Source organism: Cynocephalus volans, chromosome 3 (assembly GCF_027409185.1).
Source record: "Cynocephalus volans isolate mCynVol1 chromosome 3, mCynVol1.pri, whole genome shotgun sequence".
NCBI lineage: Eukaryota > Metazoa > Chordata > Mammalia > Dermoptera > Cynocephalidae > Cynocephalus > Cynocephalus volans.
The window spans coordinates 86524894-86766986 of record NC_084462.1 but is presented as its reverse complement, the minus strand read 5'-3'; the positions used below and the strand labels follow the sequence as shown (position 1 = coordinate 86766986).

The window sequence follows — 242093 nt, the reverse complement described above, 5'->3', positions numbered from 1 at the left end:
TTTAACACAGCATTAGCAAATAAGTATAAAATATTTATTAACCCACAAATATAGCTTCAAGCCAGACTCACTGGTAGCAAAATGAATTAGCACACCCACCTTTACTGACTTTTCAGCGTAAATTGGATCTTTAACATGACTCTAAATGGATAACTGTTTACAAAGCTGTTTTAAGGTTTTCCATACATGAGAGGAAATTTTAAAATTTTACTAAGAGGGAGGCTTTTAAAACACTACATTTCTAAATAAAACAATAATAATTGCACATTAATCAAGGTTGTCTGGTACATATGATTGTATTAGTTTAACTTTCATGTAATAAAATCACAGAGTGAAATGTGAAATTCAGGTTTATTATACAGATTTTTGTCCACATGGCGTGATCCTTTCAGACATTTGCAAACATCAGGAAAAAATGAGGATTATCACTTATCCAGATGTTTGCCATCTCAAGGACAAAGCCTGTGAAAGTATAACAAAGATTACTGCATTGTAGTGTCCATTCATCTTTTCATGTAGCAGTGCAACAGTGCAATGCTAAACTGAAGAAACAGGTGACTACAGCAGCTCTGATAACTGTCAGCGCCCGAGGCTGTAATTGGTGGCACTTTGACACTGCCTGAGGCACCTCTCCCTCTCTTCTTCCTTTCTCCCCTCTCTTCCTTCCAACTCATTCTCTCTCTCTTTTTTTCTTCTTTGTAATTGTGAGCCTCATAATGGTGATGTCCCTTGTGCTGGTGACACCTAGAGAGAGTGCTGACCCAGGCAGAAGGTGTTCCCACTCCAGAATTTATTTAGTAACTGAGTTGCTCAGTAGCAGTAAAACAAGTTAATGGGAAAATTTTAGCTTGTAAAGCACATGGAATCTGTTTAGGATAGCCCTTATAAAAATGGACATTCTCCTGTACTATAAGTACCTGCATCTGTGTCCCTGAAGTACTTTGAAACATCTCATTTCCCTGAGTATTTTTTACATTTTTGAGGACACAATAAGTAGATCATTCTGACATTTTTGGAGCCCTAAAAATCCTTTCATTACTTTGCTACTATATTTCCCTATCTTTCTAAAAAACATAGTAAATACTATTTGATGGTTTTCAGTCTGATTTTTCCTTCCTTCTTACCCGTTTAAGTGTGGGTAGTTGGAGCCAACTTGTATATGCTTGCTGATTGTTAAATTTTCAAGAGTTTTGCAAACTGGTTGCCCAACACAGCCATTATTAAAAATTAAATGATATGCACTTAGAACCAAATAAATTATATTAAAGACAAAAGTAATGAACACTCAGAATTACACTTTACTATTTCTGTGCTCTTGAGATGACTTACATCTATTGTGTCTGCATAGTGGAAATACTACCTAAGGGTGCACACATCTCTTCCCAACTCCATGTTCACTAACTTCACGTTAGTAGTTTGAAATTGGGCATTGTGGGAGTACTTATGCCACAAAATTAGCAGTATGTTACAAATTGGGGCTTTTTTCTTCTCTAGATTGCTGGTTGATAAACGTTGGTTAGCACACCACTGGGTGAAATGTATACAGTCCTTTTTTTTTTTTTTTTTTATACATATGTTTTGGTTATCATGTTGCCAAAGGGGGAGGAATGTTTCTCTTAGGTGTCTTTTCTGCTATTTCTTCAGATTTGTTATAGACCTATTTAAGTGCTGAGTCCCTGACATGCCTCTCCATTTAAGCCTTTTTCCCTTCTTTTCTCATTCACTTTTTCTTGCCTTCATCCCTAAGAAATCTTGGCGCCTATGGAGTGTTCCCTGCAGCCCACAGTGCTGTGGACTGGGGGCTAAAGCAGCTATTGGCAAACCCTAGCAGAAAGCAAAAAAAAAAAAAAAAAAAAAATCATAATTTCATCTTGGCTTTTTCTTCTGTAGTTGTTGATAGTATTAAAGCAAGATAATGGGATGTTATAAAAAATATAGCACTGTTTTTAGCTCATAAAATAGTTGGGTCACATATAATAGAGTCTGTGAAATCAAATATTTATTACTCTTTGTTTTATTATTACCCATGTTTTTAAGGTAGCTTGAAAGGTGACACTTTCGTGAGTGTTCACATATTGAAGATTACTGTTAGGAGATAAACATACATTTTGGGGAGCCTATCAATTATTAAATTAGCTTACGACTTCATCTCACCATTTGCCCAAAGTGTGTCAAGTGTAGGCTTTTTCATGACCATGGGCATGATTAATCCCTTACTATCTATTGTGATGGGGCATAATGTATGTTAAATATTTTTATATGTGTATTTTTGCCAAATTTGGCAATATCTGGACAACTGACTGAAGGGAGATCATTTCTTTCCATTTGCACCTCCCTTCCCCTTTTAGAGTTGCACAGGTTCACGTTAAATGTAAAATCACTCACCAGCACTTGCGGGCTCATATCACCAACACCACATATAGAAGATGACTTTTAGGAGATAAATTTTGAAAGTCTAGAAATCATATGATTAGTCCAGCACTACATCTCCTAAAGTGTATAAAGGAAGCTCTTTCATCCTCATAAGCATGACTAAATCCCTTAATTTCATCTTTGGACGGCATAATGTAAATAAGCGTGTGCGTGTGCGCATGTGTGTGTGTGTGTGTGTGTGCATGTATGTGTGTTGTCAGATATCTAACCAGGTATTTGGCTACATCTGGACAACTGACTGAAGGGAGATGCTCTCTCCCAGCCCCACTTCCCTTACCCTTTTTAGAGTTGCTGCAGGCCCAGGTTAAGTGTGAAATTACTTCCTGTAGTTTGTAGTTTATGTCACCAACCACATTTCACAGCTGTCTGCAGGACAACTCTTAGGAAATAAATATTAAAAGCCTAGAAATCATTTAGTTGTACCAGCACTAAATCCCCCCATCTGCCTGAAGTGTATAATGTCATCCTTATCAACATGATTGAGCCCCTTCCTTCCATAGTTGTAGGGCACATTGTATACAAATATTTTGTACTTAAAGATTAGCAAGTACTGTAATGAGGTATTTAGCTACACCTGGACAACTGATTGAAGGGAGACCATCTCTCCCGGTCCCACATCATTAACCCTCTCAGAGTTGCTGCAGGCCCAGGTTAGATAGAGAATCACTAACCTGGAGGAGCAGCTCACGCATCTTAGAACACACAGTTCATCTTACAACAAAAGTCCATCTCCAGTTAAAAAGTCAGAAATCATCCCAGTGCCTGTACTCCTCAAACCAATTTCCCTAAGGAAGACTGGCACATCAGACCAGAAGAACAGCTGCTTCTCTTCTGCACCAAAATGTGGCCCCAGGCAGGGCACCAGCATTAGGGAAACCAGTGTTTTCCGAATAACTGCCATGAGAAAATTTCAGACACTCAAACTTAAAACACTTAACACCAATGTTAAGCATCAGCATGCTTTAAATTTAAGATGGCCCTTTGGAATTTACAACAGCATTTGATGATATTTCCTTTTTCATAGATACAATGTACTTAGCCCTCTCCTAGACATTGTGAAGGAGACAGAAAGTATAAGAATTCTGGATTAACACAATTTTATATGTGTTTCTGGGTTTGGGAGGTAGACTGGGTGCCTTTTTGCAAAGTAGATACCTTCTTTAGTTCAGGTGTGTATAGCACTAGGAAAAATGGACGAGCGTGTGGAAAGTTGTGAATGCTAGGTTCTCTGGTATGTTACCTATACTACATAGAACTGTTTCTGGAGTCAAGTTTTAAGTCATGCTCCTGAAGCTTTCTTCTCCTCTTCCACTAATAGCTATTTCCATTTTAATGAGCAGAGAATCAGGAGGAAATGCCCTACCTCTGCCCTCCACTAGTAATTTCCCTTTACCTCTCCTTATTGCTCTTCCTTTCAAATATCTCTGCTACTCACCCCACCCTCAAAGCTAAAGGATTGCGAGACACCCAAAGGAAAGGAATGGGAGTGCTTAGAAGCATCAGGCTGAGCCTGCTGGATGAAAATCACATGATCAGGCCTCCTGGAACACACTAGCCAGAGAAAAATGCCCAGAACCTTAAGGATATATTCATTGTTTTCTTGCTCCCCAACTCTAGATCAGATTAGATTTTACTTTGTGGTTCAGGAATTTGGTAAAGTCGAGGGACTGATGGAGGTGGGGAAGGAGGATGGAAATTAAAGATTTAAATTTCTTTAATGAGAGAACTGAGCTCTGGTCAGTTTACCTCTTTCGCATCTGCCTGCAACAGCAGTGATTGATCAATCAGAAGATGAATGGAGGAGGAGTTGCAAGTGTGAAATTTGTAACCTGACTCTGGGTACTGGTCTAGGAATAGTACAGGTACCGGAGGTTATGCCAGTTTGGAATACATTGTAGACTTGGGGGAGGGTGAAGGAGAGGGCTGAAGACATAGACCTAGAAAAGAGTAATCCACTAATCAGACTTTTCTCTGATATCTTCCACGGTAGTCATTCTGAGCACACTGGCTGAGCTGGTTGATATGGTGAAAAGGCATCATAGTAACGGTTTTGGAGACTGAATCCCAATCCCATTACCAACACTTAGCAGGTATATATTCTGGGCAATTCATTCAATTGCCTGCCAATTATAGACTATATAGGGGAAGAGCACTGGATTCGGAGTCAAGAAACCTGCACACTTGACTCTACACTTTCTTAGCTGGGTGACTTTGGGCAAACCACTTGGTCTCACAAGCCTAAGGTTCTTCAGCTATGGAATGAGAATATCTTCACTAACTACCTCACAGAGTTGTGGTGAGAATATAATCAGATAATTGGATAAAACACTATATAAACTGGAAAGTGCTGTACAAAAGCAGGAAATCATTTTTATTATCAATTCACTAATGTTTTCCACTGCCTCTTGAATCTGTTTTATTCTGACTGATTACATCTTCCATACATTTGAAATATGGGGAATTGAAGCATGGGTATAAGGTGGGGGACTGGCATTATTTTACTTTCAACACAGAAGTGAGGTAGTTGATGGCGGTAGGTGTTATATACCAGCGATGCATATGGTAGGGCATTTTCCTGGGTCATTTTGACAGTACCTTGGGAAATGGTCAGAATCCTTGCAGAGGGCCTAAGGCCAGACACAAGGGGGAAGGAAGCAGTGACTAAGAAGTAGGGGAGGTTCTGTGGCACTACTGCCGTCCTGTCACTGCTGACATTAAGTGAGGCTAAGACTTAAGGTATGACTGGAGGCCTAGGAGAGAAGACTGTCCTTAGGACTCCAAGAATTTTTATGTCTCATAGCTGTGTAGCAAGCACTAGCTCTTATAGTGAAGGGGAGAAAGTGCTGCCTATTGTGAGATCAGCTCTCTGGGACAGCAGCTACCTTGTTATCACCAGCAACCCTAGCCCTGGTCAGTATTATTTCTGCTATGAAAGGTGTTGAAGCATGGCCTCACAGGACTTTCATAAGCACTTTGAGGCAGGGACTGTGTCTCATCAATTTTTGTATCTTTGGTACCATCTAGTAAGGTGCTTTGTACATAGTAGGTGCTTAATAAATGTTTAAATTTAGTTGTCCTACAGCCCCACAAAGTTATGCTTCATTTGCCACCATGTGATATTTTTGGAAAACAATACTGATCTGGATGCCAGCTGTATATAACTTTGGGCAACACTCTCCATCTCTCTCGTCTTCATTTCCTCTGTAAAATGAAGTGGAGGCTCTTTAAGTTCCCTTCCAACTCCGAGAAGTTGCAATCCTGTGATTCTAGATCGTTTCCATTGTTTCCAAACATGGGTGAGTAATGCCTCTGCTCAATTCCAGTTCTCTCCAGAAGACTTTGTGCAGAGGAAGAGATCTGAATAGTCCACTGACAGTTATTTGTTCCTCTTCAGCAGTTTTTACTCTCTTCAGAATAGTTCTGGATGAGCAGCCTTTTCTGAAAGGATATTTTAAAATATGGCATATAATATTTTTCTCCTCAGAATCCATGGGGACGGAGAGAAGGAAATGCAAAGAAGGAAACTGAGCACAGTAAACAGCATGTTTTTCATAGGTTTTTATTTAAAATTTGTGTGTGTTTGTGTTTCTGAGCACATGCTGACTAGGTAACAGAAAAATCAATCAGAAGGCACTATGCAATTGAGAGAAGCTGGCCCAGGATTAAAAACTTCCTACGGATTAATGTGGATAGATAGGAATTGGCCATATGGTGAAATGAGATGGATAGGAAATGTGCTTTTTGAGGAAATTTTATTTTTGTACAAATGTTGCCAGTGACAATCTTTAGTTAAAATTATTCAGACTTAAAATTCTTATCTCTGCCATTTTGGGTTTTTTTGTTTTTTTTAAAAAACCTGTATACATGAAGAATGTTTATATTTTATGTCTTTATGTTAATTCTGTTTCATCTATTCAAGGAATGTGAATCAGCGGCATTTTTCATTGCATTTAAAAATGTAAAATACTTGCATGTCACCGATGTGTAATATCTTACCAGTTCAGATGCCTGTAATGTGTAACATGATGTGCACCTGTATTGTTTTGAAGAGAATAAGGAAATAGTACTTCAGTAAAGTCTTTACACTTATATTGGCAACATTTATTTGACTAAGTAGTTATTGAAAAACTGCACGTAGTTTCATTTTTCATTTGAAAGGTTTTGATCAAAGCTAGACAGTTATACTAGGGAATTAAAGACTTTTATGCCCTTTAAATGCGAAGTTGAATATTGTGTGGAAAGTAAATGTGTGATAAAGCAAAATGTATGGATTGTGAAGTACTTTTGCCCTGATAATTAATAAGGACCCCAGTTGGCCCAAATAGTTGCAATTATTTGACCCTTTGGAATTAGCCAGCCAGATCTAATGCTAAGGTAAATGTAAGCTGTTTTAATTAATCAAGATCTTTCTGCTTTCAAAAATATAATGTGTTCATTTGTGTCTGGAATGATATTTTCAAATGAAAATGTTAAGAACATTGGGAATTAATAAACTTTCCTTTCAAAGAGAAAGTAAAGACTGATTTTTTCTGGCTTTATTTATTTATTTATTTATTTATTTAGGTAGCTGGCCAGTATGGGGGTCTGAACCCTTGACCTTAGTATTATAACACCACACTCTAACTAACTGAGTTAACCAGCCAGCCTATCTGGCTAATTTTTAGACTATCTTTTTAAAATAAATGGTTGGCATCATGCTCTTATATTAAATGAGCACATTTGTAGAAGAACTATAAAGTGCTCTTACTATGAAGAAGATGAGAAGTAGGCAACCACAAATAGCCAGAGGGAGAAATGAAAACTTGTTATCAAAACAAAAATGCATACATTTGGCTAAACAGTTAAAATTTGTTAGAAGAAATGGGAGTTATAGATAACTCAAATGGGTTAACCATTTTATCTTGAATTTTTAATATTGACTTTGGATTTACTCTTTTTTAAGCTATTCTGGGAATTTGTCACATTAAACATAAAAATAATAGTTACATTGTAAAGGTTTGACCCTGGAAAAACAGGAAAAGCTACTCTTCCTGCCCTCCTGCTGAACTCTGTCCCAATTCTTGCACCTTTTGAATTTCATCATTTAGGCTGACGAACAGTTCCAACTAAGAAGCATAATGGGCCTATGTCTTTTATATTTGCTGTTTTACACCTTCTCTTGGACAGGAAGTTATAGTAATTATTTTGTTTAAAAGAGTCTCCCTTTCAGTCTGTTGGGTTGCAGTGAATAGAGGTTACAAGTGTGCACTCTGGTGTCACATTTGTCTGGTTCAAGTCACACTTCCATTAGTTGTGTGAATTTGTGCAAATTACCTAGCCTCAGTTTCTTCATCTGTGAAATAGGAACTATGATAGCACTGCTTCTCAGTAGCACTATTGTGAAGACTAATGTGTAAAACACTTAGAACGGTGCCTGGCATATAGAAGGCACGATGGTATCACTATCCTAAATTCTAACCTAGATAAATATCCGTTAATGCCAACAAAGTTCTCCATTTTATGCTAACAATGTCAACAATTTAAACAAGACTGAATGAATGTTACTCATTTTTAAATTTCTACTGTCCATTTTCTCTGGCAGACAGGCCCTCCCCCATCACTCCAAGAACTGAATACAAACAAGATAGAGCTGACTCAGGACTTTACTCCTGTCCTACCTTCTCATTTAGCTCAGCTCCTCATGATTTCTCTGATGTTTTGACTTGTTTGTGCTTGCTCTGCTCTCTGAGTACCCTCTTTAGGATTTAGCAATTTGACTTCTGGAGTGAATCCTTGACTTTCAGGTCTGTTTTGTGTTAGACTTGACTCTGTTATGGACCACTCTCTCTCAGTTTGATAATCCAATCTTTTTCTGTGCCTATAAGAAGTAGTGTTCCACACCCCCTCTGCCCTGGTTACCAACCCACTGCCCACTCTCATCAGTCAGGGAACATGATCAGATACCCACAGCCTCTGGCAAGTGTCCCTACACATCCCAGGACCTCAGTAGGAACTAGATGTATGTGTGCTTACATGAGGTGGGACTATGCTTTGGGCCCAATCAACATGAGAGAGGATGTAGGAAAATTAGACAGGTGCATGACTCAAAAAGTGTGGTGGTGGGGAGGGGAATCTACAAATTGTTGACCACTAGCAATCCTAAGCAAAATTTTAGAAAAGCATGTTATCCACATTAGTGGTTTATAAGCATTATAAGCAGTGATTTCTAAAAGCCAGCACAGATTCACTTAGAATAAATGATAGGAAATTGACAGTAAAATCAAAAGAACACACTGTATTTGGATTTCAGCAAGATATTTGACAAAGTCTCCTGACACCCTTGAGAAATGGGCTACATCACGTTGCAGCTAAATAGCTAAATGACTGGTTCGAACAGAATCTTTTTTCACTCCTGATTGTAAGTAAATGCTGACAAATGGAATACTTTCAACCAGAAGGGCTTAGTAGCCCCCCTAGGGCTCTTTCCTCGACACCTCTTGACTAGCAGTCTATCAGTTATTTGTATGTGATACTGATAGAATACTGACTGAGTCTTCAGCTGATGAGCTCTGGGAGGGACAAAGAATACTTTGACAGGTTCAAAAATACCTGGATAGGCTGAAATATAACTCTATCTAATCAAATAAATTTCTATAGAAGTAATAGTACCGATTTCCACTTCTAATCTGAAAAATCAACTAAAAAAGATAGGATGAGGAAAATATTACTTAACTGCCATCTGTGAGGATAAAGATTTTTGTGTTTTAGCTGATGGAGAATTTAACATGAATAGGAAATGCAATGTGCCTGCCTAAAAGCTAACTTTATCTTAGGTGGCATTAGACAAAGAGTCTTGTTATTTGGCCAAAAATCTGCTACTTGTCCTTGGCTTTGGGCCTCAGATTTTGGAGGCCCTACTTCAATATTACTTCCATTATCCTTGAACTTTGGCATGGTTGGTGTTTATGTTTTCATAAAGGTTTTCCATATATCTTACCAGTTGATGGTGTCACTAATATGAACAAAGATTTATTATTATATGATTATTCATTTTCAGATACAGGCAGATATTCTAGATGTAACTTGAGTGAAGACTAACTTATTTGTTGAAATTCTATCAAAGTATAAATATATATAATTATTGGATGAGTAAAATGTTATAATAATTGCTGGTTGTGAAAGGTTTTATGTTCAAAATCAATGAAAAACAACTATTAAGAACTTTCAAGTAGATAAACAGGGAAATAGGTTGACAGTTACTGCAAATATAAAGAGGGAATGCATTAACTGGATAGATTAGGAGTAGTATATCCTCTTTTTTTTTTTTTAAAGACCGGTAAGGGGATCTCAACCCTTGGCTTGGTGTTGTCAGCAACATGCTCAGCCAGTGAGCGAACCGGCCATCCCTATATAGGATCCGAACCCGCGGCCTTGGTGTTATCAGCACCGCACTCTCCCAAGTGAGCCACTGGCCGGCCCAGTATATCCTTTTTGAAGCAATAAATGTTTATATAAATCTAAATAATGCAAGCAAGGATAAGTAGAGATTATATCATACCATAACTGAGGTCTCCCTAGAAATTTTTGGTGTATCTGGTATTTATTAACTTAAAAACCCACGTTTAATTCTTATTTAATTCCATTTAGGTCATGGGTCATGTTCATCCACTCACCTCGGCTGTGATTTGGCTCTCTAATCACAGTGACCTTAGGAGAGTCTAACAGCTAACAGCACTGGGAAATTGTTGTTCCTATACTAAAAGTTAAACTTTACCATTTTATCACTAACATTGTTAATAATATTAAAATAATAATTAAAATTTTGAGGTAACATTTTAGGTTTATTTGTGTATTGCAGAAGTTTATTCTTTAATAATGATGTTTGTCATCAATCTTGGCTTCATCTGAAGAGTGATTTTAATTCTCAGCCCTTTGGCATTTGGCTGGAATGTTCATTCAGTGTACTTCTAGTGGAGGCATAATGGGGTATGAAAATATGGAGAAAGGCAAAATTAATTCCAGCTGATGGCATTAAGGAAGTCTGAGTGAGAACAGGCATTTGAGATAGACCTGAAACATGAGGAGGCTTCTAACAGGCAGAGATGAGGTGATAGGGAAAGGCATTTCAGGCCAGGGTTTGCTTGAATCCTTTCTATAAAACTGTATGCACCCAACCATGGTGTTTGTCTTCTCTGATTTACACTTCCCACTGCTTTAACCACCTCCAAGCTCCCACAGTGAAATCCTTACCTTTTAGTTTCAAGTTTATGTCTTTAGCTTAAGTTTTCTCAGCTGTCCTGTAAAACACGTGTTTGTAGAAACAAACAAACAAAAAAGCTTCAGCATACCAAAGAAACTATTTCCTAAAGAACCCTTTGATAACAAGAAAATTGCTTCAGGGGTTAATTTGCATGTGATGATTCAGTGTGACACATGCTTTATGAGTTACTCTGCCCAGAAGTTTAAAGATAACACTAATTAGGGCTGTACTACATTAAGTAGAGTTGGAGTGTCATTTTATCAATCACTTTCACTGTAACCAAACCCTGAAAACTAACAGGAACCATACTGTGTCCCTTACCCAAATACTTTACCTAAGGTCTCAGATTTGTCCTTTTTAGAATGTTGAACTTCAATTACTTGAAGTGAGATTAAATGCAGGGGGGAAGGGGTTGCCAAACCACTTCTGTTTCGGAGTGTCACCTTTCTCTGATTAGGCACTGTAATAGTCAGCTTTTGCTAGGTAAATGTAGAGTAACACACAAACCTAAATCTCAGTTTACTTCTTGCTCATGTTATATTATGTTAGCCCCTGTGTTTGGCTGAAGCTGTGGCCCGTATGACTTATTCTAGGATCCAGGCAGAAAGACCAGCCTCTGTTTAGAACATGCCTTTCTCTTGGTGGAGGGAAAGAGCAAGCACATTAGTGTGAAACAGCAATGACTCTTAAAGCTTCCACTCAGAACTGTTGTGGGCCGGCCTGTGGCTCACTTGGGAGAGTGTGGTGCTGATAACACCAAGGCCACAGGTTCGGATCCCTATAAAGGGATGGCCGGTTAGCTTACTTGGGAGAGTGCGGTGCTGACAACACCAAGCCAAGGGTTAATGATCCCCTTACCGGTCATCTATCTTCTAAAAAAAAAAAAAATAACTGTGGTGTTGTCACCTCCGCTCACATGTTATTGACCAAAACAAGATTCATGTTTCTAAGCTTCGTGATTACAATATGACATTTGTCTGATGAATGAAGGAAAAACCTGTCACTGCATCATAGCCAAGCCTGAAAATGCCTGAAGGGTGGCACTGCAAGTCACACAGCAGTGGGTAGGGCTATCTGTTCCTCTAGAGGAGAGCAAATATTTGGCAACATTTCAATCTACCACAGGCATTTAATTGACTTACCTTTTCACTTATTTATGTAGATGTAATTTTCAGTTTTTCCTTTTTTCCCAATTCCAGAATTGTGTTTTCTAACTATAAGGTAATAATGGCAACCCATAGAGTATGGTTCTTTTAAAAGAGAGCTTTGTCTGCATTTCAGGATGAGTTTCACAGGTTCTTGTTCTACTGTGTAGTCTATGTTCTCACAGCTGGTGTTTATACTTACATCAGGTCCCTGGCTGGCATTTACAGGTGAACCTTCTGGTTCTGTGTCCCAAGAAGAGGGCAGGAGGGAGAGGGAAGGATTCAACATTCATTTACTTACAAATGTTTACTGATTACCTGCTGTGTGTCAGACGTATTATTGATGCTTGGGATAGAGAGGTAAACAGCGCAAAGTCCTCGTTGAGCTTACACTAAGTAAACAAGCAAGATAATGTTAGGTAGTAACAAGTGCTATGGAGAGAAATAAAACAAGGAAAGGAGAGAATGACAGGGTAAGTTGATCTGAGAAAACCTTTCAGAGGTGATATTTGAACAGAACCTTCGTTAAAATGAGGGCAGGAGCTGTGAATATCTGGGAAGAAAAGCATTCTCCTGTGTAGTACAAAGATTTTGCAGTGGTGACAGACTTGGCAGGATTGAGATACCTCAGGGAGGGCAGTGTGACTGGAGCAGAGGGACAGAGGGAAAGGGAGTGTGGTAGGAAATAAAACAATCGTGTTAGGACTTGTGGGAGTGTTAACTTTGGATTTTATTCTAAATGTGAGGGAAGCATGAGTGGTTTGGAGCAGGAGGCTGACATGATTTGATTTTTTCCCCCCTGATTTGTTTTTAAATCATCATTCTGGCTGCTGATATAGAGAATAGATTGTAGCAAGAGAGTGGAAGCAGTGAGAAAGTTCTCCCCCCCCCCCCCCACTTTATCCAGTACTAGGATGCTATTCTTAACACCTCTGGCCCCCTGTGTGGTATTTGTAAGCCTTGTGATTACAAAATAACATTTGTCTGAGGAAAAGAAAACATCTGTCACCAAATCACTTTATTTTAGAAAAAGGAACTAAAATAAGATGCAGACATTTGTTAGGAAAAACTTTAAACGAATAACTAAAAGAGAAAATACATTTAATGTATGCTTAAGACCCCATATTGGAAGGTCAGGGAGGAAAAGTGTCACAGATCAAATCAGTCAGACACTGAATTAGAAGCCCTCTTTGACCAGAGAGCAAAGCAAAAGGAGCCATATTGCAGAGGAAAGTCCTTAAAATAAACCATATCTGGGTGGCCATGGTCCTCTTCTTTGTTTGTTCAGGACCTCCATCTGTCATTTACCCCAGGAGTGACGTCCCAGAGGTGTAAACCAGAATAAGTTAGAATACTAACTTATAATGAAATACAAAACTATCAAAGGGATGCAAATATTCATCTCATCCATTCAGAGTACCATCTACTCCCAACTGAGTTAGAGAAATTTTTTCATACACCTTGGACATGGTCACAGATTGTCTTACTTTAAATAATTTGATGACATTTAGAAGACACATCAGTCTGATCAGCCGTTGAAAGCATGCTAGAATTTGAGTCAGGATCCCTGTGCTTCATTTCTGGATCTCCAATTACTGGCTGTGTGACCTTGTACAAATTACTTAACTTTTCTGAGTCTTAGTTTTTTCATCTGTAGAGATGGAGGATACTGATTTATTCTTTGGAGGGTTGTTTTGAGGATTGGATGAGATATTATAAATGAAGTGCTGGCACAGTACTTGATATGCATTTATTATGAATACTTATTCAGTAAATATTAGTTGAAACTAAATTCTGTAAGAAATTGCTCTCAGAAAGCTGTTATTTCCAAGAATATTTGAGAAATTGATTCACACTAAGATGCTATAGAAAATAAGATATAACAGCCACAAGATTGCATGTCGACAGTCTTCTAAGGTAATTTGCAATTTATAAAGGTTTTTTTTTCTTTCGGTGGCTGGCCAGCAAGGGGATCTGAACCCTTGATCTTGGTGTTATTAACACCCCAATGTAACCAAGTGAGCTAACCAGCCAGCCCTCTAAGAGTTTTTTTCTTAAAAACCCAAATCCTGAGTGATCTTCGTTGCTGGAATTAGTGGGTGTCAGCTGCATGAAATTCCGGGGTGTTTACTTAGCCTAGGGTGCTGCCTGCTCTGAGGGGAAGAAGTAAATGCCAGGAGCGATTTAACCATTAGGCGGCTCCTATACTGGGTGTAACTGGAATGTACCTCAGGCAGGCACTTCAGTCCTCTTACTTGGCTGCATTTTTGAAAGATGTATCAAACCTGAGCATTACTCCCGGGCATGGTTTACTCCTGAAGAGCAGGCCAGGAAAATTCCCAGTGAGTGATTAAATGAATGAATGGAAAGACATCGCTGTTCCTTCTCGGAAATCTGCGCAAAAGACAGCCATTACACAGGCCACTGTCTCATTGTCCTCTGAGGTATTCCAGCTCCCTTGTCTGCCCCTCCAGACTACCCATCTGCACCAGTCCCCTCCTTTGAGCAGCCACTTCTGTTTTTCCTCCCACCCACATCCGCCCAGCCCCACCGCCTGGTGTAGAGCTTGCAGCTGGAATGGGACGATGGGATGCGGCAGAAACTGCCCGGGAAGATAGGGGCAATCGCTGCGACATCATCCCTGGTTGCATGCTTAAGGAAACCACTAGGGTCACCACGCCCTTGACGTGACTTCCGCCTGATTTGTGCATCTCTGGGGCGTTAGCTTTTATTTATTTTTTTTATTTTTGGCGGCCGGCCAGTAAGGGGATCTAAACCCTTGCCTTTGGTGTTATAATACCGCACTCTAACCAACTGAACTAACCAGCTATCCCTAACTTTTATTAGTTTACTTTTCCATCAGTGTTTCATGACAAGTTTAAAGGGCTCGATGTCATGTCCTCGCCTTAGCAACCAAGGATACAATACAAGCTCTGCCGTGTGTGCCTCTTTACAAAAGGTCAAGGTAAAAAAGGAAATCTATACCAATGAGTCACTAGATGCAGTTTCTAGTTTCCATTGGGTCGAGGGTAGGTAGGTATTTCCACGAGTAGAGAGCATTATCTCAGGCCGGGCTAAGGCGTGGCATCCGCTGCTGGTTCCAAAGTCCTGCCCCTTGTGAAGACGCGGGTCCGCGCTGAGCCTCGCCCTCCTCGCCCGAACTACGATTCCCAGGATGCCCCGCGGCCTGGGAGTGCGCACACGCGGCGGCGGCGGAGGGGAAACCAGCCGCACCGACAGCGCGCTCGAGCTGAGGGAGCGGCTGGCGGGTGGATCCGGCAACTCCCTGGGAGGCAGACCGGCGGGTCCGGGGAACCGAGCAGCGGCTTGCGGCCGGCAGTTCTCGCGGGTCCGTGAAAGAGGTCGGCGGCCCCAGCGGGCACCAGTCAGGTAAGCCCAGCCCGGTGCTTTCCTGGAAGTCCGTCTGCAGGCATGGCCAAGGAGTCGCACCGGCCATGGTGGCTGAAGAGGCACTAGCTCAGGTCTCCTACGCTGTGGGCCTCTCTCGAGGAACAGCGGGACGCTGGGGGCTGCTTCGGGGAGAACCGGCCTGGGTGGGGGCCGTGGGGCGCGCTGGGCGTCGCCCGCCCGTCGGGGCGTGCGAACCCCGGGCTGCTGATGAATCATTCGGGGGCCCGGCCTCCCCGGATTCGGGACTGGCCCCTTCCCGTCCCGCGGGAGCCGGCGCCTGCTGCGGCCGTGCGAGCTCCTTCCACCCGCCCAGGGGTAGGTCTGGGGACGATCAACCTAGGAGGGTTTTCTCACCAAGACTCTAAGGCTTCTACTTGTTGAAAGTTGGGGACGGGGGTGTGGGCGCCGAAAAACTTGGGGCACACACCCTTTTTGTGATTGAAATCTGGCTCGTCTGGCATTCGCCGTTTGATCTATCTGCTCTGTCTTAGAATGAATTCCTGGCTCCCGTGCAGCACAGCTGGATCCGGCTGTGAAGTTTATGTGTTTGTTTTGAGGACGTGACTGGGTCGTTATATTTTTGCTTACAGAGGTTGCTGTGTTCCCTTCGCAAGCCTGCTTTCTTATTACAAACAGAAATGGGAAACAGCCACAGTTTATTTATTTTTTAGTTAAGAATCACATTTCCTTACTTGGCTTTTCTTGAATCCAAGTCATCTGGTAATGAATACCGCAGTAAAGCTTACCCCAGGAGGTCATACTTCAACAGGAAATAAGCCTGTGAAGATTTAAGTTAGTTATATGAAGTCTCCCTTGGTTTGTAACATTTTCATGCAGTTTATGTTTCTTTTTCTGAGAATCCTTCAGATTAATTTTTCAGCAGATTAAATTGGCCTGTAAAAAATATACTAAGCTTAGAAAAATATCTTTGCCCAGGATCATTTACTCTCGCTAGTTTCTTCTTCCTAGTCCTAGGCACCTTTTTACTTTATCACGTCTTCAAGAACCCGCAATCTTTATGATAGTTAGAATCCCCTTTGTAACACATTCCTACAAAAGGAACAAAAAGGAAATTAAAATGTGAGTTCCAATATATTCTAAATCTTTAGGCTTCTTGCTTTTTCACCTCTCAGGATTTCTCATTTGCTCTTCTTTAAAATGAGGTTGTTGGACCAGACGATCCCAAGATTATTCCAGCCCTAGATATCTCTGATTTTAAAAAATTAATTTATTTCATTCATTCAGGAAACATTGGCCACATGTATCGTACCAAGCCCTGTGGTAGGCATGAAGGAACAAAATGAGTTCTTGAGAATACTACTACTTCAATTTTCTTTAATCATATATTTTTATGACTAATTCCAAAGTTTTGTGGTATACTCATTAGTCCAAATTACTCTGTAATTAATTACTTTACCTGAAGTTAAATACATACAGGTCAAATCCCATTACAATTATTGTTTTCACTCCAATCAAAGATTTTTCAAGTCTCAGCTATTGGCTTTTTAAAATAAAACACAGGTTCATTAAAACAGAAAGGACTTGGGGCCGGCCCTGTGGCGCACTCGGGAGAGTGCAGCGCTTGGCAGTGCAGCGGCGCTCCTTGCCGCGGGTTCGGATCCTATATAGGGATGGCCGGTGCGCTCACTGGCTGAGCGCGGTGCGGCCGACACCACACCAAGGGTTGCGATCCCCTTACCGGTCACAAAAAGGACAAAAAAAACAGAAAGGGCCTGAATGGCGTAGGGCAGTGCTTTTCAAACTTTAACATGCATAAATCACCCAGTGTCTCATAGGTTTGAAGTGGGGCCCTAGCATCTGCATATCTGATAGGGGATGCTGTCAGAGACTACACTTTGAACTATCAAGAGTGGGACGATAGTTTTAAAGATGTTTTAAGGTGTTTATAATATCAATTTAAAGACGGGTGCTGATAACTGTGATAGTAGATACATATGTAGATACATACATATGGCTTTTCCAGCTTTCGATTTTTAAAAATAATCCTATTCACTTTAACAAAAACAATTGCCTTCACAAGTTTTTTTTTCTCTATTCTTTCCCTTTCTTTTTCCTCCTCTCTTTCTCCTTCCGTTCTCCTTCTCTGCTTGTATCCTCTCAGCTTTTTTTTTAACTCTCCTCTTCCACCCTCAATTGTTTTCATTCACATTAATTCAGTAATTCACGAATTCAACACGTATGTGTTTTGCCCCGTCCTGTACAAGGCACTGTCTTAGGCTCCTGGGGAGTACATATAACACATGGTTCCTGTCTAGGAGTGTACTCTGTTTGGGATTAGGCATGTGTGCTTTTTTAGAGTTTAGAGCACTTGTAAAGGGCATCTGTAGGGAATAAAAACATGTGGTGTTCAGGAGCTTTTCCAGTTGTAGGGGTGGGAAACAAATGAAGTCAATCATTTTTCGGTTCACTGGTCATCTCTGTTCCCCCAGGTTATACTCTCTGTACTGTTTGAGTGTGTGTGACATATCTTCATAGAATACAGTACCATTTTGTAAATTTATTTTATTTGGAACCTGAGATGGACTGGGTACATGAAAATCAATTAGATCTGAGCAATATCATAGGGAGGGCGAAAGGCGGTGGGGATAAAAATATATTGTACCTGGATAGGAAGACCAACAGAAGGAGGGGAAAGATGAAGAGGAAAGAAGACAGGAGGATCCAGTAAGACAGTAGGTGAAAAGGGCTTTTAGTACGTTTTCTGGTGTCAGTTTGGTGTACACTGCTATTGTTATTTAGGCTGTGTTATTATCTGTTAAAAATCAAGTTAGCTGGCAAACTGTTCTTTTCGATTGCTCTTAAATTTAAATATGCGTGGACTTTCTCTTGGTTAGAATAGTTGACGGGAAGAAGAAGATATAACAACCACAATTATTTGAAGTTGATACGACAAGCAAACAGAAAGGACATTGTTGGGGGGGAGGGGGGAAGGGAGAAGGGAGGGAGGTTTTGGTGATGGGGAGCAATAATCAGCCACAATGTATATCGACAAAATAAAATTAAAAAAAAAAAAAGAATAGTTGAGGAGGGCATTCTCTCAGTTGTTAACTGTGGGTAAGGCACTGTTGTATCATTGACCTTCTTTGCTGCCTTACATCTCAGTCCTTTAAAATCAAGTCATATTGAGAGGAAAATGGTTTTGAAAAGAAAATTCTGAGCCTATGAGAATCCATTAGGTACATATTAAAGTGATAAAGACTCAAACTCCATTTATTTATGAAAAATTAAATATAGGCGCATACATTCTTATATATTCTATTTGTGTCTGTAATCCATTAGGTTATTTACAGCAACAAAGGAAGAGAGGTATGAATAGTCCAAAGTGGCAAATAATTGAAAATGCATGGGTGGTGGTATTCTAGAATTTCATTTCAAACAAAGTCATTAAACTGTATCTTGAAGCAGAGGACTTCGTATTTCTTATAGAAGTATAATTAACACTCTATAAAATGCACATATATTAAGTGTCCTGTTCAAGGAGTTCTGACAATTTTCTACACTGAAACTTCTATAGAAAACATTTTTTTATCATCCTAGAAAGTTCCCTCATGCTTCTTTCCAGCCCCTCACCCACCCTCCTCCAAAGGCATCCACTTTCTGAATCTATTGATTTCTGGCACCGTAGATTTGTTTTGGCTATTTTTGGACTACACATAAATGAAATCATACAACATGTATTTTTTGAATTCTTATTGATTTTTAAAATGTGATTATATACTGCAGTTATGTCTTTTATAAGAGAGTTCTTATCTTTTAGAGACACATACTGCAGTATACACAGATGAATGCTATGATGCTGGGGTGTACTCAAAATAGTCCAGGGGGAAGGCAGAAAGTGGATGGGAGTTACTAATGAGATAAGATTGGCCATGAGTTGTTGATTGCTGTAGCCGGATTTATTGTATATGTATTAAATTTGTCATAGTAAAAAGTTGAAAAATAAAGTAAAATGGGATTTCTTCTAAAAATATTATTCTTTTTGTGTCTGGTTTCTTTCATGTAACAATGTTTTTGAGATTCACCAGTATTGTTGTGTGTGGTTTGTCCTTTTTAATTGCTGAGTAGTATTCCATTATATGAATATACTCCAATTTGTTTCTTTTACTCTTGATGGATCTTTGGGTTATTTCCAGGTTTGGGCAGTTATGAAGAAGGTTGTTATGAACATTCTTTTATAAGCTCTTGTGAACATACGTTTTCATTTCTCTTGATAAATACTTACAATTGGAATTACTGAGTCATAGAGCAGGTGTATATTTAACTTTATTAAATAACTGCCAAACAGTTCTCCAGAGTGGTTTATACATATGAGGGCTCTTCAGAAAGTTCATGGAAAGATTCATATTATTTTTCCACGAACTTTTAGAAATACTCTTGTATGATTTCCAGTTACTTTATTTTTGGTGTCACCCATTTTTAGTGTTGTCAACTTTTTTTATTTTAGTCACACTAGAGGATGTACAGAGGTACCCCATTGTAGTTTTAATTTACATTTTCCTGATGATTAGGGTATTGAATCCTCTATCAGGTGCTAATTGGCTATACAGTACAGTACGATACAATACAATTCTTCCTTTGTGTAATATTTGTTCACGTGTTTTTGTCTATTTTTTCACTGAGTCGTTCATCTTTTTAATGTTTGTAGGAGTTCTTTATATACTGCGGGTACAAGTTCTTTGTTAGATATACAAAGGTAGTTCAAAAAGTTTGTGGAAAAATAGAATTAAAAGATAATATGTATCTTTCCGTGAACTTTTTAAAATACCCTCCTATGTGCTGGCTATTTTTTTACCCAGTCTGTTGCTTGTCTGTTTTCTTAATGATATTGTGATGAACAGAAATTCTTAATTTTTATGAAGTCCATTTATCTTTTTTTTTTTTTTTTTTTTTTAATGGTTAGTGTTTCTTGTGTCCTGACCAAGAAATTTTTACCTACCTCCAGGGTTGCAAAGACACTCTCTTTTCTTCTAGGAGCTTTATTGTTCTAGGCTTTTCATTCAGGTCTATGACCCATCTCAAATTAATTTCTGTGTTATGATGTGAGATGGGGATTTAGGTTTATTTTTCCCTTATATGACTATCTAGTGGTTCCAATAACAGATTAAAAGACAAACAAACAAACTTTCTTTTCTCCATTAGATTGACTTGTCATCTTAGTTAAAAATCAACTGAGCTAGTCTGTATGTTAGGTGTGCTTTTGTTGTCAGTTTCTTAAGAACAGGCCCTGGATCTTAAACTTTTGTGTACCTCTTTCAGATTCTGACTATTCTGAGATCATTCCAGGGCTAGTTGCCATATATTTCCTGATGCTAATTATGAATGCTAATTGTGAATTTGAGTTTTAAATGGCTTTTAAAGTGGGTCGAGTTAACAGAGGTAATCTCATTTTAGCAGCAATTGCACCTTGCCTATAAGCCAGACAGATACTGTGAAGGAAAGAGATGGAATCCCAGAAAGATGACCTAGGACTCTAATAGAGCCAGCTGTAGGGAGCTTAATATTTTGTTGTTTATTGGCTTGGTTGAAATGTAAATTTATATAACCCACGTGTTTTAGTTTCCATCTTTCTTCTCCATTATTCATTCTAATCTTTTGTGACACACAACTCCTGAATTTGCCTTGGCACTTCTTTTTTTTCTTTATTGAAAAATAATCGTTTAAACAAATTTGTGGGGTACAGAGTTAAATATCAATACCTGTGTACAATGTGTGGTGATCAAATCAGTATTATTAGCATATTCACCATTACAGATTGTAACCATTCCTTGTGTCTGTTAATCAGTTTCTCACTGCCTTGGCACAATTTCTGAGAAGACAGATTGGTTATTTTTATCTTCCAAGTTTTATTTAGTGATAACACAATAAAATAACATTATTTGTTTTTAATGTTTTTCTGAGTAGTAAACTGTATTTTTACAGCAGTTTTAGGTTTACAGAGAAATTGAGGAAAAAGTACAGATAATTCCCATACACCCGACCCCATAACATTATTTTTCAAAGAATGTCATTCCAACCTCATTACTCTAATGTAACTATTTTCATTTTTCTTCATTTCCTTCCAGGCCTTCTTTATTCACGTACACATTTTTACACGATTTTAATCATAGTATACATGTTATTTTTTGTTCAGAGATTGAATTGTAACTAGTGAATGCTGTTTCCTTTATGTGGACCACCCTTGTTAGTAAAGACAAACAATACTGGAGATGACTACGGGGCTTGCCAGCAGGGAATCTTGAATCCCAAAGCTTAACTAAATTAGAAGTAGAAAAAAGGTAAAATTTTCAGACAGGGTTACCCTTCTATGGAAATGCCAGACAACTTTGGTTTCCTTATTCTCTCTCTTTCTAATGTATAACAGCTTTATTGAAAAATAATTCATATCCCCATACAATTCACCTGCTTAAAGTGTAGGATTCAGTGAATTTTAGTATATTCACAGTGTTGTGCAACCATCACCACAATTCATTTCATAACATTTTCATCACACCAAAAAGAAACCTTTCTTACCCATTAGTGGTCACTACCCTCTTACTCCCAACACCCCTCCCAAGCCCTAGGCAACCTCTCATCTACTGTTTTATGGATTTACTTATTCTGAACATTTCATATAAATGAAATCGTATAATATGTGGCATTTTCTGACTGACTTCTTTTACCCTTGTATTTTTAACAGTTTGTTTTGAGAATTACTGAAATACAGTCAAGGTTCCTCCACAGATATGTACCTTTTTTGACTCGTAAAGTTATACACTCCCTCGGGTAGATGCTCAAGCACCTATATCCACTCACTCAGGAAGGAACCCAACACACTAAGACAAACTTACAAACTGAGGTATACAATGATAAGCCTTTACAAATAAACAGTTGCATATCTGGGAGTATCTAAGCACTAACATCACAATAAGTACATACAAGTGAGCACAATTCCTGAAGTGTGTGAAGTATGTGTGAGAAAATTATGAATATATGGTAAGCTGAGAGAAAGTGAGGGCTGTGTGGACGACAGTGAATGAGAGTGTGATGGCAAGTTGAATTTATTTAAAATATATTCTCCCAATGTTTAAAAACACTTCCTAGAGCTCTTAAGTTTTTTAAATCAGTAGCTATTGTGTGATATCTATATATTACTTGATAGGTATATAAGACTTGTAAGTAAGATGGTTGTAGTTCCTTAACCTATTGCATAGTGATTCCTTTGAGCAGAATATTATTACTTATAATTACACAGTTGGGGATTTTCATATAGAAAATTATAACCAACAAAATATTTTGGTTCCCCAGGAGTGGTGTTATACTGTGACTTTAATGAGGCGCTATTAGGGAATATTTTCTTGCTATGCATACCAGTAGAGGGAAAGTAGGTCCCTTAGTGTATACAGTAGCCCCCCTTTATCCGAGGTTTTGCTTTCCAAAATTTCAGTTACCCACGTCAACCATAGAATTATGAGAGAGAGTGCACACAATCACATAACTTTTACTGCAGTAAAACACGTTTATTACAGTTTCACCTCTGCGAGGCCTTCGGAGCAGCTTGGCCCACCTCTTAGTCATCAGCACACCCTTACACCTGCCTTTCCTGTGCCACTTTTCTTGAGCCCCCATTATTGTTCCATGTCAAGTGACCTCAGTTCCTACTCTAAGACATCGGCCAACATCCCAGGTGATATAATTTGCACCAGAGAATAGCTCTTGTCACTGCATTCAGCCCCTCAACCTTCCCTTCTGCCTCAGAAGAAACCATATCCTCTTTTCTGCCTTTCTTTTTCCACTGCCAGAACTTTTAAGTTCTGGCCTGCATCTCCTTTGAGTGGAATACCAGGGAAACGTCTTCAGAGAAACATTATTTGAACTGGTCCATGAAAGATATGAAGGGATTTGAACCTAAGAAAAAGTGCAAAAGAATATTCAGGTGTGATGATCATTGTGATCTAAGGGCTGGAGGCAGAAGAGCATGGAGGTATACTCACTTCTTTGGCTTTAGCACAGGGAGTGTGAAGAAACTCCTTTCCCTGGCTCCCCTCCCAGACCCCCCCCCAACCTTTATTTATATCTTGTGCTTTGATCTCTTTACTTAGTATATACTCCTTCTCCATCTCCGCCCCACCCCCACCTCCACCCCTGGCTATCTTGTTAAATCTATCTTTCCCTGACCACCCACAGTGATCTCTGAACTTCTGTAGCACTAATTGCCACTACCACTCTTTTGGCAGTTAATTATATATTGACTTGATTTTTTAAAAATAACTTTATGTGCATGTCTCATTTTCCCAAATAGAAGTCAAGGTTCTTAGATCTCAGGGAACACAAACCCACTTCAGCTAGCTTGCTAGATGGTATGGTGGCAGAGCTGAGAGTCGTAGGGGGTTACTCTTGTAAGGCCACTGTCCCTGAAATGAACTATAGCTGGAACCCAGAGCAGACACTTGAAAAGCCCCTGTTCTCTCTCTGTCTGTAGCTTGCATGGGCTTTCTTTGGCTCCTTTCTGTGCTTCTGCTCCATTCTAAGACATTCATTTTGATTTTTAAAAATAGTGTGCATTACAATATAATTTATCTTGATTACTGAGTTTTCTATTGCCCTCTTAAATCATGCACCTTAGGCAAGTCCTCCCTCCTTCCATCTAGCCCCAGCCTGCTCCATTCTCACCCCTACAGACTGGCATTCTCTACTTTCTCATGGCTTTTGCTTTCCCCCTAAGCTAGCTTGAATGTAACTTTGGCTTGCTGTGGTGCTGCCTGTAGTCTTGATGATATATTCTCTCTCAACTTTGGTTTTGTCTCCCAGCTTTCCAGATTCCTGGAGAATTGGATTTGATCTATCTTGCTTGAGTTGGGGGTGGTGACCCCTGTACCAAACGGCTGTGAGAGATGGGACATTATTAAGTGGTTGCTTAGGCTCTTTAGCCTCTCTGAGCCTCAGTTTCTTCATCTGTAAAATGGGGATAGTAATATTTTGCAGGGTTATTATGAGGAGATGTATATGGTAAAGTGCCTGGTATATCACAGGTATTGAAATAAAAATGAATTCCTTTTTTTTCTCTTCATTGTATTGGAATATGGTACATGGTCCCTTGATAATCTGAGAGACTTGAGTCAATGAAAGAAATGTTTTCCTCTGATGTAAATAAGATGTAGCCAGTTTTATTCTGTCACTTAAAAAAATAATTTACAGAGCCGGCCCCGTGGTGCACTCGGGAGAGTGCAGTGCTTGGGAGCACAGTGGCGTTCCCCCCGCGGGTTCGGATCCTATAAAGGAATGGCCGGTACGCTCACTGGCTGAGCACGGTGCGGGCGATACCAAGCCAAGGGTTGCGATCCCCTTACCGGTCACAAAAAGACAAAAAAAAAAAAATAATAATAATAATAATAATAATAATTTACAGTTGTCATAAGTGTTAATTTTAGAAATATCCTGAATTCCTGTTTGGGGTCCTTATACTAAGCTCTTAACAACCTCCTCTACTTCCTTGCATTAAATTAAGTTGCCGTTTACTTCTGTGTGGCTCTCTTGATTTCCCTCATTTGCTATTAAAGGAAAAATGTCCTTTAGCCCCTTTTTAAAGAACCTTGCCAAAGCGGACCTTATACCCTGGGGACACTGAACCAAGCTTCTTGGCCAATAGCAATGATTTCTAAGACTTCCTTTCTTTCATCAGTTCTGCTTTCTTCAATTCTCACCAGTCTTAAATATGAATTTTTTTCCACCTCCAGCCCCTCCCATTTCTCTTTTCCCAGAACTATATGGTTTTCATTATTGCAGTAGTTTTATATAGTTTGACTTTCTATTGTATGTGTATATGTATTTTTCCAAGGTTATATATTTTAGTAGCTTTTATCATTTATAGTAGACTCTCCTATTTTAATATCATATGAGAAATTTTTACTTTTGTGCCAGAGGTTTTATGACTTCTGTCTTGAAGTCTCCAATTAAAAACCTGTGAATACCTCCACCTTACTGGACTGCTGACTGCTTCTGCACGTGCAAATACTCCAGCTCAAGTCACCTAATTACTTTTTTTTTTTAAACAATTTTATCAAGGCATAATTTACATACCATAAAATTCCTCCATTTTAAGTGTACAATTTGATGATACCAAATTACTTTCCTAGCAAATTCTTCAGTGTTGTCTTTGGTTTATAAGAGGATAGGCATCTTGCCCTTTGCCCTTTCTGTTCCCAAGATAACTTATGGTGGATTGTGAGGATGTTGCTCTTGGCTGTTGTGTGGTTAGTTACAAGTGCCCCATCTTTGGTTATTGTTTCGGCTATTCATTTGGATATAATAGTCCCTCTTTAGGCATAAGGTTTTCTATAGTTGGGACGCAGGGTCAGGGTGGTGGGACAGTGCCATTTTCTTGAAGAATTGGCTCCCTTTTGCCCTACTATGGACTAAGGGAGCTCACTTAATCTCTCTTCTTATGTAGTCAGTTTGTGCTCTTATCACACCTGATGAGAATTATACCCTAACTCCAGGGGTTACGAAATCTCTTTGACTGGCACTATATTCTTCACCTCCCCTATGAGGCATCAATAATGCAAATTGTAGGATTGTGTCCCCTCAAACACCCATTGTAACTGCTTCTCCCTGTTAATCTGAAAATCCAGTCCTTTGAAATTGATTAGAGTAATACCAGTGGTATCCCTGAAAGTCACAAGTGTGCTGTGTCTCTGAAGGTGTGTATGAAATGCCTTCACCATATAGGAGTGAGGCATGGTCCATCAAGGAGCATGCATTCCTACCATGCATTCATACCTTACCATTGACACATGAACCAATGGCAAGCAATGGAGCTAAGTGGTGTGGTGCATTGTTGACTTTCAGAGAAAAGAGACTAGAGAGGGTTGGAGAAACTAGGAGAGGATTTGGAGAGGACGACTTGAGCTAGTCTTTGAATTGTGCAGAGTTTGGATAGGATGGAGAAGTGACATTTGGGGATGGGGTAGGAAGGATTGTTGAAGCGATGTGCACACTATTATGGAAGACAATGAATGAAGTAGTGAGGTAAAGGTGAACTTGGGATGTCCGTGAGGCCCTGAGGAAGCCAGCCTGATTAGAGCAGAGAATTCCTAGTGATTCTTAGTGAAAGAACGAAGAGGAAATTTTATCCAAGTTGTCCAAGAAATTATCAAATTACAAACACCTAACCCCCCCAAATTTCTAAGCAAAGAGTAAAATGTGAAAAGCCGTGTTTCAGGTGACTGTAAGCAAGGTGCATTAGAGAACCAGGAGCTTAGAGTTAAATAGGCAAGGAGGTGGCTTGTCTAAAGCCTGGAAGACAGGGCTTGGTAATGCAGTGTTTTTCACTTCCTCTCTTTATTTTGGGGTTCCAGAAATTTCGCTAAGTCCTGGAAAGGGGCAGGGTCCAGAGATCCAGGACTTTGAAGGCCTGCACAGAACTTCAGAAAAGTTGTTTCTCTTGATGTTTCCTTAGAGAAAAGGTTTTGAGGAAAAAACACCCCAAAACTGGCCTCAATCCCAGTTTCAGAGTTTCAATTAAATAGGGCCTTTGGGTCCCAAGCTGTGGAACTTGGGAGAATATGTAATTATCTCTTTAAATAATTTTTGCTGGGCCGAGCCCGTGGCTCACTCGGGAGAGTGTGGCGCTGGGAGCGCCGAGGCTGCGGGTTCGGATCCCATATAGGGATGGCCGGTTTGCTCACTGGGTGAGCATGGTGCTGACAACACCAAGTCAAGGGTTAAGATCCCCTTACTGGTCATCTTTAAAATAAATAAATAAATAAATAAATAATTTTTGCTATTGGTTGCATAGATTAGGTTGTTTTTTTTTTTTTTTTTTTTTTTTAAAGAAAAAAACTAATGTTCTGAAATGCTTTTAACAGGACTGTTTGATCGATGGTTCTTGGTTTGTTTTTCCACCAAAGCACTTTTTTCCATTACCTGTGTGTGGCATGAATAATTCAATAGTCAGAGACAATGTTTGTTATTATTTTTTCATAGACACATCAAAATGCAACAAACAATTGAATTGTCCTTTAAGTTAAAAGTAAAATTAATAAATTCATATGGTGCAAACTGTACCCTGGATATATAGCAAATACGCTCCCTATGTCCTCAGCCACCCAGTTTGTCTCTGGTTCTTGTGGATCCTTCCAGAGTTGTTCTCAAGGTACTTATTTTAAAAGTTGAGTGTTTAGATTTGAAAGAACCTTAGGAGTCTTTTGTTAACCATTAGTTTTTTGTGGTACTAAAGAAAAGTGGGCCAAATTTGAGGAATGGCTGTAAATGAATTATGGAGTGGTGTCGCCACTCTAAAACTCCTTAGAATATCACCTTCTGAAGTGAAAGACTTTTTTTTTTTTTTTTTTTGTCTTTTTCGTGACCGGCACTCAGCCAGTGAGTGCACCGGCCATTCCTATATAGGATCCGAACCCGCGGCGGGAGCGTTGCCGCGCTCCCAGCACCGCACTCTCCCGAGTGCGCCTCGGGCTCGGCCCTGAAGTGAAAGACTTTATGAAACCTGTTTCCCAAAGTCCTCTTTTCTAAATTTCAAATCCATTTTCCTAACCTATTGTCTTCATTCTAAAGTCTTTTTTTTCTAAATTTCCCATGCTGTCCTCCTTTTGAGAGTCTTGGGTATAAAATTTAATTAAAATAGAGACAGTAGTTAGATATTTTCTAATTTATTTTAATAAGAGAAAATGAAATAAAGGTCAAGGCAGAAACAAATGTGCTCACTTTAGTATTTTTACTGTGTTAAAATTTACATTTAATTTCGTGATTAAAACTTTTTGCATTCATTCCTCTGATTTGTGATGCGTCAAGAATCCATGTTCTCATAGAAACATTTCCAATTTTGTTAGGGAAATCAATGGGAAAATAGGAAATGGGTAGTAGAAATTTTCTTTATTTGGTGAGTTTTCCAGAAAGCATTTATTAGCATGGTCATACCACTTTAACATTTTTGTTTTGTTGCTTAACAACATTAGCCCATGTTTAACTTCATTATTTACTTTTTTCATGTTTGTAATCTATCCGTTTCTGGTTTTTAAAGTCACTTTCCTGAAATATTTCTTTGTGGTGTGGCTTATTTCGCATGGTTCAGCTTTCATATTTTTCCTATCTGCTTACACGTTCTTCATCTTGGTAGTGATGAGGGCAAGTCAGTATTTTTTCCAAAAGTTAGGTTAAGTGGTGTTTCCTTAAAATCATAGACTGCTAGAGCTAGAAGAGAGTTGAGTCCATCGAGCCTAGGGATACAATGAATAGGTTTCATCCTGAGGGTTTTTCAAGATGGCGGTGGCTGCGGTGGTTGGCGCGGAGTAGCTGAGGTGGAAAAGGCGGCCACTGGGCCTCAGGCAGCCGGGAAACTTGTGGACCTTCCTCTTGCCATCTCTTAAGGGAGGACCGCTGCTGGTGGCCAGTCCTGGGGGGTGACCGCCACTTTGCCCTCGGCAGGAGAGGCTGCCTCATTTACAAGCAACAGCTTTGAAGTATGGAGCAGGAAAAGAACTGTTTCTTAGCTGCAAAAGCGAGTCTCTAAACAGGGAACACGGCGCCAGGGCTGCTGTGGATGCAGACAGGATCCCGGAGGCCGGGGCTGCGCTGAAGGCGGCCACCTGCCCTATTCAGGATTCGAGGTTTCAGGCTGACATAAAAGAAGATTCCTGTGAACGCCCGAGCCACGCCGTGGAACCGACTGAACAGCCCGAGGTGGCAGCGGCCAAGAACACGGAAGGTGACAAACCAGAGGCAGAGAGTGAGCGCCCGACCTGGCACAGCCCTGTGAGTGACCCCCGGCCCAGCCCTGTTCGGGGGGCTGACGCCCACCCGGCTTCCGCCTGCATCACCGGGTCACTCACCGCCCCGGGGCTGCCTCCATTTTCCCAGGTGCTGGGAGCTCCGGCCCGGCTCAGCTCGGCTCTTCACTGAGCCTTCCCACTTGCTTGCCCCGGCGAGGGGCTTCCCGGGGCCTGCGGGCCGGCCTTCCCCCCACTCCCTCCGTGGTTCTCTGGTGCGGCTGGTGGCGTGGGGCGTCCCCGGCCAGTGTTGGGAGGGCAAGGAAATACGGGCAGGCCCGACTGTCACTCCACCACACCCTGGACTCCGGCCCCCGGTAAACTTCCTGTTACTGGGAGGCAGATACCATCTCTGCGGCCACCTGTTCGGAAAAACGCCTAACCAATTTCTGGTTGGGAACAGTGTGGTAGGAGAGTTCCCAAGTCCGCTTGAACCTGCCGGAGAGTTGGCTGCAGGCGGGCGCTAGACTCGGTCCATACCGGGGAGATACAAAGGTGAACAAGTCCCGAGAAAGATCTACACAGTGCTACAAAGGCACCCAGAGCAACCAGTCGTCTGTGCCTAGCAGAAACCTGGTAGACTTCCTGGGCGAGGCTGTGCCGAGCAGGGTCTTGAAGGCCCAGCTGATAGACGAGGGTTGCAGAAGACACGTCCCAGCCCAGCCCAGTGCACACAGAGTGGGGAGACGTGCGGCCAGGGAGGCGGAGACTCGACAGAAACCACACACCCTGTGGGGTCGCCACTGCATGATCCAACAGCCTGGGCCAGAGCACACGGAACAGAGAGAAGTCCTGCATGGGAAGTGAAAGCTCAACAGAGATCACACACCCTGTGCTACGTGATCCAGCAGCCCAGCAGAGTCCAAGCTGACCAGAAAGGTGGCTCCCCGGAGAGGCCCAAGACCCGAGGCAACCACACACACAAGGCACTAGAGGCCAACTGAGCAGTCACGGAGGTAGCCATACCAAATTGGCAACCACAGCAACATCCTAGTTAGTCAATGGTCTCAAACCGGTGGACTGTGAAACCCCCTGCCACAATGAATAAACATCAAAAAAAAGATACCAGAAATACAAAAAATCAAGAAAGTACACCACCAAAAGTTAATAAATCTCAAACTCTAGATCCTATAGAACAAGAAGCCCTTGAAATGACTGACAAGGAATTTCGAGTGATAATTCTAAGGAAACTGAATGAGATACAAGAAAACTCAGCTAGACATCATGATGAAATGAGGAAAAGTATACAGGATCTGAAAGAAGAAATGTACAAGGAAATCAATGTCCTGAAAAAAAATGTAGCAGAACTTGCTGAACTGAAGAAGTTACTCAGCGAAATAAAAAACACAACGAAGAGTTTAACCAGCAGGCTTGTGGAAGTTGAAGAGAGAACCTCTGAACTTGAAGATGGGCTGTTTGAAATAACACAAGCAGACAAAAAGAAAGAAAAAAGAATCAAAGACATTGAAGAAAATCTGAGAGAGATATCAGACAACCTTAAGTGCTCAAATATCCGAGTCATGGGTATTCCAGAAGGGGAGGAAAATGGAGAGTCCATTGAAAACATATTCAACAAAATAGTGGCAGAAAACTTCCCAGGTATAGGAAAAATCACAGATCTTCAGATCCAGGAAGCTCAACAATCTCCAAACGTATTCAACCCAAAAAGGCCTTCTCCAAGACATGTTGTATTCAAATTGGCAAAACTCAGAGACAAAGAGAGAATCTTAAAAGCTGCAAGAGAGAAGCGTCAAATCACCTATAAGGGAGCCCCAATCAGGCTAACATCAGACTTTTCATCACAAACCCTAAAAGCTAGAAAGGAATGGGATGAGATTTTCAAAATACTAAAAGACAAAGATTGCCAGCCAAGAATACTCTACCCTGCAAGGCTATCCTTCCGAAATGAAGGGCAAATAGTATATTTCTCAGACAAACAAAAACTGCGGGAGTTCACTACCACACGACCACCCTTACAAGAAATCCTCAAGGGAGTACTGGGTTTGGTTCCTGAAAAATAACTACCACTGCCATAAAAACCCAAGAAAAATCAAAACCCACTAGTATAATAAAAATGGCATTCATGAAGAGAAAACAAGCAAACAAAAACGCTATCTGCAACCTAAGGAACCAACAAACACAGAAACCAAACAGTAAATCAGAAAGCAAGGAACAAAAGACACCTAAGACAACCAAACAACCAACAAAATACTAGGAATAAATCAACACCTTTCAATAACAACTCTTAATGTAAAAGGCTTAAATTCCCCAATCAAAAGACACAGACTGGCTGACTGGATCAAAAAGGAGGACCCAACTATATGCTGCCTACAAGAGACCCACCTCACCTATAAAGATTCACACAGACTAAGAGTGAAAGGATGGAAAAAGATTTACCATGCAAACAGAAAAGAAAAACGAGCTGGAGTAGCTATTCTTATATCTGACAAAATAGACTTTAAACTAAAAACCATAAAAAGAGACAATAAGGGACACTACTTAATGATAAAAGGACTGATCCATCAAGAAGACATAACAATCATAAATATGTATGCACCCAATGTTGGAGCAGCCAGATTTATAAAACAAACTCTATTAGACCTAAAGAAGGAAATAGACACTAATACCATAATAGCAGGGGACCTGAACACCCACTGTCAATATTAGACAGATCATCTAGGCAAAGAATCAGTAGAGAAACACAAGATCTGAACAAGACTCTAGACCAATTGGAATTGGAAGATATCTACAGAACATTCCACCCAACAACCTCAGAATATTCATTCTTCTCATCAGCACATGGATCATTCTCCAGGATAGATCACATATTAGGTCACAAATCAAGTCTCAATAAATTCAAAAAAATTGGAATTATCCCATGTATCTTCTCAGACCACAATGGATTAAAACTAGAAATTAATAACAAACGAAACTCTGGAAACTATACAAACACATGGAAATTAAACAGCATTCTACTTAATGACATATGGGCCAAGAAGAAATCAAGCAGGAAATCAAAAAATTTATTGAAACTAATGAAAACAATGATACATCATACCAAAACCTGTGGGATACTGCAAAAGCAGTATTGAGGGGGAAATTTATTGCATTAAACGCTCATTTCAGAAGAATGGAAAGATGGCAAGTGAACAACCTAACACTTCACCTTAAAGAACTAGAAAAACAAGAACAATCCAAACGTAAAGTTAGCAGACGGAAAGAAATCATTAAGATCAGAGCAGAACTGAATGAAATTGAAAACCAAAAAACAATTCAAAAGATCAACGAATCAAAAAGTTGGTTTTTTGAATAAATTCAAAAAAATTGGAATTATCCCATGTATTTTCTCAGACCACAATGGATTAAAAGTAGAAATTAATAACAAACGAAACTCTGGAAACTATACAAACACATGGAAATTAAACAGCATTCTACTTAATGACATATGGGTCCAAGAAGAAATCAAGCAGGAAATCAAAAAATTTATTGAAACTAATGAAAACAATGATACATCATACCAAAACCTGTGGGATACTGCAAAAGCAGTATTAAGGGGGAAATTTATTGCATTAAATGCTCACTTCAGCAGAATGGAAAGATGGCAAGTGAACAACCTAACACTTCACCTTAAAGAACTAGAAAAACAAGAACAATCCAAACCTAAAGTTAGCAGACGGAAAGAAATCATTAAGATCAGAGCAGAACTGAATGAAATTGAAAACCAAAAAACAATACAAAAGATCAATGAATCAAAAAGTTGGTTTTTTGAAAAGATAAATAAAATTGACAAACCATTAGCATGGCTAACAAAAAAAAGAGGAGAGAAGATTCACATAACAGAAATTAGAAATGAAAAAGGCGATATTACAACTGATTCATCTGAAATACAAGGAATCATTTGAGACTACTATAAACAACTATACGCCAACAAATTTGAAAATCTGGAGGAAATGGATAAATTTCTGGACACACACAAGCTCCCAAAACTGAACCATGAAGACATAGAAAATTTGAACAGACCAATAACAATAAAGGAGATTGAAGCTGTTATCAGAAGGCTCCCAACAAAGAAAAGCCCAGGACCAGATGGATTCACAGCAGAATTTTACCAAACATTCAAAGAGGAGTTGACACCGATTCTTTACAAACTATTCCAAAAGATTGAAATGGACGCAAATCTCCCAAACTCATTCTATGAAGCAAACATCATCCTTATACCAAAACCAGGTATATAACCAAAAAAGAAAACTACAGGCCAATATGCTTGATGAATATAGATGCAAAAATCCTCACTAAAATACTAGCAAACAGAATACAGCAACACATACATAAAATTATTCATCACGATCAAGTGGGATTCATCCCAGGGATGCAAGGTTGGTTCAACATACGCAAATCAATAAATGTGATACACCATATCAATAAACTGAAACACAAGGACCATATGATCATCTCTATAGATGCTGAAAAAGCATTTGATAAAGTTCAGCACTCATTCATGACAAAGACCCTCTATAAGTTAGGTATAGAGGGAAAGTATCTCAACATAATTAAAGCCATATATGCAAAACCCACTGCCAATATCATCCTGAATGGGGAAAATCTGAAAGCTTTTCCATTAAGAACAGGTACTAGACAAGGATGCCCACTCTCACCACTCCTATTCAACATAGTGTTGGAAGTACTAGCCAGAGCAATCAGAGAAGAGAAGGAAATAAAGGGCATCCAGATTGGAAAAGATGAAGTCAAACTGTCCCTGTTTGCAGACGACATGATCCTATATATCGAACAGCCTAAAACCTCTACAAAAAAACTCTTGGAATTGATAAATGATTTCAGCACAGTAGCAGGATACAAAATCAACACACAAAAATCAGTAGCATTTCTTTTCTCCAATAGTGAACATGCAGAACGAGAAATCAAGAAAGCCTGCCCATTTACAATAGCCACCAAAAAAATAAAATACTTAGGAATTGAGTTAACCAAGGAGGTGAAAAATCTCTATAATGAGAACTACAAACCATGCTGAGAGAAATTAGAGAGGATACAAGAAGATGGAAAGATATCCCATGCTCTTGGATTGGAAGAATCAACATAGTGAAAATGTCCATACTACCCAAAGTGATATACAAATTCAATGCAATCCCCATCAAAATTCCAAAGACATTTTTCTCAAAAATGGAAAAAACTATCCAGACATTTATATGGAACAATAAAAGACCACGCATAGCCAAAGCAATGCTGAGCAAAAAAAATAAAGCTGGAGGCATAACACTACCTGACTTTAAGCTATACTACAAAGCTATAATAACCAAAACAGTATGCTATTGGCATAAAAACAGACACACTGACCAATGGAATAGAATAGAGAATCCAGAAATCAACCCACACACTTACTGCCATCTGATCTTTGACAAAGGCACCAAGCCTACTCACTGGGGAAGGGACTGCCTCTTCAGCAAATGGTGCTGGGATAACTGGATATCCATATGCAGGAGAATGAAACTAGATCCGTACCTCTCACCGTATACTAAAATCAACTCAAAATGGATTAAGGATTTAAATATACACCCTGAAACAATAAAACTTCTTAAAGAAAACATAGGAGAAACACTTCAGGAAATAGGACTGGGCACAGACTTCATGAATACGACCCCAAAAGCACGGGCAACCAAAGGAAAAATAAACAAATGGGATTATATCAAACTAAAAAGCTTCTGCACAGCAAAAGAAACAATTAACAGAGTTAAAAGACAACCAACAGAGTGGGAGAAAATATTTGCAAAAGATACATCTGACAAAGGATTAATATCCAGAATATATAAGGAACTCAAACAACTTTACAAGAAAAAAACAAGCAACCCAATTAAAAAATGGGCAAAAGAGCTAAGTAGGCATTTCTCTAAGGAAGATATACAAATGGCCAACAGACATATGAAAAAATGCTCAACATCACTCAGCATCCGGGAAATGCAAATCAAAACCACATTGAGATACCATCTAACCCCAGTTAGGATGGCTAAAATCCAAAAGACCCTGAACGATAAATGCTGGCGAGGTTGCGGAGAAAAAGGAACTCTCATACATTGTTGGTGGGACTGCAAAATGGTGCCGCCTCTATGGAAAATGGTATGGAGGTTCCTCAAACAATTGCAGATAGATCTACCATACGACCCAGCTATCCCACTGTTGGGAATATACCCAGAGGAATGGAAATCATCAAGTCGAAGGTATACCTGTTCCCTAATGTTCATCACAGCACCCTTTACAATAGCCAAGAGTTGGAACCAGCCCAAATGTCCTTCATCAGATGAGTGGATACGGAAAATGTGGTACATCTACACAATGGAATACTACTCAGCTATAAAAACGAATGAAATACTGCCATTTGCAACAACATGGATGGACCATGAGAGAATTATATTAAGTGAAACAAGTCAGGCACAGAAAGAGAAATACCACATGTTCTCACTTATTGTTGGGAGCTAAAAATTAATATATAAATTCACACACACACACAAACACACACACACACACACAAAAAAAAAAAAACCGGGGGGGGGGGGAAGAAGATATAACAACCACAGTTACTTGAAGTTGATACGACAAGCAAACAGAAAGGACATTGTTGGGGGGGGTGGAGGGAGGGAGGTTTTGGTGATGGGGAGCAATAATCAGCCACAATGTATATCGAGAAAATAAAAATTAGAAAAAAAAAAAAAAGGTTTCATCCTTTTGCCAATTCTCATCTATTGGTGGTGGCTGCCTAGGGACTGAGGCAGAGTCTGCACTCAGGAGAAGAGGCTGTTTGATTTGCAATGTGTGTTATTGACTTGGAGGAGTTGATTTTCAGAACCAGTGCCATATTTAGGCTATTCTTCATCTAGCTCAGGAAACTGAGAAGTGAGTTGACTTGCTCAAAATCACAGAGCCCTCAGGTTCCTAAGAACTGCTGGCTCCCCATTCAACGCTGGGATCTAAGTGGTAGGCTTTTCCTTCCAAAGAATTCTGTTTCCCTTAGATTTCATTTGGTTTTCCTTCTTTGGTGATAATTGAATTGTAACAGGTACTTACCTTTGTCACAGTTTGTTATAGATCTTATAGAAGGGCTCTGGAGTATCCATCAAGCAGTGAAAAGGTAGAGTTCTTATTCTAGCAAAGAAAAGGGGCTTGAGTTCTGTAGTCTAGCTAAAATTAAAAAGTTATTACAAATCTATTTTTAAGACTGAAGTTTTTTTCATTAAAATTTTAAAACATACTACTATCTTATCTTCATTACGATCCAACTAGACCCACCCTTCCTTCCCCCCCAAAAAGGAAAAAATCAGAATTTTATTAGAAAGAAGAAATTGTTGGTTCAAAAAACAAAATCTGGTTCAGAAGGATTAAAACACTAGTAGAATGAGACAGGGTAGGGGGATACTTTAAGAACTTTTTATTTTAGACATTTCTCTATTGCTTTGACATTTTGGCCAAGATCATACATGATTTTGCAATCAATAAAAATAACAATAATAGCTCTATACTGTGTGTTCATAGTTTTTATTTTATGATCATTGGTTTGGGAAATTTTCACATAAAAAAATACCTGATCTTACATCTTCCACATCTTATGGACTTATTTTGGTGGTCTAGATTAGGTCTGGTAATCTCTTAGAGCACTTTCTCCCATGTTTTACCAAAATCTAACCTTTCTAACGTCTTTAGAATACTGCAACAGCTTTTTACAGAATGTATTGATGCCTTATTAACTGTTAATCAGCAGGTCTTCAAGTGTTGCTAACAACAATTGCGTACATCTTCATCCAGGCACATTGTGTTGATATTTCTCCCAGTACAGTTTCTTCATTTGGGGGACTATTGTTCTGTGTAGACACATTTTCAGTTGTGCAGTGATGTACTTCTTAATCTTTATGGTGGCGCAATTGTTGATATATGTAGCATTGCTAGAGGATAGGCTTCTACATACCTGTGGATGTAAAAAAGGAGTGGAGAAAGAGAAAAGGAGATGAGACATCCCAGTGATGGCTTCTTTTCAGTGCACCACTTGGGCTGTACTCTTATGAAGGAAGGTGGCAGGACAAGGTCCAGGAGAGAATCAGATTTACTTTTGCTGTGTGCCCAGCTCACCTGGTCACCACTTTTGTAAACTGAGAGACAGCAACAGTATATAAAAGAAAATTGAGAAGTATTAAGTTTGTCCCTACATTTAACATTAAATCTTCAATTGAGTACTACAGTCTCTGTGCCTTGTTTGTGCCTTCTCTTTGATTCTTTTGTTCTCTTAACTTCTAGTTTGAAAAACATTTATAAAGGGGGAGAGTGAGCAAGAATCTGTTCTGTGCAATTTTCATAAATTCTATTTTTCTTGTTCCCACGGTCCCTTTCTCTCCCCACATCCTGCCTTTCCAGTCTAGCACCCCCCTCCCTCAGGATAGTACATTAAATGTGATGGGCACTTAATAAATGTATGCAAATATATATTGATTTAAAGATGGGGAAATTGGTAAAGTTGAAAAAGGAGAGTATTTCACAATTCAGAGGGTTCATCTGAAAATGAAGCAAAAAATCTGGTTTGAAGCCTAGGAAAGTCACAGGGGATGAAACTGAGGAAAGATTATTACCTTTTTGTTCACTGCATAAAATTCAACTTGGTATCAGCATGATTTCTTTTAGACTTTGCCTAGTTTATTTTAGGATTTTGTGTGTAGTTCAGTGCCTACTAACTTGGTGGATTAAGAACATTCTTGCAAGAGGAAGAATGAGTCATAGTGATACTTCCTTTGGGAGAAAGAAAAAGAAAATCCTCAGATTAATCTCACCATTATGTACTTGGAATGGGTTCAGCATTTCGATTGATGGCTGAACACTGATAAACTTTCCCTGCAAGCCACCTCATATCATATTCGGTTTTGTCCACAGTATGAGGTTCTTTTACATTAACCAACAGAGATAAAGAGCTCTGTTACCTTATTACCCTGAGAGACTCATTCGAATGATGTCATTTCTATTTCAAGATTTTTTGAAACAACTTTTAGAAAAGCTTCATCATTTTCTAGTCTACTCAATCTATTAAACAAATAAAAAAATAAAGACTGAAAAACATTTGGTACAGAGAAACTGGGTATGCTAAGGGTGTGGCTGTTTTGGCATCTATCTTAGTATGCACAGAGTGGGCTCCTCTCTGACCTTGCCTTGTATCTCTGATGCCGCAGCTCTACCAGGAAGAAGAAAAAGAGAGGAGGTGGGATAGTACTGAGGACTGGTTTGCTGCTTGGAGCCAAAAAAGTGGATACTCACATGGGAGCCACAAAGTCTTTCAGTAGGGTCTTGTCGAAAGATTGTTTTTAAAGTGATATGACTAACCTGTTAAGTATTTTCTTGTAATAGTCACAGAAATGATCTGGCTGTTTTCTACTTTAAGGTTGCCCTCAGTAACCTGCTCCTACTTAAATCTCTTCTTTGTTCTGGCTCTAACAAGTTTTTCTGGGCTGCCTTCAGACTTCAGGTTTTATTTTCTTGTATTATAGTTCTCATTTTTAAAAATTCAAGATGGCATCAGTAGCAATGGCAGGAAAGACAGGGCTACTTAGCTATAATCTCATACTTGATTAATCTCCATGAAACTTTTACACAGAATAATCAATCACCATTTTCTCAAACTTCTGTGTGCACAGCAGCTATCTTATTCAGGTGTGCCCACATCTGGTTCAACCATAGCATCCCAAGAATGCCACAAAAATCAGTATTTAAAGTACTCTTTTGGGGCTCACCTGTTAGCTCAGTTGGTTAGAGCAAGGTGCTGATAACACCAAGGTACAGGGTTCGATCCCTGTACTGGCCAGCTGCCCCCCCTCCCAAAGTACTTTCTTTTAGGCTTCATTGTATAGAAGAGTCAGTGAACTCAACAGGATAGATTTAGTATCCAACGTATTTCCTTTAAAAAATGTCTCATTTACTACAACAGTAATGCACATTATGTACAACTAAAATAAAATGAATTTTATTTTTTAGAAGGCAAATATTGTGTGCACAGTGCTTCGGACATGGTGGACACTCTGTGGTCTGAATGTGTCCTCCCAAAATTCATATGTTGAAACTTAATCATCAATGTGATGCTATTAGGAGGTGGGGCCTTTGGGAGGTTGTTAGGTCATAAGGATGGAGCCCTCTTGAATGGGATTAGAGCCATTATGAAAGAGGCCCCTGAGAGCTGCCTTGTCTCTTCCACCATGTGAGGACATAGGTAGACTACAGGCCTCATCTAGGAATCAAAAAGCAGGACCTCACCAGTCTGAATCTGCTGGCATCTTGATCTTGGACTTCCCAGACTCCAGAACTGTGAGGAGTAAATTTCTGTTGTTTATAAGCTATCCAGTTTATGGTATTTTGCTGTAGCAACCCAGATGGGCTAAGACAGACACTGAGGAAATTTTTCGGTTATAATTAGTGTTATTTAGAATCATAAGTTGGGAAAAAGGAAATGACCCTATAAGAGTCTTAAAAAGTTCCTTGTAATTAAGGAATTTGCCACATACTGTCCCTGACAGATATTCATACTGAGCCTGTGCTTTAATAATTTTAGGGATAAATAGATAACTTTCTTTACTTCAGCCCTATCGTTAAAGAAAATGTTCCTCAAACCAGGAGAGGTGAAACTCAAGCCCAACACTAAATAAGAGAGCATTTAAAGATGCTTTAAATGTTAAAATCTCCAGGCACAGATAACTTATTTTTACATTGTTTCCAGATTAATTCTGAAGCCAGGTCCCAGCAAAAAAAGAAAAGGAATGTTGATTTGTAATTTTTTAACCAAAGTAAATTGAAGCAGACACTTATGAAATTATTGGGTAGTGAACCATATCCAATTCCAAAGATTACATGGATATTTATCTAGAGGGAATATTTTGATCCTAACTTCTATCGAGTACGTGTCAACACTGAAATGTTTTTATTTAAAAATAAACATATGTAATCACTGAAAATTTTCTTCAGCATGAAAAGGATGATGAGACTACCAGTCATTATCTGAAACAAAAAGGCAAAGCTGAACTTAATATTTACTATAAGAAGGGAGAGCTGTGCTGGCAAGGCACAGTTTCTCTGAGTAGAAGAGGCCAATTTCTTATATAGGATTTTGGGGAAGCTTTGATATCAAGGATTGGCAAACTTTCAGAGGGATGATGTCAGTGGGTTGACATCATCCGAAGAAGCATGACTGTGATTGGTTGAGTGGCACTCAGAGGAGTGTTTACTGTAAGGAATGAGTCTGTTCCTGATTGGCTGACTTTCAGAAGAGGAGAGAGAGACTGACAGTGATTGATTGGCCTGTAAAGGCAAATTTTGGATCATTTTTTAATAGCTACTTGTTACCATGGCTACGGAAAAAGCAGATTCCAAGTTTTGGAAACTTTTTAATTTTCAGCAGCAAATACATATAATTACTTGCACAGAGCAAGCATATATTTTAGTTTTTTTGAGATATAACTTAAAGGCAGAAAATCTTAAATGTACAGCTCAATGAATTTTCTATATCTGTATATAGCTATGTAACTACCACCTGGTTCAAGAATATAGCACATTTTTATCACTCCAGAATGTTCTCTGATGTCCCTACTTAATCAGTACCTCCTAATAGCTACTCTGGTTTCCATCCTCTGTAGATTAGTTTTGCCTGTTGTTGAATTTCATATAAGTGAAAGTATGCAGTATGTATTATTTTATGTCTAGCTTTCTTTATTCCTCTCAACATAATACATGTGAGATTTATTCATGTTTTTGTATATATCAATAGTCACTTTTTATTACTATGTAGTATTCCATTGTACGAATGTAACACAATTCGTTTGTGTAAACTCCTACTGATAGACATTTGGGTCATTTCCAATTTAGGAATATTATAAATAAAGCTATGGTGAACATTTTTGTATATCCTCCCCCCTTTTTTAAACGAACATAAGCACTCATTTCTCTTGGATGTACAGCAAAGGATGAAATTGCTGTGTCATTATGGTACATGTACATTTAGTTTTAGTGTATACTGCCAGATAGTTCTCTAAAGTGGTTGAATCAATTTGTACTCAACCAGCAATTTTTGAGAGTACCAGTTGCTCCATGTCCTTGCCAAAACTTGGTATTGTCATTCTTTTTAATTTTAGCTGGTGGGTGTATACATTTTAATTTTTAGATGGGTAGTGGGTGTATTTTTTTAATTTTTAAAAAGGCAAATTTTGAAGGAAAAACAAACTGGACTGTTTCAATAATTTAACATGAGAAACTTAAATATGGAGTTAGGCAGCTTGAGTGTTTACTTTTCTATTAATTCTTAGTCTAAAAAAGCAATAAGCAATCTTGCCTTCTCAAACAGAAAAAAACAGCTTTCTAATTTGGAATAACCTAAGAAGCAACATCCTAAACAAAGCTATTGTTATATAAAGTTAAGAGATTAGTGTTTCAGTAATCTTGAATGGCTCCAGGTTAAGTGATTTTTAAATGTTTATCCTTAGCCTTGAAATTAATTATATTTGCTTTTCTTTTCTTTCTTTCTTTTTTTTTTTTTTTTTAGTATTTAGTTTGTGTCACACTCTGTTCTAGATGTTGAGAATACAGTCGTGAACAAAACAATGTTCCTGTTTGAATATAGTTTAGATTTTAGTGACAGGATACAGACAATGAATTGATCAATAAATAACATGTCTGATGATATACAGGGAAATACAAGGTAAGAAAATAGAGATTACCTATTTCAGCAGTAGGGAGTAGGTCATTTAGCTGTCAGGGGAAAGAGTGTTTCAAGCAGAAGAAACATCAGGTGCAAAGGCCCTGAGGCAGGCGTGTGCCTGATTGGGTGGAGGAAGAGCAATAAGATCAGGGTTGCTGCAGTGTTGTAAGCAAGGGGTGAGTGGTTAGAGATGAGTTAGGTCTTGGAAGGATCATGTAGGACCTTACAGAGTATAATGTGGCTTTTATTTTTATTGAGATGAGATCCTATTAGAAGATCATGAGCAGTGGAATTAATGAGATCTGTCTAGTTACGTTCCACACAATAACCTGTACGTGAATGTTCATAGCTATTTTATTCGTAATAGTCAAGAACTGGAGTCATTCAAATGTCCTTCAACATCTGAATGGTTAAACTGTGGTACCTATATCCCATAGAGTACAATAAAAAGTAATGAACTATTGATACACACAGCAACTTGGATGTATCTCTAGGGATTTATGCTTGATGATAAAAGCCATCCCTAAAAGGCTGCATATTGTCTGATTCCTTGTATGTAACATCTTTGAAATGACAACATTTTAGAGATGGAAGGCATGAGAGTGGTTGCCAGGGGTTAGAAAGGGAGAGGTGGGTGTGATTATAAAAGGGCAACATGAGGAATCTTTGTGATGTTGGAACTGTTCAATAACTTGACTGTGGTGGTGAAAACACAGACCTGCACAGGTATAAAATTAAATGGAATGCAATACACACACACAAATACAAGTGAAACCAGGGAAATCAGAATAAATCAGTGGACTGTATCAATGTCCGTGTCCTCACTGTGATATTATCCTGTAGTTTTGCAAAATGTTACCGCTCGGGGAAACTGGACAAAGTATACAAGGGATTCCTCCATTATTTCTTACAATTGCATGTGAATCTATGATTATCTCAATAAAAACTTCAGTTAAATTATATCACATGTACCCCATAAATATATACAATTAAAATGTGTCAACTTACAATTTTTAAAAAACTTCATTGTAAAAGAAGGATAGCTCTGATACCTTTATAGAAGACAGACTATAAAGCAGAGCAGGAGCAGGGTTCCCAGTTAGGAAGCTATTGCAAGAGCCCCAGTAAGAGATGATGATGACATAGACCACACTGAAAGCAGTGGAGATGATGAAGAAATGATGTTTTAAAGGTAGAGCCAGCAAGATTTGGGAATTCTCATCTGGGAATCTTGAGACTAGAAAAAATTTCTGATCTGGTGGGTCAGAGAGGTTCAGTACCCAGAGGTCCTAGGAGAAGACAGTGAAGAAAACCTAGTCTTGAGCCTGAAGACTGACACATTTGAAGAGTAGGCTCCAGCAGCAGAAGTGGGGCTGACCTGAGGCTCTGTGCCTCCTGAGGAGGAAACTCATTTCTTACCCAAAAGAAAACCAAATTTTCATCCAGACTTATTTAATTTCAGAGGTCTAATGACTGATGATCAGATATTTTTTGTTTTGTTTTGTTTTTAACTGGGGAAGATTAGACAGCTGAGAACTCTGAATAACCAGCCAAAATGTGTTGACGCTGAGGAAAGAAAAGGTGAATGCAGAGGCTGCAAAGGATTAACGGAAGTATCAAAGACTAATTATCAGTCCATTTTTACTTGTGATAAGGGGAATGGTGTTAGGGAACAAGAGGACACTAGGTATCTGGGAGAAGAAGAGGGAACTACCAAAGAAGGGAAAGTAGAGACTGACATATGATCCAGTCAAATCAAATTTGGCTTAACTATGTGCCACTATGTATTGTATGTGGTGATGGCAACCCAGTGAGGAATGAGATCTAGGAGAGAGTCTGCGCTTCAAGGGGTTACAGTGTCTAGCAGTGGAGACAGGAGAATGACTAACTCTAATGCAGTATAATTGTTGGTTTGAAGTGAGACTGAGGGGTGTCTTCAGCGGGTAGCTGGCCAGCCAACCCTGGGATAAGATTTTACATGGTGGTCCACAGTTTTTTTTTCACAGAGACCCAATTTCAGTCTACTACTAGGTGCTTAATCTCTTAAAAACTGGCCTATACTGACCACACTCATAAAAGACTGATACATAAGCCAGATTGTCAATTTATTATTTAAAGTGCTAAAAGCTACATGAATAGCCAAGTTGTAATTAGAAGATTACTTGATGAGAATGTAGAAGAATAAGGGAAATAATTAGGTTATGTAAATGTTGCCTTCTTTCTTTAGTTAAGTTACCATCATTTTATAGCAATTTGTTCTATCTGCTTTTTTGCGAAACATCTTCTTACCCCACTGTATGTCAATATTTTCATTTATACTCTTTTTTTTTTTTTTTTTTGTCTTTTTCGTGACCAGCACTCAGCCAGTGAGCGCACTGGCCATTCCTATATGGGATCCGAACCCGCGGCCGGGAGCGTTGCCGCGCTACCAGCGCAGCACTCTACCAAGTGCGCCACGGGCTCGGCCCTTCATTTATACTCTTAAGTTTGAAGTTATCTATGTACAATACAGCCTGTGGTTAGAATGGAGTTATATGCAAGGATAATGGCAACATAGATAAGGAAACCATTAATTTTGCCTGGGGGTGAGAATGGAGAGTAGGGAGATTTTCAGAGAAGATAAGACATTCCAGCTAGGTCTTGAGGAATGTGTAGGGGCTTGATTAAGGACAGAGGTAAATGGGAAAAATGCATTTTTTTCTAGAGAGAGGGAACAATAAGCCAAGGCATGGAGACCTAAAGTGTTTGGCCTATTTAGAGGATAGGCCATGTGAAGGGGAACAGCTGAAGATAATATTGGAAAGCTAGCTGGATCAGGTTCTGAATTGTGTGTCTCATGCTAAGGAGTTTGGACTGTCTTTTGTACATCAGAGATGGGCAAACTTTTTCTGTAAATATTTTCTGTAAAGGGCCAGTAAATATTTTAGGCTTTGCAGGCCATCTGGTCTCTGTTGCAATTATTCAGCTCTGCCATTTTAGCACAAAAATAGCCACAGACAATACATACATGAATGAATGTGACTGTGTTCTAATAGAACATTTACAAAAACAGGCAGCAGGCCAGATTTAGCCTACTTGCTGTAGTTTGCCTAACCCTGTTATAGGTAATATGAATCTATATAAGGCTTTTGATCCAAAGATCAATATGATTGTATGTGTACATTGAAGAGAGAACTGTAAGAGAGTCTGAAAACTTTGAGCTTGCCCTATAGAAATGATGACGAAATGGAGGTTAACAGCTCATATACTGAGAGAATATATCTGTAAATCATGTAATTCCACAATTGTTTTTTTAATATAATCAGTGTGAAGACCTTACTCTCTATAAAAATGTAAAACTTGAAGAAAATAAGTAGAGATTGGTTAAATAGAGTAGAGCAGTGTTTCTCAAGCTTATGTAGTTTGCAGATCCTTTTAAAGGAAAAAAAATTGTTCTGGATCCTTGTGCAAAAATTAAGTTGCTATTGAATGGGCGTATGGTACTGACTGTTTCATTGCAAGTTCTCTTTGAGTTCATTATGCCTGTCCTACCATCTGCCATGTGCAGACTTAACTGTCTCATTTTTCTGTGTTTGAATCTCAGAAACCTTTGGTTACATAATACCCTGTGAACTTTATGTTGTGCATCAGTTAGGTATTAAAGCTGCTTCTGTATTAGGTTAGAACAATTAAAGTAATTCTACCTGGTGCTGGTGCATGATAAATATGAATATAAATGTGGCAATTGAAATCCTGCAATGATGATTTGTTTTAAGTGATCCAAAAGGCCTAAAATATACATATAAACTTTTAAAAATTATTCATATAGGAAGCTAAAATTTAAAACCTCTCAGCAAAATGAGATTGTTGAGAATCCATTAAAAAAATTAGCATGGTCCTGGAAGTCCAGTGTGAAAAATAAGGATTCTAGAGATAAGTGGTAAATGAAAAGGAGGTTGGTTAACAGATGAAGACTTTTAGCCCAGAATGTTTCCAGATGTCCCTGATCATAGCCTCCACTAAGGGACATATGGAAGTCCAGCAAAGCAGTTGCCAAGTGGAAAGGAAAGCATACCATGGTAACAGTGCCCATGGACTGTGGGGAATACTCTTATTTTAACAAAGTTCTTCAGCCTGTTGAGCAGGACAAGATAGACTCTGTCACAAGATCTTGAGACCTAGTTGTCAGAACTGATGAGGAGCTGCTCTAGAGCAGTAGATTTTAAAGTATAGTCCTGACCAGCATCATCAGCACTACCTGGGAGCTTGTTAGGAATGCACATTGTCTGCCCGCCCTTGACCTACTCAGTCAGGAAATACTGTGAGTGGGACTTAGGAATCTGTATCTTAACAAGCCTGCCAGGAGATTCTGGTGTACTCTAAAGCTAGAGAACCAGTGAACTGCTCTAAAAAGTGAGTTAAGGGTGAAAAATTAAACAGCCCAAACATACAAGAATTTCAAATTTAAAAGTCTGCTTCTTCCTTAAGTTTTGCCTAACTTACCTGTTAAAATTCGTTTATTTACAAAAGTTGGTTTTTTGTTGTTTTAATTTTTTAGTGACTCTGGGAATATTATGTTTAAGAACAACAAAAAAACTATTCCTGTATTCCTGTGCTGTGCATATATTATCTTTGATAATTTTTATGAAATGTATTTTACATTAGCTTGGGGATTTTTAAAAATTCCTGTAGTGACAGTATAGATTTAAAATACTTTTCTAGCACCCTGGTTTCACCATTCAGAATTTGTTCCCCTTCCAATAGATGGATGTCAAAGGACAAACAAGAGAAAAGAGAAAGACATGTCATCCCCAAGACAGAAAGAAAGCAAAGCGCTGCTTCCAGAGCTTCTCTTCCAAAGGAGTGTCTGAATGACTCCTGCTTACATTTGGAACATTGTCAGTATACAGATGTTCCTCAATGAAGGATGAGAGTTGAGAGAGAAGGCATAATCAAGTTAGAGAATCTGAGAATGAGAACAGTTGATGAAGGAACACTAGTGGTAAGTTTCAAGCAACATTAGATAGGATGAGCGTCAGTTGTTTTATTGAAGCATTAGTCTGCTTTATTGAAGCAGAATTGAAACTTTGGTACAATACCTGGAAGTTCGTGCCTCTTGGCAAACTTCCATAATCTAAATCTGAAGGAAATGCCTTCCCCATTGCTTTGAAAAGGAATAAACAAGCTAAAGAAGTAAATTTCTTTAAAAATTAAATGAAAAATGTTTAGAAATGTTTCCCCCTAGGATATACCATGATAAACCTAGTAAGAGTTGAAAGAAAATGGAAGAAGAGATTTGGTACATATACCTGACAAACATTAGTATCCAGAATATATTAAGGGCATCTATTAAAGAAAAAAGGTTAAGCAACTCAATGTAAAAATGGGCAAAAGATTTTTCACAGAATAAGGAGCACCACTGACCAGTGAACATATGAAAAGTTGCTCACCCTCATTGTAATTCAGCACAATGCAAATTAAAACCACGGTGAAATACCGTTTCAATCCATCAGAATGTCTAAAAATAAAAACTCTGATAATACCAACAATTAGCAAGGATGAGGAACAACATGGGTTATCAGATGGTACTGAATCTTCTAGGAATATAAATTGGTGCAATCACTTTGAAAATTGTTTGGCATTATCTAATAAAATTGAGTGTAAGCATACTTTTTCCCCAGCAATTCCATTCTTAGGTTTGAATGTTGGAGAAAGTCTTGCACTTGTATACTAAGAAATAGGCAACAAGATTGTTTGTAATAGAGAAATAGAGGGGAAGACTACAAGTAACTTAAATGTTCATTTGTATGATAGGATACTACATAGAAATGGAATGGAGAGAAGTATAGCTCTAAGCATTGACTCAAAACAGTGTTAAGTGAGAAAAGCAAGTCAGAGAAGGATGCATACTGTGTGAGTCCATTTATATAAAGTGTAAAAAAAGGCAAAATTAAACTTAAAAATATGTGGATGTAAGGTAAAACTGTAAAGGAAAGCAAGAGAATTATTAATTCAAAATTCAGTATAATGGTTACTTCTTTCAGGAGGGAGATGCAGCTGGAGAGGTGAACATGAGGGTGCTAGAACATCCTCTCAAGCTGGGCACTGTGTTCATGGGTATTCATTTTATTATTCTTTAAGCAATATTATAAACACGCTTTGTGTGATAGATTTTATTTTGGTATAAGGAGGAGCAATCTATTAAAGTAAGCTATTTCATCTCTCCAGGTAATGTCATGTTCCAAATTTATAGAACCTGGGTGCCATATAATATTGCCTGTGCCTCTAATACCTCATTCCTATACTATTGCCCATTAGAGTGCCTTATTAGTAGGGTGACCATTGAATTTATGACCCATACTGGGACATTTGAGAGTAAAGAGAGGGGGGTGCTCAAAATAATTAGACTTGTATATATACATATATATGTATATATAGAGAGAGACTAAAAATGGGCTTTCTTATATACTATAAATTTCAAAAATAAGTTATATTAAAGCACATTAAAAACTTTTTTATTGATTATCCAAGCATTTAGAACTAGCATAAACTAAATTATTTTTGGTACATATTCATGTACTTTTATCAGTTTCTTACCCCTTTCTGTCTCAAATACCATGTCATTGGTATCTTCAATATTTTTTCACAGTGGTCTTATTTTTAATTTTGTCCGTTAAAATTGCCTGTCACCTTCTTCAAAGTTATATTTTATGGTTAATATATTTAAAAGTGCTGGTATCTTTTATTGAATCTTCTCTGCATACTATATTATTTTTAATAGCTAAAATATACTCTTAGAATACTTGTAAGCTTGCTATCTTTTTTTTTTATCCCCCCCACACCCTCCCGTAAGCTTGCTATCTTCAAGTTGGAAGTACAAAGTGGAGGCTTAACAGATTTAGTAATGACAACAATGGCAATTTGTTCCCCCCCAAAAGAAAGAAAAGATCCAGAATAACTACTAGTAGAAGGGGTGCCAGTAGAACAGGTGTAAACACTGACCTGCCTTGGGCACTTACACAAAATGCCTGCAATTTAACATCTGCATAAGCAAATTTTGTTCATTTGCTTGTTTTTGCACCTAAGGTGGTTGCTAGTTAAGTTGCTAGCTGTCAGATGCCTGTGGTCAACTTCCTTTCTAAATGTGGTTTGAACAGTTCCGTTTGTAGGAGATGAAAACACATAAAAAGATCCTTAAAATGTTACTGGCTTGTAGAGGAAAATATGTTAGTTAAAGTATTAAGTTGGGAGAACTTGGAAGAAGGGGGTAGAAAAGGAAGTAGATTACACTTTGAAGTACTGGACATTTTGCAGTCAAGAAAAATGTAGCCAAATTGCTAAATCTGAGGATTATTTTTTATTCCTGTAGGTAAATTTTGTGAGACAGACTATCCATGTATATGGCTAGAATTTATAGAATCCTTGATTTTTTTACTCTTCAATTTATATGTGACTTATTTTAAGTATTCTTTTCTGTAACATTTCTGCTGTAACTGGAGAGATACTGCTTGTTGATTAACCTTTTCCATGAGTGTTTGGGAAAGATCCAAAGTGAAGGTCTTTTCCTACAGTCAGACCCTCCTGACCAACCTTGCCAGTCGGTGGGTGACATGTTGCAGCATGATTTCGAGTATTTTATTGAAATATTTTTAGAATGCTGTATTTTTTCCTTTAAATTAAACACCTTTTCCGAAAAATCTTTTTTTCCTGTGGGAAGAGACCACTCCCTCCGTGGGGAGTGTATTGATATCCCCCCATGTTAATATTGAGTCATACTGTTCTCCTAAACAATTTACAGTGAAACAAATGTTCCTTAAACAGATTGTACGCAATGTACTTTGGTAGAATAATTTGAAGTCATTGATAGAAAAAATTTTATTTTGGTACATAATTTCTTTCTCCCTAAAATTTAGTTATTAGAAATTTTAAATTCCGTCAAGTAGCTGTCTTAGTGGATGTGAATTTTATTCCCTCATCCCCTTCCCCCCCCCCCCCCCCCCCCCCCGAGTTGATTTTTTTCTCAGCAAAGACAAAAGGTAAATGTATGGAATGACCCCTAGGCAAGGGAAATATGTGATATATGATCAAAGAGTAAATGATGCATGGAAATTGCATTTTACTTAACCTAATAATAGATCTAAGTGAATGGAGATGACTTAATATTTAAAAATGTTTTTGTTCCTTCTCTCCATAGCTTTAAGAAAAAGAAATTACGTCTGATTGTACTGAATAGCAAAAGTTAAGTGACATCCTGCACTGCAAATCATGGCACTACCATTCCGGAAAGACTTAGAAAAGTACAAGGACCTTGATGAAGATGAACTCCTTGGGAATCTCTCAGAAGTAGAACTGAAACAACTGGAAACTGTTCTGGATGATCTTGACCCTGAGGTAGGTGCTAGCTGAAAAAGATAGCTTAAATAACTTTCAAGTCCTTTGAAACTAAGTAGCTGCCTTTGAGCAATTATCTTTCTCATGACTTTTCCCTGACACCCTCCACCCCCTCCTCTTTATCCAAATAAACTTGCTTTTTGCTTTCTTTCCAGTTCCCCCACTTCTGCCTCCATCATCTTTGTGATATGACTGTTCTAGACTATCTTTTCCAACATCCTTAATTTCAAACATCTCTTGAAATTTTTTTTCTCTAGGAAATCTTTTTTCTCTGTGTAGGGAGGAGTGTTTTTACTAAAATGCAGCAGATGATTAGCTCTTTGATATACACCCACCTCTGTGCCTCTTCAGGTTCTATACCAGGACAGCTCCAGTGTAGAGTGTCTTCAGAAGTTTGTTCATGACCTTAAACCTAGTTGTTATCTTTCTGAAAGATGCTGACCAAATTGAATATGTTTCTAGTCGTTGGTAGAATAGATCTGAGTAGAATCTCAGCAATACAGCAGTCCACTGTGGAGCAGACCTGAAAATATGTATATGTTTTAATTTGCAAAATGGATATTGTTTGTCTTATAAATTACACAAGGATAAGGTAGACACCTTTAACCCTTGAATTATTCCCTGATATCGGCAGGGGAGGAGAAGTAGTGAGGGAAGAACCTGAAGATAATGGTTATTTGTTAGGCTTCTTTTTTCTACAACATGTTTCTTTATGCTGAGGCATTGATTTTAACTACCTTTTAAGGGTTGAGGTAGGGTTTGTTGGATAAAACTGTTCTTGTTATTGGGTACATATCTGTGCTATAGATCAAATCCCTTAACCATAATTACTATTATAAAGAAAAGTTCTCAGTACACCTAAGTCTGGGGGATAACTCAGGATAACAGTGATGTTTTGATCATGTCACAACATCTTCTACATGTGGTTCACCTTGTTAGACCTATTTGAATCAAATGGTTTTAGAACTGGAAGGAACATAAGAGCTCATCTAGTGCAGGTTTCTCAACCTTGTCACTATCGACATTGGGGCTAGATAATTTTGTTGTGGGGGATGGTCCTGTGCATTGAAAGATGTTTAACAGCATCCCTGGCCTCTACTCAATACATGCCAATAGCACACTCCCTGCTTTAAAATGTACCTGGGATTTTCATCAGGTATGGGAAGATGACAGACAGAGACAACTGCCTAGAAAGAAGAGTTTATTACAGTTCCCAAGAGCAGGAGGCACACCACACTATACAGGGGCACATGGAGAAGCACCTGGTCAGGCAGGAGGCAGAAGGATTGAGGACTAAGCATGGCTCAAAGCCTTTATTGTGGTTTCCTTGGGAAGGAATGGGTCAAGCAGGGTAGGCAAGTTTGAGCAAATTTAAGATTGAATAGATTGAATAATTTCAATAGGCTCAGGGCTGTAGAAGTGGTCTCTGGTTGTCTGGTACCTGGCCCTGGGGTCATTTAGGGCAGGGGAAATATTGGCTTGGCACATGGGTTAGATAAAGGAGGTGGTTGGGGTATGGGCCCTAGATTGGTTGGTTCATGTGTGAAAGGTGTGCTTATGGGGGTGGGGGATGTAGGGATGCTATTTCTAGGAATTAGTTAGCCCTGGGAGGGACAGTCTCTCCAGGATTAGCCAGGCCCCCAAGATGTCAAAGCATCATAAAATACAGAAAATCAGTACTCCTCTCCCCCAGTGTGACAACAAAAAATTTCTCCAGACATTGTCACATATCCCTTGGGGGACAAAAACGCACATGGTTGAGAAACATTGATCTAGTCCCTGTCCTCTGTTTTACAAATGGAGAACAAAAGTTAGGTGACTTACCTCAGTTATTACAAATAGGGAAAGAATCGAGACTAGATCGCTCATTGCCTGATTGATACCTGGCAGATACCTAGTGGTCTTTCCATTAAACCATAGTGAATTTACTCTTACCTCATGCACTATGGTATCAATCTAAGATCTGATGACTTATATTTTCTTATTTGCAAATCTTTGGCCTGCTTCTTATATGGGGAGGTTTGAGTTCTAACGTCTGAACGTATTTTGCAAACTCCCCACCCCAGGTGCAATTCCCACAACCTCAGGTACTGGTAGTTGAGATGATGAGAACAATGATATTTATTGACAGCCTGCCACTTTTTTGAGTGATGTTTTGGTGAAGAGTTCTAGTGAGAGACCAAGTAAAAAAAAAAAAAAGAGGGTAAGGATAGTAGCAGCCACTTCAGCCAGAGAAACACATTTCACTTTAATTTACAAAGTCTCAGAAGATAGATAAGAACAGATGAAAGTGTGTGTGTGATTCTATTTCAGAGGTCTATTTACTGTCCTTATACTACATTCAGTGTACTCCTTTGCTAACTCACTGCATTTCTTCAAAACACCTATCTCTGAAACTCAGCCAGCTGAGACAAAAGCTATTTTTCATTTCCAAGGCTAGGAATATATTATTACAACAAAATTCCACTGCAAGAGAGAAACATGGTATCTTTAGTGGCAGTCATTTTAATGAGATTTTTCTGTTTGTTAAGTAATAATGATCGATTAACTTACTCAATTAGAATATACTTCTAATGAAGCTTGTTTCAAGGGTTTATAGCCTCCAAAACCAGTTAGCTGTTATTTTGTGGTCAAAGACTATTTAAGGAGCCAGGATTCCAGCTAATATATCATTTAAAAACTATATAGTTCACATAGGCTTGAGCAGGCAGATGGAATAGTGCAGCTCTATCACCACCACCGTGAAATAACAATACATACGTGCATGCCATATTGATGGCGAAGGAAAGTAACTTTTTATTAATTTGCCTTAATGGGCATTTTTCCTTAAAAGTGTTCTAAAATATTTACTCAGTAGATCTTTGGGGGATAATCTATAGGTCCAAGTACTATGCTAGGCTTAGAGATACAAGACTGAGCAATACAAACATGGTCTTTGCCATCATGATGTAGTTTGGTAGGAATGGCGAGAGTTAGACATTAATCAAATAATCATACCATCTTAAAAAAATAGTAAGTGCTACAGGCTATAAGAACATATAATGGGAGGTTAGGAAAAACTGCCCTTGGGAAAATGGAGCTGCCATCTGAAAAAATGAGTGGCAAAAAGGGATGGACAGAGCATTCCAGGGAAGGGGGACCATGTACATAAAGGCCTGTGGTAGAAGGAGCTACAGGGCAAGTACAAGGGAGGGAAAAAGGTTAGTGTGGCTAGAATGGAGAGGGTGTGTGAGGTGAGGCTAGGGTAACAGATTGAGGATGGGAGTGAGGGACGAAGAGTATCAGGCACCTGATCCAGGGAGATCAGTTGGGAGACTAAGGTAACATTCCAGGCAAGCTTGGATCATATCTTGGGCCAAAGTAATAGTGTTGGGGATGGAAAAAAGTAAAGAAGCAAATAAGTTTTCTTAGGAATTAAAAATAGGACTTGATTGTTGATTGGGAATAGATTCTTCATGTGTAGTTCTTTTCTTGTTTTCAAAGTCTGAAGGTAGAAACCTTTTGTTTCTTTTTTATGATCCCATAGATAATTTTTTATTACAAAAACATTCCTGGTATAGGGTTAGGAACAGACCTCCAGTCCTCCTCTGGGTTTCTGTGTAATAAGTACCATTATGTAAAAGGGAACACAAAGGTGAATTTTATGGAAATTGTTAGGGATCTCAGCTAATGGCCAGAGTTGAAGTGCTATGTTTTCTAGTTTTCAAGAGAATACTTTCCTATTATTGTTATCCATATAAGATCACTCTTTATAATGAAAAATTGGGCTGGCTGTTTAGCTCTGTTGATTAGAGCATGGTACTGATAACACCAAGTTCCAGGGTTCAATCCCTGTCTGTACTGGCCAACTGCCAAAAAAATTTAAAAGTTTTTTAAAATTTGAAAAGTGTAATGAAAAATTGTCTTATGCCACACATGAGATTCAGCATATTGGGAGGTGTTGCAAAAGAGGGTTGGCCCCTTTGTGTCACTTCTCTGGCTGCCTCCCGTTTTCAAAGCAAGGAAATACCCAGGAATATGAGACAAGGCAGTATCACCTCTTCGGCTTTTGACAAGCAAAAGGATGCTGCTTACTTTGTCTAGTCAGCCCTTGTTAGTCCCGGACTTTTAGTGAAAATTCAAAGTAGGGACTACAGGTGACGACTTTAATCCATTGCTTTTGACAGCCCCCCCTCCGCTCCCCCCCGCCATGCTCTGCTCTTCCATTTTCACTACTCTCAGTCAGTCCATGCACTCAGAAAGGCTGTATCTATGTGGAAACCCAGGGACACAGCTCTTGCTATGAGTATTTCAGGTGTGCCTTGGGTCATGTACAGCAATGACAGTGGTTGCTGCCAGTACATCCTAGTGCGCACGTATAAACATACACATACACACAAAAGTGCAACCTTTCACATTATGTTTAATCACAAACAAGTAAACTGTAATCTCCTAATATCCTAGTGTGATATACATGCTTTTATCATGAGAAAGTCTATATGGTGAAATGGAAGTCATTATGAAGAAATATCATATAGGTAGTCATTTCACATTCTTTTGTAATAGAATTATTCTCTGTTACATATGTGTATACTGAGCAGTTATTAAGCATTAAGAAAACTATTTTTTATTGCCATCTCAGGACACTTAAAAACTAAAGGGTGTTTCTTGCTGGTAGGATACTCTCTGCAGAAAATGTGTATGAGCCTGTTTTAATAATAATGTAAGTGAGTATACCTAATTTAAAAAAAAACAAAAAAACAAAAAAACACTTCTTTGTTTGGAACACTTTTACATTGCTGCCCTAAAGTGCTGCAATGAAAACTTTAATGCCTATATTGCATTCTAGTCTATAATTCTTTCTTGTATGGATAATCTCTGGAAGCATATAGCATTGATGTTCTTGGTGATCATAATGGCTGATTCATTCTCTTTGGCAGAATGCCCTTCTGCCTGCAGGGTTCCGGCAGAAAAACCAGACGTCAAAGTCCGCTACAGGGCCGTTTGATAGAGAACACCTCCTTTCATATCTGGAGAAGGAAGCATTAGAGCATAAGGACAGGGAAGATTATGTGCCCTACACTGGAGAAAAAAAAGGTAAACCCCACAATTTACTGTTTGATAGCACTTGATTTTTCTTTTTATAAGTAGGGCTGGAGAAAATCCTATCTTTAGAGATATGTCATTGGTAGCCTTAAAGATATGATACTGTTGACTTAAAAATGTTTTTGGTAGTTTAGACACTTTTACATTTTTCATTAACTTGGCCAATATGTTTCTTTTTAATGATTTGTTGGTGAGGTTTTATTACACAGTGATTTTGTATAACATTCTGTAGTTTTCTACTGTCACGAATCTAAAAGTGTGCTGAGATGAATTTCTAAATCCATTAGTGTATTACAAAACGCAAATAATGTTAAACTGCCCTATTCTAACTCTTGTCTATAGTGGAATGCCATAAAACAGTTCATGCCCTATTTTCGAAGACCGTTTTTAAAAGATATCCTACAGCTGTCCTTAGTAATTCATGGTTATAATTGTTAATGCTTCATAATCATTACTTTCAGGAAATTTCCATAGTCCATGTCCTTCCCATTGCAGTGTTAGATCTTATATATCCTCAGTGGAGATTGAGTATAGCTTTGTTTTTGTTGTTATAGTTTGGCTGAACAAGGTCTATATTTTATTTGTATAATGTAATGTAGCTATACATGAAATGTTAAATTTATTTATCTTTGCTTAATGTAATGTTTTTCTTTTCTTTTATTATTATTACCATATTCATAATTACAAATCATGATTTTTCCTTATGCCCTTTACCCAACCTGACCCTCCCCAAACCTCCTTCCCCAATCTCTAGTGTTTTTAAAAGTTCTATATGTAATAACGCTTAAGTGAAATAGAATAAGCTTCTCAGCTTTTAATAGGTGTTGGCCTAAAAAGCCAAATTCTACTTGCATTCTCTTTTGGGATATTGTAAATGGAATATTGGGGACTGGTGGCAGCAGGAGCAGAGCTGAAGATCAACTCTTCCAGACACTTTGTTTGTTTTCAATTTTATTTATATTTATTTTTGTGGGATACAGTGTGTTGTTTGAATACATGCATATACTGCACAATGATTCACTTCGGGTAGATAGCATAGTTTTGTACCTGTGAGTCCACCCCCAGGCACTGTTTTTACATCTGAATTTGTGGTAGTCCAGGCAGGAAGAATATAGTGCTTTCTCCCAGTGAGACTTTGGCTTTTTATTTGGGAAGGAAGCCTTTCTCAAGAATTTTGGCCAGAGCTATGTCACATGGCTAGCCCCTAACTGCATGGGAAGATGGAAGATTCACTTTGGCATTCCAGTCTCTATAGTAGAGGAAGACTAGTGATTGACTTTTGAGTAGGTAATCCACAAGATGTGCATCAAGCTTTTTCAAAATTATATATCACCTCTAGCCCCTCTGTTCTTTCTTTTCTTTTGATCCCACCTCCCCTTCATCTCTAAGGATTTTTGCTGCATGTATTAGGGTTCTCCAGAGAAACAGAACCAACAGGATATGAGGGTTGGGTGGTGGATTTATTTTAAGGAATTGGCTCACGTGATTATGGAGATTTTATAAGTCCAAAATTCAGCAGGCCAGAGACTCAGGGAAGAGTTGCAGTTGTGTACCCAAAGGCAGTCTGCTGGCAGAATTCCTTCTCTCTTAGGGAAGATCAGTCTTTGTTATATTAAGGCCTTCAACTGATTGGATGAGGCCCATCCATGTGATGGAGGCTGATCTGCTTTACTCAGTCCACTGATTTAAATGTTAATCTCACCCCAAAAACACCTTCACAGAAACATCCGGAATGATGCTTGACCAAATATCCAGGCACTGTGGCCCACCCAAGTTGACCCATAAAATTAACTATCACACTACTGTTAGAGATGGGAATGTCATGTCCCTTAGGTGTTTGATGCCAGAAAAAATGTTGAAAATCAGTCTAGACTTGTGAAGTGTGGAGAGTCATGATGATAGGCAAAGGCATTTGTTCCTTTGTATTTGTCATAGAAAAGTCTGCTGGTTATATTTTCGTCTGTACAACCATACCTGTACCAGTGTTTATAGCTCTCATTCTGCTTATCCTGCTTTTCATCCTGCTTATTCTGAGCAGAACATGATTTTATACCAACAAACATTGGTTGATCACCTCTTACTTTTCTGTATGTTTCAGGTGGACTCTAGGGATATAATTAGGGAGAAGAATGGAGGTAGAAACAGAGGGAGGGATGTGAGAAAAAGAAATGTCAGAAAAACAAAGGAATCTGAGGACGAGAAGAAGAGAAAATAAAAGATGTGAAGGAGAGCTGAATTTGTCCCAGGCTGACCCAATGTGCTCTTGTTTCACAATCTCCAGTTACCTAGGAAAAGATCTTGGAGGATTAGACGAAATAGGAAAGAAAGTAGAGAATTATGGAAAATGAAAAAAATGAGAGGGGAAGAAATGATAGAGGTAAGGAATATTGGTGACAATAAGAAAAAATGTATCCTCAACTGTAATGGAATAGTTTTTGTTTCCTTTTTATCTTTCTAAAATTTTATTTCTTATTTTAGGTTTTAGATGGGTAAGAAATAATGGAAGTAGTTGAATTAAAAAGCAAGTAATTTTGCATTCACAATCAGTGAAATTTTTTGGTAATACTTTCAATATTTTTCTGCCTCTTTGAGCTACATATATCTGTTAAATGCTCTTTATGGACAGCAATGATGCAATCATTAAGACCATGGCATTTTAAAAAAATAATGACTTTTTTATACCGCTCAGTGAACTATAAAGTAAACACACCTATATAATTACCTGGGTCAAGAAATTATCATCACCTCCAGAGAGTCCCCTTCATGCTCTCTCCCAGTCACTTTTGCCTTTCTTCTTCCCTAAGATGACACCCACATAGCTTCTAATGCAATAGAATAGTTGTGCCTTTTTGGAACTTTATGTAAGTGGAATCATACAGTCTAGGTATCTGCCTCATCTGTGTTGTACTGTTTTTTTTGAGGGCCAGATTTGTTAATGGATACAGTGAAATCACTGTGAAGGAGCATATGGGTGATTATTACCAAACAAAAGATGTCCATTCTGCGTCGTGAAGGAGTGCTCCAGAACCGCAGAGACGAGTTTTTAAGTTTCAACAGTCCACTCAATGGAAGCAAGTACTCCTAAACTGGGCAGAGTCAAGCCTTATAAGCCATGTCATGGTGCCATAGACTTGAAGAAGGGCAAATCCCTCCTCAACAATTGGAGAACTTTAGCTGTAGAGCTCTGCTTTGAAATATAGTGAAAAGCCAGCTGCAGTGTTCTCAGAACCACCCTAGACTCTCATCCTTAAACCAGTTAGCCTTGGTTATCCTATGTCTGCCTTTCTTTCTTTGTATCTCATCCCCAAGATCCTGGTCATATTCCAGAAGATCATCAGAATAATTCTTCTACATCTTATTAGCATGCTTCCAAATCAAGCTAAATGTGAATCCCTTCCTTAGCTCCAAAAATCCATAAGTTTGTTTTCTTAAGATACCTCTCCTATGACTCTTTGCCCTGAACACCTGCATTGAGTCCCAGATTTTTTTACTTAATAGTTTATTTCAGAGGAGATAGACTTTCAGATTGAAAATGATTTCCTAGACAGTAAAGGTTCTTCTAGATCTTCATAAAACAGTTTGCAGACCTACCTCTGTTGAGAAAGAAAAGCATTTGAATTTTTTGGTACACTTGGACTAGTCAGAATCATAAAATGTATCATTGGTCTCTAAACTAAATGATTCTTCATATGAAGATGACTGACCTCAGAGTTCAGTACCCAGTGGCAATATTAGCTTTCTGTAGCAGGGAATGTTATAGCAATGTCACTTAGTTCTTTGAACTCCTTCCAAGTTATGTGCCAAAAATCACATAGTGATCTCTCATGATAAATTATTTTTAAAGATCAGATAACTGCCCAATTTTTTTAAAAGCAAAAAATTGGAAACCAATGAAAGGATTATTTACCCTGCTTTCTCATATTCTGAGACTAAACTAAATGACAATCTATTATTATTCTTTCACTTAAAGTTTCTGGAGCTAAGATTACACAGAACTGGTCAAGACAGGAGGGAATCCTCATAAAACTGAAAATTTTGCACATTTTAGGATTTTTCCATCTGGCCAACAACAAAAGCTATATATTCATTCCAAATTTTGTGTTCCTAGGTCGCCTTAAAATGTTTTTTAGAAACCTAATAGACTAAGAGGGGCACTTGAAAGTTATTATATGTAGATATGTATATAAATTAGTAATTGCCTTTCATGATTGTGAAGTGAATGTTTATAATTGTACATTTTACAGAGTTGAAAGTATATGTCAGCATCTGAGAAGAAGAATTAATGCTAATTAAGTGAAGTTCAAGGCGTTATGTCCTAGAGGCATTTGGGGAAATATTTTGTTCTACACTATTGTTTACTTCTAATCATTTAGTTTTATTAGCAGCATAAAGAAGGTATTAGGCAACTAGTAAGGGTATCGCTGACGAAAGATGTGTTAAGGACTGTTTTTAAGTGCATTATTTACAGGAGAACCCACAACATACATCTGTTAAATTCATCTAAATCTAAAAAGCTCATGGTAGGAGTGGCATTGTGGTATCAAGTAATCTTGGCAAAGATTAATGGAAATGTCTTTTCTTATGAGTCCACTATGTTCAAAATGTTGAGAAACTAAACCAAGGACATAATTTCAATATATATTCCTTTAATTCAAAGATACAATGTTAAAATGTCGGAAAGTTTTTTAACCTCTCCTCCTTGAAAATTTGCAAAATATGCAAGGCATAGACCAATACAGTGGTGAAGGAGAGTATTCATCTCACTCTTTCTCACTCCTGAGAAATACAGTCTGACTAGTATAGCTGGTTATTATTTCCCATCATATTTTTATATATCATTAATATATTTTCTCAAAGATAGATAAGGCATAGAGCCTTGCTGTGAATTTGTCACTTGGAAAAATAATTTGCCTCAGTCTTTAATATTTCTAACTGCCTCCTGTTTTGCTTTGCTTTGCTTTGCTTTGCTGACTCCTCCCCATTGCTAATATCACGCTACACCCTTACCTAGACTAAGATTTTTTTCCATGTCCTGTACTTCATGGATGGACCAGAGCCATGGCTGCACCTTATAACTACACAGAGGTGTGTGTGTAATTCCATCTGAGCTGCTGATTCACCCAGGATGGTCTCCTCCCTCCTTGCAGAGCACTCCTATTCTCCCTGTTGGTTTTGGGGGTAGAGCCATCTATTCTTTTTTGTTGTTTTTCCCTTCCCCACCCTGAGAATGGAATGCCCTTGGGTTCTTTCCCAAGAATCCCACATGCCCTGGTTTTCTAAAGGTGAAACCAGATTGCCTTACACTAAGTACTTTGCATATATTTTCCAACTTATTTATTCACAGTTACCTTAGCTTTCCATAAAACTTAGTAACTCTTCTAAAAGAGGCTTCCCTCACCTTGCTGAGTACGTGCTAGTTTTTTTGAAGGAAAGACAGCTCTGATCCCTTAGTAAGCCAGAAAGATCATAGTTAGAACCTGCCTAAATCAACGGGATTACATAATTGCCAGTGGGCAATTGGTTTCAACTAAATTCAAGATAAAGACTGGCTCTTATTTTTGTAGTCATATTTTGTGAGTTCTAAATGTACTTTGTACACCTCTGAAAAGTGGTCGTCCCAGGCACTGAAGCTCATATTTGAAACGGGCTGCTTAAATTAGTCATTCAGATGCTGGCATCTCCTTTTCAGACTGGTCACTGTATCATTTGAATGATTCACTTGTTACTACTTTGGGGTACAGAATCAGCCAGATGGACGGTTCATCACTCATGTTAAGACACTGTTTTATGGAAAACCTTCCTTGGATAACTACACTTACTGTGGATTGTCCTTTTCCTCCAACATTTCTCTATAGAATTGACATACTATAGAGTACTGCTTTTAATTGTTTCAGCATCATGTACTATGAGGCTCTGTTATTACTTTTTTTTTTAGGATTGTTATGTTTTCTTGATGAATTGTCCCTTTTGTTGTTAGGAAATGACCTTCTTTATCCCTGGTAATCTTTGCTGTAAAATCTACTTTGTCTAATATTAATAAGGCCAATCTTGCTTTCTTTTCCTTAGTGTTAGTATAGTATATCTTTTTTATTTGTCCCATCTGTTCTTTGTTCCCTTTTTACTCTTTTTGTTAATCTTCCATGTCTCTACTTAACTTTTTGAATATATGGGATATAATTATAATAACTGTTTTACTGTCCTTGGCTGCTAATTTTATCATCTTGCTTAGTCAGTTTGGGTAGATTGATTTTTTTCCTCCTCCTTATGGATCGAATTTTTTGCTTCTTTGCATTCTAGGAATTTTTTATTTGATAGCAAAAATTTTAACTTTGGGGTGCTGAATATATTGGTATCCTTATAAATATTCTTGAGTTTTGTTCTGGGACATGATTAAGTCTCTTGGGAACAGTTTAATTCTTTAGTGTCTTGCTTTTAAGATTTGTTAGGGGAGACTTGGAGTATTGTTCAGCCTTGGGCTAATTATTTCCCCACTAATGGTGCAAGACCCTTTTGAGTTCCCTACTCAATTATGAGCTTTGGGAATTCTGAGGTTTTCCAGTCTGGCTGGTGGGGACAGGTTCTATTCCTAGTCCTGTATGAACATGGCACTATCACTTCTAATCTTTCAGATGGTTCTTTCCTTGGCTCAAGGTAGTTTACTCATGTACACATGTTGATCGGTGCTCTGCTGAATACTCAAGGCAACCCTCTGCACATCTCCTGGGTTCTTTCTCTGTGCAGCTGTCTCCATTCTGATCCTCTGTCCTGCAATGGTCTTTTCTGTTCCTCAGTCTGTCTCTGTAGCTCAGAGACTTCACCATGCTCTTCCTGAATTCCTGCTCCCTGCTCTGCAGCCTGGAAACTTTGTCCAGGCCGTAGCTAGGCAATCGTAGGGCTCACCTCCTTTTTTACCCCCATCTCTCAGGGATCACTCTCCTTTGTTGACTGATGATCAGTGTCCTGAAAACCATTGTTTCATATATTTTATCCATTTGGGGATTGTTTCAGGCAAGTGGGTAAATCCTGTCTCTGTTATTCAATCTTGGCTGGAAATAGAAGTCTGCAGAATAAGATACTGTAGATATTCTGTTTTCCCAACTAGCATGTTAGCTTCCCCAAGTAAAGGATCTCTTATTTTATTTTCCTTGTGGTGTCATTCTAGCTCATTATCTAGTATACAAAAGCTCACTAAACATTTTTTGAATAAATAAGCATTTATTGGTGACCATATTGCAGTATCAAGCAGGTGTCGTGTGTCGTTGGGTCAAAACAAAAATGCTTTTTCAGGATCTGCCCCCTCATCCTTTAGTTTGGTTGATTTGAAGTTTTGTGCTTCCTGTCAAAAGGTATATCTCACAGTCCCTTGGAGATTATACTGGCACATTGCCTTAAATTTTTTCCGGAATCAGGCCACTTATAAACAAAAAAACACAGTAAAGTTAGTGAGGACTTTTCAACTCTGTAGGAATGAAAAAATAAGAGTCATCTCTGTTTTTTGTTATTATATTGTTATATACTCAGTAAGGATGGGAGCTATGACTAAGATAATTCTTAACATGTGTTGTAGCTATAACTTGGTATCAGAGCAAAAGAGATAAGAACTAGTAAAGAAAGGTCCTGGCAATAAAATTGTTAATGTGGTCCACAGTATCTCTTACTGATTTTGTGACAATAACAAGGATCTTGGCAGGATATTTCTTTTCTTTTCTTTTCTTTTTTTTTTTTTTGGCACAAACATGGGTTTGGATCAATGCCATACATTTAAATTACTGTTATATGAGTTCTTATCTTGGTTTCTTCCATTTCCTTATTTTGTAGTTGCAGAAACATTACTGAACTATTTTAACATTCTTAGCAACCAAGAGTCAAACCCCTGTTTTTGTTTTGTTTCTTTTGGGGGTGGAGGATGTATCATTTCATACTTATCTGACAGATTTTTTCTGATCTAATCATCGCTTATTTTCAAATTTTGCTACAATGTAAAGAATTATAATTTCAATTGTAAAAAATTTCAGCTTTGGACTTTGCTATGTTAAATAGGGAAAAATTAAAGTCAGATAGAATGCTGTCTACTGAAGGATAAAAATGAGTAGCTGCTTTCTAAGACATTATGCTATTTCAAATAATACAGTATTTAAAGTTATAAATCATTGTGGGTTTGTTTTTTTTTTTAACACCATATTTCAAGGAAAGGAAAAATAGATCAATTCAGGACAATTCACCCTAATTTTGTCAGGACTATAATTATACTGATTAGTGGTTATCAACCTGTGTGGGTTAAGAATCAGAATCACCTCTGGAGCTTTTTTACAAATACTTATGCCTCGCCAATCCTCATACCCTAAATTTAAGAACCACTGATATAGATTCTTGGAACTGTATGGTTTTCAGTCCTCCTGGATTGTTAGTTTGTTTTGGAAAACTCTGTCTCTTTCTCTCTGTGTCTCTGTCTCACTCTCACATGTAAGAAATTTTAGGGGCAATAAGAATAAGGAATTAATGTGTATCTATTATGTTTACTATATACCTTTATATATGTTCCTTTATATATGTTACATCATTTTATCAGAATGAGATTAATATTTCTATAAGGAAATAATCCATGACTTGAAAAAAGCACATCAGAATCAAGGTGATCATAATAAAGTAGAATACAATACATCTGTTAATTGATGATTTTGGATAAAAGTAATGTTAAATTGGTTGTGTATGTCCCTACTCTCTGCAAAAACACCCACACACTACCCTACATAATACCTCTACATCTATTAATAGCCTAACATTTCACTCATCCTGCAAGACAAGGCACACACCAGATTAACCATTATAAAGGAGATCTGTTAGATTTGTCAGTGTCTCCTAGTCATTAAGATTTTAAAATCTAATTTATACTGATATAAGATTAATTTAAATTAACATAAGTTTAGCAAGGCATTTTCTGTTATATGAAATTGCTCCAGTATTTTGCTAATTATGTATATCTCAGAAAACAACTGATTTTGAGTAAGAAGCACATACACACTTTGGCCCAGTTTGTTTCAGAAAATTATCTCTTTTTTTCTTTTTACATTTTAGAGGGCCAAATATAAATTTACTCAAGAAGATGTTTTTTAAATATCTAATGTTTACTCAAATATAAATTTGCTCTAATATCTAATACATCAGCCCCTTTGTGGTTTTTTTAAAGGCCTTTATTAGTAAAAATAATACACTTATGATGTAATTCTCATATGAAATTTACCCATTTAAGGTATTTAATTCAATAGTTTTTAGTACATTCATAGAATTATGCAACCATCACTACTATCTTAAGTTTAGAACATTTTCCTTACCCCAAAAAGAAACCCTATACCCATAAGAGGTCAATCTCCATTTTCCACTTTACTCTCTAGCCCTACGCAACCACTAATTTACTTTCTGCCTCTCTAAATTTGCCTATTCTGAACATTTCATATAAATGGAATGATACAATATGTATTCGTGACTGGCTCTTTTCACTTAGCATAATGTTCTGGAGTTTCTTCCACGATGTAGCATGTATCAATATTTCATTCCTTTTTATGGCCAAATAATATTCCATTGTGTGGCTGTTCCTCATTTTGTTTGTCCAATCATCAGTTGCATTTGGGTTGTTTCTTCTTTTTAGCTACTATGAATATGCCGCTCTGAACACTTGTATACGTGTTGTATATATTTTCATTTCTCTTAGGTATATACCTAAGAATGGAATTGCAGGGTCAAATGGTAATTATGTTTAACAATTTGAGGAACTGCCAGGCTGTTTTCCAAAGTGGCTGCATTATTTTATATTCTCAGCAGTAATGGCCCCTGGTATCTGTGGGGGATTGGTTCTAGGACCCCCCATCAACACCAAAATCTGCAGGTGCTCATGTCCCTGATATAAAATGGCACAGTATTTGTATATAATCTGTGCACATCCTCCCATATACTTTAAATCATCTCCAGATTACTTATAATACTAATACAATGTCTGTACATCTCTTCATTTCTGTGGATTCAACATAGTACTCAGTACATGGCAAATTCAAATTTTGCTTTTTGGAACTTTGTGGATTTTTTTTTTTTTTTCAAATATTTTGATTGTGAATCCGTGGATGCAAAACCCATGGATACAGAGGGCTGACTGTATGAGGGTTCCAGTTTCTCCACATCCTCACCAATACTTGTCTGTCTTTTTGATTGTAGCCATCCTAGTGGATGTGAAGTGATATTTTGTGGTTTTAGTTTGCATTTCCTGAATGACTAATGATATTGAGGATTTCTTCATGTACTTTTAGAATCTATATATCTTTTTTGGAGAAATGTCTCTTCAGATCTTTACTGATTTTTAAATTGGGTTGTCTTTTTATTATTGATTGGTAAGCATCCCTCATACATTCTGGATACAAGTTTCTTATCAGATATATGGTTTGAAAAAAGTTTCTCCGATTTGATTATTGTCTTTTCACTTCCTTTATTTTTAAGCTCGACTGTCATTTATTAAGTTCTTATTATGTGCAAGCACTTTACAAGCGTTATTTCATTTTATCTTTACAACAACCCTTCGAGTAGGTATTATTATCTCCAGATTACATATAACATGAGTATCAGCTGTGACAACCCTTTCCTTTGAGATTTACATAAGCTTGGTGTGAATCCCCATTTTACGAAAAAACAGTGCTTGATGGTATCATTTGCCCCACAGAAGCTTTTAATTTTGATGTAGTCCTATTTATCAATTTTTTTCCTTTGTCCCTTGTGCTTTTGTTGTTATATCTAAAAACCATTGCCTAACTCAGAGTCATGGAGATGTCCTCTTATGTTTTTTTCTAAGAGTTTTATAGTTTTAGCTCTTACATTTAGGTGTGTAACACATTTTGAGTTAGTATGGTTTGAGGTAGGTGGTCTGACTTTATTCTTTTGCATGTGACTTTCCAATCGTCTTACTACCATTTGTTAAACACTATTCTTTCTCCATTAAATTATTTTAGTATCTTTGTAGAAAATCAATTGACTATAAGTATAAGGGTTTGTTTCTAGATTCTCAGTTTTATTCCATTGATCTAAATGCCTTTCCTTATGTACATAATACAGTCTTGATTACAGTAGCTTTGTATTAAATTTTGAAATGGGGAAGTGTGAATCCTCCAACTTTGTTCTTTTCAGGATTTTTTTTTGATATTCTGGGTCCCTTGGTTTTCAATATGAATTTTAGAGTCAGCTTGTCACTTTCTGCAAAAAAGCCAACTGGGATTTTGAAAGGGATTGTATTTCTTAGATCTATAAATCATTTGGAGAGAGTTTCTTAGATTTTGTACTCATAATACTAAATTTAGGTCCTTCCTGGTTACAAAATTAATTTCTTTACTTTGAGATTTCTGTAACAAAATTTTGTGTATACACATTAAAAAATAATTTCTTACAGTGTATAAACTAACCATGAAGAAAATATGAAGTAATTATTTTTTGTGTTGTTAAAAACACAATATGGTGTGGGCTAAATACTTCTACAGCAAAAATGTCTACATATGGAGAATTTATCATAAAGAGGAATGCCACAAGAGGTACCAAACTACACCAGAGCTGTGTAAAAATAGCAAAATTCTGTATCACAGAAAAATTTCCATAGGTTCTTGAGAGTTTTGTTTTGCTTTATTTTTTCTGATGAGATTCATTTTGTATTTGTAAGCATTAGTAAAAGGTTATGTATGGGGGGAAATTAGATATGAATAATGCCTCTTAAGGAATGTGGATGAGGATTACAAAAATAAGCATTCTTGGATTTTTATAATGCTTTCAATTCCAATCTCTCTTCAAATTAGACATAGGCAGCTCTTTGATAGCTTGTGTATTTTTTAAATTGACAAGTAAAAATTGTATATTGACAAGTAAAAATTGTATATATTTATGGTGTGCAACATGATGTTTTGATATATGTACACATTGGGCATTCTCTAAATCAAACTATTTAACATATGCATCACCACACAAACTTATTGTGTGTGTGTGTGTGTGTGTAATAAGTAGATTGTGTAGTTTTGTTTAGTCACTGAATACCATAATCCAGTGGTTCTCAACCTTGGTTGCTATGCACTAGAATCCCTAGAGAACTTTTAAAAATTCAGATGCCCCATGCAACACACTAGACTAATTAGACCAGCATCTCTGGGAATGGGACTTGGACACTGGAATTTTATAAAGCTCCCCCTGTGAATCCAGTGTGTATCCAACATTTACAACCACTGCCATAGTTGAAAATGCAGGTGAGATTGAGCTCCGGAAAATGTCATTGTCCTGAAATGGCAATTAAAGGCATGCCCCCTGAACCATATGCCACTTTAATTGTAATATTAACCACTGTGTAAAGTACTATGGAATTATCAGAACATAATGATTTAGATTTGCATTTATCTATGAACCAATAATAAAGGATTAGCTAATCACCGGAACTCCAAAATTTGGTGCTAAGAAGATCGGTTATGCATACCACTATGTAGATAGGCATTTGTTTGGGGGGAAAAGGTCTACTGCTAAAAAATTTTATAAGCCACTAGTTTATTGGCAAAAGCACAGAAGCACTGGCTTCAGAGTTCAGGAACCTGTGTTGTAGTGTTAGCTTTGCTGTGTAACTTTGAACCAGTGTATTTAAATTATACTTTATAAAATAAGTCCACTGGATTGGAGGCGATCACCAAATTATTTATTCAACAAATTGGATTGCTTCCTGTGTTTTAGGCAAAGATGCAGGGATAAACAGAACATGAACCATGCCTTGAAAAGCTCACAGAAGGCAGACACACTCACAGAAGGTATAAATGCAGCTCTAGTGAAATGTTCAGGGAATTAAGGGAGCATAGATGTAGTTCATTTGGTTTCAGTATTGGGACAGACAGTGTGGGTGCCTAATCAGCAACCACTCACAGAACGCTTGCTTTCCTAACCATCCTTTCAGCTGGGGCATGGACATGTGACCCAGTGCTGGTCAGTAAGACCAGAGGAGAAGTCTGCTGGGCAGTGTTCCTTATAAAAGTCAACAGTGGAGAAAGTACTCTTTCTTCTTTCCTGACTTACCGTGTGGGGACATGATACTTGGTGCTACTAAGGTCATCTTGAGACTGTGAAAAGCCTCCATGCTGAGAATGGCCAAAGAGAAAAATGGAAAGAGCTTGGATCCTTGATGTTGACACTGAGCTGCTGAACCAACCCTAAAATCACCTTCCTGTGGACTTATCAAATGAAATATTAAAAATTTTTATTGTTTGAGCCCTTGCTGCTTTAAGAGTGGTCTGTGGATCAGTATCATCTGGGAGGTTAGTTAGAAATGCAGAATCTCAGACCCCACTTCAGACCTTCTGCATCAGAATCTGCACTTTAATAAAATCCCAAGGTGATTGAGGGGCACATTAAAGCTTGAGAAGCACCAGTTTAAACCAGTTTTAATTGGATATTCTGTTATGTGCAGTGAAAAACATCCTTACTGATACAAATACATTGTGGATTGACCAAGTGCCACTTTTTAAATAAGAAAAGACCAGACCAAAAAGTCTTCTGATTCAGACTGTGGTTTTCATGTAACAACCAAAACAAGCAGAATAAGCTACATAATCATAGTTTCTTTAAACCTATCAGAGCGTGAACACACAAACATACAAAGCCCTTCATCTAAGAGATGATCCACTTGTGCTCTCATCCCTGAGTGAAATGTAGGGAGGAGGAGGAAACCACCACAGTGGGGAGTAAGGAGAAATCAGCCTAACTTTTAACAAACTTTTAATAACCGTGTGAACTGGCATGATAGATTAGAATCCAGAAAAGCCCTAAATCAGTGCTGTCCACTAGCATTTTCTGCAGTGATGGAAATGTTCAATATCTGTGCTAACCAGGACAGCAGCTACTAGCCAGATGTGTGTCTGTTGAGCACTTGAAATGTGGCTAGTGGGACTAAGGAACTGAATTTTTTTATTTTTAATTTAAATTTAAATAATTATATGGGGCTAGGGGCTACCGTAATGGACAGTGCAGCCTTAGAGTGAGACTGCAGTAGCCCTCAATTCCTTTCTGCAGGTCATCATTTAGTGCTAGGGAGTGTACTCCAAGAACAGAGGCAATGAAGCAGACCTGAGATAAAATCCCAAAGCCATGGAATTTCATCTGAGGGAGACTGAAGGAAGGGCATCAGAGCTGGGAGAAGTCCTTTCCAGGCCATCCCTACCTTCACAGAGTATAGAGCAGACAACAGTGGGTCTGAAAGAACTTCCAAGGCAGAGAAAGCAGCGGGTGGGGCTGGGGAACAGAAAGAGCTCCCCAGTTACCCATAAGGCTAGCAGCCAGGGCTATATGTCAGGAAGAAATCTCTCTTACTTCACAGTTCAGAAAAATAGGCAGCTCAGCAGATGCCCAGAATCTCACCAGGGTTCTAATCCCAGGCCTTGCCGAAGGGAAACTCCTGATGTTGTCCTTAAAATGTTCAAAGCCAATGAGGAATTCATTCAAACTAAAGTTGCAACAAGGCCCAGATCCAGCTCAACTGCAGAGCATATTGATTCAGCTCTGACCTAAGGGGTGTGCTCCTTTCTGGGAATAAATATCATTTCCTTTAGTCTCTGCTGTGTTTTCATACGAAATGTTCAGTGCACAGTCAAAGATCTTAAGACACATGGCAGCGAGAATATGTGATCCATAGTCAAGAACATAAACAGTCAGTAGAAGACCCCAAGGTGATCCAGATGTTGGTGTTAGCAGTCAGGGACTTTGAAATAACTATGATTAAAATACCAAAGAATCTTGTGCAAGAGGTGAACAGCATGTGGGAAGAGATGGGGAATTTCAGCAGAGACTTGGAAACAATTTTTTTTTTTTAAAAAAAGAACCAAATGGAAATACTAAAAACGAAAAATATAATATCAGAAATTAAGATCCTTTAGATGGGCTTAGCAGAAAATACTTCATCAGCCTTGGTCAAGTTCGTGAGAGCAGTCTATATTGTGGAAGGATTCCGTATGATTATACTGGATGATGCTTACCTTGAACATGAAGTACACAAAACTCACTGCATTGATTATAAGCCCACAAACATTTCCTTTGATAGAGCACTTCATAGACTCATAAGGCCACATAGTCTCACACATTTCCCTGGTAGTTTCTAAAAAGAAAAGAAAATAATTGGCACTTTAAATCCGTATGTAGTATGCCTTTCCAGATAATGAGAGTTAGAATTTTCAACTGTCTTGGGAGAGAAACCAGAGGAAACCTTTGTAACCCAACTCCGACCTTGCATGAAGGCATCTTGTTTGGGCAGCTGGTGCTACAGTTATACCATCATTTTCCATTCCCTTCTTATTTGCAACTTTGCATTGAACATATGTTAATAAACATACTGATTTTCACATAATAAAGACGTTAGGTTTCTAGAGTAACTAGTTTCTTAACAGATAACCTTGTTAGTGTTCATTGAGCCTTAGAGGAACAATGACCAAAAGTTTCAAAATGCTACTCAGGACATACAGAAATTTCTTTGTAATTAGAACCTGAATTTCTGGAATCATAATTGCTTCTGCTGTTCCCCAAGTGACTGTAACAGTTTGTTACATAAGAATAAGAAATTGGATTCTGGGCTTTTAAAAATCTTATCTAAAGTCTTACAGGGTTTTTTCGGTTTATTCCTTCTTTCATTTATCTATTGTTTCAGTATTTGTAAAGTAACTCATAATTACTTCAAAAAGAGCCTATTTTTATTTCCACAGATGGAAAAATTTCTCAGTTGATCAAATCTTTTCTTTCCAACTTGTACAGCCAAAGTATTACCCTGGAAACTTTTAAGTCCTTATTGAAGATGGAACAGAATCACTGCAGATGTTAATTTTGACTCTTCCTTCAGCTTCAGTGTTTGTTAGAACGATAAAATGGTAATGAATTAGTAGCAGTAGTAGTGGAATTAACAAAGTGCTTTATTTTACAGGGAAAATATTCATCCCCAAACAGAAACCTGTACAGACTTTTACAGAAGAAAAAGTATCTCTTGATCCAGAATTAGAAGAAGCTTTGACAGGTGCTTCTGATACAGAATTGTGTGACCTCGCAGGTATCTCCTAAAACAAATGAACGAATGAATGAGTGTGGGGTGAGGAGGGGAATACTAGCATATATCTCTGTGTACATTATACAAATGCTTGCTTTGCCTAGCAAAGTGCGGTTCAGTCAGTAACCACATATTTGTCTTTATATTTTACATGCTAAATCTGACGTAAAGGACTTCATTTCTTTAAATACTCTCATGATTGGGGCTGGCCGGTTAGCTCAGTTGGTTAGAGCTCAGCCTTGTAACACCAAGGTCACGGGTTCAGATCCCTATGCCGGCCAGCCACCAAAAAAAAAAAAAAAACTCTCATGGTAAAAATTTTTTTTCTTTTTTTTTTTGTTGGGGAGGGGATGGCTGGCCAGTACAGGGATCTGAACCCTTGACCCTGGTGCTTGGCGTTATCAGCACTGGCTCTAACCAAGTGAGCTAACTAGCCAGCCCTCAATGGTAAAATTTTTATATAAATAGAATTTATTGTTTTATTTGACATCTTTTCCCATGTTGCCACATTTGAAAGTCTTTCTAAAAAATCGTTAATCAGCTGGTGCTTGGCTAGAAGCTGTCCCACCCGAGTACTGGAAAAGAGTCTTCAGGGTCAACTGCTGCCCCATTTTATCAGAAGACCCAGAGATGGGTAACTGGAAAGTAGATGGAACAGTCACTCTTTAGCCACACTCACCACTTGCTCAACTTTTCCGAAGTGTATATGGAACAGTCTAAACCTCCCTGTTATTTTCATCATTGCCAACTTCTTATCTGGACCAGTATCTCCCCCACCTACCCACACACACACCCATTTTCCTAGATAGAAATATGTGATACTTTGGGAGATCTTCGTACCAAATGACCCCGAAAACTAACATGTTTGAAAGTAGTGGTGATGGTTCTTTGGGAAGGAACTTGGAAAGGGATGCATCAAGGTGTGGGCCAAAGCCAGAGCAAGTGGCTTGTTCCTTGAGGGACTGAGGACTGATGGATTTGCCAATGGTACAGTCATCGGAGTGGAATGGGCCAGGGGCATACTGTAACTTCTGCCTCACGTGTGCACAGGGTATGAAAAACCCAAACCACATTTATTTTCCCTCCCAAGTGTCATTTTTGAGGGATGCCACTTTATTCTTAAATATGAGAACTTATCCATACTTTTAGAATGCAGATGTGAATAACTGATATGAGACTAACAAATGTAAAAATAGTGAAGGTTAAGTTGAAAATCTGCCTTTTGTTACATTATGTTCCTAGAAATCTTGTGAGACCCATGAATAGCAAAAATAGATCATTTCAATTTTCTCTGTTAGCCACCAGGTGGAGCTAAGCATAGATCTATGATTAAGGTTAGGCTGGCTCCAACTATGTGAAGAAATTTGGTGTTTTGGAAATCTAAATTCAGAAATGTGGGGGGAAATACCAAGGGTATTGATGAGAATGAGATTGCAGATGATTTTTAATCACTTTGTCTTTTTTTTCTTTGTCTGTATTTTTTCCTTTTTTGGCTACAAAGTCTGTATTTAATTTAGTAGGAAAATGTCTGGAGAATTTTAAAATTATTGATAGAAATTTTTGGTTGTAAAATTAATTTTTTATGTTTAAAATAGATGGAAATAAAAACTAACTTCCTTTCTGTATTTATAGCTATTCTTGGGATGCACAATTTGATAACAAATACACAATTCTGTAATATGGTGGGAAGTAGTAATGGTGTCGACCAAGAACATTTTTCAAGTGAGTACTTAAAATGCTTTGTGAATACCAACTCTTCATTAAATATATTTTGTTCTCTTCATGTATCAATTTTAGTATTTATATTCCAAACATTGTATATATGTACTTGAAACCTGAAATTTCGGTTTTATGCTACTGATATAGTAAGCTACTGAAAACAGAATATTAAATGTTTTATGCTTATTTTGTGTGTCAGCAAATGTAATAAGAACCATTCTCACCTCACTGAATTATACTAACAGTCTAAAAGCTAGCCAAACTTGTTTTTTGTTGACATGTTATTATCAGTGTTATTAATTTTCAAGAAATCCACAACAGTGCTCACAAAGAAACTACATTATAAAATCAGATTCAGTAGAAACCACAAAAGTATTCAGTCCCTAAACATTTCAGACTGATGTGAAGTATTAAATAGCCTAACCAAAGCTTTTTTAAAAAAATCACTTACAGGGTTATTTTTAAGTTACCAAGGCAATACATGCTTTCATAGCACTTTTAAACAACACATAAGTGTACCTGGTAAGAAGTGAAAGTGTCTCCATTCACAGTCATCATACCCTGTACTCCCCCCCTCACCACCGTACTGCTATCTAGACTTTGTTCTATGTTTACATAAATGTATATATGTATACATGTTATATATAAATAGTCTTTTATTTGTTACAAAAATGGGATCATACTATAAATGTTTCCTGACAGTTAATTTTTCAATAGTAATACTATTGGCTAATTTCTTTGAATGGACCATGTTCTTCTGTGCACAGCTCCTGAATGCGGATTATTCTCATTTAATCCTCACAACAATTCTATGAAATAGGTATTATTATTATTATGTTCTTTAATTTGTATGTGAGGGAGCTGAGATTTTAGAGTGATTTAGTAACTAGCCTCAATGTTATGCAAAGTCAGTGGTAAGGATTTTAACCCATCATCCTATATAGTATATTACCTAGAAATGTATCATGTGTCCTAGTTAGTACATATAGATCTACCTCATTCAGACATGTGCATAACATTCCATTTTATGATATTCTATAATTTGGCCAGTCCCCCTCATTTTTAACTTTTTATCATAGAAATGTTCAAATACACATAAAAGAAGAGAGAATAAGATATCTGTCACCCAGCTTCAGCTGTTTTTAACATTTTGACAGCCTTGTTTTATCCATCTTCTGCCTCCTTCCCTACCCACCCCCTATACTTTTTTGCTGGAATATTTTAAAGAAAATCCTGCTCATTTGTATTATTTCACCCATAAATATTTCTGTATACGTCTCTCACAAATAAAGTCTTTTCTTGTAACATAACCACAATGCCATTATCAAAGTTAAAAGCTAACAATAATTCCTTCATATCATCTAATACCCAGTCCATGACCAGATTTCCCTTATTTTATCAAAAGCATCATTTCGTAGTTGATTCAAATAAGGACCCAAATAAAAATTATGCATTGTGTTTGGTTGTCTTTTTGGTCATTCTTAATTTCTCTTCCTCAACCTCTTTCCCTCTTTTTCACACCTTTTTTTTTTTTTTTTTTTTTTTTTTTTAACCATCAAGGGGATCACAACCCTTGGCTCGGTGTCATCCGCACCACACTCAGCCAGTGAGCGCACCAGCCATCCCTATATAGGATCTGAACCCACAGCCTTGGTGCTACCAGTGCCACACTCTCCCGAGTGAGCCACAGGGCCGGCCCACACCATTTATTTCTTGAAGATACTGGATTATTTGTCTTGTAGAATTTTCCACATTCTGGATTTGGCTGATTGCAACCTCATTGAGTCATTTTATGTTTTTCTATCTCCTATGTTTCTGTAAACTGTTGGTTCTAGCAGCTTGATCAGATTAAGGTGCAGGGATTTTTGGCAAGAATGCTTCAGAGGTGGTGATTGAATCACATTAGGAAGCTTATGAAGTCAGTTTTTTCCTCTTCAGGGGATGTGCTAAGATTGATCAGTGGGTTCAGATGTTGGCAACCTAATCCATCCTCTTTAAAGTTTCCCATGTACCTTTTACCTAATGATTTCAGCATCCCAGTGATTGGCTCCATTATTTCATTAAGGAGCAAGGCTCTTTAAATTTAAATACATACATTCTGTGGAGTGGGAAAAGAAATCTTTTGGTTTTATAACATTCTGAACTCATTCAATTTCCATTCAGCGAGGAAGCTCTTTCCCATCTCCCATCTCCCTTCAGCTGCTGTCTTGAAGACTGCTTTGCTGAACTTAAGTGGGAGGGAGCCCACTTATTCCTGTTTAGCAGAACTATTAGAAGCTTTTCTCTGTATTGAACCAAATTCTGCCTCTTGTCAATCTGTACCTGTTCGAAACCAGCCTTTCAGAACAACATGAAATTTGTCTCTTCTCCTTCTACAGGATAAATCTGAAAACAACTAGCATACCTTCTTTTAATATATACTTCTCTGGGCTAAATGTATTCATATTTTTCAACTGTCCTCAGGAAAATAATTTTCAAACCTTCGTCTAAGTTGATTTCAGGATGCTGTGTGTGAGTGTGTGAGTGTGTGTGCTCATAGGGGGGCATACTCGAAAAGAATGAGATATTCTTAGGTGGAAGTTATTGGATGAGTAAGCAGTGTACCTTGTCTCAAGGTGAATTTTGCTCCTCAAAGCTAGAGGAGGGCAGAAGGGAAGAACCAAGCCAGACAGTGACCCATTTCGAACCCCGCCAGTCTTTCCATGTCAGTTGCTCTTACTTTTTTGTGGTCATTCACCTCTTTGAGGATCTGATGCCGTAGGGGTTCTCCCCAGAAAATATATCCATAAAAGTTGGCCTGTTAAAGGTGTTCACAAACCTCCACACGTATGCATTGGAGCACACTTATCTCTCATTAAAGGGTTCAAGGATTCCGGGTCCTCTGTCTTTCAACTTTGAAGAGTTGAATTGTAGTCATGTGTATGGGTATGTAAGGTGAAGGACTGGGGGTTGGGAGTGAAGAAGGGCAGTAAGTTTTGAAATTTCTGTCTCAGTAGCTCTTCTGTGTACCTTTGCTCTCCTTCCCCACTCCCTGTTCCTCCCTGTTCCTTCTTCCTAGAGAGTCCTCCCCCTTTTCCTATTGCATAGTACTCCCCACGGTAAGAGGTAAAATGCCCTTCCATCACTTTACTCTTCTCATTGAGGCTATATTTCTTTGTCTATGATTCTTATTGCCTTTATACCAATTACCAGTAAAATATCAAAGAAAATGATAAGAGATGCTAGATTTTATCATGTTAGAACTTTATTTTAAATATTGCTAAAAACGGAATCATCACCTTGTGCTATCAAATGTATTTAAATGGTAAAGATAACTTGTAATACACCAAGAGGCAGTGAAAATATTCTTTTTTCTTTTTAAGGAGAAGTGACCTAGTTTGAAACAACATACCCTTTTGAAGGCTAATAGAATGTGTTTGGTATTTATATTTAATAAGATTTTACTTGGGTGCTTTAAATATGTCAACACATGAAGGATCTGTTAGGAATTGTGGAGAAGGAACTTTAAATTCATTCTGTTGATTTAATGTGTGTGTGTGTGAGAGAGAGAGAGAAATGTGTTACCAAGTAAATATATATATATAATATGTATGCATATATATATATAATATCATATATGTATCCACTGTAATAATATCAACCATTGAGACTCTTGCTCTTTTGCTTTGTTACTACAGATGTGGTAAAAGGTGAAAAGATTATTCCAGTATTTGACGAGCCACCAAACCCAACCAACGTTGAAGAGAGTTTAAAGAGAATTAAAGAAAATGATGCTCGTCTTATTGAAGTTAATTTGAATAATATAAAGGTAAGTGTGCTAAGCAGACAATAAAATTGTTTCTTATTGCTTTGAGTCAATTGGATCTAGGATGAGAGTTGGGCAGTTTTGATATAGTAGTCTTATTCTTTCTACTTTAAGGTAAAGTTTTTGCTCCTAACAGTATGCTAAGATGGGTTTCTTCATATTTTAGAAATTAAAGTATTATAGTATAGTGTTTACTAATTTACTTTCTAAGGAGTTTAGCATATAAAAATGTAAATCCTACAGACTGTCTGAGTAAATCTCTCTGGTTTTCAAAATACATTTTGCCTTTTAGGTTTTGCTTTTTTTAATCAGGTTTCTGGAGGTATAATTTATATATAGTAATATTCACCCTTTTAGTGTACAGTTCTGTGAGCTTTGACAAATGCATACAGTTGTACATCCACCACCACAGTCAAGATGTAGAACATGTCTGTCACCCCAAAAGTTCTCTCATACTCCTTTGTAGTCATTCTCTGCCCCCCCAGCTCTACCCCTGACAACTACTGATCTGTTTTCTTTCCCTATCATTTTGCCTTCTTCAGAATGTCATATAAATGGAATCATATAGTGTGTCCTCTTTTCAGTCAGACTTCTTTCACTTAGCGAAATGCATTTGAGATTCATGAACGTCATTGCATGTATCAGTAGCCTGTTCCTTTGTATTGCCAAGTAGTGTTCCATTGTATGGATGTGCTGCAGTTTCTTCATCCATTCATCAGTTGAAGACATTTGAGTGCCTTCCAGTTTGGGACGATTATTAATAAAGCCATTATACACATTCACATACAGGTTTTTGTGTGAACATATGTTTTCATTTCTCTTGAGTAAACACTTAGGAATGGGCTTTCTGGGAACTTGGTTGTAAGCAATGCAACTCTTTCTTGGAGTAAGGAAAGAAGAAATGAGTTCAGAGGGCACAGGGGTAATTAACTACCAAAGAGTAAACTCAAATTATCTCTTGGGTATTGGCCATTGTATAATAGCTTCATTAGAAATTCCTTATTTTAAATCTCAATTTCTCTGAATGGGGGGGCGAGGGGAGGAGAGTGTCTGTGAATTAATGAACCTAGGGAAGAAGACCTCTGTGCTCCTTTAGTGGGTATTTCTTCCTGTGAATAGAGGAGAGAAAGCCTTGGGGGAGGGTAATATCCTTAGGTGATCATTACCTTTCTTGATTTTTTAAAAATTCAGTTTCTGTGTATTACTATCTCTGAATAAACAGTAATGATCTGAAAATAACCAGGCTATAGGAAATTGAAGTCTTGGGGGTACTAAAGGGAGAAATTAGTGCCTTCTATAACTGTTTTTCCTCCTTCACGTAGTGTAGTGTTAATCTCTCTTAATATCTTATAGCCTGAACTAAGTGACTGAGAACAGTATGTCATCTACCTCAGGAATTATACTTGTTAGAGGTAGACTCCCATATCTCTCTCCTTGTAGAAAAGTGGGTCCACTTTGATAAATCAGGGGTTGGCTTCATAAAATAGGAATAGTTAAAAGTAGAATAGTGAGAGTTTCTTTAACCTAAGTGCTAGAGAAATGATGTAGTGTTCTCTGAGTCAGCAGTTGTGCAGGTGCACCGTAACAGGTAAGTCAGATAGATGTGGAGGAAGCTGTGTTACTTGTTTTCATTTGTAGACTTGTTTTCATTTGTAGTCGTATGTTTACATAATTTCTGAGTAGATTTTAAAGCAAAAAAGTTTAAGTACATGTATATGCGATTAATGGACCAAATTTCCTGAAAACCAAAATGTAATGATGTTTCACGTTATTGTCTTTCAAGAATATCCCAATTCCAACCCTAAAAGATTTTGCAAAGGCTTTGGAAACCAACACACATGTGAAATATTTCAGTCTTGTGGCCACCCGGAGCAATGATCCCATTGCTGTTGTAAGTAAGCTACTGTTGATAATATGGAAATTATCCCTATATACTAGTGTATGTTACGGTGTTGGTTAAACTGTGATTTAGGGAAGAACATTTACTCCCTTTTTAAAAAATTTGTGTTTAACTTGCTATTAGGCAATCCATTATTTACTATCCTTTTATGTTTATTTGTTCCTGTATTTTCTTTCTCTGAATTTTTAAAAGCATAAATGAAATCATACAATATACAAGTATGCTGTTCTGCAACTTGATTTTCCACTCAACAGTATATCCGAAAGATCTTTTCATATCAGCACATGAAGATCTACTACATTCTTGTAACATCTGCAGAGGTTTCCATTTATGGATCTGTAGAGATGGATTTATTTATTTATTTATTTTTTAAATAGATGACCGGTAAGGAGATCTTAACCCTTGACTTGGTGTTGTCAGCACCACGCTCTCCCAAGTGAGCTAACCAGCCATCCCTATGTAGGGATCCGAACCCGTGGCCTTGGTGTTATCAGCACCACACTCTCCCAAGTGAGCCACGGGCTGGCCCCTGTAGCGATGGATTTTGTCAAGTGCTTTTTCTGTGTCTTTTGAGATTATCATGTGGTTTTTGTCCTTTATTCTATTAATATGGTACATTACACTGACTGGTTTCTGTATGCTAACCCATCCTTGCATTCCTGGAGTAAATCCCACTTGATCATGGTATGAATCTTTTCCTTTACTTGGCTTTGAGGATATTGTTCCATTAGGTCCCTGCACTGGTTTCTCCTCATTTCCCTGACCTCTAAACACTGGAATGACCCAGGGCTTGGTCCTTCTTTTCTCTGTCTTCACTCACTTCCTGAGTAATCTCATTCTGTTTCATTGCTATGTATTGTTTGCATATGCTGATGGCCCTCAGTGTTGTTATCTCCAGTTTGTACCTCTCTCCTGAACTTCATATTCATGTCCAACTACCTACTCAACAGCTTTACTTGGATATCTGATAGACATCCTAAATCTAAGTCCCAAACCAAACTCCTGACTTCCATCCCATGCGTGCTTCTCTCACACTCTTCTCTATCTCATTAAATGGCAAGTTCAGTCTTTCTTTAGCTTGGGGGATGGGGAGGATGGCATCATTCTTGACTTTCCTTTCTCACAACCTTAAACATATATTCAGCTCTATCTTCAGAATATTTCTAGAATCCAACCACTTCTCACCATTATCACAACTACCACCCTGATCCAAGCCATCTTCTCTCACCTGGATAATTGCACCAGCCTCCTGATTGATCTACCTTCTTCTGTCTTACCCACCCCAAAGCCAGTTCTTTACATAGCATCAAGAGTGATTCTTTTAAAACTAATCAGCTCATTCCTATGCTGAGAACCTCTAACAGCTTCCCATCTCTCTAAGAGTAAAAATCAAAATCTTCCAATGGCCTTACAAGGGCTCACATGAGCAAACCCCATCTCCTTTACTTGCCCTTTCTTTCGTTCTAGTCTAGCCATACAGCCTTCTTGCTCTTCCTCACATGTGCCATGCATGCTCCCAGATCCGGGCCTCTACATTTGTTCCTTCTGCCTAGAACTTTTTTTCTAAGATAATCCACATAGTTTCACTTCATCACTTGGAGTCTTTGCTCAAAAATCACCTTCTAGATGAGGCCTTCCTGACTACCCTATGTAAAATAGCAACCACCCCCCTACACTCCCGATCTACCCTCCTTTGCCTTTTTTCTTGTTACCATTGGATATTGTATTTTGCTTACTTACTTATTATCTCTGTCCCCCACTAGAATGTAAGTTCCATCAGGTAGTGACTTGTATGTTTTAGTTCCAAATCTCCAAAACAGTGCTTATCAAATAATAAGCCATCAGTAATATCTGAATAAATGTATGTATAGGTGAATAAGGGGTTTGTTCCAGGTCACGTAGCTAGTTGTTGCTAATAGAAAGTATGAGTGAGTAAGGTGATGAGTATGCCAACTACTCTGATTTGATCAGTATACAATGTATACATGTACTGGAACATCACATTGCACCCCATAAACATATACTGTTATTTGTCGATTATAAACAAAAATTTTTAAATGTTTTTAAAAAAAGTAGAAGTGTGTAGATAACTGCCCCCAGCTCTTTCTAGTATCCCTGCTCCCTATTGCCTTTTCTTTAAGCTGGCTTTAAACTTCATCTCTCCCACATTTTCTGGAGTTTAACCTTGCTCAAAAGCAATCCCTCTATGGGCTGTTTTATATAAACTCACACTCATATTCTTTTCTCTCCCCTTCTCTCTTTTTCTGCCTCTTTTTTTTTTTTTTTTCCTTTCTCTCTTTCTCTCCCCTGCCCTCCTTCCTCTTTTCCCGCTTCTCACTTGCAGGCTTCTATTCATTAATCAATATATTGTTAGTTAAGCACACCAGCCACCAAAAAAAAATAAATAAATAAAAGTTAAGCACAGAGTCAAATACCTACCACTGTACCATATCCTGTGAGAAATGTAATGGAAGCAGATTGAAGACATACCAGTCCTTGAGGAATGTGATATTCAGTTAGTCCTCTTCTGCATAGTCTGTGCTCTTCTGGATCAAGTTATCTGTGATCTTTTCTGGCTTTCTGCCTTGGGCATGCCTTTTGGTCCCTGCCTTGCAAATTATTCCATAATTTACCCTAATTTTGTCTTCACAGTGACCCAACCCAGTAGGTCCCAAGTAGGAAAAGATGTTCCAAAGAGACCTTGATTGAGTTAGTCCTACACAGAAACTAAGAGAAAGTGTGAGAGGCACAGGAGAAAGAAGCATAAAGTAGGGCTTGAGTGAACATAAGAATGTGAATAGGAAAAAAAAAAAAAAAAAAAAAAAGAATGTGAATAGGAGTAGAGACTGTCACCAACAGAGAATTACAGAGATTATAAATCTTTATAAAATTAGAAAGATTGTGACAGGGTACATGTGAAAAGTAGATACATGTGAGACCTATAGGGTAGTGTGTCAAGCCGAAACAATCTAGTGAGAAACATTAAGGCAGTTACGCTAATTAACGTATTTGTTTATGTCATGTACAATATATAATTGGAGCTATCAAATTTTAATCATCAAGTATTTTCTTCAATTTCTAGGCTTTTGCAGATATGCTGAAAGTGAACAAAACTTTGAAGAGCTTAAATATGGAGTCCAACTTTATTACAGGAGCTGGGATTCTAGCACTGATTGATGCTTTAAGGGATAACGAAACCCTGGCAGAGCTCAAGATTGACAATCAGGTCAATGTTCTACAATCGTTCCTTTGGGGAAGCTGCAGCCCGCATTGCTGTGTAGAGCTTGGGGACTCACAAGGGGGTGGGAGGAGGGCCGTTGGGGAGCCCTTTAGGAAGGTGGTGGGCTGGCTGAAAGGGGATAAGAGGATATTTGGGGCATCCAGAATATTGACTTACTATATACAAGGGTATACAACGCAACTCCTCCAAGTCATTTTTAGAGAATTTAGATTTCTGGCTATTTTGAACCAAAAGGATTCCCTCTTACATGCAACTTAGTCCATCTTCCAATTTTTTAGTTCTGTGGTGGCAAGATCCACATTGTAGACTTTTTGTATCTGTAGTATGTCACAGTCCCAAACACACAGTTGATGAATAGAATAGGTTGAAAGAAAGAACAGATTGCCCCAACACCCAGGTTCCTCCAAGGGCACAGTCTTCTGTCCAGCTGAGTACAGTGCTGATGCATATGATAATGCTGGGTCACCCACACCCAGATGAACATTTAAAGAGACAGAGAAATGTACATGTTGACATGTTTCCATCCAGAGTGGATATTAATTTTTTTATATGAAAAATAACGAGCTGTCTGGTTGGCTCAGTTGGTTAGAGTGCAGCCTTAATAATACCAGTAATATCAGATCCCCATGCTGCCCAGCTGCCAAAAAAGAAAAATGACTTTAGTTATTTGAAAAAATATTTGGTAAATGTCTCCCTCAGTCCTTCAAAGTAAATAAATTTTGTAGACTATGAAGGTAGAAAATAGGATTATGTTTTAAAATTTAACCGGAATGCTTCTTAATTTACGTTTTCAATTTTTTTATTGAGATGTAATTCACATACAATAAAACTCACTCTTTTTAAAGTATACAATTAAATGATTTTTAATATATTTATGATGCATTGCAACCATCACCACTAACTCCAGAACATTTTCATTACTGCCAAAATAACTCCAAACCCATTTAGCAGTCACTCTCCACTCACCCCTCCCACCAGCCCCTAGCAACTGATAGTCTGCTTTGTCTCTCTATTTGCCTGTTCTGGACAGTTCATGTAAATGGAATCAAACAGTATGTGATCTTTCGTGTCTGGCTTCTTTCACCTACCATAATGTTCTGGAGGTTTATCTGTGTTGCAGCATATATCAATATTCTATCACATTTGGAGTGTTTGCACTTTTTGGCTATTAGAAATAATGCTGCTATGAACATTCGTTCATTTCAAGTTCTTATCTGAACATACGTTTTCATTTCCCTTGGGTGTATACCTAGGAGTGGGATCGTCGTGTCATATGATAACTGTACGTTTAACTCTTTCAGTAATGGCCTGTTTTCCGTAGTAGTCACCCCATTTTACATTCTTACCAGCAATGTATGAGGGTCCCAATTTTCCCACATTCTTGCCAACACTTGTTATTGTTCATCTTTTTGATTATACTTATCTTTGTGGGTGTAAAGTGGTATTTCATTATGGTAATTCACACTTTTTTTTATGTCTGTATGATCATATACTAAGCTTTAAAAATTTTGTTTCTCTTATACATGCTGTAGGAATTGGGAAAATTTAAATGGGCCAACAGAAGCAGTGTGTGCCTGAATGTCTTGGTCTTGATTTACCTCGAAAAGTATTTTGATTTAGTTTATTAATATTATTCTTTATTTCTAATTATTACAGAGGCAGCAGTTGGGGACAGCTGTGGAATTGGAAATGGCTAAAATGCTTGAGGAAAATACAAATATCCTTAAATTTGGATATCAGTTTACACAGCAGGGACCCCGAACCAGGGCAGCTGATGCTATAACAAAAAACAATGACTTAGGTAAGATATATGCAGTATCAAATTGAGTTTCTGAATTAAGTCATTAAGCTAATGTATTGGGAGAACTTTTTCCTCTTTTAAAAATAAATTTTAACAGGGAGAAATTACTTGGCCTTTGTTTCTAAAATCTGCACAGTCCTTTTTATACTGATTGAATTAGAGTTAAATTTAAGTGAGGTTATAGTGATCAATTGGGTCAGTGGGTAAAATCAGCTTCCTGTGACAAACCTATTTCATACAAGTAGCTTTAAATGAACAGTTTTCTATAACAAATATTTTGTTCTCAACTGCAAATCAGTCCTTGGAGCTATTAAAACAAAGATTTCAACATTGCAAGGAAAGTTTTTGCCCTTTTTATCAAACTGACCTAGATAGAAATTCATTTTTATGTGACAAAATATAGAATAATTATTGTTTTAATGCAAGTTTTATAGTCACTGATGTATAAAGGCTTGCTCTAGCTACTAGTACCCCTAACACAACTGTTAGGGGCAGTTTGTCTTGTCACTGCACACATCTAGGTCAGTAATCGCCCATTCTTTCATGGTTCCTGTTCAACCATGAGGCTTTGAAATAGGTTTTCCAGCTAAAGCCGAATTAACAAATATGGTGCTTATAATTTTGTTTTACCTGTTTCCAAAAATTGACTCTTCTTTTAAGTTATGGTATTTGCCATTGAAGTATCTTAAAAGATGCATTTTAGACAATTAAAATAAGACTTCTCAAAAGAAGTAACATTTCAAAGTGATGCAGTTCCTTTAAGCTTCAGCCATATTTAAGTTTGCACTCAAAATTTTCTGGAGCAGAAAAAAATATAGCTTCATTCGTTTAATCCAGATCATTGCGAAAAGTGCAAATTCAAACCCTTTCTGCTCTCTATATGACTAGTTTTCCATAGGAGATTTTAGCCTCTTGCTTTTTAAAAGAGAAAACTGGTATTTTCATGTATCGTTGATTCTAGATGTAGTTTGCAAAGTTATGCTAATTGTTTTAAGTATTGGTTCACTAGTTAGCTTCTATTTTTTTTCCTCAAGTATTTAATTTTGCTTTTTAGAGCAGTATTTCTCAGTCTAGCTGAACTTCATAAATAATTGGAAAGCTTTAAAAATATACAGATTATTGGCTTTCCTTCCCTTAGAGATTCTGATTTAGTTGGTCTAGGGTGGAACTGGACATTGGGACTTTTAACACATACTCCAACTAATTCTGTTGTAGGCAGTTCACACTTAGTGAAACTCTGGTTTGTTTCTCCAGTTTTAAGTGGATATATGAGTTTCTGAGTCCGTCATTGTTAGACATCTTGAGCAGATTTGCCCCCATATACCCCTTACTTGTCACAGCATTTATTATACTTTTTAAATTGCCTTTTACTTCAGTCTGATAGTCTGTTTTCAAAGACTGGAAGCTTTTTGAAGGCAGAGACCATGTGTTGGCAAGGGTTTTGTCCAGCTTTTGAATCTGTAGATCTCTTAAAACCATGCTTGACACACAGTAGATACTTAATAAAAATGTATTAAGTGAGTAAATAAGATGTAATAGTATAAGGTGTAAGTCATGTAAGGTGGTAGAATTTGAACCCTGCTCAATGTTACAGTGTTCTGCTAACTAAATAGCCATAAACTAATCCAGAAGTGTCCATTTTTCCTCTCCTCTGAAACTACCTTAATAAATCCCACCAACAAATTTGTAGCCCTAAGCCTCTCTGTCACTTAGATCCTTCCCAGCAGGCAGGTGATTCCAGCCACTGTCCCTGCAGGAGCTGCACAGTGAAAGCCCATAAGTGACATGGCAGGGACACCAACTTTGCAAGGTCTCAGCACTTGTGCTCTTCTGCCATGCCTGTTGTGGTAGGCACTTTGCTCAAATGTCTGTAAAAAAAGAATGTCCAGTATCAGAATAAGAGAGATTTTGGCATTTGGGAGATGAGGGAGGCAGAGGAAAACTGTTTCCTAGGTTGCTTTATGTTGACATGGCACAGTCGAGTAGCTGTCCACAGCAGCATGTCATAGGGGATGAGGAGGCCATGTCAAAGATGCTGTAGTCTGACACAAAGTGGACTTGAGAGAAAGCAAACAGCTTTGTGCTGGGCTCTCTCTAGAATCCTACTCAGGCTGTTTCATTCTGATCCAAAATAGATTTCCAGACACAGGTCTCAGGCATGAAATGACAATGAAGACATTCCTGGAGTGGGGAATTACATGGATAAAAGCTCAAGTTTGAGAGCAAGCCAAGTTATTTATACTCTGAGGACAGCCACAGATTTTGAGAACTGACTCTCATACCATGATGCTGGGTCCAGAATAAACTTTCAATAGGTACTTGTTGTTTGAAGCTAACAGAGTAAGAGTGATGCCAGCAGATTAAGAGGGAGAGTTGGTTATGGTAAAGAACTTAAATTTCTTTGGATTTTATGTGGGAGGCATTTAAGAGCCGTTGTAGGCCATTGAATATATGATTAAGATGATTCTTCAAAAACAACTTACTACTTTTTCAGAGACAGAAAATGAGGTTAGTTAGGGCTTACTGACAATTGACTGATGATGAGGTGTTGAGAACTTATATCAGTGGAGTGGGTTTTGGAAAATTTGTTAATAGGTCAAAATTTGTAAGCCTGTCATCTAGAGGATGAACTGAGGAATTGCTGGAAGGTAACAAATGGGCACACGTGAGAGAGAGGAGTCAGGAACGGCTCTTCACCCCGTTGTCCTCTGCTCCGTGTGCACACAGCAGCTGCCTCCCTCCCATTCAGCTGCTCTCAGCTTGAGTTTTTTTCAGCCATACACTCTGATCTCTGCCTATGGATCAAGGTGGAAAGCCTAAAGACCATGTTTTCTGACATACAGGTCTCAGCAACCTGTTATGTAGTAACTTAAAAGAGATATCAAAGAATAAGACTTAAATGTGTACAGAATCTCTTGGGCACATAGGGCTGTATCAGATCTTTGGTATTCTGATTTTGATAACATCTTTTCCTCTCATTGTTTTCTTAGTCTCAGCTATTCGATGAAATAATTCTGCCCACTGTCCATCTCTCTAGCTAAGAAGTTTCACAGCTTTAACAACAAAGAGATTGTATGGTATACATGCAACCTGCAGTTGAACTTTGAATCTCTTATTACTATTATCTTTATACTAGCTAACTACATAATCGATTTTCCACACCTTTTTTGTTTGCTTCACTTTGTCCAGTAGATCTTGTTTATAATATGTATTTTTTATAATGTACTTTTAAACATCTGAAATGGTTTGCCAATAACATCCAAACCCTGCTGCAATTCAAAATTTTCTTTGTAATGTTCTACCCTAAAGAATTATCTGGTTTGCCTTTCAGATGTTTCTCAGTTTATATTTGAGAACTTAAGTCTCCATTTGATGTTTTTCCCTTTATATTTCAGTAAACACATAAAACTTGTTCTTTGTCAGCATGGACTAAAATTAGAGTCAAGGCAAACTTGATTAGATAAGTATAAAAATGTTCATGGCAACCTGATACTTTTCTCTAGTTTTTTATTTTCTAGCTAGCACCCAACCAATGGCTGAACAAGCTTTTATACACATCACTTGAATGTCTGGTCTCATCTATTAAAGGCCAACAAACAGAAGCCAGCAGCCAGAATGGCATGAGAGCAGAGTGTCTGTGGCCTGGCCAGAAGGCCAGGTGTACCTGCTGGCTTCTAGTTCTTCTGTCCGACAGCCAATTTATGCTGAAGAAAGAGGCAGTTGCCTTCCTGCTTGCTTTCATGGATGGAAGAGAGTAGGAAATTAATAAACCAACAGTCTAACTTAAACAGAGGCACTTACTGGGAAAAGTATCAAAACCAGTAACACATAAATGCAAATCCTCTAGCTATAATAGCCAACTTGGCTTTCCTCACCCCGAAAAGATGGCTGACCAGGGCCTCAGGAACATCTGTTAACCCCACTGTAGTGGATGATGAGGCTGAGTACTCTTTACTGAAGGCTTACTGTGTTCTCAGTACTGCACCATGCAGTTTATCACGCCTTTAGTTGCACAGCCATGAGGTACACACATCCTTATGCTCCTGTTACAGAGGATGAGTTGAGGCTCAGAGAGGTTAACTAACTTGCTGAAAAACACATTACAGAAAAGTCACAGAGCCATATTTATTACTATTTTTCACTGACTTCAGAACCTGTGCTTTTTGTCCTCTCTGTATAGGAGTTGGCCGCAACGCCGAGGAGCCCTGAATCGGTGGCTCCCAGTGAATGCTGTCTGGTGGCTGAGAGGCAGGAGTGTAGGTAGTAACATCCTGTAGCCGAAGGATGCCCTGCTGCTAGTGAGCATAGCTGAGTGGTTTGGTGTTGCCAGTCTGTGAAGAGACTGGGAGTCCTCAGACATAGGCACCTTCTCTACTCCGTCAGCTGAGCTGGTTGGCTGGCCACTGTAGCCAGAAGTGACCTCACCACATTACCAGCATCTGAGATTTTTATTAATTTGCATTTGTTGTTTTTTCAGAGCCCTGAACCAGTTCATTTTGTAGGAGACAAGAGAAGGAAAATCTGAAATCCAGTAGGAATCACTTAGCTTTAAAAATTACAAAAATGTTTTTGGTATGTTCTTTCACAGACTAAGGAAATACATTGTAGAGTCTAATGAGGAGAGCATGCAAATAGTTACTTTTATACTTTCTAACCCCAGCTGCCTGAATGTCATTTCGTAATTTAACATACTAATTTATTAATCATTTTTTAAAACCTAGCTATACATTTTTTCAATAAAGAAATGACTTGAAGGGCCGAGCCCGTGGCTCACTCGGGAGAGTGTGGCGCTGGGAGCGCCGAGGCTGCGGGTTCGGATCCCATATAGGGATGGCCGGTTTGCTCACTGGGTGAGCGTGGTGCTGACAACACCAAGTCAAGGGTTAAGATCCCCTTACCGGTCATCTTTTTTTAAAAAAAAAAAAAAAAAAAAAAAAAAAAAAAAAAAGAAATGACTTGAAGATGATTGCTGACCATTCTGTTTTAGATTTCTAGTGCTGCTGCTGTGTAAGTACAGTGAGCTTAGGACACATGGTTCTTGTTTTGAGGCCCCTCGGTTCTTAACAGGTAAATGACGATGGTGAATGATGGAAAAAAGGTTTTTTTGTTGTTTTTTGGTTTTTTGGCGGACAGCTGGTTTGGGAAAAAATTTTTTTATTAATGATCATGTGAACCGGAATGGACATTTTGTTTTTGTAAAACTATAACTGGATTATACAGAAACTAATTTGTTACAAACCAGTTAATACTGTAAAAACTAATAGGGATTTCTAACATACTTTTTCTTTTTCTCATAGTGCGCAAGAGACGAGTTGAAGGAGACCACCAGTAAATCTGCCAAGTTCAAACTTTGGAAGACTTCAGAAGACTGCTAGGGGCTCATGTTGGTGAATCAGATGTAAAATTTTCCTGGGTAGAAGGGAAAAGACTGGAAATTTTTCTTTTTTTTTTTTTTTTTAACTACATGCATCTTTTTCTAGTTTAAGTTGTTATCAGTTTCAAATTGTAAAATCAATGATGATATTTTATATTTTGAAGTATTTCTATTTCTGCTGAAATTAATTGTAATTTAGCTTATGAATGATCTATAATGTCTTGCACCAAAAAATACAATTGTAAAAAAAAGTTTTAGAAGTCATTTATGTAGAATAATTTGAATGTTTTGAGTACCAATCTTTTTTAAACAAAAAAGGGACATTGTTGATATCAAAATTACTATTGCTTTTTTTAGGCATAAGATATTTAAAAGCTTTCTTTACTCCATGACCTGGAGACTTTTCCATTTTTTAGAATACATGAACTTGTCAAGGGTGTGGTTTTTCCTTATCAAGAGAACAAAATGCCAGAGTTTTAAAACAGATGATTCAAAACTCTGGTCATCCATTTAGAAGAAAAAGCAGATGTCCAGGGGGAAAAAATGGCCATCTGCATGTTCAGGTTATTGCACTTGTCTGATGTGTCTCAGCAACACCTAGGTTTTTTTTTAAACGAAGTCATCAGCTTTGCCAGGTTACATATTAAATTTGAAAGTATAGTTATGTCTAAGTTCATTAGTTTTTCACTTTAACAATGTGGGCATTATTAAATTTTTGTGAAAGCTAATAGTAAAAAGCATCTGAGTAGAAAAGCTATTTGCTTTTTCATAAAAGGCATATGGCCAACTCAGTTATTTAAGGTAAAAGAAAAACAAAAGCTGCTGTTGAAATCAAAGATGAAATAAAAGATAGTGAAGATGATGAAGCTCAAATCTGAAGAGCTTGCAACACAGTCGTTTAAACTGATGCTTACTGTAAGTGCATTAGAAGCTGGTGTGTGTATAAATGACTGGGGGTTGCACAGTGTAGTAGGAAGTTCCCATGCACAGGACAGAATTCCATACACAGTATTTACTCACTGCTACAGATTTTCCAACCAGTAAGGAAAACTGCTCTTCTTCATAAATTTGAGTTTTGGTATAAGCTTCCTTTCATCTTGTATTTTTTAATCCATATTGTGTGAAAGTCATTTCTATAACCAGAGTGGTCTTTATTGCTCAAAGTATTAAAGTGAACAATTGAACAGTGTCCTGTGGTGGGAAGACCAGTGTGAGACTGCAGAACTGTTACCGTGACAGAGGATTTAGACTTGTATGCATGCCCTATCACAGGGCAGCCTGTGGAGCAAGGGGTGGCAGAGTCATTTACAGCTGCAGAAGATAGGGAGGAAAGGAATCTGAGTAACCCTGGCCTCAGAACTGAATTCAGAGCTAGCTGTATCATTTACAGGGAGATTTTTTTTTTTTTTTTTTTTTTTTTTGAGTTATAGAGAAAACAAAATTTACTGCTTACAGTTTCAGAGGCTGGGTCGTCCAAAATCCAGGGAACACATCTGTTGAGGATCTTGGTGGTGACTTCAGTGACATAGGGGATCATATTGTGAAATGGCAGAGGAGAGAGAAAGAGCCAGGGAGATATTTCTGAAGGGAAGAATCTCATTTCTGATGGGGGGGTTGGGGAGGGGTGAAGGTGGTATGTTACGATCAATTTTTTTAAACTTCTCAAAATTGAATTGCAAAATGTCTGCTCCTTCAGCTTGGGCCAGACAGTTTATCTGATGAGCTAGACAGCTTCTTGTGTGCTATGGTAATAAGCCTTCCCAACAGGCAAAAGCTTCCCTCTTGAGAATTTTGTTTGGTTGTCTTTGTTTTTGTTTTTGTTTTCATCAGTATCCAATGTTTTAAAGGGGCCAAAGATCAACTTTGCACTATTCTCTATCAGTTAAAGGCATTTGATTTTTTCTTTTTTTTTTTGAAGTTATCAAGGCTTGCTTTCTTGCTTGCCTGTCTGCTTTCCTTCCTTCCATCCTTGTTTCCTCCCTCCTTCCCTCCTCCTCTCTTCTCTCTCCCTCCCTCCCCCCCACCTCCTTCTCTCTCCCTCCTTCTTTCCCCTCTTTCTTTTTCTTTTCATATACGACTTTTTAATTGTACTTGATTTTATAGAATCTGCACAGTTCCAGCAAGGCATGCAGCAGGTATCTAAGGCTACCAGAAAGAATCGGTCACTTGTGCTTTCAGCTAGGCTTCCTTGTTTGCATTGTCCTATAAATCAATAAATTGATAAGTATGTTCCCCCTTCCTCCCATAATTTTTTAAAATATAGGTAGGTGACCCTACCTAGAATTTTATACCCATACTTAAGGGTAATACCTTTTCCACTTACTAGTTGAGTACTTTGCTGTACCATTCCAGTTTTGTGCTATGACAGTTCATTATGTAATTGAAGAAAAGATTTCTTCATAAATAACTTTAAATATGAACATTTGTCCAATTGAATATGGAGAATCTTTCAGTTGTAATTATAAAGAGAGAAAAAATTATGTTTACTTTGATCTTTAAAAATTGGGCACCTCTTAACCTTTTAGTAACTTTTAGTATTTCTAAATTGCTCTAAAACTTTACAATAAATTCACTAATCTTGATTTTAAGCCAAAGATTTTCTAAGGCCTTAAGTTTTATATCCTTATCAATTTAAACTTATCTGGTTATCTAAAAGAATATTCTTTGCATTTTTAAATTGCTATTTTTAAAAAAGCTCTTAATTACCCATTTTATAAAATTTTATATTCGTATTTGTCTGAAGTTCTAATTTTTCTGGTATGCTACCTGAAATTGTATGTATTAGAAACTCAATATTAGTGGCTAACATTAATACTATTAAAGTGGATTTTGGTGCTATATATGTAGCTAAAGCCTAGTAAAAGTTTGAAGAGTAGATAAAATACATATTCTAAGGGTACCTGTCATTTAAAAGACCAAATAAATATTTCGTGTTAAATAAATAAACAGATTGTTAGAGATTTCAAAGAGAGTATTCTTGGTTGTTAAATTGCAAATTATTGTTATTTGAATGAAATAACCCACATACTTGCTTTGTGCAAGGGGTGCATTCTGGAAAAGTTACATGTAAATAGAACTTTGTACATTGTTTTCTAATTGACCAAGTATCTGATGTGTTTTCATTTAAACAGGGGATTCCATGATATAATAAAAAATTATAAAAGAAAAAAATGTTTTGATAAAATGTTAGTCGTATTGTATTGTACATTATATTTAACCCTTGCTGCCATTAAAATAAGATGAAAGAATTCATGGAGTTTCATAAAATCTTTACATTTTTGGCTCTATGTTCCCAGGGCTGCCTCACTTTTTCCCTGATAAATCAGGAATGATTTTTACCTCCCAGGGGATCTGAGGATGGTGCTTTCTCTGGAGTGCATAGCCGCTTCCGTTCTCTGCAAGTTTAGTACTGTCCAACTTTGCTCCCTCATTACAGTCCTAGCTCACTTTTGAGTAGTTGTGACCGAAGACATTGCACCCAAGAGAAACGAACACTGGATGTACTAGAGACAAGTCCTGTTACTGCTGTCAGACAAGGGATGTGAGTTCTTAGGCCTAAACATCTATAAATCCGTCTTTTCTATCACTTCTCACTGACCATTAAATGTTTCTAGATATTTCTTACCGTAAGATTTGCTTACCAAACAAATCAAAGACACTCTTCACTAATTTTTTTTATTTTTATTTTTTTGTTGGCTGGCCGGTAAGGGGTTCCGAACCCTTGACCTTGGTGTTACAACATCATAATTATTTTTAAATTGAGAATGTAGTATTCATAGGCAAAGATTTCTGTATTCTTTCATCATATTTTAATTTGGTCGTTCTTTATGTCATGTTGATAATTTTCTCCACTACAATTCAGTTCCACAGGTCCTTCAATTTTTATAGTCCTCTATAAAAACTGAACAAATTAAAAATTTTTTAAATAAAACATTTATAACATTTTATTAATCTTAAACTCCATCTTGCAGTCTGATCATTCAGAGGGGCCAACCTTAGGGGTTATCTAGGAAAAAAAGACATTACTAGGTAAGCTATTATAAACCATCACCAAGTATTTCGGAAAGCTTTCATTTACATATGAAGAATTTGACTTAGGACACCTGCTCTAGAGGCTAGATAAAAATAGGTTATAATACTAAGAAGCACGACCAGCCATGTTTTGTTAAAATAGCTGTATAAGTTCATACATTTTAAAGATAATTGGATGCCCTTAGAGTTTACATATATGAAGTTTTACTGCGTTTTCTAGACTGTCAGTATGTTTTAATTGATGGAAAACAATTATTAGGCCTAAAATTTTTCAGATATTGTAGTCTAAATTTATACATTCAGAGAGTAAAATTTAAGAACAATTCTGGGTGCTTGGTGGGTACATATAGCAATTTTTAGAAGTGTAAGTTTCACCTCCACTCAAAATAAAAACCTTGGTAATTGCAAATAAATGCTCACTTTTTTTTTCAGTCTTTTGGATGAATTATATTTGGTTTTAGTTATGTTTAAAAATATGAAAATTACCTTTGTAACAGTCATCATTCTTTGTCACATGAAGTTGGGTGTTTAAATACATTTTTTTCTAATGCTAAAATATCTAAAACACGAAATATTTTTCAGTTATTAGAAGTATAATGCAATGAATTTTACAATACTGATATTTAAATAATACAAAATATTATCAACCCAGTTCATAATAGCATGATGAAGTTTCTTTTGAATAGTATGTACTATAAGCATTTAGAATTTACCACTATATTCTGGAACAAATAATTTCAATAAAGTTGATCAAATATCCTGTAGACTTGGACTTTTTGAAAAAGCACATAATCCCTTTAGTTCCTATGTTCTAAAGTTCATTCTTTACATCCCTCTTTAAGAACAAACTTATTAATTTGCCTGAGTTATTCTTTCCTACTTATTATGGACTGAAGCCCTAACCCCCAATGTCATGGTATTTGGAGATGAGGCATTTGGAAGGTAATTAAGGTTAGATAAGGTCATGAGGTTGGAGCCCTCATGATGGGATTAGTGCCCTTACAGAAGAGACACAAGACTCCGCCATGTGAGGACACAGCGAGAAGGCGGCTGTCTGCAAGCCATGAAGGGAGCTCACCAGCAATCACACCATGATCTTGGATTTTCCAGCCTTTAGAAGTGTGAGAAATAAATTTCTATTGTTTAAGCCACCAGTCTATGGTATTTTGTTAGGATAACTAACACACCACCCCATTAAGTTAAACCATATAAAATTGCCAATAGTTAACCATTTTTACCCATAAAAATAGTAATTTCATATGGTTCAATTTAATATTGTCAGTATTTGGTCTTGTCTGTCCATGAAATTGAATTGAGTTGACAAATATGAAGAAGCAGGGTCCTGTGATACAGTACATTCTGTAGTATCCAACTCTCAGAGGCAGAGAAATATAGATGGAGTGGATGAAGGATTTACATGTTCAAGTCTAAGCCCCACCTAGTGAAGGAAACTGACCTGAGAGAAGTGACTTGCCGAAGATAACACCATTGGTTTGTTTACACCTATTATGTTCCAGCTACTGTGGTAGTCAAAAAGCTAGCAAATCCATACAGTCGTTGGGGACTGGTTCCAGGACCCTCAAGGATACCAAAATCCACAGATGCTCAAGTCCCTGATATAAAATGGTACAGCCTTTGCATATAACCTACACAAATTCTCCCATATGCTTTAAATCAACTCTAGGTTACTTGTAATATCCAATGCAATATAAAAACATACGGACGGAAATGTGTAATTTCGTTGCGTGAAAATCATAGAGCATACTTATGCAAACCTAGATGGTATAGCCTACCACACACCTAGGGTATATGGTATAGCCACCAACCTATATGCAGTCTGTCATTGGCCAAAATGTTATGTGGCACGTTACTGTAGCTGTTACACTGCATTGTTTAGGTAATAATGACAAGAAAAAATGACGTTCGATACAGGCACAACCATACTTCCCCCCCCCCCCCGCAATATTTCAATCCATTGTTGGCTGAATCCGTGGATATGGAACCTGCAGATAGAGCCAACTGTATTTTGTTTCCCGTAGCTCTTTTCCTTAAACCTAGTGGTGCCCATTTCTCTCAGGTAGATATTTTGGGTATCTGTCTCCATAAGGTCACCCATGTATCTGCTCAGCATTGTGACTGCTCTACATGAAACATCGTAACTTTTGTCTCAGAGAAAAAAAGCTGTTTTTACTAGAAGAAAAAGCTTTGTACAGAGGTCTTAAGCTCATTAAACCTCAGCCTCCACATCTGTAAAATGGATATAACAGCACCTGCCCTTCGAGGTGTTCTAGGGACTAGAATTGATATGATCCACGCAGCACTTGCCAAAGCCCCTGCATCTAGTGAGCCTTCCTGTGCCTGCCCTTCTAAGATCACAGTGCCATGTGGTAAATGGAATTAATGCCATGCCAAGGGGACTACAGGGCACAGAAGGGCCTGAGCCCAGCTAGGCAGGAAGGAGGACATCCCAGAGGAGGCCACACCTGAGCTCACAGACCTCTGTGCTGGGGCCAGGAGGAAGCAGGTGGGACAGAGCAGCAGGAATGCACTGAAACCTAAGACCCACCCCAGAGGAAACAGTAACCAAAATGATCTCGTTTGGGACAAACGGATTTTCCAACATCACAGACTTGCTTTTAAACATTTTTTATTCACAACTGGGATTATGCAAAAGCAACTCATTTCAGTCAACATAAGTCATTTTGTCATTGTTTTAAAAACAACTGTTGAATACCATACAGTATGAACAATAAGTGCATATTTTATGCTTCAGTCATCTTCTTCCTCTTCTGCTTTCTTCTTTCTGGAAGGTTCACCTCCTGAGCAGATATGAAAGATGAGATATAAAGATCAATATAAAACATTCCTGGAAAATTTATCTAAAGTATTTCTGAGCTGGGAGGCCAGCTCTTCACGTTAGAACTTGGCTGCCCAGCACAGTTGCCCCTGGGCAGTGGTCAGGGCTGGAGGAATTTCATTCTATACTGACCAGTATTCCTATCATATTACTTAAAATCCCTTCTCTGCTTCGCCAGTACTTCACTTCTTTTCCCTGTCTAAAATTCAGTATTTGAAGGCCTGTTGATTGATTTTTAAAAGGGTTGCTTGTGTTTTACATGCTTTTTCAGTAAGCTTTTAAAGTTTTAAATATATAAGGTATGTGTGTGTGTTTGTGTGTGTGTAGAGAGAGAAAACAAATGCACAAGTGACCAATATTTAATTAAACATTTATGTGATTACGATGTTTATTCTCTGTATCTCTAGAACCTAGAAAGGAGAATAAGTGTCCAGAAAACATGGAATGAATTAATATGGCATATGGGTAATAACAGTGATTCTCTTACATAATTAAGGCTTAAAATTTCTTTGTACCTGTGATCTTATAAGGGGAAAAGGAAACAAAGAATTAAGGGAAAAATATTTTAATAACATGGAAATGAAATAACTCTCACCTACTATTATATCCAAACAATAAAGACACCCAGCCTCTCATAATGAACACGATAGACCCCTTGCTTTACCCACCACACTGAACTATTTGTAGTTCTCTAGAGGAGAATTGGTGTCACAGGGCCCTGAGCCTTTCCTTACAGGCCTTTCCATCTACCTGGAATGCCCCACCCTGAACTGTGTGCCCGCGAACATCCACTCCTTCAACACCTCCATGCAGCCTTCCAAGACCCACATTAGCACAGGTATCAGACCCTTCTCTAGGCCACTCCTAGTCCTATTACTGCATTTATCTCACTGAATTTTGATGAAGTGCGTAGACATTCATCTGTGCTCCTGGTCTGTGAAGTCCTTTTTATTCCTAGGAGTTGGCTCCTGGGCACAGGGTAAACCCCGAGAATTGAATAGATTTGGTCTTGCCTCATCACTGGTGAGTTTCTTTGCTTTGAGTAATCGTTGGGCTTTATTTTTTGATCCCTCATCACTGTCTGAGGAATAGATTCTGGCTCGTTCTTCTGAAAGCAAAGGAATTTTAGACAGGGGATTGATCATCAAAGATGATTATCCATTTAGTCCTGCATTTTTCTTCTGCTGAATATTTTTACTTCCAACTGTACATTTTTCCTTGAGGAGCCAACATTTTTTTAAAAAGTTTGATGGGAACATTTCAGACATGCAAAAATGACAGATTTGAGAGGTTTTGTTCTCAGAGAGGTTCTCTGGTCACACATCATTTCTGAGAACTATGAAGTTTAAGTATCGGGTTCATAATTATACAAGCAGGGAACCGCCTATTAGCATTTCCCCTACAGGAACATAAATGATCCCATTGGTTTTTTTATTTGGGGGATGCCTTATTTTTTCAGCTAACCTTTTCTGTGGTAGAGTGGCCCTTACAAAAAAGGGCATTTGTACTATCGTCCTAATTAGGTAACAGTAGGACGGGGAGTAAGAGCTCACCAGAGAAAAAGCAGGCACTGCCACCCTGAAGTGGCGAAATGTGACCTCCGCATCTGACTCACCTCGGTGTTCCCCTTGGTAACGTTTTTTAATGGCAGCCAGGCTGAAGGCCTCCTCACCCTCCTGCTCACCGTCCTGCTCCTTGTCACTGCCGGAGCCCTGGTAGGGGCCGCTCAGGCCCTGCTGGTTCTGCTTCTCCCGCACACGGATTTTCTGAGACTTCTGGTGAGTAGAAGCCCTCAGTCGTCTTTCTTCTTTCTGTAAAGAGGCAAATAAACTATTTAACTTTAAAAAATGAACTCCTTTCATGCCCACCTGAACCTGCTTTTACCATAAAGAACATGTAAACGTCTAGTCCAGGATGACATCCATCCCATATGGCCTCAGAGTTCAGTCTCCTCCACTTACACCTCTGTTACCACATGCAGGTGAAGGCAGGAGGGTTCCCTCGCTCTAACCAGCCCCATCATAGTGGGCACAGGTGTGTCCCGGGGAGCTGCACCATCCTCTGTGCTGCCACTCAGAGCCCAGAGAGAAGTGACAGGCCTGAGAAGTCCCATCCATGCCCAGCAGATGCCTGGACTGACTCCCTCGGGCAGTGGAGGCTGTTTCTGCTCATCCCTGAAATGCAGACACCTGACCAGCCCAGGCTCCATCAAACTCTCACCGCTCCCAGATATTCCTGTTCCAACACCTCACCCAGAAAGCTCCCACAGTTCTTGATGACAGGATGGGGAGGCTCTGGTAGGGGAGAGTCCTCAAACCACAAGGTAGACCCTTCATTTCCTTACAGCTGCCTGGCATTCTGCACACTGGGGTTCACCAGGCCATGCCAGTACTGGACAAGTCAGAAATGTTCTTTAGATCTTCCTATCTGCTAACACGGTTTTACAATATCTGTCAAAGGTAAAGTTTTTAAAATCAGTTTTTCTCTGAAATCTCATAGACTAGAGGGAAAGCACCTGAGTTCCTTGTTTGCTATAATTTCCAGTGGCCAGAGACATTACTGCAGTTAACTACACACTTAGAAGATTAAGCGGGCTCCCTGACAACTGCAAGAAATAAACTGGCAGCGGCAATAAGAAATGGTGAATTAATATTCTGGAAACACAGCTCTTAATATCAAAAAGTCCCAGGTTAAAGCTTAGCAGACATACCTTCTTCATTTCTGTGCACTGGCGTTCAGGGTCAAGACTGGCCATTGGCAAGATTTTAATTTTCTGTGTCTTTGAACCTCTATTAGCAAGTGTCAGGTTCATCTTTCTGTGTGTGGCACTGTCTGTTGAGCGAGGTCTCCTGGGAAATGGACAAAAATGTCTCATTTTTACTAAGAACATTTGGAGGCAAACATACCAACAGCAAAAACACCTGCAGATGACGACCTCGCACTCAGCAGAGCAAGGAGGCAGGACCATAGTTCATTCTCCAGCTCTTTGGGTTCTTCCCTCAGCCCCAACTCCCGGGAAAAGCTGACTGGGATGAAGTGGGAGGAGATGGAAGGGAGGAGAGGCAGGTGCAAGGTCAAGGGCTTTTACAAAGAATAGCCCCGACTACAACCACAGCAGAAGAGAACAAATATGAAATCTCACTCAGTTCCAGGAGGGGGGCCCAGATGCCTGAAGGCAAAATTTGAGAACTAAAGATGAGTCCAAAAAAAAAACCAAAAAAAAAAGGGCAAAAAACAAAAATTAAAATTAAAAAAATAAAAAAATAAAGATGAGTCCATCTGGATAACATTGGAAGGAAGGCTAAGGCAAGGAGGCAGGTCACAGCAGCAGAAGGGGCCTTCTAGCCCAAGGGGACAACAGCTAATCCTGGCACAGAAAGAAATGCTGTCCTGACTAAAAGAAGGCAGCTTTTAATGAAGTACAGCCGAGAGAAGGAAGGCTGAGCCTCTGAGGGACAGAGCATGGCTACAAAGAGATGGGACGCAAGGAAAGAAGCTGGGCAGTCAAATATCCCAATGTGGAGCACGGGGTGCGATGAAAAAAAGCAAGCTAAGAATTGTGTATCTTTTAGGACGCCATTCCAGAAGAGATCAAGAGGCTGGATTCAGCACCATTTATTCTGCCAGGTCTCTGAATGATGTTTTACATATTATTCCACGTGCTACAACATCCCTGTGAGGTAGACGTTGTTATGTCCATTTTATACATAAGGACGCTGGAAATTAGTGACACTGAGACCCTTCCTCAAGATTACACAACCTCAGAGCTGTCCCATTAGTCTCTACAAAGACCAACAGATTTACTGAGTATAATTTACGTCATAACATTCACTCATTTTAAGTATACAGTTAAGTGATTTTTTTACTTACAAAGTTGTGCAACCATAACTACATCTGATTTGAGAATACTTCCACAACCCCCAAAAGAACTCTGTGCCCATTGTTATGGTCTGCTCAGCATTCCACGTGTAGAGGAAAGCTGACTCCTAACCAACAGTGCTGTGTCCTTCAGAGGGAAGGTGTGGCGAAGGGGACACGGCATTGTGTACAGCAGGGGCTCAGCTGGCCCTGGCATCATGTGCTTGGGTGCAGGCTGCTGCAGCCTCAGATAAGGTCTGTCGCCTGCACACACCAACACCATTCTGATGACTGCTGAGCTTCCTGGTCAGGCTCACTCAAGGGACAGGGCATGCTGAGCAGCAAAACAGCAGAGACAAGTCCGCTAGGCCTACCAGGTGCACTGACCGATGTGAATTGATACACTGGTCTTCTGCGTTATTATATATCAGTCTCCTGGAAGCTTTCATAGCATGAATTTAGAAATGAGAACTTGTAGTAAACTCGAAAAAACTATCGGAACCAGACCATGGTACTTGATTACAACAATGAGTGGGCTTTTTGCTCAGTATCTCTACTGAGCAAACAAACTCTTTAACTACACGTAATAATGTGTCAATATGAATAGTTACCTAAAGGTAAGTTTGGATTTAAAGACTGCTTGTCCCTGTAGACCAGTGTCTTCTCTTACAAACAGGTGGTTGTTATTGCCCTGCAGCGGGGCTTTGCAGACATCAAATATTTCATTGCCTAAATGCAGGGACATGCTGGAAACCAGAAACAGTTCAGGTATTAAGGTGGATATTGAATGAGCCCCACAGCTCCCATTCTACCTTGTTAGCTTTACTTAAAGCGGTGTGGAACAGCAGGATTCTGTCATACCAAATTCATAAGAAAAACAGAAAAGATGCTATAAATAACCTGTCTCCTTTCAAAGTAAAAAGAGGTAAAATTTATCTTCTTTTCAACTTGAAATGTAATTGTTTTGTAATTTTCCCAATCTCTACCACTTGATTAGCAAAAAAAACCAATTTTTCAAAATCATCAATTTATAATGTCTGGTATCTCACAGATGGGAACTAACCTTAATCTTTCACATCAATAAGATCAATACAATAGATTTGATCACATCTTGGGTCCATTTCCAAAGTCTCCCACCAGCACAGCTATATGACCCCAACCCTATTTATTTCTCTCTGATTTCCCAGGCAATGCCAGGGGTCTAGATTTTGTCAATTCTTTAATGAAAAATGACCCTTAAATAAGATCCTACATAGCAAATGCCACTCCCAGGCCTCCCTCTGAGCACTTCAGAATTCTTCAGGCATTGGGCCGGCCCGTGGCTCACTCGGGAGAGTGTGGTGCTGACAACACCAAGTCAGGGGTTAAGATCCCCTTACCGGTCATCTTTTAAAAAAAAAAAATTCTTCAGGCATTTGGAGCTCACCTTCCATCTGACCACTTGACTATCCGAGCATTGCTTTCTTTAATCTCATTTCCTTCTTCATCCCGGCGTATCCTCCACCGTATGGTATTTTCTACCTGGTTCAAAACACAAAAGCACTAGGAAACCAATTTAACTAACTACATGTTCTTTTTTCCTCATGTGATTTATACTCATGTGCCAAGAATAGGTAATAACAGAATAAGCTTACCAAAAAATAGCTGATTTGGCAACACCAAAACCCACCTCCTACAATACCTAGAGATTCTGGTTAAACCAACCAGACATTTTGTTTAAGTCTTTTCTGAGCTTCAGTTCACAGCCATGGAAGCAGAAGCTAAGTGTGGTGCAGCCTGGAGGTGTTATCAGACGCACTAAGAGCTCCAAAGGAGAGAAGACTGGGCTTTGGGGCCACACGGGCTAGGCAGCTAAAACTGAGATGGTTGCCCATAGCAGGGGCACTCGAAGGGCTAAGAACCCAAGGAAAGAAGGGCTAAAAAAGTGCCATTTAGCCTAGCAAGACAGGGAAACTCTGGAGATAAAATTAAAAATTTTTTAAAAGAATAAATTAACAAAAAATTAAAATCTGAGGCTGTGTTTTGCCCTGTTTTTGAGTCCAAATTTACCCTATGCATACGGTAGGGAAGTCCAAATCACAAAAGCAGCATAAAAATTGACCCTGCCCAGCGCTACCAGTATGGCCCTGGCAGAAGCTCATAGGGAAGCCCGTTAAGGAAGACAACATCCCTGTGAGAGCAGTGATAGCACTTTGCCATCCCAGAACTTCTAGAGACAAACCACCTAATGACAAGGTCACTTTTTGTGCATGATTTGAATATCCATAAAGATCCTGAGACTTCTATTGTGGGAAGCTGCTAAGATCTACCCACTATAAAATGTGGAGGCAGTTCCATTTGCCTTGAGTAGCTAACAATTTTCAAGAATTTTTATCTTTACTTCTGTTGAAAAATTACAACTGCAAAAAAAGAAAAGTGACAATTCTACAGGGATAAAAAAGGGTATGTACCTTCTCTAAAAATATTCTGAAAAGACATTTAATTCCTAGTTCTAAAGAGTTATTTGTTGATTAAACAGGAAATATAAAAGATCATTTTCATAAGCTCAAGTTGTCATCCCTGTGTTTTACTTTATGAAAGCAAAAAACATAAAAGAAAGAAAAAAGGAGTTAGAGTGCGGGATGGTACCTTTAATTTTAACCTGGTTTTATCTTCCTCATCAAGCACTTTTTCATCTTCAAATTCATCTTCATAAAACTGAGGATCAAAAGGTCTAAAAATTGTTTTTGTAATGTCATATTAGCCAGATTTAGTAATATTATGATTAATACTATAAATTTATCATCTCTACAACATGTACCAATATGTTTTTAAAAATCATAGTAGACAACTTCAAGTAAGTATGCAAATTACTGTACTTTCTTGAAATTCATTTTTAAATCATATTGCCTGAAATACAATCCAAATGTGATAAATAATTCAAAATCTTCTTTGATGAAATATGTCTTCTACAGTATAGGCTACACATAGTCTATTTTTCCATATCTTTTAAAGAAAATGTGTCCTGTTTAATTGCACAAGAGCTTGCACACATGTGCCTTATTGAACTCTACCCATTGACACTACCTTGATGTCCAAAATCATTGCCTTTTCTACATTCACAATGGCTTTTGCATTGAACATTTGTGACTTCTCTAGCAGACTCTCTCACTCTTGTTTTCAATTTTGCAGTTTTATATTAGTGAAAACACCTTCATTAGTTGTGTGGCCTATTTATTTATAAGTAAGTGCCAACATGTTAGAAAAATTATTAGCATTAAAACTCTCTCATTTTTCTACCACAGCACATCCTAAATTTATCTTTTTCGGAGTTACATGAGAAAGATCCCATCTTTGTGATTAGTCAGCTCATGATAAATAAGAAAAAAAAATTTACATCCTACATATTTTTATTCAATATCTTGAAATATTGAGTCAGCCCTCTTACTTGGGTTCTATGCTGAGAAACTTGGGTAGCTTAACAAAATATAACTCATTTCCTAAATCAATGTTGACACTGGGCATTTCTACTTCTGTTTTGGTTTCAGAAATGGCCTCTTCCTGCTGCTGGTCCTGAGCCACTCCATGTTTATCCTAAGAGAAGAATCAGAATGTGAGTGCTTGAAGAGACATTAGAAGTGTTCTAGCTTTTCTCCTGCACCAGGCACATACAGGTTTAATCAGAATTAAATTTAGATGCAGGTTTGATCAGTGTCTAAGTTTATTTTATCCACTTTAGGAATAAAATAGTCAGGAACCCTTCCAAACTCACCCACCACCCACAAAACAAAGCCAAACCACCAAAGGAAACATCTGTTATCCTGCATGACTAGACAAAAAAATATGTTGACATATCTGTTTTTCATAAGATATTCAGCAACAAATGTGTGAAATTATTCAACCCATCAATATACTAAGTAACTGTTAAAATCAAAGATCAACAACACAGCCCTCACTTCTTGGCACAGTTTTGAGTAAGAAAAACCTTTAAATCAAAGGTTTTCATGTAATGAGTGCTCACAGTCTAGCCCCTACCATTTGGCATCAACCTCATTCTAAGCAGCTCCTTCTGGGCCTCCTTATTTCCAGAAATTTCCAATACAGCTAAGAAAGTCACCCAGTCATCAGATGTTCAGTTATCCACGTCTTCTCTCGAGACGAGAGAGACAGAACTGGAACTTTTCCGCCTCTGGAACTTTTTTCTTAGTTTTGAATAACGGGATGGGTTGCGATTAGTGATGGTACTTACAGCAAGCTGACTGGAAACAGGTGATAGGTTGTCTCCCTCACTCTCTGAAGAAATGTCATCTATATCTCCAAACAGATCCATGGTTCCACTATAATCTTCAAGGTTGGGGGGAAATGCACAGTATTAATTTCTCTAACTGAAGTCCTTTACAGAGTTAGTTCTTGGCTCACCACTTCAACATATTCCCAAGATTCATAAACCAAATCTCCATTAAACCAACCTCAAACTGGCTCCCTGAGCCTGGCCCTCAGAAGCCTGACAAGAGCATCCCTGGAGAAGGAAGGAAGCAAAGTTCGTTGGTGAAGGGAGTCATTGTGATAGCCAGCTTTCAAGATGGTTCCCAGTGATTCCTGCCTCTGGTTTTCATGTCTTTGTGTGGTCCCCTCCAGCAGTGTGTCACAGTGGGCCTATGTGATCAATGTAATATGACCTCACTTCCAAGGCTAGGCTATGAAAGATACTGTGTCTTTTCTGCCTTGCTTTCTCTCTTGGGTCATTGGCTCTAGTGCAAGCCAGATGCCATGATATGAAGACACTCAAACTGCCTATGGAGAGGCCCACATGGTGAGAAACTGAGGCTTCTGCTGGGTCATCTTAGAGGCAGATCTTTCAGCCGCAGGCAAGACTTTGGATAATGTGGTGTCCGTCAACAGCTTGACTGCAGCCTGTTAGAGACCCTCAGCCAGACCACCCAGCTATGCCATTCGTGAATTCCTGTCCCTCTGAATCTGTGTCATATATTAAATGTTTGCTGTTTTAAGCTGCTGAGTTTGGGTAATTTGTTTTGCAGCAACAGATAACTAATACAGTTACATGGAAGCATTTCTCCCTTCTTTTTCTACATCTCTGTTTTCCCGCTTTTCTTTATTCCTCAGGGTACCAAATAGTCTTCTATAGTCTCTGGATACTCAAAGTTGAGGCTTGAGCTCTCTGCACAGGTCTGTCTTTCACTTTAAATTATCACCTTCAATATTACAGCTCCATACTGGCTCACACTGTGAGGCCAGAATGTCAGATGGATATAGGCAAAAAATAATCTGTATAAACCCAGTATACCCTAAAGGACTGTGGCAGTGACCTGGGCAAGAAGTTGGCAAGAAGAAAGGGAGCTAAACCATCTGCAGATGTTAAAGACCAGAGATGCTCATCATTTATTCAATCCAAAATAAACTACCACCACCAGTAACTGCAACTGTTCAAGGAATTCAGCGTTATGTTTTAAATGATCAACTTATTCAGATCTATCATTACTAGGTATTTATTTTAACTTGATATTTATCAGTTTATACATATCTGTGTGGTCCCAGGTCCTTCAACATTCCTAGTGCCATGATCAGCCTCTGCTTCCATTCATCTTCATAAAGATATGTATTTAAATATGAATATAATAAAGGGTCTAAAGAATTTCCCTGAAATGCAATTCCTGAGTTTTCTTGGCCTACATGAAATATTCCTGTGAACTAGTCTATTCTTCATTTTACAGAACAGGAATTCAAAGTTAAAATGAATATTAACTTGTGCAAAGTCACACTGGAGGTGAAGGAGCAGAGAGGTCACCAGACTGCAAAGTCAATACGCATAATCACTCTTCATTAGACTGAGAGCTATTGAAGCTCTCTCCTTGCCTCTCCAGTGGTTCCTGAAAATGTCCACTTCAACTATGTAAAAATAATGCTACTTACGGTTATTGATATAAGCTGCTTAGTATTCATGCCTAATTACATGCGTACACTAATGCCAACACCCATGAAATAGTAATAGGCTAACCTAACAGCTTGCAAATAGGTAAAATCAAATCCCAGATCTGATACGTATTCTAGGTCATAAATCAACACATAACAAATTTTTAAAAATTGAAACCACATAAAATATGTTCTCTGATCATAATGCAATTAAAGTAGAAAAGAATATCAATCAGAAAGATAACTGGAAAATCTCCAAATACTTGGAAATTAAACAAAATACTTCTGAATAATCCATGGGTCAAAGAGTGTGTGTCAGGGAAAATTTTAAAATATTTTTAAACAAATAAAAACAGAAATATAATATATCAAAATTTGTGGGATACAGCCAGAGAAAAATTTATGGCATTAAATTATTATTTTGGAGAAGAAAAAAGATCTCAAATCAATACTTGAAGATTTCACCTTAAGAAAATGGAAAAGTAAGGGCAAAAGAAACCCAAAGCAAGTAGAAGGCAGGAAATAATAAAGAGCAAAAAATCAATAAAATTGAAAATAGAAAGATAATAGAGAAAAATCAATGAAAACAAAAGTTGGTTCTTTGAGAAGATCTTTATGTTGTTATTGATAAACCTCTATTTAGACTGAAAAGAGAAAAAGCACAAATTACAAATATCAGGAATAAAAAAGGGGATATCACCACAAAACCCACAGATATTAAATGAATAATAAGGGAATAATGCATATAATTCTACACACATAAATTCAACAACTTAGACTAAATGACCCAGTTCTTTGAATCACAAACTACCAAAATTCACTGAAAAAATAACCTATTTAATAGAAATAGTCTTATTTCTACTAAAGAAAACTGAATTTATAGTTAAAAACCCTCCAAAAGTGAAAACTGCAGGTCTAGATGGACTCACTAGGTTTTGATAGCTAGGCATACTTAATAAATAAATGGTTCTATTTTTCCTTTAACAAATCAATTAACACAAGGCAGACTCATGATATATTCTTTAGAGAAATTTTACTAGTGTTTTACCCTTCCAAGAAACTTAGGAATTCTGTACAAATGTTATGAACCTTTCTGAAATTATCGGCTTTTAAAAAATGATGCATCCATAGTGAGCATAAGTATACAAAAGAAACTTGTTCTGTGGAACCAGGAGTCAAGGCCAAAATGTACGTGTTGCTAGAACATGAAAAGCTACTATTGCTTACAGCTATTTTCCCAATTAATGTGTATAAGTCAGTATGTTTAATCTACCAGTGGTAATGTGCAGCTAGATAGATACATAAATTGTACCATTTTATAAAGTTTAAGAAAAAGACATCCCCTGCAATGGAGTTACGCTGACTTTTGTCCCTTGTTTTAATCCCCCAGGTGCCACAAAGTAGGATAAAAGATAGTTTTGAGTGGGATTGTGGCTCCAAAGACATCTGTTAACCAACAGTTGCCAGGGCTTCCTGCTGAAATTCAAAGCAACAAAGGAGCAAAATTTTGAACCAAAAAGTAAATAGTGCTTAACAGCATCTGACAACAATGCTGCTCAGGACCAGGACAACACTGATTGTATCTGCACACAGAAGCCTGTTTTATGTATATTTATCTACGTTTTTGTTAAATGTTAAGTCATTCGCACAGTATACCTAAGTGCATAGTATGTCGTTTCATCCCATTTAAGTTTCTTGAGGGTTTTCTTCAGATGTCTGCAGAGTTGCTGCCCCTTTCTTGAACTACAAGTACTGCAATCTTTTTAATTCTCAATATGAGTAGAGCTTTCCGAGCTATAAATTTAACAGGAACTTGGCCTGTGTGGCCACTGTGGGGGCCAAAAAGATATCCACAGTCATTGTATTATTTGTATATAGGGTGACCGAACAAATAAACAAACATATTGAGGATAATTGGAGCCAGGTTTCTTGCTTTTAGAGTAGCGGATAGAAGAGGCCATTCAGCAGGAGTCTGTACTGAGAGATCCTGAGCCGCCTATACAAGAGACTTTCTCTTGACTTGTAGACTTCGCTGATGATAGATGCCATTATATATGCCCAACCTTATGGCTTAGTGGGCAGAAAACGCCCATTTCATGATGAGAAATTCAGCCTGTGTGGTAACTTGATGTCCCAGGATTAAGTGTTCAGAAGCCAGCCAGCTGTTGGTGCCCAGAAGTGGCTATCTACAAAAAGCAGGTGTGGATATGTTCCAGGCCCCTAGAGGCCAGGACTCAGTTCTCTTGCTGATACTGGCCAAAGGGTTCACATAGTAGTGGTATTTTCCACAGACATATCAAGCATCATTGGATCCCCCAGGTCATGAAGACCCAGTGGAAGAGCAGCCTGCCTTGCAGCCTAGGCTCACTGCAGAGCGTTCTCTTATTCTGGTCCTCACTGAAAACAGGCAGCATCTGTGGCTTACTTGGCAAAATGTCAAAGTAGCACGCTAAAATGTGTGTACACTGGCTCCCAAATCCAAAAATGTCCACCAAACATTCTTTTTTAGTGGTAGGTGGTTCAAGGTGCAGCACATTATCCTTCATTTTGGAGGGGATATCGAGACATGCTCCAGACCATTCATGTCCCAGGAACTTCAGAGGTGGCACGCCCCTGAATTTTGATGGAGTTTATCTCCCACCATCTGGTTTGCATGCTAGCTATGAAGGCATCTATAGTACTTACCATTTTCTGCTCATCACACTCAATCAGGATAATGTCACCGATGTGTGGACCAGTGTGATGTGTGGAATGTCACGATGATCAAGATCTCTGCAGACTTCATTCTAGCAGAGTGCAGGTGAGTCCCTGGAACTCTGAGACAAGACTGTGAAAGTGTGCCATTGGTCTAACAGGTAAAAACTGTTTCTGTTTGTCCTTACACATGATGTAGTCAATAGCTGTGTACCAGGTGTCAGTAGCTGTTGATTTGCTCCAATAAATACATGCATATGAAATAGTAGCTGCTATTGGAATCATTATCTGATTAGGTTTAAGGTGACCCATCATTTCCAAGATCAATCTGCTATCTGCACAGGTCGAACTGGTCAGCTAAATGGGGGATATAAGAGGTATCATCACCCTTGCTTCTTTTAACTCTTTGATGGTGTCGTTCATCTCTTCAATTCCAACCCACTCCCCACCACCCACGCATGCAATGTTGTTTGAGTTTATTATCCTAGTAAGAAAAAGAAGTTCCAAAGGCTTCCACTTGGTCCTTTCTACCATAATGGTGCTTGTTACACAGATCAGAAAGACAATATGGGAAATCACTCAGTTGACAAAACATGTCTGTTCCAATCGTGTATATAAGAGCTGGAGAAATAACCATAAGGTGGGTTTGCAAATCTGCTGGGCATACTATGAGATGATCTTGGGCTAAAACTCCATCTATCACCTGACTGCTATCAGCCCTCACTCACTCTGACTGGTGGGCCACACACAGTAGCATTTTAATTTCTAGGAATGAGCATCAACTGAGAGCCAATTCTAGTTCCCAAATTCTGGGTATTTCCTTTCCCTGGTGCATAGTCAGTCTAGTAAATGGCTGCAGTTTCCTTTGGGGAAGGTTTGCAGAAAGATAATATATATGTGAGGGTACTTCAAAAAGTTGGTGGAAAAATATAATTATGAGTCTTTCCACGAACTTTTTGAAGTCCGCTTGTACTTACGCAGTGCTTCAGGAGCCTTCCTCAAAGGGACCCAGTCTCCCCTTCAATCAAGGGACTCTGGGTCCGGGAACATATAATATTCATATATCTGAAAACTGGATGAGAGGGAGTGATTATCCACTGTGGTGACTTGTCAGGATTTTAGCCATCAGATCTAGAGTTTTCCCATAATACAGATCAAGCAACACTTTGGTAGCCTGCCCATCTATTTAATTCCTAGGAACATTATAATCAATCAGCTACCACCAAAAATCTCTGTGGATCAAAACATTCTGGTTACTGCTACATCTCTGCTGCACTTCTTTGTAATGTGCCCATCTTGGCTCTGGCATTTAAACACTGCCAGTTGGCCTCTATTCTTCTGGGATCCCATCATACCCATCTCAGTGGCAGCATCACCCATCATACCTGCCTATAGCTTTGGAAGGACACAGGTCCTCCCCTTACTAATGTATCTCTCAATGTCCTAGTGAAGGGAGTATCCTCTTGGGCCTCTCAGGGGATGTAGTTAGGAGTTGGGGGAGAGGTGCTATGCAGGTAACACAAGATGAGTCTACTCCAACAGTCTCTCTAAGCCTTTGGATTCCCTCCTCCACATAAAGCCAGTGAAGCCTTGGCATCTCAAATTCAATAAATATTGGCCACCATTGAGTTTTAGTTAACCACCCAAGTACAGGGCTATGTCCGGTTACATGCACTAACACATTAAATCCAGAATATATAAGTACACCCAATAATAAATTTGGCCCAAACTCGTGTTATATTCTGTCCTTCATCTCATTTTTAGAATCCACTTCTACACATATGCCCCAGGCTTTTGCCTATATTTATTAGCAAAATCTTGTAATTCTTTTGGTGTATAAGCCTATTTCTTCTTCAGACTTTGTGCTTGCTTTGCTGGAGCACGATGAGATCCTGGCAGTGGGTCTACTGGTAAAAAGGTGCATGAGAGTACTCAGTTGGGTGAGTCTTGAGGAGAATGGGAACTGCCCCAAGTGATGTTATTACCATGTTTTCAAGCAAGAAAAAGTAGTTTCCTCAGACACAGGAAAGCAAGCTGCTTCCCACAGGCAAGGGAAGCTCAGAGTCAATGGGAAATATGAGCTTTTCAGCCTCATCCAGGTACAAACAGATATCCCCCAACTTAGTCCACTCAGGCTACTACAACCAACTACCACAGACTGGGTGGCTTAAATAATAGAAATTTGTTTCTCACAGTTCCAGAGTCTGGTAGTCCAGAATTAAGGTGCTAGCAAGGTAGGTTTCATTCTGAGGCCTCTTCTCTTGGCTTGTAAATTGCCACCATTTTTCTGTGTGTTCACATGAACTTTTTCTCCCCCCACATTTCTCTCTCACATGACCTCTTTTTTTGTGTGCGTGGGGAGAATGAGCCCTGGTCTTCCTTCCTCTTCTGATAAAAACACTAATCCCATCATGAGGGCCCCACCCTCACATCATAATCTCGTCTAAACCTAATTACCTCCCAATGACTGCACCTCCAAATACCACCATATTAAGAGTTAGGGTTTCAACATATGAATTTCAGAGGGACACAGACTTTCAGTCCATAGTATCTGCATTCCTAGTTTCTTTCCCAACACTGCGTTAACTTTTACATGAGAGACTTGTAGAGGCTGTGAATTCAATTGATGTTGTAATTCTGCGACCACACACCTAAATGTTGTGTTTGATTTTCAGCTACCTCAGCCCTGTGGCTACAGATGAGATTCTTTTAGAGCTGTAATGAAAGCTCAGTGGTTGAGCTGAATGTTTAAAGATCTAAGTTTGTCGTTTTCTTCCTGAGAGTGCTCCATCCCACACCACAGTCCTCATAGGCATGATTACTGCCTAACAGACAAGGGCAGCAGCCATGTCAGCCCTCAAGTACAGGAGAAAATCCAATTCATGAGACCACTGCACACCATGGATCACCAGCATCCCATGTCCCGCTGGTGGAGTTCAGCTTGCATTCAAACCCAAGCCAACCCCTGAATTCCATTTTTGAGGATTTGTATTCAGGACAATCTAGTCAGGTTCTAGTCAGGAAACAGAAAACACACCAGTTGTCTATACAGACAGAATTTAATATTTTAAAAATCGTAATTAGGCTTAAAGTTGCTGACTAGGTTACCAAAAGTATAAAAAGAGGAACTACAAGAGATCACAGAGGTAACAAATGCAGAAAACAACTTCTATCTCTACAGTTAGGAGGTGAAATTATTAAAATTCAAGACCTTACAGAAGAGCTAAAATTCATACCTGACTGAGAAGAGAAGCTGTCCAGTGCTGATGTCTTATGGCGGGGAAATGAGGCTCTCTCTCCAAATGGTGGCAAATCTGTAAACTGGATTCAGCTGCTGGAGCAAAGAAGTGCTGATGGGCCCCCTCAGAGAAACTGCAAGCCAACAGGAAGCCCCCAGAAAGTTCCATAAACAAACAGGAAGGAGCAATTCTGCCTTTGCCATCCAGGCTTCTGGTCTTGCTCTGGCGCCCCCTAACAGGGGGCAGCCGGGAAAGTATGGTTTGCGGAGTCCTGGCCCCAACATCTCAGTGCCAGGTACTGAAGGGTGGAGAGGAGAAACAAGAGCTGAATAACTGACACACCAAGTGTCTACTAGTTAAAAAAAAAAAAAAAGAAAGAAAAAGAAGAATTAAGGATCTTAAAAATCAGGCTAGGAGTTCTAATTTGATAAGCCAGGAAAGAGTGAGATACTGAAGATTTTGAATTAGGAAAGTGACACAATGGTGATTCAGGACCTTCCTCTCTTTGGATGTCACTTTTCTTTCTCTATAAACAGGCTCCAGGGTAGGCCTCCCACAATTGCCACTCCCAGATTGTACTAACAGCACCAGGAAGGAAGTAGAATAGAAGGTAGAGACTGTTAGTGAGGACAAGACTAGTGTATGCACAAGGGCACCATAAAGAAGGCAAACGTGTGGTGGATTTAAAACATATCTGCAAATTCTTTGCTATTCCTCCCATTGAGAGAAATCAAATTCCCCTCCCTTTGAATATGGGCTTGTATTAGTGACTCACTTCTAAAGAACAGAATGTGGCGGGAGTGAGGCTGTGTGATATTCAATGCTAGGGGTCACACAAGCTAATACAAAAACAAGTAATACAGCTTTCACCTGGCGCTCTCCCTCAGGGTGGTGCCCTCTGCAACCCAGCTGCTGTGCTGTTGAGAAAGCAGGGCCAGGACTAGGATGCGACAATGTGACACTCACCTTGCTTATAAATACAGGAACCATCAAAATCTCAGTAATCAGGATAAATAACATTGTAATATAATATTTTTTAAAAAGTCAAAATTAATGCAAAAAAATTCATGATAAACAAAATTCTAAATAAAGAAAATCCAATCCTGTCCTTGTCTGACTCTCCTCACTTGACTCATAGCTTTATTCCCAGCCCCGCCAGATCCCATCTTTTAAAAAAATTTTGACATTTTGTTCAGGATTTTTCTACATTAAATTTCATTTTTTAAAATATTGTATTACAGTATTATTTACTGTAGTGGGTTGAATAGTGGCCCCCTCAAGTTCACATCTACCCAGAATGTGATGTTCTTTCAAAGAACTTTTGCACATGTGATTAGATAAAATGAGGTCACACTGGAGTAGGGTTGGCCCTAAATCCAATGAGTGATGCCCTTATCAAACAAGAGAGAACTGGGGACACACAGAGACCCAGAACAAACAGAAGAAAGCCACTGAAGACACAGGCAGAGATTTGAATCATACTGCCACAAGCCAAGGATTGCCCAGAGCCACCAGAAGATAGGAAGAGGCAAGGAAAGAGCCTTGCCAAGAGCCTTCTCCAGAACTGTGAGAGAATTTCTATTGTTTTAAACCTAGTTTGTGGTACTTTGTTATGGCAGTCCTAGGAAACTAATACAATCGCCGAGGTTATTCTTGCACCTCTTTAAACCCTGCGCCTGAGAAGATGGCCTCACTCCAGTCCTGACACTGGCCAGGAGGCTTCTTTGTGGGGATGGGAGAAATGGAGTGCAGGACAGAAGAGCAGAAATTCACTAAAACCTAAGACAGTGTAAAGTGTTAACAAAATCAACTTACTTTGGAAAAAGTAGATTTCTAGAACACAGAGACTTGCTTTGAAATTTTTTTATTACAATTAAAATTACACAAAAGCAAATCAATTCATTTCAATCAAAATAACTCATGTTTACATCATATTTATAAAACAAGCTGTACAATAAAATACATAAAATGTTCCCACATTCTGTACTTCAATCATCATCTTCTTCCTCTTCATCACTGATCACATACTTCTTATGCTTTTTACTTGCTTTATCATCATCTTCTGCTTTTCTCTTTCCAGAAGGTTCACCTTCCTAAACAGATAAAATTTTTTAAAAATCTAAAAGTCAACAGAGAACATTTATCAAAAGTAGCTCTGAACTGAATGGCCCTATGAAAACTCAAAATAAAGTAACTGTTTTTAATAAGAACATTCACCACATGAATAAAACCAGGGGTCAAGGTCATGGCCAGTTTTCAAACCTACAGGTATTACAGGCATTCTAAAATGACAACTTTGCAGAGTTCATTGCAAACTAACCATAAAACCCAACCCCAGTCCCCAGCGGACTGTGAGAGAGAGCTATGTATGCAACTGCAAGCTAATCTCTCTCACGGAAACCACTGTACATGGAGAAGGGTGTGCAGGAAACTGGGAAAAGGGTTTGCACCAGGAAGGGTCAGGGCTCTCCCAGGAAAGTTTTGCCTATATAACCATGTGTCCTGTTGGAATACTTTTACCATGATCAGGTAATTGCAAACTTTTTTCTCTGCTTCTTCAGCCTTTCACCTCTTTTCATAATCTAAAATTCAGTACTTTAAAGACTGTTAATTTTTTTTTACATAACAGTTTCTTGTTTTGGATATACTAAAAACTCCTATCATAAAGGTTTTTAAGAAAATATTTGAAAAAATTAAAGGCCTTCCATACACAAGTTTCTTCTGTTTAAAATCATTAGGTAACTGTTTTGCAACAATATCTTAGAATGTAAAACCAAATGGAGCTGGGGACTGACCCCTCCTCCTGCAACCAGGCACACCACAGCTGCCAGAGGGCCGGCCAGGGTCCTGAGGTACGGCGCCGGGGACTGAGCCCTCTTCATGCATTCAGGTATGCAGCTGCTGTCACAGGGCCTGCCAGGGTCCTGAGGCACGGATCCAGGGACCAACCCCTCCTCCCACAACCAGGCAAGGAGCACACCAAAAATACCACTTCCACGTGGGTGGCCAACCACAGCCACCACCATAGTCATGGCGGCTGCAAAGACGGCTAGATGCCACAACCAGCGTGCAGATGGCCTGCCAGCCACTCAAGTGCACTGACACAAGGAGGGTCACCAGTGGAGACCAAAGAAAGGAAGAGGATATACAAAACCCATTCCAGAGTGATAGAAATAATCTATTCTATGATAATAGTGGGGGACCTGAACACACCTCTCTCAGCACTGGACAGATCGTCTAGGCAACAAATCAACACAGTAATGTTTATTCTTCCAGAAGGAGAGAAGAAATCTAAGGTTATCCGAGGTGGGAGGGGGGAGGGTGAGGGGGATGAGGAGAGACTGAATAAGGGGTATAAAAAATAAGTATGATTTGTAATGATATATATGCTAATAATACTGATTTGATCAACATACATCAAAGTTGAACCTCCATATATGTATTATCAATTATGATTCAATAAAGAAATTAATTAAATTAAATCATTAGGTACAATGTTCTAACAGAAACAATTCAGGAAGTTATCTAAGAAACAATTTTTACAGATAGACTTCAAACACAATTAACAGCTAAATAATATCAAATATTGATTAAAATGAATTTACACTGAATGGGACACTCCAGAATGGCCATTAATTGGCCTCCTCACCACAAAAATTAAATAGGGTGAACAAATGGTCTGAAAGTTGAAGGTGGGGAAGACCAGACATCTTGCTCCTGTGACCCCAAGATGCTTTTAGGTGGAGAATGCGACCTGGCATGGCCACTTTTTTTCTGATGGCCCCATGGCTGGTCCTCTGAGGGACAAGACAGAATCCCATAGTTGTTTCCTGTATTATTGTCCCAAATGCATTCCCACAGACCTAACCTGCCACAAGAGATTTCAAAGGGGAAAGTTATGCATCACAGTAATGGATCTAGACAAGTCCTCCCCAACTTACTTCTCAGGTGGCAGCAGTAAAGTTACCCAAACAGCAACTCTGGAAGACAGATCCTCCCCACAAAATGTGCCAAGTGCCCCTCCTTTCTTCTCCACAGCCTGGAACAAACCCAGATACTTCTCTCCCGACTCCACATCAGCAAAGGCAAATAGCACATTCAATCACACCACTTGTCTTTTATTTCCAACTTAAAAAATCTTATCTTGGGAGCTGGCAGGTTAGCTCAGTTGGTGGAGTGCAGCCTTACAACACCAAGGTCAATGGATTAGGATCCCCACACTGCACAGACACCAAAAAAAAAAAAAAAAAAAAAAAAAAAACAGACCTTTATACGCAAGTGCTGTTTTTTGGCAATATTCCCAAAGTAAAGAGTGTTGGATCTCTTTGGATCTAAAATTCTTTAGGGGCCGGCCCGTGGCTCACTCGGGAGAGTGCGGTGCTGATAAAATTCTTTAATGAGATTAAACTTGAGCGGCTAAAACATAATCTGGCATGGTACTTCTAAAAGGTGGTATAGCCTGTCCTAAAGGCAGGGCCCCACAACTGCCAGGAGATGGCCAGGACTCTCCGAAAGAAGTCTAATCAGCACTAGTCCTAATCCATTGTCTGGGTGAAAAGCTGTGGAATTCTGCTTTGGAAAGCCTGCCAGGACTGACTTCCCTGGCAGCTACATGCAGGCACAGTAAAGCACAGCAGAGGAATGTAATTCCATGGACTCCCAGGACTTAAAAAGTGATGGAATCCTGCAGGAAGATGACCTCATTTTGTGCAATTAGGCCTGTGGGATGCTGCCTTACTGAACATAACTGGAACAGATCCTTCTGTCACATATAAAGGCAACAAATGACAAAAATATTCTTATTAAGACTAAAATAAAGCTCGCTAATATAGTTATAAATGCAGGTCCCTGTAGGTATAGGAACAGGCGGTACACAAGTTATGAAGATAAGGCAGGGGTGCCCAGGGGGGTAACGAAGGTCCCAAGATGGAGAGCTGGTAGAGGAAAGAGAGCCACAGAGAGGACCCAGGCCACTGGGCAGCACATTCTAACTAATCCTTCTCAGCAGGTAATCTCTTTTGTCTAACAAAATTGAGGATTAGCCTCGACCTTTCCTTTCCATTGCCTCCATCTGTTTTTTTCAACTTGAATCTTTCCCTTTGCCCAGACCCCTGGAGAACAGAATACCACCACACAGTTTCTCCCCCTACCCATTTTTCTATCTTTGAAGTAATTTAGGTTTTCTGAAGTTTTTACTGCTTACAAAAATGAGGGAGGACAATAAGCTCTCCATTATATTTTTCTCTGTTTTGATTACTTCGACCTTGTTGGAGAAGGAAAAGTAGCATTTCCTGTTCAGCTACTACTACATGTCATGTGTTACCTACTTTCATATCGTTATTTATTATAATATGACTTTACAAGACAGCAAGCATAAACCCCACTGATCAGATAAAACAGACTCAGAAAAGTGATATGACTTGTTCAAAGCCATACAAATGGGAAAGGATAACACCAAGATTCAATAATCCAATTCACGGGCCGAGCCCGTGGCGCACTCCGTAGAGTGCTGCGCTGGGAGCGCAGCGACGCTCCCGCCGCGGGTTCAGATCCTATATAGGAATGACCGGTGCACTCACTGGCTGAGTGCCGGGTCACGAAAAAATGACAAAAAAAAAAAATAATAATAATAATCCAATTCACTCTAATCTATACTCACCCTTGCCCCCATATCAAGGCACGCTCTGGTAATAATGGTGGATCTCTGGAGTGAGAATCTGGGGTCTGAAAACTCCCCTGTATCTCAAAGACATATCTAGACTCCTACTTTTTGGGTGGGGTTTAGTATGCAAAATACAGAGAAGGACCTAGAGCAGGAATGCTCCCTTTCTTTCTCTCTTCCACGGTAACTCATGGCCCCAACTGGAACTGGGGCAATATGAAGAGCCAGTGGCAGGGGTTGACAGGTCCAGGCAAAAGTAAAATCTTTGTTGTCAGGGAAGGAAAGGGAAAAGAATGGGAAGACCTGAGAGGGAGTATTTGGGTGGGGAAGGTAGAGGGTAGTTCCTACAGCAGACAGCCAGGAGGCCATTCCCAAGAGGATTTTAAAGCCAGGCAGATACAGGTTTGCAACTGCCCAGCCTAAACGAACGCTATGTGATGAATCACACATTTTTACAAAAACCTTATTTCTGAGAATACTAGGAATAAGCAGAAGTCCCATGGCACTCTCAATTTTCATTCAGTTTCTGCTTGCCAAGAAATAAACATCATCTGCTTAGATGAGGACTCCCGTTTGCCAACAGCTCAACACATTGTAAATGCATCATTAAGATGTTACTAGATCAAATTTAAAACAAATATGTTGCAAAATAATGTAACGATTTTTCTCTAATTATCTCCCATAGCATGCCACTTACAAGAATGATTGTGAAATATTAAATGCTGTGATTAACAGTAACTTGAGAACAGAATTCTGCTTCACATGAGAAAAGAGCTCATGGAAGCCCAAAATGATGAAAATACTTTAAAATCAAGGATAACAGGAAGACAACATCCATTTTCTGCAATATGGCAGAACAATACTTTGAACAACCCTCCCACTGAAAATAACAATGATGCCTAAAAAATCACAAATCAATGTGTTACAAGAAAATATGATATAATCAGAGGCCAAAAATTAAGTGAAGGCAAGAACCCAGAGAGATAAGTGGAGCACTGAAGCAGGCTTCCTCCTCAAAGACATTTACCAAACAACATGAACATGAACTTTGGTTTTCATGCCTTGCAGGGTGCAGAAGATGAGACAGAAGACAAAGGCCAAGTTGAGCAGATTAATAGCATATCCCAAAGGACTACATCTTCAATGTAAAAGTGAACTAGAAATAAGCCCAGCCCCATTTCTCTGAGGCAAGAGTTGGCAAACTTTTTAAAGCAAACGGCCACATAAAAAGTATCTTAGATTTTGGGAGCCATATGGTTTTTGTTGCAAGTACTCAACTCTGCTACTACTCAACTCTGCCACTGCAGCAGGAAAACAGCCATAGACAATACTTAAATGAATAAGTGTGGGTGGGTTCTGATGAAGCTTTATATAAAGCAAAAAAACAGGCAGCAGGTCAGATCAGGTCAGTGGAGTATAATTTGTCAGTCTCTCTTCTAAATAACTGCGAGCATAATTTTCAAGATCAAACATTAGAACTAATTGGCAAGGTGTTAAATAAAAAATAAAAAGTTTTCAGGAGAATTCAAACCACTACTCATACTTCCCAGGGAATTCAAAGAACCTTATTCTGAGAATATAGTTTAAAGTGATCCTAGGTGGCTGATGCCCAAGGCACCTGGCAACGGCAAATATAAACATCTTTGGAGGAATCCATCAAACTTGGCCTCAAAAGTTCCCATTGAGATGCGCTCAGTAAATCAATCATTTAATCACATAATGCGTATAGAAACAAGGCACCATGAGATACAACCAGCAGAAATAATAGGCAGTACTATGGTCTGAATATTTGTGTCCCAAAATTCATACGTTGAAAGAGGGCCTTTTGGCAGGCTCCGCCTTTTGGGATTAGTGCCTTTATAAAAGTTGCCCAAGAGACCCCCCCTGGCCCTTCCACCACGTGCCATCTATGAAGAGGAAACAGGCCCTCACCAGACACCAGATCTGCTGATGCCTTGATATGGGACTTCCCAGCCTCCAGAACTGTGAGAAATAAATTTCTGTTGTTTATAAGCCACCTGGTCTATGGTACTTTGTTATAGCAGACTGAATGGAATAAGACAGGAAAGAAAATCAGACATGTAAAGATTTGAGAAATTGAAATTTTCAGATATAAATGATAATATATTAATGTTTAAAATATTTAAACACATAAAAGGAGAAACTGTAAATATAAGTAAGCAGCAGGAGTTTTAAAAAATTACTGATTTGAAAAAAAACTAAAACTAACTTGTAAAATGGCCATTTGAAAAATAAACTAAGTCAAATGCCTAGAGATAAAAGTTTAAGTAAAAACTCAGTGAAAGAGATTAACAACGTATTAGACTTTGCTAAAGAAAGAAGAAATGAACTAGAAGGATAAAAAGAAATATCCTGGAATGCAGAGAGACAAAGACATAGAAAATATGAAAGACAGTTTAAGAGTCATGGAAGAGTGAGAAAGAATAGCATGAACCTAATCAGAATTTCAGAAAAAAAGGAAAGATTATGGCACAGAAGTAATATCTGAAGAACTGATGGCTGAGAAATGTTCAAAACTAAGGCAAGGCACCAATCTACAAGTTCAGAAAGTCCAACCAACTCCAATCACAACAAATGAAAAGAAATACAAAATAGGCATCACAGTAAAATTCAAGAACACCAAAGATAAAATAGATCTAAAAACCAGCTATTAAATGACAATTCTGACTTCCAAAATAGCAGCATTAGGAACTCTCCAGCCGTCTCCACCTGCAGAGACAGTTTGCCCTGAAAGCTTTTGCTCTTTCTTCAACATCCAGTGAGAGGGCTCCTCCTCTCAGGTATCGGACCCTCCTCTGGGCCACTCCTAGCTCTATTTATCTCACTGAACTTCGGTGAAGTGTGTATATGTCTGTCTGTGCTCCTGGTATGGGAACCCCTTTTTACTCCCAGGAGTTGGCTACTGGGTACAGAGTAAATCCGTAGAATTGAATAAATTTGGTCTTACCTCATCACTGGTGAGTTTCTTTGCTTTGAGTAATCTTTGAGCCTTATCTTCTTCTGATCCCTCATCACTGTCTGAGGAATAGATTCTGGCTCGTTCCTCTGAAAGCAAAGGAATTAGATTGTGAATGGCATTTAAGTACAGTGATCTATTCATTCTTGGATTTTTCTTTTGATAAATAACTTTTAAGTTCCTTCTGTACATTTTTCCCACAGACACCAAATAATTTTTTAAAATTTTGGTTTAAAAATAAATGTAAATTAGATATGCTGAAATAAAGCAGACTTTACCCTCTCAAAATACAAAAATCTGATCAGGACGACTAAAGAGATGACACCCTACTCTTCCAAAGTAAGCTATTAAAGCCTCAGTTATTCTTTCATAGATTAACAGTTAATTCCAATACAAGCTTTGAAGATACATCAAGAAGTGGTTTCCTGGTCCTGTGAAGACACTTGTTGCCAGGTGAACATTTCAAAGGGAAATGCAGACAAGTACCAATCTGCTCTGCTGCCCAAGCCCAGGTGAACCTCGGGGTGGAATAAGAGCAGCTGACTTCAGACCAACCCCCTCCACTCAGAACCCCAAAGCCTCCACTTCTCCACACTCCTTGCCTATCTGACTACTGTACAGAACTGCGCACTATCGAACTTATCCATTAGAACTTTTTAATCTCTGGTGAACTGAACATTATGTATCTCTCTCTCTAAAAGCATCCTGAATTTTTTGTTTTTATTTAATTTTTGTGTGGTTTATTTCCACAATTCATCTTTTTCTATGGGAAACTAGCACTGACAAAAAAGAAAAGGTCTCTGTACTACCATGCTAAGATAAACAAGTAGGTAAGGTGTAACAGGCTACCAGACCAAATGCAGTCACTGAAAGAAAAGGAGAAATGAGATTCAGAGGATTGTCAGAGAAAGGGAAATTTGGGTGTTTTTAAAATTTATCACTCAACAAGGACAAAACCAGAATGCACAGTCACCAGGGTACACCTTACGTTATACAGTGTCCCAAAGCTCTATCAAAGGGAATCAGGGGAGTAGTATTAGAGCCTCATTTTATAGACAAGGCACATGATATTCAGAGATGGGAATCACTTGCTCAAAGCTGATGAGTGGTGAGAATAACAACTGCTTTAGGTAACATTTATTTAGTACTTGTTATGTGCCCAGCTCTGGGCTACGTACTTTAAATGCACTACATCATTCAACTCTGAAAACAACCTCATGTTGTAAGTCCTATTATTAATAGGTTGGTTTTTTTCCTCAATGAGATAAAAGAAGTTCAGGGAAGTTATGTAACTTTTCAAAAGTCATACAACTAAAAAATGTTGGAGATGACAATAGAGCAGGCAGGGTCAGGGGTCCAGCACAAGTGTTCTTACTTTGCTTTTCAGTATGTCATCTTGCTACTGGCTGTGGAGGAGCTTTCAGGGGAGAGCCAGGTGGGTGCAGTTGTCCAGGCTGAGACTGACATCTTGGAAGTCAGATGACCCTGGTTCAAGAACTGGCCACTACCAACTATGTGTCTCCGGGCACATTATTCAACCTCTCAAAGTCTCAGTTTTCTCAATAAGAACAAGGACAATAATAGCAACTAATCATAATATTGTGAGAATCAAATAGGACACATATCAAGTGTTGAGTGTCTCCCTGGGACTCAGTATATGCTGAAAAATTAATAATTATGAATTACTGACACTTGTGAAAGAAGGAAATATGGAAAGGAGAAGTTAGAGAAAAGTAAAGGAGAAAGAGTAAAAGAAAATATCATGTATTCTCTAAATTTAATTTCTTGATTCCCAATAAGTAATAAAAAAAAAGTTGAGAAAAGTCCCAATATAATTGGCAAACTTTCAAACCAGAAAGCAGGAGCTCAAGGGATATAATTGAATGTGGCAGAGGGTGGTCAGTGAATACAAAATATTACAGAGATAGGAAGAATAGAATCTAGAGTTCTATAGTAATATAGGGAGGTTAAATTAACAACAAAGTACTGTGTATCTCTGACTAGCCAGTCAAGATGATGTTGAATGTTTCTAGCACAAAGAAGTGACAAATGTTCGAGGAGATGAATATCCTAAGCACCCTGATATGATATGAATGTATCCAAATATCATTTTGTACTCCATAAATATATATAATTACCATGGGTCAATTAAGAAAAAAAAATTTAAAAGAGAGAAAAAAGAGAGAGAAATAGAATGTAGAATAGTGGTTACCAGAGGCAGGGAAAGGAAGCAGGGAGGGAGGGCTGGGGAAAGGTTGATAAACTGGTACAAAGTTACAAAGTTACAGTTAGACACAAAGAATAAGTTCTGGTGCTTTAGGGTAACAATAGCTAATAATACTGTACTGTATATTTCAAGATAGTCAGAAAAGAGGATCTTGAATGTTATAACCACAAAGAAATGATAAATGTTTAGGTGAAAGATATGCTAACTATTCCAATTAGATCATTATTCAACATATGCATGTATTAAAACAATAAACTGTACCCCATAAACACGTACAATGAAAATAAAATAAAATAAAAAACTGAATGTGGGAACAGCAGCAGTTTCCACCCATTCAGTATCACCTGAAAGAACCCTGCAATGCCTAGATCAGATCTTAAAATGGATCATTTATTAACACTAGCTGTTTAAAAAGAAAATGCCTAGCAACTTGGCACTCAGACTATGTCCACCACAGATATAAAGTGGAACCCTGAAATGACAAAATGTAATTTCTGTACCAGACTCACCTCGAATCCCCCCTTTGTATCTGTTTTTAATGGCAGCCAAGCTAATGGACTCCTCGCCTTCCTCCTCCTCGTCATATCGATCAGGTTCTAGGTAACTAGCACTCAGCCCCCGCTGGTGCTGTTTCTCTCTCATTCGGCGCTGCTGAGATTCTCTACGAATAGAAGCCCTCAAACGTTCTTCTTCTTTCTGTAAAGAAGCAAATAAACTCTATAACTTAAAAATGAACTACTTTCATGCCCACCAGAACCTACTTTTACCAAAAAGAACAGGTAAATGTCTAATCCAGGATGACATCCATCCCATATGTCCTCAGAGTTTAGTCTTCTTCACTTACACTTCTGTGACATGAAGGCAGGAGGGGTCCCTCACACTAACCAGCCCCATCATAGTGGACATAGGTGTGTCCCGGGGAGCTGCATCATCCTCTGGTGCTGCCACTCAGAGCCCAGAGAGAAGCGACAGGCCTGAGAAACCCTTTCCACACCCAACGGACACCTGAACTGACTCCTTAGGGCAGCGAAGGCTGTTTCTGTTCATCCCTGAGTCCCAGACACCTGACCTCCCAGGCTCCACCAAAATCCCTCCCAGACATTCCTGTCCCATCCCTTCACCAAGAGAACTCCTGTAGTTCCTGATGACAGGATGGAGAGGCCCTGGTAAGGAAGCATCCTCAGGCCACAGGGTAGAGCCTTCATTTCCTTACAGCTGCCTGGCATTCTGCACAATAAGGTTCACAAAGGACTTGGGGGGCGGGGTCAGAGATATTCTGGCATTTCTTTAAAGGTCTTCCTCATTCAGTTACTCTGTATTACCATATACAACTCAATTCTTTTGCTTGTTTGTTTTATTTTATCTGTAGTAATTCACTATTAACTCTAAGTAGTTTAATGTAAATTTAAGATACATATTGTAATCCTCAGAGCAACCACTAAGAAATAATGCAAAGAGATAGCTACAAAGCCAGTAGAGGAATTAAAGTGGAATACTAAAATATCTGACACACACACAGAGCAGAGAACAAAGAAGAGATGAAAGATAAACAGACGGGACAAATTTAAATAGTAAAATAGCAATTTCAAATATAACAATATCAATAATTAAAGGCAAAGCAACACTCTTGTCAAAAGACAGTATAGAAATTCAAGAACCATGGGCCAGCCCGTGGCTCACTTGGGAGAGAGTGTGGTGCTGATAACACCAAGGCCACAGGTTTGGATCCCTATATAGGGATGGCCGGTTAGCTCACTTTGGAGAGTGTGGTGCTGACACCACCATGTCAAGGGTTAAGATCCCCTTACCGGTCATCCTTTAAAAAAAATTTAAAAATTTAAAAATTTAAAAATTTAAAAAAATTCAAGAACCACTATATACTATTACAAGGTACTTACATGGAATACTAGAACAAGTAGACTGAAAGTTATAGACTGGATAAAGATATACTGTGAAAACTTTGAACAGAAGTGGCTACATTAATATCACACAAAATAGACTTAAAAGCAAGGAATATTACTACAAAAAGGAACATTTTGTACATCAAGACAATATAATTTTACTTTTTTTGAACATGCAAAAGTTTTCTGTGTGAGATCAAATTTATCAATCTTTTTCCCTATTGCTTCTGGGGTTTGAGTTTTCTCTACTCCCATTCTATAAGTTCACTCATGTTTACTTCTAGTACTTATAAGGTTTTTTTCTTTTCTTTTTTTGCATTTACATTTCTGATTCATTTCCACCAGCACTTAAAAGAATAGTCATTAGAAATGTTTGCCTCAAAATACACAAAACATTTTGATTCAGTTACACTGAACTGACAATTGATAATTAAGAGTTATTGTATTTTCACTTGCATTTCCTTGTGCATTTAATTGGTAAATAATCAGCATGAAATTTTTGAATATTAAAAGCAAAACTCTCCAAATACGTTCTCTTTTCATGATCAAAGGGGTGGGAAATTTCACAAGCATGAATTAGCTCAGGGTCCTTGCAGCTTTCTGTGGGTTACTTTTAAGTCAGCAGGAAGTGGCTAGGACAAGGTTTGAGAACAGATCATTTCCAGGAAACACAAAGCTGTAATTCTGGTTTCCCAGCATGATTACGGTCATCTTGTTCCTCTTTGTTATTAGTGACTTTCAGAGTATGTCTCATAACTGTCCAGCCAGTGGGATGTGTGGCTTTATGACGTTGAGCCCAGGCCTAAAGCATGAGCATGGATAAGGTTATACAGTACTAATGAAATACAGACTCCAGTAGGGGGTGAGGAACCTCCACACACTTGATTCCAAGGGGTTTCCACATCTGACTTTTTATAATTATAATTTATTGTTGGAATTAGTGAGATCTTGGTTAACTTTCTCATTTTATAGAAACTAGAGCAGTTAATATTTTTGTCTTTTCAGAGAACATAATTTCCATGATTAGAATATACATATGCATACATACACATACACAATTGCTTTTTGGTTGTTTATTTTTCATTTTTTATTTTATTTTTTTCAGTGCTAAAAGAGAAATTTATTTAATGTAAATGCATACATTAATACAAAAGAAACATCTCAAATCAACAATCAATTTTGCACCTTAAGAAACTAGAAAATGAAGAGCGAACTAAACTCAGACCTAGCAAAGGAAGTAAATAATAAAAAGTAGAGCTTAGATAAAAGAAATAGAAAATAGAAAAAAAGAGAGAAAATCAATGAAACCAAGAGTTAGTACTTTGGAAAGATCCACAAAATTGACAAACCTTTACCTAGCTGTATTAAGAAAAAAGAGAGAAGACTCAAATAACTAAAATCAGAAATAAAAGAGGGGTCATTACAGCCAAATTTACAGAAATCAAAAGGATTATAAAAGAATACTATAAATAATTGTTGGTCAACAAATTAGATCATCTAGATGAAATGAATACATTTCTAGAAACATGCCACCTACCAAGATTGAATTATGAAAAACCAGAGGGCTTGAACAGAACTATAGCTGGTAAGATGCCAATTACTCAATTTTTTTTTCACGTTTAAATAATCAATAGTAATTCCTTAATATAAACAAACATTAAACATGTTTAAATTTCTTCAATTCTCTCCTCCTCCCTTTTTCTTTCTTACAATTGATTTGTTTACATCAGGATCCAAACAAGTTCTGCTTGCTGCATTGGTTGCTATGTCAGCTGTCTCTTAAGTTTCTTTTAATCCACTGGCTCCCCCTGCATCTAATTCTTTTTCCCCTTTACCCCATAAAGTTTCCCAAGGTCTGGATTTGCTGGCTCCATCCCAGTAGTGTCATTTAACACATTCCACCATCTCCTGCATTTCCTCATGATTGGTTGTGGATCCTGAGGCTTGGTCTCACTTGGGTTAGATTTGACTTCAGAGGTATATGTTCTTACTGCAGGAGGCCCATTATGTCTGATCATCTCTCTGTGACGTTCGCAGTCACCAATGATCATGTGCCACATTATCTCAATAGGGGTTTGCAAAATACCACATTCGAATTATTTCATTCCCTCTTTATTTACTAGCTGGGATACTTCAATAGACAAAAATGTTCCCTCCTCAGCTATTTATGGTTACCCTGAGGAACAATTCATACAGGGAAGATGGAATAAATGCTTAACTCTTACTATTTACATACTAGTTTTAGAAAAATGAATTGTTTCCCTATCATCTTCCAAAGAGAATGAGAGATTATTTGCTTTTGTTTCATTGTCATTATGGTTTTTTGTGGTGGTAAGGCTTAGTTTCTTTCTCTTTCTCATTTGCTTTTTTGTCCTACCAGTGGGTTTTTTTCTTTCCTGGGTATTCGTAGTAGTGATTGTTTTTTGGATTCCAGATGCAAGACCCCTTTGAGGATTTTTTGCAGGGCTGGTCGTGTGGTGGTGAACTCCACAGTTTTTGTCTGTCTGGAAAGTACACTATTTCTCCCTCATATCTGAAGGATAACCTTGCTGGGTATAGTATTCTTGGCTGGCAGTTTTTTTCTTTTAGTATTTTGAATATATCATCCCATTTTCTTCTGGCCTGAGAAGTGGAGAAGTTGAGAAGTTTATTGAGAAGTCTGCTGTTAGCCTGATAAGGACTCCCTTATAGGTGACTTGACGCTTTTCTCTTGCTTCTTTTAAGATTGTTTGTCTTTGAGCTTTGCCAGTTTGACTATAATGTGTTTTGGAGAGGATCATTTTGGGTTGAATCTATTTGGGTGAGACTCCTGGATCTGAAGGTCTGTGTCTCTCCCTGTATCTGGGAAGTTTTCTGTTATTATTTTGTTGAATAGGTTTTCCATTCCTTTTCCTTTTTCCTCTCCTTCTGGAACACCCATGATTCAAACGTTTGTGTGCTTAAGGTTGTCTGCTAGCTCTGTCAGATTTTCTTCATTTTTCAAAAATTCTTTTTTCCTTTTTTTTGTCCACCTGTGTTACTTCGAAAAGACTATCTTCAAGACCAGAAATTCTTTCTTCTGCTTGTTCTAGACTGCTGTTTAAGCTCTTGGTTGTGTTTTTTACTTGGTTGAGTGAATCTTTCAGTTCCATGAGTTCTGCTACATTCTTTGTAAATTTCCTCCTTCATATCCTGGATTTTTTCCCCTTCATTTCATTATGTTGTCTAACTGAGTCTTCTCATATCTCAGTGAGTTTCCTTAAGATTGTTGCTTGGAATTCCTTTTCAGTCATTTCAAGAGTTTCCTGCTCTATAGGGTCTGGTATTTGAGAATTACTGTATTTTTTTGTAAGTGTCATCTTTTCTTGGGTTTTTGTTATTTCTAGTATCTCTTACGTTGATGTCTGGCCATCTGGTAGAGCAAGTGCTTCTTCTGTTACTCTGGAGTGAGCTTTGAGGAGAGAGGTGTCCTCTTCTTTTTCATTCTCTGCTGGTGACTCTCCTTGTGTCAATGCAGTTGAGAGTCTGGTGGGCTGCCTGCATGGTGGTGTGGCTATTCCTGTGGTGTGGCTATTCCTGTGACATCAAGCCGTTTTTGCAGCAGTCATGGCTGTGGCAGTGGCTGTGGTGGGCTACCCACACAGAAGTGGTGTTTTTGGCATGCTCCTCTCCTGCTTATGGGCAGAGGATACTGCCCTCGGCTCCCTCCTAGGACCCCAGGCATGTTCCTTGCCTGTTTCCATGTGAAGAGGGCTCCCCTTGGCTCCCACCTAGCACCCCAGGCATGCTCCTTGCCTGCTTCTAGGTGGTACAACTACAATTCTTTATTATTTTATTTATTTATTTATTTTTAAAGATGACTGGTAAGGGGATCTCAACCCTTGACTTGGTGTTGTCAGCACCACGTTTTCCCAAGTGAGCCAACCGGTCATCCCTATATAGGGATCCAAACCTGTGGCCTTGGTGTTATCAGCACCACACTCTCCCAAGTGAGCCACAAGCTGGCCTTCAACTACAGTTCTGCTGCTAGAAAATCCATGCAACAGATTGTTTCACTAAGCAGTATGTGGGTGCACTGAACATCAAGTAGAAATCATTGTCAGTGTTACAGGAACTAAAAACAAAGTAGCTGACTCCTTGTCTACATTTGCACAGAAGCTGGGGATTTGGTGGAGGGCTTAGGGGGACTCTCAAAATAATTCAGAGAACTCTTCCAATAGTGCTGAGATTAGAATCTACAGGTTCCTCCAGCTCCCTTAGCCTACACAGAAAAGGTGAGGAAATGGGGCTAGGTTCCAAAGCCAATGCCCCTATGCATCACTGGGTTAGGCACTGCTAATGAATCTGGTTTAGTTAACTCACATCCATGGATAGAACACAGGACGGAGGAAAAAGCAGAGACTCAGGGCCAAACCTTCAGCAGAGCCGGACAATAAGATAAGAAATGCCCTGAGGCAACTGGACTATCTTAGCCACACATGCCCAGTTGCACTAAGGAATGTAATCACATGAGGCAGGCTGGGTAATGGCCAAGGTCTAGTGGGGATTAGAGGAGATACAGAAGAAAGACAATGAAGCCGTACCGTTGTATTCAGCGTCTCAAAGCAAGTACTGAACCAAATACCAATGGGGTAAATACAAGCAAACACTCCATCATTTAGGGACGATGCCTCAGAAAACTGAATTTCTGTCTAGTTGTCTATTGTGCCAAATTTGAAAATCTACCAGGTACAATGTTACAAATTGACCTTTAAAAGTCTACAGTTCATTCTTACTCTTTGCCAGATTCTACTTTAGGCACTCTCCCATTCAGACTCCTGGTCTATTCTCTATTTTAGACTAAATCTCTAGAATTTCCACTGATTTTTGACATGGATTCTAAACCAGAAATAGATGATTTAATAATCTTTCAATTATATGTGAAAGTTCAGATATTTCAATCCCCAGTTTATTGCCAAACTCTCAGGACCGGGTGGGAGAGAATCCAAGCCATTGTGCCTGTTCTACTACCACTGCCATATCACCCCTTGTTTGGCAGATGCTTAGGAAACGAATCCAGCTCCCTATTCATTTCGGCTGGAAGGGGAAAAGGTGAGCCAATAAGAGATGATGAACAAGAATTTTGGGAAATGCTGTTTTTAATATACCAAAAACTCCTGGATAAAGCTTAGCAACCATACCTTAATCATTTCTGTACGCTGGCATTCAGGATCACGACCAGCCATTGGTAAGATTCTGATCTTCTGTGTCTTTGAACATCTATCTGCAAGTGACAGAGTCATCTTTCTATGTGTGGCACTGTCTGTAGAGTGAGGCCTGCCAGGAAATGAACAAAAAATGTCTCATTTTTCACCAAATACATTTGTGAGCCAGTCATACCCATATCACAAAAACAAGAGGCCAGTGACCATTTCCTATTCACTAGAAAAGATAGGCTGGGACACTAAACTGAATATACTAGCCGGGAGATCGTAAACTTCCTTCAATCTATGCCTTACTGAGACATTCTTATCTCATGAGTAAAGTGAAAAACAGAAGGCTGGAGTAAAAAAGGCTTTGTATAGCATGATCACCCTCTAGAAACAGTAAATGGATAGGCTCAAGCGGCATTAACTGGATACTAAATGCTTTGTATTTTACATGCTATTTGACTTAATTGTCACAGCTACCCTAATGAGGAAATTATTACATTTTATAGATTAGGAAACTGAAGAGAAAAGAGGTTGAGAAAGTTGTACAAGGTTGCACAAGTGGAAATGGAATTCAAATACAGGTCTATCTGTTTCCAAAGCCTATTGACCACTACAATTCTCAAAAAGCTAAATCATAACCAACATTATTGTGCCCCCGCTAAAGATAAGCATTACCCAAGGAGGATGGTCTGCTTAGAATCAAGAAAAGAAAAACAGGAACATCTCAGTTAAGCACCTATACAGCCTAGGAAGGGAAATACCCTCACCAGCTGATTTGAGTATTTCAGTCTGTGTGGGAGACACATCCCTGCAGTGGGATTGGATGCAGCAGTTAAGGCAATGGGATGAGCCCAGTTACACCCACCAACTCATTGCCTTTTCTCTGACTGCGTGCACATTAACATGGATAGCTAAAGGTTTCTAGCTATCAATTAGTCTCCCAGATGAATTTACTAAAAAGAAAGGACACACTGACCAGCAGAAGTAAGTATTTTAGGCCTCTTGGCAGTTATACTAATCACTAGAATTAACAAATTGACATTCTGGTTTACATTACAATCTCTTGTAAGTATGGTTAGCATGACCCAGTTCCTTGAGAAACAGCAACTTTTATTGTACTTGACAAAATAGCCTTTGAAACTTCAGAACTGAGAATCAGATCTTGGTTCTTAGTGAATTATACTGTGGGGGTTACAGGAATCAGAAGTCAAGCATTATGAAAACATCTATATTTTGCTGCTTTTACCATAACAAATAATACATTGATAAAAATAGTTACCTGAAGGTGAGTTTTGTTTTAAAGACAGCTTGTCCCTGTAGACCAGTGCCTTGTCTTATAAAAAGATGATTGTGGTCACCCTGCAGTGGAGCTTTATAAACATCAAACACTTCATTGCCTAAATGCAGGGACATACTGAAAAGAAGAAACACCTCATATATTTAAGTTATGAAGCTTTCACTCTACCATTCCATTTCACTTAAAATGTGATTTAACTTCTGCTTTCTCTCTTTACATAGGAATAAAGAAGTCACTATGAGAAAAACTGACTATAAAGAAGTAACACATGCTGGGACATTTACCCAGCTTCTACTACGTTCCCAGTGAAAGACAATTTTTCTAAATGTCAACTTGTGGGCAATATGCTATGGTGGGGGTGTGTGGGGAGTAGGGCAGAGGAGAGAGATAATCTAACTTTTCCAAACTAACATGCTGTAGCCAAAAAGGATGATCACATTTTTGGCCTAATTTTAATGTCTCTCACCAGCCTGTATGACCTACAACTACCTGTTTCTTTCTCTCAGGTTTTCTATGCAATCACAGGGACTAAAATAATGGAAATTCTTTAATAAAAGGTAGCCCCCAAATAAGGTCCTATTCTAAAACTTGGTCCCTCTTAGCCCATTCTGGGTAGTTCCGAATTCTTCAGGCATTTGGAGCTCACCTTCCATCTGACCACTTGACTATCCGAGCATTGCTTTCTTTAATCTCATTTCCTTCTTCATCCCGGCGTATCCGCCATCTTATAGTATTTTCTACCTGTTTTAAAACACAAATACCTTAGACATTTGTAGTCTAACATTGAGCATACACAGGCAGTGACAGAAAAAGACAACAATGAAACTCTCTTAATCACCTAGAGATGTTGAATAAATATAAAATAGGGGGGAAATAAGTGTAAGTGAATTTCTGAGCTCCTAGTATCAGAATCATAGAGGAAGCTTACAGCCAGAGCATTTGAACAGATACTAAATCTGCAGTAGCCCTGGGATCTTTTAAGACACAGTAAGAGCTACTAGGGTTAAGAGATAAAACTTGAGCCCATGTGAGGTAGCAATTTAGAATAAAGACCCCCACATAAAGCAGATTCTCTCACAGAGCTAAAAACCCTCTAAACACGGGACCAAAAACTCCACCTACTGGCCTAGGAGGATAGGGAAGCTCCCTACATACAGTTAAAGGTAAAGAAGTACCCTGTGAAAGTTAAAAAACCTGATGTGAGTAGGTTTAAAGCCTAATTTTTATCATACCTGCACGGTGGGGAAACACCAGACTTGGAAAATGAAAGCCACTGTTACCAAAATTAAAGTCAGTGGGACATCCATGAAAATATGGCATACTAAATACATGCAGTTTATCACTACTGCATCCTAGAAAGTCACTAAAATGACAGTAAAGAATAAAAAAGAGATATACTCACAAGGATAAAATAAATTAGAATAAAGATGTCAATAGACAAAGAGAAGCCAACATATTGAAAACTGGTAAGTCTAAGACAGTGCTTCCTATGCCTGTCCCCTCAACATCAATCTTAAAAGCAGCTGCTCCCACTCCCACTTAGATTTTCTGGATCTCCACTCTGTTAGCTGCAAATGTCTTTGCCACTGGGTCCTAACCGTTCCCTTCCAGTTTTTCCCCTTTCCTTATTTCTTTACTAAATAGACAATTATAAAGTCAGTTGACCGAAAAACTCAATAATATTCATGACATTTGTTTCAAAATAATCTGGGAAAGGTGGGGTGGGGAATACAGATGAAACAAGAGTGTTCAACTTTTATAACTGTTGGAGTGGGTGATGGGCACATGAGAGTTCAATATACTGTTCTTACTATGTCTGTATATGTTTGAAATTTTCCTTAATAAGTAATTAGAACAAAACAATCTGTCACTATTTCAGTCTTCCCTCTCATACAAAATAGATTGGCCACATGTAAATATACAAACACATATGGACCACTATTAACCAAGAAGCCACTGTAAAAAATGCTTTCAGTTATGTAAGGTGATTCAAGTAATAATGATACTATGATAGGACACACTGCTAGTTCTTACCGTATTGGGATGAAGGACACGTGAAAGTATTTCTAAAGACAGAGGACCTCCTAGAGGTACAAAAGTACCCAGTTACATGTTCATTAAGGAATTAACTATACCACCAACTGACTCTTTAAGAATGGTCAGCCTAGTCTTAAAAATCACTCAAGAGACAAGAGTACAGGGTTATTTTCTATCACACACCAAGGTTTTAAAAGACAGCAGTCTATGTTAAACACCAACATTTTATACTCTGAAGCACGGATGTTTCAGAGTAAAATACTTATTTCTAAACTTTGATGCCCATACTAGAGTCTGGTGTCACATGGTCTGAAAATATAACAGATATATTGATACTTGCTGTTGCATCATGACAGACAGAAGGTAAGAAAAAGGAAAAATGCTAAAATAAATAAATTGATTAAAAGTAAATAAATAAGAAACCACCACACTGATTTATATAAATGATGAGAAACAATGCAAAGCAGTAGAATAAGGCCAGAGGCACGAGAACAGCCATAAGAAATTCATACTGCTAACCCTAAATCAATACATGCATGTGATACGTTCAATATGTTCCAAGGATATAATATTAACAAATGGGCTAATGGTGGAGGGGTAGTGGAAGGAGAAGGATGGTGAAAAACAAAAAACAGTCTAAGCACTGTATCTGTTAATTGTGTGATCTTGAGCAAATTATTGGCATCTGTTTACCTCCATTTTCTTATTTGATTTGCATTTCACTAAAAAGGAGTAGTGAAGCCTCACTGAAAAACTTTAGAAGCCCAAGCCTTTTGGATAGAAACAATCTTATATCAAGGTTATTTAGGTATCTGTGGACCTACCATGCTTGAAGAGATGATTTTATTAGAAATATAAAAATTTAGCCCCTGAATTCTAAAAATGCCAGACTGTCCCTTCTTAACATTTTAATACCATGTAAAATATCCAATGGAAAATAAAGAATTTACAGGAAATCCTTCAGATTTAAGAATTTAAAATGCATAGCCCCAGTTTCAGTATCATGGTTTCAATTGCCTCTTTTTTCTTTTTTGGCGGCTGGGCAATATGGGGATCTGGACCCTTGACCTTGGTGTTAATATCACTGCACTCTAACCAGCTACGCTAAACGGCCAGCCCCAACTGCTTCTTGTTCCTTGGCACAGCTCAGCTCTAAAGCATCGGCTTAACCTATATCATCCTTACTTAAAAGAAGATTAGAGGCCCTCCTTGGATAGAGATAACCAGATAGTACAAGATATCAAAGAGAACAATTAATGGCAATTCAGTATGATAAAATCCTCTCCTAACAGTCAATAAGAGCAATTGAAAGAAGAGCTATGTAGTGACGTGTGAGGTACTAGTAAAAAATTGTACATTATCTCTTTATCTATAGATTGAAGAGCCTGAAGAATTTCCTATTCAGGAAGTTGCTAAAACTTACCCACAGTATATATGAAGGTAGTTCTAAATACCTAACCACAATACTACTTATTTTGAAGGAAGTAGCTGTCAATTTTTAAAAAGCATCAAAAAAGCATTAACAGTGAGAAAAGTGGCACCTTTATAGAGAAAAAGCTATATATTTTCTTCCTTAAAAATATTCCAGAAAGGCAGACAATTCATTTGTTGATAAATCAGGAAACATAAAAAATAATTTTCAAAAGATCAAGTCTCAAGTTAGTATCCTCAGGTTTTGCTTTATCAAAGAAAGAAAGAAGTAAAGCATGGAATGGTACCTTTAATTTTAACCTAGTTCTCCCTTCTTCATCCAGCATTTCCTCATCTTCAAATTCATCTTCATAATACTGAGGATCAAAAGGTCTATAAATTGTTTTTAAAATAAACTATTAATCATATTTTATAAAGAACATAACTGCTATGTAATAATATCTTAATTAATATACACCTTTATACTGAAAAGTCACAATATAATTTTAAATATCATAATGGTCAAATAGCCTCACACTCAACTTCAAAAAAAGCATTCGAATTTCTGAACATTCTTAAAATTTAGTGTTAATACATAATGCTTGAAATAAGGTGCAAGCAAGGCGAAATATTCAAAATATTCTTTGTTCTTATTATGTTATGTCTTCCAAATAATAGGCCACATATGCTCTAGCATTCCACATCATTTTGCTTGGGGAAAAAAAATTAAATCGCCCAAGTACTTGACTGTTGACATAGTAAATAACACCCATCAACACTGTTTTAATTGTCCAGACCATTAGCTTTTCTAGATCAACAGTGGCTGCTACAGTGGACATTTGCAGTTTCTCTAGCAAATTTCATCACTCTCAATTTCAGCTTTTCCAGGACTGGACTAGTTAAAAAATACCTTAAAGACTTGTGATGCCTATAATTCATAAGAAAGTATCAAGCTGCTAAAAACAATCACAAGCACTAAAAGTCTCCGTTACCAGTAGTCCATAATTTTCTATTTCATTATATGTTTATTTTTTCAGATATACATGACAGATTTTCCATTTTTTAATTAATCAATTCAAAGTAAGAAAAATATCAACATTCTATTTATTTTCACTCAACATCCAGAAAATATTTTAATTGATTCCCTTACCTAGGCTCTACACTGAGAAAGTTGGGCAATTTAACAAAATATAAGTCATTCCCTAAATCAGTGTTTACTTTAGGTATTTCTACTTCTATTCTGGTCTCAGGAATTGGCTCCTCCTCCTGTTGATCCGGAGGCAATCCATTTTCATCCTAGTAAAAGAATCATTGAATTTTAGAGTTTGATGGGACCTCAGAAATGGCTCAATTCAACCTCCACATTTTAATTACTCAAGTGAGCAAGAAGCATATTTAGACATCACTTTAGGGTTAAAGTAGTCCTCAATCCCCACCCTTTCCCGCCCACCTACAAAAAACCTCATGGGAAACAAGATCAGTTTGTATGCATCACTATAAGAAAATCTCTTTTGTGATAAATATATCTTACAAACATTCATCAAAAGAGGTGTAAAATTAATCAACACTTCAATATGAAGTCACTCTAACAATTAAAATCAAAGATTATCAACACAGCACACAATTCTTGGCATGAGCAAGAAAAACACTTAAATCAAGGTTCTCAAGGCACAGGTCCTCACAGTCTAGTCCCCACCAAGGCATAGCACCAACCTCACGTTGGACTGTTATTCCTATTCCTCCTTATAACCAAGAGTTCCCTACATAACTAAGAAAGTCATCTGTTCAATGTATTTTCATACTACGACTCAGTTATCAACTTCCTCTTGTTGGAGTAAGAGAGACTCTTAGCCCTTGAAACTTTTTCCTTAGCCTTGCAGAAGGGGCCCAGTTCACATCAGTAATTTTACTTACAATGGGCTGTCCTGGAGTAGGTGGTTTATCTTCTCCATCACTCCCTGAAGATATATCATCTGCACCTCCAAACAAGTCCATGGTTCCACTATTATCTTCAATGAAGGAGGAAAAAGACATAGTATTAATATCTGTAACTAACGTTCCTCAAAGCTAGTCACTTCTACATATCCAAGGTTTCTGGACCAGCACCAGAAAACCACTCAAAACACAACTCTGACTAGAGTGCATGCGGAGCAGAAAGGGCAAATCCAGCAAAAGACAAAGCTGCACAGGAGACACTTCTTTCTCCCTTCATTTTCTGCATCTTTGTTCCTCTACTTTCCTTTATTCCCCAGAAGCCCAAGTGTTTCCTACAGTCTAGATACTCAAAATTGAGGCTTAAGTACTCCATATAGACTTATTCTCTGCATAAGTCCCTCAAGTTTCAAAATTACAGATCCATGTCTACTCAGGCCCCCATCGTCATAGGCGGAACATCATCTAGGCAGAGGCAAAAACTAAAAACAACAATCTATGCAGACCTATAAACCAAGGTGGGGTACTAGAGTGGGTAAATAGAAACATGGAAGGGTGGTCAGAAAGTGCACTGCTCAAAATTGAGCTTATAGAAGAACTACTATTATTGGTAATAACATGGTCCAGGATTAAACTGTGGGAGTTACTGAGACTGGGTGGAGAATAAGATCACTGAAAAAGAAGAGGCAAGGAAGGCCAGGACTTTGAAAGTTCATCTATATGGTAATATCACCAAAACTACAACTCCACCTACCCACATTCTCATGCACCTTCATGATTTATTTTCTTCTTAGTTCTTATCACCATCCAACATACTATATAAAGTTGACCCTTGAAAAATGCAGGTGTTAGGTGTGCCAATCCTGCACAGTCAAAACTCCATGTATAACTTTTGACTCCCCCCAAATTTAAGTACTTAAGTATGTCATGTGCGGCCCCCCCCCAACCACTGCAGCTGCTGCCTGTTACTTAAGCAGTAGTTAAGTAGTTAAGAGGTTAAGTACTTAACCACTACTAGCCTGTTAGGTGCATGAAAAGTTCATTCATGACATAACTAACCAAAATATTTCCAATATTTTTATTGAAAAAAATCCACATATAAGTGGACTCATGCAGTTCAAACCCGTATTGTTCAAGGGTTTGCTGTATATTATATTTACTTATGCTATTATTAATCTCCCTACCCTACCTGCACCCCACCAAAATGTGAGTTATACAAGGGAGGCGTTTTTATCTGTTTTGATCATTGCTACATTCCCAGTGTCCAGAACAGTAGTAGTACACAGCAGATTCTCAATAAATACCTGTGAACAAAACGAAAGGAACATATCTTACCTAATTCTCATAACAACCCCATAAGATGGTTAGCATCATCTCCCTTTTACTGATCAAAAATTGAAGTTTAGTAAGTAATTAATTTGACCAAAATTATACAGTTGAAAGTGAAGATATAAAGATTCTACCTTGGATCATCTGATTCCAAAGTCTATGCACATGACTACTAGTTATTTCTCCTTAAGTAAACCCTGGAGTTTGTTGATTTTTTCCAGCTCTCTCCTTTTCTCTCTAGTTGACTGTCCAAGTATTTGCTTTAGTTATAATGTTACTTATGATAATTTACATAAGCTACTTTAACATTAATACATAATTACCATTCAGCACAATAATGGTTCAAACTATCTAGCAAAATGATGTTTCCTGTAACTTTTACACTAACGTCTTCATTGTATAGTGATTTGCCATTTGCAAACAGAGTATACATAGGATGAATAGGTAGATCTCCTTTCATCTTTACAAGTAAACTTAACACCGGGTTTTCATGAACTCGTCATCTAATCCATGGTGCAAAGAAACAGTTTCTTCATCTGATATTAAACTGTTGAGAATTTAAGAACAAGGGGTGCCCTGGGGCTGTCACTATTCAAACTGCACAATGGACATTGTCAACCAGAGGCTCAGCCCCCTAACAATGGATTCACTCTAACTACAAACCAAGAGGCAGGTTCTTCTTCAACTGATTAAGTATAGGCAGCCTCTTATACCTGTACAACTTCTCTGGGAACACTGAGGTATCCACACTCTTTTCTGTGGATCTTGCAGTCTGGGGTAAGCATCCAGCACCAAGTATAGGACAGTTAAATGCAAAAAAAAGTATGTAAATCTATTTATATAAAAGAAACAATAGGAATACCTTTTGGCACTTCAGTGTCACTATCTGCTTCGGAATCAGATGCGATTGCATTCTTCCGTTTCATTCGTAAAACTTCATCTTCACTATCACTGCCTCTTGCAGATTCTGTAAGAGTAGAATTAGAAGTTCTGCATAATCACAATTGCATCACAACTAAATTTTGTGTTTTAAGAGCAACACTGCAGATAAACAAACTGTAGTACACTCATACAATGGAATACTATTTAGCAATAAATAGGAAGGAACTATTGATATATGTAACAATCTGAATGAATCTAAAATACATTATGCTGACTGAAAGAAGGCAATATGAAAAGGCTACATACTTGCTGCATGATTCCATTTATATGATATTATTGAAAAACCAAAAGTATGGTGACTAAACTGATCAGTAGGTGCCAGGGGTTAGGGATGGGGGAAGGATGTGACTTAAAAAGGGATAGCATGATGGAATTTTTAAGGGTAACAGACCTGTTCTCTATTTTGACTGTGGGGTGGTTATACAAATCCACATGTGTGTTAACATTAATAGAACTGTACACACAAATGGAAAAAATCAACTTTACTATATGTTAATATAAAAAAATAAAATTTAAAAAAAGGAACTGTTTTCCGTAAGTAGAAAAACTGGGTAGAAATGAGAATAGTAGTACTGACCCTTACAATCAAATTTATATGACTCATCACAAAAGGAAAAAAGGGAAAAATATTGGAAAGGAAGAGACATTTGTCAATATCACTATTCCTGGATAGTGTAATTGTTTACCTAAAAACTCCACAAAAATCAACTGAACCACTATAGAACTAGTCAGAATGACCATCTACAAGATTCCCTACTATGACCCTAATCTTGAGTTAGTCTGCTAGTATTTGGGAAGTAGTGCATGAGCCTTAAAGATTCAAGAACTAGTTATTGAATACTTGCTGCAGTCCCATAGTCTACACAGATTTATAATTATCTCTGGAAACATTCTGCCTGACTCTGTTAATAATGCCAAAATGTGTTTTTGAATGCTATCCGGTGAGGTATGCGTTACAGGGGAAAAGATCCTCCCATATTTAAGCTCTCTAAGAAGACAGGATCAAGGGCTGGCTCGTGGCTCACTCGGGAGAGTGCGGTGCTGATAACACCAAGGCCATGGGTTCAGATGGCCGGTTCGCTCACTGGCTGAGCATGGTTCTGACAACACCAAGCCAAGGGTTAAGATCCCCTTACTGGTCATCTTTTAAAAAAAAAAGAAGATAGGATCAAAATGTAATTAATATAATCAATCACCTATAGAAATGAAACAATCCAGATATTACTTCAGGAAGACTTCAACCTAATTAAGGTGATTTTTATATAACACAAAGAAACATGATTTCTACATTTTTTTTTTTATATTCTACATTAAGAATGTGTTAACTTGATCAGAATAGTCTAAATGGCAATCATAAAAGAGGGATCAGAAGCCAAAGTTCGGGGCCAGCCCATGGCTCACTTGGGAGTGTGGTGCTGACAACACCAAATCAAGGGTTAGGATCCCCTTACCAGTCATCTGTTTAAAAAAAAAAAAAAGAAGAAGAAGCCAAAGTTTGGCTGTATGTTTCCTGTAGTCTTTAGGGAATGAGCACTCTGACCCAAGATCATCTGCATAGGGTGGGAATGCACATGTCAAACTGTCAGAGCTCAACAGCACTGTCCAATAAGACCATCCAGCCATGTTTGCATTTTCTAGATGTTATACACTCCAGGTAACCTCCTGATTATTATAATTTAGCATCCACTGTAGATTTGCCCCCAGGGAAAGAATACAATGATAAGGGAGAAATAACTGATCCTCTTGAAACAAACAATTTTGCAATACAATTTTTATACATAAGTTTCTTATAAATTTGATTAGTTTGAGTAAACTCCTTTGGAGCCTGGTCACCTCTGGATGATCAAATTTTAGATATCTAAAAGCTGAGCTGCACAGCTACCCTATGGGGACATTTCAGTGGTGGTGTTTTTTCCCCAGGCAAATCTATTCTGACATGAGGCAGGCTTTTCAGTTACCCAGGGAAATAGAACCAACTCAATTCATTATCTAGCTCCTCTACCACCATATATCTCTCTCTAAAACTGTCCTCTTTAATTTTTTCCCCCGATCCATCATCAATTAACAAATAGAAGGAGAATAGATAGAAATAAGTGGATTAGGAAGAATTAAAAGAAGCAAAATGTATGGACTTAGAAAAAGCTGAATTGGAGAGACAGGAGAGAAAAAACAAGGTAATAGAGATGGGAATGAAAAACAAATAAATGGGCCACTGCTGTATCTGGATGCTTCTACTAAACCATTTTAGTTCTTACAAATGTATTACCTGATTTATGGTCCTGCTCCTCTTCATCATCTGAATGCCTGTGTTCTTCATCCGAGGCCTGTGGCCTTTCATCATCAGAATTTGGCATTTTCTCCTCGTCGGACATCTGTGGTCGCTCTTCATCATCAGAATTCTGTTTCTCATCATCATTATCAGAAGCTACCGGCTGTTCATCATCAGAATTAGCCTTTTCCTCCTCAGACAGCTCTTGTCTCTCATCATCGGAAAGCTGAGGCCTCTCCTCGTCATCCGAGTTCTGCATTTTCTCATCATCATCAGAATTCTGCAGCTTATCTTCATCAGATCCTTGTGCCCTCTCCTCATCATCAGAATTCTGCATCTTTTCATCATCTGACTGGTCACTTTTATCTTCTCTGCCCCATTTATCGTCATCTGAATTTGCTTTTTCAGAACCTTCTGCTTCTGAGCGATGGCTCCCTCCATCTGATCTATGACCTGCGTCTTCATCGTCATTATGTGCTTCTGATCCACTGTGCTGATCTACATCTGAGGGGTCATTGTCTTCATGATCAGAATGCTCAGAAGCTTCTGATCTGTTGTCTGATCTTTCAGAGTGATTATCACTGCCACTATGATGAGAAGCTCCCTCATCCTCACTGTCATCTCCAAACAGTTCCTTATTACTTGGTTGTCCTGAATCACCTCTTTCATCTTGATCGCTTTCACTTCCAGAGGCATTACTGCCAGAAGCAGCATTCTCTTGATCAGAATCTGAGTCAGATCCAGAATCAGAATCTATGGGATCACATAAATAGGGAAATGTCGTTTTAAAAAAAGGCAGCATTAGGCACTCCAAAAGTCCACCCCAACATAAAAGCAATGAAGAAATAGGCAAAAACTGTTGGAATCAACTTTGTCAGTACTCTGGAGAACCATAAGTTGCAGCAACCAGGGAAAGGCTTAGTTGAGAAAAACTAGCTGAATCTCAGTAAGAAAATAGAACATTGTGGTGTTTTAACTTAACCTAGTTTTATCCCCTGCTCCCTAGCTTGATGGTGTCTTGAAGATAACAGCCTGGATTTCTAGTATAGGTGCCACTACTGGAGGGAGCAGAATAGACCTCATTCACAAAGAATTGTGGTTGTTAGTTTTGACCTGTCTGGTGGCTCCCTCAAGGACTAGCTCAAAAGGCTTGCCTTTGGGGCTGACAGGTTGGCTCAGTTGGTTAGAGCATAGTGTTATAACAATAAGGTCAAGGGTTTAGAACCCCGTACCAGCCAACTGTACCCCCTCCACAAAAGGCTTGCCTTTATCTCACCTAACATGGAACTCTCCCAGTACTGAGGCAGCTACCTAGGGTGTGTTTGTCAAAAACATTGACAGGCAAAATGTACTCATTGCCTCTGCCTAGAACAAAGAATAGCAGTTGGGGCAAACAATGAACTAACCAAAATCCCTAGTAGGAAAGATTGGGAATGAGATATGAGGAGTAAGGAATTTTAAAAAGCGCCCAGATATTCTTGGAGATTAAGGTCACACACATGCCCAGGGCTGTGCACATGCTCAAGAAAGTACTGAGAAGGCTCTAAGCTCTCACCACTGGCTGACATTCAGGCTCTGTGCAAGCAGGAAATGAAGGCAAAGCCAAGGCTATAAACTGCTTGGCTGAGTGTTGAAAGTATGCAACAACACATACAACCTGCATAGTAGGCTGGGACATTTTGAGTTCCAGGCATTTAAGGAAATCCCTGTCCAATCACTAGCTGACCACTAACTGAGCAGAGACTTCAGTGGCCACATACAAAGATTACAGATCTTACAAAATTAGTTCAAAAGAGTCATTAAATAAATAAACAATTACTGCTACAACAAAGAGCAACAACAAGTCCTGGGGACAAAGGAGAATGTGATTTCCTGAGTTGCCACATTATAATATTGAAAATATTCATTGTTAATGAAAAACTATAAGGCATGCAAAGAAGGAATTACAGCCGATACATAAAGAAAAAGGCTAGAAACTCCCTAAAGAAGACTAGACATAAAAATGATGAATTACCAAATAGAGAATACCAATAAAAAGACTGACATTATAAAAAAGAACCAAATAGAAATTCTGGGGCTGGCTGGTTAGCTCAGTTGGTCAGAGAATGGTGCCGATAACACCAAGGACCAGGGTTTGATCCCTGCGCCAGCTAGCCACCAGTAAGAAAGTAAATAGATAGATAGATAGATAGATAGATAGATAGATAGATAGATAGATAGGTAGGTAGGTAGGTAGGTAGGTAGGTAGATAGATAGATAGATAGATAGATAGATAGATAGATAGATAGATAGATAGATAGATAGATAGATAAATTCTGGAGTTGAAAAGTATAACTGAAATGAAAAATTCACTAGAGGGGGTCAACAGAAGATATGAGCAGGAAGAAGAAAGAATCATCAAACTTGGGCCAGCCCGTGGCTCACGTGGGAGAGTGTGGTGCTGGTAACACCAAGGCCACAGGTTTGGATCCCTATATAGGGATGGCTGGTTAGCTCACTTGGGAAAGCATGGTGCTGACAACACCAAGTCAAGGGTTAAGATCCCCTTACTGGTCATCTTTAAAAAAGAAAGAATCAGCAAACTTGAATATAGATCAATTCCAATTATCCAGTCTGAGGAACAGAAAGAGAAAAGAATGAAGAATAACAAACAGAGCCTAAAAGATCTGTGGAACACCATCAAATGTATCAACATATGCATACTGGAGTCCCAGAAGAAAAAAGAGAAAAGAGCAGAAATAATATTTAAAGAAATAATAGCTAAAAACTTCCCAAATTTGAAGAAAAATGTGAATCTATACATCCAAGAGGTTCAATGAATGCCAATTAGGATACATTTAAAGAGATAGACACCTAGACACTTCATTGTCAAATTGTCAAAGACAAAGAATCCCAAAAGGAGTAAAAGAGAAGCAACTTGTCCCACACGAGGGATCCTCAATAAGATAACAATTGATTTCTCATCAGAAACCATGGAAGCCAAAAGGTATCCATGAGTTGACACATTCAAAGTGCTTTCAGAAAAAAACTGTCAACCCCAAATTTTATATCCAGCAAAACTATGCTTCAAAAAGTAAGGACAGCTGGTCAGGTAGCTCAGTTGGTTAGAGTGTGGTATTATAACACCAAAGTCAAAGGTTCAGATCCCCACACTTGTCCAGATGTCAAAAACTAAGGTGATATGAGAAACAAAAGAAAAAATAGGTAAATTGGACTTCCTCAAAATGAAAAACTTCTGTGCAACAAAAGACATTAAGAAAGTGAAAAAACCTACAGAATGAAAGAAAATATTGCAAATCATATATCTGATAAGTGTCTAGTATCCAGAATATAAAAAGAAGATTTATGCTGCAACAACAAAAAGACAACCTAATTTAAAAATTGGAGAAAGGACTTGAATAGACATTTCTTCAAAGTTACATAAATGGTCAACAAGCACGTGAAAAGATGCTCAATATCATTAGACGTTAAAAAAAGCAAAATGCAACCACAATGAGAAACAACTTGACACCAACAAGGATGGTTATATTTTTAAGGAAATAAAAATATAAAATAAATGTTGGTGAGGATGTGGAGAAATGGAATGCTTGTATATCACTGTTGGTGGTAATGGGTGGTAATGTAAAATTGTTCAGCCACTGTGGAAAACAGCTTGGCCATTCCTTGAAAAGTTAAATGAAGAACTACTACACAAGTATGAGCCCACAACCCACCTCTACATATATACCCAAAATAATTGAAAACAGGCATTCAAACAAATACTTATAGGTGAATATTTACAGCAGCACTATTCAAATAGCCAAAAGGCAGAAATAACCCAATGTCTATCAACAGATGAGTGGAATAATACACTTAGGATATACACATAACAGCAGAATATTATTTAATCATTAAGAAGGAATGCAGAGGCTGGCCAGTTAGCCCAGTCAGTTAGAGCAGGTGCTGATAATACCAAGGTCCAGGGTTCAATCCCTGTGGCCAGTCACAAAAAAACCCCAAAACAACAAAAAAGTACTGATACATACTAAAATGCCTCAGAAACATGCTAAATGAAAGAAGTCAGACACAGAAGACCACATTGTATAATTTCATTTATATGAAGTTCCCAAGATAAGTAAATCTAGACACACAAAGCAGACTGGTGGGTGACATAAGTTGGTGGAAGGAGCAAATAGGGAGTAAGTGCTTAATGGGCACTGGGTTTTATGTGGGAGTGATGAAAATGTTTTAGAACTAGATAGAGGTGGTGGTTGTACAACACTGTAAACATACTAAATACCACTGAATTGTTTACTTTACACGGTTAATTTTATGTTATGTGAATTTCTCCTCCCAGATAAACTAAAACTAAGAGTTTGTCACTAGTAGACCTTTGCACAAAAAATGCTAAAGAAAGTCCTTTTGGTTGAAATCAAAGTTCAATAGACAGTAAACTTGAAATAACATCACTCCTGTACCAGCTAGTCACCAAAAAAAAAAAAGAAAAAGAAAAAAAATAACACCAGTAAGAAGATAGTTAAATATAAAAGTCAATTTTAATGTATTTCTGGTTAGTAACTTGCCTTGGATTGAGTGTCCCCCCCCAAAACTTGACCCTCACTGTGACACTGTAAAAAGAGTGGGAAATCCTATTAAGGTAACTGAAAGGTGGGGGGCCTTGAAGAGGTGCATAGATTGTAGGACCATGCCATAGTGAATGGATTAAAAATGGTGGTCATGGGCATGCTTTGGAGGGCTTTAAAAAGAGAGTGAATGAGATTAGTCTCTGCTCTCTCTGCTCCACAGTTTTCACATTGTGATACTCTGCTGTCACTGTTGCTACAACAAAGGATCTCACCAGATGTGTTCCCTCGACTTTGGACTTTCCAGCCTCAGAAACTGTAAGCAATAAATTCCATTTTCTTATAAATCATCCAGTTCTGTGTATTCTGTAATAAGCAACAGAAACAGACTAATACATAACTCCTTTTCTCTTTTTCAATTAAATTTAAAAGATAACTACATTAGGCCAGCCAGTTAGCTCAGTTAGTTAGAGCACAGTGTTGTAACTCTAAGGTCAAGGGTTTGGATCCCTGTACCAGCCAGTTGCAAAAAAAAAAAAGACTTTAAAAAGACAAGTACATAAAACAATATTATAAATCTATATCATTGGGCAGACAGTGTATAAAGATGTAATTTGTGACAATAACAGTATAAAGGCAAGAAAGGATGGAACTACATAGCAACAAAGTTTTTGTCTATTATTATAATTAAACTGGTATTAATCTAAACTAGATTGTTACATATTATGATATTGTAATCCCCAGGGTAACCACTAAGGAAAAAAAAAAAAAAAAACACAGAAAAAGAATGAAGAATCAAAACAGTTAACACTAGGGGAAAAAAATCAGTCATAAAAGAATATAGTAATAGAATAATTCAGGACCAAAAAAAGATATGACAAACAGAAAATAAGATTGCAAAATGGCAGCAGTAAGTCCTTCCTTATCAGTTATTACTTTAAATGTAAATGGATTACACTCTCCAATCAAAAGGCTGAAATTGGCAGAATGGATTTTAAAATGATCCAACTATCTACAAGGGTACTTCAAACAGTTCAGGTACTTCAAAAAGCTCATGGAAAAATGGAATTAAAAGATAATACAGAATGTTTCATGAAATTTTTGAAGTACCGTCATATATACCATCTACAAGAAACTCACTTTAGAACCAAATACACAAATAGATTAAAAGAAAAAGAATAGAAAAGGTATTCCATGTAAGTAGGAACCAAAAGAGAGCTGTAGTGGCTGTGCTAATATTAGACAAAATAGATTTTAAAACAAAAGTTGTTACAAGAGACAAAGAAGGACCTTATAAAATGATAAATGGATCAATCCATCATGAAGTTATAAGAATTATAAACATATATGCACCTAAGAAAGAAAAGCTGACAGAATTGAGGGAAGAAACAGATAGTTCAACATAATAGTTGAAACTTCAATATCCCTTCTAATAACTGGTAGAACTAGACAAAAGATCAATAAAGAAACAATGGACTTGAGTAACACTATAAACCAACCAGATGTAATAAACATCAATAGGATACTCCACCCAACAAGAGCAGAACATACATTCTTCCCTGAGTGCACATGGAACATTCTCCAAGACAGACTATGTTAGGACAAAAACAAGTCTCAATAAGTTTTAAAGGACTGAAATTATACAAAGTATGCTCTCTGACCACATTGGATGAGATTAGAAATCTCTACCAGAAGGAAATCTGAAAAATTAAAAAATACGTGGAAATTAAACAACACACAAACAATCAAGGACTCAAAAAAACCACAAGGGAAATTAGAAAATATTTTGAGATTATTGAAAATGAAAACACAGTATACCAATACTTAAAGACTACAGCAAAAGCAGTGTTCAAAGAGAAATTTATAGCTATAAATTTCTACATTAAAACCTCAAGACAATAACCAAACCTTTCACCTTTAGGAATTGGAAAAAGAAAACTAAACCAAAACAAGCAGAAGGAAGGACATAATAAAGTTCAGAGCAGAGATAAGTAAAATAGAAAATGGAAAAACAATCGAGGGAATCAATGAAACCAAAGGTTTGTTCTTTGAATACATCAACAAAATTGGCAAACCTTTAGCTTGACTTCCATGGTGGAAGGCATCACAGGGCAAGAGGGGCTCGTGAGAGAAGCCACACTGGTTCTTAACAGACCTACTTTAGTGATAAACTAACCCACTACTGTGATAACCCATTAATCTATTCAAGAAGACCCAATCACCTGTTAAGGCCCCACCTCTTAATACTGTTATATTAAGGATAAAGTTTCAACATGAGTTTCAGAGGAAACAAACATTCAAACCATAGCAGAGGGAAACTACCTCAAACTGATAAAGGGCATCTATGAAAAACCCACAGCTAATATCATAAGTAATGGTGAAAGCCTAGATACTTTCTTCCTAAGATCAGAAACAAAACAATAATGTCTACTCTCACCACTCCTATTCAACATTACAAAAAAGTTCTAGCAAGGGCAATTAGGCGAGGGGGAAAAAAAGGGGGGGGGTGCTGCCTAGTTAGCTCAGTTGGTTAGAGTACAGCCTTGTAACATCAAGGTCATGGGTTCCAATCCCCTAATGGTCAGCCGCCAAAAAAAAAGACATTGGAAAGGAAGAAGCAAAACTATCTCTATTCACAAATGACACAATCTTATATGTAGAAAATCCTAAAGAATCCACACAAAAACATTACAGCTAATACACTCAACAAGGTTGCAGGATACAAGATCAACATATAAAAATCTGTTGGATTTCTATACTATAGCAATGAATGATGCAAAAAGAAATTAAAAAAACAATTCCGGTTAATTTCCCAAGGAAGGAATGCCTCTCTCTTGAGGGTTCCAGGAGATTAACCACTTCCGGGCCTCTCACTGCTCAGAAGAGACGGGCTTTGAGTAATCCTTTGCATCTTCCTCACCCAGGAGTGGAGGTCAAGATGGCGGAAGAGAAGAGCTGCCTGCCGCTTTTCCGCCACGAGTAGAAGCAGCCTGAGGCCGGGGCCAGATGGAGCAGTAGCAGAATCGGCGCAAAGGAACGGCTTCAAAAGGGTGTCTTTACCCTGCCGAGAACCAGGAATCTTCCCCCAACCAGCGCGCGCGACTCGCCGGTACGCCACGGCCCGCGTCCCAGCCGCAGCTGCAGACGTGGAAACCTGGAGGACTGAGGTGGCGTGTGTCACCCCGGGCTGCAACGGTGACCGCAGCTTCTGACCCCCCGCCCCCACCCGCCATCCCTGGAGCTGGAAGCGAATCAACCGGCAGCCGAGACAGGGAGACGTCCAGTGGGAGAGGCAGAAGCTCCGCAGAGACCACATGCCCTGCGGGCCACCACTGCCTGATCCAACAGGAAGGCTTCACCGCCGCCACCTGGCTTCATTCCCAGCCCAGCCCAGTACACACAGAGCGGGGAGTTCTCCGGCAGGGGAGGCGGGAACTCCACAGGGTCCATGCTGCTGCCGCGCAATCCAGCAGCAGGTAGGCTTCATCGCTGCCACCCGGCTCCATCCCAAGCCCGTCCTAGTGCGCATAGAGCAGGGAGACATCCTGCAGGGGAAGGGGAAGCTCTGCAGAGACCACACACTCTGCGGTGCCTCGGCGCATCCCAGCAGCCGGGCCAGAGCGCAGGTAACAGGGAGTCACTGAGGTAGCCATACCAAACTGGCAACCACAGCAACATCTTAGTCAGTCAATACTGTCAAACCTGTGAACTATGAAACCCCATGCCACAATGTATAAACATCAAAGAAAAGATACCAGAAATACGAAAAATCAAGAAAGTACACCACCAAAAGATAATAAATCTCAAGCTCTAGATCCTATAGAACAAAAAGCCCTTGAAATGACTGACAAAGAATTTCAAGTGATAATTCTAAGGAAACTGAATGAGATACAAGAAAACTCAGCTAGACATCATGATGAAATGAGGAAAAGTATACAGGATCTGAAAAAGGAAATGTACAAGGAAATCAATGTCCTGAAAAAAAATGTAGCAGAACTGGCCGCACTGAAGAAGTTATTCAGTGAAATAAAAAACACAACGGAGAGTTTAACCAACAGGCTTGTGGAAGTTGAAAAGAGAACCTCTGAACTTGAAGATGGGCTGCTTGAAATAACACAAGCAGACAATAAAAAAGAAAAAAGAATCAAAGGCATTGAAGAAAATCTGAGAGAGATATCAGACAACCTTAAGCACTCAAATATCCGAGTCATGGGTATTCCAGAAGGGGAGGAAAAAGGAGATTGCACTGAAAACATATTCAACACAATAGTGGCAGAAAACTTCTCAGGTATAGGAAAAATCACAGATCTTCAGATCCAGGAAGCTCAACGATCTCCAAACGTATTCAACCCAAAAAGGTCTTCTCCAAGACATGTTATAGTCAAATTGGCAAAACTCAAAGACAAAGAGAGAATCTTAAAAGCTGCAAGAGAGAAGCGTCAAATCACCTATAAGGGAGCCCTAATCAGGCTAACATCAGACTTTTCATCACAAACCCTAAAAGCCAGAAAGGAATGGGATGATATATTCAAAATACTAAAAGACAGAGATTGTCAGCCAAGAATACTCTACCCTGCAAGGCTATCCTTCCGAAATGAAGGGCAAATAGTATATTTCTCAGACAAACAAAAACTGCGGGAGTTCACTACCACAAGACCACCCTTACAAGAAATTCTCAAGGGAGTACTGGGTTTGGTTCCTGAAAAATAACTACCACTAGGCCGGCACGTGGCTCACTCGGTAGAGTGCGGTACTGATAACACCAAGGCCACGGGTTCGGATCCTATATAGGGATGGCCAGTTTGCTCACTGGCTGAGCGTGGTGCTGACAACACCAAGCCAAGGGTTGAGATCCCCTTACCGGTCATCTTTAGAAAAAAAAATAAAATAAAATAACTACCACTGCCATTAAAACCCAAGAAAAATATAAACCCACTAGTATAATAAAAATGTCATTCATGAAGAGAAAACAAACAAACAAAAACGCTATCTACAACCTAAGGAACCAACAAACACAGAAAACAAACAGTAAATCAGAAAGCAAGGAACAAAAGACACCTAAGACAACCAAACAACAATCAACAAAATGCTAGGAATAAATCAAAACTATTCAATAGCAACTCTTAATGTAAAAGGCTTAAATTCCCCAATCAAAAGACACAGACTGGCTGACTGGATTAAAAAGGAGGACCCAACTATATGCTGCCTTCAAGAGACCCACCTCACCCATAAAAACTCACACAGACTAAAAGTGAAAGGATGGAAAAAGATTTACCATGCAAACAGAAAAGAAAAACGAGCTGGAGTAGCTATTCTTATATCTGACAAAATAGACTTTAAACTAAAAACCATAAAAAGAGGCAATGAGGGACACTACTTAATGATAAAAGGACTGATCCATCAAGAAGACATAACAATCATAAATATGTATGCACCCAATGTTGGAGCAGCCAGATTTATAAAACAAACTCTATTAGACCTAAAGAAGGAAATAGACACTAATACCATAATAGCAGGGGACCTGAACACCCCACTGTCAATATTGGACAGATCATCTAGGCAAAGAATCAGTAGAGAAACACAAGATCTAAACAAGACTCTAGACCAATTGGAATTGGCAGATATCTACAGAACATTCCATCCAACAACCTCAGAATATTCATTCTTCTCATCAGCACATGGATCATTCTCCAGGACAGATCACATATTAGGTCACAAATCAAGTCTCAACAAATTCAAAAAAATTGGAATTATCCCATGTATTTTCTCAGACCATAATGGAATAAAACTAGAAATCAATAACAAACGAAATTCTGGAAACTATACAAACACATGGAAAATAAACAGTATTCTACTTAATGACATATGGGTCCAAGAAGAAATCAAGCAGGAAATCAAAAAATTTATTGAAACTAATGAAAATAATGATACATCATACCAAAACCTGTGGGATACTGCAAAAGCAGTATTAAGGGGGAAATTTATTGCATTAAATGCTCACCTCAGGAGAATGGAAAGATGGGAAGTGAACAACCTAACACTTCACCTTAAAGAACTAGAAAAACAAGAACAATCCAAACGTAAAGTTAGCAGACGGAAAGAAATCATTAAGATCAGAGCAGAACTGAATGAAATTGAAAACCAAAAAACAATACAAAAGATCAATGAATCAAAAGGTTGGTTTTTTGAAAAGATAAAGAAAATTGACAAACCATTAGCATGGCTAACAAAAAAAAGAAGAGAGAAGATTCAAATAGCAAAAATTAGAAATGAAAAAGGCGATATTACAACTGATTCATCTGAAATACAAGGAATCATTCGAGACTACTATAAACAACTATACGCCAACAAATTTGAAAATCTGGAGGAAATGGATAAATTTCTGGACACACACAAGCTCCCAAAACTGAACCATGAAGACGTAGAAAATTTGAACAGACCAATAACAATAAAGGAGATTGAAGCTGTTATCACAAAGCTCCCAACAAAGAAAAGCCCAGGACCAGATGGATTCACAGCAGAATTTTACCAAACATTCAAAGAGGAATTGACACCGATTCTTTACAAACTATTCCAAAAGATTGAAACAGACGCAAATCTCCTGAAATCTTTCTATGAAGCAAACATCATCCTGATACCAAAACCAGGTAAAGATATAACCAAAAAAGAAAACTACAGGCCAATATCCTTGATGAATATAGATGCAAAAATCTTCACTAAAATACTAGCAAACAGAATACAGCAACACATACGTAAAATTACTCACCACGATCAAGTGGGATTCATGCCAGGGATGCAAGGTTGGTTCAACATACGCAAATCAATAAATGTGATACACCATATTAATAAACTCAAACACAAGGACCATATGATCATCTCTATAGATGCTGAAAAAGCATTTGATAAAGTACAGCACTCATTCATGACAAAGACCCTCTATAAGTTAGGTATAGAGGGAAAGTATCTCAACATAATTAAAGCCATATATGCCAAACCCACTGCCAATATCATCCTGAATGGGGAAAAGCTGAAAGCTTTTCCTTTAAGAACAGGAACTAGACAAGGATGCCCACTCTCACCACTCCTATTCAACATAGTGTTGGAAGTACTAGCCAGAGCAATCAGAGAAAAGAAGGAAATAAAAGGCATCCAGATTGGAAAAGATGAAATCAAACTGTCCCTGTTTGCAGATGACATGATCCTATATATCGAACAGCCTAAAACCTCTACAAAAAAACTGCTGGAATTGATAAATGATTTCAGCACAGTAGCAGGATACAAAATCAACACACAAAAATCAGTAGCATTTCTTTTCTCCAATAGTGAACATGCAGAACGAGAAATCAAGAAAGCCTGCCCATTTACAATAGCCACCAAAAAAATAAAATACTTAGGAATTGAGTTAACCAAGGAGGTGAAAAATCTCTATAATGAGAACTACAAACCACTGCTGAGAGAAATTAGAGAGGATACAAGAAGATGGAAAGATATCCCATGCTCTTGGATTGGAAGAATCAACATAGTGAAAATGTCCATACTACCCAAAGTGATATACAAATTGAATGCAATCCCCATCAAAATTCCAAAGACATTTTTCTCAGAAATGGAAAAAGCTATCCAGACATTTATATGGAACAATAAAAGACCACGCATAGCCAAAGCAATGCTGAGCAAAAAAAATAAAGCTGGAGGCATAACACTACCTGACTTTAAACTATACTATAATAATATAAACAAAGCTATAATAACCAAAATAGTATGGTACTGGCATAAAAACAGACACACTGATCAATGGAATAGAATAGAGAATCCAGAAATCAACCCACACACTTACTTCCATCTGATCTTTGACAAAGGCACCAAGCCTATACACTGGGGAAGAGACTGCCTCTTTAGCAAATGGTGCTGGGATAACTGTATATCCATATGCAGGAGAATGAAACTAGACCCACACCTTTCACCATACACTAAAGTCAACTCAAAATGGATTAAAGAATTAAATTTACACCCTGAAACAATAAAACTTCTTAAAGAAAACATAGGAGAAACACTTCAAGAAATGGAACTGGACACAGACTTCATTAATATGACCCCCAAAGCACGGGCAACCAAAAGAAAAATAAACAAATGGGATTATATCAAACTAAAGAGCTTCTGCACAGCAAAAGAAACAATTAACAGAGTTAAAAGACAACCAACAGAGTGGGAGAAAATATTTGCAAAATATACATCTGAGAAAGGATTAATATCCAAAATATACAAGGAACTCAAACAACTTTACAAGAAAAAAACAAGCAACCTAATTAAAAAATGGGCAAAAGAGCTAAGTAGGCATTTCTCTAAGGAACATATACAAATGGCCAACAGACATATGAAAAAATGCTCAACATCACTCAGCATCTGGGAAATGCAAATCAAAACCACACTGAGATACCATCTAACCCCAGTTAGGATGGCTAAAATCCAAAAGACCCTGAACGATAAATGCTGGCAAGGTTGCGGAGAAAAAGGAACTCTCATACATTGTTGGTGCGACTGCAAAATGGTGCAGCCTCTATGGAAAATGGTATGGAGGTTCCTCAAACAATTGCAGATAGATCTGCCATATGACCCAGCTATCCCACTGCTGGGAATATACCCAGAGGAATGGAAATCATCAAGTCGAAGGTATACCTGTTCCCCAGTGTTCATTGCAGCACTCTTTACAATAGCCAAGAGTTGGAACCAGCCCAAATGTCCATTATCGGATGAGTGGATACGGAAAATGTGGTATATCTACACAATGGAATACTACTCAGCTATAAAAACGAATGAAATACTGCCATTTGCAACAACATGGATGGACCTTGAGAGAATTATATTAAGCGAAACAAGTCAGGCACAGAAAGAGAAATACCACATGTTCTCACTTATTGGTGGGAGCTAAAAATAAATAAATAAATTCACACACACACACACACACACACACACACACACACACACACACACACACACACACACACACACACACACACACACACACACACACACACACACACACACACACACACACACAAACCGGGGAGGCGGGGGAAGAAGACATAACAAACTACAATTCCTTGAAGTTGATATGACAAGCAAACAGAAAGGACATTGTCGGGAGGGAGGGGGGAAAAGGAGGAGGGAGGGAGGTATCGGTAATGGGCCACAATAATCAACCACATTGTATATCGATAAAATAAAATTAAGAAAAAAAAAAAAAAAACAATTCCACTTGCAACAGTATCTAAGAGTAAGATACTTAGAAATAACTTCAACCTAGGAAGTGCAGGGCTTATACAATAAAAACTGCAAAACATTGTTGAGATTAAAGAAGACCTAACACATTTATACATGAAAGAAACACATGGGGCCTAGGTAGAGATTCTACCCATTGTTATAAGAAACTTGTTAGATGTAGTTATTTGCCACAACTCTCATGGCCCATGAAGATAATGACATATGCTAGGCTATTAATAGGAATTACACTATCACATCCATCCTACCTTCAGGGCCAATAGTGACCTTCGAGGAGAGCATACCAGATTTGGAAGTAAATCCTCGGGAGTCTTTTTATCTAATGATAAGATGGAAGAAAGCTGCAATGGACTTATAAGGTAAAACATGAAGTTTAGAGCAGCAACCACCTCTACAGATCACTTCCGCATACAGACTTTGCAATGGGAAAGAAAGCACTGCAGGGTACACCTTACTAAACTATTACTTCTACCCATCCAATTACTTATCAAATATGCATTAAGCATTGATGTAAGCTGGGGGAGGGGAGGGTAGAGAGGAAGATATTTTTTCATCATTACATCCCTAATACCTAGCCAAGTAGCTGGAACATGATAGGGGATCAACAAATACCTACTGAATGAATGAACCAACAATCTGATGGAAGGGAGTCATGGGAGGGTTCACGTAGAACTGTGCCTTGATGGATGAATAGGATATAGACAAACAAAATGAGGGGGAAATGATAACATTAGCAAGGGTAGTGGAACAAAGTCAGTATACAGGGCACTATACTTTCAGAGTAATCCTGATCAGAATCTCCTGGATACGAATCCCAGTAAAGCCCTACTAGAACTCAGTTCTCGGCACCTCCACCTAATGCTCCCTTTCCCTACGCTCAATAAATTATAAATAAACTGGAGTTGGAGAAAATGCAGAAGAAAAAAAAAAAAAAAAGAACAACCACAACAATGCACTTTGCTAAGGAAAATATATACATAGATGCACCAAGCTTGGAAGGTTGCAAGAATTCTGAGCTTGGTCTTGGGCCCCTTCTCACTTCAAATAATTCCTACTCACATTTCAAACTCAAATATTTACAGTCCCTGTGACAGAAATACACATTCTCTCCAGTGTGTAACGCCCCATCCCGGTATCCTTCCCACACTCCTCATCAAGACATCTCAAGCTCCCATCACGCCACGTTCTGGTTTCATTCAAGGGGCATTCGGACCCCTCTGTAAATTCGTCCACCTCACCCCCATATTTCTGAACACCTCATTTCCATTCATTCACCAACAGCCCTTACTATGCGCTGCACTGTTCAAGGACCGTGCACAGGCCGGCGCGGGACCCCAAGGTTCCTCTCCGGGCTGCGCAGGCTTGTCCGCGCCTCCCCGCAGCCCCGCGTCCCCTTCGCTCCACACGTTCCCAGGCATCACATGTACCACGGACACCTAGAACCTCGAGGCGCAGACTCTGGGTGTGTCTCTCCATCCCCGCCAGCGGGGTGAGGGTGGCACCGCCGCCGAGTGCAGGGAGAGCTGAGACAGAAGTGGTGGAAGAGCCACTTCTCGCCCGCGGCGCGGGAGCCTCCACAGACCTGGAACCTGACTCCTGCAGCGGAACCCCAGACGTGCACCCCTCCTCTGAAGCCCAGGCGACCCCACCTTTGCGCTCGGCATCGCTATCGGCGTCGCTGCCGAAAAGATCCTCCATATCCGCCATTGCCACTCACGTATGCTACTGCCTCGGCTGGGGGCGGCTCCGCGCCTGTCTTTACGGCACAGAACCAACGAAACGCGACAGTGTCGCAAAGATTCGCTTAAGGCGCTCCCTTCCTTCTGTGACCTCGTTTTCGCTTCCACAGGGTAGGGGAGCCCCGCCCTTTCGTCAATATATGTTCTTACACGTGAGGGTCCTCACCTGGGCGGGGTGTCTCGGTTGTGGGTCCCAGTGCAGCGGGAGAGCTGGGGGGCGCTCCCGTGAAGGTGCTCAGACCGGGTTAAAACTATCGCGACGCAGGCCTGAAGCCCTTTGTTTCATGCTGACCAGCGGGTATCAAACTTACTTGGTTTCAGAACGCTTGTACCCTCTTAAAAATTGTTGAGGACTCCAAAGAGCTTTTGTTTATGAGGGTTACAGCTGTTGATATTTACCATATTAGTAATTAAAGCAGAAAATTTTTTAAAATGCTAATTTATTTTAAAATAACAGACATGTTAACAAATAACTTTTTTGAAGTTTTAAATGACTATATTACTGAAACAAAATGATTACAAGAGTAGAGTTGTTTTACAGTTTTGAAAATATCTCTAATATCAGGCGTAAAAGAACATACATGAAATCTCATACCTAATTCTACTTTCAGCCTGTTGCGAAATGTTCTGGTTGAAGCGCAGATATGTGTGTCATTGGAAAAGGGAGGCTCTCTTATATCCCCTGAACGGGTCTTTGTCCCACCACCTTTTGACAGCTTAAGAGCAGTATTTCTTAAATATCATAGATTTTCCATCGTAGCCCACTTTATGTACACTTTATGTATAAAATAGAAACAAATATTTCACAAAACATTATTTCTCTTACTAGTAATACGCATTCTCAGATTTCCTATTCTGTTCTATTTTATTCTATTTCAGTTATAATTTTTTTTTTTAATTCTGGCAGGCAGTGCAACCCACTATATTGACTTCATGACTTACCAATGGATCTCAACCTGCAGCTAGGAAACACTATCCAGACGGTTCTGTTAGCTTTTTTGTTTTGCAAGAGAGAGTTTGATTTTGCTAGGAAATGTTGCTGTAGTTGTACATTATAAAGTGAGACAGTAATAGAATTTTCATGAATGGTCAGTGCTAGGTGAATTCCCTTAGTTTCCAGGGGCTCAAACAAGTGAAGTGATTTTAAAGAACCAGGTCTCTTTAGGACAGATTAATTAAATTTTAGTTTTTAAAAATGTACATCTTGTGTTAAATTACTACCTGATTAGACCAATATAAGGATTTTCGTCCTGGACAAACAGCCATGAATTTTTAGTTTAGAGAATTTGAGATATATTTTTGTTGCAAAGAGGAGTGTCTGAGACTGGTATGTAATTATCAATTCTAGACCTGCTGTGTGTAAAGTGTATGGCATAAGAGTAGATATATCAATCACCTTAAAACCATCTGGAATACTGGAAAAACAAGTACTCTATTTAGTAGTGGTTCAGTTTCATTTTCATTTAGAGTACTATCCTTGAAAGTGCATTGATTAAATCTTAATAAATTGAATTACAGCAAGGCCTGGTGAATCACCATGACCATATTCCTGACTACCAGAGAATGTGTTTCCCACATGATTAGTGTAAAACGACTTCTGGCTCTTTGATAGGTTTTTTTGTTTTCATTGTGTTTTACGCTGACCATTGCTGTTCTACTCATTGTCTTTCTTTATATAGGATGTAATACATGAAATTGGATTTCAGTTCAATCAATCATTTTACAGTATTTCTTGCCTGAGGTTATCACCTTGATTGAAGTTTAGAACACTAAACAACTTCATTTACTCCCAGAGACAGAGAATTTCATCCTATTTGCTTTGCGATTAACTAATTTAACTTTGGATATTAACATGATCTCTTAATTTCTTCCCAAGAATGGAGAGTTTCATCTATTAAGTGTGTGATTAAATAAAACAACTCTAGAATAATTTTACCTTCTTTGTTTTCAGTTTTTGAAAGGTTGTCTCTTTTGCCCCATGTTCTGCCTTCATAAAGTAAAGATAGATCGTCAGAATAGTGACTTTTGAGACACCACAATACCCCAAAGAACAAAGATTCTACTAGGTTGATTACAAAACACAGTACAATTAGTGTATTATTACAATCATTTTTACAAGGTAACCAAAAAAACTATAAAATAAGCTGGCTGGTTAGCTCAGTTGGTTGGAGCATGGTGCTAATAACACTAAGGTCCCAGGTTCAATCCCTATACCCACCAGCCACCAAAAAAATTTTTAAGTGTATAAACTACGTGCTTATACCAAGTCACAAAACAGGAATATGTGCTTCTAAAATATGTATAACATCTACAGACTTAGAGGAAAAACAACAGCTTGATTAAACAGAATGTATTAACTGAAAATTCACTCTGTTTATGGTACACCGCCACTCCACAAGAGGATCATGTGGCTTTTCTTAGTACTTTGTGGAAGGCATTGGCCTTTAGAAGGGAAGAGGTTGATCTGAACTAAAGATAGGAAGAGAGGAACCCTGCAGTTTCTCTCTATAGCAGTAAGTAAACAATGGTACAGCTCATTTCTTAGAAGAGACAGGTTTTGTTCACTCTGTCTGCCTTTGTTAGATTTCTTACTGATTTGGGTCCCTCCAAGAGGTGCTATAGGGATATTTTTTTTTAAAAAAGGAAACATGGTTTCTTCATATAAAAGAGTTCAGGGGAAATTAAACAAGTGTTCTAAAATATCTGAGGTTGGGGCTGGCCCATGGCTCACTTGGGAGAGTGTGGTACTGATAACAGTAAGGCCACGGGTTTGGATCCCATATAGGGATGGCCGGTTGGCTCACTGGGTAAGCATGGTGCTGACAACACCAAGTCAAGGGTTGAGATCCTCTTACTGGTCATCTTTAAAAATATATATAATAATAAAATATCTGAGGAATTTTAATCTTAGAAGTAAATTCTGAATTATGTACAGGTTCTGAGGAATTGAAAGCCAGAAAATGATCAATACGGATGGGGATTAATCAGTAAAGGTTTCTCAGGATGATTAAAGGTAGATTAATGAAAAACTGGGAGGGAATCTGGTTACTGAGACATAAAATTGAGCAGAACCTAAAATTCAACCAAGCAAGACCTCAACTAGTTTATCAAATCTGTTTCCTGATTTAGAACACTGGGGGTAAAAATAACTTTCTAAAATCTTCTAGAGAGAAAAATCAGCTGCCAGATGAAGGATCTGGAATTAAATGGCATCAGACTTCGCAACAATTCTAGGTATTAGAAAACCATGGAGAAGTGCTTTCAAATTCCTGAAGGGAAAATGATCTGTCCTACAATTTTACACCCACCAGACTGTTGACCTAAAAAGAAACTGAGACCAAATACATATAGCAAGGGTTTATTGAGCCAATATGGCAATTGCAGCCAGGGAGACACATGGATGGGGTCATCCTGAAAATGTTCCAAAGAGAGCCAGCGGAGCTTAACATTTTATAATCACAAGAAGTGGGGAGGGTCAAAGGAGAGAGAGAGAAAGCCCCACCTAATTACTTCATCAGGCTTTCTGTTGGTTGTGTGCGACATTTAGATTTGGGATTGTTAGTAGGTTGCATCCTACATGCAGGGATCTAGGGTAAGGGTAATAAGAAGTATTCTAGGTTACTTTATGGCTTTCTGGAACCGTTATGGCTGCATCTAAGTAAAATAGTCTTATGATAACATTTTCCAGTACAGGTGGACGTGATTACTGACTTATCCCGGATCTCCGAAGGCATTATAATTTAGCTGACCTGTTCAGAGCAGATTCTTTTGGTTATCACTTGTGCCAGGCTCTGTTTTAAGTGCTTTTTATGTACAGGTCCACAACCCTTTACCCAAAACCCACGGAGCCATATGTGTTTCAAAATTCAGATTTCCCCCCCAGATTTTATAAAGGTAATACAGTGACTAAATTCTTTGTTACCACACCCAGTGGAGTCTGAGCAACATCTTGTAATCAAAATAAAATTTCTATAATTTCAATGGTAAAATATTAAAACTAGGAGGGATAAACAAACTTTAAATAGCTTTAGGTCAGTTTGGGTCAGCACTTGCCTCCAAATGATCTATGAAAGAACTTTCCATCTCAGAGCTTTTTGCATTTCAGAATTGTGGATAAGGGACTGTGAACCAGAACTAACTTTTTCAATTTTCACAACAATCCTATGAGATAGATTCTATTATATTAGTATTTTACATGTGAAGAGTTTGAAGGAAGTACAGCTAAGCTAAGTGGCTTTGCCCTAAGTCACATAGCTAATAAGACTTACTTAGTTATAATAATATAAACGCTGAATATTTTAAGTTTAGTAGCACTATTTGACTCTTAAAACATCACACACGCACCCCTGTAATTTTAATAAGGAATATTTTATGTCTGAGATATATGAGTAAGGGAAAAAAAAAACCATTCTGAATAGTATGGTTTTACTTCCTCCTTGCCAGTAAAGCTACTATTACAATTTAAATATATACTCATATATGCTACCATTAAAGCATAAAGCTACCATTATAATTTAGCTATCATTAACATTTAAATATTTGTGTGCATGTGTGTGTGTGTGTGTGTGTGTGTGTGTGTGTGTGTGTGTGTGTGTGTGTAGCATGTAAATGGAGAGACTATCTCTGGAAGACTGCATCAGAAGCTGGAAACAGTGGTTGCCTCCAACAAGAGGAGCGAGGAGACTGGAGTATAGGGGTAGGAGAGAAGCCTCCCTTTTCACTATGTATCTTTTGAATTTTTTGCCAAATGACTGTATCCAAAATTAAAATTATACTTAGAAGTAGTAAAAAGATAGATACCAAAATGTGAGTAGTACTTAGTTAATTCTGGATGCTGAGATTTCATTCTATTTTGTTCTTTTCTATGTTTTCTAGATTTTCTACAATAAATATATATGTGGGAATAAAAAAACAAAAAAAAAAGAAAAAATATGTATGAGGGTACTTCAGAAAGTTCATGGAAAACACAATGAAAAGATCATGCAAATTTTTCCATGAACTTTTTGAAGTACCCTCACATTAGTTTTAGAATAAGCAGGAAAAAAAACTTGTTTAGGTAGTATACCCTTTATTCAACTACATTTTTCTGGCTAATTTGGTATCTGGGATTCTATGAGGTCTAATAAGTATGAAGAATGAGTAAATCTGGGGTTCTTGGGCTAACCGAAAGTTATTGTTATTTTTATAATCCATGGTGGGAAATGCATAATACAGTATAAACTAGGAACCACATGAGTTGCGTCAATTTTTTTATATAGGTACCTCTGTTTATCCAGTTAGAATTATAAAAGCTATTTGAATGTAAAGGTGTTTACCTCATGGAAGAGTTGTTATGTTATCCAGAAAAAGACAAAAAATATACCTCTCACATTTAATTTAAACGCTTTCCAAACCCTTTTCTCAAACCTCTTTCCTCTCATCGCCATTAGTCTAACTCACTTTTGTGAGATTCAAGTGTCAGCTCCAAAGCACTAGTGAATAATTGTTCCCTATGCAAATAAGTTTGGACAAAATATGAGCTTGGAAAAAATTCTGATACACTTCCTATGAAAATTCATACTAATGAGAAAAAAAAAGAACAGAAGAAAGGTAATGAGTCAGAAACTATTTCTTAGGACAGAAGCAAAAGTTGTCCTTTTGAAACCTTTTCTGTTAAATATAGGGTTTGGTTTAGGGACAAGCTTCCTTGAATAGGTAGTATTTAGGTTCCTTTCTGAAGCTTAAGGGTTACCAGGGAGCTATGTCCTTAAAGGACCTAAGCAGCAGGCAGGATGAGGTCAGGGCACTCAACCCAGCAAGAGCTGGAATAACAACTGCTGGGGGGAAGGAATTAGGCGGGACAAAGAAAGAAGGACATGGGGGGGCGGGGCGCCGTGGGTGTGGGTGTGGGTGTGGGCGTTAGTAGAGGAAGTTGAATAAGAGAAATGATGCAGAAAGGAGACCAAAGAAACTGAAAATGAGAAGTATAGGGAAAGAGAGAAAAGAAGGAAAAAATAATTTAAAGAAACAAAGAGAAAGGAGGAAACATCCACAAGAGACAGGGATGAAAAAATATTTAAGCATATAATAAAATAGTACTGAGCTGAGGGAATATTGAAACAAAAATAGGGAAACACTCAAACAGTATAACCAAAGAAGCATAGAAAAAAAGGAAATTTACAGACTCCCCTGCCAACCAATATTTTTAGAAATAAAAAGGAATTACTACAACAGATTTGGCTCAAAAGCCAAACAAAACTGAAAATTTCACTTTCTAGTAAAACTGATTAAGTCTCTTCACTGGACTTCCTCATTCAATTGGTTGTTTTAGAATCATGTGAGAACACAGCAAAAATGCATAGATGCCATCTTACCAAAAGGTGGGAAACAATGATACGGGCAGGCTGTATCTGGCCGGTCAGTATATTTATTTCATCTCACCCACAGAGGGATTACCAAAAGTAGATGCACTGAATTTCACACTTGTGATTGCAAAAAAGCATCAAGGTGTTAAAATCCTAACAGTAATATGGCAAAAGGCCTCAAGATGGTGATGGTATACCCTGAAGAGCTCTCGGTCATCTGAAAAATAATGTACACCCACCCACCCACCCTTGCCAATTTCTCTAAAGCAAGAAATTGGCCTCAGGGGGAGGGGTTAGGGGGAAGAGGTATGAAGGAGAGAAGATTTGTTTCTCTTTATTCCCAATTAAAAACAAAAAAGCAGTACTTATAAAACTAGCAAACATTAAGGAAATATTTTTTTCAGCTATAGGCACTGATTTTTATGTATCTGCTGATAAAGTGATACATTTAAATAAAGTAACTGTTACCTTTTTAGGAAAATTTTTAAAATTTTATGGGTTTCATAAGATGGAATTTCCTTAAAGAGTCCAGTGAGGGTTCTATTTCCTTGACTGCAATTTATTTCCTTACTCATTAAGGAAATGACAGGCAGAGTTACTAATCCCTTACCTTAAATGGGTGTGACATTTTAGGTTAATAATGATTCATGTTGACATATGTGTAACTTTAACTTTCAAACATGCTAACACACATGTATATACTTTTTTTCTGCTACTTAACACAGAATCAAAGTTTGAATGGGGGATTAGGGTAGAATCCCAGGCCTAAAATGCCAAGAAGAATTAACTGAAGGGAAAACAGCCTAAAGATGACTCTAGAGCCATAAGTCTTTTTTTTTTTTTTTTTTTTTTTTTTTGCAAGAACATATTAGTCATCAGAAATTTTTTTTCTTTTTCTTTTTTGGCAGCTGGCTGGTACGAGGATCCGAACTCTTGACCTTGGTGTTATCAGAACAACACTCTACCAAGTGAGCTAATGGGCCAGCAACCTTAAGTTCTAAATATTAACATGAAGCTGATAAAATATATCAAAATGTCGTAAAAATATTCTTATCTTTGACTTTGTAGTTCTATATTAAAGAATTTTTCCCAGGAAAATAATAGATTCACATGAAGATTACAAGGCTGTTTATTTAAGTATTATTTATAGCAATGAAAAATATTGGAAACACCATACATAGTAGGGAATTGGTCAAATAAATTATCAGACATCTATAAGCTGAAATAGTACGTAATCATTTAAGTCATGTTTTTTGAGGGTATTCTCATATACTAGTGATGGGAGTACGAAAATAGGACAACTATTTGAAAAGACAGTTTGGTATCACCTATCTAAACTGTAAATGGGTATACTCTTTGATTCAATATTTCTATGTCTAGAAATTTACCCTGAGAAAATAATTTGACAGATATGCAAATACATGGACAAAATGTTTACCGATACTTTGTTTATAATAGCCAGAAATTAGAACCAATCAAATGGAAAATTGTTCAAATACATCATAATGCAGTCAGATGGTGAAATAGTAACAATTAAAAAAGATTACCTTGATGAACGTGTATTGAAGAGAGGAGTATTATACATTGTTGAGACAATAGGCCAGTTAGAAAATTACATATTTTCTATGTTTATGTAAACAAATATTTAAATATGCAGAAAATGTCTGGAAGGATATATACAATGATTTGCTGGTCAAAGTTTAAATAACCAACTCTCCAGGAAAAAAAAAAGCCCTGATAGGTAGTGTTTGTCAGTTTCATGGTATAAATACTCCTAACATGGCCGATTTCAAGCTATCGGTGTATAGTTATTGAACACATATTTGGTAAGAGATGCACCCAATCAACTCGAGTGAGCCAGTGCAAGTAGGCTCCAGCACACCCGTTTATCTCTGAGAGGAGACATTATGGGAAGACTTTCATGTTCTACCTTACGTACTTTTGTGGGGTTTTTTTGTTTGTTTTTTTGGTTTTTGCATTTTGCCATGAAATTGTATCACTGTTATAATCAACAAAAAGAATAAAAACATGGTACATGCAGCTCTTTTTTTGAAAAAAAAGTAAAAATACCAGAGTGCTTTCTGATTGTGGAGGTCGGTGTGATGCAGGAAGTGTGTTGGGAGAAAGGAAAATAAAAGACAACAGGGTGTTAGGGTTTTCAAAAGAAAAATACCAATTGGGAAAAGCAAACTTTTAAAAAAGAAACTAGACACAGGGGAAGATGCTTATGACACATGGTCAAGTAAAAATTGTATGTCACAAAGCAGTACCTATGTGCATACATTTGCACAGGAAAATGTCTAAAAGGAAATAAGGCAAAATGTATATGGTGGTTATAGTTGAATGATGGAATTCTGTGTCATTTTTATTTTTTATTTTACTATTCAATATTCTCCATGTTTTCTACAAATGCTCTTATAATTATGTAATATTTTCATAATCAGAAAATACATCATTATGTATAAAATACTGTCTTAGCTCTGCTGTCGCAGCTTAGACAGCAATTTCTTCCCTTTTGTACTGCTATTACTACAGCCAGAGCACATGACTCTCTTAACATGGGCTGGCCAGTTAGCTCAGTTGGTTAGAGCACAGCCTTATAATGCCAAAAGATTAATCATCTTAAAATATGGTTTTCCTTTTCATTTTGGTCAAAAATCTTTAATAGCAGGTTGCAAAAGAGTATTTACAGCATGATGCCATTTCTATAGTAATTATATAAACATATTGCTATACGTACAGAAAAAAATCTAGAAGAATATGTTCCAAATTGTTAGCAAAATGTTTCTCTGGTAATAGTGGGACTACAGGGGAACTTTACTTTTCAATTTTTATGTTTCTGAAATGTTTTAAGAAAAGCCTAGATTACTTTTATAATGTAAAAGAAATAAAAGTAGAGAGGAATTCTTTACCAAATTCCCATGGCCCAGAAGATGAAACCTAAAGTCCTCTCTTTTTCTCTAAATTCCTACTTTTAAAATCCACCTAGTCAGTAAAACCCACCCAATCCACTCCAGCCCCCTCACAGATTACCTACTTTTCTGAATTTCTACAGCACTTCCTGACTTTGGCACTTATCTTTGCATTTTAACACACATTGGGTGTTATTTAAACTGACTATTATTTAAACTGTTCCACAATTAATTTATAGATACTTAAGGATGGAATTTACATTTATTCTTTAAGTTCCCCCAAAGTGCCTAAACAATTCCAGACCCATAGCAAATGATCACTAAATGTTTTGTTAAATTGGTTTGAAACCCAACATCTAAGGAAATTGAAAAGCATATGAAAGATTATTTTCTTAGAGGTACCCACAGAGAAAATATATTAAGAAGAAAAGAAAGAATAAAGTGGGAGATACAAAAATATAAATGGGCTAATGAAGGGTATCAGAAAAAAGAAGGGATGAAAACATTTGAGAGATAAGGTACTATATTAGAGTGTAACAAATAATCAACAAACATAGTGGCTTAAAACAATAGAAATTTATTCTTTCACAGTTCTGGAAGCCAGAAGTTTCATTGGGTCAAATAAAGGTATTAGCAGGGCTGTGATCCCTCCAGAGGTGCAAGGAGAATCCATTACTTGCCTTTTTCAGTTTCTGGTGCTGCTGGCATTCCTTGGCTTGTGGCCACATGACTCTAACCTCTATGTCTGTGGTGGCATTGCCTTCTCTTCTGTCTGTGTATCAAATCTCCCTTTGCCTCCCTCTTCTAAGAATACATGTAAAATAATCCTGGGTAATCACCCCATCTCAAGATCCTTAATTTGATCACATCTGGGTTTTTTATTTTTTTTCTCTACACTTGCCCACCCGGACTGCCTAATCACATTTGTAACATCCTTTTTCTGTCATATAAGGTAACAGTCACAGATTCCAGGGATTAGGACGTTGTATTAGTCTATTTCTGTTGCTTATAACAGAAATACCTGGAACTAGGTGATTTTTTTTTTTAAAGGTGATCAGTAAGGGGATCTTAACCCTTGGCTTGGTGTTGTCAGCACCATGCTCAGCCAGTGAGCAAACCGGCCATCCCTACGTAGGGATCCGAACCCATGGCCTTGGTGTTATCAGCACCACACTCTCCCGAGTGAGCCATGGATCAGCCCTTGGAACTAGGTGATTTAGAAAGAAAACTATATGTGTTGCTTACATTTTCAGAGGCAGGAAGTCCAGAGTCCAGGGAACACAGCTGGCAAAGGCTTTGGTGGTAGCAACAGAGACCCAGGGGTCTCACATGGCAGAAAATGGCAGAGCAGAGAGAGAGCGCTCCTGATGCACTTTCCTTTTAAAGCCCTCAGAACCGTGCCCCTGACCACCATTACTAATCCATTCACTACAGTGAATGGTCCTACAATCTAATCACCTCCTCAAGGCCCCCCCTTTCAATTACTATGATAGGATTTCCCACCCTCAACAGTTGCAATGAGGATTAAGCCTCTGTGAGGTGGGGGGGGGGCATGTGATCTACAGCAGATGTGGACATCTTTTGGGGGACCATAGTTCAGCCTACCACAGGTATTTGCCAGTAATAGTTTCTATTAGTACACAGGAAAGCGTCTTCATGACCCCCAACCCTTCTTTCTTCACTCAGTTCTTCCAATTTCAAGACATGATATATAAAGAGAAGCTTAAAATTCTTTAAACTGTCAACTCTAATAACTTGGTTAGTAATGTCTATCAGGCCACCAGGGACAAACAGAAGTGTAAAAGTAGCAGGATCAAGCATGAAGAGAAGAATATCAGAAGTGCTTATTTTTAGCTACTAAATACAGCAAGATTAGTAGTGACAGCCTAGGGAAGTGAAGCACTGTAAAACTAATTTGGTGAAATCGTTAATTGCCCATCTATTGTGTGCTGTTATTCTAAGAACTGTGAGAAGGATACAAAGAAATTAGAAGACACCTGTGAGTCAAAGAGTTTACAATCTAATGATTTCCCTGCACTGAAGAGTTAAATGGAGGAAAAAACACAACAAAGCAGCCCAGTTTTTTGATAATGCCCTGCTTTGGAACAGATTATGCAAATTCAACCTAAGACCAGTACAAAAGAAGCAGGTTGGTCAGTCTTCTACTGTAGTTACATAATTCCTTCGGGGAGTGAGGAATTGGGGCCATCTCTCTGCAGATGAAAATGATTTTATTCAATACTCAAAGTAATGCATATATTTTAGGGAAAATGAGGAAATGTCACTATTTCATTACTTCAAAAGTTAGAATGGTGTATCATTTGGGCAGGATAAAAATACAGGCTTACATAGGCAAATATGAATTTGCACTGAGATAAATTTGCATTTATCTCTTGGTATACTAGCACAACCCATTGAATCATATTGTAAAAAAGATAAACTCCTTCACTTCCCTTTAGATAAGGAAAGTATGTATCTTTCTCTTCTATGAAGTAAAAAATTTAGGTCTCATGCCAGAAAGGACTCTTAGGGAGTTGGATTATTTTGAAGAGTGTACTACATAAAGAAAAACTGTTTCACAATTGTATACAACATGTAAACTTTTATGTTTCAATTCAACAAACAGGTTTAGAGCCTCTACCATGTGCAAGGCATCCAGGGAGTAAAAAGATGAGAAAGAAATGGTATCTGTCTCCAGGAAACTAGTTTCTAGTTTCCTAGGAATGGCAATTAGAATATAAGTCAGAAAAGGATGGATGTCGTAGATGCATACAAAGTTCTATGAGGGTACAGAGTTGAGGAGGCTGGCATATGAAGTGTACCTTGAAGGAAATGCAGAGCTTTCACCTTTGGAGATGCAATAAAGGATGGACTAGGTAGAAGAATCAGCATGATTAAAGGCACAAAGGTAGAATAGCTTAAGGCACATTTGAGGAAAAGTGAATAATTAATTCTTACTAGGATCCGGGATCTATACAGCTATAGGATGTTTGAAGTATCTTCTTATGAGAAAAAGTCTAAGAGAAAGTTAGAGGCAACTGAGGTTCCATTTAAACCAACCTAGCAAAATTAAAAAATGTTCTGATAGGAAGAGGAAAAAAGAGAAAAGAAGTTGGAAGTGTTTAGCAAGATACCCTTTTCCCAAATATGCCTGCTCATATCTATATATTATCCTGAAAACCCCACTGAAAAGGGTGGGGAAAGAGGGAGTTTTCACTTGAGCAACCTATTATGTATTGGCCCGTGTGAGCCATGATGGTTCTGATGGAAGAGGTAGTGGCCATCATAAAGAATGGGCTGACCAGGCAGCTTTGGTTCTCATGGCAAATATAAATTTAATAGGCATGATGACAGAAATAGATCTAGCCAAAAACTAAAATGGAAGTAAATATCAGAAAAAGGATTCTATCAAAAATTATCTGTAGGGGCCGGCCATGGCTCACTTGGGGGAGTGTGGTGCTGATAACACCAAGGCCACGGGTTTGGATCCCTATATAGGGAGGGTTGGTTGGCTCACTTGGGAGACCGCAGTGCTGACAACACCAAGTCAAGGGTTAAGATCCCCTTACTGGTCATCTTTAAAAAATAACAACAACAACAACAAAACCCAAAAAACAAAAATTAACTACAAAGAATGGATTAATGGTCTGCCATTTCTTCTTTCACCTTTCCATTCTCTTCTCTCCTCTTCCTGCACAAATCCAGAAACATTATGTGGGGCAAAGCAGGGTGGGTGTCAGTGGTAGGAGATGTGAAGCTGTGGTGGTCTAGAGAGGTGTGAAGAGGGCATCTGGGTAGGAGGTCAGCCAGGTGCAGGAGTCAGAGCCTGGGAGGGGTGAAAAGGACTTCTGTGTGGGGGGTGACCTAGCTGAGATGAGGAAGGTGTCCCTACAGGAGGGTATCCTGAACAGAATGAGAATGGAGTCCCTGCAGAGAGGCAGCCTGGTGCCAAGTGTTGGAACCCAAGGTGGGTAAGATAGCTGTGTACATGGGGCAGGTATAGGGGAGAGAAAGAGAGGAAGCCTAGCATGGGTGCATAGATCAAGCTGGGATGAGGAGGGTGAGGAGAGTGACCATGCAGGGGATGGTCCAGCTAAGGACATTGGAACACAAGCAGGATGAAGAAGATATCTGGGCAGAGCAGCCGCCCAATGCAGGTGAGAAGGGTGTCCACGCTAGGGAGAAGGGGCAGTATGAGAGGGGGGGAAAAAACACCCAAAGTGTTTTTCCTCCTCTCTACTCTTGGTCACTCAACACAACACTTCTAACACTATATTCTCCAGCTGACACCAGCTGGGTGTCCTATAATTCAATTCTGACGCTGTCTACCTGAAAATAGTGTCAGATCCCACAGGTTGAGGGCTCAGTCCCACAAGACTGCCCACCACTTCAGATGCCAGTCACAAGTCCCAGGTTGTCACCTATGCTTCTGACCAACTGGCTCTAAATCAGGATTTGATTAATTTGCTAGAGTGGCTCACAGACTCAGGGAAACACTTTTCTTATGTTTACCCATTTATTAGAAAGGATATTACAAAAAATACGGATGAACAGCCAGATGGAAGAGATGCATAAAGCAAGGTATGGGAGACAGGGCGCAGAGCTTTCATGCCCACTGTGGCAGCACAACCCTCTAGGCACCTCCATATGTTTTGGAGAACTATCTGAAAGTTCTCCAAAGCCTGTACTTTCAGGTTTTTATGGAGGCTTTGTTACATAGGCATGATTGGTTACATCATTGGTCACTGGTGATCAGCTCAACCTTCAGTGCCTCTTCCCTCCCTGGAAGTCAGAGGTGGGAGGTGGGGCTTAAAGTTCCAACCCTCCAATCACATGATTGGTTCCCCTGGCAACCAGCCCCCATCCTGAGATTATCCAGAAGCTCACCAAGCATTGCTTTATTTTTATTTTATTTTATTTTATTTTTTAAAAGAGAAGACCAGTAAGGGGATCTTAACCTTTGGCTTGGTTTTGTCAGCACCACGCTCAACCAGTGAGCCAACCAGCCATTTCTATATAAGATCCGGAACCTGTGGCCTTGGTGTTATCAGCACTGCACTCTCCCGAGTGAGCCACGGGCCGGCCCAGCATTGCTTTATTAGAATAAAAGATGCTCCCATTGCAGAAAATTTCAAGGGATTTAGGAGCTCTGTGTCCTAAATTTAGATGCTCCTATTACTCAGAAAATTACAAAGGTTTTAGGAACTCTGAGTTAGGAACCAGGGTCAAAGACCAAATGTTAGAACAAAGGATTCTTCTAGCACCTCTATTGCTCAGGGAATTACAAGGGTTTCAGGAGCTCTGTGTCAGGAACTGTGGATGAAGGCCAAATATATATTTTACAATATCACAGGCAGTCAGAGGAGATTGTTTACATACAGAAGGATTGATTAAATGTCATCATATTAAGGATAATGGGAGTCAGGTTTCTCGCTGGTAAACATGGGAGTTATATATTTGGAAAGTTAAAAAAAAAACTAGAAGAATTAGTTGGTGTTAGATTGGAATTGGAGGTATCAGTGTAAAGTAATGATTTTGAATATGCATAGATGGATATAGAAATAAATATAGATACAAATGTATATATGTGTAAAAATATATAAAAATTTGTATATATAAATGCACACGTTTATGTGCATACATACATACATTTCATATACAGTCATCTTTCAATATCCATGGGGGATTGGTTTCATGATCCCTCACAAATTCCAAAATCCACTTTATGCTCAAGTTCCTTGTATAACATGGTGTAATATTTGCATATAATCTATGCACATCCTCCTGTATACTTTAAATCATTTCTAGATTACTTATAATATCTAATACAAAGTAAATGCTATGTAAATAGTTGTTATACTATATTGTTTAGGAGATGATGACAAGAAAAAGAGTCTGTACATTTTCAGCACAGATGCAACCCTTCTTTTTCTTTTTCTATGAATATTTTCAATCCGCAATTAGTTGAATCCATGGAAGTGGAACCCACAGATATGGAGGGCTAACTGTATTCTCTAGCTCTGTTCTCTAAAAGGGCCTGAGAACAGTGACACCTCAATAGCTATGAGCACACATAATTCCTAGATCTTGGTTTCTAAATACCATTTTCCACAGGGAGGAACCAGGGCTCTTTGGAGAACGGCTCACTCCAGGGCTGAGGCAGGGAAAATACAAAATGAGCTCAGAATATCTTGTGCAATGAGCAAGGATGTGTAAAAAGAATAATGAAGACACATCAAAGGGATAAAGAAGCCAACTTGAAGGGGCTTCCACTGGTCAAATGTGGAACAATTTGGGCATCAAAATAATGGCAGTAATGGGTTGTAACCCACTGTATAAAATAGGAATTCCATAGCCAATACAGCAATAAATAAATAAAAGAATAAATTGGAAGTTTGATGAGAAATGGGATATTTACATAGCCTCAAAGTACTTCCACACAGAATTAAGTAATTACAAAGGGAAAAGGAGTAACTTTACAGTGGGAAAGCCTGGAAGACACCACCTTAATCAAATGTTCAAAGTTAAGAATACCAGTGATGGGACAAATGGAATCATGTGCCACCTGACAGGGTGCTATGAGAACACAGCATTGCTTCTCTAATAGTTCTGCCAAAGATGCATGACCTGAATCTAATTGTTATAAACCTCAGGCAAACCTAAATTGAAGGATATTCTATAAAAATAAGTGACCTATAATCCTAAAAATTATGAAGGTAATGAAAGTAAAGAGAAGACTAAGGAACTATTCAAGATTGAAGAAGACTGAGGAACCATGACAACTAAGTACAGACATGATTTCTGAACACAGTCCTTTGACTATGAAAAGCACATTATTGAGATCACTGACAAAATTTGAATGGAGTCTGAGAATCAAATAGTAACTTATCAATGTTAAATTTCTGATTTTGATGATTGTGCTGGGGTTATTATCTAGATGAATGTTCGTTCTCATTAGTAAGAAATACACAGTAAAGTATTTGTGGTGCTATGGTTTGAATGTCCCCCCAAGCTCATGTTGGAGCTTAATTGCCAATATGGTATTTGGAAGGTGGAGTCCTTAAGAGGTGATTGGACCATAAGGGCTATGCCCTCATGGATGAATTAATCCATTCATGGATTAATGGGTTAATGGATGGATGGGTTATCACAGGAGCAGCACTAGAAGTTTTATTTAAAAAAGGAAGAAATATGATAGCTTGCTCTTGCTCAGTCTCTTGCCATGTGATTCTCTGTGTGCCATGGAGCTCTACAGAGAGTCCCCACAAGGAGAAATTCCTCACCAGTGCACCCCCTGGACCTTTGACTTTTCAGCCTCCAAAACTGTAAGAAAAAAAATTTGTTTCTTCATAAATTACCCAGTTTCAAATATTCTGTTGTAAGTGACAGAAAACTGACTAATGCAGGGGGCGATGGGGCATTTTCATAGTTTAGACTCTGCAGGAAGAAGACTCTGAGTCAGAGTCTAGTATACAGGATGTTTATAAGGGCCTGCCTTTGGGATAGACACTTGTGGAAGTGCTGAGGAAGAAGCAGGCTTAGATGGAAGGAAAAGCAACCTGCATGTAAGAAAGGCCCTCATCTGACCCCATGAGGAGCTCTGGAGCTGCAATGTCCCTTCAGCATTGTCCCAAACCAGGCTTAAAGGGCTGGGCTTTCAAACCATACCTTGATCAGTCATTCAACATGGACTGTCCCCAAAAGGGCATGAGCTTCGGTGAGGCAGCACTCTCTGCAGCCGTAGGCACTGATATCTGAAGGCTGTCTGCTGACAGTACTCCAAGTAGCTGGAACAAGAAATTTTTCCGTAAAGGGAAACTCAGTGGCTTCTTCTCCATGGCCATTCCCGTGCTGCTGTCAGATCCACTTCTTCATATATGTTTGAGGAGTAGCTTCTTCAGGTTTCTGATGAGCCTCCCCCCCCGGGGGGGGGCACTTAGAAGAAGAAGGTTTGTAGAACAAACTAGAACCACCTCTGCTATAGCTGGTCCTGGGGCTGCAATAGAAACTTACAGCCTTCCTAAATTCTCATCCTCAGCTACCACCTCTCTTGGCCTTGGTTACATACCTGGGGATATGATCTAAATTCTCATTCGAACAAGGTCTGAGTCGTCATGCCCTTCTAAGGCCAAGGTTGCTGCATTATACATTTACCATAGTAACCAGCAAGGAAATGGTAAGAGGCATCCAAATAGATCATCTGGATACCAAAACATTCTTCCCTACCCTGTTGTGTAACAACAGACCTTCTAATGATCAGGGTCAATACCCCTGCCAAGATTGTGCCTTGACTTCTAGCCCACTTGTCTTTGGGTACTAGGAACCCAAAGTGCCCAGGCAACTCAAAGGGACTTTTGCTGTATCCTCTAGTGGAAATATTCCCATTTTAGGAACCAAGTCCTCTGACCCTACAGAATCCAGAATAGCAGGAGCAGGAAGCATGAATTCCCTATATGGTCATTGGGAGTGATAATATGCAGGACTGCTCCTACTTCCATGTTTTGCTTCCCAGATCCGTGTAGTCTTCCTACTGGGGACACAGCACCATATAAAAACCTTTGATTAAGAGCCAGCCTGTGAGGTCTGGCCCATGGCTCACTTGGGAGAGTGTGATGCTGATAACACCAAGGCCATGGGTTCGGATCCCTATATAGGGATGGCCGGTTAGCTCACTTGGGAGAGCGTGGTGCTGACAACACCAAGTCAAGGGTTAAGATCCCCTTACTGGTCATCTTTTTTTAAAAAATAAAAAAAATAAAAACATTTGATTAAATGTGTTTAATGTATTCTAGAGGATGACACTCAATCCTCACAGAGCATTGCATCTGTGCTGGCACTTCAGCTGTACCTTTAGCAAGGCACTGCAATGCTCTTAGGCCAGCAGCTTCCAGGGATGCAGTAAGTGATGCAGCTAGTAAATATGATCGTGGGTTCACTCTCATACCCTTCTTTGCTGTAAATTGATTCCTCTGGTCTGATGCCACGTAATGTGAGATGCCCTGCTGGCGGATCAAACATTCCATAAGCCCAGGAGGAAGGTTGAGGGCAAGACACTCAAACCCTTACCCAGAAGATGTGTCCATTCCTGTCAGCATGAATCTCTCACCCTTTCAGGGTAGAAGGTTCTCAAAGGAGTCAACTTGCCACCAATTGGCTAGTCTCCTGGAGGAATGGTGCCATATCAGGAGCTCAGCATGCTCTCTTTTGCTGTCAAGTTGAACAGTTGGCAATGGCAATAACTAGGTCAGCCCCAGTAAGTGGGAATCCATACTGTTGGGCTCAAAATAGCCTCAAACTCTGTCCCCATGGCCACTTCATTCATATATCCATAATACCAGCAATGGTGTGGTCAGTGACCAAGTCAATTGGATGAATCATTTTACATATGAGGGATTTACGTCTGTAATTTTGCTATTTATTTTCTATATTTCATGTCTTCTTTACTTGTCTGTTGCTCCATTACTGCTGTCTTCTGTGTTAAAAAGATATTTTCCTATGTACCATTTAAATTCCCTCATCATAGGGCTGGCCCGTGGCTCACTTGGGAGAGTGCGGTGCTGATAACACCAAGGCCATGGGTTTGGATCCTATATAGGGATGGCCGGTTCACTCACTGGCTGAGCGTGGTGCTGACAACACCAAACCAAGGGTTAAGATCCCCTTACTGGTCATCTTTTATAAAAATAAATAAATAAATAAATTCCCTCATCATTTCTTTAATAATATACATTTTGAGTTCTTAGTGGTTGCCCTGGGGATTACAATTACTATCTTAATTTATAGCAATCTAATTCAGATTAATACCAACTTAATTTCAATAGTATAGAAAAACTTTGCTTCCAAGTAGTTGCATTCCCTCCACCTTCCTTGTTTTCTTTTGATTGTATGGATTGAGTAGTATCCTTGCTGGCCACTGATATGTTTTTCAGCAAGGGACACCATTTTTTGTTTTGTTTTAGTGGCTGGCTGGTTTGGGAATCCAAAATTTTTTTTTTTAATTTTAATTTTAATTTATTTTGTTTATTGAATCAAAATCGATTATACATATTTTGGGGCTGAACGTTGAGATATGTTGATCAAATCAATATTACTAGCATATGTATTGTTACAAATTGTAATTATTCTTTAAGCCCCTTGTCCAATCTCTCCCCTTCCCCCTCTCCCTCCCCCCTCCCCCTTCTAGTTACCCTAGATATCTTCTCTCCCTCGGAAAGAGTAATGGTTACTCTATTAATTTGTTGCCTAGATGATCTGTCCAATGCTGAGAGGTGTGATCAGGTCCCCCAATATTATTGTACAGCAGATGCTCCTTCTGTCACTCTGAAGTGGGCTTTGTGGAGAGAGACATCCTCTTCTTTTCTTTGTCTCTGCTGGTGACTCTCCTTGTGTGAATGTACTCCAGTGGTTGGCAGACTATCTGCATGGTGTTTGTGGTGTCTAGCCGCTTTCACGGCAGCCATGGTTATTGTGGTGGCCGTAGTGGGCCACCCACATGGTGGTGATGTTTTTGGCATGCTCATAGGCTCTGGCAGTGGGCCTGGTTGTGTGGTGTGTCTGGTCCCTTTCTCCATGCCTTGGGTCACTGGATGGGCCCTGAGGTGCTGGTTCCGTGTGCCTGGTTGTGGGAGGAGGGAGGGGATCCAAAATCTTGACTCTGGTGTTAATAACACTGCACTCTAACCAATTGAGCTAACTGGCCAGTGACACCATATTTTAATCACCATCTCCATGGCTCTCTGCAGGTCAAGTGCCCCTGGGTGCCACTTTGACCTTGCTTCTCATCATGATAATTGTGTCCACATGGCTTCTGACAGTTGAGTGATGCCACTCAGCTCAATTATTTCTGGGTCTTATCATCTCCATTGCTAATAGGCAGCTCAGTTTTATAACAGCATCTCCTACTATCAAGTCTGGCCTGCAAAAGAGAACGACCATGGAACTTCTCAGTGATTCTGGTGCCCTTTCATCAACACATTCTTTGTTGCTTTAGTAGGTGGTGTATCCTCCAGGTCCTCCCATAGAACATAGTCGTCTGGTGGATTTTCTGGGGTTACACTGTATATCCACACCAGCATGCGCACTTTCTGAGTCCTTTTTTAAAAATTGAGATAGCATTCATATACATAGAATTTGCCATCTTAAATTGTACAATTCAGTGTTTTTTTAGCATATTCACAAGGTTGTGCAACCATCATCACAATCAATTTTAGAATACTTTCATCACTCCAAAATGTAACTCTGAGCCCTTTAGCAATGACTCTCCTTGCTCCCCTCCCATCAGCCCTAGCAACCACTAATTTACTTTATGTCTCTATGGATTTCCCTATTCTAGACATGTAATATAAATGGAATCATAGAATATATAGCCTTTCATGCCTGCCTTTTTTCACTTAGCATAATGTTTTCAAGGTTCATCCATGTTGAAATCATCATGTTGAAGGATACCTGTGCTCCCATGTTCATCACAGCTGTATTTACAGTAACCAAGAAATGGAACCAAGCTAAATGTCCATCAGTGGGTGACTAAATAAGGAAAATGTGGTATATACACATAATGGAATACTACTCAGCCCCCCAAAAAGAATGAAATTCTGCCATTCGCAGGAACATGGATGAGCTTGGAGAAAATTATGTTAAGTGAAATAAGTGAGGCACAGAAAGAGAAGTACCACATGTCTTCACTGATACGTGGGAGGAAAGAAAGAAAGAAAGAAAAGAAAGAAAAAGAATGACAGGCAGACCACAGTAAAATGCTGAACTTTCAGAAGGAGAGAACATATGTGTAGTTAGTAGAGGTGGGAGAGGGGGAGGGGGACAGGGGTTAGAGAGTAATTGGTTAAGGGACACAAAGAGTAATTACAATTTGTAACGATGAACATGCTGATAATACTGATTTGATAATCACATACTGTACACAAATGCTGATAGTCAACTCTGTACCCCATAAATATGTATAATTAATTATATTTCAATTCAAAAAAGAAATAAAAAAAAAAAAACCAAACTCAACTACATACTTTGCCTATGGCCTGAGACAGGGAAGGTTCATCCATGTTGTATCATAATGTCGTCTTTTGTTTTGTTTGTTTGTTTTTAAAAGATGACTTGTAAGGGGATCTTAACCCTTGACTTGGTGTTGTCAGCACCACCGCTCTCCCAAGTGAGCCATGGGACGGCCCTCATAATGTCATCTTCATCCCTCTTCGCAGCTGAATAATATTCCATTATATGGATATACCATGTTTTTATTCATTCATAAGTTGATGGCACTTGGGTTGTTTCCACTTTTTTTTTTTTTTTTTTTGTCTTTTTCGTGACCGGCACTCAGCCAGTGAGTGCACCGGCCATTCCTATATAAGATCCGAACCCATGGCGGGAGCTTCGCTGCGCTCCCAGCGCCTTACTCTCCCGAGTGCGCCACGGGCCCGGCCCTGTTTCCATTTTTTGACTACTATGAATGATGCTGTTATAAATAATTGTGCACAAGTTTTTGTGTGGACATGTTTTCATTTCTCTTGGGTATATACCTGGGAATGGAATTGCTGGGTCAAATAGTAAGTTTATGTTTAACTTTTTCAGCAATTGCCACATTATTTTCCAAAATGGCTGCACCATTTTACATTCCCACCAGCAGTGTACGAGGGTACTTCAAAAAGTTTGTGGAAAAATTGAATTAAAAGATAATATGAATCCTTCCATGAACTTTTTGAAGACCCTCATATGAGGGTTCCAATTTCCCTACATCCTCACCAACACATTATTTTCCATTTTTAAAATTATATCCATTCAAGTGGGTATGGAGTGGTATCTTATTGTGGTTTTGATTTGCATTTCCTTAATAATTAATAATGTAGAACATCTTTTCATGTACTTGTTGTCCATTTGTATATCTTCTTTGGAGAAATGTCTATTCAAATTCTTTGCCTATTGTGTTATTATTGAGTAAAGAGTTCTTTATATATTCTGGATACTAGACTTCTCATATATATGATTTGCAAATATTTTCTCCCAGTTTGTGGGTCTCCACTTTCTTGATGGTGTCCTTTGAAGCACAAAAGTTTTTCATTTTGAAGAAGTCCAAGTTACCTATTTTTGGTTGCCTGTGCCTTTGGTGTCATATCTAACAGCCCACTGCCTAACTGAAGCTTTCTTCTAAAAGTTTTATAGTTGAGCCAGCCCGTGGCTCACTCGGGAGAGTGGTGCTGGTAACACCAAGGCCACAGGTTCGGATCCTATATAGGGACGGCCGGTTTGCTCACTGGCTGAGCGTGGTGCTGACAACACCAAGTCAAGTGTTAAGATCCCCTTACCGGTCATCTTTAAGAAAATAAATAAATAAATAATAAAAGTTTTATAGTGTTAGCTCTTACATTTAAGTTTATGATCCATTTTCTGTTAATTTTTATGTATTGTGTGAGATAGAGCTCCAATTTCATTCTTTTGTGTGTGGCTATCCAGTTGTCCTCACCATTTGTTTAAAAAAACTATTGTTTTTATTTTTCTTTATTTGTTAATATTAGTTTTTACATTCTAAGATGTTGTTGCGGAGCAGTTGGGGGGAGTGGGAGAGGGGAAGGAGAAAGGAAATAGGGTAGGAGGGCTAAAAAGGAGGGGGGACTTGGTTGAGGCCTGTGGCACCCCCCTCATTCCAGCAGGAGAGCCAGGGGGTTTCCGGCAGTGGCTTGGTAGTCATCACTGGGCTTGTTGCAGATGTTGGGGAGGCATGGCTGAGGCTGTAGGCCCTCCTGCTGCCCCAGCTCAGGAGCCGAGGCTGCAAAAAAACTATTCTTTCCTCATATATTTTTCATTTTTGTTGAAAATCCATTGCCCAATGCTATGGTTTGAATAGATCCCCGCCAAAATTCAGATGTTGCCAATGTGACAGCATTAAGAGGTGAGGCCTTTAAGAGGTGATTAGGCCATGAGAGCTCCTCTCACGTGAATGGGATTAAGGCCCTTATAAAAGAGGCTTCATGCAGCATCTGGTCTCTTGCCCTTCCACTTTTGGCGTTCCTCTCCTAGGAGGATGCAGCCCTCACCAGAAAACCGAACCTGCCAGCACCTTGATCTTAGACTTCCCAGCCTCCAGAACTGTGAGAAAATAAGTTTCTTTTCTTTATAAGTTACTCAGTATTAGGTATTTTGTTATAGCAGCACAAATGGACTAAGACACCCACAGATGTCTGTTTTATTTCTGGACTCTCAATTCTATTCTGTTGATCTATATGTCTATCCTTATGCCAGTCAACACTTTTAATTACTGTAGCTTTGTAGAAAGTTTTGAAATTGGGAATTGAATGTTCTACCTTCGTTCTTTTTCAAGATTGTTTTGTCTATTTTTGGGTCCCTTGTATTTACATATGAATTTTAGGGTCAGTTTGTTAATTGCAAAAAAAAAAAGAAAGAAAGAAAGAAAGAAAGCCAGGGGGCATTTTGATAGGGATTACATTGAATCTATAAATCAATTTGGAGATAATTGCCATCTTAACAATATTAAGTCTTCCAACCCATGAACACAGAATATCTTTTCATTTATTTAAGTCTTCTTTAATTTCTTTCAGTGATGTTTTATAGTCTACAGTGTACAAGTCTTGTACTTCTTTTGTTAAACTTACTTCTAAGTATTTTATTCTTTTTATTTCCCTGAGTCTTTGAATTCTTTCCTATACCATCTGATAAGACATTATGGCATTTTTACCTCATTTAGCATGAGCCATTACTTCCATGCTTTCTAGGAGCCATATTACTAGCAAGTTCGCACCAATTCCTGGGGTCCTTGTCAGAGTGTAAATCTTCTACTTTTGGAGAGTACTCACAAATTTTATCTAATCTTATGTTCTCTACCCCTTGATCAAACATCTTCAGAATCTAGTTCCATACTTACTCTCCCATCTCTTGTAGTCCGTGCTGGCTGGATCTTTTTGCTCTTTTGAGGTATGTTTTTTTTCTTCCCTTACCAGGTCCAGCATGCCCCCAGCTGGTTATGGATTTAAAGGACAGGCTGGAAAGTGGGAACAAATCCTGAGGGGTCACATGTTGTCTTGTGGGAGAAAGACCTTTGCATCATCCTCAAGCAAAGGGAGCATGTAGATCTTAGAAGGGAAGATGGCTTACTTCTGCAGGCTTCGTGTGCCAAGAGGAATCTGGGAATTCAGAATCCCCATCCCATATGTCAGAGTCTCATTCTTTCCCAACCAGAGCCCTGTCCTTGGCATAGGAGACCTAATTTCGTTGGTAGTTTAACCTTCTTTGGAGCTTGACTATACTGATGATTTAGTCTGGATCTTGTTCTCAACTTTCTCTGCCCTCACACTGCAGGTTCTGAAAGCTTTTTACATGCTACAAGAGGCCCTCTGAATTACACACTTAGCTCTCAGTTCTCTGCTAGTCACTCTCTCAGCCTTTTTGTTACTTTCCCTAGAGCTTCAGTAGAGCTAAGCAATAATCTTCCAATCCCATTGTCTTTATAGTTACTATTTCGCCATGTATTGCACTAGCTAGTACATTCTTTTTCACCGGTATACCATCCCAATTCAGCACTGATAAAAGGGGTTATCTGAGCTCCGTCTATCATCAGGGATGTGGTCCTACCTGCTAGCTGACTGATGAGTGATCCAGCTTCAAACCCCCATCTTATCGCTGCATTCTAAGACCTTTCTTTCCCAGCTCCAACTGTGGCCCTTGGGTTTTCCAAGCAGACTCTGAGACAGACTTTAGTGTTCAGGATATTCATTAGTGAGAGCTCTTGGGATCAACATCAGTGAATGGGAGGGGAAAGAAAGAGAATTGGATAGAGTGGGGAAAAAAAGAGATGGGTTGGCTGGTTAGCTCATTTGGGAGAGTGTGGTACTGGTAACACCAAGGTCAAGGGTTTGGGTCCCATTACCAGAAAGACACACACAAACACACAAAAAATTTGGGTAGAGTGAGAGGTTGATCTGAGATGCAGGCCAATAACCTAAGCTAAGCCCACACAGGGAGCTCTTGAACTCTTGGGCCCATCAAATTTGTCCTGCATGGGGCCAAAATAGCCAGGCCTTTCTATCCTTGCCTTGATCAGTCATTGGACTTGGGCTACCCAGGAAAGATGCATCTCCTTGGGCAAGGTTGCTCTTTGCAGATGAAGCAGACCCTGAAGGAAATGATAGCTAGCAGCTGTGTGCTGACCACAGTCCTCACAGCTGGGCAACAAGTGCTCTTGAAGGGGGATCTAGTCAGTGCATCTCAATGTCCACCATAGGTATCATGTTGGCAACTTACTCTCAGATTGTTCAGGTAAAAATCATTATGCAGGGCTGTCCAGTTAGCTCAGTTGTTTACAGCACCGTGCTGATAATAAGGGCAAAGGTTTGGATCCATATACAAGCCAGCCACCAAAAAAAAAAAAATCCATTATGCTATGTGTGCAACTTTTCTGTAAGTTTGAAATACTTTGAAAATAAAAAGCTTTTTAAAAAATGAAGACTTACATGAATTAAATGTGATTGAAGAAACATCTGAAAAAGAACCTCCTGTTGCTGATACAAAGAAAGGTGCTTGATGTTGAAAGATGAAAATTCATTTCAAGGGGTAAAATATGGATCACCATAAGAGTTAGTGGGAGATAAGACTGCAAAGATAAGTTGAGACTTCATACTTGCAGATGCAATATAATTTATAAGTGTTCAGAATAGGGCCAGAATGGAAAATGCCTATTTTCTCACAGCTAGACTGGCCTTTAATTTTGCTTCACCTCTTCTGAGTAGGTGAAGTCTCTTCTGGATTACCTTTAATAGTTCCTGTTTCCTATCTCCCTCTTCCTTTTGTTCCTTTTCTCGCCAAGGCCATCATGGAACTTGCAACATGGAGATGTGAGTCTTTCCTGAGCTTCCGATACTGGGATAAAGATTATTTTTAGGATTAATCTCTGAGTCACAGAGGGAGGAGGGAAAGAACCATTTCAGTCTCTTTCTTTTCAGTCCTTCATAACCTGCTGTATAGCTAACTCATTTTACAAATTCATCTTTTCCCCAAGAACGCTTTGCCTTTTATTTTTCCTTTGGAAACAGTATCTATAAACCTTCATCAGAGGCTTCTAAAAGAAATTTTTCATTGCTAGAATGGACCATAGGCTAAATTAAACGAGATTGCTGTAAGCTGCTTTCATGTAAGTAAATCTATTTATTATTATACTGGGTGTTGGTGTCTGAGGGGTTGTGATGGTTAATTTTACGTGTCAACTTGACTAGATTAAGCAATACCTAGAAACCTGTTAAGGCATTACTTTTGGGTGTATGTGTGAAGGTGTTTCTAAAGATTAGCATGTGAGCCTGAGTGGACCGGGTGCGGAAGATCTGCCCTCAGTAGGGCAGGCACCATCCAATCTGCTGGGGGCCTGGAGAGAACAAAAACAGGAAAAGAGGAATCTCTCTGTCTGCTGGAGCTGGGATACTACACTCTTCTCTCCTGTCTGAGGACACCAAATTCCAGCTTCCCATTCTTTGAGTTCCAGAATTTACACCAGTGCACGCCCCCCCCCCCCCAGTCGCCACCCCGAGCTCTCAGGCCTTTGGCCTTTGGCCTCGGACTGAGAATCACACCGTTGGCTTGCCTGGTTTTGAGGTTTTTGGACTTGCACCGAGCCACGTTACCGGCATCCCAGGGCTTCCAGCTTACAGATGGCCTATCATGGGACTTCTCAGCCTTCATAATCACATGAGCCAGTTCTCCTAATAAATTCCCTCCCATAAATCTACATACATATCCTATTGGTTCTGTCTCTCTGGAGAACCCTGAGTAATGTAGTTACTACTGATTTCCTTTTCACTGTTCCCTCAGCTGTACCCATATCTTACTCTGTTTTGTGCTATTATAACAGAATACCTGAGACTGAGCAGTTTATAAAGAAGAGAAACTTATTTGGCTCACCATTTTGGAGGCTGGGAAGTCCAAGATCAAAGGGCCAAATGTAATGAGGACCTTATTGCTGCATCATCCTATGATGAAAGGTGGAAGGGCAAGAGAGCACATGCAAGACAGCAAAAGATTGAACTTGCAGCCTCAAGCCCTTTTGTAACTGGCATTAATCCATTCATGAGGCTGGAGCCCTCATAACCTAAATGCCTCACATTAGGTCCCACCTCCCCACACTGTTGCTTTGGGGATTAAATTTCCATCACATACTTTTGGGGGAACACATACAAACCACAGCAATAGCACTCTGGTTTTTTACTCTGTCTCTCCTAAGCAGAGAGTAGAGGGCGCTCCTGCTTTCTGTGGCAAGATGGAGGCAGAGATTGTGTTTTGGCCTTCTTCCCTTGCAGCAACATGCTTGAGCGTGTTTCATGGCAAGCTTCTGGATGGAAATATTAATAATATCCCTTATTTATATAGTCGTTTAGCGTTGTCAGAGTGCGTTCACACCATTATCTCATGTAATCCTTGGACTGACCCTGAGAGGGAGGCGAGGCAGGTGTTATTTATACCATTTTAAAGATGGGATAAATGACTTGCCTGGAGTCAAAGAACTAATATGTAGAAGAACTGGGGCCAGTACCCAGGTCTGCTGACTACTCTTGGTGCCAGGATACTAGATGGATTCTTCTGATCTCAGAGTAGAGCCCCCAAGGATTACTGTTGGGGGACTTGTCTTATTTAAAACTTTCATGGACTGTCTGAAAGTTAGCTCATGTAGGAAAAGTCACTAGGCTAAGATGTTCTTAAGCTCTCCAGAGTAGTAAACACCAAGCAGATGGATATAAATTGAAGAAAAGATAAATTGCACAAAGTTATGTGAGTGGACAGAAGTATGGCAAATGAATTTCATTCTGTACTGATTTGGGATAATGCATTTAGGATTGTTATTCTGAAGTACACTTAAAAGAAGATGAGATTGGAGATATGCTTTATTCCAAGAAAGAGGACCATGAATTATTTTTGACTGTTTCCTAAAGTCATGTAACAATAAAATGCTAGGCCTCTTTGCTAAGAATGAGGAAAACAGAACTGAAAGCATTACTTTTTCCTTCATTTGACAAAACAGTAATGAAACTATACCTGGAATCATGCATTTAATTCTGCCCAGAAACTTTAAAAAAGGGTCCAGTGGATATGCCAGGCCATAGAAAGGGATAAATAGCCAAATAGATTCCCAAAGAATAAAGTTGTTTCAAAAATAGGATTACATAAGTAGAAATTTAGAGGAAATCCCTATTCACCTTTCTGAAGTTTATGACATAGTGGGCAATTAAAATATTTGTAAACACTTCATTTTCAACAAACATTTACAGAAACCACTACTTTCAGGCACTATGATCAATGCTATAGTTTACAATGAATAAAGAACAGAAGTTCAGTCATTGTCAGTGAATATCAGCCTGAATGAATCATTAGTCCAATGCAACACAGCTATTCTTCTGTTCTTAATGGATTAACATGTGGTATATGGTACAGTCTCTTGGGCTTGGTTGGTGTGTGTTGGTTGCCAGAGACTAATCACCCTGTTGAACTTAAAATCAAGTTCCTCAAGCTGCAAATCCGAAGGACTGAACTCTTCATACCACCCAGAGGTATTAATAACTGCTGTGATTTGAATAAGTCCTCCCTAAGTCCATGTATTGAAACTTTAGTCTCCAATGCAATGGTATTGGGAGGTGGGGCCTAATGAGAGGTGATTAGGTTGTGAAAGCATGAATGGATTAATGTTATCATAGGAGTATGTCAGTTATGAGAGTGGGTTTGTTACAAAAGTGAGTTCAACACCAAGGTCAAGGGTTTGGAACCCTATGCCAGCCAGCTGCCAAAAAAAAAAAAAGGCGAGTTCAGCCCCTTCTTGTTCTCTTGTTCTCACCCTTTCTTGCCCTTCCACCTTCCAGTGTGAGATGACACAGCACGAAGGTTCTCACCAGAAGCTGGCACCATGCTCTTGGACTTCCCAGCCTCCAGAACCGGGAACCAAATAAATTTCTGTTCATTACAAATTACTTAGTCTGCGGTATTCTGTTACAGCAGAATAAAACAGACTAAGATAATAACCTCATTAATGTTTATAGTTGTTTACCTGGGTCTTACAGACATTATCCTTCTCTGTAGTACAACGTTTCTGAACTAGGAAGGTAGAGACAGTCCCTGCTTGTGACTGAGTTATGTTTCTGAAAACTGATTTCTAACTTGGTTGTTTGAATCTGAAGATGCATTTTCCCTAAAGAAAGAATGTTATAAATACTGGTTAGGTTCTCAGGCCCACTCTTAGAAGCCCCATTTAGCCCACATGCAGCTCAACTATGAGACTACAGGATTGTGACCTACAGCATTGTTTCTACGAGAAAATGTGCCCCAGCAGCAGAACAAGGTCTTCCTTCCTCCCCCACTTCCTATAACCATTAGTAACAAAGCCTGTGTGTTTACTACAGGAAGTGCAGCTCCTGCGTGTGGGCAGCTGGGTTTTGAGGCAGCCTTGGACCCTTAACCACAGGGGCAGAGATAACTCTCTTGCTTCTCCTGCCCTATCTCTGACAATGAGGGTAGTGGGGGCAGGTGGGGAGTCTTTCCGGGACCCATTTTCTTCAAGGCTATTAAGACTCCTTGAGTGGGGTGGCGGGGATATTTTGTAGCAAGACTGGCTACATAACTTCTGGGACTCCTTGTTCTAAAAGGAAAAAAAAAAAAAAAAAAAGCTGCAGAAGGTAGTAAAATATAAAGCTTTTCTTCTGCAGTTTCTCTCTTGACTTATGGTGTTTTAAATTTGCCATTTAATACTGTTCTAAGTGAAAAAAGTTAAAATTTACATTATTAGCATGAATTTTATAATTGATTTTTATATTGTGCAAAGCCAGTTTTACATGCAAATATGAGTCCTATATGGACTCACCAAAATGACACTATTTTTATTTCGTAGCTCATACATGCATATATTCTGTATTTTGTTCTTACTAGAGCACTAGAAACACTGCACAAAACTAACTCAACCATTGTTATTTCACTTCTTGATGCACACTCATTCTACCAACACTCTCAACCTTTGACTTACTGGTGGAGTAAGAAAGGACTGAAAGGCAAAGGCAATATCATCAGCATAGATGGGTTGTCTAACACAGGGAAGTAACACAAGTAAGAAGAGATATGATAGGGTATCTTGGTCTTTTATGTGTCTTAGAATGCCATTGCCTTCTTTCTGGGTTGGAAGTAAGTTCTGGTTCCAGTGGAAAGCAAGGCCTCTCAGAGGTGTCATCATCCTCACTTACTCAGCTGAAGACTAGAATTCTGTGCTCATGGGGTATGGAGAACACTCTATGTGAATGGGGTGGCAAGGAACAGTGGGCATGCATATTGCATCTGTCTCCTCTGCTTACCTACATGCTCCATTGTTCCATCTGACTTCACTACAAAACATGAATTTAAATATAAAATTATTAGAAATGTCAAGATGACAACAGTAGAGCACTAAACCAAGCACAGGGTCATTCTGAGTGTAGAGCCCTGGATAATGCCCTGGGTATGGGGGGAGGGAGAGAAAGGTAGGGAGACCTACAGAGACCTATGGCAGGCTGGGATGGGCAGATGGATCTTAGGCCTCCTGAGCCCCTGCCATTTTTCTTCCAGGACACCACACCTAGAGGATTGCCAGAGGCATTGATGGCTGCAGACTCCAGAGGTGGGTACCAGCCTCTGGGGATGATGTCATCTTCAGGGAAGGGTGTTCCAGTGGTGGTGACTATGAGGTGACAAAATATTTATCAAATAGAACATGATATGGGATTGTGGAAGGCAGACCTACCAAACTTACCATTTTGTATACTAGTTGAGAAATGAAGCACTCAGAATGACCAATGTAAACATAAGCACAAAGTTACTGATAGTGATTGCCTTCTCCAAATGACAGGATAGCTTGATTATTGAAGTGCAAAGAGGAGGGGCATGACCTTGTGTAATGAAAGCTGCTTTGTCCCCACAAATGAAAATTTTATCATTCACTGTGCATGGGCTGAGGAACATTATGCCTATTTTTTTCATTTTATTTACAGTGGTCATGTGGCAAAGGCCCTGGTTCTCAAAAACTAAGGGTAGTCATAGAAGACTTTGTGGTCTCAGGAGGTTCAAGTTTCAAAAATAGGGACTCTCTCCAGAAATTAGGAGCATCTGTTATCCTCAAGCTATTGGAGATCTCAAGGTAGGAGAAGGAAGGACAGAGTGCAAATAGTAAAACCTTTGGAATAAACTTCCCTAATGGCAGAAAGTATCACTATCTCTGTGCTTCACTTAAAAAGTGTATGGGGGGGCCGGCGCGTGGCTCACTTGGGAGAGTGTGGTGCTGATAACACCAAGGCCACGGGTTCGGATCCCATACAGGGATGGCTGTTTAGCTCACTGGGTGAGCAAGGTGCTGACAACACCAAGTCAAGTGTTAAGATCCCCTTACCGGTCATCTTTAAAAAAAAAAAAAGAAGAAGAAAGTATATGGGGGGGAGGCGAGGCAATGACTTTTGTATTTTTTTAATATGAAGAAATTAAAATTTTTATTTTTTAAAATAGTAAGTAAATTCTAAGATGTTGTTGGGGTAGGGGGGGTAGGGAGTGGGGCTGGCTCATAGCTGGCTCCAACACTGGCCTGGTTGCCATCAGTGATGGTCAGGGCCCAAGGCCCACAGTCCCCCACCTCAGGACCCCGGGGTCTTCTGGCTCCAGCTCCTGTCTCAGTCTGGTTGCAGTAGGCAGTGGGTGGGACTGAGGCTGACTTCTGTATTACTAGTTTAATTCTATCATTTCTACAAATTTGTCCTGCTTCCGGAAAATACTGACTTCCAAGACAGATAAATTAGAGGGGGATCCTTGGACTATGTAATTACTGGTTTTATAAAATTATCCCAATATGTATTTCCCAGTACATTTAAGTTTTTAGTTATATAACCATTATTCAAAAAGTACATAGATTTTTGTTTCAGAAATTGATTTTATTACAAAGAAAACCAAGTTTTGTCTAAAGAATTTAATTTATTGCAGCTTTTCTATGAAATCCCATTTATCATAGCCTGAGAAGCATGATCTGTTTACAAAGTACCTGAAACATGCCACTTGGTAGGAACTTGATAAATGATAGATAGCTATTACCATTGTCCTGAGGGATAAACTCTTGTGGATCCCATTGAGTTAAATGTGGGATCCTTGATTTTCATTTGCAGGTAGTCTCCCATTTCAAAAAGCATTCAAGTGATCTGCCTCTCATCAAACTTTACATATAGCTTTGAGGGATTTTGATTGGAAATGTTCATTCTATAATCCTTGTAGGCAACCCTCATTTTTTGCAGATTGCTTGCGAATTTGCCTATTGCTAAAATTTATTTGTAACCCCAAAGTCAATATTCACAGTACTTTTGCAGTCATTTTTGGACATGCACAGTGGCAAAATATTTGAGTCATCCTACATGAACATTCCCAGTTGAAATCAAACAAGGTGACACTCTGCCTTCTTATTTCAACTCTCATATGTAAACAAGTGTCATTTTCCATGGTCTGTTTAGTGCCATGTTTTTTGTTGGTGATTTTGGTGTTCAACATGTCCCCCAAGCATAGTGCTGAAATGCTGTCTAGAGTTCTTAAGCACAAGAAGGCTGTGGTGTCTTATGGAAAAAATACAGGTGTTAGATAAGCTTTATTCAGGCATGAGTTATAGTGCTGTTGGTTGTGAGTTCAATGTTAACACAGTAAACATTACATAAGATGTCTTTAAACAGAATCACACATAAAACAAAGCTATACGTTGACTGGTTTTTGAGAAGGTTGTGTTCAGAGATTTGTAGGAGCCTGACTGTATTTCCCCTACGAGCAATGGCTCAGTATTCACTAATTCACTGTTCACAGTGACTTTATAGAATTATCACAAATAAGGAAAACCCAGTGAGAATCAACTGTACTTGGCATTCAATTTCTGCAGTGGAAAGTTGTTTTGTTTACAAATCAAATCACCATGTGTTCTTCTAGAAACCATGTTTAGGAGAGCAGTCATCTTAAATTAAGAGAATAAACATAGACACATAGAAGCTTCTAGTTGGAGACCTTGAAAGTTATCACCTTCCTGCTGGCCCCTCCTCCCCTCAGCAATTCCTTTTATAGCATACTTGACAGGTGGCCATTGTTTTCTGATTGAGTGCTTCCAGTGATGTAGTGCTCACTTCACCAGGAAGTCCTGTCCACTGTGGCTCAGTTCCAGTATCTAAAACAGTCCCTTCTTATGCCCAGCCAAAATCTTCCTCTCAGTAGTAGTGCTCCCGATGGTCTTACAGCTGAATTCGAGCAAGACAGAATAAACCTGATGTTTTCTCTGCACAACCCCTTATGCAAATCTCTATTCTGTTGGTTAAGCAGATCCAATTCCTACACTTTTTCTTTAGAGAACATAGTTTCCACACACTTCCTGGATGTCTCCTAATGAACTCTAATTTATTACATGTGGTAGCTCTTTTTATGCGATATCTATATTTGATCACGTAAATTCATAAATCCCGAGCTGAACAACGCAGGTCTGGTACCTCCTGGTGACTTGGACACTGTTTTCTATTGACACATTTTGTTACATTTTAAGTTTTTTGGTAGCTGCTCATACTGCATGAATATCTTTAACTTATTGTTACATTATCAGGCCAAGCTACGTCTCCCACATTCTGGCCTTTTTCGAATGATTTTTTCTGAACAAAAATACTGTATTTTATATTTATTGCAGTCAAATGTCATCTGTTAAAAAGGAGTTACTACAATCAATGTAGATGACTTAGAATAATTTTTCTGTCATCTGTCACACTCTGATCTCTCTAAGTTTTATATCTTCTTTAAATTTAATAAGTATTGGGGCCGGCCCATGGCTCACTTGGGAGAGTGTGGTGCTGATAACACCAAGGCCACGGGTTCGGATCCCTATATAGGGATGGCCAGTTAGCTCACTTGGGAGAGCGTGATGCTGACAACACCAAGTCAAGGGTTAAGATCCCCTTACCAGTCATCTTAAAAAAAAAAAAAAAAAGAAAAATTTAATAAGTATTGTAAATCAAAACATTGATAAAGCTATTACTCAACTCTCAAGAATAGTATTATGCCACTAAGCACTCTTTGAACCAACCTTTCTCTGTAATAATCTAAACCCAAATCTCTCCATCTTATTCACAAAGATGTCTTGCCTTTCTGAAATGACCAATATCCTGGTTTAGTAATGTAATAATCCTATCAAGAAAGGAAGTGGTATTTCTTTATAATGACTTTCTTGAAAAGAATCCATGATGACGGGGCCGGCCCGTGGCTCACTTGGGAGAGTGCAGTGCTGATAACACTAAGGCCACGGGTTCGGACCCCATATAGGGATGGCCGGTTAGCTCACTTGGGAGAGCGTGGTGCTGACAACACCAAATCAAGGGTTAAGATCCCCTTACCGGTCATCTTTTAAAAAAAAAAAAAAAAAAAAAAAAAAGAATCCATGATGACCTGTTACATTTTCCCTAACATGCTGTGTTCAGTTACTTACATTAGAAAATTTCCAGCAATTGGCATTAAATTTAGTAGTCTATATTGCTAAAATTTATTTTCTCTCCATTTTGAAAATCACAATATTTGGCAGTTTATCTTGATGAGTAATCTAATTGGGAAAAGGTAAAACAAGTAAGCCTAAAGAGGGAATTTAAACTCAAAGAGGTGAAGTGGGAGCAACTGGGTGACTCAATACTTACCCCTCACTCATCCAAACATTCACCAAGTCCACTTTATTCTGCCCCCAAAATATTTCTTGTATTGTCATCTCCTTCCTTTACTCAGGATATAAGTCATCTAAATACATTCTCTCTTTTTCTGTCTTTCTCTCTCATGAGCCAGAAGTTTGGTTTGGCTTTTCTGTGACTTGTGACAGAAAGAATTTTGACTTACACAGGGAAGGGTGGCTCCTTAAAGGACATCAGAGTATTGTTACCAGAATTAGATTGGATGCAGGGCAGAAAAAACAATGGATTTTTTTTTGGGGGGGGGAGATATGGGGGGGAGGCTTGGTGCAGGGATTGGAACCCTGGACCTTTGTGTTAATCAGTACCACATTCTAACCAAAAAACCATGGGTTCTCCTACCCTATCCAGGTCTCCAGTCTCTTGATCATCCAATCTACTCTTCCCATTAATGCTAGTGTTATCATTCTAAAATACTATTTGTATCCTCTAAATTCCTCTCCGACTGCTTTTAGCATAAAATCCAAAAGTTTTGGCAATGCAAACAAGGCCTCCTCAATTTGGTGCAAATTTCAGTTTTCCCAGGCCTGTCAGACTTCTCCCATGCTCATGTAAAGTCTGCTCTTCAGGGAATGTCTTTTTCCTGAAACTACCTGATGGAAGTAAGCCCAACTCAGATACTCTTTTCCAGTTGAACGCTTCCTGATGTCCCCAGTACTCAATTGTTCCTTCCATTGCAGCCCAACAAGAGCAGGTAATTTGCATCTCTGCTCAGGAAACCACACATCGCATACTGCCTTAAAGTATACTTACCTCTCCTCTCCTGAACTCCTCCACTGCAAAAGTGGCTTTCAAACTCTATTTTATTTATTTTATTTTACATTTTTTTTGTAAAAGATGACTGGTAAGGGGATCTTAACCCTTGACTTGGTGTTGTCAGCACCATGCTCACCTAGTGTGCTAACCGGCCATCCCTATATGGGATCCGAACCCGTGGCCTTGGTGTTATCAGCACCACACTCTCCCAAGTGAGCCAGGGGCTGGCCCTTTCAAAGTCTTTTAGCAATAGCACAGCTCTGAGCAATAATGATCAATAAGTATACATACATTTTACACTGTGACCCAGTAGACATTTATATAAACCTTATATTGCATCAATTTTGAGAAGTATTTCTTCCACTTTAATATCTCTGAAATTAGGATGTAGCAATGAGGTATTATATTTTGATAGGGATTTTGCTTTCTTAAATGTATGTAAAATAACAGCATGTCTCATAATTGACATTTTAGATTTGTTGAAATGTGGTACATAACTAAAAGCTTCACAAAATAATGTTTATTCTTTATTATGGATGATGTTCTCATTTAGTTTTTTGCTTTATTTCATTAAGAAAAAATGCAGGTCATAATTCACTAAAATGATTTCACTACTCACTAGTGGATCATAACCTGCAGTTTGAAAAACTAGTGAGAACTGAAACTACAGCCACACAATAGGATTAAGAACTAAGACCAACCACATTAACATGACTTTACAATTCAACTGTCTGCATAAACATGACTTTAATTCCAAGAAATTCTTGCCCAAGAAGATGAAGTTGCAAATAACTTTATTGTGGTTTTAGGAATTTCCTCAAAATCCACTTATTTGAACAATATATTACTGATTGAACTCACCTTCATCAGGGTAAATAGCCCTGCTCAACAAGATCACTCTAATGGGCTTAATAGACAATTGTTTACTCTCCTAGGCTTGCTTCAAAACTCTCCTCTTCCTCTGTCTACCCATCCTAAACTATTATGTCAGGAATTTAGCCCAATTCCAATCAGGCCTCATTTGAAAGACCTGTCTTAAATCAGACCCCCAAATCATAATTATCCCATCCTTGACCTCCCTCTTTTGAGATGCTACAGAGACTGTCAACTTAGTGGTCTCCCTTACTGCTGTAACAATAAACTTGGCTTTGCATTATCAACAGGTTGATCGTTTGGTGATCTTTACTGGAAGTCAGCAGAGGCACTACATTATAAACTCCTTGAGGGAGGTCACAGTGATTGTTATTCTCCTTCCCTCCTCCAGGTGATCAAACATTGATGGAAGGGGAAAGTGGAAGAGTTCCTGGAGTGTGGGAGGAAAGATGTCCTAGGAAACTAAGCAGAGCCTAAAACAGCAGTAGAGCCGACTAGTGGGCACAGGTAAGGAGCTCCAGTTGCAGAGGGGCTGCATTCACAAATTGGAAATCTTTCTCTTGGTTTTATCCACTCATCACCTCCTCTTTACACCTGGCACTCAGATGGTATTGTTTTAAATATTAAAAATATAAAACATTCAAACTCATTCCAACTACTTAACTTCAAGTTACTATGTGATCTCTGAAGTGCTCTTTGCCACACTCTTGAAGATGCACATAACAGTGTTATAGATAAGGGGCCGCTCTATGTCTGGTTCTCATCGGGATGGTGATTAAATAAGACGTGCTGACCTGCGTCTCTAATTTCATAAATACTTAAATTTCACATAAACACTGGAAAGGCTCTTTTGATTCAGTAAACCATTATAAGTAAAAAAACAAAACAAAACAAAAAAACTTGCTTTTAGCCAAGAGGTGGGCCCAAGAAGGCACCAATCTACCTTTCCCACTACATCTCACAGTATATCCTTTCCCAAATTCAGTCAAATTGGCCTAGTCCCAGTTCCTGCAACAAGTCAGGCCCTCTCCTGCCTGCCTGCCTGTACTCTCAGTGTTTCCTTGGCAGGTACATCCTCCCCCTCATCTCCTTTGGTTATATCGGCTCCTCCTGGATCCAGCTGAAAGGCCACCCAAGCCGACCTCGCCTAGAAGCCTTCCTCCATGACCTCAGGCAGAATTAATGACCTTCTTAGCACTTGGCTTGTAACGTGTTTGCCTTGTACTTGGGCTGTCGCCTTCCAGCCAATCCATCTTGAGGTCCAGCCTTCCTGGGACAGAGGCCTGTTACTCTCGGATTACCCACAGCCTTGCACGTAGTAGGTGGTCAGTAAATGCGCGCACGGAATTTGTGCCCTCGCGCTGGGGCAGGGAGTAGAGCACAGAGGGCCCCGTCTGTCCTACTCCCCGGTGGCCCGCCGGCACAGCCCATCGGAGGATGCCGACAAGCCCGCGTGCCTCTTCTCCCACCCCCGCGGCGCACTGAGCCGAGTCACCGGCGTTGGAAATTCCGGCGCGTGCAGGCGCGTGGGGCTGGGCGGGGGCGGGGGAACCCGTGGAGTGAGCCTGTGACGTATGGAGGCGTGGCCCCAATACCCCGCCCCCTCTCCCTCGCCCTCTCTCGCGGGTCGGGGTTACATGGCGGCGACTGCGGCAAAGCGAGAGCCTCGGAGACGCCGCTGCTGCCAGCACAGCCGGAGACCTCAGCCGACACTGGGGACTGTCCGCGGCCCCCGCACTCCCTCGATGAGTCAGAGAAGTCCGGTGAGTGCGTGTGTGCGTGTGCGGGGCGCGCCGGCGGGGCGGCTCGGGAGGGCGCTGCGGCGGGCCCGGCGGCAGCAGAGCCGGCTCCCTCCTCCATTGTGTGTGACCCTCCGGCGGCCGCCGCTCAACAAAAGCGCTTTTGTTCCGTCTCCCGCCCGCCCTCCCGCTGGCCCACCCACTCGGGCCTGGCTGGCGCTTCCCCGCGCGGGCCGGCGGGTGGCGGGCCGGGGTCCCCGCGTGGGGCTGGCGGAGCGGTCGGCGCGCCCCTCCCACCCGGGCACGCCCCTCGCCGGTCTCTGTGCCGGGCCGCGCCCGCCCCAGGACCCCGCACGCCGGCTGCCGCACCGCCGCCCGCACCTGGCCCGTGGGTTCGAAGCTGGGCCGGCTGGCCGGCGGGCAAGTGGGCGAGCAAGGGGCGGCCCGGGGACGTGAGGGGGCGCGGAGTCTCGCCTTCCTGGCACGCTGCCTTTCGAAATGCTCCCGCGTCTCCTCCCCCATCCCACCCGCTGACTCGGCCTCAGCTGACTCCAGCCGGGTAGAGTCTTCAGTGGCGTAGCGCGCACCACTCACCGGCTCGTCAGAGCCCTGAAGTCCGCCCAACTTTTGAGTCTAGCCATAAATGAGGTACTGAAGACTTGTCTGAGACGGAATTCCTGATTTCCTCCCCCCACCCTTACTGCAGCCTTTCCTTAGCTTCTTTCGGGACGTTAAGTGGTGGTCTGTAAAAGTACCCGAAGGAAAAACTCGTCTGTCACTTCACTAAAAAGGTCCTCCTGACTTTTCTGCGTGTTTTCATCTGACTTGTGAGTGTGTTGAAAAGTGTAGGTGTTTTGGCCGCCTTTTGTTCTTTGACTAGTGTAGGACTTAACTGATTCAGGTGTTAAGGGGGAGCTATGTGCAGCAGGAGCTTTTTGATTCCTTTCTTATTTAATTTTGCTTCTGCTTGCTCATAGGAAAAGGTCCAGTGAAGGGAAGTGGTGAGTTGGAATTAGAAGCCTACTGTATTAGCAAAATTAATGTTCATTGTTAAAAATGCCCTTAAGTCTCAGTACTAACTTTTTTTTACGTGTATAGATGATTTGTCGGGGGTGGGGTGGAGGGTGGATTAGTAGGCCATAAATGAAGAACAGACAGCCTCAGATTAATTTTCTGATTGCCTATTCTTCTAGCCTGTTTATTTTCTTAAAGTCCTGATTGGACATATCTTCTCTTTTTAACATTAGGAGACTGGGATGGAAAGAATGATCTGACTAGAAGAATGTAGTGTCCAAACAGGGCCTGCCCCTGAAAGGAAACTGCCTCCAGAGTTTCTTCTAAGAATGTCAGATTTTAATGTTTGAAAATAATTTTGAATTGGTTGGAAGAAACTTTACATGTCTTTAGCTAGTAGTTGTTCAAACATGTTTATGAAGTGCTTGCTATGTGCCAAATAGTGTAAAGTCCTTTCACATATGTTACGTCATTTAATAAAAATTGACTTATGAAACTTGTAAAATTGCATGTTGATGTCCTAAATTCAGTCAGTAATTGCAGTCATCTAGGAAATATGCCAGATTTGAGCAGGACATATTTTATCACTTAGATATTACTGTTCAGAAAAAGAACCCTAGGAGATGGAGAATCGTTTGAGAAAAACTATATATGAGAATATTTTGGACTTCAGCTACTTACAGAAGAGGATTAAAAGTAGTCTTTGGCTGCTTTCTGTGATTAAAAAGAGTCTAGAGAAGATTGCTTTGAAGATCAGTTAATTTTGCAGTGGAAGAAGCATGCATTCTAGTGACAAGTGTTAGCACTAAAAGTGTTGCAGCATTTTACATAAGTTCATTTAAGCGTCGTGAGAATTCGTAACTGGCAAAATAGTAAGGTTTGCTGACTCAGGGTACAGTGGCTGAAGGGGATGGGGTCGGGTAGGAGGAAGCTTAGAAGTGCTGCTGCAAGTTTTGAGTTGGGTGATGACTCATCCTGCCCACGGACTGCTACGTGGCTCTTTTTTTTATACACTGTATTTTTTTTTAAATGATAGGCTAAAATGTTTCTGTCCACATTATAATTCTCCTCTCTTTTCTCTGAAGGGGAACAGTTTCTCTAAAAAAGTAATGTCTTCTTAAATTGCATTTAAAAGGATATCATATACCCTACAGGTGGAATTGTGTAACATTATTGAGAGGAAAGGTAAAATCAGTTGCTGGCCATTTGCTGAAATTAAATGTTTGATATAAGCAGTTCTGTGGCTACTATTGAGAGAGATTGTTACAGGTTATTTATAAAGGACAGATAATACTTCTATGGTGTTGGTAGAAATTGACTTATGTTTTTATTGGTTATGTAAAAGTTATCTTTATAATATTTAGAAATTACTGGTTTAAATAAGTGTTGTAAAGGTGCCGATAGAATTTAATATTTAAGCAGATTTAGTTCTGAATATGAACATTTAACTCTGGTAGAATTATTAAGCCATGATTATACATAGTATTTTACTCTGATCTGTATGAATTTTCTGCTTTAATAAAGACAACTTGAAATAGGTATTATAGGCACTGTTTTTCATCTTTTTTTTTTTTTAAAGATAAGTTGAATGTACAGTTCCAAATTTAGGACTTAAATTGAAACTTGTTAATAAGTTAGATATTTTGAGAATGGCAGTTTATTTTAAAAGTGAGCAGAAAAGAAAAAACTTCCCATCCCCATTTTCTTGTTTTTTTGTTTACACTGTTTATTCTCAAAGTGATTTATTTGAGGAATTTTGTGGGCGGTAAAGTATATTGTTAATTTGAATTAAATCTTTGGAGATATTTTGGAAGAGTATTGCATGATTTATATAGAGGAATTTTAATAAACTTTCAAACTTGAAAAAGTATTTCCTACTAAAGGAAACATAAAAATACAAATATAAAAAGTATTGAAGATTTTCAAAGTGTCACATTATTTAGAGGTTGAACATATATCTCCAGTGTTTTTTAGTTTTTTTTGTTTTTAAGAATATAGGTAATTAGCTGTCATGCATAATTCAGAATTTAAAAACAAACCAGATATCTTAGTGTGCCTCCTTTCTCCAAGGTATTGGTTTATGAAATGGTGAGCCTTCTTACCACTGCTATCCAGTTCCTTGTTTGCATTGCCCATTTGAACCTGGTGTTCCTGTAAGGGCATCTGTTAAAATAGAGAGAAAATGCCTCAAAAGTAGAAGATGCCTCAAAAGAAAATTCTGTGTGACATTGTTGGCTGTCCTCTGTCAGCTCCTTCAGCCTGTTTTGTGGGCTGTTATGCTATAGCCTGCCTGTGGTATGGGGATTTTGGTCAGTTTTATTGCTCAGAGCCCTGACTGAGATTTTGCAAAGAGAAACAACAGTAATGTTACTGTAGTTAATGGCTTTTTTCAGGGAGTTGCTTTCATGTGGAGCTGATGCTTTTAAGGTAACAGTGGTATGGCCCGACTCCAGCATTACTTTTTTCCTCCATGAACTGCATAGTTGGGAAATACAGTGTGCCTCTTGATAGAGCTTTATTTATTTATTTATTTAAAAGATGACCGGTAAGGGGATCTTAACCCTTGACTTGGTGTTATCAGCACCACACTCTCTCAAGTGAGCCACGGGCTGGCCCTTGATAGAGTTTTAAAAGGTCTTTCAAATATGTCACAGCGTTCTAAATCCACTTCTAAAAAAATTGTATGGAGATTGAATGTTTATATGGCAAGTCACGTTTTCACATGGATTTTCTTTTAAATTTGGTATGTTTTTTTCATGGGAAAAAATGGTATCACAAAAATTGTTAGAATTCTAGCCTTCACTTCAGGGTAGTCTGCCTTTGCAGAAAGCGGAAATCTATAGGCATTTAATTCTGCTGTGGTTTGAATGTTTGTCCCCACCAAAGTTCACATTAGAACTTAATCCCCCGTACATATTTGAAAGGTGAGACCTTTAAGAGGTGATTGGATCATGAGGACTATGCCCTCATGAATGGACTAATCCATTCATGGATTAATGAGTTAATGGTTAATAGATTATCAGGAAGTAGATGGGGAACTTTATAAGGAGAGAAAGAACGGCATGTGAAAATGCTCTTGTTCAGCCCTTGCCATGTGATACCTTGTGTCACCACAGGACTCTGGAGAGAGTCCCCATGAAGAAGGCCTTCACCAGAGGTGGCCCTTCGGCCCTGGACTTCTCAGCCTCCAAATCTGTAAGAAATAAATTCTGTTTTTGAATTAACTACCCAGTTTCAGGTATTCTGTTATAAGCAACAGAAAACAGACTAATACGATTCTTTTTTGTTTTAATTTTTATTTATTCCTCTTGCCTGCCCTGGCAGGAACATGCATGTCCTGGCTTATATGTATTATATTCTGTGCAGCCATATGTTTCCAATGTTAGCATTGGAAATGGTCATAGACATTATCTTGTCCAGGTACATCATTTGACAGCCAAGGAAATCAAGACCCAAAGAGATCTAAGACCTTGATACTCGAAGTGTGATTCCTGGACCAACAGTATTAGCATCACCCGGGAACTTGTTAGAAGTGCAGAATATTGATCTCTTCTCAGGCCTAGCTGAATTAGAATCTGGAGAATCTGCAGAATTAGAATCATGAGATTCTCAAGTGATTCAAATGCACATTCAGTTAGAGAAGGACTGCTAAGTGATGCATATATGGTTAGTGACTGATTTGGAAAACGCAGGTCTTCTGATTTGCTCTTTCCACTGGCTCTTTTGAAAAAAAAATCAAATGGAAAATTAAGGATCTGATCACTTCTCAGTTGAACTTTTCTCTGCTGTCCAATGAGGTAGCTGCTAGCCATGTGTGACTACTGAATACTTGACAAGTGACTAGTGCACCTGAGGAATTGAACTTTTTATTTAATTTTAATTAATTTCTATTTAAATAGCTATGTGTAACTAGTGGCTACCATATTGGACAGCACAGCCTTAGATGATCTTCACCCACACTAACTTTAAAATTATCTAAGCTGTAATTTAATAACTGGTTAAACTCAGTTTCCTCTCTTCATGTACAAATTGGAGAGATGGTAGGTTTTTGACTTTTTTCTAATATGCTCAGGTATTATATTAGTAGTTATTATAAAGCAGTACCAATTTTCTAATTGATATTCCTGTGTTAGATAAAGTAAATAATCTAAATTGTAAGAATGTACATTTCCTCCATTTATTTCAATATAGTTATTTCCACTTGGATTAAAAAAAGTAAAAGTGACTGGTAAATGTTTTTCTCAATTATCTTATGGATAGCATTAAGAGGATAGTTTCTGCCTTTGGCCTAGTATCTCTAGGCTGTTGGCACTTGTTAGCTGCTAGATTGATTGCCATTTGTTATGTTATTTACAGGTGCAGAAACTGAGTGGTCCTTAACTTCCCACCTTATGCAATAGGAAGATTCTAACCCTGGATTCAGACTGGCATATATCCATATTCTGGCATTTACTGTATGTGTGATTTCATGAAGTTGCATTACTTCTTGGAGCATCAGTGTTCTTGTTTGTAAAGTGAGATTTACAAGGTTGTGGTTAGAAATAACAAACAATTTGTCACTTAGAAAATGCCTGGCACATAATAGATACTCAGTAAATATGAATTACCCTCCCCCCCATCCCCCTTCTTGGCTTTTTTTTTTTTTTTTAAAGATGACCGGTAAGGGGATCTTAACCCTTGGCTTGGTGTTGTCAGCACCACGCTCAGCCAGTGAGCTAACTGGCCATCCCTATGTAAGATCCGAACCTGTGGCCTTGGTATTAATCAACACCACACTCTCCTGAGTGAGCCACAGGCCAGCCCTCCTTCTTGGCTTTTGTAGCCTTTGTAATTTAGTTTTATGCTTAAGAGTCTAACCAGGCTTAATACATATTCTGACTTTAAATCTTGTTCATCTCTACCCGTTACTGTAATTTCATGCCTTGCTTTATTTGTGTTGTATCCCTCTTAGATTCTTCCACTTGTGCTCTGGATTTATTATCTTGACTTCTTAAGGATCTGTCTCTTTCTTGCCTGCATCATGAAGTTTTCCTTCTTGGTGGATCATCATTGTTAGTATACAAATATACCCTAGAGCTGTACTGTTAAGTATGGTAGCCACTAGCCACATGTTAAAAATTAATTTTTAAAAAATTCAGTTCCTCAGTCATACTAGCCATATTTCAGTTGTTCAATAGCCATATGTGGCTAATGGCTACCATATTGGGCAGTGCAGATATAGAACATCTCTATCATGACAGAAAGTACTGTTGGACAGTGCTGCTCATAGAAAGGCTTCCTTCTTTATAGACACTCCCCCTATTTTATGTTCTTCTCTAGCTATAGCCTCGTGTCTCTGATGCTCTTCCAAGCACGTTTTCAAGATTTGTCTTTGTGTGCTCTCTCTACTTCCCTTTGCTCTTCTGGAAGCTTACTCTAGACTGACTTTCATCACTGTCTCACTACTGAAACTGCTCTAGTCAAGGTTACCAGTGGCTTCCTTTTTACCAAATCCATGTTACAGTATCTTGTGTTAGCATTCAACTTAATTGACTGTTGTTTTCTCCCTGTTCACCTCCTTCTCTTAGCTTATGAGACATATGTTCTTGTTTTCCTCCTGCTTCCTCCTTGTCATACTTTTTTACAGGCTTCTCTCCTCTACCTACCTTTAAATTAAGTATTTGCATATGGTTTAGTCCTAGGCTTCTTTTCCCCTCCTTTTTCCTAAATTCTTTACCTAAGTGGTCTCATCCAGCTCATTGTTTTAAATACCATCTATATGTGGATCATTCCTAAATTGAATTCCATCTATATGTTTCTGGTTTAGACTTATCGCCTGAGCTCCACACACATGATTCAGCTGCCAGCTTGACATTACCACTTAGTTATCTTCATAGACCTAACTTAACGTTACCACTTAGTTATCTACATAGATCCAGCATGTCCAAAATAGAACACTTTCTCCCGTATTGATCTTCTTGCAGTCTTTCCCATTTCAGTAAATGGCACCTAGAAGTTATCGTTGAATCCTGTCTTTCCCTTGTCCCTGTAGCTAATCCATCATCAAGTTTTCTTGGTCTCCAAAATATCATTTGAATCTATTTAACGACTGATTCTACGTCTTCCTTTCTGCCGTCCTAGTCTCAGCCACCGTCATGTCACCTGGCTTTTAACTGGTCTTTTCTTTCATTCAGCTTCCTTCTTTAGTCTGTTCTCCCAGTAGCCACAATTATCTTTTTAAAATGCAAATAAAATCATGTCAATTGCTTGCTTAACATTCTTCAATAGTTTTCCTTTGCTCTTAGTTATAAAATGCTGCGTTGTGTTCATTCCAACCTGTTCAATCTCATCTCCACCTCAGTTCCCATTTTCTTTGCTCTGGATGCTGTGGCTACACTAGTATCTTTTCTTTTCCTCCAAAATGTCAAGTTCTGCCCTGCCTTAGATTGTTGTATTTATTGTTTCCTCTGTTAGAAATGCTTTTCTTCTGTCTTTTAGCCATGCTGGTACCTTCTTATCATTCAGGTTCAGCTCCTCAGGTAACCATTTCCCACCTACCCAGTCATAGCATGTGGTCACACCTGGAGTTATGTTGTTTATCAGTTTACTTGTTTGTTGGTCTTTCCTCACTAGAATGTAAGTCCTTTGGAAGCAGAAGAACCTTGGCTGTCGTCTTCACTGTATCATCAAACAGTACTAGCACGTGCTAAGTGCTCAGTAAATTTTTGTCAACTATTTATAAAATGTTTGATTCCTTTAAACTTCCAAAGGGAAAATGTATGTTACAAATTGCATTGTACTCTGTGTAACATGTGATTCTGCACTGGGTCCTTTACCTCTTATGTATATTATTAGGACAATTGCAGAAACTTAAATGGGGTCTGAGTATTAGATGGTACTACTATGCCAGTGTTAATCTCCTGATTTCGATGATTGTATTTTGGTTATGTGGAAGGTAGTCCTTTTCTGTAGGAAATACACTCTACTCTTGAAGGGTTTGAGGGTAGAAGGTGATGTGTACTGTAATTATCAATAAAAAAATGTTTCATTGTTACTTGAGAGATCATGAGCTCTCTTTACAATTAAAAGATCATAATACACATTTTGCAATGGTGGGAGGATTTAGTCTAAGAGTATGAACTCAGCATGAGGCTTCACACACAATACATTCTTAATCAAAGCTTGTATTCTTTTAAAATTCAAATATTTAAAAAGTTTTATTCTCATGTTCAGTGCTATGACTTCCTTTGTAATATAAGCAAATACTTTTTTCCTTAAAGATTTTATAATAATTGATAATATGGGACAAATATTTTCCAAATATGTTATTTAAATCCTAAATTAGAATTCTTGGGCCGTATTCATAATATAATTTTTTTGTATCTTAAAACTGTATTTTTTAAACACACTGAGGTACACAATGTGTTTCAATACATGCATATATTGTACAATAATTCACTTTAGAATATGTAGCATATCCATCACCTAAACATTTATCTTTTCTTTGTGGTGATTAAGTCAAGATCCTCTTTTCTAGCTATTTAGAAATATACAATATAATAGTACGAGCTCTAGTCAGCCTAGAACACTAAGAACTTATTCCTCTCATCTACCTGGAACTTTGTACTTGTCAATCCACTTCTTCCCCTTCCTTCTCTGTTCTCTTTCTGTCCTCTGGTAACCATTATTCTACTCTCTTCTTCTATGAGAACCACTTTGTTGTTGTTAAGATTCCATGGTGAGATCCTATGGTATTTGTCATTCTGTATCTGGCTTACTTCACTTAACATGATGATCTTCACTTCCAGACATGTTGCTGCAAATGAACAATTTCGTTCTTTTAATGGCTGAATAGTATTCCATTGGGCACATATACCACAGTTTTTTTAGTCTATTCATCTGTTGATGGGCATTTAGGTTGATTACTTCTCTTGGCTATTGTGAATATGCTGCAGTGAACGTGGGCATGCAGGTGTCTCTAATATATTGATTTCATTTCTTTTGGATACAGTAGTGGGATTGCTGGGTCATAAGGTAGTTCTGTTCTTAGTTTTTTGAGGAACAGCTATACTGTTTTCCATAATGGCTATATTGATTTACATTCCAACCAACGATGTGTGAAAGTTGCCTTTTCTTTGCATCTTTGCCAGCATTTTAAAAACTCTATACTTTTAAAACAGAAAGTAGAACACCTTAAAGTTACTGGTATTTCATTAAAATATGTATATTTATCTTAATTACAGTATGCTACATGATTTATTTCCAATTCCTTTAGGATTGTCATTGAATTGGTGGTATTTAAATGTTAATGTATTGGTTTATATTATAAGTAGACAAAAACTGCTTGGAAAAATAAATTATTACTTAAAATTGGTGATTTATTAAGTTCTCTTTTCTTCCTTTTACTCTCCATTAATGGGTATGTTATTAAGTAAAGATAATGATCAAAAAGGGAGAAGATGTTTAAAGTTGATCCATGAGTCTTTGATTAGTTATCACAGTCTTTTATTTTTATTTTTTTATTGAAACATAATTGATTATACATGTCTGTGGGGTACAGTATTGAATATTAGTACCTGTGTGCAATATGTGATACTCAAATCAGGATAATTAGTATATTCAACATTATACAATGTAATCATTTTTTGTGGACCTTTACCAGTTTTTTGCTAACCCCTCCACCTCCCCCTTTCCCACCTCCACAGTCTATTTTAGATGATATAAACTACTTCACAAATAATGTAAACCTTGAAATTGGGTGATTCTATTTACCTCATTCCAGCACTTTGTGCTCTTATTGTCTTATATTTTACTTATGCATATACTGTAAACCCCACAATACATTGTTATTTTTGCTGTAAACAATCAGTAGTGTTTAAAAGACACTTAAATATGTGGGTAGATTTTTTTAAAATCTTTTACATTTTCCAGATATTTATCTTTTCTGGGCTTTTTGTTCCTTTCTGTAGATATGGGGTTACATTTGGTGTGATTTTTTTCCTTCAGCTTGAAGAACTTTTAACATTTCTTGTAGTGAAAGTCTGCTGGATACAAATTCTTTCCACTTTTGTCTCTTTGAATATGTCTATTTCATCTTTGTTTTTGGAGGATATTTCCCTTAGATGTAGAATTTTGGGTTGATAGTGCTTTTTTCTTTTGGCACTTGAAAAATAGTCTATTGTCTTCTGATTTTCATTGTTTCTAGTGATAAATCAGTCATCATTCTTGTCTCTTTTCTCTGGTTGCTTTTAAGAGTTTTCCTTCCTTCCTCCCTCCCTTATCTTCAACAGTTTGATTATGATGTGCTATGTGGTTATGGTTTCTTTGTATTTATCCTGTATGAAATTCATTGAGCTTCCAGATCTGTGGGTTGGTATCTTTTAACAGTTTTGGTAAGTTTTTCTCTGTTATCTCTTCATATATACTTCTGCCCTATCAATTTTCTGAACCTTGGAACTCTCTCTCTGCTCTTCAGCCTAGCTGCCAGCTCTGTGGATTGCTGAGAAGTTTTCTTTGCTTTCTAGTCCTGTGCCAGGTTTTTTTTAATCTCATATTTTTGCACACTTTCTTGGACCAGTCTTTGGGAGGGTATTACATTCTTACATTCTTTTTTTTTTTTTCTTTGTCTTTTTCGTGACCCTCACTCAGCCAGTGAGTGCACCGGCCATTCCTATATAGGATCCAAACCCGCGGCGGGAGCGTTGCCGCGCTCCCAACGCCGCACTCTCCCGAGTGCGCCACGGGCTCGGCCCTACATTCTTACATTCTGTGAAGACTCAGAATGCCTCAGAGGTGTTCAGCTCATGCTACCTGTCCTGTCCCCATCTTTCGCCTTGGGCATGGTGGAACCCTGGTTGCTCTCAGCTTTCTTGCCTTGCCCTCATACTTTTGCACTCAGTGAAGACCTATGGGGAAGAGTTGGCAGCTAGTGCATATAGCTAGGCCTTCCATGAATTCTAATCTGTCATCAGAGTCCACAGGCAGCCACTAAAAGTTCATTATAAGCTTGGCTGGTTTCTCCTTAATCCTGTCAGTGGAAAATTCCTCGTTTTCCTGCCAAGTCACCAGGAATGATTATAGCCATGGTCTCTTCTCTTCTGAAGGGTTTAATATTTTCTGGAATTTAGCTTATTTAGATTTTGTTTCATCCTTAGCTCTGATTTTTTTTTTTTAACTATGATTTTTGTAGCTTATCTAGCTTGTTGTGGCTTACATGGTGAGTGTACTGGTGTCTTGAACTTACTCTGTTCCAATCAGAAGTGGAAATCCTGAGCCTTTCATTAAAATTATGAAATTTAAGAGCTGGGGGAGACCATAGAAATCATGAAGTTTAGCCACCTCGTTTTCCTGATGAGGAAGTGTGAGACATAGAAATGTGAAATTCTTTGACTGCACAGCTAATTTAACCACAAATCCTGGAATACACCCCATATCTCTTTATTTCATGGTTTATTTCTTTTAATACAGCTGTCTTAGTCCATTTTGTGTTGTTATAACTGAATATCTGAGACTGGGTAATTCATAAAGAAAAGAAATTTATTTTTAACAATTCTGGAGGCTGGGAAGTCCAATATCAAGATGCCAGCTCACTCTGATATCAAAACCAGACAAAGATAAAACAACAACAACAAAAAAAAAACTGCAGGCCAATGTCTTTGAACATAGATTCAAAAATCCTCAACACAATATTAGCAAACAGAATACAGTAATATATCAGAAAAATTATATACCATGATCAAGCGGGTTTCATCCCAGGGATGCAAGGATGGCTCAACATATGCAAGTCAATAGATTTGATATACGATATCAACAAAATCAAGGACAGAAACCATATGATTATTTTAATAGATGCATCTGACAAAATTCAGTATCCTTCATGATAAAGACTGTCAGCAAATTAGGTATAGAAAGAAAATGTCTCAACACAATAAAAGTCATATATGACAAACTCACTGCCAGTATCATCCTGGTTCCCTTAAAAACAGGAACAAGATAAGAATGCCTACTCTCACTACTCCTATTTAACATAGTATTGGAAGTACTAGCCAGAGGCATAACACTACCTGACTTCAAATAATACTACAAAGCTGTTGTAACCAAAACAGCATAATACTGCCATAAAATAGGCACTCAGACCAGTGGAGTAGAATTGAGAACCCAGAAATCACCCCTCAGATTTACAGCCATCTGATATTGGACAAAAACAACGAAAATCTGCACTGCCTGACTTCATTTTATATATATACACAGACCAATGGAACAGAGTAGAGAACCCAGAAATCAACCCACATACATACAGCCAACTGATCTTTGATAAGGGCAATAGGAGCATGCACTGGGGAAAGGACTGCCTGTTCAATAGGTGGTGCTGGGAAAATTGGATATCTATATGCAGAAGAATGAAATGAGATATGCATCTCTCACCATATACTAAAATCAACTCAAAATAGATTAAAGACTTACGTATAAGACCCAAAACTGTAAAATTATTAAGGGAAAATATAGGTGTGAAACACTTCAGGAACTAGGTCTGGGCACAGACTTTATGAACGTGAGCCCAAAAGCACAAGCAGCAAAAGAAAAAATAAACAAATAGGATTGTATCAAACTAAAAAGCTTCTGCACAACAAAGGAAACAATCAACAGAGTGAAATGACAACCTACAGAGTGGGAGAAAATTTTTGCTAACTATGCATCTGACAGGGGATTAATAGCCTTAATATACAGGGAACCAAGCAATTATACAGTAAAAAAACAAACAACCCAATTAAAAAATGGGCAAAGGAGCTAATAGATATTTTTCAAAGGAAGACATACAGATGACCAACAGGTACAAGAAAAAATGCTCAACATCACTAGTCATCAGGGAAATGCAAATTAGTACACTGAGATACCACCTCACCCCAGTAAGACTGGCTATAATCAGAAAAAGGTGCTGAATAACAAATGCTGGCGAGGGTGTGGAGAGAAGGGAACGCACCTGGACTGTTGGTGGGACTGTAAATTAGTACAGCCACTGTGGAAAATAGTATGGAGGTTTCTCAAACAACTACAGATCTTACATACAATCCAGCAATCCCACTTCTGGGTATATACCCAGAGGAATGGAAATCATCATGTCAAAGGGATACCTGCATTCCCATGTTCATTGCAGCTCTGTTTACAATAGCCAAGACATGGAACCGACCTAAATGTCCATCAGTGGATGATTGGATAAGGAAACTGTGGTATATATGCACCATGGAATACTACTCTGCCATAAAAAAGAATGAAAATCTCCCATTTGCAGCAACGTGGATGAGTCTGGAGAAACTTATGTTGAGTGAAATAAGCAAAGAAAGCACAGAGGGATAAATACTGCATGTACTTATTCATAACTGGGAGCTAAGAGAGAAAGAAGGAAGGAAAGAAAGACCACAGTGATGTGTTGGACTTACAGAAGAAGAGAACATACCTTGGGATACAAAGTGGGGGGGTGAAAAGGTGAGGGGGGAGGTTGGGGATAATTTGGTGGGGGACATGGGGTACAAACACAATTTGTGGTGATGGGCATGCTGCCGGTACAAATCTGGCCTTCACGTCTTGGGCACATGGGGTGACAGTCAGCTCTGTATCTCATGAATATTCATAACCAATTAAAAAAAAACTAGAAAACTAAAAGAAAAAAATGCCACTCTCACTACTCCTATTTAACATAACATAGGAAGTACTAGCCAGAGCAGTCAGGCGAGAGAAAGAAATAAAGGGCATCCAGATTGGAAAATAGGAAGTCAAATTGTCCCTGTTTGCAGATAACATGATCCTATATAGAGAAAAACCTAAAGGCCCTACCAAAAAACTCTTAGAACTGATAAACAATTTCAATAAATTTGCATGAAATCAACATTTAAAAATCAGTAGCATTTTTTTATTCCACAACAATGAACTAGCAGAAAAAGAAATCTAGACAGGTAGCCCATTTACAATAGTCACCAAAGAAACAAAATACCTAGGAATCAATTTAACCAAGGGGATGAAAGATCTCTACAATGAGAACTACAAATCACTACTGAAAGTAATTAAAGAGGACACAAAAAGATGGGAAGATATTTCATGCACTTGAGTTGGAAGAATTAACATTGTGAAAATATCCATACTACCCAAAGTGATGTACAGATTCAATGAAGTCCCTATCAAAATACCAATGACGTTCTTCACAGAAATAGAAAAGACAGTCCTAATATTCATGTGGAACAACAAAAGACCCCTGAATAGCCAAAGCAATCCTGAGCAAAAAAATAATAAAACTGGAGGCATTACACTACCAGACTTCAAATTATATTACAAATCTATAGTAACCAAAACAACATGATACTGGTATGAAAACTGATACTCAGACCAATGGAATGGAATAGAGAACCCAGAAATCAACCCCATATACTTAAAGCCAATTCATCTTTGACAAAGGCACCAAGAACATGCATTGGGAAAAAGACTGCCTCTTCAGCAAGTGGTGCTGGGAAAACTGGACATCCATATGTAGAAAAATAAAACTAGACCTGTTCCTCTTGCCAACTGAACTACTAAAATCAACTCAAAATGGATTAAAGACTTAACTATATGACCTGAAACTATAAAACTCCTAATATCCAGAGTATACAAGGAACCCAAACAACTTAGGAAAAAAAAAAAAAAGTAACCCAATTAGAAAATGGGCAAAGGAGCTGAATAGGCATTTCTCAAAGGAAGATATACAAATGGCCAACAGACACATGAAAAAATGTTCAGCCAGCCTCACTCAGCATCAGGGAAATGCAAATTGAAACCATATTTTATTATCTCACTCCAGTTGGACTGGCCATTATCAAAAAGACAGAGAATAACAAATGCTGGCAAGAATGCGGAGAAAGGGGATCCCTCCTACACTTTTGGTAGGACTATAAATTAGTGCAGCCATAATGGAAAACAGTACAGAGGTTCCTCAAACAGCTACTGAAAGAACTGCCATATGATCCAGCAATCCCACTGCTGAGTATATACTGAAAAGAATGGCTGTCATGTCAAAGGGATACCTGCACTCCCATGTTTATCACAGCTCTGCTTACAATAGCCAAGAGTTGGAACCAACCTAAATGTCCGTTGCTCGATGACTGGGTAAGGAAAATGTGGTATATGTATACAAGGGAAAACTACTCTGCTGTAAAAAAAAGAATGATGTTCTGCCATTTGCAGCAACATGGATAAACCTAGAGAAGATTATGTTAAATGAAATAAGCCAGGCACAGAAAGAGAAATATTGCATGTCTTCGCTCATAAATGGGAGCTAAAAAAACACACAAAAAAAGAAAGATACAACAATCAGTAATTTATTGAACTTTCAAAAAAGAGAATAGAACTGAGGCCACCAGAGGTGGGAAAGGGGGAGAAGAAAGGGAGAGTGTTGGCAAGAAATCGGTAAAGGACCACAAAAAGTAATTACATTGTATAACGTTGAAATACTAATTATTGTGATTTGGGAATCACATACTGTACACAGGTATTTATATTCAATGCTATAACTCAATGTTTTGAAAGATTCCATCACCTCACGAGGGCCTTCTTTCTGCATCATTCCTTTGCAGAAGGGCAAGAGAGGGCCAGAGAACAAGAGGGGGCCGAATTCACTTTTATAACAAGCCCTCTCCCGCCATAACATTAATCCATACATGAGGGCAGACCCCTCCTGACCTAATCACCTCTTGTTAGGTCCTCCCTCCCAATAGTGTTACATTGGGGATTTAGTTTCCAACACATGAATTTGGGGGGACACATTCAAACCATTGTACAGGCTTAGTGAAATCAGACTGGAATTTTCCAGTAGTGCCAAATTCCATAGTATGGATCTGATAGGAAGCATACTATTTTTATCTTTCAAGCTTTCTTCAGGTCTGGAGAAAATAAGAAACAAAAGAGAAAGGATATTCCAGAAAAGTTATATGCCATTCTGAATCATTTCTTAAAAATTAGGGACTCTCCAACCAAGCATATGGTTCTCTCCATTTGATGAGAGTCCAGAAATGTTTTGCATAGCCTCATACAATGTGACCTTCAGACCCTCACCAGGGTTAGGTCAGAAACAACAGCAGTTATAGTTGATCTGCAGTCTGGAAGCTGTGGTGCTAGATGCCATATACCCTGCTAGGATGAACGGAAGAATAGTAAAATCACAATAGTGTCAAGGTCTTGCATATCTTCATGGTGCCTACATGGGCTGATAATGACTTTTTACAGAGTCCTATTTGTCTGGTTATATAGGACGCTATTTCAGTCTCCCTACCACCTCAACAAAATAATGAAACAGGAGCTGTAACAAAGCTGTTTTTGTTTTTCCAATTGGAGTGGGTTGAAACCAACTGCTTTCTTCATGTTGTTGGCAGACATATGTGTTCATCACAGGGCCAGGCTCCTGGTGGAATGCCTGGAAAGAAAAGTACCATATCTAGGAATTTTCACCAATGTTCCCCAGTGGTAGATCAGAATGTGATCAGATTCTGAAAAAAATTGAGGATAGGGATGGTCTTCTCCAAAACTTCTTACTACCAAGTAGAGTATGCTATTTACATCAATTCATTGAGTACAGTTTTTAGGGTGTCTACTATGTTCAAGAAATAGTAAAGTTACTAAGTCCCAAACCTTTTATTTTATAACAGGCAGCTACGAAAAAGGGTAGGAGAATGGTGTCCTGGAAAATGAAGAGTGGAGGATCTGAAGAATGAGACTAGATTAGATTGGGGAAGGATGGCAAAAGACAGGGGAATGAGAATGGTATTAGAAAAGAGAAGAGAAAGAAAAGTGTGTAATGTTAGTGGACAGGGAAGGATCTACAGTGTGCTATGCTCCAGGAGTATGTGTTCCTATGAGGTCAGGATTTTTATCTATTTTTAAATTTTGATCTCTGCTATACCTTAATGCTGAAACTATGTCTGGCACATGGTGAGCATTCAGCAAAATTTTGTTAAATGAAAATGTAATGGATGGATGGAAGAATTGAAATTTGTTTTAGAGCTGTTTAAAAAAATCTTGGTTCTCAGGCACACTGCCAGCACCATGGAGCAGGCCAAAAACATCTCCATGTAGGTGACCCATCACAGCCTCCATGATAACCATGGCTGCCGTGAAGGCAGCTAGATGCCACAACTCCCACGCAGATGGTCCGCCAGCCACTGGAGTGAGTTGACACAAGGAGAGTCACCGGCAGAGATAAAGAAAGGAGGAGGATGTCTGTCTCCACAGAGCCCATTTCATAGTGACGGAAGAGACATCTGCTATATGATAATGGGGGATCTGATCACACCTCTCAGCATTGGACAGATCATTTGGGCAGCAAATCAGCAGAGTAACCATTCTTTCAGAGGGAGAGAAGAATTCTAGGGTGATTAGAGTGGGGAGGGGGAGAGAAAGGGGGATAGGGCAGGATTGGACAAGGGGCATAAAGAATAATTACAATTTGTAACAATATATATGCTAGTAATATTGATTTGATCAACATACCTCGATGTTGAACCCCAAAAATATGTATAATCAATTTTGATTCAATAAAAATAAATAAATATACTTGTTAAATAAAAATATATATATCTTGGTTCTCCTTGCTTCTGGGCCCATGTTTAGATTTGCATTTCTCCACTTTCTTGGGTGTAGGTGTGACCATGTGACCTGTTTTGATCAATAAAATGTGAATAGAAGTGAAATGTGTCATTTTTGGCTGGAAACTTTTGGCGCCAGGAGATATTCTCACTTCCTCTTTCTTCTGGCACATTGAATGTCAATGGTAGAGATGGTAGCTACTTCGACAGCTTGGATAACAGCTATGTTGAACTTGTGGCATGAGCAAAACTTAAAACTTTGTTTTAGGGGGCTGACCAGTTAGCTCAGTTGATTAGAGTGTGGTGCTGATAGCACCAAGGTCCAGGATTCAATCCCTGTATCAGCCAGCTGACAAAAAACCAAACAAATAACAAAAAGCAAAAACCTTTTAAGTCACTGAGGTGTTGGGGCTATTTCAGGGGTTATGTAACCTATCCTGACTGCTACAAAAATTTGTATTTTCATCTGGTTGGAATCCTCAGATGTCCTCAGATGGAGAGAGGCTGCCCACATCTCTTGATCCTGTTTGCTCCAATGTCTCCTTAATGTTAGTTAGGTGAGGAATCGTAGAATGAAGCCTCCAGCAGGAGGAAGATGGGAGAGGGGATGAAGGGTTATTTATAATTATTTTTAAATTTCCACCCATAAGTTTGTAGAAGGGATTATATTTGTTTAACGTTTGGTATAACCAATTAAAATTGCATTTCCCCTGTTCTGGGCATACTACTGTAATAAGTGGTTGGGAACAAAACCAATGAAATATAAGATTTGTTCTGTGCTTTTGTAGATCATAGACTTTTAGAATTGGGAAAGTCTTTAGAGATTCTTTGACTAGTTTATCTGGTCTGTGAAGTTTTGATATTGCAGTATGAATACCTTATAGTAAGGAGCAACTAGAGATGAACAACAAAGTAAATATATAATGCATGTATTTCATAATGGCATTTTAAAATGGTCAAAGACAGATGGAAGGTGGTTTTAAAAGGGGGGGGGTACATATGGAAGCCCCTAATGTTAAGAATTACTTAGCCAAAGGTTCAGACAATTTAAGAACAGAAGTTAGTAGTAGAAGAGGAGTGTTTTTGTTTTGTTTTAAAATTGGATACTTTGTTAGAACCTGTGTAATCATCAGTCTTTGTCTTTGGAAGTTTTTCTCTGTAGCTAAGCATAGTTACTGATACTCGGCAAAGCCTTTTATAGGCTTTGGTGTTTGTTTTAAGGTCCCCCCGGCTCTTCCCAGGTTCCTAAGATTATTCACTGAAAATAGTTTGAACTACTGGCCTCCTTGAGGTCCACATCCTGAAAGTGGTCCCTGATAACTCTTAGGACCACCCTATATTAGGAGCAAGGGCTTCGTCAATAATGCATATGAGCAAGCAGCTAAGCTGTAGCCCATGGCTTTCTCTGCTCTAGATACTTAGTAGCTTTGATGAGAGCTTAAGATATGGTCTCAGGGAAGGGTAAATTTGTTATAACAACACTTAGGGCCAGGGTTAGGAGACAGTCTAGGTGAGTATAAGTAGAGCTCAACCTTTCCCTTCTCTCCAAGAGCAACTAGGTTTTTGGCTGAGATGTGGATTTCAATTAACTCAGATTACTCACTCGACTCTGGAGAAGAGCAAAATAGTCAAGAGCCTTTGAGGAGGGGGGAGGTGGTGTGCTCTCAGTGAGTATGAACAGGTCAGTTGACCCTTTCTGACACAGGCTAAGTTGTTTCTGGATGAGAAGAAAAAGAAAATCCAGTTTTTATTGAATAGGAAGATAGGACAGTGTGAAGTTACTCTTTTATTTCTTTCTTTTGCATTTTATAGCTTTATACACTAGGCTTGACTCACAATACTTGGATTTCTCTTGGCGTGGGGATAGACCAGGTGACAGAGCAGGAGGTAATTAAGAGAGGAGTGCTTGAGGAGACAGTTGTGGCTAATGCAGTCTCAGGGAACTATCTTATCGACTTAGGAAGCTGGTACTCAACCTGGAACTGCATAGAGAGCTTTTACTTCCATGATATGGTCGCTCACTGAAAGAAGATCAAGGTAAAGCAGAAAGCCAACTTTATTCTTATTAATCGTTTCTCTGTGTTTTATTCACCAAGTTGTTAAAAATAAAACGTTGAAGCAGCTTATTCAAACATAATTAATGATACCTCTCCAAACAACACAGAGTCAGCACTCTGGTTGTTAGGAATGGATAATATTTATTTGGAGGCAGAGAAATTGGAAAGATGTTGGAGTGGGTCATTTTAAGTTCTTTTCCTTTTCTTCCCTTGAGGTGTGTGGAATGTGCAAAAACAATACGGAGCCCCTGCTCTCCTGGGTCTAAACCTTGAATTTTGCTTTTGTGAAGTTAAGCATGAGAGATGGTGGAGAAAATGGTAATAAACATGACATTCTATATAGGTCACTGATGTGAATAAAGGATGCTGTGATCAGCAATTTGTTGGTGCTGTTGAATTGTATACTTAGTTAGGCCAAGGAACTCTGCAGTTGAAAGAAGGAGCTCTCCATCTGAAAGATGGAGGTGGTTGGAGAGAGAAGAAATTGGAGTATAACTGCCAAGGTGATAAAGAGGCAAGTTTTCTCTCTAGGATCATCAAGAGCATGGGACACCTCTCCCGTTTCATAGGGCTGCCAGAGACACACATCCAGACCTCCCTGATTAGATGAGATCCCCCAGTGTGAAGGCTGTCATAATATCCTGTACCATTCCTTGGTACCACTTTTGCCCTTCATTTCCTTTTCTATTCTTTTTTTAAAATTGTTTGTCTTTAGTCACATCATAAACTCTGTGAGTGCAGAGCCCCCTTCTACTTTTACTTACCATTTTACACACCAGTGCCTAGTATATTGACTGTCACATAAGAGATACTTGGCAAATACTTGCCAGAGTGTGACTGAATTGGAAGCACTTACTGGATCCACTTTATGATGCAGAGGTATAGCATTACCCTAATTTACTGATTAAGGTGGGCTTACCTTCCAAGCTCCTGGTTGAAAAGGTACTCCAACAGCATTTAGTGTAATGGATATTGAAGGATTCTGAGGAATACTTCTCACAGAGTGATGAGGCAAAATCACTGAGCAATCACTGCCATTGTAAATAATGTCCCCACCCCCCAGATTTTTTATTGATACAGTCCTCACTGTCTAGTGGAATTAAAGTTTTACTGAGAAATATTACCTTATCTCTTTAGAATTGTTCTCATGTTTCTGGAAAGACTGTTTAAGTTTCAATATAGTCTTCATCATTTGAGCTCGAAATAATGAGTCTGCAGTGCTCAGCTAGGCACAAGCTCCTACCTTTCCTAGTATCAACTTTTACCTACTCTGTCTCTGTAAGTGCTGATCAATCACTGAGATTTCTGAAAGAGCACTCTCATCAGTGCAGTTGTTTCTAGCTTGTGATGCCTCTTGGCCTCACTGAAATTTAAATAGGCAGATATGGACGGAGGTCTTGAGTAAGGATCTCTCATTCTCATGACTTTCTGTAATAATCTGGTTGCAGTTCACACTATAGTGCTATTCTGTCAGATAACGGTGGTATTGTTTTTGGCAAATTTGCTCTTATTAGTAGTGAACTAGGAACTTAAGAGAACATGGAGATTTTAAAATCTGTTCTTATTTCATTTAAGTCTACAGAACCAATTTTATTTTTTTATTTTTTATTTTATTTTTTGGCAGCTTCCCTGTACAGGGATTGAACCCTGGACACTAGTGTTATCAGCACCATGCTTGAACCAACTGAGCTAATCCACTAGCTCTAGAACTGACTTTAAAATGTACACTTATCAAAAATTTTAAACTTGACTGAGCTTTAAGGAATTGTCTACATTAAATCAAGAAGGTGGATGTGAACATTTTGTTTCAGGTGGAGACTAGAAATGTAAAATTTAGGAAATGTTGCAGCCTTGGAAAAATACTGGATTTTCTAGGGTATTATTAGGTGGGGAGCAGGAAGAATCAAGAAGTGTACAAATCAAAAAAATTGGAGGGGAAGGGGAAGACACGCAGTATTAATGAAAGTCCTTTAAAAATCTGAAATATCTTTTAGTTCAAAAGTTTATTTATACACTTTAACTTTTAAATGTTTTACTACAAATAGACTGGTCAGCTACAGAAATTTTACAAGTCTGGTTTTTTGTTTGTTTTTTGGCTGATATCTGAGAAGCAGACAAAAACTTGCAAACAGAAGAAACCATCTCTGGGCTGGCCAGTTAGCTTCAGGTTAATATTTAGAACTTAAGGGTTTTTTTAAAGAATTTACTTGATGCTGACTCTAAGAAAAATATTTCTGGGGCTGTCTGGTTAGGTCACTTGGGAGAATGTAGTGCTGGTAACACCAAAGTCATGGATTCAGATCCCTGTACTGGCCAGCCAACAAAAAAGAGGAAGAAACCATCTCTGTTATAGTAAAACAGAGAAAGTATTATGCTATTAATGTCCTTCACAATATTAAGCAGATCCAAGAAATGCTCCTATTCATTAAAAGAACTGAGAGATAGTAAATGTAAATTTTTATTAAATAAAGCTGTTTCTCTCCTATTGGGCAATAAGAGTTTGCTGAGGGCCAGAATCCTATTTTGCTCATCATGTCTGTTTTGCTCCTGCCTAGCATGTAGTAGTTGTTCAGTATATATTTATATATTAAATTAATGAATGAATGAATTGGTGGCTTTATATTACTCTTGTTGCCTAAAATGTTGTCTGGTTTTATCTGTCAGGAATTCTGACCACTTTATTTTTCATAATGTCTCATATCTGATACTCTGGATACAGACATCTGCAGATTCAAGAATTAGACCATTAAGAAATAGAGATCAGAACCAAAGCAGGTTCAGAGAAAAAAACAAAAAACTGAAAGAACACAGTTGCATTTAGTTTTCCAGTTGGCTAGGGAACCATCTACTAGGTTCCCTACTAGGCAAGGGAGTTGAGACTTTTTTTTCCCTGCCCATATTTTAAAAATCATGAAATATTTCAAATGTGCGGAAATCAATATAATATGTGTACCACCCAGCTCAATAAGATTCTAATAATCTGCCATACTTCGTTTTTTTAAATAAATAATTTATTAAAGATATGTGAATATTACTGTGTAACCCCACCCACCCTCATCCTAATCCATTTCCTCATTCCTCAAGGTAATCGTTATCACGTATTTGGTATTTGTCAATCTCATGTTTTTTATCATTTTGCTACATACATATGAACCCACAAAATAGCATTATTTTGTGTGTTTTTGAACCTGGCATAACTGGTTTCAGCACACACATTTCTATCTGCAGTATGCTTTTTTAATGTAATATGTTTTTGGAGATTTCAACTGTCTCTACAAGGGTACTTCAAAAAGTTCATGGAAAGATTCGTGTTATATATATATATATATATATATATATTTTGGCAGCTGGCTGGTATGGGGATCTGAACCCTGGACCTTAGTGTTTATATCACTGTGCTCTAGCCAACTGACCTAAGCAGCCAGCTCAGTATTATCTTTTAATTCTATTTTCCCATAAACTTTGTGAAATAACCTTGTATTCATTTTCACTGTTATACACTATTCTGCTATATGAATATAACTCATTTTATTTATCTTTTCTCCTATTTTTGAAAGTTGAGGTTGTTCTAATTCTTTGCCATTGCAAAAAACAAAAAAATAACCAAAACAGAACACAAGCATTTGTATGTTTATTTACAAACATTTCTCTAGGGGGTTTATCATGAAGAAAAATGTCCAGGTCATAGGGTATGCTATTTATATATTTACATGTTTATGCCAAATTGGTCTTAAGGGTATTTTTTGGTTTTTGGTGGCTGGCTGGTATGGGGATCCAAACCCTTGACCTTGGTGTTACAAGGCTATATACTCTGACCAACTGAGCCAACTGGCCAGCCCCGCTCTGAAGTTTTTTATTAATTTAGACTCCCACTTAATACTGTATGAAAGTTCTTGTTTTTCCACATTTCTCCTCAGAATTGATATTAACAGACTCTAAAAATGTTTTTCCAATCTGAAATGTTATCTTAAGATACTTTGGTTTTTCTATCAATGATGTTAAACACCTTTTCCTAGCTTCACTGTTCAAGTTCACTCTTTCATAAATTGAAGAGCATGTTCTGCAAATTTCTTATCTGTACTGCTAGATTTTTGTCTATTGGATATTGATAGGCATAGTAAGTAAACTTTTTAAAAATGAACTAACACATTGCAGGTTTATATGTTCTTTTAGAGAAATGTGACTAATGTTTTACCCTCAAGAAACTCAAGAGTTCTGTAAAAATGTTAGGAACCATCCTGTACTTGTTGACACTTAAGAAATGGCACAACCTCATGAGCCTAAGTGTTATCAAAAATCTAGTGTGATCTGGAGCATGGGTCAACATGTGAATTGCTTACATTATTTTTGTAAGCTAATTTTGATTAAGTGTAATTTGTCACTTAATTGCCATAAATAAGTTTAATGTACCAGTAGTGGTTTATTGCTAAATGCCCAGTTTGTGTCATCTTAGAAATTTGAAGAAAAGAGTATTTCTTGCAGTAGTTGACTCTTTGTTCTTTTCTCATCCCCCAGGTTGTATCAGAGTAAGATGGACGGTAGCTTTGATTGTGATTGTGGTGAGCTGGAGCCACCTGATCACTAACAAAAGACATCTTCTGTTAACCAGCAGCTGCCAGGGCTTCCTGTTGAAAATAAATATCAACAAAGGAAGAAAAGAAGCAAAACGGAAATAGTGCTTACCAGCACCTTAGAACAATGCTGCTCAGGACCAGTCCAACACTGAATGTATCTGCACTGTGAGGAGAATGTTCATAGAAGCCTGTTGTGTGCATATTTATTCACATTTTTGTTAAATGTTAAATCGTTTAGCACAGTAAATCTGAGTGCATAGTATGTCATTTCATTCCGTTTGAGTTTCTTGAGTGTTTTCTTTAAATGTCTGCAGAGTTGCTGCCCCATTCTTGAACAATGAGTACTGCAATCTTTTTAATTCTCAATATGAGTAGAGCTTTTTGAAGTTTAAATCTAAGGGGAGCTCAATTGGCCTGGTTGGCATATGCAATGAACATCAAGAAACCATCTTGCTGTGGAAGCATAATTATTTTTGTTCTCCCTTTTTGAAAGATCTTTCCTTTTGATGCCAGTTTTCTTCCTTGTTTACACAAGTTCAACAATTCGAAAGGAAAAGGCAGTAGTAAGGGTTTCAAAATGGCAGAGAAATTTGAAAGTCTCATGAACATTCATGGTTTTGATCTGGGCTCTAGGTATATGGACTTAAAACCATTGGGTTGTGGAGGCAATGGCTTGGTTTTTTCTGCTGTAGACAATGACTGTGACAAAAGAGTAGCCATCAAGAAAATTGTCCTTACTGATCCCCAGAGTGTCAAACATGCTCTACGTGAAATCAAAATTATTAGAAGGCTTGACCATGATAACATTGTGAAAGTCTTTGAAATTCTTGGTCCCAGTGGAAGCCAATTAACAGATGATGTGGGCTCTCTTACTGAACTGAACAGTGTTTACATTGTTCAGGAGTACATGGAGACAGACTTGGCTAATGTGCTGGAGCAGGGCCCTTTACTGGAAGAGCATGCCAGGCTTTTCATGTATCAGCTGCTACGTGGGCTCAAATATATTCACTCTGCAAATGTACTGCACAGAGATCTCAAACCAGCTAATCTTTTCATTAATACTGAAGACTTGGTGCTGAAGATAGGTGACTTTGGTCTTGCACGGATCATGGATCCTCATTATTCCCATAAGGTACGTAGAAAACCAGCTGAGACGGACCTTTAAGCTAATGTACATCATCAAGAATAGCTGCTTGTATTTTCTTTGTATGCTATGGCAGAATTAAACTTTACATAGTGCCTTTTTTCCTCATACCAGATCTACTTTCGTTCACAGTCTCCCTGTGTTTGAAGTGTAGGTGGAGTAGGATCCTAATTAAATACAAATTTTTAACTTTGTATGGTTATTTATTGTAACTGAAGTTTTCCCTTAGTTATTTAAAAGTAAAAAAAAAAAAAAAAAGTCTGGGGTAGAAGTGTAGTCCTATCTAAAGGTAAGAGGGGATGTTATTTCAACTTTTAGGTCTTCTTTTGTCCCTTTGATTCCATTTTGTTCAGTTATGCATTGTTTAAACAAACCTAATTTAGTTTGAAATCTAAATTTACACAAACAATTGGTAGTAAGATACCCAAAAGTATTCATAGCAACTTTCTCTTAGATAGCAACTTGCCTTTGTACAAAAATTTAATAATATTTTCTTTCTTTTTTTGAGAATTTAATATTTTCCAAGTGGAACCTTGGTCTCTTAATTTTCACATGAAGTCTTGTGCGGAATCTGGATATTTAAAATATGAAAGTGGAGAGCTGCTTGGGTTATAAAGAATCCCTGGGAGCCCTGCTTGCTTGGCTTTTCATAGCACATGTCTAAAACAAACAAATCTTTATATGCATTGTATCACGTTAAGGACATCTTAATTTTTTTAAAAAACCTGTAACGTAGGAAATGAGCACTAAACTGAATGGATGACCACATCCTTTTTATGGATAACAGTGGAATATGTGGATAGAACACTGAACTAAGAGTTACACTATCTAAAATTAACTTCATTTCTACATCCAACTAGCTATATGAACTTAAGCAAGTCCCTTAATCTCTGAGTGTTATCACACCTGTAAAATGAAGTTAATATTTACCATCACAATTTCTCTGTTTTGGAGATGAATAAAGCAATATATGTATAAGTATTTCTGTCAAATACTTTGTAAATGTAAAGTAGTAAAATAGGTTGACTAGGAATGGGATATATAGTAGAGACAGGCATCTGGGTTGTCAGTAAGGAGATGTGGCCTTGGTTTGTGAGTAATACCTCAGGTTCTCTTCCCTACCCTTCTCTCTTTGACTTAAAGCATGCCGGCTCGTTGGTTGTCTTAAGATCTGAAGTTAAAAACAGCCCTTCTTCTGAAACATCTTTCCAATGTGCAGCCTATAGTTAGCACTATAACCAGTTAAAGTTATATACTGTCAGTTGTTATAGTATATTTTGATCAGCAGACTCCCTGTGTACATCATCTTATAGATGGTATATCCCAGGGGAGAAAGTTTAACTCCATCTAGTCTCAGAAGTGCAAGAACCTTAGAAAAAAGGCTTAGAAATTAACAGTATTGTTTTAGGATTTAACAGTTACTGGGTTTTTTTGTTGTTTTTTTTAAGAATCAAGTTTTATGTACTGTTCTTAAGCTAAAATAAGAAAATTAAACTACGTTTTTTGTTTCTTTTTTTAGGGTCATCTTTCTGAAGGATTGGTTACTAAATGGTACAGATCTCCACGTCTTTTACTTTCTCCTAATAATTATACTAAAGCCATTGACATGTGGGCTGCAGGCTGCATCTTTGCTGAAATGCTGACTGGTAAAACCCTTTTTGCAGGTTAGTATTATGTAGGAAAAAAAATTTTCCCAAAGGGAAATAATTTTGCATTCATCTATGAAGCAGGATCTATATAAGATTTAAAACAATTTATTGTAGTCTGGAACATTAAAAAGAAAAGACAAAATGGTGTTTTTATTATTTAAAGAATTGAGAAAACTTATTCACAGACTCACTAAATTGGTTACTTTATAAATTTAGTCAAAACTCTAGTTCTAGGGGCCGGCCTGTGGCTCACTTGGGAGAGTGTGGTGCTGATAACACCAAGGCCACAGGTTCGGATCCCTATATGAGGATGGCTGGTTAGTTCACTTGGGAGAGCGTGGTGCTGACCACACCAAGTCAAGGGTTAAGATCCCCTTACCGGTCATCTATAAAAACAAACAAACAAAACTCTAGTTCTTTTGTATATCTCATCTTATAAATATAATTTTATATTTTGTGGATCTATAATACTTATTGGTAATCTGTGTTAAATGATACCTGAGTTGCATAGTTCTGCCATTGTCACTTCCTGGTGAATTTTTAAAGCTATTTTAAAAAATCCAACAAATTTTTCTTGGCCTCCCTGTCATCCCTGTTGCTTGATCCACCATATCCTGTTGCCTGACTACTATGACCTTTCAGAAACAACCAAAAGTGAGCATTGGTGGTTCAGTGGTAGAATTCTCGCCTGCCAGAAACAACCAAAGAAGTAATTTTTTGTTAAGCTTGGTGCTATGAAGGAGTCTAAAGAAATGTGAGAGAGAGAACTTATCAAGATGAGAAGAGATGAATAATCCATGAAAATGTCATGGATCATAAAGCAGTGTATGAGTTTGTATAAAATTATTTAGTGCAGACTATAAGAACTGCAGACTTAGGCTATGTCAGTGATGGCTGGAATGGAAGGCATAATGGAATCAAAAAGATTTTTCACTATACAGGTTAAATAAGTATCCCTTATCCAAAATGTTTGGGCCCAGAAGTGTTTTGGATTTCAGATTTTGGAATACTTGCAGGTACTTAGCCAGCTGAGCATCCCTAATGTGAAAATCAGAAATGCTCCTTTGAGCATCATGTCAGTGCTCAGAAAGTTTCAGGTTTTGGAGCATTTCAGATTTTTGATTTTTGGATTAGGGATGCTCAACCTGTATAGAAATAGTGAATAATTTTGATTGGGGAGAGGAAAGTGTTATCTATTTAAGAGTACCCATATAAATAAAGACATGAGCCTGGGATATTCATGAATCAGAAAAGTTTGGTGAAAGCAAGGTATCAAATAATAATAAAGATATTTATGACTAATTAAGGTGAAGCCAGAATACTTAGAAAGTCTCTTAGAAAGTAGGCAGAGGAGTTTCCATTTTGGAAAGTAGGAAATAGTAGGGTACTGAAGATTTTATAGTTAGGGAAGTGATGTGACAATGATTTAGGTCTTTTTTTGTCTTTTGACGTTACTTGTTTTCTCTATACTCAGTCTTCAGAGTGGCCCTCCCACCACTTCCAGGTTGAGCAAAAGAAAGGGATTGAGCAAAAGAAAGGGAGTGGGGCAGAGTCTGTTTATAGAAGAACGGTTAATAAAAGAGTGCCTAGGGGAGCATAGTTAAAAAAAGGATGGTGCATAAATGCCCTTAAGTATGTTTTCTTCTTCCTTTTTTTTCCCTAGCCCTGTTTTGTGAAAATTAAGTATGTTTTTAATGCCAGTACTTTTGCAACATGACATTAACCAAACCCATATAATTTTTTTCCCTATATTTGTCTGAAATTTCTTCCATGATGTGTGGTAGTGATTGAATTTCAATTTAGAAAGCTATGAGAAATTGTCAGATATTCCTGGAAATTAAGTGGTTAAGTGGATTGAATTTTTCCTAGGAACAACACTGTGAGTGGAGATTACATTCTTGATGTTCAAGTATCTTCCAGCATTTATAACATAGTTACTGTATTATTTGTTGCTGTATGACAAATTACCCCAAAACTTAGTGGCTTAAACAGCAAACATTTATCTTATAGTTTCTGTGGGTCAGGAATTTGGGAGTGGCTTAGCTGGGTGGTTCTACTTCAGGTTGTCTCAGTCAAGATGTGTTGGTCAGGGCTGCAGTCATCTGAAGGCTCAACTGGGGTAGGAGGTTATATTTCTAGACAGCTTACTCTCGTGACTGTTACCATGAGGCCTCAGTTCCTCACTGCTTCTCCATAGGGCTGTTTGAGAATCTTCACAATATGGCAGCTGGCTTCCCCCAGAACTAATGATCCAAAAGAGAGGGAGGAGAAAGCCAATGTATCTTTTTTTTTTCCTAAGATTAATATGTAATTCACACAACATACAATTCACTCATTTAAATTGTACAGTTCAATATTTTTTAGTATATTTATAGGTTTGTATAACCATCACCACAATCTAATTTTATAATATTTTTATCCTTCCTAGAAGATACCCTGTAACCAGCAGTCACTACCCATTTTTCTCTCCTCCCAGCTCCTGGCAACCACTAATCTACTTTCTGTCTCTATGGATTTGCCTGTTTTGGACATTTAATATAAATGAAATCATGTAACAGTTGGCTTTTGTGACAGGCTTCTTTCACATAGCAGTATTTTGGAGGTTCACCCATGTTGTGGCATATATTAGTACTTCATGCCTATTTATGGCCAAATAGGATTCCACTTTAGAGATAATACCACATTTTGTTTATTCATTCTTCAGTTAATGGACATTATGAATAATGCTGCTGTGAATATTTGTGTATAGGTTTTTATGTGAACATATGTCTTCATATTTTCTCTTGGGTATTTATACTTAAGAGTGGAATTGCTGGATCCTGTGGTAACTCTTACTTTTGGAGAACAGTTGTCCAAAGCAGCTATACCATTTTACATTCCCACCAGCAATGTATGAGGATTCTAATTTCTCCCCATTCTTACCAATACTTATTTAAAGTGTTGTCCGCCTTTTTCAGTGTAGTCATCCTAATGGGTATGAGGCAGTGTCTCATTGTGGTTTTGATTTGCATTTCCCTAATGACTAATGATGTTGAACATCTTTTCATGTGCTTATTGGCCATTTGTGTATCTTCTTTGGAGAATGTCTATGCAGATCCTTTGCCCATTTTTTAAATTGGGTTATTTGTCTTTTATTATTGAGTTGTAAGATTTCTTTAGTGTTCTGGATACAAATCCTTTATCAAATATATGATTTACATCTATTTTCTCCTATTCTGCGGGTTTCTCCCATTCTTTTCCTTTCCTGATATTGTCTTTTGAAACACAAAAGATTTTAATTCTGGTGAGGTCTAATTTATCTTTCTTTTGTCACTTTTGCTTTTGTTGTCATATCCAAGAAACCATTGCCTAATCTAAGGTCATGGATGTTTACTCCTATTTTTTCTTCTAAGAGTTTTATATTTTTTGCTTTTATAATTAGGTCTGTGATCCATTTTGAGTTAATTTTTGTGTATGATAGGAGGTAGAGGTCCAACTAGGGGTCCACTCATTCTTTTGCATGTGGACATCCAGTTATCCTAGAACCGCTTGTTAAAAAGATTCTTTCCCCATTGAATTATCTTGACACCTTTGTTAAAAATCATTTGACCATGAATTCAGAATATCTTTTTGTGACATAGTCTCAAAAGTTATACATTGTCACTTCGGCTTTATTTTATGTGTTGGAAGCAAGTTACTAAAGCACACCTTATGCTCAAGGGGAGGGGAGTTTCATTCCACCCTTTGAAGGGAGGGGTATCAAAGAGTTTGTGGACATATTATAAAGCCACCACAATAATGAATCAGGAAAACAAAGAAAACAAATTTAAATCTATGTAATTTAAAATAATTAGGTCATACTCCAGGTCATAGAAATGGGGTCATTGCCTACTGCTGCATTAATTATAAAGAGGTACTTAATGTATTTTAAAATGTTCATTTGCCATGTTCCAACATTGTTCAAGTATAGCAATAAAAAGAATTGGATTAAGAAAACCCTATAAGCATAATTTTAATCTTAAATTCATGTAAACTTTAAACGTTTAATTAATAGGAAATGTTTGTGAAATGATATGAAATAGCTAGGTTGTAGTTTGTAGTTCCTTTCTTGTTACTAGATGCTTCAATAGTATGTTGGTGAACCATTCAATAAAAGCAGCATGAAAGGAGATCCAAGTGGTTATTAGTTATAAGCTGCCAGTGAACAGAGCAACAAAAGGAAAGAACTAAGCATTCATTGGAAATCCATGTGTGTTAATCCTATAGGAAGTGTCTTAGTCTTATTTTTTGGTACTTTTCTGTTATGCTTCCAGGTTATCACTCTCTCAGTGCTCCTTTCCAAGGTCAACTAGATGTTTCCTTCTAGCCTACTCCAGGCTTTTGCTCCAGCACTTTTTTCTCTTGCATCTTCCTTTTACCCCATCTGCTGGATCATTTTTCATCAGTATTCAAACACTGATATAATATTTCCAGTCTTACAAAATAAAAAATCCTCTTTCCTGACCCCAAATCTCCCTCAACTACTGCTGCATTTTCCTGTGCTCTTTGACAGTAAAACCCAAAAGATGTGTATATTCGTGCTGTCTTTAATTCCCCTACTTCCATTTTCTCTTTAACCCTCTCCAGTCAGGCTTTGTCCTTCACCAAAACTGCTCTTGTCAAGGTCACCAGTGATCTCCATTATGCTGAATCCCTGATCAATTCTCAGTCCTCATTTTGGGCCACCTTCAGCATTTGTCACAATTTGTCTTTCTCTCCTTCTTGGAGTACTTTTTCTCTTCTTTCAGCACATCATTCTCTTGATTTTTCTTCTACCCCACCAGCCCCTCTTTTTCAGTCATCTTTGCCAATTCTTCTCTTTGTCCTAGTGTTGTAATATCCCACCTTTAGTCCTTGGACTCCTCTCATTTCTAGCTTCACTTATTCCCTGAATAATCTCCTTTTCCATTCCTTTAAATACCATCTATATCTGATAACTCCCAAATTTATATCTTCAACCCTCACCTGTCTTCTGAATTCCAGATTCATTAACTCTTACTTAATAGCTCCACTCAGATGTCTAATAACATCTCAAATTTAACCTATCCAGAACTGAACTCCTGATTTTCTCCTTCATACTTTATCTTTCTAGTGTGTTCCTCATCTTAGTAAACCAGCACCTCCACTTCAGTTGCTCAGGCAAAAATTTTGTCATCATCCTTCAATCCTGTTGATAAAGGTCCTGTGGGCACATCCTTCAAAATACATCCAGACTCTGCTTATTGTATCTCTATTACTACTCCCTTCCGCTAGTTCAATCAACCATTGTGTCTCCTGGTCTAATTCAGGACCTTCTCACCTGATCTAATTCAGGACCTTCAGGCTTTCCTGTTCAGTATTTGCTGTCTGGTGGGTAGTTATCACATAGCAGCCAGAGTAGTCCTGTTAAAACGTTAAGTGAGATCATGTCATTTCTCTGCTCAAGCTGTGTAATGGCTTCCCATGAAACTCAGATTAAAGCAAACCCTTTGTGTTCTGGTATCACTCTGACTTCATCTACTACTTGCCCCCAGCTACTCTTGTCTATACTTGTTTAATTGTTGTTTCTTGGACACACCAAGACCACTCTCTGCTCTGGGCCTTTGGGCCTTTTCCCATCTTTGTAGAACTCTCTTCCTCTATAAGAATGAGGTGTTTTCCCTCAATTCTTTTTCAGCTTTTTAGTGTGGCCTTCCTTGGTCATCCTTTTTAAATTAACAACCCTACTCCCAACAGTTCTGTCTGTCCTCCTTACTGTATTTTTCTTCATAGCATTTGTCACCATTTGACTTAATATATGTTTACAGAATTATCTGTCTTTGTCCACTAGATTGTAAGCTCCATGAAGGCAGGGGCTTGGTCTGTTTTGTTTCATAGCTATATTCCCAGGAGTTCATAGTAGGAACTCAAAAAATTTTTGAATTTCTAGAAATTAGTGGAAAGGCTAATGGAATTTTTTAAATTGCCCATTTATCTTAAGTTTCCCCTTCTATTTAATAGTGGTCCTGAATTAGAAATGCTAACTGAACCTAACCCATAACTATAAAAACTTCTTGTTTCACAAATATAATCCAACCCCCCATTTTATTGATGATAAAATCAAGCCCTGGGGATGTTAAGTATTATTTCCAGAAATAGCCAGTTAATTAGTGGTACAGCTAAGAGTAGAATACAGGTCCCTTGAATCTCAGTTCATTGCTTTCTTCACTACTTTGTGATAATCTTAGCGTGAAGCCAAACTTCCAGAGTCAGTTCTGCTGAAGACATCAGCGAGCAGAAATCGAAAAGATATGCTTTTTAAGTAGATTGGTGATATTCAAAGCAATGAAACCTGCTGACTAATAATTTAAACTGCTTTCTCCCCTCTGGTCATTACAATATTTAAGTTAGTTTATTTTAGTATGTTTATTGTGAAATAAGTAAACGTTGAGAAATGTGTTTATGTTGTATTTGGTATTTTTTGATCTCAGGTGCACATGAACTTGAACAGATGCAGCTGATTTTAGAGTCTATTCCTGTTGTACATGAGGAAGATCGTCAGGAGCTTCTCAGCGTAATTCCAGTTTACATAAGAAATGACATGACTGAGCCACACAAACCTTTAACTCAGCTGCTTCCAGGAATTAGTCGAGAAGGTATGATCACTCAGGAGTAACTATCATGTTAATGCGTGCGTGCGTGCGTGCGTGCGTGCGTGCGTGCGTGTGTGTGTGTGTGTATGTAAGTAAAAGCAGAATTTATGCAGGGAAGCTTTAGCTCTTTATCCTTAGATATCTGGCTTTCTCCCAAATAGTCTACCTAAAACTTTACTCTTCCCCTTTTTTGGCTTGGCTGTTAGGCTGAGATCTGTTTCTTTGTTCCTCTGAGTAATTTTTGAGATTCCAGAAAGTGTACCCCTCCTGGTTCTAACTCCATTTACTATTCCAGTTTACACTTCTGATTACCTACTGTAGGTGAGCATATTGACTCACTGGCACTGTCTGAACTGGAATGGAGTTCTGTGAGGGTTGCTTGATAAGTAAGTATGGGCATGAATTCGATTTGGATGTGAAAGAAAATTAAGTCACAGGGAAAGTAAGATCTTCATGGCAAGAAAGAGATGGAGGGAAGAGTGAAACTAAAGCAAAAATAGTGTGTGACTCTGTATTAAGCCCTATGAGCAAACAAAACATATGAGCTTGTAGATTGGTGTTAGAAGTGTTAGGTGAGGGTCAGCCTGTGGCTCACTTGGGAGAGTGTGGTTCTGGTAACACCAAGGCCACGGGTTCGGATCCCTATATAGGGATGGCTGGTTAGCTCACTTCGGAGAACGTGGTGCTGACAACACCAAGTCAAAGGTTAAGATCCCTTTACTGGTCATCTTTTGAGAAAAAAAAAGTGTTAGGTGCTAAGTGTGAGAGGTTGTGCATGCTTTGATGCTTGGAGAGAATCAAAACTTCATTGACCACTAAAGCAATTAGGAATTAGTTTTTGTCCCCAAATGGAGTGGCATATCTTTAGGATTTGTTGATATCAATAAGATACAAAAGTCTAACTTTTGTAGTAGTCTGTAATAAGGTAACTTTTCTTAAGGGAGAACATTAGGTGTGAAAAATATTTCTCTTAAAAATTGACTGTCTTGTATCTTTAAGAATTATAGTATATTAAGGTACATCAGTGTCAGAATTATATTGTTCTCTCATCATTCAAAAAAGTTAGAAGGGGATGGCCAGTTTGTTTAGTTATCAGAGCATGGTGCTGATAAACACCAACTTCCAGGGTTTGATCCCTGTACCAACCAGCCACCAAAATAAAAAGAAAAAAGTTAGGAATAGTTTGCTAAACATCTTAAACTTTTTGTTAATTATACATCCATTATTCGTAGCACCCACTCTGATCATCATATGTGTTTCAGGTTAGTGTATATTAAAGTGTTTTAAAGTCAGAAGTGTTTTGCAAATTAGGTATTGGGTGGCAAAATCATAATGGCGTTGTTTTTATCTCAAATATACTTAGAACTCATATAAATGCTAAATAAAAAGGAAACTGCTATATTTAATTTCAGCAGGTTTTTCAAGCTTCCTTTTTAATGGTTCTACATCCCTAACCAGTCTTTTTTCCAAACAATATTTGAGTGGAACTTAACCAGTCTTTTAATATATCTTCACAATCAAATTCCATTGCTAGCTTTCTTGCTCCTAACCTTGTACAGCACTGTCATGAGGTCCCTGTTCATAATTGAATAGCAGTCACATGACATTGGATTATGCCTGAGAGTCATCTGTGGGAGCTCTTTTAAAATGCAGACTATTAAATCAGAATTGGGAGGTGGAGTGGGGAGCACGGTGGGTGTCTACATTTTTAAAACCCTCTATAAGGGCCAGCCCGTGGCTCACTTGGGAGAGTGTGGTGCTGACAACACCAAGTCAAGGGTTAAAATCCCCTTACTGGTCATCTTTTAAATAAATAAACTAACTAAATAAATTAATAAACAAATCCATCCCAGTACCTCCCTCCCTCCATATAGGTGTGACTGTCCAACCAGGTTGAGAGACGCTGTTCAGGGATAACCTGGATCTGCTTCAGAGTCATTGTCACTATTGCTGTGTCTTATCAAAAGAGGCATTGCTGTTGAAACATTTGTAATCTTGCTAAATAATGCAATTGAATCTTCCTTCTTCTTAACCTAGTTAGGGTGGGGACCATGTCTTACTCACCTTTGAACCAAGCTGAATGTTTGGCTGATGGCTTGGGTTTATTCCTGTGTGTTGAATATCTTTCATAATGGATTCATTAAATTAACCATTGGGCACAAATCTTTGGTGTCCACATATGGCAGAACTGTGCTTGTATACAATTGCAATGCAGCATAGGTAAAGATTCTGAGACTAAAAACTTATTATTTAGATATGTTCCATACCAGTTTCTTCCTGATTAACATTGTTTTATTTGGGGGCAGAGCACATTGAGGCAGTGGGGGGACTTGGTAAAAATAATACGTCTCCCTACACTGTTTATGATCTTCAGAGGAAAAAAGCAAACAGGATTAAGTACATATGAATGAACACATAAAACTTCTAGGAACCCTACTCTGGTTAATGTGTTTAAACGAATACCTCTTTTTCATTTCCCTCCATACTTAAACTGTAGAGAAAGGGAGGATGAGATGTTATCATGTATTTCTATACCTTAGCACACTTTAGCACCATTGTATCAAATAGATCGGTTTCCTCTAGAGCAGTGCTGTCCAGTAGAACTTTCTACAGTGATGGAAATGTTCTGTATATGCATACAGTTGGGAGATCAGCCTGGCTAGTTTCTTTCCTACCTCTTCCTCTCATTCCCTGCTGCCTACAATTCCCAAATGCTAGAGAATTGAGTATTTTGTCTTTGTGTAAGTGGATATTCGATGGTACTGTATCAAGTTTGTGGAATATGGAATTAAAAGACAATACCAGTCTTTCCATGAACTTGTAGAAGTACCCTTGCTTATATACCGTTCTCTATGAGAATGTGATTGTGCTGGGTTAACCATTCATAACTCTTTGACTTGGAGTTTCTTTTGTCTTGAGACACATGACTCCTGGGCTAAGTAAGGTGGACTCTATTAAAGGACAACCAAGCTTGATATATTGTGAAATGATTTCCCAGATTAGGTTAGTATAATAGAGAGGAGTGGGGAAAAATAAGGGGAACAGAAGAAGGAACCTCAACCCTGGATCACTGAAGGGCCATGAGTAGCAATGAACCTTGGGTTTCTTTTTAGTCTGTGTTGGACTGATTTGAAGGTTGAATGAGATAATGTTTCTGAAAGCACTATGTAAAATATGAATGGCTATAAAAATACCAGCTCTTCATGTTAATGAGATTGGGAATTAAGAATAGGGTCTTTTCTGGAGTACAGGTTCGTTTTAGAGAAAGGGCTATCTTTTCCTTTAAGACAGAAGATAAAGATAGAGGGTGTATGAGACCATGGTGAAGAGATAGGGATTGAGATAAATGTGAAATGAGTTCATCTATTGAGAACGACAGAGAAAATTGTGAGCATAAAGAGATGGCCAAATAGCAAAGGTGGAATTGAAATTCCACAGTTTGAATTTGTAGTGAGCAAGATATGGGATGTTGCATCTAGTTTTCATCAGTACTGTTTAGCTAGGAGGCAGAGAAAGTAGATGGTGGCAATGATCCAGGGTTGAAGATTGGTATAAATCATAAGGCATAGAAGTGTGTGGGTGGCATAAGGACAGCCTTCAGGCTGGGTAAGGAGCTTAGTAAGGCCTAACAGACTAATTAATGGGAAGAATTGGGTGTATGGTTAGCCCCGCAAGAATCCTAATATGATCAAGTTTAATGTGTGAACTGTGCTGGAGTGTGATTGATGTGAAGCATATAAACAAATTAGTACAACAGCTAGTTCATGAAGGAGAAAGGGCTTTTATTAAGCACCAGACACTATGCTTTGTATTTAATTTTTATACCTAATAAGATATTTGCATTTAATTTTTATACATTATAAAATAAGTATATATCCATTTTATACATGAAGAAACTGAAGTTCAGCAAGTTTAAGTAGTCCATCTAGCACTACATAGCTAGTAATTCAGTTAAGCTAGTGAGTTGCAGAGTTGGAGTTAAGACCTTTGTATTAGGTTGAGCTATGTGAAATTGCTGTTACAGTAGTCCACCCTTATCTGCTGGGGATACGTTCCACGACCCACAGTGGATGCCTGAAACCATGGATAGTACTGAACCCTATACTGTGAACCCTAACATATACTATATTTTTTTCTATACATACAGAGCTATGATAAAGTTTAATTTATACGTTAGGCACAGTAAGAGATTAACAATAAAGGGTAGTCAGCGTACTGTAATAAAAATTATGTGACTGTGCTCTTGGTCTCTCTTTCTTAAAAATACTGTAATATTTTTGAACCACAGTTGACCGAGGGTAACTGAAACCGTGGATAAAAGGGGACTTACCCTATCTGGCCATTTTTGACTGACAAAAATAGCAGCTTCATATGGTTTAAGTTGATATATCCTCTTTTTCTTTATAACTGGCCATAATAATGAGACTGGGGTACATTTCAAATATTTGCTGTGTTGATTGAATAGATTTTTTTTCGATCTGTAAATCAGGTTAGTTTTATTTCTCTGACAAAACTTAAATTAACTTTTTAATTGAGTAGTTCTTTTTTTCCTCTTTATGAATTGGTGGACCTCTTAGTACAGTTAAGATGCTATGTTCCTATTGCGTAGTATGAAGTGATTACGGTAATCACTTAGCTGGTCATTTAAGTAAATGAGACCAACATTTTCAGTTTTTCTAAAGATAAGCAATTCTTCTCTCAAAAACTTTCACTCTTTCTTTTGCAGCACTGGATTTCCTGGAACAAATTTTGACATTTAGCCCCATGGATCGGTTGACAGCAGAAGAAGCACTCTCCCATCCTTACATGAGCATATATTCCTTTCCAATGGATGAGCCAATTTCAAGTCATCCTTTTCATATTGAAGATGAAGTTGATGATATTTTGCTTATGGATGAGACTCATAGTCACATTTATAACTGGGAAAGGTAAATTGATCCTAAATCAGAAAAATATCATTTATTGAATTTTCAGTGAACCATAATGCAATGAGTATTATTTTTAAATTATATATGATAAGACAGTGCAGAAGTTTTACAAATTTAGTAATGGTCTCTTTGGGTTTCTGTTAAACTTATTAATATCTTTAAATAGCCTTTATGCAATTTAAATATTTAATAAGTTACTGGTTAGGAGATACATAATGGGAAAGTTTAATGCTACTTTGAAGCATTGTCAAAGTCATGAAGGTTAGTAAAATTATAAGGTCCTGTAAATGTGAGGGCTTGGGGCTGGCCAGTTAGCTTACTTGGGAGAGCATGGTACTGATAACACCAAGGTCAAGGGTTTGGACCCCCACACTGGCCAGCCACCAAAACAATAAATAAAAATAAATGTGAGGGCTTGAAGTTTGGAGGTCTGAGCTATTGTAAACTATTGCTTCTATGAATGTCACAATATTTTTTTTAAGATGTTGATGACAAGACTTAATCTTATCTAATAAGGTATCTCCATAGTGTCTTAGATCTTTACTGTATCAGTTATGTCTTAGGACAAATTATTTTTGACTCATGGTATATGCAGTATTTGAATATGTTTTTCTGATGACATAAAATTAATTTTGGGATCTTAACATAAGCTCAGTAAAAGGAATGTTTTTAGTCTAAACAGATATGAAACATCAAAATGGATAACATTGTACATTAAAGTGAAATAATTTCTTCCCTCAGCCTCCTTTCAGGATTTCTAAATTTCTGGGGAAGTGTAGATATAATTCTGCTTCAAAGTAGGGTGGTAGCATATTATTTAAAGTCTTCAGGTGATTTTGATGTGTGGCCAGGTTTACGAGTCATTAATGACAGTGTTTAAGATTTCATATATTTCTGTGTCTAAAAAGAAATGATTGTTAAAGAAGTAGTTCATTGTTTCAGTGTTGAGGTATTTGTGTGTTTATACACATGTGCCAACCACATTTTTTTCTCCACATGCCCATTTCTACCCCCAAATACAGTTCTTTCACACATATCCAAACATCTTCTAACCTCTGTATTTTCTGTTATACTCAGTTATCTATTTTCTGTTCCCTGCTCCCCATCCCCCAGTCATTTTCATGTGTATGTCTCAATCTGCCTCTACTTGGGCATGGTGTAGTCACCTTGTTGTGATGTGTGAGAGGATACCACATTCAGTAGCACATATACATGAAGAGACTTTTTTCCTATTCATGGTGATGCATTCCAGGAAAACTTCCTCTCTTTTAGTCTGCCTTATTACTAGTAGTGTGAAAATTTGTAAAGTACCTGATTCAGATTAGAGATCTGTATTTTGTGGCCATAAAGTGTTTTTTGTCTGTGTGAAACTGCTGGAGTTGAACTACAGATATGCCAGTCACCCAGATATTTATCTACAGTTGTGTTTGTGGTGGATGAAAAATAGACTAGAGAAAAGTAGAAATAAGTGAGAACTCAAGAGTTTCTCATGAAATTATATGCTCCATTGGCAATTACCAAGTATTGCCTCATAGGCCCCCTAAGTATAATAACAGGTATACTTATCTGTTAAGATTATATGTTCTGGTAGGGCAGGGAAGATTCATGGTTTACTCTCCTGTTATCCCCTTAAAGACCTAACATAGTGCTTTCACATAAAAGGCGATAGGTGAATTTGAAAATGAAATCATGGAGTAACACTAATGTATTAATTTTTTCAGGTATCATGATTGTCAGTTTTCAGAGCATGATTGGCCTATACATAACAACTTTGATATTGATGAAGTGCAGCTTGACCCAAGAGCTCTGTCTGATGTCACTGATGAAGAAGAAGTACAAGTTGACCCTCGAAAATATTTGGATGGAGATCGAGAAAAGTACCTGGAGGATCCTGCTTTTGATACCAGTTACTCTACTGAGCCTTGTTGGCAGTACCCAGATCATCATGAAAACAAATATTGTGATCTGGAGTGTAGCCATACTTGTAACTACAAAATGAGGTCATCATCATATTTAGATAACTTAGTTTGGAGGGAGAGTGAAGTTAACCATTATTATGAACCCAAGCTTATTATAGATCTTTCTAATTGGAAAGAACAAAGCAAAGAAAAGTCTGATAAGAAAGGCAAGTCAAAATGTGAAAGGAATGGATTGGTTAAAGCCCAGATAGCTCTAGAGGAAGCATCACAGCAACTGGTTGAAAAAGAAAGGGAAAAGAATCAGGGATTTGATTTTGATTCCTTTATTGCAGGAACTATTCAACTTAGTTCACAGCACGAGCCTACTGATGTTGTTGATAAATTAAATGACTTGAATAGCTCAGTGTCCCAACTAGAATTGAAAAGTTTGATATCAAAATCAGTAAGCCAAGAAAAACAGGAAAAAGGAATGGCCAATTTGGCTCAGTTAGAAGCGTTGTACCAATCTTCTTGGGATAGCCAGTTTGTGAGCAGTGGGGAGGACTGTTTTCTCATCAATCAGTTTTGTTGTGAGGTAAGGAAGGATGAACAAATTGAGAAGGAAAACACTTATACCAGTTACTTGGACAAGTTCTTTAGCAGAAAAGAAGATACTGAAATGCTAGAAACTGAGCCAGTAGAGGATGGGAAGCTGGGGGAGAGAGGAAATGAGGAAGGATTTCTGAACAACAGTGGGGAGTTCCTCTTTAACAAGCAGCTTGAATCTATAGGCATCCCACAGTTTCACAGTCCAGTTGGGTCACCACTTAAGTCAATACAGGCCACATTAACACCTTCTGCTATGAAATCCTCCCCTCAAATTCCTCATAAAACATACAGCAGCATTCTGAAACATCTGAACTAAAACACTCAGCAGACATTTCTCTTTGTAGTCTTCATGAAATGTATTGTCTTTTTTTTTTAAAACTAGTGTTTAAGTCATTTTTTACTTGAATCAGATGATGTCATTTGGTAAGGATTTTATTCTCGATTTTTAAAATCCAGACTTTTTTTCTACATGTGAGATAGTTTTCATTTTAACTGGCATGTCGTTTGCACACACAAAGAATAGAGCAAAATAATGCAATGCAGGAGAAGACAAAAGAAATGCACTAAGACAAGTAAACATTCTCTCATAGAACAATGATCTGTTTTACAGGAAACAAATCTTGCCTTGAAATTTACACAGTGAGACTGTACATAACTGCATGAAAATATCTATTTTTTTCCTAAAACATTTTTCATTCATGAGTATTTTCAAGTTTTTCATACTGTTCACATTTCTTAAAACACATGATACCAGCAGCAACTGAAAATGAATGCCGAATTTGGTACACATGTGTTATCTACCTCAAGGTAACAAAAGTATGTGGCAAAACATATACCACCCATAGTGCTTCACAGTACGCACTTCTATTTAGCCAGCATCTATTGTAGTAAACTTCTTAATAAGACTCATTCACTGTTTATAAATGTTCTGGTATGCATTCTTTATAGTGAAGTGTTAATACATCACATCTTATTTATTTTAGCAAATCAGTATATTTTCTGTATTTAATTATAAAAGAAGTTAACTTAGTTTTTAAAATTTATTTGCAAGTACACTTTTTCCATTTGGCACTATGGTTTGTTGCCTACCTAGCTGAATACATAATGTCAGCTTATCCCAAGGCTGTCCATGTACTTAATTTACTTAAGTGTTCGTTTTAAGTAAAGTGCTCACTGTGTATAGGAATTTGTATTTTGGAGGTGCTTGATCTATCTACAAAGAAAAATTAGGAATTACTTTATTATAAAATGCTCCTAGAAGTCTTAATTGTGTTTATTTTTTAAAAAAGGTAATGTTAGACTTGTGTGCATGAAAGTAATTAAGGTACATCATTATTGTAGTTTAAAAGTCGTACATGATAAGACATTTTGTTTTTACTGTATGTTTTTACTGAATGATCTGTTCCCCATCCCAAGGCAAGCATGAATAAAATTAGGTTAAATGTAGCATGTGGCATCACAGTCTCTTAGAATTTGTTTCATCTGTTTTATTTTATTGAATACTGTCTGTATCTTTGGTTATCCTGTTTGAAGAAAAAGGATAAATAAAACATGGCCAGCAAATCTGGCTCCTGTTTGACTCTTTAGGTAATGAAAATTACTACTATAATCTTGAGTTCCCCTTTCCAGCGTGTTTGAATTCTGGGTATAACTAAACAGTTTAAAAGGCTGAGAAGAAAAAGGTTTTGTCTCCACAGAAAAAAACCTTCTGTTGACTTCCTTCACACATTAAAATAGAATAAGTTTTTATATATTTCAAAACTTATAAAAAATGTGTGGAAGCTTTGAACTATACTATCAGAAAAACCTTTATTTTATTTTATTTTTTATTTTTATTTTTTTTATATTTAATTCTGAATTTATTCTCGAGCCATAAGTTTTTGTTTCTTCAGTTTCTTCTGGGATATCTTTTTCTTCTGTGCAACCTCTTCTTCTGGTTTGGGAACGATTTGTTCCTTTTCAGTAAGGATCATTTCGATGTGGCAGGGGGAGCTCATGTATGGGTTAATCCGACCATGAGCTCTGTAAGTACGGCGGCGCATCTTGGGTGCTTTGTTCACCTGGATATGCTCAGTCACCAGAGAATCTACATCTAAACCCTTAAGTTCAGCATTACTCTCTGCATTTTTAAGCATGTGCAGCAAAAATTCAGCACTCTTTTTGGGCCACCGACCCTGTGTCCAACCCCACTGTTTGGCCTGGGCACACCTACCAACTCCACCATTGTAACGCCTGAATGGTACACATTGCTTCTGTAAGGTGACATCCTTCAGATACTTGGTGGCTTTACGGATATGCATACCCTTAATGGCCTGAGCAGTTTCACGGGTGTTCTTAAAGTGAACACGAAGATTTGAACCTCTCGACTTACACGATTTTGTGGGGTTTTCTGGGTCAAGCGAATAGCGAACCATTTTTAAAGATCACCTTAGGCCGCTTACTGGAAGAGCTCAGAAAAACCTTTAAATGTGTTTGCTCTACAATACGAGTACATCATCTTTCCTTCACTCAAAAACTTACTACCTCTCTAAAATATAAAACCATTTTTCCTTTAGCCTCTCTTTTTTTGTCTGTCTTTTATCCTTGTTCTGTACACCAATTCTGTTAGTATTTGGACTTCTACCTTCCCAATGACCTATTCAATGATGTCATCTGAATTCACAAAGCTTTAAAATCTAGATATTTTCTGGATGAGTATATAACATGTATGAGTAAACTGAAACATACACTCAAATTACCTTAAAAAGGCAAGCTCTGACATACAGTAATGAGAGAATTGATTTGTGTGGAGAGAGGGGAGATGTGGGAAAGAAATGAGATTTGGGAAAAATGGGATTACTTATGGTTGGAGCTGGGTGGGATGGTGAGTCAGAGGCTTTGAGTCTCTTGAGTGTCAGACTAACAGGAAGCAAGGGAAGCAAATGGACAGCAGACATTTGCTCCATTATGAACATTTTTGCTAATCTAAATTCATTCTGATGATTAGCGTTGAATCTAAAATGCTGTCTCACCTGAGGGAGGCCTAGAACTTACCTTCTTACTGGGAAATTTGCTCCTGGATTTAATCCACATTTATCACTGTCAACTTTGGCTGCTTCATGGCTATATACATAATATATACATAATGGTCTATTGTTAACTTTGTTTTGAGTTTTTAAAACCATCAAAGAGGGAAGGTAGAATGTAAGTACTTTGAAACCTTGCATATCAAATATGCCTGCTTAGGCCGAGCCCGTGGCGCACTTGGTAGAGTGCGGCGCTGGCAGCGCGGCGACGCTCCCGCCGCGGGTTCGGATCCTATATAGGACTGACCAGTGCACTCATTGGCTGAGTGCCGGTCATGAAAAAAAACGACAAAAAAAAAAAAAAAAAAAATGCCTGCTTTAGGGGGGTCCCAGGACGGGTATTAAGTTATAAAGCCAGTTTCCAATAAAATGTTTGCCATTTATTGTCCCCCTCCCCATCCCTGCAACCTAAATGTCTTCTTTGTAGGGTAATGAAGATGATACACTTTTTGAGGAAATGTTAGTGTTTAAGGTTCTTCTAGAAAGGTAACCTGAGCTTAGGAAATTAGAACTACAATAGGGGCAAAGGGCATTATTAGCTTACTATTAGTGGGCAATGAACTGCCAACACCAAGGTATGCATCTAATTTTTAAAAATAATTTTGTGGCTGGCCCATTAGTTCAGCTGTTTAGAGTGCAGCCTAATAACAACAATGTCAAGAGTTCAGATCCCCTTACCAGGCAGCCACCAAATTAAAAAAAAATAATAGTTAAAAACAAAATTTATCATCTTAACCACTTTTAAGTGTGCAGTAGTGTTAACTATATGCACATGGTGGTACAACAAATTTCTAGGACTTCATCTTGCTTCATTGAACAACTCTCCTTTACCCTCTCCCCCAGCCCCTGGCCACCAGACCACCATCTACTTTCGAAGAGTTTGATTTTTTTAGATACTTTGTATAAATGTGGAATCATGCATTTGTCTTTTTGCGACTGTCTAATTTCACTTAGAATAATGTCCTGAAGTTGCATTCATGTTGTAGCATATGATAGAATTTTCTTTTTTCAAGGCTAAATAATATTCCAAATTCCATGTATCTGCCACATCTTTATTCAATTGATGGGCAATTTCATTGCTTCCACCTCTTGGCTGTTGTGACTAGTGCTGCAGTGAACATGGGTGTGTAAATGTCTGTTCAAGAGCCTGTTTTTAATTCTTGTTGATATATACCCAGAATTAGGATTGCTGGGTCATATGGTAATTCTAGTTTTAATTTTTTTTTAGGGAACAGCCATATTGTTTTGCATAGTAACTGCACTATTTTACATTCCCATCAACAGTGCACAAGGGTTCAAATTTCTCCACATCCTCACCAACACTTGTTATTTTCTGGGGTTTTTTTGTTTGTTTGTTTTACAGTGGCTATACTAAGGTGTGAGATGATATTGTGGGTTTGGTTTTCATTTCCCTGATGATTAGTGATACTGAGCATCTTCTCCTGTTTGTTGACCATTTGTGTATCTTCTTTGGAGAAATGTCTTTTCAAGTCCTTTGCCCATTTTTTAATTGGATTGTATTATGATTGAGTTGTAGGAGTTCTTTATATATTCTGGATATTAACTGCTTATCAGATACATGGTTTGCAGATATTTTCTCCCATTTGTAGGTTGCTTTTTTACCTCGTTCATTTCACTCATTGGTTTTTTCCTTTGCTGCACAGAAGTTTTTTAATTTGATGCAATCCCATTTGTTTATTTTTGCTTTTGTTACCTGTGCTTTTGGTGTCATATCCAAGAAATCACTGCCAAATCCAATGTTATGAAGCTTTGCTCTTTTGTTGTAAGAGTTCTGTAGTTTCAGTTCTTATGCTTAGATCTTTATTTTGAGTTAATTTTTGTATACAGTATAAGGTAAGGGTCTGACTTCATTCTTTTGCATGTGGCTATCCAGTTTTCCTAACACCATTTGTTGAAGAGACTGTCTTTAGCCTTGACACCTTTGTTGAAGATCATTTGACAATATACTTGAGAGTTTATTTCTGGGTTCTCTGTTATATGTCCTCCTTTGCCTCTTGTGACAGTTTTTGTCTATTTTCTCTGATATAGGTATGGTCACCCCTGCTTTCTTAATGGTTGCCATTTGCATGGAATATGTGTTTCCATCTTTTCATTTTCAGACGATGTATGTCCTTATATCTAAAATGAGTCTCTGTGGACAGCATGTAGTTGGATCTTAGGGTTTTTTTAGACTGAGAATTTTAATTCATTTACATTTAAAAAGACTTACTTATGGGAAAGGGCTTACTGTCACCATTTTGTTCATTTTCTGTTTGTCTTGTATTTTGTCCCACTTTTTCTCTTGTTGCCTGTCTTTTTTTTTTTGATGTGCTTGATTCCCTTCTCATTTTCTTTTGAGCATCTTCTATAGGTATTTTGTCTGTAGTTACCATGGGGATTACATAAAACATCTTATGGTTATAATAATCTATTTTAAACTGATAGCAATTTCAACCTTATGCAAAAACTACTCCCTTACATCCCCCCCATGTTATTAATGTCAGAAATTACATCTTCTTATATTTTGTATCAATAGTATAAAAAAACCTTACAACTATAAAACTGTTATCTTGTAAATTCTATACCTGAATTAAAAGTGATTACACACTACTATTACAGTATTCTGTATTTGTATATATATATACCTTTACCAGAAAGCATTATATATTTTTGTATGCTTTCATGTTGCTGTCTGCATCCTTTCAAGTTGAAGAACTCCATTTATGTATGCTTCGTCTATGATTTTGTAAACATGTATTATTTTGTATGTTTTAAAATCTCATGGCATTTTGTTCATATCTGTTTGCAACTTGCATTTTTACTCATGTCTCTGAAATTTAACTACATGGATACATGTAGCTTTAGTTTCATTTTGATTGCTATGTCATGATGTACTTATCCATCTTTTAAATGTCATTTTCCAAAACTTTGCTTCTGCAAGCACCTTTGCAGTCAGAATTCTTGTGAACATATGTAGGAGTGTCTTTAGGATAAATATCTAGACTTGTTCAGTCATAAAGAATGCATATATTCAAGTGTATGAGATGACATATTGCTGTCCAGAAGTCGTTGTACCGATTCACGCTCCTGTGAGCAATGTGTATGAGTTCCTGTTCATCCACATCCTCCCAAACAAGAAACCAGATCATTTCCATTCAGTGA

At 38.4% G+C, this 242093-nt stretch overlaps 5 protein-coding genes across 8 annotated transcripts; 2 read left to right on the top strand and 3 right to left on the bottom strand.

The window, feature by feature from the left end:
* The first annotated feature begins 15040 nt into the window (after positions 1–15040).
* TMOD3 (tropomodulin 3) lies at positions 15041–89192 on the top strand. 3 transcript variants are annotated; one of them, XM_063091175.1, is made up of 10 exons: positions 15041–15207; positions 49904–50100; positions 55020–55176; positions 71144–71266; positions 72896–72985; positions 76660–76790; positions 78571–78678; positions 81770–81913; positions 83585–83729; positions 89027–89192. In XM_063091175.1, the coding sequence occupies exons 2-10, from the start codon at positions 49975–49977 to the stop codon at positions 89059–89061; spliced, it is 1059 nt and encodes a 352-aa protein (XP_062947245.1). In that variant the 5' UTR covers positions 15041–15207; positions 49904–49974; the 3' UTR covers positions 89062–89192. The 3 variants fall into 3 exon arrangements, with proteins under 3 accessions (XP_062947245.1, XP_062947246.1, XP_062947247.1); XM_063091176.1 differs by lacking the exon at positions 89027–89192 and adding an exon at positions 88207–88237; XM_063091177.1 differs by lacking the exon at positions 78571–78678.
* A 7717-nt stretch (positions 89193–96909) lies between these two features.
* On the bottom strand, positions 96910–104159 carry LOC134372603 (RNA polymerase-associated protein LEO1-like). Its single transcript, XM_063090051.1, has 8 exons — positions 104079–104159; positions 103278–103423; positions 102479–102563; positions 101277–101371; positions 100462–100596; positions 98703–98838; positions 97608–97803; positions 96910–97100 (listed from the first exon to the last, which is right to left on the bottom strand). The coding sequence occupies exons 1-8, from the start codon at positions 104157–104159 to the stop codon at positions 96910–96912; spliced, it is 1065 nt and encodes a 354-aa protein (XP_062946121.1).
* A 9457-nt stretch (positions 104160–113616) lies between these two features.
* On the bottom strand, positions 113617–156424 carry LEO1 (LEO1 homolog, Paf1/RNA polymerase II complex component). 2 transcript variants are annotated; one of them, XM_063090338.1, is made up of 12 exons: positions 156335–156424; positions 140845–141600; positions 138499–138603; positions 136290–136384; positions 135526–135671; positions 134684–134768; positions 131575–131669; positions 130911–131045; positions 129620–129755; positions 123069–123255; positions 120324–120421; positions 113617–113786 (listed from the first exon to the last, which is right to left on the bottom strand). In XM_063090338.1, the coding sequence occupies exons 1-12, from the start codon at positions 156390–156392 to the stop codon at positions 113682–113684; spliced, it is 2001 nt and encodes a 666-aa protein (XP_062946408.1). In that variant the 5' UTR covers positions 156393–156424; the 3' UTR covers positions 113617–113681. The 2 variants fall into 2 exon arrangements, with proteins under 2 accessions (XP_062946408.1, XP_062946409.1); XM_063090339.1 differs by having other exon boundaries at positions 113714–113782.
* A 38216-nt stretch (positions 156425–194640) lies between these two features.
* Positions 194641–237429, top strand: MAPK6 (mitogen-activated protein kinase 6). The gene is made up of 6 exons (XM_063090888.1): positions 194641–194805; positions 218951–220141; positions 221673–221817; positions 228270–228434; positions 233158–233359; positions 235081–237429. Exons 2-6 carry the CDS (start codon positions 219587–219589, stop codon positions 236180–236182), a joined length of 2169 nt encoding a protein of 722 aa, XP_062946958.1. The 5' UTR covers positions 194641–194805; positions 218951–219586; the 3' UTR covers positions 236183–237429.
* A 278-nt stretch (positions 237430–237707) lies between these two features.
* LOC134373121 (large ribosomal subunit protein uL22-like) lies at positions 237708–238309 on the bottom strand. The gene has a single exon (XM_063090611.1). The coding sequence runs from the start codon at positions 238278–238280 to the stop codon at positions 237726–237728; it is 555 nt and encodes a 184-aa protein (XP_062946681.1). The 5' UTR covers positions 238281–238309; the 3' UTR covers positions 237708–237725.
* Positions 238310–242093: the final 3784 nt, after the last annotated feature.

What these genes read in the sequence shown, in the direction of transcription:
- TMOD3 (XM_063091175.1), top strand. Translation starts at nt 49,975, where the DNA reads ATGGCACTACCATTCCGGAAAGACTTAGAAAAGTACAAGGACCTTGAT. An exon ending in CTACACTGGAGAAAAAAAAG is followed by an intron (nt 55,177 to 71,143) that starts GTAAACCCCACA and finishes TTTATTTTACAG; the next exon opens with GGAAAATATTCATCCCCAAA. An exon ending in AGAATTGTGTGACCTCGCAG is followed by an intron (nt 71,267 to 72,895) that starts GTATCTCCTAAA and finishes CTGTATTTATAG; the next exon opens with CTATTCTTGGGATGCACAAT.
- LOC134372603 (XM_063090051.1), bottom strand. Translation starts at nt 104,159, where the DNA reads ATGGATCTGTTTGGAGATATAGATGACATTTCTTCAGAGAGTGAGGGA. An exon ending in GTCAAGTGGTCAGATGGAAG is followed by an intron (nt 100,597 to 101,276) that starts GTGAGCTCCAAA and finishes TCTGGTTTCCAG; the next exon opens with CATGTCCCTGCATTTAGGCA. An exon ending in AAATCCAAACTTACCTTTAG is followed by an intron (nt 98,839 to 100,461) that starts GTAACTATTCAT and finishes ATTTCCCAGGAG; the next exon opens with ACCTCGCTCAACAGACAGTG.
- LEO1 (XM_063090338.1), bottom strand. Translation starts at nt 156,392, where the DNA reads ATGGCGGATATGGAGGATCTTTTCGGCAGCGACGCCGATAGCGATGCC. An exon ending in CTACTCCAGGACAGCCCATT is followed by an intron (nt 135,672 to 136,289) that starts GTAAGTAAAATT and finishes TTCTTTTACTAG; the next exon opens with GATGAAAATGGATTGCCTCC. An exon ending in AAAACAAAACTCACCTTCAG is followed by an intron (nt 129,756 to 130,910) that starts GTAACTATTTTT and finishes ATTTCCTGGCAG; the next exon opens with GCCTCACTCTACAGACAGTG.
- MAPK6 (XM_063090888.1), top strand. Translation starts at nt 219,587, where the DNA reads ATGGCAGAGAAATTTGAAAGTCTCATGAACATTCATGGTTTTGATCTG. An exon ending in TGGTAAAACCCTTTTTGCAG is followed by an intron (nt 221,818 to 228,269) that starts GTTAGTATTATG and finishes TTTTGATCTCAG; the next exon opens with GTGCACATGAACTTGAACAG. An exon ending in CACATTTATAACTGGGAAAG is followed by an intron (nt 233,360 to 235,080) that starts GTAAATTGATCC and finishes TAATTTTTTCAG; the next exon opens with GTATCATGATTGTCAGTTTT.
- LOC134373121 (XM_063090611.1), bottom strand. Translation starts at nt 238,280, where the DNA reads ATGGTTCGCTATTCGCTTGACCCAGAAAACCCCACAAAATCGTGTAAG.